This window comes from Neolamprologus multifasciatus, chromosome 8 (genome assembly GCF_963576455.1).
Source record: "Neolamprologus multifasciatus chromosome 8, fNeoMul1.2, whole genome shotgun sequence".
Classification (NCBI taxonomy): domain Eukaryota; kingdom Metazoa; phylum Chordata; class Actinopteri; order Cichliformes; family Cichlidae; genus Neolamprologus; species Neolamprologus multifasciatus.
The window spans coordinates 15532528-15774663 of record NC_140446.1 but is presented as its reverse complement, the minus strand read 5'-3'; the positions used below and the strand labels follow the sequence as shown (position 1 = coordinate 15774663).

Genomic DNA, 242136 nt, shown 5'->3' with positions numbered 1-242136 from the left:
TTCTTTCTCTGTAGATTAATAAACTTTTTTAATGGCCTTCTCCTCCCAAACTGAAGTGCAGTTCATTTCATTGTTGTAACATGCAAATGAAAACTATTTGTATAGACTTGCTGATAATGAATTAATAAAGTGCATTTTATTAGCTGGCTGATATTACCATCTTACTCACATGGAAGCAGTAAGGATGCTTTATTTTTACAGCACAACTGCTCATGATGATATATTGTTTTGGTTAAATAAATAATGAGATGGTGTGATATGTCATATATTGTTGTTCATCTAAGGTTGTATTTACTTCATTTTTAAGACCTGTTAAGGACCAGGTCTTTTTAAAATTATTGTTACTTTGAGATCATGCATAAAACTTCACAATTGAAAGACGTTGTATTTTCTTTTTACCATGGTTGTATGGTAAACTACAACACATCACCTGCCTGTGTGTTTTATTACGAAGACTGGGTTTTGAGAGAAGATCAAAATAATAGTTTTAAAATGGACATTTTGAATGACTTTATGTTGACCTTTTGATTTCCTGTAACATCACTGAAATTAATGTTTTTTTCCCACTCGCAAAAGTGTTGACTGGAAACCAGCAAGAACTCCCCACACAGGTTTGACTTCTCTCTTTGCAGTAATTGAATGAAAATGCCAACATGCTGACACCATGGGTTGCATTTTGTTTTGAACTTCTCTCGTATGTCATCTTACTTTCATTATTGGTTGTCTTTACTGAGATTATCCTTTTAAGCAATGTATTCTGTGCAGATTTACATAATTAATATTTGTCATCTGTATGTTCAGTAAATACTGTGTCCTTGCATTTATAAAACAAAATCTATCCTTTCAATCTTCAGTGTTTAATTTTAGCAACTCAATTACAAAGCCAAATTTACAAAGTCATACATGGAAGGTGGAGCAATACTTTTCAGTTAAACATTTCATTTTATTAATGAATTATCATTCAGAAATACATTAGCATTGCTTACTTCACATGTTACTTATAATTTTTCAGTTACAAATAATATGACATAAGGACCGCTTACATATACAGCGACTGTTTTTGGACTACACAAAACATCTTTATTTATTGAATCATTGACACTGACATTTCAATTCAACTCAGTTTTATTCATATAGTGCCAATTCACAAAAACCATCACCTCAATGAGCTTTCATTATAAGATAAAGACCCTACAATAATTCAACGAAAACAGTGAAAACAATCAGATAGCCCCCTACAAGCAAGCACTTTAGCAACAGTGTGAAGGAAAAACTCCCTTAAATATCCCATGAACCACAAAATAAATGAAAACATAATCTAGACAAATGTAATATTCAAACTGAAAACTACAACAATGTCAAACAGAATTCTGGGAACAAAACCCAGGATTTTGTGTATATATATACATATAAAAACACCCAGCACGCCCCTGCGGGCGGTTTATCCTTCAAGCTCGGGTCCTCTACCAGAGGCCTGGGAGCTTGAGGGTCCTGTGCAGTATCTTAGCTGTTCCCAGGACTGCACTCTTCTGGACAGAGATCTCCGATGTTATTCCCGGGATCTGCTGGAGCCACTCGCCTAGCTTGGGAGTCACCGCACCTAGTGCTCCGATTACCACGGGGACCACCGTTACCTTCGCCCTCCACATCCTCTCGAGCTCTTCTCTGAGCCCTTGGTGTTTCTCCAGCTTCTCGTGTTCCTTCTTCCTGATATTGCTGTCATTCGGAACCGCTACATCGATCACTACGGCCGCCTTCTTCTGTTTGTCTACCACCACTATGTCCGGTTGGTTAGCCACCACCATTTTGTCCGTCTGTATCTGGAAGTCCCACAGGATCTTAGCTCGGTCATTCTCCACCACCCTTGGGGACATTTCCCATTTTGACCTTGGGACTTCCAGGTTATACTCCTGTATAGATGTTCCTGTACACTATGCCGGCCACTTGGTTATGGCGTTCCATGTATGCCTTGCCTGCTAGCATCTTGCACCCTGCTGTTATGTGCTGGATTGTCTCTGGGGCATCTTTACACAGCCTGCACCTGGGGTCTTGCCTGGTGTGATAGACCCCAGCCTCTATGGATCTTGTACTCAGAGCTTGTTCTTGTGCTGCCATGATTAGTGCCTCTGTGCTATCTTTCAGTCCAGCTTTGTCCAGCCACTGGTAGGATTTCTGGATATCAGCCACCTCCTCTATCTGCCGGTGGTACATACCGTGCAGGGGCCTGTCCTTCCATGATGGTTCCTCGTCTCCCTCCTCTTTCTTGGGTTTCTGCTGCCTGAGGTATTCACTGAGCACGCTGTCAGTTGGGGCCATCTTCGTGATGTATTCTTGGATGTTCGTTGTCTCATCCTGGACTGTGGTGCTGACACTCACCAGTCCCCGGCCCCCTTCCTTCCGCTTAGCGTACAGCCTCAGGGTGCTGGACTTGGGGTGAAGCCCTCCATGCATGGTAAGGAGCTTTCTTGTCTTTATGTCAGTGGCTTCGATCTCCTCCTTTGGCCAGCCTATTACCCCAGCAGGGTACCTGATCAAGGGCAGGGCGTACGTGTTGATGGCCCGGATCTTGTTCTTACCGTTCAACTGACTCCTCAGGACTTGCCTGACCCTCTGCAGGTACTTGGTGGTTGCAGCTTTTCTAGCGGCCTCTTCATGGTTCCCATTCGCCTGCGGGATTCCCAGGTACTTGTAACTGTCCTCTATGTCTGCAATGTTGCCTTCTAGTAGTTCAATCCCCTCAGTTCTGACTACCTTCCCTCTCTTTGTTACCATCCGACTACACTTCTCCAGCCTGAACGACATTCTAATGTCATTGCCGTATAGCCTGGTAGTGTGGATCAGTGAATCGATGTCTCGTTCACTCTTGGCATACAGCTTGATGTCATCCATGTACAGGAGGCGGCTGACAACTGCTCCGTTCCGTAGTCGGTATCCGTAGCCAGTCTTGTTAATAATCTCACTGAGGGGGTTCAGGCCTATGCAGAACAGCAGTGGGGACAGAGCATCTCCTTGGTAGATCCCGCACTTGATGGTGACTTGTGCTGTGGGCTTGGAGTTGGCCTCTAGTGTTTTACGCCACATCCCCATTGAGTTCCTGATGAAGGCTCTTAGGGTCCCATTGATCTTGTACAATTCTAGGCATTCCAGTATCCAGCTGTGGGGCATTGAGTCATAGGCCTTCTTGTAATCAATCCAGGCAGTGCACAGGTTGGTCAGTCTGGTCTTGCAGTCTCGGCTGACTGTTCTGTCTACCAGTAGCTGGTGTTTTGCGCCTCTGGTATTCTTGCCATTTCCTTTCTGTGTCCCGCTCATGTATTGACCCATGTGCCTGTTCATCTTAGCCGATATGATGCCTGACAGGAGCTTCCATGTAGTACTGAGGCAGGTTATTGGTCGGTAGTTGGAGGGGACTGGTCCCTTCTTGGGGTCCTTGGGGATCAGGACCGTCCGACCTTTGGTTAGCCATTCCGGGTGTCCCTCGTTAACTAGCAGCTGGTTCATTTGTGCTGCCAGACGCTCGTGGAGTGCAGTCAGCTTCTTTAGCCAGTAGGCGTGAACCATGTCGGGCCCTGGTGCTGTCCAACTCTTCATACTGGAGACCCTTTCTTGGATATCTGCCACTGTGATGGTTACTGGACCCTGTTCAGGGAGGTCGCTATGGTCTGCCCTCAGATCCACTAGCCACTGAGCATTGCCGTTATGGGTTGCGTCCTTCTCCCATATCCTCTTCCAGTATTGCTCCGTCTCCAGCCTTGGTGGTGCTTATTATTATTGCTCTTAATATTTTTCCCTATCCACTGAGAGTAAACCTTTGCTGGTTCTGTGGAGAACAGCTGGTTTATTCTCCTGCCTTCTATCTCTCTGGTGTACCTCCTCAAGCGGCTGGCCAAGGCTGTGAGTCTTTGCTTAGCAGTTTCCAAGGCCTCAGGTATGGACAGCTTGCTATATTTCTTATGCACCTTCTTTGTCGCACCTTTCTGCAACTCCGTTAGTTGGCTAACCTCCCTCTGTGCTACTTTGATCTTGCCCTCTAGCCTCCTTCTCCATGGAGGGTACTGCCCCTTGTGGCTGTTCAACTTGTAGCCAAGCATCTCACTGATCACTGCTGCCGTATTGTAGATCAGCTTGTTAGTGTTGGTAATCGTGGTTGTAGGTATTGTCCGTAGTGCTGCATTAACATCCCCTAGCAGACCTTCTGAGGGCACTTCACGTAATCTTGGTAACCGGCTTCGGGGGATCCAGGTTTCAAGCTTGGCCATGATCCTATATTTCAGGTCAGTTCCTCTCGCACTCAATGATCCTTCTCCTGTCGCACTTGGGGCTATGTACCCAATCTCGGGTGGGGGTGATGATATCTCCCCCCTGACCTGGCGTCCTGACTCCTCCTTGCCTTGCCTCCTAACCGATTCTCATTTCGAAATGTCCTTATGATGCTTGCTACAGTGTAGCGGCTCAAGTTAGGCTGAACCTGTTGGCCAGCTTCCCTCAGGGTCATTCCATGGTTGATTACATGGTCCACTATTGTAGCGCTGATGTCATCAGTAATTCTATATTCTTACCCTTCCTCTTCCCCCTCTTGCTCCTCCTTGTTCTCTTCCCCTAACTTCACCTCCTTGTCCTTGTCATCCTCTTCGTCCTACTTCTTCACCTCCACGTCCTCTTCCTCGGCCTCCTCTGATTCTCACTCTTCTCACTCTTCCTCCATTGTACTCCACACGGACAGCTTACCGGTAGCTTATTTATAGTGCTTAGGCTGATTGCAAAGTGAACTAATTATCTAAAACAGTTTTCACATGAGACAGTGTGCCAGACAGTTGGCAAAATACTGTAAATAATAGCCATAAATGTGTATAGTTTTGCTAGGAGTGTGTTGATCATTTTGAAATTGAGTGTAAAGCTGTGAGTTGTGTTTACAGTTCCGCAAAAAGAGTGCTGTGCACTGGATTGTACCTACAGTTTTGCAAAGTGTGTGTTGCAAAATGGCAAACTGAGTGCAAAGCAGTGTTTGTGCTTTTAGTTTTGCAAACTCAGTGAGTGGTTTTGCTATAAGTATTAATAGTTTTAGAAATTGTGCTATAAGAATCACAGTTAGGGTTTAAGCATTCAGAAAAAACTGTAACATGTGGGACTCTTACTAAATAACTGCCTTTGTCAATCAATGCGTGCACACACACACACACACACACACACACACACACACAAACACACACACACACACACACACACACACACACACACACGTTTTCACATCTTTGTGAGGGCATTGAATTGACATAATGCTTACCCTAAATCCTGACCCTAACCATCAGAAATGAATGCCTAATCCTAACCCTTACCCTAAACCAATCAAAAAGGCCTTCAAATTCATGAGGACTGGCATTTGGACCCCACAAGTGCCTGCTGGTCCCCACAAGTATTCAAGTATAGTTCAAAACCAAGTTTTGAACTATACTTGAACCACACACACACACACACACACACACACACACACACACACACACACACACACACACACACACACACACACACACACACACACACACACAAAGCCAGAACAGCATTTAAAACAAATGTTAAACACTTCTAATTCACTACTTGCTTGCCCTGTTCTTTAAGTGCATCTGGTAATTAAAATTTTGTGCATTAAGAGTTATGACCTACGGTGGCCCCTAGAGACAAAGCACGTACAAACTCCAAAACACTTGCAAACTCCAAAACACTTGCAAACTCCAAAACACTTGCAAACCCCAAAACACATGCAAACTCCAAAACACATGCAAACTCCAAAACACATGCAAACTCCAAAACACTTGCAAACCCCAAAGCACATGCAAATTCCAAAACACAACGGAAGTGCTCCAGGACGCTGGGGGCAGTGTTGAGCTTTTGTTACCTAGTAACGACACAAGCCAGGATGTACCAATGACCGGATTTGGGGTCTGCAGCCTTAAAGGCAGCATTTTAAGGCCGATTACGTCACAGCGACACGACGAAGGCTGTCCCAATTCAAAGGCTGCTCGAAATGCGGCCCTCAAATGCGTCCTTAATTTCCCTGAATTTTAAGGATGGGTCGGTGTAGCCTTCATGGCCCAACATATCCCAGATTTCATAGCGCGGCTGTGGTGTGGATAATTTTGCCGAAAAAAAGGCGGAAGCAGAGCCGCCGAAGAGTAAACTTTCAGAAGTAAGTACTGAATATTATGTCACTTATTTACTGTATGCGCAAATGTTTTTTTATAATGAAGAACATTAAAACATTACTGTTGGCCACATGTCGGGAAAGTTATGTGACATTAGTGATGTTTGTACTAACTTGGTTTTAAAGCCTTTACTCCAAAATATACGCCGTTCAATAGTTGACTTTAATCTTACAGAGAATGTGATGATTTTATGGATAAATAAAGTCAGTCATATATCCACAAACACAACAGGCTGAAAGTCAGTGATGCTGCTCGGTTTGCAGTCCTGAATATCACGGCACAAGCAGGATTCACTGCACTGTTAATGTTAGCTATGTTATATTGCTGCCTCTGTTCGGTGGTGTCGAGCCAAACGGACTTTAATGTGTGTTTGAACGAGCTGACGGTTCACTCGTTAAGCTGAAAGAAAGGTGCTTTAATCACAGGAGTCACACATGTGTCCACTGTACCATCTGGGAACTCTTCTTGTTTCGTAATAACACAGTCCTCCTTCTTTTGTGCTGTTTTGTAGCAGTGTATACACCTGAGACTGTCACCTGTCTGTCTGTCCTGCACTCTCTCTCTTTTTCTTTCTCTCTGATTGTGTAATAAAAGTATGAACATGTATTTATAAGTTACACTTGTGTTTGAATCCTGCAGCTTATCACACATTTGATTTCCATGTGTGACAACTGCAAGTGTCCAGAGTGAGGACAGACTGAGGGACTCACTGCTGCACATCATCTGTGAGGCTTTGCACCCCTGATGATCCACCAGGACTCAGCAGTGTGTGAGGAAGAGGAGGAGGAAGAGCCAGCAGCAGCTGACAGATGGAGAGAATACACAGACTGTTCCCTGTTTGTGAAGGACTGCTAGGAAAGTTTAACATAACTAATTGTCTGTCCTGAATCAGTCTTATTAGATAATGTTCAAATAATTTTATCATTCCAGTGTTTGCAGTGTGGGAGAAAGTACTCAGGGCCTTCAAGTTACACACTATGAAAGGAAGAAACAAGTTTAATATTCAGAAACCTAAAGTATGTATCAGCAGCTGAATGGACCTAAAAATAAGTGTTTGTTTCAGTTCTATGAAGCGTATAGAGTATTTTGGATTAGTAGCAGTGCTGTGTTTGTTGCATCATATTGCTGTAATTGTTTATATGCTTTATATATTCTGAGGTAAGTTGATCTATAGTGTTACATCATATTCTATAATGATGCTATGTGTTTGTATACTTTCTGCCCAGTTTGACCCATTTAGCAGAAGTCAGCCTGTTTAAGGCTCTGATATCTATTCTGTATGACTTAAAGCAGTTATGACATGGTCTGATTTTCTCACCCAATAAAGGAATATTCAATATATCTGTTTACTCTTCATTTTATCAGAAACAGTTATCCCAGCTCATATAATTTCTTTTTACACACGTATGTAAGCAATGAGCCAAATTTAGTAATGCCAACATACTGAAGGAACAACATTTCTCTCTTATATATGATACACCTATATATGCACTGTCAAAGATACTTGTCTTTGAGTGAAGATTTAAGGTGATAAGACCTATAAATAACTGCAACTTGAATCTGTACTGAGGCTCAGTATTTGACACAGAGTTTATGTTCACTGCTGTAATAGCTAATAATGATTAATATAATAACTATAATATTGGCCATATTATATTTACATTACCAAAGTGATATGACTTTAGTCTCATGAACAACATTAGCTAATTGTTATTTACTAACTAATCTTAAATGACTGTTCAGTACAGAAATTAAGCCCAAAAATGATGTTTTACTGTCCTGTGGTCTCAACCTCAGATACTTATCAAATCACACAAAGCTCTTGTAGAAACAAACAAACAAATGAACAAAATATGTTTTCATTCATTTCTGTCAAACAAAGTTGTATGACACGTTTCCAGCGGTTAGTATCATGGTTGCTAGGCAACCTGGGAAGCACGACAGAGACTAGACTGTCCCATACAGATAAACTTGCCGTTTATTTTGCAAATCGAGCTCAACACTGCCCCTAGCGTCCTGGAGCACTTCTGTTGTGTTTTGGAATTTGCATGTGTTTTGGAGTTTGCATGTGTTTTGGAGTTTGCAAGTGTTTTGGAGTTTGCAATTGTTTTGGAGTTTGCATGTGTTTTGGAGTTTGCATGTGTTTTGGAGTTTGCAATTGTTTTGGAGTTTGCATGTGTTTTGGAGTTTGCAAGTGTTTTGGAGTTTGCAAGTGTTTTGGAGTTTGCATGTGTTTTGGAGTTTGCAAGTGTTTTGGAGTTTGCAAGTGTTTTGGAGTTTGCAAGTGTTTTGGAGTATGCATGTGTTTTGGAGTTTGCATGAGTTTTGGAGTTTGCAAGTGTTTTGGAGTTTGCATGTGTTTTGGAGTTTGCAAGTGTTTTGGAGTTTGTACGTGCTTTGTCTCTAGGGGCCACCGTAATGACCCACTCTAGGATTCTAAATAAACTCAGTAACCTAAACAAAATAAAAAAAAGACAAACAAAAAACCCTAAAGGGATTAGTTATAAAAGTGGTCGGTTATACACTTTCATAAAGAGGAAAAGGGAAATACTGAACTACATGTACATAGATCAGAGGTATTCTAATTTTGTATATTCTAATTAATTTTTATTTTAATTCTGTTTTGAAATTTTTTTAAGTCAGGTTACGTACTCGTTTATTGTATGAAAATGTTTAATTTTAGTTGTTATTACTGTCGGCATCAGTTTTAGTCTTTTTAATGATTACTGTATGTATGGTATATGTCATAGGCAACATTTAGGAAAATGTTACAATGCAAATACAGAACCTTTTGATAGTAGTGACATTCAGAGTCTCGATAAACACGTCAATGAAAGCCTTTTGATAGAATTTTTACAAAAGTAACAACTAATAAAACTTCCTCTATATATATATATTTTTTATTTTAGTTAGTTTTCAACTCCATATATCATTTCAGTTATTTTGCAAACATTTTGGAGTCTAGTGTTTGTTTTTATTTTAGTTAACTAAATGTTTGCTCATATCTAGTTTTAGTTTAGTTTTAGTTAACAACCTTGACATAGACATATGTGCTATGGTTAGGCACACCTTTCTGTTTTGTTTTCTGTTCTGCAAGACTGATGTTGTTTTGTTTTGTTTTTTTTGTTCTCGGACATTGTGTTGAAAGCAGATTTCCCATAGAAGATGTGGTATCTTAAAACCAAGAAAACAAAACCAAAACTATGTAGACCAGTCTCTGCAATAGTTTTAAGACCTACAGATGGGATTTGAAGCACAACTTGTTACTGACACCAATAAAAAAAGTAATAAAAAGAAAAAACAGAACTTTTTTTTGTTTTGTTTGCATTTTTTTTTTTACTTGACAGATTAAACTATATAGATTTGAATTGTCTAAGAATAGCCTATCTGAAACTAATACTATCCCACAATTCCTTACTCAGGCCTTTGTTACATTATTACATCTCCTTTTCTCCTTTTTTTAATGTGCACAATAACTCGATATTATTATAATGAATGTTCAAAAGTATGATTCATTGCTATGAGGAAACAATGTTCTTTGTGAGTGTCTCGTGCACATTAGAGGTAAGACAAAGAACATTTATTGGAACTCTGCCAGTGCTGGCAGTACAAAAGCATTGCTGCAGGGAGTCCTGTTGCTTCACATGAGATGTATATGAGCCAAAGAAGACGTGACAAGGTAATTAAGTTATTTCGATTAACCTCCTAGGACCTGGCGTCCACATATGTGGACATCACATTTTGGGTTATTTAGACCAAAATACTCAATTTTGCTCTACATGGGCCTGATATCCACATACGAGGACATTATACTGCTACTGTTCTATCAAAATTTTAAACAAATATCCTCATATGTGGCTCTTATTTTTCTTGAAAACAAAAATGTAAAAAAAAAAAAAAAAATCTGGTAATTCTTTGTTTTTACATTCATCCGGCCCCAATATTCCCAAATATCAAAGAGAAATTAAAAATGCACACCATGGAAGAGTTCGGGTCTTAGGAGGTTAAACTAAAAATTATTTTCAGACTTCTCTGGGATTGTTTTATATTATTATTATGTGCTATTATATTATGTCTATGCTTAAATTTATAAAGCCATGTTTAGATTTCACTGATATCGCACAGTAATGCCTATATTATTAGCGGAGAGTATTTCAGTGCACATCAACATTTAAACTTCAAAACATCTTCTGCTCTATAAGCTACTTAACAAATTGTGTACATATACATGTTGTATAACCACTTTTTTATTTATGTATATTCATTCTGCAGGTTTGAGTTTGAGTTATGGCGGGTCAAACCCTATTGTTTTTGCTGTTTTTGGTGAATATAGGTGAGTATTAAATAAAATCAGCCTAATGATTTATTGTTGTTGTATTGATTAGCTTATTGCGATGTGAGGATTCTCAGATTTGTATTCAAACACGTGCTTATTGTGATAGGCCATGTGAGTCCTCAGACAACAAGTAAGTGAAAGCTTTGATCACCTCTCTATAGTTTATTAACGTTCTCTTGGAGATCTATCTACTATCAAATAATATAAATAGTTAATCGATAATACTCTGAGATTATACCAGTCGATAACAACAAAGACTACTTTGACAACTACTATAATCACTGTTTCCTAATTAAGTAGCTTTAAACTCATGATTTATGTATGTGAACTTGTATGTTTGTATTCATTTATATTTTTTTATCACAGGTGTGACACCAGGTGAGTCAACATACTTCTTTAATTAAAACTTAAGTTACTGAGTGCATACTTACAATATTGAGTAGCCTTAAATGTAATTCTTTCGAATGTATTTATGTATCTATGTATTTATTTATCTGTCTGTTGTAGCAGGTCCTGTGACATCAGGTGAGTTAATATACTTCTTTAAATTAAAACTTCAGCTACTGAGTGCATAATTACAATATTGAGTAGCCTTAAATGTAATTCTTTCAAATGTATATATGTATTTATGTATCTATGTATTTATTTATCTGACTGTTGTAGCAGGTCCTGTGACATCAGGTGAGTTAATATACTTCTTTAAATTATAACTTAAGTTACTGAGTGCATAATTACAATATCGAGTAGCCTTAAACTTAATTCTTTCGAATGTATATATGTATCTATGTACTTTACAATATTGAGTAGCCTTAAATGCAATTCTTTCAAATGTATTTATGTATCTATGTATTTATTTATCTGTCTGTTGTAGCAGGTCCTGTGACATCAGGTGAGTTAATATACTTCTTTAAATTATAACTTAAGTTACTGACTCCATACTTACAATATTGAGTAGCCTTAAATGTAATTCTTTCGAATGTATATATGTATTTATGTATCTATGTATTCATTTATCTGTCTGTTGTAGCAGGTCCTGTGACATCAGGTGAGTCAGTATACTTCTTTAAATTAAAACTTCAGCTACTGAGTGCATAATTACAATATTGAGTAGCCTTAAACTTAATTCTTTCGAATGTATATATGTATCTATGTACTTTACAATATTGAGTAGCCTTAAATGTAATTCTTTCAAATGTATTTATGTATCTATGTACTTTACAATATTGAGTAGCCTTAAATGTAATTCTTTCAAATGTATTTATGTATCTATGTATTTATTTATCTGTCTGTAGTAGCAGGTCCTGTGACATCAGGTAAGTCAGTATACTTCTTTAAATTAAAACTTAAGTTACTGAGTGCATAATTACAATATTGAGTAGCCTTAAATGTAATTCTTTCAAATGTATTTATGTATCTATGTATTTATTTATCTGTCTGTTGTAGCAGGTCCTGTGACATCAGGTGAGTTAATATACTTCTTTAAATTATAACTTAAGTTACTGATTCCATACTTACAATATTGAGTAGCCTTAAATGTAATTCTTTCGAATGTATATATGTATTTATGTATCTATGTATTTATTTATCTGTCTGTTGTAGCAGGTCCTGTGACATCAGGTGAGTCAGTATACTTCTTTAAATTAAAACTTCAGCTACTGAGTGCATAATTACAATATTGAGTAGCCTTAAACTTAATTCTGTCACGGCGAGTGAAATGAGCCGTGTGAAAAATAAAGGAGGATCCAAACGCAGGCACTTGTACAGGTGTGAGGGTGGTTTATTAAACACAAAAAGGAAATGGACAAACGGTGAACGGAGCAAAGGCTAAACTAAACTGAGAACAAACTGACTACAGAACACGAACCTGGACATGAATGAGAGCGGGCGGAAACAGATGACGGTAGACTGCAGGGAAACACACAGATGAAGCAGGGTGGAAACACAGACGGACCAGCAACTACAAACACAGAAGACACGACTTAAATACACTCAGAAAATCACAGGGAGATTACACACAGGTGGGAGACACAGCTGGGAATCATTAACGGGACGAGAGGTAAAACTGAACACACTCACATGAGACACAGACCTTCACAATAAAACAGGAACAAGAAACCATCACACTAAGACGCAGACTCGACATTGAGAGACAGACAGAAAATGACACATGGAACTAGACATACTAAGCAGACACAACCGAAGAGCAAATCCTAAACACAAATAAACAGAAACATGAAACCCTAATAATAAACATAATCGACATCATCAACACAACAAGAGAACAAGAAAACAATCCCTGATGGAAAATTAAACCAAAACATTATGAACTCAAAATACTGGGTAGAAACTGACCCAGAACCGTGACAGTACCCCCCCTCCAAGGGCTGGCTCCCGACAGCCCTAAACAGAAAACAGAACAACAAAACCGAGCATCAGACCAGGGCGGGCGGAGGGGGTCCAGGAAGGAGGGTCCAAACAAAAAACAAGGAGCACAACAGTTCAGACCAAACCAAAAAAAACAGGTCAACACAAAACAAGACTATTCATGAGTCCACAGGAAAGTCTGGGGGTCGACAACACAAGAGCCAAAACAGTTCAGGGGGCCGACCGTGCACACGGCAACGGCGGCGACGAGCAAACAGTTCCGGGGGCCGACCGTGCACACGGCAACGGCGGCGACGGGCAAACAGTTCCGGGGGCCGACCGTGCACACGGCAACAACGGGCAATCGGTTCCGGGGGCCGACCGTGCACACGGCAACGGCGGCCACAGAGCAGGTCCGGAGGCCGACCGTGCACACGGCAACGGCGGCCACAGAGCAGGTCCGGAGGTCGGCCGCGAGGCCAGCGGCGGCAACGAACCCTTTCCGGAGGCCGTCCACAATGGCCATGATGCCAACCCAGAGGCCTGGAAAATGGCCGCCAGAGGCGAGGCAGAACAGGCCGAGCGGGCTCTGACGAAGGCGAAGCCGCAGAGGCTGGACCAGACGAAGGCGAAGCCGCAGAGGCTGGACCAGACGTGGATGAAGGCACAGAGGCTGGACCAGGCGTGGATGAAGACAGAGAGGCTGGACCAGGCGTGGATGAAGACACAGAGGCTGGACCAGGCGTGGATGAAGACACAGAGGCTGGACCAGGCGTGGATGAAGACGGCAGCGGGACGGCTGCGGAACCTGACGGCAGCGGGACGGCTGCGGAACCTGACGGCAGCGGGACGGCTGCGGAACCTGACGGCGGTGATGCTGCAGGAGGTGATGTGGATGCAGGCAACGGTGTAGGAGACACAGGGGATGATTCAGCAGGTGGTGGCTGAACAAACTTCCCCGGACCGTCAGCAGACGTGAGGATGTGCTTGCTGGGTCCTCCAGGACCCCCAGCAGATGAGGCGTGGTGCTGGGTGGGCTCCTCAGACCCACCAGCAGATGACACTCGAGGCTGGACGGGCGACTCGGGCCCTCCAGCAGACGACACCTGAGGCTGGACGGGCGACTCGGGCCCTCCAGCAGACGACACCTGAGGCTGGACGGGCGACTCGGGCCCTCCAGCAGACGACACCTGAGGCTGGACGGGCGACTCGGGCCCTCCAGCAGACGACACCTGAGGCTGGACGGGCGACTCGGGCCCTCCAGCAGACGACACTCGAGGCTGGACGGGCGACTCGGGCCCTCCAGCTGACGACACTCGAGGCTGGACGGGCGACTCGGGCCCTCCAGCAGACGACACCTGAGGCTGGACGGGCGACTCGGGCCCTCCAGCAGACGACACTTGTGGCTGGCTGGGTTCTCCCGAACCCCCAGCTGACGACACTTGTGGCTGGCTGGGTTCTCCCGAACCCCCAGCTGACGACACTTGTGGCTGGCTGGGTTCTCCCGAACCCCCAGCTGACGACACTTGTGGCTGGCTGGGTTCTCCCGAACCCCCAGCAGACTAAACCTGAGGCTGGATGGGCGACTCGGGCCCTCCAGCTGACGTGGCGTGAGGCTGGACGGGCTCCTCCGGCCCTCCAGCTGAGATAGGCGGCTGAATGGACCCCTCAGGTCCTCCAGCAGAGGACAGGGGCAGAGGGGTGAACTCACTGGAGCTCTCAGCAGGGGATGACGGCTGAGACTGCTCAGTAAAGTCCTCTAGTGAAGCTGCTGGTGCTGGCATCTTGACCTCTAGGGGTCCAGAGTTGGCTGGTGGCTGACACCCAGCCTCTGGGGAGGCCCTAGAGGGAGCAACTGTCTCTGAGATGGCCAGCTTAAGTGAACCAGCTAACGTTTGTATGAAGTGTGTTCCCTGCTTGTAATGAGGCTGCTGAGCTAGTGGCGACTGAGCTACAAGTAGCAGAGATGTAATAGATGGTGAAGTGGCTGACTGAACTGAGGGCAGCGCGGCGGCTGACTGAACTGAGGGCAGCGCGGCGGCTGACTGAACTGAGGGCAGCGCGGCGGCTGACTGAACTGAGGGCAGCGCGGCGGCTGACTGAACTGAGGGCAGCGCGGCGGCTGACTGAACTGAGGGCAGCGCGGCTGCTGACTGAACTGAGGGCAGCGCGGCTGCTGACTGAACTGAGGGCAGCGCGGCTGCTGACTGAACTGAGGGCAGCGCGGCTGCTGACTGAACTGAGGGCAGCGCGGCTGCTGACTGAACTGAGGGCAGCGCGGCTGCTGGCTGAACTGAGGGCAGCGCGGCTGCTGGCTGAACTGAGGGCAGCGCGGCTGCTGGCTGAACTGAGGGCAGCGCGGCTGCTGGCTGAACTGAGGGCAGCGCGGCTGCTGGCTGAACTGAGGGCAGCGCGGCTGCTGGCTGAACTGAGGGCAGCGCGGCGGCTGACTGAACTGAGGGCAGCGCGGCTGCTGACTGAACTGAGGGCAGCGCGGCGGCTGACTGAACTGAGGGCAGTCGCTTCCTCCGTGGAGACGGCTCCGACGGGCCAGGTAACTCCTCATCCGGCGGTACGGACGGCACGTCCTCCGTTGAAGCGAGTGGGCGAGCAGTAGTGGCGGGGGGGTGGAGGTGTAGTTCGTGGAGAATGAAATTCTGTACGAGCGGGTGCAGTGAGTCCAATAACCAGGGGTAACCGGAAACAAGGTGTTGTAGGTCGGCTTCCACAGTGCAAAGAGATGCTTCTCCCTCATGCTCCAACCACTGGCCGATCAATTTAGAAACAGAGGCAACAACTGCCTCCTGAAGCTCCTTGGGTGGACTGAATGCCGCTGGATCCATGGCTGGCTGGTCCGTACTGTCACGGCGAGTGAAATGAGCCGTGTGAAAAATAAAGGAGGATCCAAACGCAGGCACTTGTACAGGTGTGAGGGTGGTTTATTAAACACAAAAAGGAAATGGACAAACGGCGAACGGAGCAAAGGCTAAACTAAACTGAGAACAAACTGACTACAGAACACGAACCTGGACATGAATGAGAGCGGGCGGAAACAGATGACGGTAGACTGCAGGGAAACACACAGATGAAGCAGGGTGGAAACACAGACGGACCAGCAACTACAAACACAGAAGACACGACTTAAATACACTCAGAAAATCACAGGGAGATTACACACAGGTGGGAGACACAGCTGGGAATCATTAACGGGACGAGAGGTAAAACTGAACACACTCACATGAGACACAGACCTTCACAATAAAACAGGAACAAGAAACCATCACACTAAGACGCAGACTCGACATTGAGAGACAGACAGAAAATGACACATGGAACTAGACATACTAAGCAGATACAACTGAAGAGCAAATCCTAAACACAAATAAACAGAAACATGAAACCCTAATAATAAACATAATCGACATCATCAACACAACAAGAGAACAAGAAAACAATCCCTGATGGAAAATTAAACCAAAACATTATGAACTCAAAATACTGGGTAGAAACTGACCCAGAACCGTGACAAATTCTTTCGAATGTATATATGTATCTATGTACTTTACAATATTGAGTAGCCTTAAATGTAATTCTTTCAAATGTATTTATGTATCTATGTACTTATTTATCTGTCTGTTGTAGCAGGTCCTGTGACATCAGGTGAGTTAATATACTTCTTTAAATTATAACTTAAGTTACTGAGTGCATAATTACAATATTGAGTAGCCTTAAATTTAATTCTTTTGGATATATTTATGTATCTATCTACTTATTTATCTGTCTGTTGTAGCAGGTCCTGTGACATCAAGTGAGTCAGAATCCTTCTTTAAATTAAAACTTAAGCTCATGAGCTTATTGCATTGTTGATTCCAACAATAAGTGCCTTTAGAGGAAATCTTGTGTATTAGACACATATAGTGTCTTTATTTATTATTAATATAAACTATATTACAATATATTTATATTATATAGCTGCCACTAGACAAGCATGTAAAAAGAAGTGAACAGAAAACACTAACAGTAATCCAAACGTTTTCCTCTGGCATCAAAATTTTAGCTGCACATTATTTTAATATAAGAGTTATCTCATCAGGTGGCTTTTTAGAATAATCTGATCTGAGTTCAGTCTGAGGCCACCACCTCCTTGTTGGTTGTTGTTTTTTAGTTCTATAGTGTTCTGTTTTTGTGTTCTGATTTATTCTTCCTGCTATGACAGGCCAAAATGCTTTCAAAAGGATTTATTCTGGTTCTTCATGCTGTACAACCCCAATTCCAAAATAAAGTAATGGAATTGGAATCTAAACAACGATTTTCAAAGTGTTCCTTCATTTTTTTCTTTTTAGAATCACAGCTTTTATAAGATTTGTTGCTGCCATCAAATTTGAAATGAACCAATATATTTTTTAATGGTACAGTTCTAAGTTCAAACTGTTTGTGTGTTTAATTTCAAATACATTGAAGTTTCTGAGATTTGCAAATAACTTCAATGTATTTTTAGTTACCTTTTTGACAGTAACTTTTTTGGAATTGGGGTTGTATTTATTAAGAAAGCAATCTGTAGGATACAGTGTTTGAAATGCAGCATAATGGGGCAAATCCCCTTTTTACTCTTTTAAGGTACCCTCTATCCAATATCTGGAACAACAAGCGCTCGTTCAGACGATGGAAGTTCCCCTCTTATTGTCCTACAGCGTGCTTTCCTGTATTTTGGACAGTCGTATAATCAGATTTATGTAAGTAAAATATGTTTTGGAAAACTAAAACATCTTTGTTTTATGCATAATAAAACAAAGATGAAAAAAATATGTTTTGGAAAACTAAAACATCTTTGTTTTATACATCTGCATTTTAAATGCTGATGTATAAAATGTTCATTCTCCGGTTTGCAAATCAGTTACAACCACAGAGCTGAATTGTACATGCTTAAAAAAGAAAATGAAAAGAAAAAGAAAAGAAAATTCGCTGTTAGGAAAGTAATAATGTATGTTCAATTTCTACATTACTTGCTGACTTGTCATTTTCATCCAGTACCAAAATATATAAAAATAGTTGAATGCTTCTGTGTGGCGGAATGTAGGACCAATAATTACTTACAAGGAAAATGTAGCTGTAAAGCAGTGATGATTTATCGTAGACTGCAAAAAAAGATGGCTGGATGTAGCTTTTGGGTCTGAAAGTGAAGTCAATGCTCGCAATATGTTCCTTAAATGTATGTTTTTTCTAATGACCACCAGGGGACAACTCACATAGTTTGACAAAGGCAGCTATTTAGTAAGAGTCCCACATGTTAATGTGTGTATACAGTGGGGCAAAAAAGTATTTAGTCAGCCACCGATTGTGCAAGTTCCCCCACTTAAAATGATGACAGAGGTCAGTAATTTGCACCAGAGGTACACTTCAACTGTGAGAGACAGAATGTGAAAAAAAAATCCATGAATTCACATGGTAGGATTTGTAAAGAATTTATTCATAAATCAGGGTGGAAAATAAGTATTTGGTCAATAACAAAAATACAACTCAATACTTTGTAACATAACCTTTGTTGGCAATAACAGAGGTCAAACGTTTACCCTAGGTCTTTACCAGGTTTGCACACACAGTAGCTGGTATTTTGGCCCATTCCTCCATGCAGATCTTCTCAAGAGCACTGATGTTTTGGGGCTGTCGCCGAGCAACACGGACTTTCAACTCCCGCCACAGATTTTCTATGGGGTTGAGGTCTGGAGACTGGCTAGGCCACTCCAGGACTTTCAAATGCTTCTTACGGAGCCACTCCTTTGTTGCCCGGGCGGTGTGTTTTGGATCATTGTCATGTTGGAAGACCCAGCCTCGTTTCATCTTCAAAGTTCTCACTGATGGAAGGAGGTTTTGGCTCAAAATCTCACGATACTTGGCCCCATTCATTCTGTCCTTAACACAGATCAGTCGTCCTGTCCCCTTGGCAGAAAAACAGCCCCATAGCATGATGTTTCCACCCCCATGCTTCACAGTAGGTATGGTGTTCTTGGGATGCAACTCAGTATTCTTCTTCCTCCAAACACGACGAGTTGAGTTTATACCAAAAAGTTCTACTTTGGTTTCATCTGACCACATGACATTCTCCCAATCCTCTGCTGTATCATCCATGTGCTCTCTGGCAAACTTCAGACGGGCCTGGACATGCACTGGCTTCAGCAGCGGAACACGTCTGGCACTGCGGGATTTGATTCCCTGCCGTTGTAGTGTGTTACTGATGGTGACCTTTGTTACTTTGGTCCCAGCTTTCTGCAGGTCATTCACCAGGTCCCCCCGTGTGGTTCTGGGATCTTTGCTCACCGTTCTCATGATCATTTTGACCCCACGGGATGAGATCTTGCGTGGAGCCCCAGATCGAGGGAGATTATCAGTGGTCTTGTATGTCTTCCATTTTCTGATGATTGCTCCCACAGTTGATTTTTTCACACCAAGCTGCTTGCCTATTGTAGATTCACTCTTCCCAGTCTGGTGCAGGTCTACAATTCTTTTCCTGGTGTCCTTCGAAAGCTCTTTGGTCTTGGCCATGGCGGAGTTTGGAGTCTGACTGGTTGAGGCTGTGGACAGGTGTCTTTTATACAGATGATGAGGTCAAACAGGTGCCATTCATACAGGTAACGAGTGGGGGACAGAAAAGCTTCTTACAGAAGACGTTACAGGTCTGTGAGAGCCAGGGATTTTCCTTGTTTGAGGTGACCAAATACTTATTTTCCACCCTGATTTACGAATAAATTCTTTACAAATCCTACCATGTGAATTCATGGATTTTTTTTTCACATTCTGTCTCTCACAGTTGAAGTGTACCTCTGGTGCAAATTACTGACCTCTGTCATCATTTTAAGTGGGGGAACTTGCACAATCGGTGGCTGACTAAATACTTTTTTGCCCCACTGTATATACCTATGTGTGCATCAGGTCACTCTTTGAACATCTTTCAGCTTTTGCCACGTGTGGAGACCAAACACTGTTTGGTATTTCTGCCACGTCTGCACATCCACATATCAGGTAGCAAGTTAATGCAGGGTGTCATTCCTTTCCACCAAAAGCTTACTTTATGAATCACAATAGGTTACCAAATTGTTAGCGATTCTTAGTCACTATTAAAGACACTATTAAAGTGCTGTCAGAGTTTGTTGTTGCATACAGTTAATTATACATGACTGCAGTGCAAGATGGTGCGGCTTCCCCCTGTGGGGCGAGGGCACCTGGACCTGGGATATAGAGTATGGTTGGGGGTTGTGATTGTGTGTACAGTGTCCATTAGTGTTTGTCTTCACGTTAGGTGAGTGCTGAGTATTGGTATGTGTGCATGAGGAAGGGAATGCACGTTTGTGTCTGTGTGTGCCTGTACGTCTGTGTCTATATGTCAGGTCGGGACTTAGACTCCACCTCTCTGGGAAGGAGGCCTATCTCCCCTCGCCACACTCCCTGCCGGTAGCTGATGCCTCCAGGTGTCGGTGCGTTGGTGGTTCTAGGTATCTGGGACTGGGTGCCCGGGGCTCAGTCGGGTCCTTCTTAGGGGTTGGGGGCCCTCAGGCCTCTGGGCCTGCGGCTTGATTCACTCTGGCACAGCTGGCTGCCGGCAGAGCCCGCGGGCACGTCACTGCAGCCCCCTATGGCTTCTGCTCTGTGGCTGCTGGGTGACCCCTTGTCTGGGGGTCTCCTCAACTCTTCCCAGGAGGGTGACATGGATGCCCCTCCAATGGTCCTCCTTGGGCTCTCGCACTCTGGGGCCTGGATCTCCTCCATGCCTGCTTCATGTCTTGGGGGACAGGGCTATAGCTTTTTTCTTTTCCTTCCTCCCTTTCCTATCCCCCAGCCATGTCTGTCCCATCTTTAACAACTAAAAATATAATAAAATAAATAAATAATAACAACAAAGAGGGATCAAATAGACCACTATGGCAAGGCCGTGATGATCCACTTGGTAAAGTAAATCTGTAGGGTATCTTTGTTGGCCTTCAGACAGAAATTTTGATGGTTAAAGAACCAAACGGGACAGGCAAAATAAATAAAACTCCCGCCCCAAAAAATTGTAATAAAGGTTAAACAAAAGAAAGAAAGAAAACTCCTAGTATTCTTCTTTAGATAAAAATTAGACATTATTTCTGGTACACGTCTTTGAATTCTGTCTGTAGAAGACATTCAAAGTTGGTTAAGTGCAGTTCATGTGGTCACAAAAAAATTGATAGGGTATTGGTCTTCTGCATAGAACTTTGCGATCACCAGCTAATGATGAAATTTACTTCACCTGGGCACAAGCAGATCCTAATGCAGATCTGTAATGTTTATCTTAGGGTGGATCTACTTTCTCAGATAGACCCCTTTATAATCAGCTGGTTTATAACACATAGATAGTAGTGGTCAGAACTATCAACTAAGGCTTTGCAGTGTGGCCATTTATCTTTTACATGCAATCTATGGGCAAAATCAGCTCAAACAATTTGCACTGTGTCACTAATAAGTAAAATTCCAGTTTTTGCCAAATTAGCTCATGTTTGTTCTGGGCATTGAACTAAAGCATTTTGACAGTAAGCAATCTCTTATACTGGAATGTGGATGAGTCAGAAAACGAGCAATGGTATTTTATCTCCAGCTAACTAAACTAGTATAAATATGCAGAATGGCTAGCACAAAGCTAACATTATCCTTATAGTTGCAAACTAGGTATAGAGTACTTAAATATCAACTTATATTTTGAGATTTAATGTTTTTAATAAGTCAAAAGTATTTTGTTCATCTTTGTGAATCTGACTCATTACCCCGTCAGTGAGTGATTATTGTTTCCTCTATTTATTTATACTACACTACAGGTATAGTATAGGTTTGAATGGTACAATTTGATATCCCTGTGTTGGTGCTGTTCCTATATCATCATAATAATGCTCGTCCAGGGCCAACATCGCAACTGATCATGAGCATGTCTGAAAATTGAGTTCGCATTAGTCAAGAATCTGGCTAATGCTATTAAAAACTATCACTAGCAAATCAACAAGTAACATAAATTTGGCCAACAGCAAACTTAACCCTGACAATGTATTTATTAAAATGTTTTTTCCTTACATTACATACACATCCTTACATTTCCTTATAAAGACATAATATTACAACAACGTGACTGGTCAGTTGTAATATTGATCCTGGACCAATATTACAATGATGATGCAGGAACAAGACCAACACAGTGATATCAGATCCACCATTTTAATAACAAGTGATCAACACCTGTGTCTGAAGTGCCTACAGTTGATACCTAATTTATACTGGTTTTGACTTACAAGAATGTTTTTATTTTCTAGGTAAACCACAATGGGCATCTGACCTTTGATGCATCATGGCATAGCTACACCCCGCAACTGTTTCCAATGTATGGATCCAGAGACATCATCGCTCCATTCTGGACAGATTTAGACAACAGAGGAAATGGTCAGATCTACTACAACCAATACACCAGCGGCAGTGTTCTCCAGCAAGCTACACAGGACATTAATCAATACTTTCCAGGACTCAATTTTAATGCAAACTGGGTCTTTGTTGCAACTTGGTATCAGGTGGCATATTATCCAATGACTGGAACAGTAAGTCACCTCTTACTAAATTATGCAATCAATATGAAGTATAGGGTTATAATACCTATGAATATATATACTTTAAAAACAAGAAGTTGCTTTTTTTCAGCAAACAACAGTCCAAGCTGTCCTGATATCGGGTGGCCAGTACTCATTTGTGCTGATGAACTATGGGCAAATAGCCTACACAGCATATTCTATACAGGTTGGTACCATTTAAAATATAATATAGTAAAAACATATATTTTTAGTTTTTGTGGCCATCTCTTACTTTAAGTGAAATGCAGGGATATGTAAATACAAAATAACCATGCAATTATTTTTAACAGTGTGACATGTCATTTTCAGGCTGGATATGACACAGTCAATTCTGCTCACCATTTTTCCATCCCTGGATCATTCTCAGGAAATGCAACAGGACAGTTCTCAAATTTCCGTCTCAGCAGCAATGTCCATGTGCCCGGTCGCTGGGCCTTCAGGACGGACTATGGATCAAGAGGCTGTACTTTCAACAGTAAGACCTGAACTAGAGAACGATCATCATAGCCAGCTGATCAAAATTCTACGAGAATTCTATGAGAAGAATGTTATTATATTAAATAACAATCCCCCTCTCTAGCCCTTCATTTTTTGATCTTCACTCTGTGAAAACAATAAACAAAAATGAATCCTAAAATTTAAAAATTAACACTGTTTGCGTAGTAAGAATCTCTTCGAGTTGAAGTAAAAAAATGTAAAGTATTCATTTTTCTATTGTTTCAAAGGTTTACCAGTGCAGCTTGGTGATTCCTTCTGGAGTGACAGGACCTGTGCACAGAGGTGCACATGCACCTCAACAGGCCTGCAGTGCCGCAACCAGCCGTGCTCCTTTTCACAGATCTGCCAGCAAACTTCCTTCCAGTTTTCTTGCCAGACAGTGCAGAGACGCGCTTGCACCATAAGTGGTGATCCCCATTACTACACCTTTGATAACCGACTGTTCCACTTTCAGGGCACTTGCACATATGTTCTCTCTGAGCAATGTAACAGTGGACTGCCTTACTACAGAGTAGAAGGCAAAAATGAGCACAGAGGCAGTACTCGAGTCTCTTGGACACGACTGGTGAAAGTGCATGTCTACAATGACACAATTGAGCTTGTCAAAGGACGTCGTGGTCAGGCTAAGGTTGGTCATTTTGATTCTGGATAAATTCTACACTTTATGACCAGATATATTTTCTCACTTGATATATTTGCTGGTTTTTTTTACAGGTTAACGGGAACTTTGCATCCACTCCATTCTCCCTTAGCAATGGCACCGTGCAAGTTTATCAGTCAGGTTTTTCTGTGGTCGTCAGCACTGACTTTGGTTTATTGGTGTCTTATGACACAAATTTTCATGTCCAGATCAGCTTGCCCTACACTTATCAGAATGAAACATGCGGTCTTTGTGGAAACTTCAACAATCAACCTCAAGATGACTTTCGCACACGCCAGGGCGAGCTAGTGAGCTCTGATGTGGTTTTTGCTAACAGCTGGAGAGCATCTGGGGATGATGAGCCTGGTTGTGAGGCACAGTGTGGAGGTCTGGCCTGTGCTGGCTGCACTGCACAACAGACAGCATTGTACAGCAACACTGACCACTGTGGTATCCTCCGCAGTAGTTCTGGACCTTTTGCTGCTTGCCATCAACAACTTCCTCCACAGTCCTTTGCGGACAGTTGTCTGTATGATCTGTGTGTAGGAGGAGGGTACCAACCTATTCTCTGTCAAGCCTTAAGTGTGTATGCAAGTCAGTGTCAACAAAATAATATTCGGCTGCAAAGCTGGAGGAGAACCGGCTTTTGTGGTATATTAACCAATTTTTAAAAATTATTTCATAATATAATTTTATTAAAATGCCACAGATGCTAAAATCTAATTTTTTCTCTGCTTTCTAGAAATCCCATGCCCAGCCAACAGCCACTTTGAGTCTGAAGGCACAGGATGTCCAGCTACTTGTCTCAATCGCAACTCCACCCACAACTGTCCTCTCCCTGTGCAGGAAAGCTGCATCTGTGATTCAGGCTACATCCTCAGTGGTGGGGTCTGCGTCCCTCATGCTGAGTGTGGCTGCAGCTTTGAGGGCCGTTACTACCGCTCTGGACAAACTGTAATACTAGACGAAGACTGTGGGAGACGTTGTAGCTGCAGTTATGGCTCCATGACTTGCCACTCTCATGGTTGTGGGCCATTTGAATCATGCAGGGTGGAGGATGGAGAAAGAGGATGCAGACCAAATAGCTATGAAACATGCTGGATCAGAAGCCCAGGGTCATATCAGACATTTGATGGACTGACATACCAATATCCTGGGGCGTGTCGACTGACACTTGCCAAAGTTATGGGACTGTCCAGTCACCCAAACTTCACGGTGACAGCAGAAAAAGTGCCAAGAAACCAGCTAGACTTTTCTAATGTGCTAAAGTTTGAGGCAGAGGGGACACAGGTCTCAATTGAGATGGAAATAAACGGCAAAGTTCAGGTAAATGACAAAAATACAATTAAAAGTCATTTTAATGTGTCATAATGAAAGACACAAAAAAAAAGTTGACACAAGCAGATAAGCTACTAATAATAGGGAATCATTAAGTAGAGATCACTCTGTACTTATGCGGACATTATTCTACATTGTTGTTTTCATTGTAACCAGAATATTACACCAGAAAATCTGAAATAGGAAAGGTTACCTTTAAATACTGTCACTTAGCTTTGAGTTTCTTTTTTCCCTTATAAGAATGAATTCCTTTATAGTGTACCAAAATTATTCATTTTATATTCAATATTCATTTTACTTTTACTTTTTAATTTAGTATGATGTTATTTAACTAACTATCAATTTGTCCTACTGATATACTCCTTCATTTAAACAGACCATCACATCACAGGCTTCCATATGATCATTATAGTATGACATTTTTATAGTACCACAGTATAGTAAATACAACAGATGTTGATTGTAGTGGTGTATATTGAAGCAGTTGAAACAATTAGCACTTTAAAGCATAATAAATTAAAACAGTCAAGATGTAAGATAGACAGAAAAGTTTGTTGCAGAGTTTATGAGCTGCATTAAGGAAGACCAGTTAGCTCTAAGAGTCAATCTGGAAATTGTTACAAATAAAAATGATCTATTATAATAGCTCCAAACTGGTTGTTTGGTAAAAAAATTATTATCTACTATATTCTACAATAAGTACCAAGCTTAGGACTTATTGGGAAATGACAGATGGAAACATCATTAACAAAATGGTCTTTACTTGAAAGTGTTATTATAATTATTATGACTGACTATTTTAACGCCTTTTAGGTGGCTGGTCAGGTGATCAGGCTGCCTTTCAGCGCAGGGTCCAATGGAATCCAAATTTTCTACAGCAACCTGCGCAGTGTCATCATTCGCACCTCCTTTGGTGTAACTGTGCAGACAGTCTGGCCTCACTTTGTCCGTGTCACTGCTCCTGGTGTCTACAGCGGTTCACTGGGTGGACTCTGTGGTAACTACAATGGTCGTCAGCATGATGACTTCCGCACACCCAACGGTGTCCTGGTCAATAGTTCTCAAGAATTTGGAGACAGCTGGCGAGATGGCTCTCTGGCTGCTCACTGTGTGGAAAGCAGAGGTCATGATCCTAGGACCGATTTTAATTCTAGTGAGTACTGTGGCATTCTCAGATCACCAGATGGGCCATTTGTACCCTGTTGGTCTGTGGTTGACCCAAGGCAGCAGGTGGATGTATGTGTGAAGATCATGAGGGGCTCTAACAATCCAGCATCAACTCTGTGTGACGTCCTACGAGATTATGCACTAATGTGTCAACAGAAGGGTGTTGCCTTAGGACAATGGAGAAATGCAACTGGCTGTGGTAAGAATTCACTTGTTTTTGAAGTAATTCTAGCCATGATCTCCAAATGTTTAAAAATGCTTTTTTATGATAACCTGTTTGTTTTTCTCCAGCACTAACCTGCCCGTCAAACAGCCATTATGAACTCTGTGGAACCTCTTGTCCTTCTGCTTGCCCCAGCCTCTCTTTCCCCTTCACCTGTGATACTGTGTGCCAGGAGGGCTGTCAGTGTAACAGTGGTTTTATCCTCAATGGTGACCAGTGTGTTCCACCAACATCTTGTGGATGCTATCATCAAGGACGCTATCGCGAAAGTGGTGAGCAGTTCTGGGATGGTGAACAATGTCAGAGCTTGTGTACCTGTAACGGCACTACAGGGAACGTCCGCTGTACTCCCAACTCCTGTGGGCCCCAGGAGTCCTGCCGTGTGGTGGAGGGCGGGTTTGGCTGCCATCCCAACCCTTCTGGCACCTGCTCTGCCTCTGGAGACCCTCACTATTTCACCTTTGATCGTAAGGCCTATGACTTCCAAGGAACATGTCGCTATGTTCTGGTGACCCTATGTAATGCCACTAATGAGCTGAATCAGTTTTCTGTGGAAGCTAAGAATGAGGCATTGAATGGGTTGCCAGTTTCAGTCACAGCAGAAGTTTTCGTGAATTTGTGGGGCTATCATGTGCACATGTCAAGATACAACAGGGGTATGGTAGAGGTGAGCGGAACTGTTTCTGAACAATTACTCATATTTTACATCTTAAAAAGCAAAATTTAAAGCCACAGACAGTTGCAGATGAACCTACCATGAGAGAGACCTCCACTTAACTGTAAAGTATTGTTAGAAAATGGACAACACAAAATTGCTGTAAAGGAACGTTAAAGAGAAAGTAGTCTGGAAACTTCAATTTCTTCACTAAAGAGCCTCACTGAGTTTATTTTTAACAATGAGCTATCACTTACACTTGTAGGGACAGTAATAAAAAATAACCAAATGTGAGAGATCCTTGGTAAATAATTGCCATGTGCTGTTGGTCATTGTGCTGCTATTACATTTGTTTAGTACTGACATATGACTACGGATAAAGGGCATATGAATAAAATTAAACATTTTTGGCTTTCCTAAATTGTTCTTCCAATGTCCCAGGTAAATGGAATAACACAGAATGTACCAATTCTCTTGAATGGAAGTCGAGTATCTATCTTTGCCAGTGGATCTCGAACAATTGTCCGCACTGATTTTGGCTTAAGCATCATATACGATGGATGGAGTACAGTTTCTATCACTGTGCCTCCAAATTACAGGTATCTGCCATTCATCTTCGCTCAAAATCAGCTGGTGTTGCAATTATTCACACACTCACACCTTTAAAAGTGTTCATAGTTGTGCACTACCACACTTTTATAACATAATTCGAATGTACAAGATTTTATTTGGCTCAGAATGGTTTTTTGGGGTGTGCCATAAGATTGATAATCCTCCCTACAGTAAAACCAATGAATCTGTTTTATCTTACTGTTCTCATCAAAAGGGGAAAAACATGTGGACTTTGTGGAAACTTCAATGGAAATTCAAATGATGACTTCTACACCCCATCAGGAATAACAGTCGCATCTCCAGATGAGTTTGGGAGAGCCTGGAAGGTCCCAGGAAACTACACCTGCAGTGATGGATGCGGCTCATCATGTCCGAGATGTCCCAATGAACAGCCCGCTAGAGATCAATGTGAGGTGATCCAGGCAGCTGATGGCCCCTTCAGTTTCTGCCACGATAAGGTGGACCATGCACCATATTTCAACGACTGTGTGTTTGACGTGTGTGTGGCAGGAAATCGAGGTCATGACCTCCTTTGCAGGGCTCTTGAAACATATGTAAGAGCCTGTCAGTCTGCTAATGTTCAAATCTACCCTTGGAGACAAAATACCACCTGCGGTGAGTAAACCTGTCATTGTGTTGCTGATATAGTATCAAGCACAAGAAAATAAAATGCTTCTTTTTTGTTGTTGTTTTTGTAAGTGTGTTGAAATATGGTGTCTAAGTTTCATGACTGTTTTTTTTTAACCACTTGACATCCATCTTTTGCTTTCTTGATTTTTCAGCATTGAACTGTCCAGCCAACAGCCATTATGAGCTGTGTGGTACTGACTGTGGCCACACCTGTGCCAGCAGTAATGATACCACCTGTGAACAGGCTTGCTCTGAGGGATGTTTCTGTGACGAAGGCTACCGCAGGAGTGGAACCAGTTGTGTCCCAGTGGAACGCTGTGGCTGCCAGTATAATGGATTCTACTATAATGTAAGTTCTACAAAGAACCATAGAGCTATATGAAAGAGGGATATAGTTTAAAGGTTTTAATTTCATAAATGATTTGAGCAGATAATTAACAATGACAGCTTGGCAACAGTAAATACATGGTAGGCTTTACTATGAACTGTGGTTATTCTTCCTCTTTTTGTTATATTCTCTCACACAGGCTGGCGAGTCCTTCTGGACAAACAGTTGCTCACAGAGATGTGAATGTCACGCTCCAAATGACCTGCGATGTTCTGCTGAGTATTGCACTCCTGCACAACAGTGCTCCATCAGAGACGGCCAGCTGGGCTGTTACGATGCCATGTCCACCTGCACAGTGTGGGGGGATCCACACTACATCACCTTTGATGGAGCAGTGGCTCATTTCCAGGGAACTTGCTCCTACATCATCACTGAGAGCATGAACCATGGCACTAACGAAACCCAGTTTCAAGTGATAGCCACCAACAATCACCGTGGAAACAACCGTGTGTCATTTGTGTCTGCAGTGGACATATACCTCTCAAATAATCCAGAAAGTGTGCACATCAGGATCGGACCCAATAAAAGAGTAACGGTAAATACTAAGCTTTCTACGTTTCGCTCATATGAACACCTTCACAGCAGGTACTTTGCATGTCTCTCATAACTCTTGTTCTTCTAGGTAAATGGTGGAGAAGTGTCTCTTCCCACCTCTGCAAGAACTTTAGCTCAGGTGGTAAGGGAAGGCAGCTACACAGTTGTCGATGCACTTGACCTGGCGGTCCAGTTTGATGGCCAGAGTACTTTGTTGGTAAGAATTGCCCAAAACCGTCAAAACAGAGTCACAGGTATGTGTGGAAACTTCAATGGCGACTCTGGGGATGACAAAGTCTTACCCAATGGCACACTGGCACAAAATGACAATGACTTTGGACAGAGCTGGAAGTCAACAAGAAGCCAACCAGGGTGAGCTGTTTGGAACTTCTTTAGGATATTCCAAAAATAGAGTCTTGTTGACCTTCATCAACTAATATAACATAATGTCTTGCTTTGAATGAGAAGATTTTATGGACATTTAAGGACAACAGCATATATATTACATCCCAGTAAAAATAATAAATGTACTGTTGTGTTGAGTGTGAATTGGGAGTGTAGATGTACAGGACATTTTACCAAAGTACACAAAATTTCCCAAAGTGTTAAACATATAATGTCTTTTCCAGATGTGGGTCTACTGATCAAAGAAGTGGCGATGGACTGAATGACTGCACCTTTAGAGAAGAATACTCCCAACTCTGCAGTGTCATCACCAACACCACCGGTCCATTCAGAGCCTGTCACCTGCACTCTCACCCTGAGCCATTTTTCTCTTCCTGTGTCTACGACCTCTGCCTCTACACTCCAGCCAATGGCATGCTGTGTTCTGCTGTCTCAGCCTATGAGAAAACCTGCTCTGTTCTAGGGCTAGACATCCCTGACTGGCGCTCTGGTTTACTGTGTGGTAAGTTTGTGCTGGATAATTAAGTGATGTCTTTTTGATGTCTTTTGATAGAGCTTAACAGGTTTTTCTTGAAAGATTGGCTTTCTTTTATTGTACCCCTGTCACTCTTCTTCTGCAGAGGAGTCAGACCCATGTGAACAGCTGGACTGCACCGAGTACGAGTGGTGTGGTAAGAAGGACGGTGTCTATGGCTGCTTCTGTGATGAACACCATGACCGAGGCAACAATGAAAGCTATGGTGAAGGAAGCTCCTATTTAAACCTTGTTTTATTTTTGGGTCATTGGCAATGGTACTGCAGTGCAGTTTGTACAAGAAAAATGGGATTTGTTAGTTATTTGTTTTCTTATTCTTCTTTTTAAACTTGTATTAACAGACTCAACCATCACTTGTGCCAGTAGTTCAGGCACCATGTCCGTGTCCCGTTGTCAGCTATTTGAGGCTGGCTTTCACTCTGATGCCCTCCATCTCCGAGATGAATCCTGCAATGGGACTCTTGAGTATGGTCGACTGGTGTTCCACTTTGACAATGACAATCATCTGTGTGGGACAGCACTCAGGGTATATTATGGATAGTCACTGGTATTATACATGTCATGTATTGGGAAATGCAAATGACATCATATTCAATCATATTCAATTTGTAATGTTTCGTTTTTTTTAATTTTAGAGCAACGGAACACATTTCATGTATGAGAACATCGTCCAGGGTTTTGTGGATCCTCATGGAAGACTTATCAGCCGCCAGAGGAGCATCAATCTGCGTTTCTGCTGCGAATACCCCCTGAATCAGGCCTTGTCTATGGCTGTGGGCATCAATCCTGTAGAAAGGTAACAATACATCTCCTATGCATTATATACAATACTTAGATTCGATTTTTACATATTCCAGTGTTTTATGTAATTAAATGTGCACTTCAGGCATCTTTTGGGAACTTATTTTGAAAGATAGTGCTTTAAGATCACAATCCTGACAATGAGACAAAAAATAACATGAAAATGAGAACGTCATTTTTGCCGCACATTAACATTACACTTTTTGATGTTCATGCATGTTAATAATGTTCATCATTTAATAATGAACTCATTTGTAGTATTATTATGTTTTTTGTAGCATCATTAGGAAGAAGATTGCAACCGGTCAAGGACAGTACAGCATGAGAATGATCCCCTTCCAGGACCCTGGCTTCCGCTTCCCCTTCAGCGGTGACACAAACATACAAATGGAAATAGATCAGAGGTTATATGTGGCGGTGAGAACAGAAGGAGTGGATCAAAGCCAGATCTCCACCATTCTGGACTCCTGCTGGGCCACACCAGTCAACATGCCAAATTACCCCGTCCGCTGGGATCTTATTACTGCAGAGTAAGAGCACGTTTACAGTGTCACCTTGTATTAAAAACTTGAAAGAATTAGCCCGAGACAGACCTCTCCTCAATTTTCCACCAATTCTTCCTCATAATGAATTCTGCTGCTTTGCTTTATAATCTGGGATATTTAAACGTCTACCTGTCTTGCAGGTGTCCCAATGAAGCCGATGGAACAGTAGAGCTGATTCAGAACGGCATCTCTATTGAGGCCCAATTCTCCTTCAGGATGTTCACTTTTACCAACTATTCATCCATTTACATTCACTGCAATGTCCACCTGTGTCTTTTGAGACACAACAATTGCACAGCTGTACGTACCACTGTTTTAAATTCTTATTGGTTTTCATTCTTACCTTATAAATTTAAAAACTGTTAAATCTGCAGAAGCCTATAAACATTTTTTTTTCTCTCAGCGCTGTTACCCGGGTTACCACAGGCGCGTTAGGAGGGATGCATCCTTCCATGACACTTCATCCATCTCACTTGGACCGCTTGTTTCAAGGCCAGGTAGCAGAGGTACATTGAAGCTCTCATGTCTCTTCACCTTGCACTCTTATAGATCACATAAAGTTTACGAATAAAGTAAATGTAAACTTTGGTTCTTCTCTTGCAGACCCAGTGATGCAATTAAACAGTGGCCAAAGCCAAGTGACACCTCTGCTGGCCCTGCTGGCCAGTTTGATCCTAGCCAGCATGCTGGTAACTTTGCTGGTCAAACGGTTTGCTCCCAAAACTCCAGTCTAGAAACCGCCAAAACTCTGGAGATCAAAATTGATCCATATTTTGAAAATCATTCATTATTCAGTTACTTCTAAATGGTATTTTTCATCTGAGTGTTCTCTTTTCTTTTCTTGAGGAGTGTTTCTTTAGTTGTGGTAAGGTGTGCAGTAAGTTTGCTTTAAATCTAAATGGGATAAAATATGTGTGATATTAAAGTTTTAACCTTCTTGTTGCATTCACTGTTTGTTGATAAGATTAACTTGTTCTTGGTTTCTGTGTGAGAGTTTTTATAATTAAATCTACATCATAATTAAAATAATGATGTATAATCAAGGGCAAATCAAGGATTAAATAAAGTATTTAGTGCACATATACTTGTCTCTCAAAAACTCAACCAACACTACTTTGGATTTACAAAATAAAGTGATAGTACAAAGTGAAGTACAATAAACTGGGTACCTACGGTTTGAGCTACAATTTAATATCATTACATGATTACTATTTTTGCTTCGTTTTATCAGTTGAAATAAAAGTTAATGAATGATCGCCTAAATGTATCACAAATCATTCATAACATTGAATAAAAATCTGATTATGAACAATGTCTATTTCTTATCTCCAGTAAGATCATACAGTAAAATGTGTTGTTGAATAAAGTCTCACTTAGTCATTCTGTTATTGAAGTAGAAGGCCAAGTTGATCTTTAGCACCCAGCTGCAACCCGCAATACTGTTATGGATTTTTATCCATGTTTATTTTTGGAGTAAAGCTATTTGTACACAATATGCAATCTTTACTGTCACAGTTCCACAAATCAGTGACTCATCTGTTAAAACATTTGTGCTTATGATTCTAAACTGAGAGTAGAAATGATCTCCCAAATAACATAGTTTTAATTGTTGCTCATTGATTGTTAAGCGCATCTGTGCTTGTTTGTTGCAAGCGTTACCTTTAAGACATAATGACCTATTTAAGAATAAGATGAGGCTTGGCTTGATAGCATTTATTATAAGACATTTTTCCCCCTTCCCTGTTCAATAAAAATTGGGCTGTCACCACAAATTCAGGACACAAATTCATACTATGGTTAATTATTAGAATCAAGAACTCATGAAGGAAAGAAAAATATCGAGAAAATCAGCTTGGATTACAGTTACAGGAGTAAAAACATTAGACCCACCTGCATAAATGAAGCTTTGCTCATGAAGAAGTTTTGATTGTGGCATTCATAACACTTTACAAACACTGACAAATTTCCTTTTACTTACTTTGTTCATTTACAACATGGTGATTACGTTTAACAGTTATCTGTCGCGCCCTCTCATGATATTTCCATTGATAAAATCACGTGGCTGGCTAGCACATGCACTGGTGTTTGAAAAGTTGAAATTTTCTCAGGATTTCAACACAAGCACTGCAAGTGAAGCAACCAATGTCATGTTCAGTTTATTATATGAGTGCTGGAACTGTAGATGTATAAATCCTGGACTGGGTGTGCTTTGACTGGAAGCCAGGAATGATTGGGTTGGGAGAAAGCCAACTTAATGGTGGAGTAATGAATAGGTTGAGCCTGCACACAGCTTTAAACCTGTTATTACTCTAAGTAGGCTAATGCTGTGCAATAATTGCTGACCTAAATACATAAGAGAAACAATTATTATCCATATCCCATTGTCATCATTGCTGCCAGGACATTTCATGTTATTTCTATCAAAGCTATTGTTTATTCTGATAAATTACAAAGATTATGTGATGATTATGATTACTATGTGATTAATATTAGTTTCATTTCTCAGTAAATGAAAATGAAAGAATGAAAGGAGGAATGTACCCAAAAGGAGCTGCGCAACCTGCACAAGGCCCACATTTTTGTTTTTTACTTATGGTATCTTGAATACTTGGACGAGTGACAAAACGTTTCTCCCACTGAAGACGCTACATCCAGATGAACAGAATCAGCTTTTGGGCATTTACTTACCTGGATGATTAAGCATGGATCAGGACGTTTCATGGGTTATGTTTTGAAACAGGATCAGGATTTTGTGCTATTAAATTGTTATCCATCTGCTTGAGTGCAGTAACTGAAGCAGATATCTTGTGACTTGTTTCCCATCCTAGAGACCCTGAAGTTCTTTACAACAAAATAAAAGAAAAAACAAAACAAATCAAAAGACAAGTAAAAGTTAATATGCAGCCGCTTACAAAGCTTACAAAGACACTAAAAATGTCATCTTGTTCAACTGAAGGGAAAATCCACCATTCTTTGTATTATAAAATACTTTAAATGTTAAAAGCCTTTAAAATAGCAATTTCAGTTTTCCAGGAGTTAGAGTTTGTAATTTAATGTAATTCAATTCAAATTTATTTATGTAGCAAATCAAAACAACAAGAGTGTTTTGATTTGAGTGTGTTTCCCATCCAACCACGGCTGACAGGCCAAACCGCACACCTCAACAACAAAAACACTTCCTGTATCCGGCCCTCATGAGACTTCACTGGCCACTCAGAAGCGAGGAAATCCTATATTCTGACAAATGCAGGGAAAACAACGAGGTACATTCAACACATACTTATTACTGGTTTGAAAGTGCAGGTGTGAACATTCAAATGTGCAAACATGTAAATATCAAAACATGTAACCACCAAATGGGTACATAACTAACTCTATAACCCTCCTAAACACCTCTTTGTGTATCAAATGACATATAAATTTACTACACTTTACACATGCATTAATTCATAAGGAAAGGATTTTCACTTTTGGAATTTTACACACAGTGTGTCATCTCTGCTGTCACATTTCACAATCAGTGAACATGTCAGTGGTAAAATGTTGATTCATACTGATCATAAACGACGCCTGTGCTCTTTTGTTTGAGGATCCAGTGGCATGTTTAAGACATAACAAGTTTACTAGGAACAAAAAAAGGCTTGGCTTGATAACACTTGGATTTTGATCTAATGTTCAACTTCCACCAATCCTGGGTATTTTCATTCTCCTTCCTGGACAATAAAAAAATGTTTTCTGCTCAAGTACATTGTGTTTCTGACCCCTGTCATGTAAACATTAAACCACTGAAAACCCCATTATGAAAACACATTATCCTTCTGAAAGCGTCCGTCAGAAGATTAGTAGACTGTAGTTATACAGGAATGAGCATGATCAGCACTGGTGTTTAAACAATGCTCTCTGGACCCAAACCTGTTATGTTGATGTGGATGTGGCCCTCAAATGCCGTCCAAAACATGGGCATGTCACAATCTGCGGTGTCAGAGGACCCAAAATGCAGATGAGAAGAGGCCAAACTAGATTTTTAAAAAATTATTAAACAAACAAGAAAACCAACTAAACAAAAAGTAATCACAAAAACCTAAACTGGAAAAAGTAAATTCATTAAACTTGGAACACCTGGAAATCCCCAAACACTTGAGGCATGGAGACATACAGTGGGGCAAAAAAGTATTTAGTCAGCCACCGATTGTGCAAGTTCCCCCACTTAAAATGATGACAGAGGTCAGTAATTTGCACCAGAGGTACACTTCAACTGTGAGAGACAGAATGTGAAAAAAAAATCCATGAATTCACAGGTTTTGGCTCAAAATCTCACGATACTTGGCCCCATTCATTCTGTCCTTAACACGGATCAGTCGTCCTGTCCCCTTGGCAGAAAAACAGCCCCATAGCATGATGTTTCCACCCCCATGCTTCACAGTAGGTATGGTGTTCTTGGGATGCAACTCAGTATTCTTCTTCCTCCAAACACGACGAGTTGAGTTTATACCAAAAAGTTCTACTTTGGTTTCATCTGACCACATGACATTCTCCCAATCCTCTGCTGTATCATCCATGTGCTCTCTGGCAAACTTCAGACGGGCCTGGACATGCACTGGCTTCAGCAGCGGAACACGTCTGGCACTGCGGGATTTGATTCCCTGCCGTTGTAGTGTGTTACTGATGGTGACCTTTGTTACTTTGGTCCCAGCTCTCTGCAGGTCATTCACCAGGTCCCCCCGTGTGGTTCTGGGATCTTTGCTCACCGTTCTCATGATCATTTTGACCCCACGGGATGAGATCTTGCGTGGAGCCCCAGATCGAGGGAGATTATCAGTGGTCTTGTATGTCTTCCATTTTCTGATGATTGCTCCCACAGTTGACTTTTTCACACCAAGCTGCTTGCCTATTGTAGATTCACTCTTCCCAGTCTGGTGCAGGTCTACAATTCTTTTCCTGGTGTCCTTCGAAAGCTCTTTGGTCTTGGCCATGGCGGCGTTTGGAGTCTGACTGGTTGAGGCTGTGGACAGGTGTCTTTTATACAGATGATGAGGTCAAACAGGTGCCATTCATACAGGTAACGAGTGGGGGACAGAAAAGCTTCTTACAGAAGACGTTACAGGTCTGTGAGAGCCAGGGATTTTCCTTGTTTGAGGTGACCAAATACTTATTTTCCACCCTGATTTACGAATAAATTCTTTACAAATCCTACCATGTGAATTCATGGATTTTTTTTTCACATTCTGTCTCTCACAGTTGAAGTGTAGCTCTGGTGCAAATTACTGACCTCTGTCATCATTTTAAGTGGGGGAACTTGCACAATCGGTGGCTGACTAAATACTTTTTTGCCCCACTGTATAAACAAGGGAAAAGGGGAAACTGACACAATATATACACATATGAGGAACACAGCAGGAATGAATTAGACATGATGAGACAGGAGAAGCAAAACTGAACACACTGAACGCAGGACGAGACTGTAAAAAAAACAAAAACAGGAAGTAACACTGAGACCATGACTAAGATGTAGGAACTTGACACGAGGAAAGGAGAACGAGAGTCCATGCCAGACTGCAGAGACAAAAAACATAAGGAGGGGAACATGGGAACAGATAGAGTCAAAACACAAAGACATGATTAAGACATGAAGAGCGACAGAGCGGGAAATGAAACACAGACAGACCACTACGACACAAAGGGCGAGAGACACAAACCGGAAAACATACACAGAGGACATGATGGACTCTCATAGGACACATAAATAGGAGACAAAGACAAGAAAACATGAACCAGAAATACAAATGACCTTAGAAACATGAAAAAGAACTAAACTCAAGACTAAACTGTATAAAGTTATTAAACATAACAATAAACCAAAGAAAGAACCAAATACAGAATAACTTAAAATGCTGGGTTGATGAACCAGATCCTTGACAGGGCAGGTCATGGCAGTGGGAGTCTTGCCTGCAAAAGGGTCATCTCTATAAAAGGAGGTGCAGAAGAAGAAATGTGAGGTGATATCAGACATCAGTCCACCCACAATTGATTCTAAGAATTTAATAAGTGTTAACATTCATCTTTTTGTAACCCGCAAGTGTTGACTGCCTGGGTGCAGCAGCAAACACTACAGCTGGAGTTTCTGTTTTGTATAGTCAACATGGACAAGAAGATGCCAGAGCTTCTCGATTTTCTTCATGCACCAAATTTAATGAGGAAAAACCATTTTATCTTCCTTCACTCCCTCTTCCTGACTGTGAGTACAGTGTTTACCATCACTAATATTTTGAGAATGATTTACTGTGTCAGCAGTAAACCCTTTGTCTGAGATCTGTATATATGGTTGTTAAAGTTACTGCTTGACTATTAACCATGGTGACTGTTAGGAGATTTTTATTATTAAGACATTTTATTATTCATTATTGCTGATATACTAAAGCTATAAGTGTTCATATTTCTGTTTATACTGCTCAACTAACTGTCTGCATTTTGCATTTATAGGAAATTGCTTACTGTTAGACTATCTGACAGAAACAGGAAATCGCCGTTTAAGAATAGATGTCGCCTGCGCACCGTTATTCTGAGAACAGACTATTCTAAGAAGTCAGCGCAGCTTGCTTGACTAGATAAGAATGTTACTTCCTCATTTGTATGTTTTCATGCTATGTATAAATAAATGCAGAAGACTGCTGCAGGGTGTGAGTCTCCTTTGAGCTCTCACACGTGCACGTTGAACTGTTACTGGTGTCTGAGTGATCTCTATTGCATCTACATATTATTAAAGAAAACTTTTTACAGTGACGGTAACTGACATCATTCTTCTCTGAATATCCTTTGATGGAGCATTTGATTACATTTCCTAGGTAAATATCCCCAACTATAGAACGCCTTGTGTGTCCCCTACAGTCTCAAATGAGCGTGAGAGACTCACAACTAATATTACATCAAGATTGAACAGATTCATCTGAATTTAGCTCTGCACTTAGGTTATAAATTAAACAAAAAATTAATTTTCCCTTTTTAATGAAGAGATCTGATTTGACAGAATGGTGGGTCAAATCAGGTTTTTTGTGCTGCTTTTGGGAATGACAGGTTAGTAATTGTATTTATGTTCCTTTAATCCATTTTATGGTGTGTTTATTTTTGCCTAAGTGATGACTCAAATTTTTTGGATCAGAAATAAAATCTTACAATCTTAAAAAACTTGTCATAATTTTATTTATCCGTGTTTTGTTTCATGTACAGGTGTAGTGACTGCTCAGGCTGTCAGTAAGTATCTTTTCAAAACTCTAAAGATTTGACTTTTATTGCTTTATCCTCAATTTATATCAGCCTCACATTTCACAGAGGAGTAAAGACTGAAAGCCTGTGAGAAACATGTTTTATATTTATGTTTGCAGAATATTAACCATACAGGCCTTTTCTATCTTTTTTCATGATCTACCTAATTGCTTATTAGGACCTCTTTACCCAACATCTGGAACTGTAAGCTCTGCGGTAGATGATGGAAGTTCTCCACAGATTACCCTGCTAAGACCTTTTTTCTATTTTGGGAGGACATATAACAGCATTTATGTATGTAAAATTAACATTAACAATTAATTTACTACATTTGTACCATAAAAACATTTTGCTGTCTAATTAAACTTACTGCCACTAATTACAATATAAAACCTGGTTTTCAAAACAAAATCTAAATCTGTTTATTTAGATGTTGTGACAGGAAATATTTTTCTTTTCTATTTTTTTCAGGTCAATCATAATGGACACCTAACATTTACTGGTCCACTAAGGGACTTTACAAGTCAGAGGTTCCCACAACGTATCAGAGACATCATCGCTCCATTCTGGACAGATTTAGACAACAGAGGAAATGGTCAGATCTACTACAACCAATACATCAGTGGCAGTGTTCTCCAGCAAGCTACACGGGACATCAATCAATACTTTCCAGGACTCAACTTTAATGCCAACTGGGTCTTTGTTGCAACATGGTTTGAGGTGGCCTATTATCCCACAAGTGGAACAGTGAGTCAGCTTCCAAAATTTGGAATCAAATTATGTGCTTATGTGTGATGTATACGTGAAAGTCTGTTGCCTACTTTACTTATTCAGGAACAGTAGGTTAGTGTAATCTACTGTCACCTTCCAGACATAAAGACATAAATTCATGTGATATATTTCATACAAAGATTATTTTTGAATATTGAGCTTTTTTTTTTTTAAGTGATACCAGAAGATTACATAAGATAAGATAAGATAACCTTTATTAGTCCCACACGTGGGAAATTTGTTTTGTCACAGCAGGAAGTGGACAGTGCAAAAGTTATGAAGCAAAAATTAGAATACAATAAGAATAAATACAGTACACAACTGTACAGAATAGAATAAAATAAAATACTATATACAGTAGAATAAAATAGAATAAAATATACAATAAGATAAAAATACATAAAGCATTTCATACTAACAAACTAAGGTAGTTAACAGTATTTATCTGAAATCTAGATCATTCGAACTGAAGCACAACTTAATGTCTTATGAACTAATACATTTGATACAGTGATACATGAAAAGTGTATCATAACAAAATTAGGTGTAAATCCAGCAGAACACTGATCAAACAGAACATATAGTAAACTGAATTCATATTTTCCAGCGCACTACTGTCCAAGCTGTGCTGATCTCTGGAGGCCAATATTCATTTGTGCTGATGAACTACGGTATAATAGCCTCAACAACACTGAGCATTCAGGTCAGACCTACTATAGTCAATGCTCTGCATAGTTACTAATGAAAAAACATTCATTATTTGTAAATGCATTAATCATATTTTTGTGACTCACATTTGCAGGCTGGTTATGATACAATCGACTCCACTCACTATTATGTCCTCCCTGGATCATTCACCAGTGCTGCATCAGGGAGTAACTCAAATTTTCGACTTGGCAGCAACGTCAATGAACCAGGTCGCTGGGCCTTCCGGACAGACCATGGATCAACAGGCTGCACTTTTAATGGTAAGACTGCAGGATACAGAAGGCATCTGCTTCTGCAGCCTTTGTGTTATATATCATTACAGTCATGTGCATCTGTGAAAGGCAAGGCAAGAATTCTAACCACAGTGCATTAAGAGTACAGTAAAGCAATGAGGTTGAGGTTATTAACGTTAAATACTGTTGTTGGAATCAAGAACTAATGAAGGAATTTCAAATTGTTAGTTGGAGGCTTAAAAACGTTCTTCCTACCTGCTTAAAGGATGTTTAGCCCATGAATTCAGAGGTTTTGAAAGATTTTGAATGGCAAAATATGGCATGCAAAGAATAAAAATTGCTAGAGAGAGAAGCTGTTCCCAACAAAGTGACTTATCCTAAGGCAGGATTCACATGGATGCACAGATTACTTATCACACTTATTAACTTCTTCATTTTGGTACTTAACTGTATAAGGAACTATCTCCCTTGCTCAGGATATGTCCACTGATAACAGATTTGATTTAGTGGCGTCTGCACTGGTGTTTGAGAAGTTCCATATTTCAACACAAGCATTGCATGCAAAGCAGAGAATAAAAAATGAAGTGGATGAGGTTTCTCAGTACATTACAGCTGGAGCCTTAAATATGTAAATATGAATCCTGCACCATTTGTACTTCGGTGGCCAGGAATCATTGGGTTAGGTGAAAGTCAACTTGTTGTTGAAGCAATAAAGAGTGACTTGGCACTACACCAGCGAGCTACATATCTGTTCTTTATCTAAGTAGGTTGATGTTGTGCAATGAGAGCTTACCTATATACAGAAGAAACACAATTGTCATGCACATCACACACCACTGATCCTGAAACTGTTTTTGAATAATTATTTCACAGAATAATAATTTACACTTTTATTGCCCATCCCCATTTTACGCATATTATTGTTATTGCATGTGTTTAGTCTGCTTAATCACAGTGCATTGTCATATATTTCATTGAGGATTTACAGCTCATCACAGTACGGAAACAGCTTTAGTGAAAGTTGCAGAAGGCCTCTGACAGACTCCAATTGGCTCATGTAAACCGGGAGTTGTCTTCACACTAAGGTTATTCTGTGCTAGGACCAGTTCTGTGTACATTATACTACTAGGCAGTATCTTTCAAAGGCATTGCGTATATTTTAACTGCTATGCAGAGGATCTCCAGCTCTGTTAATGAGGCCAAACAACGAAACTGTGGGAACGTCTTAAAGACATAAAGACATGGGTAACCTTCAACTTCCTGCTTCTAAATTCAGATCAAACTAAGTTGATTGCACTCAGCCATGAAAATCTTACAAACATGATGTCTAACCAGATGCATACTCTGGATGGGGTTACCTTGGCCTTAACACTAACAGAAATTTTGAAGTTGTTTTTGACCAGGTTATGTCCTTCACTGCTTATATTTAACACACATTCAGGATAGCTTTTTTTGCATTTATGCAGTATCTCTAAAATTAGAAACATCCTATTTCAGAGTGATGCTAAAAAATTAGTTCATGCGTTTATTACTTGAAGGCTGCACTACTGTGATTTGTTATTATCAGGTTGTCCCCAAAACTCACTGAAAAGCTTTAAGTTGATCCAAAATGCTGCAGTAGGGACAGGGACTAAAAAGACAGAACATAATTCTCCATGTTAAATCCAGAATCAAACTTAAAATCCTTCTCCTCATGTATAATCAAGACCCATCTTATCTTAATGCTGGTAGGGGCTGTATAACAGTTGGGATTTTCTCTCTGTTATTTTGGGAACTTTACACATATAAAGTGCCTTGAGGCAATTACTGTTGTTATTTGACACAATATGAAAAATTTTAAGGTGTGAAAGTTTTTTCCTAAAGCTTTATGAATGTAAATGTCTGGAAATTTTACACTGGGAATAAGGGATATTCCCTTTTACTCTTTTTAAGGTGAATTAGTGCAGCTGGGTGCTTCCTTCTGGAGTGACAGGACCTGTGCACAGAAGTGCACATGTACCTCAACAGGCCTGCAGTGCCGCAATGAGCCGTGCTCCTTTTCACAGATCTGCAAACCAGCTTCCTTCCAGTTCTCCTGTCAGACAGTGCCAAGAGGAACCTGCACTATAAGCGGTGATCCCCATTACTACACCTTTGATGACACAGTGTTTCACTTTCAAGGCACTTGCACGTATGTTCTCTCTGAGCAATGTAATAGTGGGCTGCCCTACTACAGAGTAGAGGGCAAAAATGAGCACAGAGGCAGTACTCAAGTCTCTTGGACACGACTGGTGAAAGTGCATGTCTACAATGACACAATTGAGCTTGTCAAAGGACGCCGTGGTCAGGCTAAGGTTGGTCATTTTGATTCTGGATAAATTCTACACTTTATGACCAGATATATTTTCTCACTTGATATATTTGCTGGTTTTTTACAGGTTAATGGGAACTTTGCATCCACTCCATTCTCCCTTAGCAATGGCACCGTGCAGGTTTATGAGTCAGGTTTTTCTGTGTTTGTCAGCACTGACTTTGGTTTAGTGGTGTCTTATGACACAAATCATTATGTCCAGATCAGCTTGCCTTACACTTACCAGAATGGGACATGCGGTCTTTGTGGAAACTTCAATGGCATTGGTAGAGATGACTTTCAAACTCGTGACGGTGAGGTTGTGAGCTCTGATGTGGTTTTTGCTAACAGCTGGCAAGCATCTGGGGATAATGAGCCTGGCTGTGGGCCACAATGCGGAGGTCTGGACTGTGCTGTTTGCACTGTAGAAGAGACAGCATTGTACAGCAACACTGACCACTGTGGTATCCTCAGCAGTAGTTCTGGACCTTTTGCTGCTTGCCATCAACAACTTCCTCCACAGTCCTTTGTGGACAGTTGTGTGTATGATCTGTGTGTGGGAGGAGGGTACCAACCTATTCTCTGTCAAGCCTTAACCGTGTACGCAAGTCAGTGTCAACAAAGTGGTATTCAGCTACCAAGTTGGAGGAGACCCGGCTTTTGTGGTATGTTAATCACTTTATTTTTTACATTATTTCAAAATATCATTGTATTAAAATTCCACCGATGTAAAGATCGATGTTCTTCTCTTATGCCTAGAAATCCCATGTCCAGCCAACAGCCACTTTGAGTCTGAAGGCACAGGATGTCCACCTACCTGTGTTAATCCCAACTCTACCCATAACTGCCCTCTACCTCCCCAGGAAAGCTGCATCTGTGATTCAGGCTACATCCTCAGTGGTGGGGTCTGCGTCCCTCATGCTGAGTGTGGCTGCAGCTTTGAGGGCCGTTACTACCGCTCTGGACAAACTGTAATACTAGACGAAGAGTGTGGGAGACGTTGTAGCTGCAGTTATGGCTCCATGACTTGCCACTCTCATGGTTGTGGCCCACTTGAATCATGCAGGGTGGAGGATGGAGAAAGAGGATGCAGACCAAATAGCTATGAAACATGCTGGATCAGAGGCCCGGGGTCATATCAGACATTTGATGGACTGACATACCATTATCCTGGGGCGTGTCGATTGACACTTGCCAAAGTTATGGGACTGTCCAGTCACCCACACTTCATGGTGACAGCAGAAAAAGTGCCAAGAGGCCAGCAAGGTTTTGCACGAGTTCTGCATTTTGAAGCAGAGGGGATTCACGTATCTATTGAGATGGCAAATAACAGTAAAGTGAAGGTAAGTGAATGGAACACTTACTTAAAATTATGTTCTTCCTTTAATATTTATTTATGTGTACACGGACACAATACTGTTTAAGTCTTGTTAACTGCAAAAAACTGGATAATCCTGCAGGTTAACGGTCAGCTGATCAGGCTACCTTTCAGCACTACATCCAACCGAATCCAGATCTTCCACAGCAGCATTTACAGTGTCATCATTCGCACCTCCTTTGGTGTAACTGTGCAGACAGTCTGGCCTCACTTTGTCCGTGTCACTGCTCCTGGTGTCTACAATGGTTCCCTAGGTGGACTCTGTGGTGATTACAATGGTAATCCACACAATGACTTCCGCACACCCAACGGTGTCCTGGTCAATAGTTCTCAGGATTTTGGAGACAGCTGGCGAGATGGCTCTCTGGCTGCTCACTGCGTGGAAAGCATGAACCAAAATTCTACAACTAATTACAATTCTAGTGAGTACTGTGGCATTCTCAGCTCACCAGATGGGCCATTTGTACCCTGTTGGTCTGTGGTCGACCCAAGGCAGCAGGTGGATGTATGTGTGGAGATCATGGGGGGCTCTAACAATCCAGCATCAACTCTGTGTGGCGTCCTACGAGATTATGCACTAATGTGTCAACAGAAGAGTGTTGCCTTAGGACAATGGAGAAATGCAACTGGCTGTGGTAAGTATTCAACTGTTTTTGAATTAATTCTAGCCATGATCTCCAAATGTTAACCTGTTTGTTTTTCTCCAGCACTAACCTGCCCATCAAACAGCCATTATGAACTCTGTGGAACCTCTTGTCCTTCTGCTTGCCCCAGCCTCTCTTTCCCCTTCACTTGTGATACTGTGTGCCAGGAGGGTTGTCAGTGTAACAGTGGTTTTATCCTCAATGGTGACCAGTGCGTTCCACCAACATCTTGTGGATGCTATCATCAAGGACGCTATCACCAAGGTGGTGAGCAGTTCTGGGATGGTGAAGAATGTCAGAGCTTGTGTACCTGTAACGGAAATACAGGGAATGTCCACTGTACTCCCGACTCCTGTGGGCCTCAGGAGTCCTGCCGTGTGGTGGAGGGCGAGTTTGGCTGCCATCCCAACCCTCATGGCACCTGCTCTGCCTCTGGAGACCCTCACTACATCACCTTTGATCGTAAGGCCTATGACTTCCAAGGAACCTGCCGCTATGTTCTGGTGACCCTATGTAATGCCACTGATGAGCTCAATCAGTTTTCCGTGGAAGCTAAGAATGAGGCATTGAATGGGCTTCCACTTTCAATAGTAGCTGAAGTTTTTGTGAATGTCTGGGGCTACGACGTGCATATGTCAAGGGATAGAACAGGTTTCGTACAAGTAAGTAGTTAGTGATAGTTCTCATTCGATGATTGTTATGAACAATTTCAGGTGTATCAAGTAAATGGCAGCTACATATATTTTAGGGATATTTTTACCGCTGTGAAAGAAAAAAATAACAATTAAAAAGTAGAAAAACTACCCACTGATTTTCTTTGCTTATCTATTCTAGGTGAATGGAGTAACTAGAAATTTACCTATTGTCTTGAATGAAGGTAAGGTTTCTATCTACGCAACAGGATCTCGTATACTTGTCAGCACTAATTTTGGCTTGAGTGTTACCTATAATGGATATAGTGCAGTGTTTATCTCCGTACCACCAAATTACAGGTACAATTCCCACCCATCAAAGCTGCAGTAATTATTGTTTGACATGCTTTAAAATCCAGGATACTCAAATATTCATAAGTCAGTTATTTACTAATAATTTATCCTTATGAAACTAACACAAGGACTATTGTTAACTGTTGTCATCAACAGAGAAAAAATATGTGGACTTTGTGGAAATTTTAATGGAAATCCAAATGATGACTTTCACACACCATCTGGAACGATAGTCACATCTCCAGATGAGTTTGGGAGAGCCTGGAAGGTGCCAGGCAACTACACGTGCAATGACGGCTGTGGCTCCTCCTGTCCACAGTGTGCCAATGAACAGCCTGCTAGAGATCAGAGTGAGGTGATACAGGCATCTGATGGGCCCTTCAGTTTCTGCCACGAGGAGGTGGACCCGGCACCATATTTCAACGACTGCGTGTTTGATGTATGTTTGTCAGGAAATCAAGGCCACAATCTTTTGTGCAGTGCCATTGAATCATATGTCAGTGCCTGTCAGTCTGCTAATGTTCGAATCTATCCCTGGAGGGAGAACACCACCTGCAGTGAGTCAACATGTCGTTTTATTATATTTATATCTAAATTTACAAGAAATTTGCTCACCACTTAACTAATTTGACAACACTCACTATATCCAGATTGTATTACATTAAAAGTGGTATGTCTGACTATTGTCATTTTTCGCTTTTCTCATTATTAAGCACTGGACTGTCCCGCCAACAGCCATTATGAGTTGTGCGGTACTGACTGTGGCCACACCTGTGCCAGTAGCATTGATGAAACCTGTGAGCAGTTCTGCTCTGAGGGATGTTTCTGTGATGAAGGCTTCATCAAGAGTGGGACCAGGTGTGTCCCAGTGGAAAGCTGTGGCTGCCAATATGATGGATTCTACTATGATGTAAGACATATTAAAGTCAATAGTAAATACTCTTTGAAGTAATTCCCTTCAAATCAGCAGATTCAGCAGACTTGCCCTTCTTACATTTAGAAAGCTTTGTGAAGTGTTTTGGACTGTGACAAAGCTTAAAATTCAGAAATATATTTTAAACAAACAACAGAGTCTATTATAGCTCAGTAATAATGTGGTAATACTGAGGTAACAAGGTGGCGATAAGAAGATAAAAATAGAGACATAGCAAATAATTGTGATCTACTGAGTACTATTACGTTTAAATCCAATTAATAACAGATAATAAATTATAAGTGATAATATGGATATAAATGTATGTACATGAGCTAAAAGTGCAGTATAGTCACAATCACTAGCAATAAAACACATTTCATATATACTATACTAAATACTAATATGATTTTAGGTTTTAATGTATTAGGATACCATTCCCATATTTCCATAATGCTGGAATGAATCCTGCCTCATCCACCAACATTCTTCTTTGTTTGACAACAGTATCACCGTAAATATTATGTTTAGATCTGATATCTTACCTGGAATCAATGTTGGTTTCTGTTCAATAACCAAGAATCAAGCTGAAAAAATGCAAAACTGTCTATTTCTTTTTAATTCCATATGAATAATCTTCAAGAAAATTAATGATTACTTGGAAACATGTGGTAGTTTAGGTCTAATAACCAGAAATCAGGGTTGCAAAATGTAAAACATGTTAGTTCCATGTTAATGACCAAAAAAATCCAAACCATATGAAAATTTTCAGGAAGCATGATGAATACCTGGAAATGTGGTAGTTTCTGTGAAATAGCAAATAATAGGGGTTACAAAATGCAAAACTACAGTTTATAGTTTCATATAACTGAACTCTTAGGACCACAATGTCTTTATATGGTATCATATATTCAGCATAGCTATTATGACTATTTTATATTACACCACTAAAAAGAAAATAATTAATATTTAGCTATACAGGCAGAATGATGGTCTAACTCTTTAAACTTAAGATTAAAAATAAAAAATAAAATAAAAATCTATCCCTGAATAAATGAATGCATTAAACAATCAGTTGAAGATTATACAGCTACATCAGAACAATTAAATACCTTTTTTTCATGCATCTCTGTTCCACACAGTTATTGAAGTTGCAGCATTTAGCATCTGTCCTTTCTGTGGGAGAAAGATAAACAGATATGACTAGTTGCTCTTTCGCAATATTTAGTATATTAATAGTTGCAGTTTGCAGTGATCTAGCAATTACTGCACTAAATCACCTACAATTAATGAAAAAAAAAAACTTCAAAATGGTATTTTTAGAACTATATTTGTTGTATCAATTTGGCTATGATTTGGTGTGGTGTGGTTCACAGGCTGGCGAGTCCTTCTGGACAGAGGGTTGCTCCCAGAGATGTGAATGTCACGCTCCAAATGACCTGCGATGTTCTGCCTCGTCTTGCACTCCTGAACAGCAGTGCTCCATCAGAGACGGCCAGCTGGGCTGTTATGATGCCATGTCCACCTGCACTGTGTGGGGGGATCCACACTACATCACCTTTGATGGAGCAGTGGCTCATTTCCAGGGAACTTGCTCCTACATCATCGCTGAGAGCACGAACCATGGCACTAACGAAACACAGTTTCAGGTGATAGCCACCAACAATCACCGTGGAAACAACCGTGTGTCATTTGTGTCTGCAGTGGACATATCTCTCTCAAATCATCCAGAAAGTGTGTACATCAGGATCGGACCCAATAAAAGAGTAACGGTAAACTATCTATCACTTTTAAGATGAACAGCATTCTACTTTGTCTAATCTGCACAAAAGTAACAACACACACTTATTGCATCTCCTGTCCTCTCAGGTAAATGGAAATAATGTGTCTCTTCCCACCACAGTGGGAATCTTAGCTCAGGTGGTAAGGCAGGGAAGCTACATAGTGGTTGATGCCTCTGACTTGCTAGTCCAGTTTGATGGTCAGAGCACTTTACTGGTCAGACTGGGCCAAAACCGTCATGACAGAGTCACAGGGATGTGTGGAAACTCTAACAATGATCCTTCAGATGACAAAGTCTTACCCAATGGCACACTGGCACAAAACGATAATTATTTTGGACACAGCTGGAAGTCACCCACCAGCCAACCAGGGTGAGTTGCAATGAAAATCACTATTGGTGCTTCAACAAGGCAGTAGCTGATGGCAGTATGATTTGTCTTTTCCAGATGTGGCTCCACTGATGAAGATGATGATGGACTGAATGACTGTGCCTTTAGAGAAGAATACTCCCAACTCTGCAGTGTCATCACCAACACCACCGGCCCATTCAGCACCTGCCACCTGCACTCTGACCCCCAGCCATTTTTCTCTTCCTGTGTCTACAACCTCTGCCTCTACACTCCAGCCAATGGCATGCTGTGTTCCGCTGTCTCTGCCTATGAGAAAACCTGCTCTGTTCTGGGGCTAGACATCCCTGACTGGCGCTCTGCTTTGCATTGTGGTATGTTTGTACTGCTCAAATAATTTAATAATAATAATAATTTAATAATTTAATAAAAATTTAAATCATTGCCATTCATCACTGACGATCCTTTCTCTGTGTCTGCAGATGAGTCAGACCCATGTGAAAAGCTGGACTGCACAGAGCACGAGTGGTGTGGTGAGAAGGACGGTGTCTATGGCTGCTTCTGTGATGAGCACCACAATCGGCCAAACAATGAGAGCTACGGTGCAGGCTAACTAAAACCTTCAGCAGTATCTGTAGTGTATTTATTGCATTAGTCAGCCTTTATATTAAGCAGTCAAGTCAACAAATGTCTTTCAGATCAGTATTGATGACTCAGCTTTAAAAAATATCATGCTATAACGAGTCAGATTGTGTTTCTCTCTCCTTCTTAGACTCGTCCATCACTTGTGTCAGTAGTTCTGGCACCATATCTCTGTCCCGCTGTCAGCTGTTTGAGGCCGGCTTCCACTCTGATGCCCTCCATCTTCGAGATGAAACCTGCAACGGGACTCTTGAGGATGGTCGACTGGTTTTCCACTTCAACAATGATGATCAGCTTTGTGGGACAATGCTGAGGGTACAATTAGTACAGTGAAATAACCTTTTTGATTCTTTCACTGTAGTAGCATTTCATTCATTGCAGAGCATTTTTGATGGCGACCTAAACTATTCTTAAACTCTTTTGTCTTCTTACTGTTAAGAGCAACGGGACCCATTTCAGTTATGAGAACACCATCAGCGGGGATGTGGACCCTCATGATGGCCTCATAAGTCATGAGAAGAGCATCCACCTGCACTTCTCCTGTGACTATGCTCTGACCCAGGCACTGTCTATGGATGTTGGCATCAACCCTGTAGAGAGGTGATAACCACAACACCATCTGGCTTACATTTTTTGTTTGTCTTCTTTTTTGTTATATAACATTGTGGTTGCTACCTTTTCAAAGGTACATAGCTCGCTGAGCTATATAGAAATCTCAGTGTTTGATTGTGACTAAATGACCATGTGAATCACCATCATTTTACCCTGTTTTTGTTTAATTAAAACTTTGTTCTAATGTGCTCATTTTTTTGTACACCCACTCTGTCAACTTAATTTGTTTTGATCATTTCCAATTACTATCTGCAATATGTTCTAATTGGTGGTTGAACGCTTTTATATGTAATTTCTTCTAGGCTGTATCACCCTATCTTTGTAATGCTGTTTATAATAAATTTACTTAAGAGTTACAGTGCTTTTCTATTAATGCATTAATTGTGTATTTCCCTCATTTGTGTTGCATATTTTTGTATATATTTTGCTACAGACTGCACACACACGATCACTTTATGAATTCCAAATCCTGAAAACATCTTGTTTTATCATGTTTTCCTGTAGCACTGTGAACAAGAGACTTCCATCTGGTCTGGGCCATTATCATTTGAGGATGATACCCTACCGGGACCCTGGCTTCCACTTCCCTTTGACCAGAAACAGAAATTTAGAAATGGAAATAGATGAGAGGTTATACATTGAGGTTCAGACGCAGGGAATCGATGAGCGGCAGATCTCCACCATTCTGGACTCTTGCTGGGCAACGCCTGTTAATGATGCCAGCTACCCCGTGCGCTGGGATCTGATCACCACACAGTAAAGACATTGCCTTAACTTTTCTTTTCTGATGGGTGAACTTTAATCATCTTCTTATCATAAATAAGTTGTTTGCACATTAACACTGCAACTTTCACATTATTCTGTTACCTAGGTGTCCTAATCCAGCAGATGGCACAGTAGAGCTGCTTCAGAATGGCGTCTCCACTGTAGCCCGTTTCTCATTCAGGATGTTCACCTTTACCAACTTTTCATCTATCTACCTGCACTGCCAGGTCCACCTGTGTCTTTTGAGACACAATAACTGCACAGCTGTACGTACTACTTATAATGATTTGTATTAACACTGGGAAAAAATCTTTCATACTACTTATTGGATTCCTTCATCTGCTGAAATCACTCTGCTTTCCACAGCATTGCTACCCAGGTTACCATGCAAAAGTGGCGAGGGATATTTCATACCATGACAGTGAAAGCATCTCATTGGGACCGCTAGTATTGAACACAGGTAACATTTTTACAACATTGGCAGTCTTGTAGATAATACAGCTGCATGATCAGTGGATTGTGATAATTGGATTCATGAGCCAAGTTTGAATTCACTGTGGATTTTGGTTGTTTTCTAACAGAAAGAAGAATGAAAGCAAGCAGCTCTCCAGGTCTCTTGACATCTCTGGTGACCCTGATAGTCTGTTTGCTGACTGCAAATATTCTGATCTAGAGAAATCAAGTTGATGCACAAATTACAGCAAACTCAGCAGTCATATAATCACTGAGTATAAATTTAATAAGTAAAAGAACTGAAAATAGAATCAGAAGACTTTTTTATATGGACAGAGGAATAGTGATGGTTAGAAAAGTGGATGTTACTGAATATTTGACATCTATTAAAATACTCATTTGCTCTGAGCATTCCTACTTGTAATTGCTGCAGTTTTTCTTTGCAACACTCGAGGGCAGCATCTGATCAAAAACATATTTTGTATGCTTCTGTTTCCAGTTCATAAGTTTTACCTTCAGGTCATTCAGGATTGTTTTAACATCGTTACATCATGATTTATTTTGTGGTATTCATTTATTCATTAGCAAATATAATGTTGAAATATGTTTGAAATATGAATGCCTTGTAAACTGTGTCAAAATACAGTCTGCATTGATTGATGGTCTTGCTTTCTTTTTCTGTTTCTTTTTTTAAATAAAAATGTTACTACATTGCTTTTGAGTCACTTTTTCAATTTACAAAGAGGATGTAACTGTACATGTTACATTCATGTAACTGTAACAAGTTCGGTTCAGTTCAGTTTCAGTTTTATTTGTCATATGCAAGTTAGCAGAGGGTCAACATCGCAATGAAATATATTTGACGAGCAGAAGACAGTCACTCAGCAGAATGGTACAGATGAATCTTGAACAGCACATATAGTTGTTTTTTCTTTATTTATTTTTAGCAGGTTTGCTACAAATTGACCGGCTTTATTACCATGTTCATAATTTTGTAAGCGTAGTTATTGCGGCTCCTCCAACCAATGGCCGCGGCAGGCTAAACATGAGGACACAGATGACGCGCAACAATGAACACATAAAATACACTTCTGTACCATTTGCTCCTTTTATTCCACATGCAACTGTCCAATATACAAATCAGTGCCTGGAATTAACTATTAGACAAATGCACAGACCACAAACAAATAACTGCAACTCACCAATAACTGCACTAACTACTATGCCAAATTACAACTTGGTCTATGGCATCAATTAGTGCACAAATATACAAAAACCATCAAGTTCCAGTTAAAATACATCAAAATACATCAAGCTGCGCTCAAGCTGCGCTCAAGCTGCGGTCAACAGAAAGTTCTGCCTCATGCTCACCCTACCTTTCTGCTCATCAACATCAGGTGCTGTGAACAGGTGAGTGCAACCACATTTATCATCTACCACACCCATGAGACACGCCCCACACCCGTGCACCAATACAGTGAGCCAATTTAAACCAACCCACTTAATCAAAAAGGAACAACTCATATGGCTCCTACATACCGGCCCCTAATTATTTTAGAGCAATAATTACATCATACTTACCATGTAGGAGACATATTGAGAAACATGATCTATCCTTTATCAAACATTCAAAGACACAATTTTAATTCAAAATAATGAAATACACATTAATACAAATAGACATTTGAAAAAGTCAATCTTTATGACTCTTCTGCTTCCTGTAGAAGACACACTTTAGTGATCGGCCTGTCCAAACAACCAGTCTTTGTTTTAACACGAACCTGACGTACAAGTCCTTTACCGTCAGAAATTGCTTCCACAATCCTTCCAGTCACCCAAGAGTTACGAGGCGCAGAATCATCGACAACGATAACCACATCCCCAGGAATGAAGTTCCGTCCGATCCTCTGCCACTTCTGACGCTCTTGAAGCTGGGGCAGGTACTCCTTAACCCAGCGCTTGCAGAACAGGTCAGACATGTACTGTACTTGCCTCCATCGACGTCGTCCATACACGTCCCCCTTCTGAAACACTCCTGTTGGTATCAATGGCTTGGTCTTAAGCAGCAACAGATGGTTAAGAGTCAAGGCCTCCAAATCATTAGGATCAGTAGAGGCTTTGGTTATTGCTCTACTGTTTACAATAGCCTCTGCCTTACAAAGAACTGTACAAAGGCCTTCTTCGTCCAAATTCTGCACTTTCAAAATGGAATTTAACACCTTCCTGACAGACCTTATGAGACGTTCCCAAACACCGCCATGATGGGAACCAGCAGGAAGATTAAAAATCCACTTTATGCCCTTTTGCAGCAGCATCTCATGAATCTGTGCCTGATTCCATCCTTCCATTGCCTCTTTCAACTCACGTTCACCACCCACAAAGTTCACAGAGCACACTTCTTCCAGTGTAACCTCCTGGTCCAGTATTATGTCATTTCCTCTGGGAAATTTCCTGCCCTGTTGCTGTCGGTTGCCACCAAACATGAACCCAAAGTCACCAAAGAAGCTGGAGAAGATATCGCTGTGAGAGCTGTGGTGACCCTCTTTGAGCCCGTACTCTTCATACATGTCAGACTGTTTCCTTTTCTCCTTATCTGAGAGGACCTCATAGGCTGCCCCCAAGTCTGCGAACTTGTCCAGGGCTTGCGGGTCGTCTTGGTTTCTGTTGGGGTGTAACTGCAAAGCCAGCCTTCTGTAGGCCTTCTTGATGTCCTTGATTAATGCACTCTTGTGTTCATTTGCATCAACAGCATGAACTAAAACAGCCATTTTAATCTCTGGATCATTTAAAGAGATCTTCCCAAAATCAAGGTTCACTGACCAATTAATTTCTGGTTCAGCAAGAAACTTTGGCCCTGTCAACCAGGAATCATTCTTGACAAACTTCCGTTTAAGGCTCATAGCTCGCTGTTCTACAGCCTTCCTATTATTTGGCATTTTTACCTGATTGCACCTAAAAGGTAAACCAATGGTGTAATGACCATCAACCAACTTAACAGAGTCCATCACTGACTTCATAAACTGCTGATCTTCTCTAGACAAAGCAAACTGCTCATCCTGAATACATTCTGGAAAATCAGCCTTCATTTGACGTTCCCACAGCTCATCCAATCTTGCCACAGAAATCCTATTGACACTCACATCAAAAATGTCAGTCTTACGATCTTCTCTGAGAGGACCATTCACCGTCCAACCCAGCATAGTTTTTACTGCATAGGGACCTCCATCCTGACTTCTAACAACCTCCCATGGCTCTAAAGCCTTGGGCACATTGGTCCCGATCAACAGGTCTACCCCGGAATTTATCTCCAGTATCTTAATATGGTGCAAATGTGGCCATCTATCGAGATCTTCCTGTCGGGGAATATTACATTGATGAACAGGCATGCTTTTCTGAGTAAATAAGTCAGGCAAGTCACAGTAGTGATCTAAATCCAAACCAGCTACTTCTAAATCTGAAACAACATAACTACTGACCATTTTCTCCTGACCCACTGTCCGCAAAAGAATGCCAGTTTTCCTTCCTGAAAGATTCAGCCTATTCATGAGCCCTTCAGTACAAAATGAAGCTGAACTCCCAGGATCTAGAAAAGCATAGGTTATCAGTGAACGATTACCTTTCTTGGACTTCACTCTAACTGGTATTACGGATAGAGCACTATTTTGCTCACCGGCCCCAGTAACACCACTGCTTTGCACAGCACATGAAGGACCTTCATCTGGTGGTTCTCCCCCTCCTATAGTTTGCACTGAAACACTTTCCCTCTGCTTGGAGTGGATATGTAAGAGTGTGGGGTGTTTCTGTTTACAGACTTTACACAAGAGACGTTTCCTACAGTCCTTGCTTCTGTGCCCAATGCGCAGACAACCAAAACACACACCATTCTCTTTCAAAAAAGATAATCTTTCACAGTGCAACTTTCTTTCAAATGAAGGACACAAATCCAACATATGTCCTGCTCCACAAAACAAGCAAACCTTGGTCACAACTGAACCACTCTCTTGCCTCAACACTGGCTCAATCTTCCCTTCCACCTTGGCCACTGTAGTAGCAAAACTACTCCGCTTAGCCTTAGGGTAAAACTGAGACTTATCATTCCTCGCCTCTTTTCTGATGGCTGTCGGAGGATCCTGTATATCTCCAAACAATGGGTCACTTGCAATCTTAACTTGCCTTTCAACAAACTCAACAACATCACTAAAAACCACTTTACGTTGAAACCTCTCCTGCAGATCGCAGACAACATTCCTCCATTTATCCCTGAGTTTATAAAGCAACTTTTTTATAACTGCTTGCATATTAGCAGAGACATCCAACTCATGCAAGGACTCAACGTCTCCCATTGCATTACAACATTGCCTTAATAAAAACCCATATTCCTGCAAAGCCTTCACATCATCAGATTTTATAGGTGGTCATTTACTGACCCTTTCAATGTAGGCAGCAGCAATTTTCAGCGAATTGCCAAAGTTCTCTTGGAGCAAAGATTTAGCTTTAGCATATCCATACTCAGCAGGCATATACTGACAGCTTCTGACCATTTCTCTTGGAGGGCCTGTAGTGTATTGCTCGAGAAAATATAAACAATCCTTAGCACTGTGAGCTTGACTCTCCACCATGTGCTCAAAAGCTCTCATAAATGTTTGATATTGCAAAGGATCACCATCAAATAACTGAATGTCACGCCTTGGTAGCAAAAACAGAGACTGCTGCTCAGCCAATAAAGTTGTAATTTCATTTTGTTTCTTCAAAACTGTGACTAGATGATCATGACCCTCACCACCTTGCACTGTATGTGTAAGAGGTTTGGATTGTGCGTGAGACTGCGACATCATCCGAGTAGTCGAAACTGCACCTGGAAATACTTGTGGCTTCGTCTCTGACTGTTCCAACGAAACGACCTTAGGCTGAGAAATATTTTTAACCTTGGGCCTCACATCCAATACATGCGCTTGATGATCACTTGCATCAACACCCTGATATGGTCGCTCTGGTAACACAGGTTTGAACGTCGGAGCAAACGCCTAAAACGCCCCTGCTCTCGTTCTAAATACGAATTCATTCCATCAGATTCACCATTAACAGCACTTGAGACTCGGGACATTTCAGAAGCTTTTAAAACATTCACCTTTGCTGCTGAAGCTGCTATTTCAGTTTCTAAGTCAAGCAGCTCCTTTCTTTTCTTAAGCTGTATTTCTTGTTCTTCCGAAGCATGCCTTTCTTTCAACAACCTCTGTCGAACAAGAAGGGCAGCCATGTCAGCCTCTGCCTTTATGCGTGCTGACAAGGCAGATGAAACCATGGAGCTACTGAGTGATGATTTGCTTTTCTTACAACTTCTGTTTCCAACATTAGAGATGCTATCACTTGGATTAACATCATCTATCACAGCACCTTTACCAACATTCCCGGTGTGCCTAGAAGCACCAGAACCATTTCCAGCAGGTAATACTTCAGAAGACTCAACACCAGGCGGATTTAAATGTGGCAAATCAAGCTCAGACACCAGATTTTTACTCTGAGGGTTTCCCTTTGCATCATGAAGCCATTTCTTTATCTCTTCCATAAACTCAGTATTATGTGCTCGCACACTTATGAACCAAGCAGTTTGTTTTTCTTGCTCTTCTTGAGGAAGCAAAGGAAGCAAGGTTTCATGCAGATGAGTTGCCTCATTAAGCAACACAGACAAATCCTCTAACTGAGCCTGAACAGTGGAAACATTATCTTCAGATTGCTTTAATTCTTTAATAACCTTTATGACATTTTTAATTTTATTAATCTTAGTGTGACGTTCTTAGCAGTCGGTTTCGGCTGTCTTTTCTTTCCATCCACATCACCACATTGTATTAATTGGTGTGTCTCCATTTTTCTTCAAAACGTTACAAAATCCAAACGCTGAACTGCACCTATGCCACAATATAAATATACACTTTAGGACCAGAGGTAAAGGGATCAATAACGATTTAAAATTTATATTTTATATTTTGATGATTTAAAGTCTCACACACAACCTGTGGAAAGGGGAGGGAGACCTGCTGCTTCCAAATAGAGCACATTTCATTCATAATGTTGTAAATTCAAGTCCATTATCATGATTTGAATCTTGGGTTCAAAGTCATCAGGTCCTCAGTTTAGAAAAAAGAGAAAAGGAGGAGAAATGAGCAAAAGATACAGGTAAGCAGATGTGTCATTGGATAATGGCAGGTCATCCTGAAACAATCAGAATCAGAATACTTTATTAATCCCTAAGGAAATTATGTGGATTACAGTTGCTTCAAGAAGAAATGGTAAAAATAGTAACAGTAACAGACTAAACTCCAAACAATACATTATGTTACAGATTTTAATATTAATTAGTCATTGTCAATTGTTGATTTGTCCTGTTCTCATTGTACGACGAATTGGCTGTTTGGTAGCTGTTTACTCTCTCTCTCTCTTCATATCTGTGTGTGTGTATGTTTCTCTTGTGAAATTCAGTATGTTCCGACAAAAGTTCTATGTTAATGTACAATCCTGTGTGTGTGTGTGTGTGTGTGTGTGTGTGTGTGTGTGTGGTGGTGATGCGCCAGAGGGAGTGTTCGCCCAGGGCGCCAAACAGGCTCGGACCGCCACTGGATACAGGAGCATGATCGCTGACAGCTATAGGGTGAATCTCAGTGTCTGAAATGTCACTCAGCAGTGAGCTGCTGACCAAAAAAATCCAGAGGAGAGAAGGAGTGATGAACATGTGAGAAAAAAGTATATTCCTTACTGTTGGGGTGAAGGGAGCGCCATGCATCGCAAAGGCCAAAGTCGCTCATATACTGTTTGATTATATTCGTGGACTGCCAATTACGCTGAGTTCCTGCTGTATTGAGCCTATCCATTTCTTCATTTAGTCCAAGGTTGAGGTCGCCTCCAAGAACAAGTGTGCCATCTAAGTGTTCAGAGAGTGCACTGAAAAAACCATGAAAGAATGAGGGATCATCGCCATTTGGACCATATAAACTTACAATACATAGCTTTTTATCAAGTATAGATAGTTTAATGATTAAGAATCTGCCCTCTGGATCTATAACTGTATCGAGTACTGTGAAATTAATATTTTTATGTATTAGAATTGGCTGAGAACACAGGCTGAGAACACATTAGGAAACTCAGGTGTTTTAGGTTCATTCGAACCTCTAAGAGGTCTGTGGGTCTCTTGTAAAAGGACAACATCTGCTTGTAGTTTTTTGAGTTGGTTAAATATTTTTAACCTCTTTTCTCTGGAGCCAGCTCCATTTACATTCCATGTAACAAACCTTAGTGTGCCCATAGATGTCTGTGTATAACTAGGGGTGTATGCTGTGTGTGTCGCTTAGACAGGTTCGAGAGAATACATCACTTGTTTGTAAATAAAGAGAAGGAGAGAGAGGAAAAAAATGTGTGGCGAGATCCTCCCTGAGTTTGACTATGTGTGTGCATATTTACTAATATGAGTATGCTTGGCTTAACCCTTAGATGCACACGTGGATCAAAAATGACCCCTCGGGTTGATTTTTTTTTCAAAATCTTTAAAAGTTGTAATATATTCATATTCCAGGTATTCCTCATAAAACATGTTTGTAGCATGAGGCCATTTGCATTTTTTTTTTATTTTTTCATTAATTAAAAAAAAAAAATGCAGTTTTTGTATCACTACCCCACTCTTCAACAAGTGGGGTCAAAAATTACCCCAAGCAGTTCCTATGGAATCTTCTATGAAACTTCATTCTTAGCAACTCTGACTGACCCACTTACACTTCTGATGGATCAAGAATTAATTTTTACACAGTAACATACATGATTTATAGTCAGGGCTGCACATAAGTGGTCCGCAGCCCTGTTTATAGTTCCCTGTGCATTTCAAACATTGTCCTTTCTGATGTTTTTTTTTTATATTTAAAGTAACATGGCTGCTATGAGGCCAGCTAGGATCCCTGTGGATCTTGCCCTACAAATGATCCAGGATGGATGGGATGAAGAGCCCATTGGAGGCATTGACTCAGAATCTGACATCTAAGATATAGAGGACCCAGACTATTGTCCCCCCCACTGAACAAGGCCAATTAGATACAGAGGAGTTCTCTGATGAGTCCTCTGAAGAGGAAATGGATATTGAGTCTAACAGAATGAGCCCCTCTTACTGCTCTAGCCACAATATTCTGAATTAGTCGGCCAGGGCTTGCACCTGGGTTTAGTACTGTCTCCCCAATAGATGCATGGAATATGTTCATGTCTGATAATATAATAGAAGAGGTTCTGACATGCACAAACATGGAGGCATGAAGAGTAGCCATAGACAGGGGCAGACCTTCCCAAAGTGTGGGGCCCGCCCCCTAGGAGGGGCGCAGAGCCGTGGCAGGGGGGGCGCGGGATGAAATCGGGGGAAAAAAATAAAAGGCTTGGACACTGCTAGCACAGGTGCCTACAGAAACGCAAAGCAGGAGATGAAGCATCGCTGAATATGTTTCCAAACCAACTTCATTCTAAGCCAAAGACTAGAAAATATGGTGAAGCATATCTTCCCTTTGGCTTCACCTGCACAAGTGCCGAGGTAGGTCTCCCCTGCAGAATTGCTTTTCCCTTTGTCGGGAGCAGCGCTGGGCTGTTTAAATCATGGACAAACAGTATCCGACATTCGTGATTTTTAGTTCACAAACACTTTTTGTAATGACTAACTACTCCTGACATTTTGGAGATATACATACTATACTATACTTTATACCGTAAAGTTACAGTGGGATACAAATAATATCAGGCTGATCCTGCCACGATTTGTTCCCCCGGTTCAAATCACGGACAAACAGTATCCCACAGCTGTTTATGTTTTTAAACCCACTTTGCACAGAGAGGCATTTTTTGTGAAATAAACTGCAATGGAGCAAAATATGGGTGTGTGTGGTTGGAGGATGTGTGCGTGCATGTGCGTGCGCGCGTGCACGTGGGGGGGGCAAACATTTTTCTTGTAAAACAAAGGGGGGCCCAGCAAAAAAAGTTTAGGAACCACTGGACAGGCGAAAAGCTCCAAGCCTTCATTTGATTGACCATTCTTGCAGGAAGTGAGAAGAACTGGGATGTACCAGTCAGTGTGTTTTTTGGGAGTCATCTGCATAACCCATTGTACAAGGCCACTTTGTTAATTCAAAGATTTAAAGATATTTGCCATTTCTTGCACTTTGATGACAAGAGGACCAGAGCCTACCGACTGAAAACAAGCCACATGGCAGCTTTACGCTACATATGGGACCTGTTCCTGGTCAACTGCAGGCAGAAATTCATCCTCAGTTATTGTGTTACAGTGGATGAACAACTTGTGCCTTTCAGAGGGAAGACCCAGCTTCTGAAATATATGCAGAGCAAGCATACAAAAGTGATACAAGTGATACAAAAACTGCAAATTCTTAAAATTAATGAAAAAATAAATAAAAATGCAAAGGGCATCATGTCACAAACATGTTTTATGACGAATACCTCAAATATGAAAATATTACAACTCTTTGTTTTAAAGATTTTGAAGAATAACAACCGAGTTTATAGCAAAATGCATTGTTTCTATTTGGGGTCATTTTCTGGATGAAGCCGCGTCGGATTGGGAAGAGGACCCTGCGTCGTTACAGGATCTCTTTGGGGAACTGGTCGTTTACGCTGAAGTCCGTTCCTTTTAATTCCCTGCCGCGACTTTTCACCTGTTTCTTTTGTTTGAAGTGGCCGAATTTGACCACAATAGGACGTGGTCTCCCGGTCGCAGCCCGCATGGGGCCGATGCAATGCACTCTATCAAAGGCGATGTTCTTCACCGTGTCCTCCGGCAGCTTCAGGTGGGTTTTGATGAGGCTTTTCACCGTTGTCTCCGCGTCTTCTCCAGCGGCTTCTGGAATACCAGAAAATACAAGATTATCTCGCATGCCACGAGCTTGTAGATCAATAACTGTCTCTTTTATTTTTTTATTTTCTCTACTTAGCTGGGTAACATTGTCTGTGAGACATTTCACCGACTCCCTTAGCGTGGCATTTACAGCAGCCAGTGTTTCCACCTGCTGCTGGCTGAACTCCAGGGATTCTCGCAAGGATTTAAATTCCCGGTGAAGAATCTCCACCAAGGATAGCCTTGCATCGAAACTGGACAATCGTTTGTCAATTGACTCCAGTATGTCGGCAATATCTTTGCTGGCTGGCGATGTTGTGCCGGGGGAATCTGCCGGGCGACATCTTTTCGACGACGAAGATTTGGCCGGGGAAGATGCCCTCTGAACCTTCTTCATTACGAGAACCTGGAAGCACTGATCAAACCTCTAAACTCTCCCCGTTGTTCTCCAGGGTGTTGGAGATGATTTAGACAAATATTGTTAGTTATAAGACAATTGGTAAGTGTATTTGGTAATACTGAAGCTTAACTCAGATAAAACTGAGGTCATTGTACTCGGCGCTGAAAAGCTTAGAAATATGGTATCTAACCAGATTCTTACTCTGGATGGCATTACCTTGGCCTCCAGTAACACTGTGAGGAACCTTGGAGTCATTTTTGACCAGGATATGTCCTTCAACGCACATATTAAACAAATATGTAAGACTGCGTTCTTCCATTTGCGCAACATCTCTAAAATTAGAAATATCCTGTCTCAGAGTGACGCTGAAAAACTAGTTCATGCATTTATTACTTCCAGGCTAGACTACTGCAATTCATTATTATCAGGATGTCCAAAAAACTCACTGAAAAGCCTTCAGTTAATCCAAAATGCTGCAGCAAGAGTACTGACAGGGACTAGAAGGAGAGAGCATATTTCTCCTGTTTTGGCTTCCCTTCATTGGCTTCCTGTTAAATCCAGAATTGAATTCAAAATCCTGCTCCTCACATACAAGGTCTTAAATAATCAGGCCCCATCTTATCTTAATGACCTTGTAGTACCATATTACCCTATTAGAGCACTTCGCTCTCGCTCTGCAGGCCTACTTGTTGTTCCTAGAGTATTTAAAAGTAGAATGGGAGGGAGAGCCTTCAGTTTTCAGGCCCCTCTTCTGTGGAACCAGCTTCCAGTTTGGATTCAGGAGACAGACACTATCTCTACTTTTAAGATTAGGCTTAAAACCTTCCTTTTTGCTAAAGCATATAGTTAGGGCTGGACCAGGTGACCCTGAATCCTCCCTTAGTTATGCTGCAATAGATGTAGGCTGCCGGGGGATTCCCATGATGCATTGAGTTTTTCCTTTCCAGTCACCTTTCTCACTCACTATGTATTAACAGACCTCTCTGTATTGAATCGTATCTGTTATTAATCTCTGTCTCTCTTCCACAGCATGTCTTTATACTGTCTTCCTTCTCTCACCCCAACCGGTCGCAGCAGATGGCCGCCCCTCCCTGAGCCTGGTTCTGCCGGAGGTTTCTTCCTGTTAAAAGGGAGTTTTTCCTTCCCACTGTCGCCAAAGTGCTTGCTCATAGGGGGTCATATGATTGTTGGGCTTTTCTCTGTATCTATGAAGCGCCTTGAGGCGACATTTGTTGTGATTTGGCGCTATATAAATAAAATTGAATTGAATTGAATTAAAGGAATTTGTTCAATTCTAAACTACCATTCGCTTTAATTTTCCGCCATCTCCGGCGTCTGATGTCAGTTACAACATGAGTCATTTACCTTGTCCATCACTTCCGTCACTTACCTCCCTTCTGTCACTTCTCAAATCTTATTCTAGATATGACCACCTCCTCTCACCTACTCCTTCCAGTGCTTCTTGTTTCTCATACTCTCCTTTGAATTTTATACAACCACCATTTCCTCCTTTCCTTCCTCCCACTGTTTTTGCTATCTTTCCTTCATTTCTTGCCTTATGATACTCTTTATTTCTGTCTGACAGAAGTTAATACCCAGGTCAACTACCCCATGTTTTGTGGCTTTCTTCGCAGCTCTATCTGCCATTTCATTTGCTCTGACTCCATACTGCGCCGGAAAACATAAAAAAAACCAAAAGTCCCATCATGTGTATTATGTAAAGCGTTTGCTGAACCTCTGTTAGGACATCTGCTCTACTTTCTGAGTGGCTACACTGTAAACTGGCCAATGACGGGGTTGTCTGAACAGATGACTGCTTTTAACGGTCTCATGTCTTCTATCCACTGAACAGCTAACAGTATTGCTAGCATTTCTCCAGTGTATACTGACAGTCCATCATTGATCCTTTTCCCTATTTTGACTTTAAACTTAGGGATAACAAATGCTCCACCGGCTCGACTGGCTGTATTCTTTGATGAATCTGTATATATTTGTACATAATTATAATACTGATCGATGTAAGCCTCTACTGTATGTGAGTTTAAATTAAATGCCCTATCCCTGTTCCTCTTTTCCAATAATGTGAAATCTACTGTGGCATCAGGAAGTATTCATGGAGGTGTTGCTGGTAATGGCACTCTTTGACTGATGGTGAACTGATCCATTTTACCCCTTTAAAGCCGGTCGGAGTGGGCACGCTCCGTTTAGCATAACTATTTTTAAATCCCGGTAGCACTGCAACCACGTAAGCTATCGCAATAATTTTTTTTGCATATGAAACCGGAGGAGTTGTACTTACATCTTATGCCATCAGCTTGTCCTAGGTCACAGTTTCCTTCCACATATAGCTTTGCAAAAACTGCATAAAAAGCACTTGCAGCAACAAAAACATAATATACCAGAAACACGCTTTGCCGATCCGATCAGCTGTTTGGAACACTTCCTACGTCCATCAGCGCGAACTATCGCATGTCCGCCATGACCTGCCCGAAACCGGAAGTGACATCATTTTCATTTGTAGTTTTTTACCATCAGGACCTTATGAGCCTATACTTGTGTTTTTAAAAGTTATGTTTGACTTTAGGACTCATATTGCACTGCTGGAAATAGTTTATTTTGATGCATATGCTGTTTTTTTTGCAAATTCACATTATAATATTTATTTTCGATTTTCCTGCAGTATATAAAAATTGGTGTATTTCAAAAATAAAACTATGAAGACACTTAAAATAAATTTCCTGTGGTGGGAAACTATTTTGTGCAACTTTTTTGTATTTACAGTTTTGAGGGATAAGCCTTTTAAATTTCTCTAAGTAGAAATATATGTTAAAAAAACAAAAACAATTTTCAATTTTTTTGTAGTTTATTGCACTTTTTTTGCAATTTATGTAATTACTATGCACTTAATGCATACATATCATTAAAATTTGGGCTATAAGGGTTGTATTGATGTATATCAACTTGAAATGCTTCCAAAAATGGCACTACAACATGTAAAAATATAATATAAGCTCTGGCGGACTTGGTTCTATGGTAGGACTTAAAGAGTTAAGTTATATTGCTCTTTTAGTCACAGTCCATCCAAAGCTCTTTGTTTCCCATCTTTCTTTTTCCCAGCAGGGTTTGAGTACCTCTTTCCTATCGTCAGCAGAGATGGGCAGTAACGCGTTACTTGTAATGCGTTACTGTGATCTGATTACTTTTTTCAGGTAACGAGTAAAGTAAGGGATTACTATTGCAAAAACGGTAATTAGATTACCATTACTTTCCCGTAGGAACGCTGCGTTACTGCGTTACTAAAACCGTGATTTTTTTGCGAGAATGTCTCATGACAGTGACGTAAGCGAGTGCAACATTCGTGACAACAGCTGTGTGCAGATCAACAATGGATAATATAACGAGTGCGGGAGAGAGTATGAGCGTGCAGCGTTTAAAGCGTGGAAGTACTGACCTTACTTTGAGTTTGATTCCATAAAAAGTGACAAAAACATTAGTGTCCGTTGTGCGTGGGAAGAAAACTTCTTTTTAAAGTGAAAAAAACCCTAAACTTCCAAGCTAGCACCGAGTGCGCAACAACGTAATGGGAAATTCACAGAGAAGCTGCCGTATCCTTCCACTGACCGCTGCGGCACACCTGCACCAGGGTAAACCTCCGCCTGCCTGACTCCTGCTTTACATGTGAAAATAGGACCGCTAGTCTTTGACTTTATTTATTTTCTGCTGTGTTTTACTTGCATCTATTTGAAAGAGTGAGTGTAAACAAAAAAATATTTTATTTTATGTGCTGGAATGTGCAGAAAATAAGTTTAAATATTAAACAAATTTCTTCCAGTCAGAGAATGTTGCATATAATTAAATTTTTGCTTGATGCATAAAGTTAAAAGATTAAAACTAACAAAACAAGTTTTAAAAAGAGACTTTTCCATCTGATTACATTTTGTATGATGGATTATGCAGAAAAAGTAGAATTGGGCTGAAGGATCTATCGCTTTATCACCTATTCAGGGTGTAAAGCGTGTTTTAAAAAAGTAACTAAGTAACTAAGTAACTAATTAATTACTTTTGAAAATAAGTAATCAGTAAAGTAACTGGATTACTTTTGGGGGGAAGTAATCGGTAGTTAGTTACTGATTACTTTTTTCAAGTAACTTGACCAACACTGATCGTCAGTACCTCATACCTTTCCTGTCTCGTCCTTTGCCTTCTGTACCCTCTTGACAGCCTCTGCATAACTTGTTTAACCTCCATGGCCTTCTTCCTGACTTCACAGCCCCCATAACTTACCCACGCTACAGATCAATCCGCGCTGCAGTGAACACCAGGACCGCTACCTACAATGCCAGTCTCGCCACTGGCGATGTGAGCGCCTACAAAGTGACCCCATAAGGGTGCGGCGTGGTGAGGGATGCCAAATGCCGGTATCAGGAGCGCGTGGAGTCTTGCTTCCGCCAAGGCAGCACACGGAGCATGTGGCATGGACTACACACAATCACGGATTATAAAGCCAGGGACACTGCGACGATCAACGCCAACTCTGCTTTCACCAACGAGCTGTACAAGTTCTATGCCCGCTTTGAGGTTAGCCAGGTGGCTAATGCTAACAACCGCCTGACAACTGAGGACAGCGATGTCATCAGAGAGGGACCGGTGATCAGCATTGCAGAGCACAATGTCCGAGCAGCACTGAGAAAAGTGAGCACAAGGAAAGCGGCAGGACCAGACGGCATCACCGGCCGTCTGCTGCATTGCTGTGCTGACCAGCTAGCAGGTGTGTTCACTTTCATTTTCAACGAGTCCCTGGCTAAGTCTGTGATCCCCACATGCTTCAAGAGATCCACCATCATCCCTGTGCCTTCATGAACCGGGCCACACGGCCATGAGAAAAAACCCAGACATGAATAGGAATGTCTTCCAAACTACTTTATTTTTAAATAAATAAAACAGAAAAAGAAAACCTACTGTCAAAAAACAAACTGTGGTGTGTGTAGTCAGTACCATCAGTAATGTGAGGGAGTTAAAAAGCAAAAGCCAAACCAAAGGCAACCAGAGTCTAACATGGTGTCTCACGGAAATGAGCCAAAAAACAACTATGCCCTAAAGTCTTTTTGATGGAGCCCTGGCACACTGGCCCAGGTGTTACCAGTGTCACTGATTGTAAATGGGAACTCCGCCTCTCCGACGTCTGCAAACAATACACACATAAGCCAAAAGGAAGGCAGAACAACAAGTCCTCATGCCTGAATGACTACCAGTTGCACTGACTTCGGTGGTAATGAAGGTGTTCCAGAGGCTGTTGAAAAACATCATCACCTCCTCCATCCCAAACACCACAGATCCGCTCCGACCCAACAGATCCACTGATGACCCCATGGCCCATGTCCTGCACACCACCCTTAGCCATGTGGACATGGGTGGGTAGGTGCGTCTCCGACAGCATCACCATCAACACGGGAGCGCCACAGGCGTGTGTACTCTCATCGCTGTTCTACAGCTTCTATACTTCAGACTGCGTGGCCACGCATGGCTCCAACACTATTGTGAAGTTTGCTGATGACATAGTGTTGTTGGACGCCATCTCTAACAATGATGAGGCAGCCTACATGGATGAAGCGAATAATCTGGCATCATGGTGACAGGATAACCACCTCCAGCTAAATGTCGGCAAGACCAAGGAGCTGGTGGTGGACTTCAGAAGGAGTAAGCACAGAGACTACAAGCCCATTGTCATTAATGGAGCTCCAGTGGAGAGGGTGCAGTCCTTCAAGTATCTCGGTGTCCACACCTCCTCAAACCTGACATGGTCTGCCCACATTCAGGTACAGTCCAAAAAAGCTATGCAGCGCCTGTATCATCTCTGACAACTGAGGAAGTTCGGGGTCTCTCCAGTGATCCTCAGGACTTTCTATACAGGTGCTGTGGAGCGCATCCTCACAGAACATCGCATACCGGCATGGGAACAGCTATGTTAAGGACCAAAAAGCTCTTCAGAGAGTGATCCATACAGCAGAACGCTGCTGCAGGACTGATCTCCCCTCCCTACAGGACATTTACACCAGAAGATTCTGGTCCAGAGCAGCTCAGATTGAAGGACCCATCCCATCCCAGTAATAAACTGTTCCAACTTCTGCAATCAGGCAGAAAGTTCCGCACCATGCGGGCAAAAACAGAGAGGCTCAATGGGAGCTTCTATCCTCAGGCCGTCCATGTGTTAAATCAGGACTTTCAGCATTTAACACTTTATTTTTCTGTTCTGAAAGGGCCCGTTGCCTGTGAATGTGTGGTTAATTCTTCGTCCACATATGTGGACATCACATTTTGGGTTGTCTAGACCACAGTACTAAATTTTAGTCTACATGGGCCTGCTATCCACTTACAAGGACATTATACTGCCACTGTTCTATCCAAATTTAAAACGAATGTCCTCATATGTGGAGCAAAATCAGGTAAAAAGATATATATATTTTTTTACATTTATCAGGTCCCAATCAGCCCAAATAAATTGTGTACTGTTGATAAAGTGTCACAGAGCCATACGTGGACAGTGTTGGGGAGTAACGGAATACATGTACCGCCGTTACGTATTTAAAATACAAAATATGAGTAACTGTATTCAGCTACAGTTACGGTTTAAAAAGGTGGTATTTAGAATACAGTTACTTTGTTGAAATGAATGGATTACACAGCAGTATTTTCCCGTTTCACATGTTAGGCTATGCCCTCTCTATTTTTAGTTTCCATGCCGGTGGAAACCCAAACAAAACATGCATTAAGAGGCTCTAATGTCTGTGTCTCAATTTTGCGGCCCATGTCACCTCTACTTGCGGCATAATGACGTGAAGAAATATTTTATAAAATTATTCACAAAAATTATTTAATATGAAGGCAATAGGCAGAGTGTTACAGGCATTGCCTTAAATAATGTAGCCTCATGGGCAGTGTAGTCCGTGCTGCAGGGAGAATGGACTGCCATACTTGTTATGCGTCTGTGAGCACCAGGAAGGGAGAAAAAGAGTAGAAAAGTACGAGCTGTCACCGAGCAGAAACGGGAGATGGAAGCATGTAAATATAATAATAACCACTGCAGCCAAAAAAAATGCCTGACGAGCCAAGTTGTAAGTAAGCTATTAAGACTCGACTGTACACTGTGTTCGTGTTTTCCTCCGAAACAATAAGTTCCGTTGAAGCAGCCTTTCAATGCCTCTATCTGTCTCTTGCTAGCAAAGTTGACCAAGACAGCAAAGTAAAGCTAGTTTTCAGCTACGAGCCCGACACGAACCCCGAAGTATTAGCCAGAGGTCCCTTTACGGTTTTACGCCTTTACGGTTCGGAGCCGCGAACCTGTTTTACAGGTGCGGAATAGTTTTCTATAGGAGATCGCTGCAAAAAGTGCAGCCTTACCTAATGCCAACCTACTGTTACTCATTTTATATTAAGATTTAAAATCTAGTTGGTATTGGTATGGTAAATAACCTTCAGTAAAAGTAATAAGTCACATAGCAATAGTACATTCATGTAGTTGTAAAAAACATGATAATATATTAAGTAATCCAAAGTATTCAGAATACGTTACTCTCATTGAGTAACATAACGGAATACGTTACAAAATACATTTTGGGGCATGTATTCTGTAATCTGTAGTGGAATACATTTTAAAAGTAACCTTCCCAACACTGTACGTGGATAACGTCATAACTGAAGGAGATTTTGAGTGTGTGTTTCCCATCTAACCACTGGCTGCCTGACTGGCCAAATATGAATTGATCTGCCACTATGTCAGCTGTGAAAAAAAAACAAAAACAAATTGGCAAGTTTGCTTTGTTATAGTTGTAACACTGCTTACTTGCATTGATTCATAGGAAAAGCAAGTTATTTGCACACAATGTACCATCTCTGCTGTCACATTTCACAATCAGTGAACATGTGAGTGACTCGTCTGGTAAAATTTTGGTTCATACTGATCATAAACCACGCCTGTGCTCATTTTTCTGGTAGTTAAAGAAATGCAACATTAGTGACATGATAAAGTGTAGCTTCTCTGTAAGAAGAAATTACATGTCTGTAATACATAGTGTGCAATAATATATCATTTTAAAATGCCAGCCACCACTGCACTCATTTACTGGAAAAGTGGAACCTTTAACAAAGTCAGCTGCAGTCAACACTATCATACACATGAGAGAGAGTACACACAGCGAGGTGCTGTCATGCAACGTCTGAAACAGAAGTGGAGCTCTCCTCTATGCATTACCAAGAAAAGGGAGGAAGTCACAAACTGATACCACACATCACTTGGCCCGACATGAAACCTAACTGAACAATGGTAATGCTGTTTTGTGCCCTTGGTGTTATCAACACCTGCAAAAGGAGTTGTTGTTTTGTTCTACTTTTGATGCTGAAGTAAGTTCATCTAGTTTTAGACTGTTCAGTGGAAGTTTCCATTCCAGTGTCACAACTAAGCAAATGCACAAGCACTTAAACACTTTCATTGAGAAGAACGGAAAATTTCCATCACACTATGATAACTGTGACAATTCATTATGATACACAGAGAGCAATAATATTTAATGCAATTATCACAACGGCTACTACTGTTCACATAAATTACATTATTACTGTAATCCTGAGTGGATTCACAGAGGACTTGAAATCAACAATAAACTCAGATGATTCAGTTATTATTATTATTCTAATGCAGGTGAATATTGATATGAATATTCATATAATATAATGAATATGCCATTCAATCAGTCTTATAAATTCATTATCAGTGACTAAATTTGGCCAAACACCTAACGGTTAAAATGCAATGTAATGCAATCTATTCATTTTATTTTTTAAATGAATAAAGATGCTTCTTTCAGAGCTACACTGATGATGAGTTGAAAACCAGTGCTTATTAGTGATGTGCAGATCGATCCTGAAATATCGATTCCTCTGATACCAGTCATTTATGTTCTAGAATCGATTCTCATATTAAAATATCGATATTTTAGTAATTTAGAGTAAATTTGTAGTTTATCATTAACAGGAACATAGTAGAAAGAAACTATACCATTCGGATTGTCTACATTCAAAGGAACTACTTCCTCTTCCACCTTTCATAGTCATGTGCAAAATACGGCTGTATAAATGTCTTGCAGCCCCTTGGTGTGCACACTCACAACAATGGCTGAGCGTAATTGTGCAGAAGTACTTTACCTCCACAAACAGCTGAGACGTGGTTTGCATACATGTGGCAAAAAAGAGTTGTTGTTGTACTAGGGAGACATTCAAAAGGGCTGTTGGGGGGGTGATAAATACATTTTACAGGGTTTATTTATCGGATAAAATACGTTAAATGTCACCGTTATTATGGGCCGGCCCGGAAAGAGCGGGGGTGTCCAAATTCAGAGGCTGCTTCCACCTGAGGACCCGGCCTTCGCGGTCTAAAGAAAGCCGGGTAGTACATCACAGGCTCCCTCAGTGTAGTGAAACTCTGCTGTCTGCTCCTTGCTATCTAAAATATAACCGGGCGCTGACGTAAACTCTTCTGTTTAATCATTTTCTGTTTGACGATTATTCAGCTGTGTGAAAACCCCGGCGGAACCCTCCCGAGGGATTAATAAAGTTAAATTTAATTTAATCTAATCTAATAACTCTTAGCCAAACCGATTTACTCACGAACAAATAAAAAAACACTGAAAAAGCCAAACAATAACATTTTTAAGTTATCAAAGTGACTTGTATATCATGTTTAACCCGAGTAGCGAAAGACCGTGGGGGTTTGAAAACGATGTGTCGGTCGGCTCAGATATTTGAAGTTTACACAGCTACATTCTCACCTGAAAATATGTTAAAAGTTTTTTGCGACCCAGAAAGAGAAATAAGAGTAATATTAAAACTAAGTAGCTGCAGTAGTAGTAGCCATAGTTGGAAACTGAAATTGGCTGGGCCGCGCTTTGAATTCTGCTATATGGTTTTTCAATTTTGTTGTCCGGGTGGAAAATCGGGAATAATTCGGGAGAATGGTGGCTCCGGGAGATTTTCGGGAGGGGCACTGAAATTCGGTATTCTCCCGAAAAAATCGGGAGGGTTGGCATGTATGGTTGTGGCAACATCACTAACCTTGTCAAACACCTCACAGTAAATCATATCACAGAATATGACGAGCGTATGTTGAGGCGAACTAAAGAGAAGGAGAGGGACAGGTGCTGCTAGGGCGAGACAGTCTCTCACGGAGTCCTTTAGTGCTGCAGGCAGGCAAGGTGTTCAAATGTTCAAACTTCAGGTTTTTTATTTCTATGTGATGAACTCTGCATTATTAAGTGATAAGAACAAGTAATCTGATGTCCTGTAATCATTATGATGCTATAATTTGAGATACAATAAATAAAATAAGTTTTTGTACAAAGTATCGGTATCGGATCAGTATCGTCGATACCACCCTTAATATTACTTGGTATCAGATCGGAAAGGAAATCAGTGGTATCGCACATCACTAGTGCTTATTGTCTTCCTGTACTGTGCCATAATGTGATATATAATACAGCAAATGCCTGAAATCTAATGAAAAGCAGGTACATAGATAAGAGCACAAGGAAGTACCACAGGATTTTAACCACTGGAAACCCCCATTATGAAAACACATTATCCTTCTGAAAGCATCCGTCAGAAGATTAGTAGATACAGGCATTATACAGGCATGAACATGATCAGTATTGGTGTTTAAACAATGCTCTCTGGACCCAAACCTGTCATGTTGATGTGGATGTGGCCCTCAAATGAAGTCCAAAACATGGGTGTGTCACGATCTGACGAGACAAAAAAAAAGAAAAAAAGCATGGATTTATTATATCCGATAACAAAACTAAAAAGTAAATACATTAGACTTGGAATGCCTGTAAATCCCTGAACACTTGAGACATGGAGATACATCGACAAGGGAAAAGCGGGAAACTGACACAATGGCTGTGTCCAAATTCAGGGGTAGCATGCTTCGAAGGACCCGACCCACATAGGGCGGGAAGGCCCGGAAGTGAGCAGCTGTGAATTTGGACAATCTTCTAGCCTTTGTTCAAGTCCGCCCTTACTTCTGCATTTTTTACAGTCACTAGCGCCACAGCGCAAAAACTTTAGAATGGACCTAAAAATGTCGCTCCGTTATGTTGTACATTTTTAATTCTCGAGGAGCTAGAAAAACTTGGAACTTTTGTCATGGTCCTTTTATATAGTCTGTGGTTTCTTCTTGGTTCATGTTTACTAGTGTTTTTGTTTTTGTTTTGTATTTCTTGTTCTTAGGTTTTGGTCCCTGTGCTCCTCATGTTACTCTGTGCTCCTTCCATTTAGTGTCCAGTGATGTCGTGTGCCTTCTGTACTCTGTCAGTATCGTGTCTCTGAGTTCAGTCAGTGTATTTCCTGTTTTACTTTGAAGGTCCGTGTCTGATATCAGCGTGTTCTATTTGCGTGCTCCGTCTCGTCACGTTAATTAGGTTTGTCTCCCTCCTCTGTGTGCAGTTTCCCCATTTCCCTCTGTGTATATTTAATGTGTGTTCTCCTGTGTTCGTTGTCAGTCCATCTGCATATACATGTGTTTCATTCTCCGTGTGCATAGTTGGGCTGTAAAAATATCACAAAGCCCTGAAAACAGGGTTATTTTTGAGTTAACAAAAAAGCTTAGTTACACAGATGAAGTGTATAAAAATTAAGTCCTTTCACAGTGTATTAGTATAGTTTACTTAAGCTTAATGATCAGAATAATGCTTTGATGTCTTAAAATAAATGAAATCATACCTTTCTACTAAAACTGTTTGTTGTTCTCCACCTTTTCCTTAACCAAACCAGACCATTGTACTGCAGGATTGACCTGAGTGTCCAAATCCTGGACCGTTTTTTTTTTAACCAGGAGGATCCCAGGCCTGATTTTTGTTGATGTATTATAAATATTCTTGTTTTATTGTTATTGTTTCTTTATTCTCATTAAATAAACATCCATTTAAAATTGTTCAAAGTTAGCGTTATGTTCATACATGTTAAAAATACTTGTAAATATTTTTGTTCAGTGACAATTACTGTTTGTTTTAATCAATTTATTCATACCATACAACTTTTAAACTAATGCAATACATATTACAACATAAATATATTCAAATACATAAATTTATTAATGCATTTCTCATTTTGGAACAAATGAGGTGAATATAAACAACACAACAACTCTTAGTAATTGCACATTTATTGTGTTCTTAAGAATTATCTTCTTGATAACACACGTACATACTTTTTTTTTTAAGTAATCCCATTTCTTTCTTACCTGCAAAGGGGTGACTTTCCCCTGCAGGCCCATCTTCTCCAGTATTGTCCTTATCACACACGAAAAATAAGAGAAGAGAGAAAAACATGACAACTATGCTTCTCCTCTCGTTTTAATAAATCGAGCCATTTGGTCTTTGTTCCCTAAAGCATTTCACAAAAAGGTTAATTCGAAAACATTTAAATTAGCTGTATGTAAGCAGCAATACATGACAAAACGGGACCCACCATACAAGCTCATTAACGGGCAATTTTTACGAAGATTATTTTAGTAAACAAAAAACATGTCTATACAAATGCCCAAAGCCTAACAACACAACCGCTATAAAAATGTAACTTTTGTACCACCAGATTTTCATATACTTTCATTTAAAAGTGTTTTTGTCTCCAGCATCAACCACGATTGTTATTAGAATAAAACTCTCCTGTATGGCCCGCACTAAATCCCAGGAATTCTAACCTTCATATTGCAAAAGATAACAGTAATAATACAAAAACAAAATTCACAAAAAAATGAGATTACACACAAAAATATGAAACAGCATTAGTTGTTCATCTGCTAAAAGAAAGCTTCAAGTTACATCAAGTTGTTCACTCATGAGAATCTGTTGTTAGGATAAGGAAGCAATTCAGTGTGAGACATGTTTCTCCTCTTTATCATTAGATCCATCAACCCATGGATGTTTGCCATCTGGACAGGGCATGTTCCAAGTTTGTGTATAGATGCACCTATCTATTGATGCACAAACATAACATTTTCAGATATTTTGGTTTACAAGTTTACAAAACTCTGTTCACAGCTACGCATTCTGATTTATAAGTACAAAATATTTATGACCACAATTTGAGCTCATACATGTCATCAGTCCTTCACAGTCTCCTCACGTGTATCATTGCTGATAGTGGAGCCTCTCACGCGGCATATTTAAGTATCCCCTGAGACCAATATGACGTCATATCAAAAAAACAAAAAAAACAAATCTTTATGACTTTGGAATGGATTGACCCGCTGCAATCCTTTTAGACAAAGGGACTCACCGTTCAATGATATCTGTGGCCCAGATAGGTGAATTTCCCCGAAGCCCATTGTAATCTGGAGAAGCTCACATTACATTTGCTCTCAGTAAGATATTTTATAGCGCTCTTAGTTTCAGCCTTGCAGGGTTGCTTAAAAGAGAGCTGATAATAACATTCTCAACACAAAATATCATCCCCTGGAGGGATGACACCTGACAGGTTTTCCTTTCAGCGCACTGTAAAAAAATTGCCAGAATTGCCTCTGCAGCTATTTAGACAAAACTTTCCTCAAGGAAAATGAGAAACATCTGACATTAAAGAATAGCTGCAGTTATAAACACTACCCCAATCAGACCAGGAGTGACATGTTTAGCTGCCCGTTCTCCTTAAATTTTTGGCTGTCTGAGTGGTGTCCAAAACCCATGTGGGCTTTATAAATAATTGGGAAACTTTTTGGAGGAAACCTGGTCTTGTTAGGAGAGACGGCATCCATCTCACTTTGGATGGAGCAGCTCTCATTTCTAGAAATCTGGCCAAATTTATTAAACCCCCCAAATGACTATCCAGAGTTGGGACCAGGAAGCGGAGTTGCAGTCTTACACGTCTCTCTGTATCTTCTCTCCTCCTGTTATCCCCCCAAATCCCCATCCCCTTAGAGACTGTGTCAGCTCCCAAACAGACAAAAAAAACCCCAACTAAAAACCAGCAAAAAAAAAGACTTAAAGATAAAAAAAAAATCACAAAGAAAGAACAATACAGTATCCACATCTAGACCTCTCTCCTCCAAGTCTCTTTCAAGTACATGACTTAATAATTGACCAACAAATCGATTTACTCTGCCTTACAGAAACTGGTTGCTGCAGGATGATTATGTTAGTTTAAATGAATCAACACCCCCTAGTCATTCTAACTATCAGAAACCTCGAAGCACAAGCCACGGGGGCGGTGTGGCAGCATTTGTCTACACCAGCCTATTAATCAACCAAAGACCAAGACAGACTTTTAATTCATTTGAAAGCCTGATGCTTAGCCTTGTCCACCCCAGCTGCAAAACTCAGAAACCAGTCTTATTTGTTATCATCTATCGTCCACCTGGGCCTTACACAGAGTTTCTGTCTGATTTCTCAGACTTTTTATCTGATTTATTGCTCAGCTCAGATAAAATAATTATTGTGGGTGATTTTAATATTTATATAGATGTTAAAAATGACAACCTCATCATGCCATCTAATCTGTTAGTAGACTCAATTGGCTTCTCTCAAAATGTAAAATAACCTACCTACCGTTTTAATAACACTCTAGATCTTGTGTTAACATATGGCATAGAAACTGAGCATTTAACAGTGTTTCCTGAAAACCCTCTCTTGTCTGATCATTTGCTGATAACATTTAAATTTACAGTAATTGATTATACAGCAGTGGGGAGTAGACTTCAGCACAGTAGATGTATTTTTGAAAGTACTGTAACTAAGTTTAAGAATATAATCCACCCACTGTTATTATCTTCAATGACCTGTACCAAAACAGAGCAGAGCAGCTACCTGAACACTACTCCAACAGAGGTTGATTATCTTGTTAATAATTTTGCCTCCTCACTACATACAACACTGGATACTGTAGCTCCTGTGGAAAATAGAGCCTCAAATCGGAAGTACTTGACTCCCTGGTATAATTCTCAAATATGTAGTCCAAAGCAGATAACTCCTAAGACGGAGAGGAAATGCTGTGTCACAAATTTAGAAGATCTTCATTTAGTCTGAGAAATAGTTTGTTGCTTTATAAGAAAGCCCTCTGCAAAGCTAGAACATCTTACTATTCATCACTGATTGAAGAAAATAAGAACAACCCAAGGTTTCTCTTCAGCAATGTAGCCAGGCTGACAAAAAGTCAGAGCACTATTGAGCTAACCATCCCTTTACACAAATAGTTCACAAATAAAATTTTAACAATTAGAGAAAAAATTACCCATAATCATCTCACAGATGTAACATGGAGGAATGGCTTATTTGAAGAGTTTCAGTCAGGTTTCAGAGCTCATCACAACACAGAAACAGCTTTAGTGAAGGTTACAAATGAGCTTCTTATGGCCTCTGACAGTGGACTCATCTCTGTGCTTGTCCTGCTAGACCTTAGTGCAGCGATACTGTCGACCATAATATCCTATTAGAGCGATTAGAGCATGCTGTAGGTAGGTATTGTGCTGCAGTGGTTTGTATCATATCTATCTAATAGACTCCAATTTGTTTATGTAAATGGAGAGTGCTCTTCACACACTAAGGTTAATTATGGAGTTTCACAGGGTTCAATGCTAGGACCAATTCTACTTATGTTAAACATGCTTCCCTTAGGCAGTATCATCAGAAGCCATAGCATACATTTTCACTGCTATGCAGATGACACCCAGCTATATCTATCCATTAAGCCAAATAACACACACCAATTAGTTAAACTGCAGGAATGTCTTAAAGACATAAAGACCAGTATGGCCTCTAATTGTCTCCTTCTAAATTCAGATAAAACTGAGGTTATTGTACTTGGCCCTGAAAATCTTAGAAATATGGTAGCTAACCTGATTCTTACTCTGGATGGCATTACCTTGGCCTCTAGTAACACTGTGAGGAACTGTAGCGACCTTCACAGTCACTAGAGGCTGGGGATGGAGCCTGCCTCTTTGCCTGATGCGCCGTCAACTTGCAATAATGCAAGAGGTGGAATTGCTTGCTTGTTTATTAAAGTGCTTTGAGAGGTTACAGAGTAATGTGATCGGCTCCTGATTCAGACTCTTAAAACATCACAAGCAACAAGGGAAAACTCGTTGTGCAGCGGTCAACAAAAACTACGGCTACCCAGCCCTCCTCTCTCTCAAAATCAAATCAGTGAATGACATGCTGACAACACCCTCTTAATGTCACCGCTAGCACCCACGTGACTCCAGTTACACATCACCATAGCAACCAAACAAATGAAAACCCAGTGATCATCAAAATTCAATGCATTTAGTTATGGCTCCTATAGGAATCTTGGAGTCATTTTTGACCAGGATATGTCCTTCATATTGAACAAATATGTAGGACTGCTTTCTTCCATTTGCGCAATATCTCCAAAATTAGAAATATCCTGTCTCAGAGTGACGCTGAAAAACTAGTTCATACATTTGTTACGGGCCCCAGGAATGGTGCAGATTGCATCTTCCCGCCCTATGATTGCATCTCTTATTCAAGTTTCAATAAACATGAACAACATTAACAATATCCATGTGTGCATGTCTCTTTCAGTCCCAGTGTCCATATCTGTCCATTTTCCAAAGTCACAAGTATAAAAATAAATGGATTCACACTCTACACTTTCCACTATTTTACATGCGCTTCATGTGATCGCTCAGTGAAAGCAGAACAAAAGTACACACATGCTCTTGCTTAAGCAATTGAAAGCCACTGTAATCTACAGTGAATTTACAGCAATATTCAACTGTATTTAAAGTAAACCACACTGGTTGAAATTAAAGTGGACAACTGTACCGGTTCTGAATACTGAAATTGAACAAAAATAAACACACATCATTCAATTCAATTCAATTCAATTCAATTCAATTCAATTCAATTCAATTCAATTCAATTCAATTCAATTTTATTTATATAGCGCCAAATCACAACAAATGTCGCCTCAAGGCGCTTCATAGATACAGAGAAAAGCCCAACAATCATATGACCCCCTATGAGCAAGCACTTTGGCGACAGTGGGAAGGAAAAACTCCCTTTTAACAGGAAGAAACCTCCGGCAGAACCAGGCTCAGGGAGGGGCGGCCATCTGCTGCGACCGGTTGGGGTGAGAGAAGGAAGACAGGATAAAGACATGCTGTGGAAGAGAGACAGAGATTAATAACAGATACGATTCAATACAGAGAGGTCTGTTAATACATAGTGAGTGAGAAAGGTGACTGGAAAGGAAAAACTCAATGCATCATGGGAATCCCCCGGCAGCCTACATCTATTGCAGCATAACTAAGGGAGGATTCAGAGTCACCTGGTCCAGCCCTAACTATATGCTTTAGCAAAAAGGAAGGTTTTAAGCCTAATCTTAAAAGTAGAGATAGTGTCTGTCTCCTGAATCCAAACTGGAAGCTGGTTCCACAGAAGAGGGGCCTGAAAACTGAAGGCTCTCCCTCCCATTCTACTTTTAAATACTCTAGGAACAACAAGTAGGCCTGCAGAGCGAGAGCGAAGTGCTCTAATAGGGTGATATGGTACTACAAGGTCATTAAGATAAGATGGGGCCTGATTATTTAAGACCTTGTATGTGAGGAGCAGGATTTTGAATTCAATTCTGGATTTAACAGGAAGCCAATGAAGGGAAGCCAAAACAGGAGAAATATGCTCTCTCTTTCTAGTCCCTGTCAGTACTCTTGCTGCAGCATTTTGGATTAACTGAAGGCTTTTCAGTGAGTTTTTTGGACATCCTGATAATAATGAATTGCAGTAGTCTAGCCTGGAAGTAATAAATGCATGAACTAGTTTTTCAGCGTCACTCTGAGACAGGATATTTCTAATTTTAGAGATGTTGCGCAAATGGAAGAACGCAGTCTTACATATTTGTTTAATATGTGCGTTGAAGGACATATCCTGGTCAAAAATGACTCCAAGGTTCCTCACAGTGTTACTGGAGGCCAAGGTAATGCCATCCAGAGTAAGAATCTGGTTAGATACCATATTTCTAAGCTTTTCAGCGCCGAGTACAATGACCTCAGTTTTATCTGAGTTAAGAAGCAGAAAGTTAGTGGCCATCCAAGTCTTTATGTCTTTAAGACATTCCTGCAGTTTAACTAATTGGTGTGTGTTATCTGGCTTCATGGACAGATAGAGCTGGGTGTCATCTGCATAGCAGTGAAAATGTATGCTATGTCTTCTAATGATGCTGCCTAGGGGAAGCATGTATAATGTAAACAGAATTGGTCCTAGCACCGAACCCTGTGGAACTCCATAATTAACCTCAGTGTGTGAAGAGGACTCTCCATTTACATGCACAAATTGGAGTCTGTTAGATAGATATCAGTATAGATATTACTTGTTATCATCTATCGTCCACCTGGGCCTTACACAGAGTTTCTGTCTGATTTCTCAGACTTTATATCTAATTTAGTTCTGAGCTCAGATAAAATAATTATTGTGGGTGATTTTAACATCCATGTAGATGCTAAAAATGACAGCCTCAACATGGCATTTAATCTGTTGTTAGACTCAATTGGTTTCTCTCAAAATGTAAAAGAACCCACCCACCACTTTAATCACACTCTAGATCTTGTTTTAACATATGGCATAGAAACTGAACATTTAACAGTGTTTCCTGAAAACCCTCTCCTGTCTGATCATTTCTTGATAACATTTACATTTACAATAATTGATTACGCAGCAGTGGAGAGTGGACTTTATCAAAGTAGATGTCTTTCTGAAAGCGCTGTAACTAAGTTTAAGAATATAATCCAGCCACTGTTATCATCGTCAATGCCCTGTACCAACACAGAGCAGAGCAGCTATCTGAACGCTACCCCAACAGAGGTCGATTATCTTGTTAATAATTTCACCTCCTCACTACGTACGACTCTGGATACTGTAGCTCCAGTGAAAACTAAGGTCTCTAATCAGAAGTACCTGACCCCGTGGTATAATTCTCAAACACGTACCCTAAAGCAGATGACTCGTAATCTGGAGAGGAAATGGCGTGTCACAAATTTAGAGGATCATCATTTAGCCTGGAGAAATAGTTTGTTGCTTTATAAGAAAGCCCTCCGCGAAGCCAGAACAGCTTACTACTCATCACTGATTGAAGAAAATAAGAACAACCCCAGGTTTCTCTTCAGCACTGTAGCCAGGCTGACAAAAAGTCAGAGCTCTGTTGAGCCAACCATCCCTTTAACGTTAACTAGTGATGACTTCATGAACTTCTTCACAAATAAAATTTTTATCATTAGAGAAAAAATTACCAATAATCATCCCACAGATGTAATATTATCTACAGCTACTCTTAGTTCCATTGATGTTAAGTTAGACTCTTTTTTTCCAATCGATCTTTCTGAGTTAACTTCAATAATTACTTCCTCCAAACCATCAACGTGTCTTTTAGACCCCATTCCTACAAAACTGCTCAAAGAAGTCCTGCCATTGATTAATTCTTCGATCTTATATATGATCAACCTATCTCTAATAATCGGCTATGTACCACAGGCCTTCAAGGTGGCTGCAGTTAAACCTTTACTCAAAAAGCCATCTCTAGACCCAGCAGTCTTAGCTAATTATAGGCCAATCTCCAACCTTCCTTTCATATCAAAAATCCTTGAAAGAGTAGTTGTCAAACAGCTAACAGATCATCTGCAGAGGAATGGTTTATTTGAAGAGTTTCAGTCAGGTTTCAGAGTTCATCACAGCACAGAAACAGCTTTATTGAAGGTTACAAATGATCTTCTTATGGCCTCTGACAGTGGACTCATCTCTGTGCTTGTCCTTCTTGACCTTAGTGCAGCATTCGATACTGTTGACCATAATATTCTATTAGAGCGATTAGAACATGCTGTAGGTATTACAGGTATTGCACTGCAGTGGTTTGTATCATATCTATCTAATAGACTCCAATTTGTGCATGTAAATGGAGAGTCCTCTTCACACACTGAGGTTAATTATGGAGTTCCACAGGGTTCGGTGCTAGGACCAATTCTGTTTACATTATACATGCTTCCCCTAGGCAGCATCATTAGAAGACATAGCATACATTTTCACTGCTATGCAGATGACACCCAGCTCTATCTGTCCATGAAGCCAGATAACACACACCAATTAGTTAAACTGCAGGAATGTCTTAAAGACATAAAGACTTGGATGGCCACTAACTTTCTGCTTCTTAACTCAGATAAAACTGAGGTCATTGTACTCGGCGCTGAAAAGCTTAGAAATATGGTATCTAACCAGATTCTTACTCTGGATGGCATTACCTTGGCCTCCAGTAACACTGTGAGGAACCTTGGAGTCATTTTGACCAGGATATGTCCTTCAACGCACATATTAAACAAATATGTAAGACTGCGTTCTTCCATTTGCGCAACATCTCTAAAATTAGAAATATCCTGTCTCAGAGTGACGCTGAAAAACTAGTTCATGCATTTATTACTTCCAGGCTGGACTACTGCAATTCATTATTATCAGGATGTCCAAAAAACTCACTGAAAAGCCTTCAGTTAATCCAAAATGCTGCAGCAAGAGTACTGACAGGGACTAGAAGGAGAGAGCATATTTCTCCTGTTTTGGCTTCCCTTCATTGGCTTCCTGTTAAATCCAGAATTGAATTCAAAATCCTGCTCCTCACATACAAGGTCTTAAATAATCAGGCCCCATCTTATCTTAATGACCTTGTAGTACCATATCACCCTATTAGAGCACTTCGCTCCCGCTCTGCAGGCCTACTTGTTGTTCCTAGAGTATTTAAAAGTAGAATGGGAGGGAGAGCCTTCAGTTTTCAGGCCCCTCTTCTGTGGAACCAGCTTCCAGTTTGGATTCAGGAGACAGACACTATCTCTACTTTTAAGATTAGGCTTAAAACCTTCCTTTTTGCTAAAGCATATAGTTAGGGCTGGACCAGGTGACCCTGAATCCTCCCTTAGTTATGCTGCAATAGATGTAGGCTGCCGGGGGATTCCCATGATGCATTGAGTTTTTCCTTTCCAGTCACCTTTCTCACTCACTATGTATTAACAGACCTCTCTGTATTGAATCGTATCTGTTATTAATCTCTGTCTCTCTTCCACAGCATGTCTTTATCCTGTCTTCCTTCTCTCACCCCAACCGGTCGCAGCAGATGGCCGCCCCTCCCTGAGCCTGGTTCTGCCGGAGGTTTCTTCCTGTTAAAAGGGAGTTTTTCCTTCCCACTGTCGCCAAAGTGCTTGCTCATAGGGGGTCATATGATTGTTGGGCTTTTCTCTGTATCTATGAAGCGCCTTGAGGCGACATTTGTTGTGATTTGGCGCTATATAAATAAAATTGAATTGAATTGAATAGATATGATACAAACCACTGCAGTGCAATACCTGTAATACCTACAGCATGTTCTAATCGCTCTAATAGAATATTATGGTCAACAGTATCGAATGCTACACTAAGGTCAAGAAGGACAAGCACAGAGATGAGTCCACTGTCAGAGGCCATAAGAAGATCATTTGTAACCTTCAATAAAGCTGTTTCTGTGCTGTGATGAACTCTGAAACCTGACTGAAACTCTTCAAATAAACCATTCCTCTGCAGATGATCTGTTAGCTGTTTGACAACTACTCTTTCAAGGATTTTTGATATGAAAGGAAGGTTGGAGATTGGCCTATAATTAGCTAAGACTGCTGGGTCTAGAGATTTACAGCACACTGAAGATGAAACTCACTTTTGCATAACATGGGCAACTTCCTTCTATTTCACATGTCATTAACACTCACATATTAAACAGCTTTATACTTTTCAAACCTCAATGACACTTTAACAATAAAACATCTTTGTATCATAAACTTTATATAAAATAGTAAAGTGTGCGGGAGTATCAACCTTCATAATGAAAAGAAAATAAATCTATATGAATGACCTTCCTACAAGACAATGCTCTGGGCGCTACGACCCACAATAACAAAACATTACCGCAACGTTTCTGCTAGCGGCCTGCGCAGCCTGACCCCGCTGTCTCAGACTGATGCGGGTCAAACGTGCGGCTGTGCCCATAAGTGTTACAGGTATTGTCTTACTTCTTTACAACTTAGCATGGAGATGAAACATTGCTATATAACAAACAGTGGTAGTATTTTTACCAGGTGCTAACCTGCAAATACAGGTAAAGTTCAGGAGCAATGAAGATAGTGCACTTGGTTTGCCTCTCAGATTAGCTGTGTCCCAATTCAGGGTCTGCACGCTCGAAGTACGCATTTTAAGTGCGATTACGTCACCGCCACATGACAACGGCTGTCCCAATCCCAAGTGTACTTCAAATGCATACTCCAAATGCGCCGTCGATTTCCCCAAATATCAAGCGTGGTCCGGTGCACGCTTCGTGGTCCCATATATCCCACAATTCATAGCGCGCTGGTGTGTGTGGATAATTTTGCCGCAAAATACGGCAGAAGGGAGTGGCCGAAGAGTGAACTGTCAAAAGTAAGTACTGAATATGATGTCACTTATTTATGTGCGAATGTTTAATAATGAAGAACATTAAAACATTGCTGTTGGCCACATGTCTGCAAAGTTGTGTGACATTAGTGATGTTTGTACTTTCAGCGTTAACTTGGTTTAAAAGCCTCTCCCTCTCTCTCTCTCTCTCTATATATATATATATATAAATTCCCCACTCGCCCCTGCGGGCAGTTTATCCTTCAAGCTCGGGTCCTCTACCAGAGGCCTGGGAGCTTGAGGGTCCTGCGCAGTATCTTAGCTGTTCCCAGGACTGCGCTCTTCTGGACAGAGATCTCCGATGTTGTTCCTGGGATCTGCTGGAGCCACTCGCCTAGCTTGGGAGTCACCGCACCTAGTGCTCCGATTACCATGGGGACCACCGTTACCTTCACCCTCCACATCCTCTCGAGCTCTTCTCTGAGCCCTTGGTATTTCTCCAGCGTCTCGTGTTCCTTCTTCCTGATATTGCCGGCCACTTGGTTATGGCGTTTCATGTATGCCTTGCCTGCTAGTATCTTGCACCCTGCTGTTATGTGCTGGATTGTCTCTGGGGCATCTTTACACAGCCTGCACCTGGGGTCTTGCCTGGTGTGATAGACCCCAGCCTCTATGGATCTTGTACTAAGAGCTTGTTCTTGTGCTGCCATGATTAGTGCCTCTGTGCGGTCTTTCAGTCCAGCTTTGTCCAGCCACTGGTAGGATTTCTGGATATCAGCCACCTCCTCTATCTGCCAGTGGTACATACCGTGCAGGGGCCTGTCCTTCCATGATGGTTCTTCATCTCCCTCCTCTTTCTTGGGTTTCTGCTGCCTGAGGAATTCACTGAGCACTCGGTCAGTTGGGGCCATCTTCCCAATGTATTCTTGGATGTTCGTTGTCTCATCCTGGACTGTGGTGCTGACACTCACCAGTCCCCAGCCCCCTTCCTTCCGCTTAGCATACAGCCTCAGGGTGCTGGACTCCATGCATGGTAAGGAGCTTTCTTGTCTTTATGTCAGTGGCTTCTATCTCCTCCTTTGGCCAGCCTATTACCCCAGCAGGGTACCTGATCACGGGCAGGGCGTACGTGTTGATGGCCCGGATCTTGTTCTTACCGTTCAGCTGACTCCTCAGGACTTGCCTGACCCTCTGCAGGTACTTGGTGGTTGCAGCTTTTGTAGCGGCCTCTTCATGGTTCCCATTCGCCTGCGGGATCCCCAGGTACTTGTAACTGTCCTCTATGTCTGCAATGTTGCCTTCTGGTAGTTCAATCCCCTCAGTTCTGACTACCTTCCCTCTCTTTGTTACCATCCGACTACACTTCTCCAGTCCGAACGACATTCCAATGTCATTGCTGTATAGCCTGGTAGTGTGGATCAGTGAATCGATGTCTCGTTCACTCTTGGCATACACCTCGATGTCATCCATGTACAGGAGGTGGCTGACAACTGCTCCGTTCCGTAGTCGGTATCCGTAGCCAGTCTTGTTAATGACCTCTGACTGACTCAGATCTCTGACTGAGGGGGTTCAGGCCTATGCAGAACAGCAGTGGGGACAGAGCATCTCCTTTGTAGATCCCGCACTTGATGGTGACTGAGTTGCCTCTAGTGTTGTACGCCATATCCCCATTGAGTTCCTGATGAAGGAACTCAATCTTGTACAATTCTAGGCATTCCAGTGTTCACACCACACCAGTATCCAGCTGTGGGGCATTGAGTCATAGGCCTTCTTGTAATCAATCCAGGCAGTGCACAGGTTGGTCAGTCTGGTCTTGCAGTCTCGGCTGGACCGGTCCCTTGGGGTCCTTGGGGATCAGGACCGTCCGACCTTCGGTTAGCCATTCCGGGTGTCCCTCGTTAACTAGCTGGTTCATTTGTGCTGCCAGACGCTCGTGGAGTGCAGTCAGCTTCTTTAGCCAGTAGGCGGTGCTGTCCAACTCTTCATACTGGAGACCCTTTCTTGGATATCTGCCACTGTGATGGTTACTGGACCTGTTCAGGGAGGTCGCTCTGGTCTGCCCTCAGATCCACTAGCCACTGAGCATTGCCGTTATGGGTTGCGTCCTTCTCCCATATGCTCTTCCAGTATTGCTCCGTCTCCAGCCTTGGTGGTGCTGTTCTCTTATTATTGTTCCCTTGCCACTGAGAGTACACCTTTGCTGGTTCTGTGGAGAACAGCTGGTTTATTCTCCTGCCTTCTATCTCTCTGGTGTACCTCCTCAAGTGGCTGGCCAAGGCTGTGAGACCAAGGCCTCAGGTATGGACAGCTTGCTGCATTTCTTATGCACCTTCTTTGTCGCACCTTTCTGCAACTCCGTTAGTTGGCTAACCGAACCGCGCTACCTTGATCTTGCCCTCTAGCCTCCTTCTCCATGGAGGGTACTGCCCCTTGTGGCTTGCGATCCTCTGTTCCAAAGGTGTGTAGTCCAACCACTACGCTATCCAGCTGCTATCCAGCTATATATATATATATATATATATATATATATCACCCACGACTGCAGACCTGCTGATGGTTCCAACACCATCATTAAGTTTGCAGATGACACCACGGTGATTGGCCTCATCAGTGACAACGATGAGGCCGCCTACAGGGAGGAGGTGGATCGTCTGGCTGAGTGGTGTGACAGAAACAACCTGCTGCTTAACACAGAGAAGACCAAGGAGCTCACCGTGGACTACAGGAGGAATGCTGACCCACATCCACCCATCCACATTAAGGGGACGGCTGTGGAGCGTGTGAGCAGCTTCAAGTTCCTGGGAGTCCACATCTCCGAGGATCTCATCTGGACGACCAACTGCTCCTAGCTGGTCAAGAAGGCTCACCAGCGCCTCTTCTTGAGGACTCTGAGGAAGAACCACCTGTCCTCAGACATCCTGGTGAACTTCTATCGCTGCACCATCGAGAGCATCCTGACCAACTGTATAACAGTCTGGTATGGAAACTGCTCTGCCTCGGACCGGAAGGCGTTGCAGAGGGTTGTGAAAACTGCCCAGCGCATCGCCAGAGCACCACTTCCTGCCATAAAAGACATATACAGGAAGCGGTGTCTGAAAAGGGCTGGGAAAATCATCAAAGACCCCAGTCACCCATCACATAGACTCTTCACCCTCCTGCCCTCTGGGAGGCGCTACAGGAGCCTCCGGACTAAGACCACCATGTACCGGAACAGCTTCTTCCCCACAGCTGTCAGACTCCTGAACTCTGCCTCCTGACATCTGACCCACGTTAAACTCATGGACTGGACATACACACACCCACAACCACCTACACACACACACAATGGACAACCGTACCCTCAAACACACAATAATAACATGGACTGAACCACCACTCACAACCACTAGCACTTTATATACCTCTGTAGAAATTATCCACATATCTCACTTATCTTAACTGCACTACTGTATAGCTCTGTGTAAATAATCATTCTGTACATACGATAATTTTTAATCCTACAACTGTTTATAACTTGCATAGTTCACATTTCTGTATAACTGTATATCTCAGATTTCTGTATAGTTTTTTATTTCATATTTATATCCTGTTCATAGCCTGTACATAGCTTGTACTCACTACAGCCTGTACATACTTATAGTTATAGAATATTCATAACATACTTCATACCGTGTACATTATAACATACCATAATAGACCCATTTCTGTAATATACTTACATATCTATATTATTGCTAATATATATTGTAATATATCTATATCACTAAAGCACTTCTGGATGGATGCAAACTGCATTTCGTTGCCCTGTACCTGTGCATGTGCAATGACAATAAAGTTGAATTCTATTCTATACTATTCCATTCTATTCTATATAATCTGACAATACTATAATATTGGCCCACATTACCACAGTGGGATGATTTTAGTCTCATGAACAACTAATTGTTATTTACTGACTAATCTTGAAATGACTGCCAACAATTATGTTTTACAGTCTCGTGGTCTCAGCCTCAGATACTCAACTAATCAAAGTGATGTCATGACGAAAATGCATGACTAACAAAACTTTTTTTTCTCCTTCATTTCTGTCAAACAATGCTGTATGTAACGTTACTCGCGGTTAGTATCATGGTTGCTAGGCAACCTGAACAGCGAGACGAAGGCTAGACCGTCCCATTTCACAAGCCTTTAACTTCCGCACTTCTTGTACTTATAGTACGCGTAGTGTGCGTACTTCAAGCGTGCAGACCCTGAATTGGGACACAGCCATTGCATCTGAATAGTGGGCGGAAGTCCATCCCCCTAAAGCAACTGGGGTGCACCTGCCTTGAAATAATAGTTCCACCTGAGGTGTTGCTCCATTTATCTGTCTTTCTGTACAGTCCAAAATAATATACTGCATAAATTGGTCATGTTACCAAAGTCATTTTGAATATTAATAGCCACAGAAAATAACAAATAAACAAATAAAATAAATTAAATTGAATGATTAACACAAAAGTGGTTATGCATTTTGGGTGTGCCACACATTTATTACCTCCAGGCTGGACTACTGTAATTCATTATTATCAGGATGTCCTAAAAACTCCCTGAAAAGCCTTCAGTTAATCCAAAATGCTGCAGCAAGAGTACTGACAGGGACTAGAAAGAGAGAGCATATTTCTCCTATATTGGCTTCCCTTCATTGGCTCCCTGTTAAATCCAGAATTGAATTCAAAATCCTGCTCCTAAGAAGGTCTGAAATAATCAGGCCCCATCTTATCTTACTGACCTTGTAGTCAGTGTAGGGACTAACGCGTTATTAAGTAACGCATTACAGTAACTACGTTATTATTGTGGTAACGAGCACGGTAACTAGTTATTATGCCAAAATCAGGAACGCGTTAATTGTTACTGGGATTTAGATAGGGTTGTTATTCGTTACTTTGTGTGGTGGCTATCGCGGAGCTTCCACAGTAGTGATGGTAAATTTGATTCTTTTTACTGAATCAAGTTTGAATTAGTCACTCACCAAAGTGAATCGGGGTTTTTTGTACATTTTCACTCAAACTTAATTTGTTTCTCTTTTCATGTATATCCTACTGCTAAGATGAGTGATTCTAAAAGAAAACAACTATTTTATAGAGCCAAAAAGAGCAAAAAAAATTCTAAAGGGAAAATTTATTTTGTTTATTTTTATTTTATTAGTATATTCCTTAAATGTGTCAAATATATATTTTCTCATCTAAATGTCTACTGAGCTGTGAGCCAGGGGGCGGTAATGCGCTTTAACATTGGTTGCCAATCAAGAAGAAGAAGAAGCTGTGAGCCAGGAGGGAGGGGGTGAGGGTCTGCAGCCTTAAAGTACGTAGCCTTAACGGTTCACAAGGGCCACGTACCGCTAAGGCCGGAAGTGCGAGGCTTGTGAAATAGGATGGTCTAGCTTCCATCGTGCTGCCCAGGTTGCCTAGCAACCATGATACTAACCCCGAGAGCGAATTAGTGCACTTCGCTCTCGCACTGCAGGCTTACCTGTTGTTCCTAGAGTATTTAAAAGTAGAATCGGAGGCAGAGCCTTCAGTTTTCAGGCCCCTCTTCTATGGAACCAGCTTCCAATTTGGATTCAGGAGACAGACATTATCTCTACTTTTCAGATTAGGCTTAAAACTTTCCTTTTGCTAAAGCATATAGTTAGGGCTGGATCAGGTGACCCTGAATCCTCCCTTAGTTATTCTGCATAGATGTATGCTGGTGGGGGATTCTTCTTCAGTCACCTTTCTTACTCACTATGTATTAATAGACCTCTCTGTGTTGAATCATACTTGCTATTAAACTCTGGCTCTCTTCCACAGCATGTCCTTTGTCCTGTCTTCCTTCTCTCTCCCTAATTCGTTGCAGCAGATGGCCGTCCCTCTCTGAGCCTGGTTCTGCTGGATGTTTCTTCTTGAAGGGAGTTTTTCCTTCGCGCTGTCGCCAAAGTGCTTGCTCATAGTGAAGTCATTTGATTGTTGGTTTTTTTTTCTGTATGTATTATTGTAGGGTCTACTTTACAATATAAAGCACCTTGAGGCAGCTGGTGTTGTGATTTGGCGCTGTATAAATAGAATTTAATTTAACTGAATTGATTTGAACTACAGCTGGAGTCCACTACTTGACTTGATGAATTTCAGTGTTTCAGTGTGCAGAAGACAACCATACATTTTTTTCTGTCATGTAGAGTCAGCATGGACAAGAAAAAGCCAGAGCTTCTCAATTTACTTAATGCAGCAAAACTGATGGGGAAAAAACATTTTGTCTTCCTCCACTCCTTCCTCCTGACTGTAAGTACATTATTTACCATCACTTATATTTTGAGAATGGTTTACTGTTTCAGCAGTAAACCCTTTGTCTGAGATCTGTATCTATGGCTGCTAAAGTTACTGCTTGACTATTAACCATGGTAACGGTATCTGACATTCTTCTTGAGTATCCTTTGATAGAGTATTAGATTACATTTCTTAGGTAAATATCCCCAACTATATAACGCCTTGGGTGTCCCCTGCACTCTCAAATGAGCGTGAGAGACTCACAACTAATATTACATCAAGATTGAACAGATTCATCTGAATTTAGCTCTGCACTTAGGTTATAAATTAAACAAAAAAATTAATTTTCCCTTTTTAATGAAGAAATCTGATTTGACAGAATGGTGGGTCAAATCAGGTTTTTTGTGCTGCTTTTGGGAATGACAGGTTAGTAATTGTATTTATGTTCCTTTAATTCATTTTATGGTGTGTTTATTTTTGCCTAAGTGATCACTCAAAGTTTTTGGATCAGAAATAAAATCTTGCAATCTTGGAAAACATAATTTTCTGCTTTGCATTTTATTTATTTGTGTTTTTTTTTTTTCATGTACAGGTGTGACTGCTCGGGTTGTCAGTAAGTTTGTGTCTTCTCAAAACCTTCTCTAAAGATTTGACTTTCATCAGTTTATCCTCAATTTATATCACATTTACACATACATAGGAGTAAAGACTGAAAGCCTGTGAGAAATATGTTTTATATTTATGTTTGCAGAATATTAACCATATAGGCTTTTTCTGTCTTTTTCATGATCTGCCTAATTGCTTCTTAGGACCTCTTTACCCAACATCTGGAACTGTAAGCTCTGCGGTAGATGATGGAAGTTCTCCAAAGATTACCCTGCTAAGACCTTTTTTCTATTTTGGGAGGACATATAACAGCATTTATGTATGTAAAATTAACAGTAACAATTAATTTACTACATTTGTACCATAAAAATATTTAGCTGTCTAATTAAACTTCCTGCCACTAATTACAATATAAAACCTGGTTTGCAAAACAAAATCTGAATCTGTTTATCTAGATGTTGTGACAGGAAATATTCTTTTCTTTTCAATTTTTTTCAGGTCAATCATAATGGACACCTAACATTTACTCGTCCACTAAGTGAATTTATAAGTCAGAGGTTCCCACAACGTATCAGAGACATCATCGCTCCATTCTGGACAGATTTAGACAACAGAGGAAATGGTCAGATCTACTACAACCAATACACCAGTGGCAGTGTTCTCCAGCAAGCTACACGGGACATCAATCAATACTTTCCAGGACTCAACTTTAATGCCAACTGGGTCTTTGTTGCAACATGGTTTGAGGTGGCCTATTATCCCACAAGCGGAACAGTAAGTCAGCTTCCAAAATTTGGAATTAAATTATGTGCTTATGTGTGATGTATACGTGAAAGTCTGTTGCCTACTAACTCAGGAACAGTAGGTTAGTGTAATCTAGTGTCATCTTCCAGACATAAAGACACGAATTCCTGTGACAGATTTCATACAAAGATTCTTTTTGAATATTGTGCTTTTTTTTTTTTTTTTTTTTTTTTTTAAAAGTGATACCTGATGATGACCTAAAGCATTTCATACTAAGAAACTAAGATGGTTAATAGTAATTATCTGAAATCTAGACCATTGAAATTGAAGCACAAATTATGAATTAATACATTTGATACAGTGATACATGAAAAGTGTATCATAACAAAATTAGGTGTAAATCCAGCAGAACACTGATCAAACAGAACATATAGTAAACTGAATTCATATTTTCCAGCGCACTACTGTCCAAGCTGTGCTGATCTCTGGAGGCCAATATTCATTTGTGCTGATGAACTACGGTATAATAGCCTCAACAACACTGAGAATTCAGGTCAGACCTACTATAGTCAATGCTCTGCATAGTTACTAATGAAAAAACATTCATTATTTCTAAATGCATTAATCATATTCTTGTGACTCACATTTGTAGGCTGGTTATGATACAATTGGCTCCACTCACTATTATGTCCTCCCTGGATCATTCACCAGTGCTGCATCAGGGAGTAACTCAAATTTTCGCCTTAGCAGCAACGTCAATGAACCAGGTCGCTGGGCCTTCCGGACAGACCATGGATCAACAGGCTGCACTTTTAATGGTAAGACTGCAGGATACAGAAGGCAACTGCTTCTGCAACCTTTATGTTAGATATCATTACAGTCATTTGCAACTGTAATAGGCAAGGCAAGAATTCTAACCACAATGCATTAAGGTGCAATGAGGTTGAGGTTATTAACATCAAAGTCTCTGACTGTTTTTCCCTAATGTTGTTGGAATCAATAATTTATGAAGGAATTTCAAAGAGAAATCAGCTTTGAAATTATTAGTTGGAGGCTAAAAAACATTCTTTTTACCTGCTTAAAGGATGTTTAGCCCATGAATTCCAAGGTTTTGAAAGATTTTGAATGGCAACATATGGCAAGCAAAAAATCCGCCGTTCCCAACAAAGTGACTTATCCTAAGGCAGACCTACCCAAAGTGTGGGGCCCGCCCCCTAGGGGGGGGGGTGCAGAGCCATTGCAGGGGGGGCACGGTATGAAAAGGGGGGAAAAAAACCAAAACACTTGGACACTGCTAGCACGGGGCGCCCACACAAACGCAAAGCAGGAGATGAAGCATCTCCTGCTTTGCGTTTCCAAACCAACTTCATTCTAAGCCAAAGACTAGAAAATATGGCGAAGCATATCTTCCCTTTGGCTTCACCTGCACAAGTGCCAAGGTAGGTCTCCCCTGCAGAATTGGTTTTCCCTTCGTCGGGAGCACGCGCTGGGCTCTCCAAATCAGGGACAAACAGTATCCCACATTCTTGATTTTTAGTTCACACACACTTGTTGTAATGACTAACTACTCCTGACATTTTGGAGATGTTAGCTCTTTATACAGTAAAGTTACAGTGGGATACAAATAATATCAGGCTGATGCTGCCACAATTTGTCCCCTGGTTCAAATCACGGACAAACAGTATTCCACAGTTGTTTATGTTTTTGAACCCATTTTTCACAGAGAGGCATTTTTTGAAAAATGTATTGATAGCAATGTTGAATATTATTACACAGGAAAAAAACAGCTAAACTTAAAATAATTACACAATGACGCCTCTGCCTTTCTAAATGGAGGGACAGTAACTGCGTGTGTATATGTAAGCGTGTAAAACCTGAAGATAGTCAGATTAACAGTAACAGTATTAGTACAGTAGTAGTACAGCGTGATGTGAAAAAAGGCACATACCTTTGACGTTGCGTGACGAACTATGTATCCCTTGTCCACACGTAAATGCAAAAAAGGAGTTTTAAAAAATCTCAGTTTTCGGTGATTTGAAACGCAGTTTACGTGTGAACGAAAGGCCCAAATGTATGGAACGCCAGGACTGCCATAATGAATTAATTAAATACACCATTAAATAATTAATTAAATGTGGCAATAATTAATTAAAATCAGAAATAATTAATTACATAAATATTTATGACACATGTAATTAATTAATTATTGACACATTTAATTAATTATTGACATATTTAATTAATTAATGACACATTTAATTAATTATTGACACATTTAATTAATTATTTCTTTATTTCACATTTTAATTAATTATTGACACATTTAATTAATTATTTCTTTATTTCACATTTTAATTAATTATTGGACAGTTGACTCCTTCAGGTCTCACCATGAAATAATTTTATCTGTCAACCTCACCCATCAAACTCATCAAACGCCATGCAGCTTCTCTAACATTTGATTGGTTGCCGTGCAAAGTAAGGCAAGACAGGTCAATCCTAGATAATCGATTGCTTGTGTCGACTTGGTATCCCAGAATGCATTTCAAATCACAGGCAGCAATGGTGTAGTTTTAATAATAGTGTTTTAGCTGCGAATGTCTGGTCAGGTTGTCAACATAGAACATGTTTGCAAAAGTGCTCAGATGTTTTCAGACATTTCACTAGCTCTGCTAACAGTCAGCTGACAGAGTGCACCGAGCTCACAGCCCCGGTGTTCCAGCTTAACTGTTTATTTTGTGTGTATTTGTTTGGTTTGGAGGGGTGGGGGCTACGTTAACCGGTTTGTTTAGATATTCCACTCTCTGTGTTCCACATGTTGCATTCGCAGATTCTCATTTTCACCGAACGATCGTCTCTTTCCACCTGGTCTTGTGTCTCTGTGCTTTTGTAACATAAAGAACGAGCTGACTTGTTTCTCACGACAGCAGCGATCAGCTCAACAGGCCCTCAGTTTTCCTGCATGCATCCTCCTCATCCTCACCTGTCAGCGGTTGTTTAACACCTGCTGCTAATTCAAGAAACACGTCCACGTTACCTGGTGATAGTCACAGTTTAACTGGGCAGCCGGTGCTCGATATTACGCAACGTCAGCACATTTTTCTGCACAAGATAAGTAAATATAGTTTTTCCCGAGCGCAGAGCTGCTGGACCTTGTTTCCCAACAGAGCACTTTATAGGCGAACCCACTTTATCAGCGGCTGATGTCCAATCACTGGCACAGCTTTGAAACCTCACCTGAGTTTTAGCTCTCAGTGTTAAACGCTGGACTTAATTCACTCAGGTTTTGTCTGTCGGGTCACGTTTACTTCGCTGTTTTATTTACAACTGAGCAAATCGGTTTGGCTGAGGTTAAAGTTACGTTTCAGAACTGCACAGTTTTACAGACGTTTAATGGTTCACTGGCACATGTGTTCGACTAAACCATTCGCTTTTCTTTATCTGGTGTGTTTTGGATTTAACAGTGAATCTTGAGAGTAAACTGACTTATAAAATGTTTTAAAGAAAGAGAAGAGTAGGCGCATTTCCACCGAGAGGACCAGAGTTTGCAACAGCTTGTTCATCATGAAGACTGCAACCTGGACAGAAATATTATATCATCTGTTTTTTAATAGTTACTTATAGCAACTGTATTCTAAGCACCAGCTGTCTGTTAGAATATTTAGAGTTTACTTAAATAAAAATAAATGAGGTTAACATATAATTTGATTTTTTTTTCTCTTTTTTTTCTTTTTCGGTCATGTTATGTTTGTCAAAGGCTTGTTACAAACTATGAAACACATCGTGCAGACTTCTGGATGTTTTGTTCTTTATGCTGTAGATTTTCACGTCTCTGGAATAGTTGGCAGTAATAAGGATGATTTTCTGTATAATCATATCGATATGACCCGTGACATATTCGTAGATGACCGTTAGATTAGTCAGCTGGGAAACTCTGGGTTAACTCATAGAGCTGAAGATATCGTGGATATGCTGACCTCGCTCTGTGGTGTACAGGTCCGTTTACCCTCATGATTAATATTCACAATAAAAATATTAGCCGAACATCATGAAGTCTGTATGTGTTTCATAGTGTCGAACAACCTTTGTACAGTTAAAGCCATCAGTTACTACATGACGGAAACACCAACGTTATTTATTTTATGCGTTTATACGCAGGTCACGCTGATTACTGAACAAAAACCCAAAGATCAGCTGTTAATCGAATTTATTTGCTCTCTCTCCTCCTTAAACATGTTTTTAATGTTAGTTATAATTCAGAATTGGCGACTGAAACACGTAGGACACATAAGAACATCAGGAAATAAAACCCCGATAAATATAACCTCAGTAAAATAAGTCCGTGTCAGCGGGGGTTATTACAGCTGTGTACCGGGGCCTGCGCTTTGTCGGTGGTAATAACAGCTTGTTTGCTTGCGAGGCGAGCGGGTCTATCCACGTTTTGCCGTGAGACTGGGCAGACATCTCCGAAATCATCGAAGCACTTATGCAAAGAGGCTGTATCTTGAGAAACCGACCAGACACATGAAGATTAAACCACTACATTCTCGGCTAAAAAAAATATTAAAACTGTATTTGGTGACACACACAAACAGGGTTTTTCAAAGTTTAGTTCTGTTAGTTTCCACTGCTGGTTGTTGTGTGCTAAAAACAATGTCCACCAGGCCAAAGCAATGGTTTTGACTCGATCAGCGTTAACCCCGCCCCCTGAGTTTGATGGGTGAGGTTGACAGATAAAATTATTTCATGATGAGAGCCAGGCGCCAGGACTGCCAAAATCAAATAAATAAATATATCTCTGTGAAGGTTCTCAGTCATCCAGGTCATCGTAGTCAAAGGAGCTTGCAAAGAAAAGCGTCTGGACTTCTTTAAGTTACTTGAAATAAATATATCATTAAATAATTAATTAAATGTGTCAATAATTAATTAAAATGTGAAATACATAAATAATTAATTAAATGTGTCAATAATTAATTAATTAAATGTGTCAATAATTAATTAAAATGTGAAATACATAAATAATTAATTAAATGTGTCAATAATTAATTAATTAAATGTGTCAATAATTAATTAAAATGTGAAATACATAAATAATTAATTAAATGTGTCAATAATTAATTAATTAAATGTGTCAATAATTAATTAAAATGTGAAATACATAAATAATTAATTAAATGTGTCAATAATTAATTAATTACATGTGTCATAACTATTTATTCAATTATTTAATTCCAATTTTAATTAATTATTGCCACATTTAATTAATTATTTAATGGTGTATTTAATTAATTCATTATGGCAGTCCTGGTGTTCCATACAAACGCACAGAAACAGCTGTGTTTTCAAAAATACCCGTGTAGGTGTGGATGTAGCGTAAAAGAGTTAGTATTTTTTTTTTTTTTATTACTACCTGTAATTTATTGCAGCTTACTTGTATTTGCTTAATTGTTTACTAAATGTTTGAGGTGTGAAATAAACAACAATGGAGCAAAATAGGGGGGGGGGGGGGGGGGGGGGGGGGGACATTTTTCTTGTAAAACAAAGGGGAGCCTAGCAAAAAAGGTTTGGGAACCACTGTCCTAAGGCAAGATTCACATGGACACATTGCTTACCACAGATTACCTATCACTGTTGTTAACTTTGGTCATTTTGGTTATTTCAACACAAGCACTGCATGCAAAGCAGATGACAAAAACTGAAGTAGATGCGGTTTCTCAGTACATTAGAGTTGGAACCTTTCATGCATGAATTATGACAACCTCAATCAGGATTTTTTTCTTAAGTATTTTATTCATATTTAGGCATACTGTGGTCACGCCTGCATCGAATTCATCCAGGTTACATGGTTAATTAAAATAATCAAATTACAGAATTTACATTTATGTTAGACTACTTTTAATTGACTGCTTTAGCCCACTTACAATGAAAATTAAAATAAAATCTTGTTCATGACCTGTGTAGTATGTTAACACTATTGGAAGTAAACATAACTTGGACTCCAATTTTGAAAACACAACTTTCATTTTTTTAATATAAAGCTCTGACTTATATTATGAGTATGAGTCTGTGGTCTGGGAGAGAGTCCTGTAACTCTGTCTGCAAAATACAGTATATAATGACCAATGTTGGGCAATTAATTATATAGTTACTTCTTCAAAAAAGTAACTGAGTTATGCAAACAATGTTCTTTGCAGCTGTTTACCTAAAAATGCAGCCAAGACATTTTTTAAATAAACATTTCAAACTATTTACAGAACTATCAGGTGTTCTGCATCAAATTTGATGCAACACAAATTATTTGTGCCACTCCAAAAAATTATTTCTGTCCACTATGAGATAAGGGAGAACATCACAAGCCTGATACCTGCAGGCCTGACAACAGGCGATGTATCACTCCTATAACACCTGTAACATTTAGCAGTCACCTCATTGTTCTGACACACACAAGAAAACTATTGACTACACTACACACTAACTACACAAGATTTGCGCTAAACGTCGCAAATCTCTCACATCTCAAAACACTACCGTCACTCCTAAAACTTCCCCCCTTCCTAAACAACTAAATATCATGTTGCCATATCATCTTTTGATTGGTTGACATGGTACATTTTTTGACCAATAGGAAAGGGTGGGGGGTTTTTGGTTTTGGTTTTGCTCACAGGCAGAGAGTGCTTTCAAGTGTTTTCCTTATAAAACACGATTTTTACTACTGTCTGGACATTTAACACAAGGCATAAGGGACATTTTCTTTTATTCTTTTTAAGGTGAATTAGTGCAGCTGGGTGCTTCATTCTGGAGTGACAGGACCTGTGCACAGAAGTGCACATGTATCTCAACAGGGCTGCAGTGCCGCAAGGAGCCATGCTCCTTTTCACAGATCTGCAAGCCAGCTTCCTTCCAGTTCTCCTGTCAGACAGTGCCAAGAGGAACCTGCACCATAAGCGGTGATCCCCATTACTACACCTTTGATAACACAGTGTTTCACTTTCAAGGCACTTGCACGTATGTTCTCTCTGAGCAATGTAATAGTGGACGGCCCTACTACAGAGTAGAAGGCAAAAATGAGCACAGAGGCAGTACTCGAGTCTCTTGGACACGACTGGTGAAAGTGCATGTCTACAATGACACAATTGAGCTTGTCAAAGGACGCCGTGGTCAGGCTAAGGTTGGTCATTTTTATTCTGGATAAATTCTACACTTTATGACCAGATGTACTTTTCTCACTTGATATATTTGCTGGTTTTGTTTACAGGTTAACGGGAACTTTGCATCCACTCCATTCTCCCTTAGCAATGGCACCGTGCAGGTTTATGAGTCAGGTTTTTCTGTGTTTGTCAGCACTGACTTTGGTTTAGTGGTGTCTTATGACACAAATCATTATGTCCAGATCAGCTTGCCCTACACTTACCAGAATGGGACATGCGGTCTTTGTGGAAACTTTAATGGCATTGGTAGAGATGACTTTCAAACTCGTGACGGTGAGGTTGTGAGCTCTGATGTGGTTTTTGCTAACAGCTGGCAAGCATCTGGGGATGATAAGCCTGGTTGTGGGCCACAGTGCGGAGGTCTGGACTGTGCTGTTTGCACTGTAGAAGAGACAGCATTGTACAGCAACACTGACCACTGTGGTATCCTCAGCAGTAGGTCTGGACCTTTCATGGCTTGCCATCAGCAACTTCCTCCACAGTCCTTTGTGGACAGTTGTGTGTATGATCTGTGTGTAGGAGGAGGGTATCGACCTATTCTCTGTCAAGCCCTAAGTGTGTATACAAGTCAGTGTCAACAAAGTGGTATTCAGCTACCAAGTTGGAGGACACCTGGCTTTTGTGGTATGTTAATCACTTTTTTTTTTTTTTTTGCATTATTTCAAAATATTATTGTATTAAAATTCCACCGATGTAAATATCGATGTTGTTCTGTTATTCCTAGAAATCCCATGTCCAGCCAACAGTCACTTTGAGTATGAAGGCACAGGATGTCCACCTACCTGTGTTAATCCCAACTCTACCCATAACTGCCCTCTACCTCCCCAGGAAAGCTGCATCTGTGATTCAGGCTACATCCTCAGTGGTGGGGTCTGCGTCCCTCATGCTGAGTGTGGCTGCAGCTTTGAGGGCCGTTATTACCGCTCTGGACAAACTGTAATACTAGACGAAGACTGTGGGAGACGTTGTAGCTGCAGTAATGGCTCCATGACTTGCCACTCTCATGGTTGTGGCCCATTTGAATCATGCAGGGTGGAGGATGGAGAAAGAGGATGCAGACCAAATACGTATGAAACATGCTGGATCAGAGGCCCGGGGTCATATCAGACATTTGATGGGCTGACATACCATTATCCTGGGGCGTGTCGATTGACACTTGCCAAAGTTATGGGACTGTCCAGTCACCCACACTTCATGGTGACAGTAGAAAAAGTGCCAAGAGGCCAGCAAGGTTTTGCACGAATTCTGCATTTTGAAGCAGAGGGGATACACGTATCTATGGAGATGGCAAATAACAGTAAAGTGAAGGTAAGTGAATGGAACACTTACTTAAAATTATGTTCTTCCTTTAATATTATTATCCTATTAATATTTATTTATATTTTTTATGTGTACACGGACACAATACTGTTTAAGTCTTGTTAACTGCAAAAAACTGGATGATCCTGCAGGTTAACGGTCAGCTGATCAGGCTACCTTTCAGCACTACATCCAACCGAATCCAGATCTTCCACAGCAGCATTTACAGTGTCATCATTCGCACCTCCTTTGGTGTAACTGTGCAGACAGTCTGGCCTCACTTTGTCCGTGTCACTGCTCCTGGTGTCTACAATGGTTCACTGGGTGGACTCTGTGGTAACTACAATGGTCATCCACATGATGACTTCAATACACCCAACGGTGTCCTGGTCAACAGTTCTCAGGACTTTGGAGACAGTTGGCGAGATGGCTCTCTGGCTGCTCACTGCGTGGAAAGCATGAACCAAAATTCTACAACTAATTACAATTCTAGTGAGTACTGTGGCATTCTCAGCTCACCAGATGGGCCATTTGTACCCTGTTGGTCTGTGGTCGACCCAAGGCAGCAGGTGGATGTATGTGTGGAGATCATGGGGGGCTCTAACAATCCAGCATCAACTCTGTGTGACGTCCTACGAGATTATGCACTAATGTGCCAACAGAAGGGTGTTGCTTTAGGACAATGGAGAAATGCAACTGGCTGTGGTAAGCATTCAACTGTTTTTGAATTAATTCTAGCCATGATCTCCAAATGTTTAAAAATGTTTTTTTATGTTAACCTGTTTGTTTTTCTCCAGCACTAACCTGCCCATCAAACAGCCATTATGAACTTTGTGGAACCTCTTGTCCTTCTGCTTGCCCCAGCCTCTCTTTCCCCTTCACTTGTGATACTGTGTGCCAGGAGGGCTGTCAGTGTAACAATGGTTTTATCCTCAATGGTGACCAGTGCGTTCCACCAACATCTTGTGGATGCTATCATCAAGGACGCTATCACCAAGGTGGTGAGCAGTTCTGGGATGGTGAAGAATGTCAGAGCTTGTGTACCTGTAACGGCGCTACAGGGAATGTCCACTGTACTCCCAACTCCTGTGGGCCCCGGGAGTCCTGCCGTGTGGTGGAGGGCGAGTTTGGCTGCCATCCCAACCCTCATGGCACCTGCTCTGCTACTGGAGACCCTCACTACATCACCTTTGATCGTAAGGCCTATGACTTCCAAGGAACCTGTCGCTATGTTCTGGTGACCCTATGTAATGCCACTGATGAGCTCAATCAGTTTTCCGTGGAAGCTAAGAATGAGGGGCTTCCACTTTCAATAGTAGCTGAAGTTTTTGTGAATGTCTGGGGCTACGACGTGCATATCTCAAGGGACAGAAGAGGTTTGGTACAAGTAAGTAGTTAGTGATAGTTCTCATTCGATGATTGTTATGAACAATTTCAGGTGTATGAAGTAAATGGCAGCTACATATATTTTAGGGATATTTTTACTGCTGTGAATGAAAAAAATAACAATTAAAAAGTAGAAAAACTACCCACTGATTTTCTTTGCTTATCTCTTCTAGGTGAATGGAGTAACTAGAAATTTACCTATTGTCTTGAATGAAGGTAACGTTTCTATCTACGCAACAGGATCTCGTATACTTGTCAGCACTAATTTTGGCTTGAGTGTAACCTATAATGGATATAGTGCAGTGTTTATCTCCGTACCACCAAATTACAGGTACAATTCCCACCCATCAAAGCTGCAGTAATTATTGTTTGACATGCTTTAAAAACAGGATAATCCCAGCTATATAAATCATTTATTTACTAATAATTTATCCTTATGAAACTAACACAAGAACTATTGCTAACTGTTGTCATCAACAGAGAAAAAATATGCGGACTTTGTGGAAATTTCAATGGAAATCCAAATGATGACTTTCACACACCATCTGGAATGATAGTCACATCTCCAGATGAGTTTGGGAGAGCCTGGAAGGTGCCAGGCAACTACACGTGCAATGATGGCTGTGGCTCCTCCTGTCCACAGTGTGCCAATGAACAGCCTGCTAGAGATCAGTGTGAGGTGATACAGGCAGCTGATGGGCCCTTCAGTTTCTGCCACGAGGAGGTGGACCCGGCACCATATTTCAACGACTGCGTGTTTGATGTATGTTTGTCAGGAAATCAAGGCCACGATCTCTTGTGCAGTGCCATTGAATCATATGTCAGTGCCTGTCAGTCTGCTAATGTTCGAATCTATCCCTGGAGAGAGAACACCACCTGCAGTGAGTCAGCATGTCATTATATTTTATTTATATCTAAATGTACAAGAAATTTGCTAACCACTTCAGAAATAAAATGTCCAATAATTTTACAATACTCACTATATCCACACTGTATTACATTTAAAGTGGTATGTCTGACTAGTGCCATTTGTCACGTTTCTCACTTATTAAGCACTGGACTGTCCAGCCAACAGCCATTATGAGCTGTGCGGTACTGACTGTGGCCACACCTGTGCCAGTAGCATTGATGAAACCTGTGAGCAGTTCTGCTCTGAGGGATGTTTCTGTGATGAAGGCTTCATCAAGAGTGGGACCAGGTGTGTCCCAGTGGAAAGCTGTGGCTGCCAATATGATGGATTCTACTATGATGTAAGACATATTAAAGTCAATAGTAAATACTCTTTGAAGTAATTCCCTTCAAATCAGCAGAATCAGCAGACTTGCCCTTCCTACATTTAGAAAGCTTCGTGAAGTGTTTTGGACTGTGACAAAGCTTAAAATTCAGAAATATATTTTAAACAAACAACAGAGTCTATTATAGCTCAGTAATAATGTGGTAATACTGAGGTAACAAGGTGGAAACAGGAAGATAAAAACTAGAGATATAGCAAATAATTGCCACTTCATTTCCAGAGTAATAACCAAGTGATCTAGTGAGTACTATTACATTTAAATCTATGTAATAACAGACCATAAATTATAAGTGATAATATGGATACAAATGTATGTACATAAGCTTAAAAAAAACAATTAGTAATAGTATAGTCACAATCACTAGCAATAAAACACATTTTTATATATACTAACCTCATAATAATACGGTGATAAGATACTAATATGATTTTAAGTTTTAATGTATTGGGATACCATTACCATATTACCATAATGCTGGAATGAATCCTGCCTCATCCACCAACATTCTTTTTTGTTTGACAACAGTATCACCGTAAATATTATGTTTAAATCTGATATCTTACCTGGAATCAATGTTGGTTTCTGTTCAATAACCAAGAAACAAGCCTACAAAATGCAAATTGACGTTACCTGGAAACATGTGGTAGTTTAGTTCTAATAACCAGGAATCAGGGCTGCAAAATGGAAAAAAATGTTAGTTCCATGTTAATAACCAAATAAAATCCACACCAAATGAAAAGCATGATGAATACCTGGAAACGTGGTAGTTTCTATGAAATAGCAAATAATAGGGGTTGCAAAATGCAAAACTACAGTTTATAGTTTCATATAACTGAAATCTTAGGATCACAAAAAAGGTCTTCATTTGCTATCATATATTCAGCATAGCTATTATGACTGTTTTATATTACACCACTAAAAAGAAAATAATTAATATGTAGCTATACAAGCAGAATGATGGTCTAACTCTTTAAACTGCAGAATTTTTTTTGGGGTGGGGGGGATCTGTCCCTAAATAAATGAAAGCATTAAACAATCAGTTGAAGATTATACAGCTACATCAGAACAATTAAATACTTTTTTTCATGCAGTTCTGTTCCACATATTTATTGAAATCGTGGCATTTAGCATCTGTCCTTTCTGTGGGAGAAAGATCAACAGCTACGACTAGTTGCTCTGTCGCAATATTTAGTACATTAATAGTTGCAGTTTGCAGTGATCTAGCAATTACTGCACTAAATCACCTACAATTAATGAAAACAAAATCCTTCAAAATGGTATTTTAAGAACTATATTTGTTGTATCAATTTGGCTATGATTTGGTGTGGTGTGGTTCACAGGCTGGCGAGTCCTTCTGGACAGACGGTTGCTCCCAGAGATGTGAATGTCACGCTCCAAATGACCTGCGATGTTCTGCCTCATCTTGCACTCCTGAACAGCAGTGCTCCATCAGAGACGGCCAGCTGGGCTGTTACAATGCTACCACCTGCGCAGTATCTTTCAAAGGTATCGTGTACATTTTCCCTGCTATGCAGATGATCTCCAGCTCTGTCAAGGAAACCATAAGACTAAACTGTAGCAATGTCTTAAAGACATAAAGACATGGATGATCTTCAATTTTCTGCTTCAAATTCAGATAAAGATAAGATTATTGTACTCAGCTATAAAACTCTTACAAACATGATGTCTAACCAGATGCACACTCGGACTGGGATTACCGTGGCCTCCAGTGGAGAGAAATGTTTCAGCTGTTTTTGACCAGGTTATGTTCTTCAGTGCTCATATTAAACAAATAAGTAGAATGGCTTTCTTGCATTTATGCAGTATCTCTAAAATTAGAAAAATCCTATTTCAGAGTGACGCCAAAAAATTAGTTCATGCATTTATTACTTAAAGTCTGGCCTACTGTGATTCGTTATTATCCAACATGTTCTCACCCTCAAAGCGTAACATTTTATGCTACGTGACAAATCGTCAACATATTATGTTTTTGGACACACAACACGTTCCTAAATGACGAGATTGGAAAAATGAGGGAATATGAGAACCATTTGGTCTCAATCTACACATGTTTGCTCTTTTTGTCAACATCGCTTGGGAAAACACTATTTCATGTGTGTCAGGGTTCCTGGGTCATCGACCCAGTGCTTTCAGTTTTGTCATGTTCAGTTTATTTTGCCACTGTTTCACTTCCTGTTTGTTCCTGTGTTAGCTTGTCTTGTGCCATTAGCCAGATTATGTTCAGCTGTGTACTCACCGGTCTCTCATTATCATCTTCATCAGTCTGTGTATTTAAGTCTTCCGTTTCTACTCGTTCTTTGTCGTGTCATTGAGGTTATGTTGTTGTTTCCGCCTGTGTTCGGTCAGCCAGCCAGTCAGTCCGTCCTTCATTCATTCATTCATTCAGTCAGTCGTCCAGCCAGCCAGCCATGTCCTTCCTCTGTTCTGTGTGTTCACTCCATCGACAATAAATCACCCAGCTTCACCTACCTGCGAGTCCTGCGTTTGGGTTCCTTCTTCCTCGCCTCCACTCTGCGACCCCTGACAGAATGACACGACCCGTGCCATGAAGACACGATTGGAACCCAGCGGACTCGGACCTCTACGAGCGGCAGGAGGCAGCGCTTTCCCGTTGGGCAGAGGTGGTCAGGGGAAAACAGCGGCTCTTCTCGGAGAGAGAGCATGTCTTCGAGGGGACTCGCCTGGCTCTGGGCGGGCCTCGGAGACGCCGCGTTCCCCCACCTGCTGCCTCACCTGCCCCGGAGCATTTGCCGCGGAGAGCGGACGTTTCATGCCGTGTTTCGGCTGCTCCCTCTCTCGCCGCTCCGCTCCTCGTTCACACACCCGCCGCCTCATTCGCCGGACCTCCACCTTCGCCAAGGCACCGCGGCTACGCCTCCCACCTCGGCTCCATGGAGGCTACCGCGCCAGAGGCTCAGCTGTTTACCCCGGCCGCTTCCTCTTCCCGGAGAAAGCGGCGCACACGCCGCCATAACACGGACTATTTTCAACAACTCCCGGTGGTGAGTTCCGGTAACTGTTTTCCACCCTCCTCATTTGACACTTCACCCAGATTAACTAAGGGACTCATCTCCGATTCATGGGGAGTTTCCCTCCTGGATGATGTAGACTGGGAAGATTTTTTCTGCTGTGCTCCCGCAAAGACTGTAAATCGTGGTGGCAGAAGAAACAGACTAATCCCGGATAAACCTGCCTGTATCACACACCCGGTCACTATTTCCACACTCGTCACTCAGCCATTTCCCACCAGCACGGCAGCCCAGATTCGGCCTTCCTCCTCAGCCATTTCATCACCTCAGATGACTAGGGCCCGGCCTACACCCACACCAGTACCAGCTCCCAGGAGGAGGGCAGCTGCGACGCAGCCTACCTCCACATCCGCTCTTGTTTCCCGGGTGGGGGTGACTGGTGTCCAGCCACCTCCCGTGCCTGTCCCAGCACCCAGGCTGAGGGCAGCCTCAATCCAGCCTGGCCACCCTAGAGGCTTGGAAGAGCTAACTGGTTCACCTACTACTTCACCTCTTCATCCACCTCCTGATCCAGTCCTTCACGCCCTCGCACTGTCCCTGGTTAGGCTAGCTGAGGTGTCCCCTGCTCAGGCACCAGCTTTACTAGCCCAGGCTGTAGCTCTATCTCCTTCGCTAGCTCAGTCTGTAGCTCATCCATTAGCCTCCTCAGTCCAGTCAGTTCCCTCACCTGCTGTTCAGCTCCCACTCCAGTCAGTTCACTCGCCTGCTCTCCAGTCTGCTCCTGTTCAGTCTCCTGTAGTTCAGTCTCCTGTAGTCCAGTCTCCTCCTGCCCTCCAGTCCCCTGTAGTCCAGTCTCCTCCTGCCTCCCGGTCGCCCGTCCTCCAGTCTGTCCAGTCTGTAGTCCAGTCAGTCCAGTCGTCCCCTGTAGCTCAGTGTCCTGTTCTCCAGTCGCCTCCCGTCCAGTCAGTCCAGTCGCCTCCCGTCCAGTCAGTCCAGTCGCCTCCCGTCCAGTCAGTCCAGTCGCCTCCCGTCCAGTCGCCTCCCGTCCAGTCAGTCCAGTCGCCTCCCGTCCAGTCAGTCCAGTCTCTCATCCACCACCCTGTTCAGTTCCCAGACTTGCAGCCACAGCACCCAGAGCCAGCTGTGAGCCCTCCTGCTCTTCAGCCAGGGGCCTCCGCGCCCGCTGTGAGCCCTCCTGCTCTTCAGCCAGGGGCCTCCGCGCCCGCTGGCCCGGCCGCTCTCCAGCCAGGGGCCTCCGCGCCCGCTGGCCCTGCCTGTCTCCAGCCAGGGGCTTCCGCGCCCGCTGGCCCTAAAGCTGTGGCTCCGTCACCCCCGGCTCCCGTGCCGTCGCCTGGTCCAGCCTCAGCTTCTGCTTCACCTGGGTCAGGCTCAGCTTCGGCTTCGCCTGGTCCAGCTTCGGCTTCGGCTTCGCCTGGTCCAGCTTCGGCTTCGGCTTCGCCTGGTCCAGCTTCGGCTTCGCCTGGTCCGGCTTCGGCTTCAGCTTCAGCTTCGCCTGGTCCGGCTTCAGCTTCAGCTTCAGCTTCGCCTGGTCCGGCCTCAGCTTCTGCTTCGCCTGGTCCTGCGGCTGCCGCACCGTCGCCCCAGCCACGTTCTGGACGTCATCGCCGGCGCGGCCGCCCACCGGACCTGCTCAGCGGCCGCCGCCGCCTTCCTCGCGGCAGCCGCCGCCGCCTTCCTCGCGGTCGCCCACCTGAACTGTCTTGTCTCGGCCGCCGGCCACGCGGCCGCCCACCTGAACTGTCTCGTCTCGGCCGCCGGCCACGCGGCCGCCCACCTGAACTGTCTCGTCTCGGCCGCCGGCCACGCGGCCGCCCACCTGAACTGTCTCGTCTCGGCCGCCCACCTGAACTGTTTCTGTTTTGGACTCCGTCCCTCCGTCCTGGGCCCCCTCCGCCCACCCTGTTCTGGTTTTTCTTTCTTTTGGCCGTCAGGTGCTGGCCTTTGGAGGGGGGGGTACTGTCAGGGTTCCTGGGTCATCGACCCAGTGCTTTCAGTTTTGTCATGTTCAGTTTATTTTGCCACTGTTTCACTTCCTGTTTGTTCCTGTGTTAGCTCGTCTCGTGCCATTAGCCAGATTATGTTCAGCTGTGTACTCACCGGTTTCTCATTATCATCTTCATCAGTCTGTGTATTTAAGTCTTCCGTTTCTACTCGTTCTTTGTCGTGTCATTGAGGTTATGTTGTTGTTTCCGCCTGTGTTCGGTCAGCCAGCCAGCCAGCCAGCCAGTCCGTCCTTCATTCATTCATTCATTCAGTCAATCGTCCAGCCAGCCAGCCAGCCATGTCCTTCCTCTGTTCTGTGTGTTCACTCCATCGACAATAAATCACCCAGCTTCACCTACCTGCGAGTCCTGCGTTTGGGTTCCTTCTTCCTCGCCTCCACTCCGCGACCCCTGACAATGTGTTACAAAAGCAGTTTTACCCCGGTTCTTTTATTCGTCGAGGCATCCAGAGACGGAACCGGAACTCAGTAGTTATTTCACAACACCTTTATTCATCTTTATTTAAGCATGCACTTCTAGAAGGGAAGACGAGGCCGATGTCCCTCTGCAAAATCTTCACCCCTTTGTTAGTTACAGCCAGCTTTATAGAGGCGACCCCCCCCCCCCCCCCACGGTGTGCTGCAAACTCTGTGTCTGTGTCTATGTGCACGAGCACGTGAGTGCCTACATGTGCGTGTTCCCGCGTGTCTATGTGAGTGCTCGTGAGTGACTGTGTACGCATACCTGTGTGTATGAGTGTGCACGTGAGTGAGTGTCCGTGACAGTTAAAAACTGTGGGTGTAGGTGACTCCCTAGAGGTCATAAAAACCCATCTCCCTTTCAGACCACAGTTATCCAGTTACAAATGTTGAGACCCCACCCAGGTATCCTCTGGGGAATTTCCACTCAGCATTAACTCCTCTTTGTCTTACTTTCACAGTTCAAGTGGGGGAGGGGTCTCCTACAATCTACTCCTAAGTTCATGACACAGTCAGGCCTTTATTACATTGAGGGCAGTGTCAGCGTCTCTACAATAATTCTACATGCTATGTTAACACATTTCTAAACTCTAAAATAAGCTAAACATTCCTACACATGCCATTAAAGTACTGGTTAAGATTAGGAATAACGTTATGGTTAGGGATAAGGTTAGGTTTAGGGCTGGAATACAGGGCTGGAACGTCTATTACCGCAGAACCATCATTCCACTTGATTTCATCCATAACCCGGCGCGTACCATAAGAACACGGAAGGTCACCTTTCGCGTTCCTCAGGAACGCCATGGGACGTGACAAAACGTTGGGATGTTACGCCTCGGGAGTGAGAACGGTCTGTATTATCAGATTTTCCCAAAAACTCACTGAAAAGCATTGAGTTGATCCAAAATGCTGCAGTACGGACAGGGACTAAAAAGAAAGAACATATTTCTCCTATACTAGCTTCCCTTCTTTTGCTCCCTGTTAAATCCAGATTCAAATTATTTTCCTCATATAGGTCTTGAACAATCAGGCCTCATCTTATCTTAATGAAATCATAGTGCCGTATCCTCCCAACAGAGCACATCTCAGACTGCTGTTAGGCATTGTTGGATTGTTGCAGTGTTCTCTCTGTTATTTGAGGGTCTTTAGTTTACAATATAAAGTGCCTTGAGGCAATTCCTGCTGTTATTTGACAGTACATGAAAAAAATGTAAGGTTTGAAAGTTTTTTCCTAAAGCTTTATGAATGTAAATGTCTGGACATTTAACACAAGGCATAAGGGACATTTCCTTTTATTCTTTTTAAGGTGAATTAGTGCAGCTGGGTGCTTCATTCTGGAGTGACAGGACCTGTGCACAGAAGTGCACATGTACCTCAACAGGCCTGCAGTGCCGCAGTGAGCCGTGCTCCTTTTCACAGATCTGCAAGCCAGCTTCCTTCCAGTTCTCCTGTCAGACAGTGCCAAGAGGAACCTGCACCATAAGCGGTGATCCCCATTACTACACCTTTGATGACACAGTGTTTCACTTTCAAGGCACTTGCACGTATGTTCTCTCTGAGCAATGTAATAGTGGACGGCCCTACTACAGAGTAGAAGGCAAAAATGAGCACAGAGACAATACTCTAGTCTCTTGGACACGACTGGTGAAAGTGCATGTCTACAATGACACAATTGAGCTTGTCAAAGGACGCCGTGGTCAGGCCAAGGTTGGTCATTTTGATTCTGGATAAATTCTACACTTTATGACCAGATATACTTTTCTCACTTGATATATTTGCTGGTTTTGTTTACAGGTTAACGGGAACTTTGCATCCACTCCATTCTCCCTTAGCAATGGCACCGTGCAGGTTTATGAGTCAGGTTTTTCTGTGTTTGTCAGCACTGACTTTGGTTTAGTGGTGTCTTATGACACAAATCATTATGTCCAGATCAGCTTGCCCTACACTTACCAGAATGGTACATGCGGTCTTTGTGGAAACTTCAATGGCATTGGTAGAGATGACTTTCAAACTCGTGACGGTGAGGTTGTGAGCTCTGATGTGGTTTTTGCTAACAGCTGGCAAGCATCTGGGGATGATGAGCCTAGCTGTGGGCCACAGTGCGGAGGTCTGGACTGTGCTGTTTGCACTGTAGAAAAGACAGCATTGTACAGCAACACTGACCACTGTGGTATCCTCAGCAGTAGTTCTGGACCTTTCACGGCTTGCCATCAACAACTCCCTCCACAGTCCTTTGTGGACAGTTGTGTGTATGATCTGTGTGTAGGAGGAGGGTACCGACCTATTCTCTGTCAAGCCCTAAGTGTGTATGCAAGTCAGTGTCAACAAAGTGGTATTCAGCTACCAATTTGGAGGACACCTGGCTTTTGTGGTATGTTAATCACTTTTTTTTTTTTTGCATTATTTCAAAATATTATTGTATTAAAATTCCACCGATGTAAATATCGATGTTATTCTGTTATTCCTAGAAATCCCATGTCCAGCCAACAGCCACTTTGAGTCTGAAGGCACAGGATGTCCACCTACCTGTGTTAATCCCAACTCTACCCATAACTGCCCTCTACCTCCCCAGGAAAGCTGCATCTGTGATTCAGGCTACATCCTCAGTGGTGGGGTCTGCGTCCCTCATGCTGAGTGTGGCTGCAGCTTTGAGGGCCGTTACTACCGCTCTGGACAAACTGTAATACTAGACGAAGAGTGTGGGAGACGTTGTAGCTGCAGTTATGGCTCCATGACTTGCCACTCTCATGGTTGTGGCCCACTTGAATCATGCAGGGTGGAGGATGGAGAAAGAGGATGCAGACCAAATAGCTATGAAACATGCTGGATCAGAGGCCCGGGGTCATATCAGACATTTGATGGACTGACATACCATTATCCTGGGGCGTGTCGATTGACACTTGCCAAAGTTATGGGACTGTCCAGTCACCCACACTTCATGGTGACAGCAGAAAAAGTGCCAAGAGGCCAGAAAGGTTTTGCACGAATTCTGCATTTTGAAGCAGAGGGGATACACGTATCTATGGAGATGGCAAATAACAGTAAAGTGAAGGTAAGTGAATGGAACACTTACTTAAAATTATGTTCTTCCTTTAATATTTTTTTATGTGTACACGGACACAATACTGTTTAAGTCTTGTTAACTGCAAAAAACTGGATGATCCTGCAGGTTAACGGTCAGCTGATCAGGCTACCTTTCAGCACTACATCCAACCGAATCCAGATCTTCCACAGCAGCATTTACAGTGTCATCATTCGCACCTCCTTTGGTGTAACTGTGCAGACAGTCTGGCCTCACTTTGTCCGTGTCACTGCTCCTGGTGTCTACAATGGTTCACTGGGTGGACTCTGTGGTAATTACAATGGTCATCCACATGATGACTTCAATACACCCAACGGTGTCCTGGTCAACAGTTCTCAGGACTTTGGAGACAGTTGGCGAGATGGCTCTCTGGCTGCTCACTGCGTGGAAAGCATGAACCAAAATTCTACAACTAATTACAATTCTAGTGAGTACTGTGGCATTCTCAGCTCACCAGATGGGCCATTTGTACCCTGTTGGTCTGTGGTCGACCCAAGGCAGCAGGTGGATGTATGTGTGGAGATCATGGGGGGTTCTAACAATCCAGCATCAACTCTGTGTGGCGTCCTACGAGATTATGCACTAATGTGTCAACAGAAGGGTGTTGCCTTAGGACAATGGAGAAATGCAACTGGCTGTGGTAAGCATTCAACTGTTTTTGAATTAATTCTAGCCATGATCTCCAAATGTTTAAAAATGCTTTTTTATGTTAACCTGTTTGTTTTTCTCCAGCACTAACCTGCCCATCAAACAGCCATTATGAACTTTGTGGAACCTCTTGTCCTTCTGCTTGCCCCAGCCTCTCTTTCCCCTTCACTTGTGATACTGTGTGCCAGGAGGGCTGTCAGTGTAACAATGGTTTTATCCTCAATGGTGACCAGTGCGTTCCACCAACATCTTGTGGATGCTATCATCAAGGACGCTATCACCAAGGTGGTGAGCAGTTCTGGGATGGTGAAGAATGTCAGAGCTTGTGTACCTGTAACGGCGCTACAGGGAATGTCCACTGTACTCCCAACTCCTGTGGGCCCCTGGAGTCCTGCCGTGTGGTGGAGGGCGAGTTTGGCTGCCATCCCAACCCTCATGGCACCTGCTCTGCTACTGGAGACCCTCACTACATCACCTTTGATCGTAAGGCCTATGACTTCCAAGGAACCTGTCGCTATGTTCTGGTGACCCTATGTAATGCCACTGATGAGCTCAATCAGTTTTCCGTGGAAGCTAAGAATGAGGGGCTTCCACTTTCAATAGTAGCTGAAGTTTTTGTGAATGTCTGGGGCTACGACGTGCATATCTCAAGGGACAGAAGAGGTTTGGTACAAGTAAGTAGTTAGTGATAGTTCTCATTCGATGATTGTTATGAACAATTTCAGGTGTATGAAGTAAATGGCAGCTACATATATTTTAGGGATATTTGTACTGCTGTGAATGAAAAAAATAACAATTAAAAAGTAGAAAAACTACCCACTGATTTTCTTTGCTTATCTCTTCTAGGTGAATGGAGTAACTAGAAATTTACCTATTGTCTTGAATGAAGGTAACGTTTCTATCTACGCAACAGGATCTCGTATACTTGTCAGCACTAATTTTGGCTTGAGTGTAACCTATAATGGATATAGTGCAGTGTTTATCTCCGTACCACCAAATTACAGGTACAATTCCCACCCATCAAAGCTGCAGTAATTATTGTTTGACATGCTTTAAAACAGGATAATCCCAGCTATATAAATAATTTATTTACTAATAATTTATCCTTATGAAACTAACACAAGAACTATTGCTAACTGTTGTCATCAACAGAGAAAAAATATGCGGACTTTGTGGAAATTTCAATGGAAATCCAAATGATGACTTTCACACACCATCTGGAATGATAGTCACATCTCCAGATGAGTTTGGGAGAGCCTGGAAGGTGCCAGGCAACTACACGTGCAATGATGGCTGTGGCTCCTCCTGTCCACAGTGTGCCAATGAACAGCCTGCTAGAGATCAGTGTGAGGTGATACAGGCAGCTGATGGGCCCTTCAGTTTCTGCCACGAGGAGGTGGACCCGGCACCATATTTCAACGACTGCGTGTTTGATGTATGTTTGTCAGGAAATCAAGGCCACGATCTCTTGTGCAGTGCCATTGAATCATATGTCAGTGCCTGTCAGTCTGCTAATGTTCGAATCTATCCCTGGAGAGAGAACATCACCTGCAGTGAGTCAGCATGTCATTATATTTTATTTATATCTAAATGTACAAGAAATTTGCTAACCACTTCAGAAATAAAATGTCCAATAATTTTACAATACTCACTATATCCACACTGTATTACATTTAAAGTGGTATGTCTGACTAGTGCCATTTGTCACGTTTCTCACTTATTAAGCACTGGACTGTCCAGCCAACAGCCATTATGAGCTGTGCGGTACTGACTGTGGCCACACCTGTGCCAGTAGCATTGATGAAACCTGTGAGCAGTTCTGCTCTGAGGGATGTTTCTGTGATGAAGGCTTCATCAAGAGTGGGACCAGGTGTGTCCCAGTGGAAAGCTGTGGCTGCCAATATGATGGATTCTACTATGATGTAAGACATATTAAAGTCAATAGTAAATACTCTTGAAGTAATTCCCTTCAAATCAGCAGAATCAGCAGACTTGCCCTTCTTACATTTAGAAAGCTTCGTGAAGTGTTTTGGACTGTGACAAAGCTTAAAATTCAGAAATATATTTAAAACAAACAACAGAGTCTATTATAGCTCAGTAATAATGTGGTAATATTGAGGTAACAAGGTGGAAACAGGAAGATAAAACTAGAGATATAGCAAATAATTGCCACTTCATTTCCAGAGTAATAACCAAGTGATCTAGTGAGTACTATTACATTTAAATATCTATGTAATAACAGACCATAAATTATAAGTGATAATATGGATACAAATGTATGTACATGAGCTTAAAAAAACACTTAGTAATAGTATAGTCACAATCACTAGCAATAAAACACATTTTTATATATACTAACCTCATAATAATACGGTGATAAGATACTAATATGATTTTAAGTTTTAATGTATTGGGATACCATTACCATATTACCATAATGCTGGAATGAATCCTGCCTCAGCCACCAACATTTTTTTGTTTGACAACAGTATCACCGTAAATATTATGTTTAATCTGATATCTTACCTGGAATCAATGTTGGTTTCTGTTCAATAACACAGAACAAGCCTACAAAATGCAAATTGGACGTTACCTGGAAACATGTGGTAGTTTAGGTCTAATAACCCAGAATTCAGGGCTGCAAAATGGAAAAAAATGTAGTTCCATGTTAATAACCAAATAAATCCACACCAAATGAAAAGCATGATGAATACCTGGAAACGTGGTAGTTTCTATGAAATAGCAAATAATAGGGGTTGCAAAAATGCAAAATACAGTTTATAGTTTCATATAACTGAAATCTTAGGATCACAAAAAAGGTCTTCAGTTGCTATCATTTATTCAGCATAGCTATTATGACTGTTTTATATTACACCACTAAAAAGAAAATAATTAATATGTAGCTATACAAGCAGAATGATGGTCTAACTCTTTAAACTGCAGAATTTTTTTTTTTTATTTTTTTTTGGGGGGGGGAATATGTCCCTAAATAAATGAACGCATTAAACAATCAGTTGAAGATTATACAGCTACATCAGGACAGTTAAATACTTTTTTTTCATGCAGTTCTGTTCCACATATTTATTGAAATTGTGGCATTTAGCATCTGTCCTTTCTGTGGGAGAAAGATCAACAGCTACGACTAGTTGCTCTGTCACATATTTAGTACATTAATAGTTGCAGTTTGCAGTGATCTAGCAATTACTGCACTAAATCACCTACAATTAATGAAAACAAATCCTTCAAAATGGTATTTTAAGAACTATATTTGTTGTATCAATTTGGCTAGATTATGGTGTGTGTGGTTCCAGGCTAGGCGAGTCCTTCTGGACAGAACGGTTGCTCCAGAGATGTGAATGTCACGCTCCAAATGACCTGCGCTATGTTTCTGCCTCATCTTGCACTCCTGAACAGCAGTGCTCCATCAGAGACGGCCAGCTGGGCTGTTACAATGCTACCACCTGCGCAGTATCTTTCAAAGGTATCGTGTACATTTTCCCTGCTATGCAGATGATCTCCAGCTCTGTCAAGGAAACCATAAGACTAAACTGTAGCAATGTCTTAAAGACATAAAGACATGGATGATCTTCAATTTTCTGCTTCAAATTCAGATAAAGATAAGATTATTGTACTCAGCTATAAAACTCTTACAAACATGATGTCTAACCAGATGCACACTCGGACTGGATTACCGTGGCCTCCAGTGGAGAGAAATGTTTGAGCTGTTTTTGACCAGGTTATGTCCTTCAGTGCTCATATTAAACATAAGTAGAATGGCTTTCTTGCATTTATGCAGTATCTCTAAAATTAGAAAAATCCTATTTCAGAGTGACGCTCTTTTTCTCAACATCGCTTGGGAAAACACTATTTCATGTGTTACAAAAGCATTTTTACCCCGTTCTTTTATTCGTCGAGGCATCCAGAGACGGAACCGGAACTCATAGTTATTTCACAAAACCTTTATTCATCTTTATTTAAGCATGCACTTCTAGAAGGGAAGACGAGGCTGACGTCCCTCTGCAAAATCTTCACCCCTTTGTTAGTTACAGCCAGCTTATAGAGGCGACCCCATCATAAACACCCCTCCCCCCCCCCCCCCCCCCCCCACCGGTGTGCTGCAAACTCTGTGTCTGTGTCTATGTGCATGAGCACGTGAGTGCCTACATGTGCGTGTTCCCGCGTGTCTATGTGAGTGCTCGTGAGTGACTGTGTACGCATACCTGTCTGTATGTGTGTGCACGTGAGTGAGTGTCCGTGACAGTTTAAAACTGTGGGTGTAGGTGACTCCCTAGAGGTCATAAAACCCATCTCCCTTTCAGACCGCAGTTATCCAGTTACAAATGTGAGACCCACCCAGGTATCCTCTGGGGAATTTCCACTCAGCATTAACTCCTCTTTGTCTTACTTTCACAGTTCAAGTGGGGGAGGGGTCCCTACAATCTAATCCTAAATTCATGACACAGTCAGGCCTTTATTACATTGAGGGCAGTGTCAGCATGTCTACAATAATCTACATTCTATGTTAACACATTTCTAAACTCTAAAATAAGCTAAACATTCCTACACATGCCATTAAGTACTGGTTAAGATTAGGAATAACGCTATGGTTAGGGTAAGGTTAGGTTTAGGGCTGGAATACAGGGCTGGAACGATCTATTACCGCAGGACCATCATTCCACTTGATTTCATCCATAACCCGGCGCGTACCATAAGAACACCGGAAGGTCACCTTTCGCGTTTCCTCAGGAACGCCATGGGACGTGACAAAACGTCGGGATGTTACGCCTCGGGAGTGGAACGGTCTGTATTATCAGATTTTCCCAAAAACTCACGAACAGCATTCTACTTTGTCTAATCTGCACAAAAGTAACAACACACACTTATTGCATCTCTTGTCCTCTCAGGTAAATGGAAATAATGTGTCTCTTCCCACCACAGTGGGAATCTTAGCTCAGGTGGTAAGGCAGGGAAGCTACATAGTGGTTGATGCCTCTGACTTGCTAGTCCAGTTGATGGTCAGAGCACTTTACTGGTCAGACTGGGCCAAAACCGTCATGACAGAGTCACAGGGATGTGTGGAAACTCTAACAATGATCCTTCAGATGACAAAGTCTTACCCAATGGCACACTGGCACAAAACGATAATTATTTTGGACACAGCTGGAAGTCACCCACCAGCCAACCAGGGTGAGTTGCAATGGAAATCACTATTGATGCTTCAACAAGGCAGTAGCTGATGGCAGTATGATTTGTCTTTTCCAGATGTGGCTCCACTGATGAAGATGATGATGGACTGAATGACTGTGCCTTTAGAGAAGAATACTCCCAACTCTGCAGTGTCATCACCAACACCACCGGCCCATTCAGCATCTGCCACCTGCACTCTGACCCCGTGCCATTTTTCTCTTCCTGTGTCTACGACCTCTGCCTCTACACTCCAGCCAATGGCATGCTGTGTTCCGCTGTCTCCGCCTATGAGAAAACCTGCTCTGTTCTGGGGCTAGACATCCCTGACTGGCGCTCTGCTTTGCATTGTGGTATGTTTGTACTGCTCAAATAAGACATTTAATACAAATTTAAATCATTGCAATTCATCACTGATGATCCTTTCTCTGTGTCTACAGATGAGTCAGACCCCTGTGAAAAGCTGGACTGCACAGAGCACGAGTGGTGTGGTGAGAAGGACGGTGTCTATGGCTGCTTCTGCAATGAGCACCACCATCGGCCAAACAACGAGAGCTTCGGTGCGGGCTAACTAAAACCTTCAGCAGTATCTGTAGTGTATTTATTTATTTTCATTAGTCAGCCTTTATATTAAGCAGTCAAGTCAACAAATGTCTTTCAAATCAGTATTGATGACTCAGCTTTAAAAAATATCATGCTATAACGAGTCAGATTGTGTTTCTCTTTCCTTCTTAGACTCGTCCATCACTTGTGTCAGTAGTTCTGGCACCATATCTCTGTCCCGCTGTCAGCTGTTTGAGGCCGGCTTCCACTCTGATGCCCTCCATCTTCAAGATGAAACCTGCAACGGGACTCTTGAGAATGGTCGACTGGTTTTCCACTTCAACAATGATGACCAGCTTTGTGGGACAATGCTGAGGGTACAATTAGTACAGTGAAATAACCTTTTTGATTCTTTCACTGTAGTAGCATTTCATTCATTGCAGAGCATTTTTGATGGCGACCTAAACTATTCTTAAACTCTTTTGTCTTCTTACTCTTAAGAGCAACGGGACCCATTTCAGTTATGAGAACACCATCAGCGGGGATGTGGACCCTCATGATGACCTCATAAGTCGTGAAAAGAGCATCTACCTGCACTTCTCCTGTGACTATGCTCTGACCCAGAACCTGTCTATGGAAGTTGGCATCAACCCTGTAGAAAGGTGATAACCAAAACACCATCTGACTTACATTGTTTAGTTTTTTTCTTTTTGGTCATATGCCATTGTGGTTGCTGCTCTTCCAAATAAACATAGCTGTCTGAGCTTTATAGAACTTTATATCACTGTTCGATTGTCTTCATGACAATCTGACCATGTAAATGACCATCATTTTATTCTGTTTTGTTTAATACCAACATTGTTCTAATGTTCTCATTTTTTTGTACACCCACTCTGTCACCTCATGTTGTTTTGATTTCCAAGGGTCTGTGTTCCTCACGCTGAGTGTGGCTGCAGCTTAGAGGGCCGCTACTACCGCTCTGGACAAACTGTAATATTAGACAAAAACTCTGGGAGACGTTGTAGCTGCAGTTATGGCTCCATGACTTTCCACTCTCAAGGTTGTGGCCCATTTGAATCATGCAGGCTGGAGAATGGAGAAAGAAGATGCAGACCAAATAGCTATGAAACATGCTGGATCAGAGGCCCGGGGTCATATCAGACATTTGATGGACTGACATACCATTATCCTGGGGCGTGTCGATTGACACTTGCCAAAGTTATGGGACTGTCCAGTCACCCACACTTCATGGTGACAGCAGAAAAAGTGCCAAGAGGCCAGCAAGGTTTGCACGAATTCTGCATTTTGAAGCAGAGGGGATACACGTATCTATGGAGATGGCAAATAACAGTAAAGTGAAGGTAAGTGAATGGAACACTTACTTAAAATTATGTTCTTCCTTTAATATTTTTTTATGTGTACACGGACACAATACTGTTTAAGTCTTGTAACTGCAAAAAACTGGATGATCCTGCAGGTTAACGGTCAGCTGATCAGGCTACCTTTCAGCACTACATCCAACCGAATCCAGATCTTCCACAGCAGCATTTACAGTGTCATCATTCGCACCTCCTTTGGTGTAACTGTGCAGACAGTCTGGCCTCACTTTGTCCGTGTCACTGCTCCTGGTGTCTACAATGGTTCACTGGGTGGACTCTGTGGTAATTACAATGGTCATCCACATGATGACTTCAATACACCCAACGGTGTCCTGGTCAACAGTTCTCAGGACTTTGGAGACAGTTGGCGAGATGGCTCTCTGGCTGCTCACTGCGTGGAAAGCATGAACCAAAATTCTACAACTAATTACAATTCTAGTGAGTACTGTGGCATTCTCAGCTCACCAGATGGGCCATTTGTACCCTGTTGGTCCTGTGGTCGACCCAAGGCAGCAGGTGGATGTATGTGTGGAGATCATGGGGGTTCTAACAATCCAGCATCAACTCTGTGTGGCGTCCTACGAGATTATGCACTAATGTGTCAACAGAAGGGTGTTGCCTTAGGACAATGGAGAAATGCAACTGGCTGTGGTAAGCATTCAACTGTTTTTGAATTAATTCTAGCCATGATCTCCAAATGTTTAAAAATGTTTTTTATGTTAACCTGTTTGTTTTTCTCCAGCACTAACCTGCCCATCAAACAGCCATTATGAACTCTGTGGAACCTCTTGTCCTTCTGCTTGCCCCAGCCTCTCTTTCCCCTTCACTTGTGATACTGTGTGCCAGGAGGGCTGTTCAGTGTAACAATGGTTTTATCCTCAATGGTGACCAGTGCGTTCCACCAACATCTTGTGGATGCTATCATCAAGGACGCTATCACCAAGGTGGTGAGCAGTTCTGGGATGGTGAAGAATGTCAGAGCTTGTGTACCTGTAACGGTGCTACAGGGAATGTCCACTGTACTCCCAACTCCTGTGGGCCCCGGGAGTCCTGCCGTGTGGTGGAGGGCGAGTTTGGCTGCCATCCCAACCCTCATGGCACCTGCTCTGCTACTGGAGACCCTCACTACATCACCTTTGATCGTAAGGCCTATGACTTCCAAGGAACCTGTCGCTATGTTCTGGTGACCCTATGTAATGCCACTGATGAGCTCAATCAGTTTTCCGTGGAAGCTAAGAATGAGGGGCTTCCACTTTCAATAGTAGCTGAAGTTTTTGTGAATGTCTGGGGCTACGACGTGCATATCTCAAGGGACAGAAGAGGTTTGGTACAAGTAAGTAGTTAGTGATAGTTCTCATTCGATGATTGTTATGAACAATTTCAGGTGTATGAAGTAAATGGCAGCTACATATATTTTAGGGATATTTTTACTGCTGTGAATGAAAAAAATAACAATTAAAAAGTAGAAAAACTACCCACTGATTTTCTTTGCTTATCTCTTCTAGGTGAATGGAGTAACTAGAAATTTACCTATTGTCTTGAATGAAGGTAACGTTTCTATCTACGCAACAGGATCTCGTATACTTGTCAGCACTAATTTTGGCTTGAGTGTAACCTATAATGGATATAGTGCAGTGTTTATCTCCGTACCACCAATTTACAGGTACAATTCCCACCCATCAAAGCTGCAGTAATTATTGTTTGACATGCTTTAAAAAACAGGATAATCCCAGCTATATAAATAATTTATTTACTAATAATTTATCCTTATGAAACTAACACAAGAACTATTGCTAACTGTTGTCATCAACAGAGAAAAAATATGCGGACTTTGTGGAAATTTCAATGGAAATCCAAATGATGACTTTCACACACCATCTGGAACGATAGTCACATCTCCAGATGAGTTTGGGAGAGCCTGGAAGGTGCCAGGCAACTACACGTGCAATGATGGCTGTGGCTCCTCCTGTCCACAGTGTGCCAATGAACAGCCTGCTAGAGATCAGTGTGAGGTGATACAGGCAGCTGATGGGCCCTTCAGTTTCTGCCACGAGGAGGTGGACCCGGCACCATATTTCAACGACTGCGTGTTTGATGTATGTTTGTCAGGAAATCAAGGCCACGATCTCTTGTGCAGTGCCATTGAATCATATGTCAGTGCCTGTCAGTCTGCTAATGTTCGAATCTATCCCTGGAGAGAGAACACCACCTGCAGTGAGTCAGCATGTCATTATATTTTATTTATATCTAAATGTACAAGAAATTTGCTAACCATTTCAGAAATAAAATGTCCAATAATTTTACAATACTCACTATATCCACACTGTATTACATTTAAAGTGGTATGTCTGACTAGTGCCATTTGTCACGTTTCTCACTTATTAAGCACTGGACTGTCCAGCCAACAGCCATTATGAGCTGTGCGGTACTGACTGTGGCCACACCTGTGCCAGTAGCATTGATGAAACCTGTGAGCAGTTCTGCTCTGAGGGATGTTTCTGTGATGAAGGCTTCATCAAGAGTGGGACCAGGTGTGTCCCAGTGGAAAGCTGTGGCTGCCAATATGATGGATTCTACTATGATGTAAGACATATTAAAGTCAATAGTAAATACTCTTTGAAGTAATTCCCTTCAAATCAGCAGAATCAGCAGACTTGCCCTTCTTACATTTAGAAAGCTTCGTGAAGTGTTTTGGACTGTGACAAAGCTTAAAATTCAGAAATATATTTAAAACAAACAACAGAGTCTATTATAGCTCAGTAATAATGTGGTAATATTGAGGTAACAAGGTGGAAACAGGAAGATAAAAACTAGAGATATAGCAAATAATTGCCACTTCATTTCCAGAGTAATAACCAAGTGATCTAGTGAGTACTATTACATTTAAATCTATGTAATAACAGACCATAAATTATAAGTGATAATATGGATACAAATGTATGTACATGAGCTTAAAAAAACAATTAGTAATAGTATAGTCACAATCACTAGCAATAAAACACATTTTTATATATACTAACCTCATAATAATACGGTGATAAGATACTAATATGATTTTAAGTTTTAATGTATTGGGATACCATTACCATATTACCATAATGCTGGAATGAATCCTGCCTCAGCCACCAACATTTTTTTTGTTTGACAACAGTATCACCGTAAATATTATGTTTAAATCTGATATCTTACCTGGAATCAATGTTGGTTTCTGTTCAATAACCAAGAAACAAGCCTACAAAATGCAAATTGACGTTACCTGGAAACATGTGGTAGTTTAGGTCTAATAACCAGGAATCAGGGCTGCAAAATGGAAAAAAATGTTAGTTCCATGTTAATAACCAAATAAAATCCACACCAAATGAAAAGCATGATGAATACCTGGAAACGTGGTAGTTTCTATGAAATAGCAAATAATAGGGGTTGCAAAATGCAAAACTACAGTTTATAGTTTCATATAACTGAAATCTTAGGATCACAAAAAAGGTCTTCATTTGCTATCATTTATTCAGCATAGCTATTATGACTGTTTTATATTACACCACTAAAAAGAAAATAATTAATATGTAGCTATACAAGCAGAATGATGGTCTAACTCTTTAAACTGCAGAATTTTTTTTTTTTTTTTTTTGGGGGGGGGAATATGTCCCTAAATAAATGAACGCATTAAACAATCAGTTGAAGATTATACAGCTACATCAGGACAATTAAATACTTTTTTTCATGCAGTTCTGTTCCACATATTTATTGAAATTGTGGCATTTAGCATCTGTCCTTTCTGTGGGAGAAAGATCAACAGCTACGACTAGTTGCTCTGTCACAATATTTAGTACATTAATAGTTGCAGTTTGCAGTGATCTAGCAATTACTGCACTAAATCACCTACAATTAATGAAAACAAAATCCTTCAAAATGGTATTTAAGAACTATATTTGTTGTATCAATTTGGCTATGATTTGGTGTGGTGTGGTTCACAGGCTGGCGAGTCCTTCTGGACAGACGGTTGCTCCCAGAGATGTGAATGTCACGCTCCAAATGACCTGCGATGTTCTGCCTCATCTTGCACTCCTGAACAGCAGTGCTCCATCAGAGACGGCCAGCTGGGCTGTTACAATGCTACCACCTGCGCAGTATCTTTCAAAGGTATCGTGTACATTTTCCCTGCTATGCAGATGATCTCCAGCTCTGTCAAGGAAACCATAAGACTAAACTGTAGCAATGTCTTAAAGACATAAAGACATGGATGATCTTCAATTTTCTGCTTCAAATTCAGATAAAGATAAGATTATTGTACTCAGCTATAAAACTCTTACAAACATGATGTCTAACCAGATGCACACTCGGACTGGGATTACCGTGGCCTCCAGTGGAGAGAAATGTTTGAGCTGTTTTTGACCAGGTTATGTCCTTCAGTGCTCATATTAAACAAATAAGTAGAATGGCTTTCTTGCATTTATGCAGTATCTCTAAAATTAGAAAAATCCTATTTCAGAGTGACGCTCTTTTTCTCAACATCGCTTGGGAAAACACTATTTCATGTGTTACAAAAGCAGTTTTACCCCGGTTCTTTTATTCGTCGAGGCATCCAGAGACGGAACCGGAACTCAGTAGTTATTTCACAAAACCTTTATTCATCTTTATTTAAGCATGCACTTCTAGAAGGGAAGACGAGGCTGACGTCCCTCTGCAAAATCTTCACCCCTTTGTTAGTTACAGCCAGCTTTATAGAGGCGACCCCATCATAAACACCCCCCCCCCCCCCACGGTGTGCTGCAAACTCTGTGTCTGTGTCTATGTGCATGAGCACGTGAGTGCCTACATGTGCGTGTTCCCGCGTGTCTATGTGAGTGCTCGTGAGTGACTGTGTACGCATACCTGTCTGTATGTGTGTGCACGTGAGTGAGTGTCCGTGACAGTTAAAAACTGTGGGTGTAGGTGACTCCCTAGAGGTCATAAAAACCCATCTCCCTTTCAGACCGCAGTTATCCAGTTACAAATGTTGAGACCCCACCCAGGTATCCTCTGGGGAATTTCCACTCAGCATTAACTCCTCTTTGTCTTACTTTCACAGTTCAAGTGGGGGAGGGGTCTCCTACAATCTAATCCTAAATTCATGACACAGTCAGGCCTTTATTACATTGAGGGCAGTGTCAGCATGTCTACAATAATTCTACATTCTATGTTAACACATTTCTAAACTCTAAAATAAGCTAAACATTCCTACACATGCCATTAAAGTACTGGTTAAGATTAGGAATAACGCTATGGTTAGGGATAAGGTTAGGTTTAGGGCTGGAATACAGGGCTGGAACGATCTATTACCGCAGGACCATCATTCCACTTGATTTCATCCATAACCCGGCGCGTACCATAAGAACACGGAAGGTCACCTTTCGCGTTCCTCAGGAACGCCATGGGACGTGACAAAACGTCGGGATGTTACGCCTCGGGAGTGAGAACGGTCTGTATTATCAGATTTTCCCAAAAACTCACTGAAAAGCATTGAGTTGATCCAAAAATGCTGCAGTACGGACAGGGACTAAAAAGAAAGAACATATTTCTCCTATACTAGCTTCCCTTCTTTTGCTCCCTGTTAAATCCAGATTCAAATTATTTTCCTCATATAGGTCTTGAACAATCAGGCCTCATCTTATCTTAATGAAATCATAGTGCCGTATCCTCCCAACAGAGCACATCTCAGACTGCTGTTAGGCATTGTTGGATTGTTGCAGTGTTCTTTCTGTTATTTGAGGGTCTTTAGTTTACAATATAAAGTGCCTTGAGGCAATTCCTGCTGTTATTTGACAGCACATGAAAAAAATGTAAGGTTTGAAAGTTTTTTCCTAAAGCTTTATGAATGTAAATGTCTGGACATTTAACACAAGGCATAAGGGACATTTCCTTTTATTCTTTTTAAGGTGAATTAGTGCAGCTGGGTGCTTCATTCTGGAGTGACAGGACCTGTGCACAGAAGTGCACATGTACCTCAACAGGCCTGCAGTGCCGCAGTGAGCCGTGCTCCTTTTCACAGATCTGCAAGCCAGCTTCCTTCCAGTTCTCCTGTCAGACAGTGCCAAGAGGAACCTGCACCATAAGCGGTGATCCCCATTACTACACCTTTGATGACACAGTGTTTCACTTTCAAGGCACTTGCACGTATGTTCTCTCTGAGCAATGTAATAGTGGACGGCCCCTACTACAGAGTAGAAGGCAAAAATGAGCACAGAGACAATACTCTAGTCTCTTGGACACGACTGGTGAAAGTGCATGTCTACAATGACACAATTGAGCTTGTCAAAGGACGCCGTGGTCAGGCCAAGGTTGGTCATTTTGATTCTGGATAAATTCTACACTTTATGACCAGATATACTTTTCTCACTTGATATATTTGCTGGTTTTGTTTACAGGTTAACGGGAACTTTGCATCCACTCCATTCTCCCTTAGCAATGGCACCGTGCAGGTTTATGAGTCAGGTTTTTCTGTGTTTGTCAGCACTGACTTTGGTTTAGTGGTGTCTTATGACACAAATCATTATGTCCAGATCAGCTTGCCCTACACTTACCAGAATGGTACATGCGGTCTTTGTGGAAACTTCAATGGCATTGGTAGAGATGACTTTCAAACTCGTGACGGTGAGGTTGTGAGCTCTGATGTGGTTTTTGCTAACAGCTGGCAAGCATCTGGGGATGATGAGCCTAGCTGTGGGCCACAGTGCGGAGGTCTGGACTGTGCTGTTTGCACTGTAGAAAAGACAGCATTGTACAGCAACACTGACCACTGTGGTATCCTCAGCAGTAGTTCTGGACCTTTCACGGCTTGCCATCAACAACTCCCTCCACAGTCCTTTGTGGACAGTTGTGTCTATGATCTGTGTGTAGGAGGAGGGTACCGACCTATTCTCTGTCAAGCCCTAAGTGTGTATGCAAGTCAGTGTCAACAAAGTGGTATTCAGCTACCAAGTTGGAGGACACCTGGCTTTTGTGGTATGTTAATCACTTTTTTTTTTTGCATTATTTCAAAATATTATTGTATTAAAATTCCACCGATGTAAATATCGATGTTGTTCTGTTATTCCTAGAAATCCCATGTCCAGCCAACAGCCACTTTGAGTCTGAAGGCACAGGATGTCCACCTACCTGTGTTAATCCCAACTCTACCCATAACTGCCCTCTACCTCCCCAGGAAAGCTGCATCTGTGATTCAGGCTACATCCTCAGTGGTGGGGTCTGCGTCCCTCATGCTGAGTGTGGCTGCAGCTTTGAGGGCCGTTACTACCGCTCTGGACAAACTGTAATACTAGACGAAGAGTGTGGGAGACGTTGTAGCTGCAGTTATGGCTCCATGACTTGCCACTCTCATGGTTGTGGCCCACTTGAATCATGCAGGGTGGAGGATGGAGAAAGAGGATGCAGACCAAATAGCTATGAAACATGCTGGATCAGAGGGCCGGGGTCATATCAGACATTTGATGGACTGACATACCATTATCCTGGGGCGTGTCGATTGACACTTGCCAAAGTTATGGGACTGTCCAGTCACCCACACTTCATGGTGACAGCAGAAAAAGTACCAAGAGGCCAGCAAGGTTTTGCACGAATTCTGCATTTTGAAGCAGAGGGGATACACGTATCTATGGAGATGGCAAATAACAGTAAAGTGAAGGTAAGTGAATGGAACACTTACTTAAAATTATGTTCTTCCTTTAATATTTTTTTATGTGTACACGGACACAATACTGTTTAAGTCTTGTTAACTGCAAAAAACTGGATGATCCTGCAGGTTAACGGTCAGCTGATCAGGCTACCTTTCAGCACTACATCCAACCGAATCCAGATCTTCCACAGCAGCATTTACAGTGTCATCATTCGCACCTCCTTTGGTGTAACTGTGCAGACAGTCTGGCCTCACTTTGTCCGTGTCACTGCTCCTGGTGTCTACAATGGTTCACTGGGTGGACTCTGTGGTAATTACAATGGTCATCCACATGATGACTTCAATACACCCAACGGTGTCCTGGTCAACAGTTCTCAGGACTTTGGAGACAGTTGGCGAGATGGCTCTCTGGCTGCTCACTGCGTGGAAAGCATGAACCAAAATTTCTACAACTAATTACAATTCTAGTGAGTACTGTGGCATTCTCAGCTCACCAGATGGGCCATTTGTACCCTGTTGGTCTGTGGTCGACCCAAGGCAGCAGGTGGATGTATGTGTGGAGATCATGGGGGGCTTCTAACAATCCAGCATCAACTCTGTGTGGCGTCCTACGAGATTATGCACTAATGTGTCAACAGAAGGGTGTTGCCTTAGGACAATGGAGAAATGCAACTGGCTGTGGTAAGCATTCAACTGTTTTTGAATTAATTCTAGCCATGATCTCCAAATGTTTAAGAATGTTTTTTTATGTTAACCTGTTTGTTTTTCTCCAGCACTAACCTGCCCATCAAACAGCCATTATGAACTCTGTGGAACCTCTTGTCCTTCTGCTTGCCCCAGCCTCTCTTTCCCCTTCACTTGTGATACTGTGTGCCAGGAGGGCTGTCAGTGTAACAATGGTTTTATCCTCAATGGTGACCAGTGCGTTCCACCAACATCTTGTGGATGCTATCATCAAGGACGCTATCACCAAGGTGGTGAGCAGTTCTGGGATGGTGAAGAATGTCAGAGCTTGTGTACCTGTAACGGCGCTACAGGGAATGTCCACTGTACTCCCAACTCCTGTGGGCCCCGGGAGTCCTGCCGTGTGGTGGAGGGCGAGTTTGGCTGCCATCCCAACCCTCATGGCACCTGCTCTGCTACTGGAGACCCTCACTACATCACCTTTGATCGTAAGGCCTATGACTTCCAAGGAACCTGTCGCTATGTTCTGGTGACCCTATGTAATGCCACTGATGAGCTCAATCAGTTTTCCGTGGAAGCTAAGAATGAGGGGCTTCCACTTTCAATAGTAGCTGAAGTTTTTGTGAATGTCTGGGGCTACGACGTGCATATCTCAAGGGACAGAAGAGGTTTGGTACAAGTAAGTAGTTAGTGATAGTTCTCATTCGATGATTGTTATGAACAATTTCAGGTGTATGAAGTAAATGGCAGCTACATATATTTTAGGGATATTTGTACTGCTGTGAATGAAAAAAATAACAATTAAAAAGTAGAAAAACTACCCACTGATTTTCTTTGCTTATCTCTTCTAGGTGAATGGAGTAACTAGAAATTTACCTATTGTCTTCAATGAAGGTAACGTTTCTATCTACGCAACAGGATCTCGTATACTTGTCAGCACTAATTTTGGCTTGAGTGTAACCTATAATGGATATAGTGCAGTGTTTATCTCCGTACCACCAAATTACAGGTACAATTCCCACCCATCAAAGCTGCAGTAATTATTGTTTGACATACTTTAAAAACAGGATAATCCCAGCTATATAAATAATTTATTTACTAATAATTTATCCTTATGAAACTAACACAAGAACTATTGCTAACTGTTGTCATCAACAGAGAAAAAATATGCGGACTTTGTGGAAATTTCAATGGAAATCCAAATGATGACTTTCACACACCATCTGGAATGATAGTCACATCTCCAGATGAGTTTGGGAGAGCCTGGAAGGTGCCAGGCAACTACACGTGCAATGATGGCTGTGGCTCCTCCTGTCCACAGTGTGCCAATGAACAGCCTGCTAGAGATCAGTGTGAGGTGATACAGGCAGCTGATGGGCCCTTCAGTTTCTGCCACGAGGAGGTGGACCCGGCACCATATTTCAACGACTGCGTGTTTGATGTATGTTTGTCAGGAAATCAAGGCCACGATCTCTTGTGCAGTGCCATTGAATCATATGTCAGTGCCTGTCAGTCTGCTAATGTTCGAATCTATCCCTGGAGAGAGAACATCACCTGCAGTGAGTCAGCATGTCATTATATTTTATTTATATCTAAATGTACAAGAAATTTGCTAACCACTTCAGAAATAAAATGTCCAATAATTTTACAATACTCACTATATCCACACTGTATTACATTTAAAGTGGTATGTCTGACTAGTGCCATTTGTCACGTTTCTCACTTATTAAGCACTGGACTGTCCAGCCAACAGCCATTATGAGCTGTGCGGTACTGACTGTGGCCACACCTGTGCCAGTAGCATTGATGAAACCTGTGAGCAGTTCTGCTCTGAGGGATGTTTCTGTGATGAAGGCTTCATCAAGAGTGGGACCAGGTGTGTCCCAGTGGAAAGCTGTGGCTGCCAATATGATGGATTCTACTATGATGTAAGACATATTAAAGTCAATAGTAAATACTCTTTGAAGTAATTCCCTTCAAATCAGCAGAATCAGCAGACTTGCCCTTCTTACATTTAGAAAGCTTCGTGAAGTGTTTTGGACTGTGACAAAGCTTAAAATTCAGAAATATATTTAAAACAAACAACAGAGTCTATTATAGCTCAGTAATAATGTGGTAATATTGAGGTAACAAGGTGGAAACAGGAAGATAAAAACTAGAGATATAGCAAATAATTGCCACTTCATTTCCAGAGTAATAACCAAGTGATCTAGTGAGTACTATTACATTTAAATCTATGTAATAACAGACCATAAATTATAAGTGATAATATGGATACAAATGTATGTACATGAGCTTAAAAAAACAATTAGTAATAGTATAGTCACAATCACTAGCAATAAAACACATTTTTATATATACTAACCTCATAATAATACGGTGATAAGATACTAATATGATTTTAAGTTTTAATGTATTGGGATACCATTACCATATTACCATAATGCTGGAATGAATCCTGCCTCAGCCACCAACATTTTTTTTGTTTGACAACAGTATCACCGTAAATATTATGTTTAAATCTGATATCTTACCTGGAATCAATGTTGGTTTCTGTTCAATAACCAAGAAACAAGCCTACAAAATGCAAATTGACGTTACCTGGAAACATGTGGTAGTTTAGGTCTAATAACCAGGAATCAGGGCTGCAAAATGGAAAAAAATGTTAGTTCCATGTTAATAACCAAATAAAATCCACACCAAATGAAAAGCATGATGAATACCTGGAAACGTGGTAGTTTCTATGAAATAGCAAATAATAGGGGTTGCAAAATGCAAAACTACAGTTTATAGTTTCATATAACTGAAATCTTAGGATCACAAAAAAGGTCTTCATTTGCTATCATTTATTCAGCATAGCTATTATGACTGTTTTATATTACACCACTAAAAAGAAAATAATTAATATGTAGCTATACAAGCAGAATGATGGTCTAACTCTTTAAACTGCAGAATTTTTTTTTTTTTTTTTTTTGGGGGGGGGAATATGTCCCTAAATAAATGAACACATTAAACAATCAGTTGAAGATTATACAGCTACATCAGGACAGTTAAATACTTTTTTTCATGCAGTTCTGTTCCACATATTTATTGAAATTGTGGCATTTAGCATCTGTCCTTTCTGTGGGAGAAAGATCAACAGCTACGACTAGTTGCTCTGTCACAATATTTAGTACATTAATAGTTGCAGTTTGCAGTGATCTAGCAATTACTGCACTAAATCACCTACAATTAATGAAAACAAAATCCTTCAAAATGGTATTTTAAGAACTATATTTGTTGTATCAATTTGGCTATGATTTGGTGTGGTGTGGTTCACAGGCTGGCGAGTCCTTCTGGACAGACGGTTGCTCCCAGAGATGTGAATGTCACGCTCCAAATGACCTGCGATGTTCTGCCTCATCTTGCACTCCTGAACAGCAGTGCTCCATCAGAGACGGCCAGCTGGGCTGTTACAATGCTACCACCTGCGCAGTATCTTTCAAAGGTATCGTGTACATTTTCCCTGCTATGCAGATGATCTCCAGCTCTGTCAAGGAAACCATAAGACTAAACTGTAGCAATGTCTTAAAGACATAAAGACATGGATGATCTTCAATTTTCTGCTTCAAATTCAGATAAAGATAAGATTATTGTACTCAGCTATAAAACTCTTACAAACATGATGTCTAACCAGATGCACACTCGGACTGGGATTACCGTGGCCTCCAGTGGAGAGAAATGTTTGAGCTGTTTTTGACCAGGTTATGTCCTTCAGTGCTCATATTAAACAAATAAGTAGAATGGCTTTCTTGCATTTATGCAGTATCTCTAAAATTAGAAAAATCCTATTTCAGAGTGACGCTCTTTTTCTCAACATCGCTTGGGAAAACACTATTTCATGTGTTACAAAAGCAGTTTTACCCCGGTTCTTTTATTCGTCGAGGCATCCAGAGACGGAACCGGAACTCAGTAGTTATTTCACAAAACCTTTATTCATCTTTATTTAAGCATGCACTTCTAGAAGGGAAGACGAGGCTGACGTCCCTCTGCAAAATCTTCACCCCTTTGTTAGTTACAGCCAGCTTTATAGAGGCGACCCCATCATAAACACCCCTCCCCCCCCCCCCCCCCCCCCACGGTGTGCTGCAAACTCTGTGTCTGTGTCTATGTGCATGAGCACGTGAGTGCCTACATGTGCGTGTTCCCGCGTGTCTATGTGAGTGCTCGTGAGTGACTGTGTACGCATACCTGTCTGTATGTGTGTGCACGTGAGTGAGTGTCCGTGACAGTTAAAAACTGTGGGTGTAGGTGACTCCCTAGAGGTCATAAAAACCCATCTCCCTTTCAGACCGCAGTTATCCAGTTACAAATGTTGAGACCCCACCCAGGTATCCTCTGGGGAATTTCCACTCAGCATTAACTCCTCTTTGTCTTACTTTCACAGTTCAAGTGGGGGAGGGGTCTCCTACAATCTAATCCTAAATTCATGACACAGTCAGGCCTTTATTACATTGAGGGCAGTGTCAGCATGTCTACAATAATTCTACATTCTATGTTAACACATTTCTAAACTCTAAAATAAGCTAAACATTCCTACACATGCCATTAAAGTACTGGTTAAGATTAGGAATAACGCTATGGTTAGGGATAAGGTTAGGTTTAGGGCTGGAATACAGGGCTGGAACGATCTATTACCGCAGGACCATCATTCCACTTGATTTCATCCATAACCCGGCGCGTACCATAAGAACACGGAAGGTCACCTTTCGCGTTCCTCAGGAACGCCATGGGACGTGACAAAACGTCGGGATGTTACGCCTCGGGAGTGAGAACGGTCTGTATTATCAGATTTTCCCAAAAACTCACTGAAAAGCATTGAGTTGATCCAAAATGCTGCAGTACGGACAGGGACTAAAAAGAAAGAACATATTTCTCCTATACTAGCTTCCCTTCTTTTGCTCCCTGTTAAATCCAGATTCAAATTATTTTCCTCATATAGGTCTTGAACAATCAGGCCTCATCTTATCTTAATGAAATCATAGTGCCGTATCCTCCCAACAGAGCACATCTCAGACTGCTGTTAGGCATTGTTGGATTGTTGCAGTGTTCTTTCTGTTATTTGAGGGTCTTTAGTTTACAATATAAAGTGCCTTGAGGCAATTCCTGCTGTTATTTGACAGCACATGAAAAAAATGTAAGGTTTGAAAGTTTTTTCCTAAAGCTTTATGAATGTAAATGTCTGGACATTTAACACAAGGCATAAGGGACATTTCCTTTTATTCTTTTTAAGGTGAATTAGTGCAGCTGGGTGCTTCATTCTGGAGTGACAGGACCTGTGCACAGAAGTGCACATGTACCTCAACAGGCCTGCAGTGCCGCAGTGAGCCATGCTCCTTTTCACAGATCTGCAAGCCAGCTTCCTTCCAGTTCTCCTGTCAGACAGTGCCAAGAGGAACCTGCACCATAAGCGGTGATCCCCATTACTACACCTTTGATGACACAGTGTTTCACTTTCAAGGCACTTGCACGTATGTTCTCTCTGAGCAATGTAATAGTGGACGGCCCTACTACAGAGTAGAAGGCAAAAATGAGCACAGAGACAATACTCTAGTCTCTTGGACACGACTGGTGAAAGTGCATGTCTACAATGACACAATTGAGCTTGTCAAAGGACGCCGTGGTCAGGCCAAGGTTGGTCATTTTGATTCTGGATAAATTCTACACTTTATGACCAGATATACTTTTCTCACTTGATATATTTGCTGGTTTTGTTTACAGGTTAACGGGAACTTTGCATCCACTCCATTCTCCCTTAGCAATGGCACCGTGCAGGTTTATGAGTCAGGTTTTTCTGTGTTTGTCAGCACTGACTTTGGTTTAGTGGTGTCTTATGACACAAATCATTATGTCCAGATCAGGTTGCCCTACACTTACCAGAATGGTACATGCGGTCTTTGTGGAAACTTCAATGGCATTGGTAGAGATGACTTTCAAACTCGTGACGGTGAGGTTGTGAGCTCTGATGTGGTTTTTGCTAACAGCTGGCAAGCATCTGGGGATGATGAGCCTAGCTGTGGGCCACAGTGCGGAGGTCTGGACTGTGCTGTTTGCACTGTAGAAAAGACAGCATTGTACAGCAACACTGACCACTGTGGTATCCTCAGCAGTAGTTCTGGACCTTTCACGGCTTGCCATCAACAACTCCCTCCACAGTCCTTTGTGGACAGTTGTGTCTATGATCTGTGTGTAGGAGGAGGGTACCGACCTATTCTCTGTCAAGCCCTAAGTGTGTATGCAAGTCAGTGTCAACAAAGTGGTATTCAGCTACCAAGTTGGAGGACACCTGGCTTTTGTGGTATGTTAATCACTTTTTTTTTTTGCATTATTTCAAAATATTATTGTATTAAAATTCCACCGATGTAAATATCGATGTTGTTCTGTTATTCCTAGAAATCCCATGTCCAGCCAACAGCCACTTTGAGTCTGAAGGCACAGGATGTCCACCTACCTGTGTTAATCCCAACTCTACCCATAACTGCCCTCTACCTCCCCAGGAAAGCTGCATCTGTGATTCAGGCTACATCCTCAGTGGTGGGGTCTGCGTCCCTCATGCTGAGTGTGGCTGCAGCTTTGAGGGCCGTTACTACCGCTCTGGACAAACTGTAATACTAGACGAAGAGTGTGGGAGATGTTGTAGCTGCAGTTATGGCTCCATGACTTGCCACTCTCATGGTTGTGGCCCACTTGAATCATGCAGGGTGGAGGATGGAGAAAGAGGATGCAGACCAAATAGCTATGAAACATGCTGGATCAGAGGGCCGGGGTCATATCAGACATTTGATGGACTGACATACCATTATCCTGGGGCGTGTCGATTGACACTTGCCAAAGTTATGGGACTGTCCAGTCACCCACACTTCATGGTGACAGCAGAAAAAGTACCAAGAGGCCAGCAAGGTTTTGCACGAATTCTGCATTTTGAAGCAGAGGGGATACACGTATCTATGGAGATGGCAAATAACAGTAAAGTGAAGGTAAGTGAATGGAACACTTACTTAAAATTATGTTCTTCCTTTAATATTTTTTTATGTGTACACGGACACAATACTGTTTAAGTCTTGTTAACTGCAAAAAACTGGATGATCCTGCAGGTTAACGGTCAGCTGATCAGGCTACCTTTCAGCACTACATCCAACCGAATCCAGATCTTCCACAGCAGCATTTACAGTGTCATCATTCGCACCTCCTTTGGTGTAACTGTGCAGACAGTCTGGCCTCACTTTGTCCGTGTCACTGCTCCTGGTGTCTACAATGGTTCACTGGGTGGACTCTGTGGTAATTACAATGGTCATCCACATGATGACTTCAATACACCCAATGGTGTCCTGGTCAACAGTTCTCAGGACTTTGGAGACAGTTGGCGAGATGGCTCTCTGGCTGCTCACTGCGTGGAAAGCATGAACCAAAATTCTACAACTAATTACAATTCTAGTGAGTACTGTGGCATTCTCAGCTCACCAGATGGGCCATTTGTACCCTGTTGGTCTGTGGTCGACCCAAGGCAGCAGGTGGATGTATGTGTGGAGATCATGGGGGGCTCTAACAATCCAGCATCAACTCTGTGTGGCGTCCTACGAGATTATGCACTAATGTGTCAACAGAAGGGTGTTGCCTTAGGAAAATGGAGAAATGAAACCGGCTGTGGTAAGCATTCAACTGTTTTTGAATTAATTCTAGCCATGATCTCCAAATGTTTAAAAATGTTTTTTTATGTTAACCTGTTTGTTTTTCTCCAGCACTAACCTGCCCATCAAACAGCCATTATGAACTCTGTGGAACCTCTTGTCCTTCTGCTTGCCCCAGCCTCTCTTTCCCCTTCACTTGTGATACTGTGTGCCAGGAGGGCTGTCAGTGTAACAATGGTTTTATCCTCAATGGTGACCAGTGCGTTCCACCAACATCTTGTGGATGCTATCATCAAGGACGCTATCACCAAGGTGGTGAGCAGTTCTGGGATGGTGAAGAATGTCAGAGCTTGTGTACCTGTAACGGTGCTACAGGGAATGTCCACTGTACTCCCAACTCCTGTGGGCCCCGGGAGTCCTGCCGTGTGGTGGAGGGCGAGTTTGGCTGCCATCCCAACCCTCATGGCACCTGCTCTGCTACTGGAGACCCTCACTACATCACCTTTGATCGTAAGGCCTATGACTTCCAAGGAACCTGTCGCTATGTTCTGGTGACCCTATGTAATGCCACTGATGAGCTCAATCAGTTTTCCGTGGAAGCTAAGAATGAGGGGCTTCCACTTTCAATAGTAGCTGAAGTTTTTGTGAATGTCTGGGGCTACGACGTGCATATCTCAAGGGACAGAAGAGGTTTGGTACAAGTAAGTAGTTAGTGATAGTTCTCATTCGATGATTGTTATGAACAATTTCAGGTGTATGAAGTAAATGGCAGCTACATATATTTTAGGGATATTTTTACTGCTGTGAATGAAAAAAATAACAATTAAAAAGTAGAAAAACTACCCACTGATTTTCTTTGCTTATCTCTTCTAGGTGAATGGAGTAACTAGAAATTTACCTATTGTCTTGAATGAAGGTAACGTTTCTATCTACGCAACAGGATCTCGTATACTTGTCAGCACTAATTTTGGCTTGAGTGTAACCTATAATGGATATAGTGCAGTGTTTATCTCCGTACCACCAATTTACAGGTACAATTCCCACCCATCAAAGCTGCAGTAATTATTGTTTGACATGCTTTAAAAACAGGATAATCCCAGCTATATAAATAATTTATTTACTAATAATTTATCCTTATGAAACTAACACAAGAACTATTGCTAACTGTTGTCATCAACAGAGAAAAAATATGCGGACTTTGTGGAAATTTCAATGGAAATCCAAATGATGACTTTCACACACCATCTGGAACGATAGTCACATCTCCAGATGAGTTTGGGAGAGCCTGGAAGGTGCCAGGCAACTACACGTGCAATGATGGCTGTGGCTCCTCCTGTCCACAGTGTGCCAATGAACAGCCTGCTAGAGATCAGTGTGAGGTGATACAGGCAGCTGATGGGCCCTTCAGTTTCTGCCACGAGGAGGTGGACCCGGCACCATATTTCAACGACTGCGTGTTTGATGTATGTTTGTCAGGAAATCAAGGCCACGATCTCTTGTGCAGTGCCATTGAATCATATGTCAGTGCCTGTCAGTCTGCTAATGTTCGAATCTATCCCTGGAGAGAGAACACCACCTGCAGTGAGTCAGCATGTCATTATATTTTATTTATATCTAAATGTACAAGAAATTTGCTAACCATTTCAGAAATAAAATGTCCAATAATTTTACAATACTCACTATATCCACACTGTATTACATTTAAAGTGGTATGTCTGACTAGTGCCATTTGTCACGTTTCTCACTTATTAAGCACTGGACTGTCCAGCCAACAGCCATTATGAGCTGTGCGGTACTGACTGTGGCCACACCTGTGCCAGTAGCATTGATGAAACCTGTGAGCAGTTCTGCTCTGAGGGATGTTTCTGTGATGAAGGCTTCATCAAGAGTGGGACCAGGTGTGTCCCAGTGGAAAGCTGTGGCTGCCAATATGATGGATTCTACTATGATGTAAGACATATTAAAGTCAATAGTAAATACTCTTTGAAGTAATTCCCTTCAAATCAGCAGAATCAGCAGACTTGCCCTTCTTACATTTAGAAAGCTTCGTGAAGTGTTTTGGACTGTGACAAAGCTTAAAATTCAGAAATATATTTAAAACAAACAACAGAGTCTATTATAGCTCAGTAATAATGTGGTAATATTGAGGTAACAAGGTGGAAACAGGAAGATAAAAACTAGAGATATAGCAAATAATTGCCACTTCATTTCCAGAGTAATAACCAAGTGATCTAGTGAGTACTATTACATTTAAATCTATGTAATAACAGACCATAAATTATAAGTGATAATATGGATACAAATGTATGTACATGAGCTTAAAAAAACAATTAGTAATAGTATAGTCACAATCACTAGCAATAAAACACATTTTTATATATACTAACCTCATAATAATACGGTGATAAGATACTAATATGATTTTAAGTTTTAATGTATTGGGATACCATTACCATATTACCATAATGCTGGAATGAATCCTGCCTCAGCCACCAACATTTTTTTTGTTTGACAACAGTATCACCGTAAATATTATGTTTAAATCTGATATCTTACCTGGAATCAATGTTGGTTTCTGTTCAATAACCAAGAAACAAGCCTACAAAATGCAAATTGACGTTACCTGGAAACATGTGGTAGTTTAGGTCTAATAACCAGGAATCAGGGCTGCAAAATGGAAAAAAATGTTAGTTCCATGTTAATAACCAAATAAAATCCACACCAAATGAAAAGCATGATGAATACCTGGAAACGTGGTAGTTTCTATGAAATAGCAAATAATAGGGGTTGCAAAATGCAAAACTACAGTTTATAGTTTCATATAACTGAAATCTTAGGATCACAAAAAAGGTCTTCATTTGCTATCATATATTCAGCATAGCTATTATGACTATTTTATATTACACCACTAAAAAGAAAATAATTAATATGTAGCTATACAAGCAGAATGATGGTCTAACTCTTTAAACTGCAGAATTTTTTTTTTTTTTTTTTTGGGGGGGGGGGGGGGGGGGGAATCTGTCCCTAAATAAATGAATGCATTAAACAATCAGTTGAAGATTATACAGCTACATCAGAACAATTAAATACTTTTTTTCATGCAGTTCTGTTCCACATATTTATTGAAATTGTGGCATTTAGCATCTGTCCTTTCTGTGGGAGAAAGATCAACAGCTACGACTAGTTGCTCTGTCACAATATTTAGTACATTAATAGTTGCAGTTTGCAGTGATCTAGCAATTACTGCACTAAATCACCTACAATTAATGAAAACAAAATCCTTCAAAATGGTATTTTAAGAACTATATTTGTTGTATCAATTTGGCTATGATTTGGTGTGGTGTGGTTCACAGGCTGGCGAGTCCTTCTGGACAGACGGTTGCTCCCAGAGATGTGAATGTCACGCTCCAAATGACCTGCGATGTTCTGCCTCATCTTGCACTCCTGAACAGCAGTGCTCCATCAGAGACGGCCAGCTGGGCTGTTACAATGCTACCACCTGCGCAGTATCTTTCAAAGGTATCGTGTACATTTTCCCTGCTATGCAGATGATCTCCAGCTCTGTCAAGGAAACCATAAGACTAAACTGTAGGAATGTCTTAAAGACATAAAGACATGGATGATCTTCAATTTTCTGCTTCAAATTCAGATAAAGATAAGATTATTGTACTCAGCTATAAAACTCTTACAAACATGATGTCTAACCAGATACACACTCGGACTGGGATTACCGTGGCCTCCAGTGGAGAGAAATGTTTGAGCTGTTTTTGACCAGGTTATGTTCTTCAGTGCTCATATTAAACAAATAAGTAGAATGGCTTTCTTGCATTTATGCAGTATCTCTAAAATTAGAAAAATCCTATTTCAGAGTGACGCTCTTTTTCTCAACATCGCTTGGGAAAACACTATTTCATGTGTTACAAAAGCAGTTTTACCCCGGTTCTTTTATTCGTCGAGGCATCCAGAGACGGAACCGGAACTCAGTAGTTATTTCACAAAACCTTTATTCATCTTTATTTAAGCATGCACTTCTAGAAGGGAAGACGAGGCCGATGTCCCTCTGCAAAATCTTCACCCCTTTGTTAGTTACAGCCAGCTTTATAGAGGCGACCCCATCATAAACACCCCCCCCCCCCCCCCCCCGGTGTGCTGCAAACTCTGTGTCTGTGTCTATGTGCACGAGCACGTGAGTGCCTACATGTGCGTGTTCCCGCGTGTCTATGTGAGTGCTCGTGAGTGACTGTGTACGCATACCTGTGTGTATGTGTGTGCACGTGAGTGAGTGTCCGTGACAGTTAAAAACTGTGGGTGTAGGTGACTCCCTAGAGGTCATAAAAACCCATCTCCCTTTCAGACCACAGTTATCCAGTTACAAATGTTGAGACCCCACCCAGGTATCCTCTGGGGAATTTCCACTCAGCATTAACTCCTCTTTGTCTTACTTTCACAGTTCAAGTGGGGGAGGGGTCTCCTACAATCTAATCCTAAATTCATGACACAGTCAGGCCTTTATTACATTGAGGGCAGTGTCAGCGTCTCTACAATAATTCTACATGCTATGTTAACACATTTCTAAACTCTAAAATAAGCTAAACATTCCTACACATGCCATTAAAGTACTGGTTAAGATTAGGAATAACGTTATGGTTAGGGATAAGGTTAGGTTTAGGGCTGGAATACAGGGCTGGAACGTCTATTACCGCAGGACCATCATTCCACTTGATTTCATCCATAACCCGGCGCGTACCATAAGAACACGGAAGGTCACCTTTCGCGTTCCTCAGGAACGCCATGGGACGTGACAAAACGTCGGGATGTTACGCCTCGGGAGTGAGAACGGTCTGTATTATCAGATTTTCCCAAAAACTCACTGAAAAGCATTGAGTTGATCCAAAATGCTGCAGTACGGACAGGGACTAAAAAGAAAGAACATATTTCTCCTATACTAGCTTCCCTTCTTTTGCTCCCTGTTAAATCCAGATTCAAATTATTTTCCTCATATAGGTCTTGAACAATCAGGCCTCATCTTATCTTAATGAAATCATAGTGCCGTATCCTCCCAACAGAGCACATCTCAGACTGCTGTTAGGCATTGTTGGATTGTTGCAGTGTTCTCTCTGTTATTTGAGGGTCTTTAGTTTACAATATAAAGTGCCTTGAGGCAATTCCTGCTGTTATTTGACAGTACATGAAAAAAATGTAAGGTTTGAAAGTTTTTTCCTAAAGCTTTATGAATGTAAATGTCTGGACATTTAACACAAGGCATAAGGGACATTTCCTTTTATTCTTTTTAAGGTGAATTAGTGCAGCTGGGTGCTTCATTCTGGAGTGACAGGACCTGTGCACAGAAGTGCACATGTACCTCAACAGGCCTGCAGTGCCGCAGTGAGCCGTGCTCCTTTTCACAGATCTGCAAGCCAGCTTCCTTCCAGTTCTCCTGTCAGACAGTGCCAAGAGGAACCTGCACCATAAGCGGTGATCCCCATTACTACACCTTTGATGACACAGTGTTTCACTTTCAAGGCACTTGCACGTATGTTCTCTCTGAGCAATGTAATAGTGGACGGCCCTACTACAGAGTAGAAGGCAAAAATGAGCACAGAGACAATACTCTAGTCTCTTGGACACGACTGGTGAAAGTGCATGTCTACAATGACACAATTGAGCTTGTCAAAGGACGCCGTGGTCAGGCCAAGGTTGGTCATTTTGATTCTGGATAAATTCTACACTTTATGACCAGATATACTTTTCTCACTTGATATATTTGCTGGTTTTGTTTACAGGTTAACGGGAACTTTGCATCCACTCCATTCTCCCTTAGCAATGGCACCGTGCAGGTTTATGAGTCAGGTTTTTCTGTGTTTGTCAGCACTGACTTTGGTTTAGTGGTGTCTTATGACACAAATCATTATGTCCAGATCAGCTTGCCCTACACTTACCAGAATGGTACATGCGGTCTTTGTGGAAACTTCAATGGCATTGGTAGAGATGACTTTCAAACTCGTGACGGTGAGGTTGTGAGCTCTGATGTGGTTTTTGCTAACAGCTGGCAAGCATCTGGGGATGATGAGCCTAGCTGTGGGCCACAGTGCGGAGGTCTGGACTGTGCTGTTTGCACTGTAGAAAAGACAGCATTGTACAGCAACACTGACCACTGTGGTATCCTCAGCAGTAGTTCTGGACCTTTCACGGCTTGCCATCAACAACTCCCTCCACAGTCCTTTGTGGACAGTTGTGTGTATGATCTGTGTGTAGGAGGAGGGTACCGACCTATTCTCTGTCAAGCCCTAAGTGTGTATGCAAGTCAGTGTCAACAAAGTGGTATTCAGCTACCAAGTTGGAGGACACCTGGCTTTTGTGGTATGTTAATCACTTTTTTTTTTTGCATTATTTCAAAATATTATTGTATTAAAATTCCACCGATGTAAATATCGATGTTGTTCTGTTATTCCTAGAAATCCCATGTCCAGCCAACAGCCACTTTGAGTATGAAGGCACAGGATGTCCACCTACCTGTGTTATTCCCAACTCTACCCATAACTGCCCTCTACCTCCCCAGGAAAGCTGCATCTGTGATTCAGGCTACATCCTCAGTGGTGGGGTCTGCGTCCCTCATGCTGAGTGTGGCTGCAGCTTTGAGGGCCGTTACTACCGCTCTGGACAAACTGTAATACTAGACGAAGACTGTGGGAGACGTTGTAGCTGCAGTTATGGCTCCATGACTTGCCGCTCTCATGGTTGTGGCCCACTTGAATCATGCAGGGTGGAGGATGGAGAAAGAGGATGCAGACCAAATAGCTATGAAACATGCTGGATCAGAGGCCCGGGGTCATATCAGACATTTGATGGACTGACATACCATTATCCTGGGGCGTGTCGATTGACACTTGCCAAAGTTATGGGACTGTCCAGTCACCCACACTTCATGGTGACAGCAGAAAAAGTGCCAAGAGGCCAGCAAGGTTTTGCACGAATTCTGCATTTTGAAGCAGAGGGGATACACGTATCTATGGAGATGGCAAATAACAGTAAAGTGAAGGTAAGTGAATGGAACACTTACTTAAAATTATGTTCTTCCTTTAATATTTTTTTATGTGTACACGGACACAATACTGTTTAAGTCTTGTTAACTGCAAAAAACTGGATGATCCTGCAGGTTAACGGTCAGCTGATCAGGCTACCTTTCAGCACTACATCCAACCGAATCCAGATCTTCCACAGCAGCATTTACAGTGTCATCATTCGCACCTCCTTTGGTGTAACTGTGCAGACAGTCTGGCCTCACTTTGTCCGTGTCACTGCTCCTGGTGTCTACAATGGTTCACTGGGTGGACTCTGTGGTAATTACAATGGTCATCCACATGATGACTTCAATACACCCAACGGTGTCCTGGTCAACAGTTCTCAGGACTTTGGAGACAGTTGGCGAGATGGCTCTCTGGCTGCTCACTGCGTGGAAAGCATGAACCAAAATTCTACAACTAATTACAATTCTAGTGAGTACTGTGGCATTCTCAGCTCACCAGATGGGCCATTTGTACCCTGTTGGTCTGTGGTCGACCCAAGGCAGCAGGTGGATGTATGTGTGGAGATCATGGGGGGTTCTAACAATCCAGCATCAACTCTGTGTGGCGTCCTACGAGATTATGCACTAATGTGTCAACAGAAGGGTGTTGCCTTAGGACAATGGAGAAATGCAACTGGCTGTGGTAAGCATTCAACTGTTTTTGAATTAATTCTAGCCATGATCTCCAAATGTTTAAAAATGCTTTTTTATGTTAACCTGTTTGTTTTTCTCCAGCACTAACCTGCCCATCAAACAGCCATTATGAACTTTGTGGAACCTCTTGTCCTTCTGCTTGCCCCAGCCTCTCTTTCCCCTTCACTTGTGATACTGTGTGCCAGGAGGGCTGTCAGTGTAACAATGGTTTTATCCTCAATGGTGACCAGTGCGTTCCACCAACATCTTGTGGATGCTATCATCAAGGACGCTATCACCAAGGTGGTGAGCAGTTCTGGGATGGTGAAGAATGTCAGAGTTTGTGTACCTGTAACGGCGCTACAGGGAATGTCCACTGTACTCCCAACTCCTGTGGGCCCTTGGAGTCCTGCCGTGTGGTGGAGGGCGAGTTTGGCTGCCATCCCAACCCTCATGGCACCTGCTCTGCTACTGGAGACCCTCACTACATCACCTTTGATCGTAAGGCCTATGACTTCCAAGGAACCTGTCGCTATGTTCTGGTGACCCTATGTAATGCCACTGATGAGCTCAATCAGTTTTCCGTGGAAGCTAAGAATGAGGGGCTTCCACTTTCAATAGTAGCTGAAGTTTTTGTGAATGTCTGGGGCTACGACGTGCATATCTCAAGGGACAGAAGAGGTTTGGTACAAGTAAGTAGTTAGTGATAGTTCTCATTCGATGATTGTTATGAACAATTTCAGGTGTATGAAGTAAATGGCAGCTACATATATTTTAGGGATATTTTTACTGCTGTGAATGAAAAAAATAACAATTAAAAAGTAGAAAAACTACCCACTGATTTTCTTTGCTTATCTCTTCTAGGTGAATGGAGTAACTAGAAATTTACCTATTGTCTTGAATGAAGGTAACGTTTCTATCTACGCAACAGGATCTCGTATACTTGTCAGCACTAATTTTGGCTTGAGTGTAACCTATAATGGATATAGTGCAGTGTTTATCTCCATACCACCAAATTACAGGTACAATTCCCACCCATCAAAGCTGCAGTAATTATTGTTTGACATGCTTTAAAAACAGGATAATCCCAGCTATATAAATCATTTATTTACTAATAATTTATCCTTATGAAACTAACACAAGAACTATTGCTAACTGTTGTCATCAACAGAGAAAAAATATGCGGACTTTGTGGAAATTTCAATGGAAATCCAAATGATGACTTTCACACACCATCTGGAACGATAGTCACATCTCCAGATGAGTTTGGGAGAGCCTGGAAGGTGCCAGGCAACTACACGTGCAATGATGGCTGTGGCTCCTCCTGTCCACAGTGTGCCAATGAACAGCCTGCTAGAGATCAGTGTGAGGTGATACAGGCAGCTGATGGGCCCTTCAGTTTCTGCCACGAGGAGGTGGACCCGGCACCATATTTCAACGACTGCGTGTTTGATGTATGTTTGTCAGGAAATCAAGGCCACGATCTCTTGTGCAGTGCCATTGAATCATATGTCAGTGCCTGTCAGTCTGCTAATGTTCGAATCTATCCCTGGAGAGAGAACACCACCTGCAGTGAGTCAGCATGTCATTATATTTTATTTATATCTAAATGTACAAGAAATTTGCTAACCACTTCAGAAATAAAATGTCCAATAATTTTACAATACTCACTATATCCACACTGTATTACATTTAAAGTGGTATGTCTGACTAGTGCCATTTGTCACGTTTCTCACTTATTAAGCACTGGACTGTCCAGCCAACAGCCATTATGAGCTGTGCGGTACTGACTGTGGCCACACCTGTGCCAGTAGCATTGATGAAACCTGTGAGCAGTTCTGCTCTGAGGGATGTTTCTGTGATGAAGGCTTCATCAAGAGTGGGACCAGGTGTGTCCCAGTGGAAAGCTGTGGCTGCCAATATGATGGATTCTACTATGATGTAAGACATATTAAAGTCAATAGTAAATACTCTTTGAAGTAATTCCCTTCAAATCAGCAGAATCAGCAGACTTGCCCTTCTTACATTTAGAAAGCTTCGTGAAGTGTTTTGGACTGTGACAAAGCTTAAAATTCAGAAATATATTTAAAACAAACAACAGAGTCTATTATAGCTCAGTAATAATGTGGTAATATTGAGGTAACAAGGTGGAAACAGGAAGATAAAAACTAGAGATATAGCAAATAATTGCCACTTCATTTCCAGAGTAATAACCAAGTGATCTAGTGAGTACTATTACATTTAAATCTATGTAATAACAGACCATAAATTATAAGTGATAATATGGATACAAATGTATGTACATGAGCTTAAAAAAACAATTAGTAATAGTATAGTCACAATCACTAGCAATAAAACACATTTTTATATATACTAACCTCATAATAATACGGTGATAAGATACTAATATGATTTTAAGTTTTAATGTATTGGGATACCATTACCATATTACCATAATGCTGGAATGAATCCTGCCTCAGCCACCAACATTTTTTTTTGTTTGACAACAGTATCACCGTAAATATTATGTTTAAATCTGATATCTTACCTGGAATCAATGTTGGTTTCTGTTCAATAACCAAGAAACAAGCCTACAAAATGCAAATTGACGTTACCTGGAAACATGTGGTAGTTTAGGTCTAATAACCAGGAATCAGGGCTGCAAAATGGAAAAAAATGTTAGTTCCATGTTAATAACCAAATAAAATCCACACCAAATGAAAAGCATGATGAATACCTGGAAACGTGGTAGTTTCTATGAAATAGCAAATAATAGGGGTTGCAAAATGCAAAACTACAGTTTATAGTTTTATATAACTGAAATCTTAGGATCACAAAAAAGGTCTTCATTTGCTATCATTTATTCAGCATAGCTATTATGACTATTTTATATTACACCACTAAAAAGAAAATAATTAATATGTAGCTATACAAGCAGAATGATGGTCTAACTCTTTAAGCTGCAGAATTTTTTTTTGGGGGGGGGGGGGGGGAATCTGTCCCTAAATAAATGAATGCATTAAACAATCAGTTGAAGATTATACAGCTACATCAGAACAATTAAATACTTTTTTTCATGCAGTTCTGTTCCACATATTTATTGAAATTGTGGCATTTAGCATCTGTCCTTTCTGTGGGAGAAAGATCAACAGCTACGACTAGTTGCTCTGTCACAATATTTAGTACATTAATAGTTGCAGTTTGCAGTGATCTAGCAATTACTGCACTAAATCACCTACAATTAATGAAAACAAAATCCTTCAAAATGGTATTTTAAGAACTATATTTGTTGTATCAATTTGGCTATGATTTGGTGTGGTGTGGTTCACAGGCTGGCGAGTCCTTCTGGACAGACGGTTGCTCCCAGAGATGTGAATGTCACGCTCCAAATGACCTGCGATGTTCTGCCTCATCTTGCACTCCTGAACAGCAGTGCTCCATCAGAGACGGCCAGCTGGGCTGTTACAATGCTACCACCTGCGCAGTATCTTTCAAAGGTATCGTGTACATTTTCCCTGCTATGCAGATGATCTCCAGCTCTGTCAAGGAAACCATAAGACTAAACTGTAGGAATGTCTTAAAGACATAAAGACATGGATGATCTTCAATTTTCTGCTTCAAATTCAGATAAAGATAAGATTATTGTACTCAGCTATAAAACTCTTACAAACATGATGTCTAACCAGATACACACTCGGACTGGGATTACCGTGGCCTCCAGTGGAGAGAAATGTTTGAGCTGTTTTTGACCAGGTTATGTTCTTCAGTGCTCATATTAAACAAATAAGTAGAATGGCTTTCTTGCATTTATGCAGTATCTCTAAAATTAGAAAAATCCTATTTCAGAGTGACGCTCTTTTTCTCAACATCGCTTGGGAAAACACTATTTCATGTGTTACAAAAGCAGTTTTACCCCGGTTCTTTTATTCGTCGAGGCATCCAGAGACGGAACCGGAACTCAGTAGTTATTTCACAAAACCTTTATTCATCTTTATTTAAGCATGCACTTCTAGAAGGGAAGACGAGGCCGATGTCCCTCTGCAAAATCTTCACCCCTTTGTTAGTTACAGCCAGCTTTATAGAGGCGACCCCATCATAAACACCCCCCCCCCCCCCCCCCCCCCCGGTGTGCTGCAAACTCTGTGTCTGTGTCTATGTGCACGAGCACGTGAGTGCCTACATGTGCGTGTTCCCGCGTGTCTATGTGAGTGCTCGTGAGTGACTGTGTACGCATACCTGTGTGTATGTGTGTGCACGTGAGTGAGTGTCCGTGACAGTTAAAAACTGTGGGTGTAGGTGACTCCCTAGAGGTCATAAAAACCCATCTCCCTTTCAGACCACAGTTATCCAGTTACAAATGTTGAGACCCCACCCAGGTATCCTCTGGGGAATTTCCACTCAGCATTAACTCCTCTTTGTCTTACTTTCACAGTTCAAGTGGGGGAGGGGTCTCCTACAATCTACTCCTAAGTTCATGACCAGAGATGGGCAGTAACGCACCCATCTCTGGTTACTGTAATCCGATTACTTTTTTCAAGTAACGAGTAAAGTAAGGGATTACTATTGCAAAAACGGCAATTAGATTACCGTTACTTTCCCGTAGGAACGCTGCGTTACTGCGTTACTAAAACCGTGATTTTCTTGCGAGAATGTCTCATGACAGTGACGTTAGCGAGTGCGATGTTCGTGACAACAGCTGTGTGCAGATCAACAATGGATCATATATCGAGTGCGGGAGAGAGTATGAGCGTGCAGCGTTTAAAACGTGGAAGTACTGACCTTATTTTGAGTTTGATTCCGTAAAAAGTGACAAAAACATTAGTGTCCGCTGTGCGTGGGAAGAAAACTTCTTTTTACAGCGAAAAAAACCCCCCCTAAACTTCCAAGCAAGCACCGAGTAGCTACGTCGTAATGAGAAACTCAGAGAAACTGCGGTATCCTTCCACTGACCGCTGCGGCACACCTGCACCAGGATAAACCTCCGCCTACTCTACTCCTGCTTTACAGGTGAAAATAGAGCAAAAGGACTGCTAGTCTTTGACTTTATTTATTTTCTGCTGTGTTTTACTTGCATCTGAAAGAGTGAGTGTAAACACAATATATATATATATATATATATATATATATATATATATATATATATATATATATATATATATATATATTATGTGCTGGAATGTGCAGAAAATAGGTTTAAATGTTAAACTAATTTCTTCCAGTCAGAGAATGGTGCATATAATTAAAATTTTGCTTCATGCATAAAGTTAAAAGATTAAAACTAACAAAACAAGTTTTAAAAAAAGACTTTTCCATTTGATTACATTTTGTATGATGGATTATGTAGAAAAAGTAGAATTGGGCTGAAAGATCTATCGCTTTATCACCTGTTCAGGTTGTAAATCATGTTTTTAAAAAGTAACTAAGTAACTAAGTAACTAAGTAATTAATTACTTTTGAAAATAAGTAATCAGTAAAGTAACGGGATTACTTTTTTGGGGAAGTAATCAGTGATTAATTACTGATTACTTTTTTCAAGTAACTTGACCAACACTGTTCATGACACAGTCAGGCCTTTATTACATTGAGGGCAGTGTCAGCGTCTCTACAATAATTCTACATTCTATGTTAACACATTTCTAAACTCTAAAATAAGCTAAACATTCCTACACATGCCATTAAAGTACTGGTTAAGATTAGGAATAACGTTATGGTTAGGGATAAGGTTAGGTTTAGGGCTGGAACGTCTATTACCGCAGAACCATCATTCTACTTGATTTCATCCATAACCCGGCGCGTACCATAAGAACACGGAAGGTCACCTTTCGCGTTCCTCAGGAACGCCATGGGACGTGACAAAACGTCGGGATGTTACGCCTCGGGAGTGAGAACGGTCTGTATTATCAGATTTTCCCAAAAACTCACTGAAAAGCATTGAGTTGATCCAAAATGCTGCAGTACGGACAGGGACTAAAAAGAAAGAACATATTTCTCCTATACTAGCTTCCCTTCTTTTGCTCCCTGTTAAATCCAGATTCAAATTATTTTCCTCATATAGGTCTTGAACAATCAGGCCTCATCTTATCTTAATGAAATCATAGTGCCGTATCCTCCCAACAGAGCACATCTCAGACTGCTGTTAGGCATTGTTGGATTGTTGCAGTGTTCTCTCTGTTATTTGAGGGTCTTTAGTTTACAATATAAAGTGCCTTGAGGCAATTCCTGCTGTTATTTGACAGTACATGAAAAAAATGTAAGGTTTGAAAGTTTTTTCCTAAAGCTTTATGAATGTAAATGTCTGGACATTTAACACAAGGCATAAGGGACATTTCCTTTTATTCTTTTTAAGGTGAATTAGTGCAGCTGGGTGCTTCATTCTGGAGTGACAGGACCTGTGCACAGAAGTGCACATGTACCTCAACAGGCCTGCAGTGCCGCAGTGAGCCATGCTCCTTTTCACAGATCTGCAAGCCAGCTTCCTTCCAGTTCTCCTGTCAGACAGTGCCAAGAGGAACCTGCACCATAAGCGGTGATCCCCATTACTACACCTTTGATGACACAGTGTTTCACTTTCAAGGCACTTGCACGTATGTTCTCTCTGAGCAATGTAATAGTGGACGGCCCTACTACAGAGTAGAAGGCAAAAATGAGCACAGAGACAATACTCTAGTCTCTTGGACACGACTGGTGAAAGTGCATGTCTACAATGACACAATTGAGCTTGTCAAAGGACGCCGTGGTCAGGCCAAGGTTGGTCATTTTGATTCTGGATAAATTCTACACTTTATGACCAGATATACTTTTCTCACTTGATATATTTGCTGGTTTTGTTTACAGGTTAACGGGAACTTTGCATCCACTCCATTCTCCCTTAGCAATGGCACCGTGCAGGTTTATGAGTCAGGTTTTTCTGTGTTTGTCAGCACTGACTTTGGTTTAGTGGTGTCTTATGACACAAATCATTATGTCCAGATCAGCTTGCCCTACACTTACCAGAATGGTACATGCGGTCTTTGTGGAAACTTCAATGGCATTGGTAGAGATGACTTTCAAACTCGTGACGGTGAGGTTGTGAGCTCTGATGTGGTTTTTGCTAACAGCTGGCAAGCATCTGGGGATGATGAGCCTAGCTGTGGGCCACAGTGCGGAGGTCTGGACTGTGCTGTTTGCACTGTAGAAAAGACAGCATTGTACAGCAACACTGACCACTGTGGTATCCTCAGCAGTAGTTCTGGACCTTTCACGGCTTGCCATCAACAACTCCCTCCACAGTCCTTTGTGGACAGTTGTGTGTATGATCTGTGTGTAGGAGGAGGGTACCGACCTATTCTCTGTCAAGCCCTAAGTGTGTATGCAAGTCAGTGTCAACAAAGTGGTATTCAGCTACCAAGTTGGAGGACACCTGGCTTTTGTGGTATGTTAATCACTTTTTTTTTTTGCATTATTTCAAAATATTATTGTATTAAAATTCCACCGATGTAAATATCGATGTTGTTCTGTTATTCCTAGAAATCCCATGTCCAGCCAACAGCCACTTTGAGTATGAAGGCACAGGATGTCCACCTACCTGTGTTATTCCCAACTCTACCCATAACTGCCCTCTACCTCCCCAGGAAAGCTGCATCTGTGATTCAGGCTACATCCTCAGTGGTGGGGTCTGCGTCCCTCATGCTGAGTGTGGCTGCAGCTTTGAGGGCCGTTACTACCGCTCTGGACAAACTGTAATACTAGACGAAGACTGTGGGAGACGTTGTAGCTGCAGTTATGGCTCCATGACTTGCCGCTCTCATGGTTGTGGCCCACTTGAATCATGCAGGGTGGAGGATGGAGAAAGAGGATGCAGACCAAATAGCTATGAAACATGCTGGATCAGAGGCCCGGGGTCATATCAGACATTTGATGGACTGACATACCATTATCCTGGGGCGTGTCGATTGACACTTGCCAAAGTTATGGGACTGTCCAGTCACCCACACTTCATGGTGACAGCAGAAAAAGTGCCAAGAGGCCAGCAAGGTTTTGCACGAATTCTGCATTTTGAAGCAGAGGGGATACACGTATCTATGGAGATGGCAAATAACAGTAAAGTGAAGGTAAGTGAATGGAACACTTACTTAAAATTATGTTCTTCCTTTAATATTTTTTTATGTGTACACGGACACAATACTGTTTAAGTCTTGTTAACTGCAAAAAAACTGGATGATCCTGCAGGTTAACGGTCAGCTGATCAGGCTACCTTTCAGCACTACATCCAACCGAATCCAGATCTTCCACAGCAGCATTTACAGTGTCATCATTCGCACCTCCTTTGGTGTAACTGTGCAGACAGTCTGGCCTCACTTTGTCCGTGTCACTGCTCCTGGTGTCTACAATGGTTCACTGGGTGGACTCTGTGGTAATTACAATGGTCATCCACATGATGACTTCAATACACCCAACGGTGTCCTGGTCAACAGTTCTCAGGACTTTGGAGACAGTTGGCGAGATGGCTCTCTGGCTGCTCACTGCGTGGAAAGCATGAACCAAAATTCTACAACTAATTACAATTCTAGTGAGTACTGTGGCATTCTCAGCTCACCAGATGGGCCATTTGTACCCTGTTGGTCTGTGGTCGACCCAAGGCAGCAGGTGGATGTATGTGTGGAGATCATGGGGGGCTCTAACAATCCAGCATCAACTCTGTGTGGCGTCCTACGAGATTATGCACTAATGTGTCAACAGAAGGGTGTTGCCTTAGGACAATGGAGAAATGCAACTGGCTGTGGTAAGCATTCAACTGTTTTTGAATTAATTCTAGCCATGATCTCCAAATGTTTAAAAATGTTTTTTTATGTTAACCTGTTTGTTTTTCTCCAGCACTAACCTGCCCATCAAACAGCCATTATGAACTCTGTGGAACCTCTTGTCCTTCTGCTTGCCCCAGCCTCTCTTTCCCCTTCACTTGTGATACTGTGTGCCAGGAGGGCTGTCAGTGTAACAATGGTTTTATCCTCAATGGTGATCAGTGCGTTCCACCAACATCTTGTGGATGCTATCATCAAGGACGCTATCACCAAGGTGGTGAGCAGTTCTGGGATGGTGAAGAATGTCAGAGCTTGTGTACTTGTAACGGCGCTACAGGGAATGTCCACTGTACTCCCAACTCCTGTGGGCCCCGGGAGTCCTGCCGTGTGGTGGAGGGCGAGTTTGGCTGCCATCCCAACCCTCATGGCACCTGCTCTGCTACTGGAGACCCTCACTACATCACCTTTGATCGTAAGGCCTATGACTTCCAAGGAACCTGTCGCTATGTTCTGGTGACCCTATGTAATGCCACTGATGAGCTCAATCAGTTTTCCGTGGAAGCTAAGAATGAGGGGCTTCCACTTTCAATAGTAGCTGAAGTTTTTGTGAATGTCTGGGGCTACGACGTGCATATCTCAGGGGACAGAAGAGGTTTGGTACAAGTAAGTAGTTAGTGATAGTTCTCATTCGATGATTGTTATGAACAATTTCAGGTGTATGAAGTAAATGGCAGCTACATATATTTTAGGGATATTTTTACTGCTGTGAATGAAAAAAATAACAATTAAAAAGTAGAAAAACTACCCACTGATTTTCTTTGCTTATCTCTTCTAGGTGAATGGAGTAACTAGAAATTTACCTATTGTCTTGAATGAAGGTAACGTTTCTATCTACGCAACAGGATCTCGTATACTTGTCAGCACTAATTTTGGCTTGAGTGTTACCTATAATGGATATAGTGCAGTGTTTATCTCCGTACCACCAAATTACAGGTACAATTCCCACCCATCAAAGCTGCAGTAATTATTGTTTGACATGCTTTAAAAACAGGATAATCCCAGCTATATAAATAATTTATTTACTAATAATTTATCCTTATGAAACTAACACAAGAACTATTGCTAACTGTTGTCATCAACAGAGAAAAAATATGCGGACTTTGTGGAAATTTCAATGGAAATCCAAATGATGAATTTCACACACCATCTGGAACGATAGTCACATCTCCAGATGAGTTTGGGAGAGCCTGGAAGGTGCCAGGCAACTACACGTGCAATGATGGCTGTGGCTCCTCCTGTCCACAGTGTGCCAATGAACAGCCTGCTAGAGATCAGTGTGAGGTGATACAGGCAGCTGATGGGCCCTTCAGTTTCTGCCACGAGGAGGTGGACCCGGCACCATATTTCAACGACTGCGTGTTTGATGTATGTTTGTCAGGAAATCAAGGCCACGATCTCTTGTGCAGTGCCATTGAATCATATGTCAGTGCCTGTCAGTCTGCTAATGTTCGAATCTATCCCTGGAGAGAGAACATCACCTGCAGTGAGTCAGCATGTCATTATATTTTATTTATATCTAAATGTACAAGAAATTTGCTAACCACTTCAGAAATAAAATGTCCAATAATTTTACAATACTCACTATATCCACACTGTATTACATTTAAAGTGGTATGTCTGACTAGTGCCATTTGTCACGTTTCTCACTTATTAAGCACTGGACTGTCCAGCCAACAGCCATTATGAGCTGTGCGGTACTGACTGTGGCCACACCTGTGCCAGTAGCATTGATGAAATCTGTGAGCAGTTCTGCTCTGAGGGATGTTTCTGTGATGAAGGCTTCATCAAGAGTGGGACCAGGTGTGTCCCAGTGGAAAGCTGTGGCTGCCAATATGATGGATTCTACTATGATGTAAGACATATTAAAGTCAATAGTAAATACTCTTTGAAGTAATTCCCTTCAAATCAGCAGAATCAGCAGACTTGCCCTTCCTACATTTAGAAAGCTTCGTGAAGTGTTTTGGACTGTGACAAAGCTTAAAATTCAGAAATATATTTTAAACAAACAACAGAGTCTATTATAGTCTATAGTCTATTATAAATGTGTTTTATATATTAAAACACATTTTTATATATACTAACCTCATAATAATAGGGTAACAAGATACTAATATGATTTTAAGTTTTAATGTATTGGGATACCATTACCATATTACCATAATGCTGGAATGAATCCTGCCTCATCCACCAACAATTTTTTTTGTTTGACAACAGTATCACCGTCAATATTATGTATAAATCTGATATCTTACCTGGAATCAATGTTGGTTTCTGTTCAATAACCAAGAATCAAGCTGGAAAAATCCAAAACTGTCTGTTTCTTTTTAATTCCATATGAATAATCTTTAAGAAAATTAATGATTACTTGGAAACATGTGGTAGTTTAGGTCTCATTACCAGAAATCAGGGTTTCAAAATGTAAAACATGCTAGTTCCATGTTAATAACCCAAAAAATCCAAACCATATGAAAATTTTCAGGAAGCATGATGAATACCTGGAAACGTGGTAGTTTCTATGAAATAGCAAGTAATAGGGGTTACAAAATGCAAAACTACAGTTTATAGTTTCATATAACTGAAATCTTAAGACCACAATAATGTCTTTATATGGTATCATATATTCAGCATAGCTATTATGACTATTTTATATTACACCACTAAAAAGAAAATAATTAATATTTAGCTATACAAGCAGAATGATGCTCTAACTCTTTAAACTGCAGATTAAATAAATAAATAAAAATCTGTCCCTAAATAAATGAATGCATTAAACAATCAGTTGAAGATTATACAGCTACATCAGAACAATTAAAAACCTTTTTCATGCATCTCTGTTCCACATATTTCTTGAAATTGTGGCATTTAGCATCTGTCCTCTCTGTGGGAGAAAGATCAGAAGTTACAACTAGTTGCTCTGTCAAAATATTTCATTATTAGTTACACTTTGTAGTGATCTAGCAATTATTGCACTAAATCACCTACAATTAATGAAAAAAAAACTTCAAAATGGTATTTTAAGAACTATATTTGTTGTATCAATTTGGCTATGATTTGGTGTGGTTTGGTTCACAGGCTGGCGAGTCCTTCTGGACAGACGGTTGCTCCCAGAGATGTGAATGTCATGCTCCAAATGACCTGCGATGTTCTGCCTCGTCTTGCACTCCTGAACAGCAGTGCTCCATCAGAGACGGCCAGCTGGGCTGTTATGATGCCATGTCCACCTGCACTGTGTGGGGGGATCCACACTACATCACCTTTGATGGAGCAGTGGCTCATTTCCAGGGAACTTGCTCCTACATCATCGCTGAGAGCACGAACCATGGCACTAACGAAACCCAGTTTCAGGTGATAGCCACCAACAATCACCGTGGAAACAACCGTGTGTCATTTGTGTCTGCAGTGGACATATATCTCTCAAATCATCCAGAAAGTGTGTACATCAGGATCGGACCCAATAAAAGAGTAACGGTAAACTATCTATCACTTTTAAGATGAACAGCATTCTACTTTGTCTAATCTGCACAAAAGTAACAACACACACTTATTGCGTCTCCTGTCCTCTCAGGTAAATGGAAATAATGTGTCTCTTCCCACCACAGTGAGAATCTTAGCTCAGGTGGTAAGGCAGGGAAGCGACATAGTGGTTGATGCCTCTGACTTGCTAGTCCAGTTTGATGGTCAGAGCACTTTACTGGTCAGACTGGGCCAAAACCGTCATGACAGAGTAACAGGGATGTGTGGAAACTCTAACAATGATCCTTCAGATGACAAAGTCTTACCCAATGGCACACTGGCACAAAACGATAATTATTTTGGACACAGCTGGAAGTCACCCACCAGCCAACCAGGGTGAGTTGCAATGGAAATCACTATTGATGCTTCAACAAGGCAGTAGCTGATTGCAGTATGATTTATCTTTTCCAGATGTGGCTCCACTGATGAAGATGATGATGGACTGAATGACTGTGCCTTTAGAGAAGAATACTCCCAACTCTGCAGTGTCATCACCAACACCACCGGCCCATTCAGCATCTGCCACCTGCACTCTGACCCCGTGCCATTTTTCTCTTCCTGTGTCTACGACCTCTGCCTCTACACTCCAGCCAATGGCATGCTGTGTTCCGCTGTCTCTGCCTATGAGAAAACCTGCTCTGTTCTGGGGCTAGACATTCCTGACTGGCGCTCTGCTTTGCATTGTGGTATGTTTGTACTGCTCAAATAAGACATTTAATACAAATTTAAATCATTGCCATTCATCACTGATGATCCTTTCTCTGTGTCTGCAGATGAGTCAGACCCCTGTGAAAAGCTGGACTGCACAGAGCACGAGTGGTGTGGTGAGAAGGACGGTGTCTATGGCTGCTTCTGTAATGAGCACCACCATCGGCCAAACAATGAGAGCTACGGTGCGGGCTAACTAAAACCTTCAGCAGTATCTGTAGTGTATTTATTGCATTAGTCAGCCTTTATATTAAGCAGTCAAGTCAACAAATGTCTTTCAAATCAGTATTGATGACTCAGCTTTAAAAAATATCATGCTATAACGAGTCAGATTGTGTTTCTCTTTCCTTCTTAGACTCGTCCATCACTTGTGTCAGTAGTTCTGGCACCATATCTCTGTCCCGCTGTCAGCTGTTTGAGGCCGGCTTCCACTTTGATGCCCTCCATCTTCGAGATGAAACCTGCAACGGGACTCTTGAGAATGGTCGACTGGTTTTCCACTTCAACAATGATGACCAGCTTTGTGGGACAATGCTGAGGGTACAATTAGTACATTGAAGGAATCTTCTGGGCAGCATTTTTTATTTTTGAAAATATGCTTGTGGTGGGGCGTGGTCTGCGGTGGTGTGCAGGGAGGGCGGACGCAGCTGCACGGCATCCGCAATCACGCCCGCCAGGTTAAAACACGGGGACTCAGGTGTGTGTGGTGTGTGGTGTGAGGTGTTGTGAATAAAATGTCTGAAAACGCTGATCCCTGGACCCGCCGTGCCTTATTTATGCCACAATGCTTAAACTCTTTTGTCTTCTTACTCTTAAGAGCAACGGGACCCATTTCAGTTATGAGAACACCATCAGCGGGGATGTGGACCCTGATGATGGCCTCGTAAGTCATGAGAAGAGCATCCACCTGCACTTCTCCTGTGTCTATGCTCTGACCCAGGCACTGTCTATGGATGTTGGCATCAAACCTGTAGAGAGGTGATAACCACAACACCATCTGGCTTACATTTTTTGTTTTTTACTTTATGGTTATATGACATTGTGGTTGCTGCTCTTCCAGCAACCACCTGAGCTTTATAGAAATTTCAGTGTTTGATTGTCTTCATGACTAAATGACCATGTGAATCACCATCATTTTACCCTGTTTTTGTTTAATACAAACATTGTTCTAATGAATGGAACGCCAGGTCTGCCATAATGAATTAATTAAATGCACCATTAAATAATTTATTAATGTGACAATAATTAATTAGAATTGATATTATTTAATTAAATAAATATTTTTTAACACATTTAATCAATTAATTATTGCCAGATTTAAATAATTATTTAATGATGTATTTAATTAATTCACTCCTTTAGGTCTCACCATGAATTTATTTTATCTGTCAACCGCATCCACCAATCTCAGGGGGCGGGGTTAACGCTGATCGAGTCAAAACCATTGCTTTTGCCTGGTGGCCATTATTTTTAGCACACCAACAACCGGCATGTGGAAACTATCAGAACTGAACTTTGAAAAATCCTGTTTGTGTGTCGCCAAATACCGTTTTAATATTTTTTTAGCCGAGAATGTAGTGGTTTAATCTTCAATATCTGGTCAGTTTGTCAAGATACAGCCTCTTTGCAAAAGTGTTTTGTTGATTTCTGAGGTGTCTGCCCAGCCCAGTCTCACGGCAAAGCGTGGGCTAGACCCACTCGCCTCGCAAGCAATCGAGCTGTTATTACCGCCGAAAAAGCGCAGGTCTCGGTACACAGCTGCCATAACCCCCGTAGTACACTGACTAAGGGTTTTTTATTTCCTGTTAATGTTGGTGTTTCTGTCACTGCTAGGTTTAACTGTACAAAGGTTGTTCGACACTATGAAACCCATACAGACTTCATGATGTTCGGCTAATATTTTTATTGTGAATATTAATGATGAGGGTAAACGGCCCTGTACACCACGGGGCGAGGTCAGCATATCCACGATATCTTCAGCTCTCTGAATTAACCCAGAGTTTCCCAGCTGACTAATCTCACGGTCATCTATGAATAATTCACAGGTCATATCAATATGATTTAACAGAAAATCATCCTTATTACTGCCAACTATTCCAGAGACGTGAAAAATCTACAGCATAAAGAACACAAAAATATAGCAGTCTAACGCAACACTGTTGTAATAGAGATGAACCGTCAGTTTGTCTTTGTTATCTGCATTTTCATCAACGTAAGAGACTCAGCAGCAGATTAGAATAACATGAATACATTTAATAAATCACCAAATTAATACACGCAGGAAACGATCAAACCTGTTTCGACAATTCACTGTTAAAAATCCCAAACACACCAGATAAAGAAAAGCGAATGGTTCAGTCTAACAGATGTGCCATTGAACCATTAAACTTCAGTAAAACTATGCAGTTATGAAACGTAACTTTAACGTCAGCCAAACCGATTTGCTCAGTTGTAAATAAAACAGCGAAATAAACGTGACCGACAGACAGAACCTGAGTGAATCAAGTCCAGTGTTTAACCACTGAGAGCTAAAACTCAGGTGAGGTTTCAAAGCTGTGTGCCGGTGATTGGACATCAGCTGCTGATAAAGTGGGTTCGCCTATAAAGTGCTCTGTAGTGAAACAAGCTCCAGCAGCTGTGCGCTCAATACTAGATTTACTTATTTTGTGCAGAAAAATGCGCCGACATTGCGTTATATAGAGCACCGACTGCCCAGTTAAACTGTAACTATCACCAGGTAACGTGGGTGTGTTTCTTAAATTAGCAGCAGGTGTTAAACATCTGACAGGTGAGGAGGAGGATGCATGCAGGTAAACTGATGGCCTGTTGATCGCTGGTGTCATGAGAAAAATGTCAGCTCGTTCTTCATGTTACAGAAGCAAAGAGATAGAAGACCAAGGAAATGAGAATCTGCAAATGCAACATGTGGAACACGGAGAGTGGAATATGTAAACAAACCAGTTAACCCCCCTTGCCCCCAAAAAACAAACAAACAAACATAAAAAAACAGTTAAGATGGAACACCGAGGCTGTGAGCTCGCTGCACTCTGTCAGCTGACTGTTAGTAGAGCTAGTGACATCTCTGAAAACATGTTCTATGTTGACAACCTGACCAGACGTGAAGATTACGCCACAACATTCGCAGCTAAAACACTATTAAAAGTGTAGTTGGTGACAGATAACCGGGGTATTTTAAAGCTTTACACCACCACCATTGCTGCCTGCGATTTGAAATGCATTCTGGGATACCTGGATGCCCCAAGTCCACACAAGCAATCGATTATCTAGGATCGACCTGCCTTGACTTACTTTGCACAGCAACCAATCAAATGTTAGCGAAGCTGCAGTGGCAGCGTTAACCCCGCCCCCTGAGTTTGATGGGTGAGGCCGACAGATAAAATGATTTCAAGGCGAGACATGAAGGGGACAATAGTGCCAAAGTGAATTAAATATATACATCATTAAATAATGAATTGAATTAATTAATTAAATGTGTTGTGAATATTTATTAAATTAATTATTTCCAATTGTAATTAATTATTGCCACATTTAATTATTATTAATTATTAATTGTATATATTTTGCTACAGACTGCACACATGACCACTTTATGAATTCCAAATCCTGAAAACATCTTGTTTTATCATGTTTTCCTGTAGCATTGTGAACAAGAGACATCCATCTGGTCTGGGTCATTATCATTTGAGGATGATACCCTACCTGGACCCTGGCTTCCACTTCCCTTTGACCAGAAACAGAAATTTAGAAATGGAAATAGATGAGAGGTTATACATTGAGGTTCAGACGCAGGGAATCGATGAGCGGCAGATCTCCACCATTCTGGACTCTTGCTGGGCAACGCCTGTTAATGATCCCAGCTACCCCGTGCGCAGGGATCTGATCACCACACAGTAAAGACATTGCCTTAACTTTTCTTTTCTTTTCTTGTCTTTTCTGATGGGTGAACTTTAATCATCTTCTTATCATAACTAAGTTGTTTGCACATTAACACTGCAACTTTCACATTATGCTGTTACCTAGGTGTCCTAATCCAGCAGATGGCACAGTAGAGCTGCTTCAGAACGGCGTCTCCACCGTAGCCCGTTTCTCATTCAGGATGTTCACCTTTACCAACTTTTCATCTATCTACCTGCACTGCCAGGTCCACCTGTGTCTTTTGAGACACAATTACTGCACAGCTGTACGTACTACTTATAGCGATTTGTATTAACACTGGGAAAAAAATCTTTCATACCACTTATTGGATTCCTTCATCTGCTGAAATCACTCTGCTTTCCACAGCATTGCTACCCAGGTTACCAAGCAAGAGTTGTGAGGGATATTTCATACCATGACAGTGAAAGCATCTCATTGGGACCGCTTGTATTGAACACAGGTAACATTTGTACAACATTGACAGTCTTGTAGATGATACAGCTGCATAATCAGTGGATTGTGATAATTGGATTCATGAGCCAAGTTTGAATTCACTGTGGATTTTGGTTGTTTTCTAACAGAAAGAAGAATGAAAGCAAGCAGCTCTCCAGGTCTCTTGACATCTCTGGTGACCCTGATAATCTGTTTGCTGACTGCAAATATTCTGATCTAGAGAAATCAAGTTGATGCACACACAACAAACTCAGCAATCATATAATCACTTAGTATAGATTTGATAAGTAAAAGAACTAAAAATAGAATCAGAAGACTTTTTTTTTAAATACACAGAGAAATAGTGATGGTTTGAAAAGTGGATGTTACTGAATATCTGACATCTGTGAAAATGCTTCTTATTTGCTCTGAGCACTTGTTTGTAATAGCTGCCATTTGTCTTTGCAACACTGGAGGGCAGCACCTGATCAAAAACATATGTTTCTGTTTTCAGTTCATGAGTTTTACCTTCAGGTCATTCAGGGTCAGGTAATACCATTACATAATGATTTATCTTGTGTTATTCATCATTAGCAAGGATTGAAATAATGAAGAAGAAATGTGTGTGTGAAATATGTCTTGTACACTGTATCAAAATACAGTCTGGGTTGACTGACAGTTTTGCTTTGGAAAAACCAGGCCCTTCTTTCTTTTTTCTTTTTAAAATAAAAACTGCTTTTGAATCACTTTTTGAATTTACAAAGAAGCATCTTTATGTAACTGTAACAAAGGAGGGAATCTCCATTATACAATCACAATAAGTTTTGCACGGAACAAGTAAACAATAACCACAATCCAATCCAAATGGTCACTACAAGAAGGTTTCCGTTTCACATGAAAGAAACTATCCGTGATACAAGATCAGGTTTCTCTTTTGTGCTGAACCTCTTTTGTTGTTCTGAGTGTGAAGATTCAGTAAGCTTCCTCTGGCTTTGATGGGGGGGGGGATGTATCATTGTTAGACGATATGTCGTCAGCGTTGTGGGATGAGACCTAACACCGGTTAACACATATGCACAACATTTAATTTATTATTGGTGTTGTGGTACAAGTGCTCAAAGAAGGGCATTATGTCAAATACCTGGTAAGATGTGTAGAGCTGTTATAGCTCATATTTCATGTCTGTTAATTCTAATGTTGTTAATTACTTCTCATAGACTTATAATCTACTTAGAAACCAAAAGTATGCCCATGTGATTGGTACTTAAGAACTGTATTTCTCATATAACTACTTTCCTTCTTTGACAGTGAGTACTGGGAGGTTAATTGTGTGGCTTATGTGGTATTAAAGTCAATGAGCAAACATGAATGAGAGAGTAAAACAATCACAACAAACAATGTAAAGGTCGCACTGGAACTGATATCCTGCAAGTCATTATTTGGCAGACATCTCTTCTTTTCTCTCAGCATTATAAAATGTAATGTAATGCGTTGGCTATTCAGACCATGTAACTTTCTATGGGATAACAAGACAGGTTTGGTGAGAAAGTGCATTACATTTCAGGTATGTACAAATATCTGAAGGCAATGAGAACACACAGTTTGAAATATAACTTAAAGTCATGCTGGCAGCTGTGATTAAAGCAAAATTAGAAAGAAAGGGTTATGAGTGGGGCTGAGGTGATGTGTATGATCCTTCAAAAAGAATATTGCATAGAGCTGACGACAGTGGCTAAAAGTCCAGTCTCAATCTAAATATCTAAATCTCAGGCCCTCAAAATGCATCCTGCTTGTATGCTTGAATCTCTTTAATACTTTCCTGGTTGTTCTCATATCTTCTTTTGCAGCCCATTTATCCCTCTTCTTCTTTATGCAATCTGCCCTGTACCTAACCGAATTAACCAAATGCAGTTTTTGGAACAGATTAAGCCCCACCTACATATGTCAAACTTAACAACATCCATGTGTGGTGAGTCATATCTTATCTTTGATTTGCAAACTGTCATACAATCACTTTAAAGGGCTCTCCTTGATCTAGGGCAGGGGTGTCATACATAAGGCCTGCGAGCCAGAAGCGACCAGACAGAAAGACTCCAATCAGAGTTTTAGAACATTTGAAAAAGGGCATAGATTTTGGGGTTTTAACTATATTTTTAATAGGCTTTACAGTTTTTCGTGCTGATAATGACCTCCCTCATGGTTATTAGTACTACACCAACTTTTTCTGTAATTTTACACATTAATTTCTTACAACTCAAGAGTTATACTAACAGATACATTTACTACAGCAACATTTCTTTATCATGTGAAAAACTGAGGCGTACTGTTGAAATTAAAATTTATTTATTAATATGTCTAAGACATTACATGTGCAATTTACTTCTTCACACTGACACACAGAGAAGCTTCACTGGTCTGGCCTACGTAAATTCATAGAGGGCTGTATGTTACTGACAATGCAAGATGAGTCTGACAATCCTGATTTTGAGAGTTCCTACACACACACACAAAGGAAGCTGTTGGACTTTGCTAAAACAGAGGAGTGTGCATTTATTTCTGTATTTAAACCAGTTAAGACTTCCTGCAGGAAATGCAAGTGAAGTGCAAGTGAGATGGTGAGAGGAAAAGAGCCCGTGGATGAGAGATGAAGGAAAATATGAGTGACAGCTTGTTGACTTTTACAAGTTGCAGTGGGCTCAGTAGGGGTAAATTGGATTCCCTTGTTAAATCCCCTGTGTGGTGTGTTGGAGGGGTCGGCTAGGGTCTCATCTGATGTTTGACCTCCTTTCATGGCACTAGCAGTGACCACTCATGCACCGCAGCTCACAGAATAATTACATCTGTTCTGGAGTCTGTTTGGGCACTTTGACCCATTTTTGGTTTTCATATTTGTAGTTTCCAAAATTCTTGCAACAAGTATGCTCATATGGCTCTAAGCTTTTTATCAATTTGTTTGATTCTGAATAAATATTCCAATTTGTTGTTAACGTGTTCCGGATAAATAAACAAAAATATTTCATTTGGAAGCTCTGTGCATGCTTCTGCCCAATCAGAAATTAGAGGAAGTTGTAGTTTTCTTCTTGTTTAGAAACTTTTTGTTTTGGAAAAACCTTTCTTGTAAAAGACATATCCGCCTGTTTCTACCCAGAGTAATTAGGTTTCCCTGGTGAACTCTATACTCCTGAGAAGGCTGGACAGTCCTGGGATTGAAGTCATGAAACTCGATGGAGCAAACCATGTGTGAAAAATCAACGCTTTGTAAAGTAAAATATATATACCGTGACTTTATCCATGCTGTGTTATCTGTGGATTTACTATGACATCTTTACTGTCCTGAAAATTAGTCACAAGTGTGTAATGATATTTTTATAGTATTTCCCAGCACTCTTCTTTATTAACAACATCATGTCCAAATATAACTCAAACATAAAAAAAAACAAATATCACCAAAACTCAAACTAGTCATTGTTTACTTGCCTTTCTTTCCTACTGTTGTTCCACTATTACATCATGTCACGTTCATCTACTGATGAATGTTACAAAAATCCATTAGATAGAAAATGTAATGACTGTAAATTATTTTGTCTATGACAAGCCGTTTCCACCAGGCTTTCATTTGAAATATTAGATCAGGGGTTTACCAGAGGGCTTCCACTTACCATCTGGTTTTGCTGTCAACTCATGACTGCGTCCTTTACTGTTTAAACCTGTACCAATTTGTGTCTTGCTAAAGATTTAAACATTTTTATAGGGCATTACCTTTTGGTGTCACCAATAGTAATAAATCAAATCTTTTAGTGTAAAATTTATATTTTTTTATTCTTTGAGAAACTCCTACCTACTCCCACATCTTCTCACATCTTGCTTTTTGATGCACCTCAGTGTTCTATATCCCAGTAATGTTCAGTACTTGGACAGCAGTTCTACATCATTGCATCTGGCTGCTGGAATTGTATCCTTAGTGGGTAAAAGCAGTATGAATAGCTTATTTGTATGACAGCTTCCCAAAAGTGAAGGCAAAATATTTTGATTAAGTCATGTGACTAGCTGCAGTGCAGGTCAGAAACCCCACCTGCTCTCCAGCAAAGTGAACTAACTGACTTCATTTGTCTGAGAGTTTGTTGTACTTTTTATGGTTAGTTAAGATCATTAGTATTAATTCTATTAGACAACAAGCATTCTAACATTAGCTGCTTGGGGGGGAAAGCAGCTACAGTAATGTGAAAAACTAAGTACACTCCTACTGCTTCCACAGAAACTGAGAGGGTGAGTAGCAGTTAGGTTTAGCTTATAAAATGTACATGCTAAACCAGCACAAGCTTGATGCTGCTATGTTAGCTAATTATAGGCATATTTCACATCTTCTTTTTATCTAGGGTTAGGGTTAGTAAAAATCCTTGAAAGAGTAGTTGTAAAACAGCTAACAGATCATCTGCAGAGGAATGGCTAATTTAAAGAGCTTCAGTCAGATTTCAGAGCTCATCAAGGTGCAAAAACAGCTTTAGTGAAGGTTAGAAATAATCTTATGGCCTCTGACAGTGGACCCATCTCTGTGATTGTCCTGTTAGACCTCAGTGCAGTGTTCGATTCTGCTGACCATTGTATTTTATTACAGCGATTATTAAAGGTAATATTTAGGTAGGTAGGTATTACAGGTACCGCACTACAGTGGTTTGAATCATATCTACCTATTGGTCTCCAATTTGTTCATGTAAATGGAGAGTTCTCTTCACACATTAAGATTAATTATGGAGTCCCACATGGTTATGTACTAGGGCCAGTTCTGTTTACATTATACATGCTTCCCTAGGCAGCATCATTAGAAGGCATAGCATACATTTTCACTGCTATGCAGATGATACCTAACTTTATCTATCCATGAAGCCAGATAACACACACCAATTAGCTAAACTGCAGGAATATCCTAAAGGCATAAAGACCCACATCAACTCTAATTTTCTACTTCTAAATTCAGATAAAACTGATGTTATTGTAATCGGCCACAAAGATCTTACAAATATGTTATCTAGCCCGATGGATGGTATGACACAGGTAACACTGTGAGGAATCCTGGAGTTGTTTTTGACCAGAATATGTCCTTCAATACTCAAATTTAAGAAATAGAAAAGACTACTTTCTTTTATCTCTAAAATTTCTCTAAAACATCCTGTCTCAGAATCACGGCGAAAAAGTAGTTCATGCATTTATTACTTCTAGGCTGGACTATGATAATTCGTTATTATCAGGCTGTCCTGAAAGCTCCCTGAAAAGCCTTGAGCTGATCTGAAATGCTGCAGCAAGAATACTGACAGGAATTAAAAAGAGAGAACATATTTATATGTATTTCTACGTCTTCCGAATGTATATAAATTAGGTTTCCATATGTGTAAATATTTAAAGTTTACCTTTATCATTCTCTCACCATAAATCAAATTGTTCCTAGGCAATGAAATATTTCTGATTTGTCATAAAAAAAGTTTCATTAAAAACCTTAATTAGGTTTAATAGGTGAATAGGTTTTAATAGGTGTAAAATATTGAAATATATCTAAATGTAAAAACAGTTCATCACAGTCAATGTAACTTTAAGAATATGTGTGTGGTGTTAAAAATTAAAATACTCTTTCAAATTTTCAAGTCATTTAAACACATTATATACAGTTTTCTGGGCATTTTCCATTTATTTAAAATGCTTTTAGCTAATTTGCCTACATACTCTGATAATTAAGTTTACAGCAAGAATTAGGCCAGAAGCTCATGGAGTGAGTGATGGACTTAATGAGGGATAATGACAATGCTCCTGCTTTCTTTTTCCACTGTGTCACCATGTTTGCTTTCCTCCGTCTTGCCCCACTCCAACACACTTCACTCCCTCCAACAGTGACCATGGGCTGTTTATCGACTTGCTTCTTCTTCCTGTTTGTGGTACTAAGAGGATGAAATTAGATCTGTATCAGCGAGGATTTGAGATAAATTGGGCAGCGGATCGGTCCAAATTCGATTTGCTCTAGGTTTCGGGGGGGTGGGGGGGGGTGGGGGCAGTTCTCCATTGTAGACTCGATAAGAACACCAGTCTGACACTGACAAAGACCGAGTGAATGCAGTTCTTTTAAGGTGTGGTGCAATTAATCAGTCCATGTATTTGGATAAGACAGAACATATGCATGCAAAGATTCTGAGTTTTGAGGTCACTTAAAGTCATGCATGTGACCCTGCTACCAGGATTAGTGATTGGTTGCATTTGCCCTCACTGCAGGCTGTCCTCTCCTGTAGTGCCATTGGATGGGCCCAAATGGCTGCGGCACACGGGGGTAAACTCCCGCTCCCATTACAACTCCCAGGAGAGAGAGGTTTGCTCCTTAGCTGCATTGTATGTTTGGGAGATAAGGTGTGGATCTCACTCTTTTCACCGTCCCACTTTGATCTGACTCCAATTCAAGACAGCTGATACCGCAGCTGAACTTGACACTCAACTGCTGCCTCTGTAGAAATCTGTAATGGAAAGCGGAGAATGGGATTGAGAGGAATGGGCCTGAAAGCCAGTGTATCTGCTGTTTTGTGTGCCAGACAGACGCAATGACCCTCTTGGTTAAACTCAGCTGAAAAGGTCACAGCTCGTACTGAACAAGAGAAAAGCCCAGAGGGTAAACAAATATCTCTGCATTTTTATTATGTCATTTTTTTTGTCACAATCCTCTGTAAATCTATATAAATTTGTATCAGCATCCTGATTATCAAACTATGATATGGAGGAGAGGATGTTTTAACATTCATTTAAGGCTTTAACAACATTATTTAGATATAATTTTTAATGGACACTGAGAAAGCAAGTGGGCTCTACATTGTTGGTGACGCTAGACAGAGCAGCTCTGTCTTTACCAGTGCATTATACTGCTTACTACTCAAAAAGTTACATATTATTAAAAGTTAACTACAAGTGAATTCAGATCTATTATTTTGAAAAAAAAAAAGAGTTTATATCTAACGTTAAAATCAAACCAATAAAAGATGAGATAGGGCTGCTTCTTCCCTCACAGTCTTCTCAATGCCTTGTGGCTAACAGATGTGTTTACTATACTATTCTATTTCATCCCATTACCATTTAGATGATGGCTTAAATGTACAAATATACAGCTCTAGAACTTGTAACACAGCATTTGATAAATAGGAGTTCAAGACTAGTAACTTTAAACTGGAACTGCTAAAAGGTGTCCAGTGAAAAATGGCCTAAAATTTCCCTGTAGCTCACGTCTGTTGTGCAGTCAAGGGAAAAATAAAATTTTACACAGAACTCTGTGCAGTCTCTTTCCACAGCAGTTAAATGGTAAGGGGCAGCCAGGTGCTGCTAATGAAATGCACTTGATTAAATGATCATCTGCAAGAGTGAGCACCACTGTAAAAGCAGAGGTTGTGGCTGTTTGCTGGTCTGGAGGATTCAGGTGTGTGTTAACACAATGCAACAATCTATTCAGAAGTGGACGTGCCAGCAAATTCATCCCAAGGTCAGACTGTGTGTGCTCAGGTACACTGCAAAAATCCCAAACACCAGACACTATAGGCCTTAGTTAGTATGTTAAATGATCAACTTAATAAATTATGTTAGATTAGAAACTTCATAAAGTTAAAGTAGAATTAGAGAAACATGGAACACGTATGACTTTTCTCGTTGCCAAGAAAAATGAAAAAAGGCCATGTATGGACAAAATCAACAGCGCCACATTTAACAAAATTAGTGCTGTCAGCATTAATCTTGTTAAAATGCCGCATTAATGCAGCAAATCTACGCGTTGACGCCGTGCAGCCCCACGCACGGGGTGATCTGAGTTAACTCGCTAACAGAGATTTGCCGCGTTATTGCAGTTGTGGCGTTAACGTCATTTTAACGGGATTAACGCTGACAGCACTAACCAAAATACAAGCACAGTAGTGGTGGGGTGATGATTTGGGCTTGTTTTGCAGCCACAAGACTTGGACACTTTGTACTCTCTGAGTTGACCATGAACTCCATTGTAGACCATCTGTCAGACAGCTGAGGCATGGCTGACAGCGGTTGTGCAACAGGACAATGATCTTAGACTTTGCATGAATAAATCTCAATGAACTGAGGCAAAATAGTAAAGAAGAGTGGTCCAAAATTCTGCCACAATGATGTGAGAGACTGGCAAGGAGAATAACTTTTCTTTTTAGTTATGGCTGCTCGAGGTGGTTCCACAAACTAATGAATCGTGGCATGGACTTAGTTTTCCACAGGACTCTCTGCAGTCCTGTGAAACTTTCATTTTCATATGACTGTATTTGTTAACTTTGATCCAGTGAACAAAGATTCAAAAAGATGTTCAAAGACTTTGTTTTGTCATGGACTGAGTTTGTCTATAGTTCTGACAGCTGTGTTTTTCCCAGAGGAATGTTTCAGAATGAATGAGATTTCGGAAACATTCAATGCTAGGTGTCATTGGGGCGTTCAAAGACCCTTGTTTCCTGTATTTTGGTATTTCAGTCATTCTCATTTTTGTCTCTCTGTGTACATGCTCAACTAAGCTTATAAAATGTCACTCAGGTGTTTACACTTTGACTTCAGGCTTCACCCACAATTCAAAGTTTCTCAGTGTAGGCTGCAAACATCACACACAGACAAGCTGCAACATATTCTGCCCCAGGTCAGCACTAAACTGTTGTTGGCCGAATGGGCTCCTGCCTGTCATCTCAGATCATGAACATACCTAAAGAATCTAGTGGGGGAAAAAAAACTATATTTGTGAGATTCCTCAATATTTAAGGTTATACTAAGTATTATCTTTGTTTTTTAGACACTGTGTTGTTTCAAAGGATGCATTCAAAACTCATTAGTTACAAGTCATTTAGTACAAATGACTGATTTGACATAATTTGAATATTGTGGAATCAATGTCTCTTTTGCTTTTGTTCATATTTTAACTTTTGTTGGTTTTTGTACAGTAGTTTTCTTGATTCACTAGCTTCTATTAAGGTTAGTAATATCAATATCTTCATGGGATATAAGCACAGGGATGAAGTACCAAAACCCACAGGCTGTTTCTCTTTCTGGGATGTCTAGATAAATGTGAGAAAGGTCTATGTTATACTAGAGATCTGTATGATCTTTTGGAGTACAATAATCTGTTCCTGTGCCTTTTTTTCCCCACATCCACAGTGCAATGTTACATCACTCCTTTATTTAGAAACCATATCAATGTGACATCATGACCATCACTCTATACCTGCATTCACCGCAGACACGGCTGGCTTGGAATGAAACTGAAGCTTGTGTATTGTATGAAGTGTAGGACATCGCTGCTTGTCATTGGCTATTCTGAGGACGAATCAGATTTCACAGAGCTGAATCCAGTTTCCTGTAGTTTCATACCACTTGGTTAGCAGGTTTTGGCCCAAAAGATATAATGTGTGCTAATTTTGTTGCATTCATTTTCTTTTTTACAGATGCAAGAATCACATAGTAATTACCTATCGTTACCTTATAATGACCAACGGGGGCGATACATGTCGGTACTTCCCATTCTATAGAAGTCTATGGAAAACCTTGTACCTCATGTAATTTCTCCAATTCAATAATTTGCTTTAATGGCCCTGCAGACTGTAATATTTCAGCAAGTATGTATGCATGTATGTAACCTTCACTGAAATGTGGGTTATGTTGTTCTGTTGTAATACCTATCTTTTCTCCTTGGTGCCACAATGAAATTAGCTGGAAAAGTTATCATACAAACACAGCCGACTTAAAAAAATAAAGAATAAAACTTTTTTCCTACTTTTTCTTTTTCTTCTTCCATGTATTTCTGCACATTATCCCTTTTTTTATTTTATCTGGGCCTTTTAGGGTTTTTTTCCCCATCATTTCGTGCAGCATTCTCATTGTTTACTTACATTTAGGTCTCACATTATAAGATGATCGTCCTAATATCCCAAATGTGTCCCAAGCTATCTTTGGTGGCTGCAAGGCTAACTGTGAACCTCTCTCAAACTGTGCCAACTGAAGCCATGACCAGTTCTTTTATGTTTGTCGTGTTTCCGCATTACAAAACTGTAACAGTCTGAATAAAATCCTGATCAAGTCTTCTTCTTTGTTTGACAGAACAAGAATTTAAGGACCAACAAAAAAGGAAAATCTGGAGTTTTTGCAGCTGGAATCTGGACGTTCTCTTTGTGCCATAAATACTGCTGAAATATCAACCTTTAAATGTGCTTAAACCCTCACAAGTGTATGACACACAGTTGATACAAGATGTCTTATAGAGAGCTATGCTATCTTTCCTTCTCAAGTTGAATTAAGAAAGCGGAACCGGCTGTTCAAACCCCCACAAGGCTGCCCGCTGGGATTGAAACGATGGGATGAGGCGTGAGTTTCTCAAAATGGGCTCATTGAGTGCAGCACGGATAAGATCTTGGAAAGGCTACAGCTGCTGTGAATACTCAGAATAAGATCTCTGACTGCAGACTGGATTACATCTCGGAAGGGCTAGCTCGGAATAACATCTCTGAGTGCAAATTGGATGACATCTCGGGGAGGCACACTGTCGTGAGTTCTCAGAATCGGCTCCTTGAGCACAAGAATGAAAATATCACAGAACGCAAGTATGGCGAAGCTCACGGCTCTCCAACAGGAGATTGAGAGACCAGTGTTGGACTGTAGAACTGCTTTGAAATTAATATGAGCTGTTCGCACTAAAGTAAAAACCACCATCACTTCATGCGGATACCCTCTCGGTGCCAGCTGCGGTCGCAAGACTGGAGCTGAACAAAAACACCATGATAACGACTGTGTTTAGTCTGTTCCTTCCCATTCCATGCAAGGCCACCTGGGTTGGCTGGAAGACTGTTTACTTAGCCTGGCAGGGCGAAGGACACTGTCTCAGCTGAACTTCGGACACGCACACACATACATATACACTGATATGCACACACTCATCCCCCCTCCCTTTCCAAACGCCTTTGACGCTTATTCCCTTCCGATGCTGACGTTGGATCAAGGAGACCAGCGCACAGGCTGCAGGCCTGGATGTACTGTCTAAATCGGCTGTCTCTCACCCTTTACCTATCCCTGTTGCTTGTCATGTGTTTCTTTGGTGTATTAAGAGTTTTTTCATGTGCTATGTGCAGAGGTATTTTTTTCTGTTCTCAAACTGAACCCCCTGTTGGAGCTCAGTCTGGGGGGAGTTATTTTTTTCTCCTTATCTTTCCTCATGTGGTGCATTTTTCATTGTTATGCCTCTCTGACCTGTCTTCCCCATGTGATGTTTTGTGTAATGTATGTATGGTCAGAGGGTAAGATTGCACTGCCATTGCATGCAATAGGTCGGCAGCCTTATGAAATTTCCCCTTGTGTGACTAATAAAGGTATATCAAATTAAATCAAATCAAATATCTCCTCTAGTGACAGCTAAACAGCAAAAACTTGAAAACTACTGAAATCTTTACTGGTCAGATCTGCCCCTATGCAAAAAATGTCCATTGTGTGTAACCTGTGACACATGTGCATGTAAGGAATGATGGCACAAAGCTGCAGTAAAATCCCTAAAATGGTTGATGTACTCAGAATCCTTAAGAGCAATAATGGCAGGTAACAATTTCAGCAATATTGTCCAACATAAAGAAAACACTGTGCGTTATCAATCAATATCTATCTAAACAATCTATAAAAAGGCACTTGAAAAATATTTGGAAAGCTTCCATATGTTCAGACTGGTTTCTGTTCTAGAGCACTCACGGTATCTTCATAATATGATTACTTTTAAACAGTGTTAAAAATCTGTGGAATTGTACATTTAGTAGTTGAAAGTATTAAAGTTATTCTTCATTGAAATGTGCAGATAGTGTACAGTATTGCCATCAATAAACCAGGTGGCACAAGGTGGCACCTGTAGGTCCAGAACTCAGGTGCCACCTTGCAATTGTTACTGCGCTGCAGATCATTTTTCCGTTGTGACATGAAGGCTCTGTTGGTTCAGTGACTCACTTGTCAGAAAGCATTAACAAATGAACCAAAGGGAGGAAACGTACAAAATATTCACATGAATGTCTGATTAGGCTAGTCAGCTCTCTGAACAATGCGCTCTGCCTGTGGCTGATGTTTTTTTGTTACAGCGACCAATAGACAGATTTCCTCTTTCAAACCAGTTTCTAATTGCACAGCTCAGTGTGGAACAAATAAAAACATTGAGCATATGTGGCCTTACACAAAACGGGATTAAACCCGTAATGTTTTAACTATGTTTTCCACGAATTTACGTGACAAACAAATAAACCCCTTTCAATTCGCCACAAAGCCACTTCAAGGAATACCTCCCCAGTTAAGAGTTTATGAAAGACTTGAAAGATTGTGTTAGTGCTCGTTATTTTGTCACTTTCAGCTGGGCTTTATGATTAAATGAACGTGGAATGACTGTGGACAATTAAAGTTAACGCGTGTTCCCGCTTTTAAGATTTATCACCTGTTTCAAGGCCGCAGACATTTTACAGCCTCTCAGTCAACAAAGTTCTGTTTGACCTCAGAAAAAGTTAACAGGAGCTGAGTGTACTTGATGCCTTTTTAATGGATTTCCAAACATTACAAATATTAATATTCAGAGATGGACTTTTCAGTAAGATTGATGAGCAAACTGACAGGAGTAGAGTTCAGAGAAAAGAGAAGGGGTTTCCAGGGAACTCTAAAGAAAGGAGATGCTGTATTGTTTATAGAGAGGAAAGACAGAAAGGAAAGGACTGGAGGAGGAATTGTATAATAGACTGATGTGGAAGGAGGTGAAAAATGGCTCTATTATGGGCCTAATAGAATTTCCCTTGTTCCCAGAGGAAAACAGAATGGACTCTCCCTCCTTCCCACTTTGCTTCTCCATCCCCTCATCCTTCCATTTGCTTGCAACTGAGGCCTAATTTCATCACTCCTCACTTAATTGTGTGCGTTGCTGGCAGGGCCCGACTCTCTGTTCCAGCAAACACAGGGCAGGTGGGAGAGGAGGAAGAAGAGCAGAATAATAGAACAGAGTGGGAAACCACAGCACTTCATTTTTATAGATGGACAGCTTGTAAAAGCAGTGGGTTACATGGTCCCCTCTGAACAGTCAAGTGTAAACACCGTAGAAGACTGAGTGAGATCCCTAAGAAATGCTGTCTCACACAGGACGGACTTACAGTTAGATTAGATTTAAGTAGTTAAGTAAAACATTAGGTAGAGTTAAAGGGGATGTGAAATGCTACACACTTACCACTTGCTGCTAAAGAGGCAGAGTGAAAGTGGACAGTATATCCCTGGTTTCTTAACACTAAACTAATTGTTGCAGAAAACGGACAGCACAAAAATGATCCCCTCAAACTGATATTTAGTGTTCTTATCTTCCTCTGAGTTCTTGATTCTGTCACTAGCTAGCGAACATAAACTAATGTAAGTTTATTAGCTGCAACTTTGTGATTGTGGCTCAAGAGTTGGAAGTTCGTCTTGTAATCGGAAGGTTGCCGGTTCGAGCCCCGGCTCGGACAGTCTCAGTCATTGTGTCCTTGGGCAAGACACCTTCACCTACCACCTAATGGTGATGGCCAGAGGGGCCCAATCCATTATTATTATTATTATTATAACCAACCAACCAATCACATGACATCACATTCTGACAGAGGATGGCACTAAAGATGCTTTTATAACTTAAACTTTAAGGACTTATTTCTTAAATCCAGCTTCACAGACACTTACATCTGTTTCAGTTTTTGAGAGCAGGGCTCTGTGATGTAATTTAGCCTTTATATGTGTAGCGTTTCATTTCCCCTTTAACCTGCCAGTTTAATAAGACATTTTGTTGCGGTGCACTTTGGTTTATCTTTCTTATAAAAAACTAAATGTTTTGGTAAGATCAGAGAAAATAAAACAATTAAAAATCATTTGAGTTGTTACGAGTATTGCATCTTGTCCATCCTTTCATGTAATATTTACAAAACACTACATGAGCTCAAACAGACCCTCAAGTTCACGCCTATTCGTATCTAAAAAAAGAAAGACAAAACCCCACTCCACTTCGATTTCCATGTCAAGACATTAACCTTTGGCCTCAGAGTAGATCAGTCACCTCCCTTCTGCTGTTCCACCCAGTAAAAGCGTTTTGTTACTTTCAAAGCCGCACCTTGTGTTTGATCTCCTGTTACAGTCGACTGTGACCAAAGAGAACACGTGTGCACTCATCTGGAGAAATCTGCGGAGCCGCTACAGTCAGCCGTTTATCATCACTCGTGTCTTCAGAGTTCCTCAGTGAGATGCTCTTCACTCTGTCATAAAGATGAAGATGCTTTTGACCCTTGACCTCACCTCAGTAGCTGCTTTTTTGGTTTGTTTGTTTTTTTCCAGAGAGCACTGCACGAAGATGTAAGAGGCACACGAGGCATAGAGGTTACAAGATTGGGGTCAAGTATTTTAGGCAGTCCAGTATATCTCTGTAAAACCAATGAAACTGATTGTGAATTTTCCAGGCCTTATGGTGTAGTTACTATATTAACACTCAGACATAATACAAACTGAGAGGCAGCACAGTGAACAGCCATATTCATGCTGAGCAAGTCCCAGAAGCAGCTGGTAGTTAAATATTGCTCACAGTGTTTTATAAAAAGGTTAAGCATTCACTGTGTAAATATGTCTTTTTATTTTACCAACCATATTTTTTAATGAGTGAAACTGTTTCAACAGAAAGTATTAATCGTCGACTTCTATAAACTTTTTTTAATAGCAAGTCATGGTTTTAGTTTATGGTATTAATCATTAACATTTTATTTCACGTGTATACTTCCCGGCCTATTTCTTGTGTGGATTTTTCTTTTCCTGTTTCTTCCTCTTTCGCTCAATTTGTATTTTAAACATTGCATTTCTTGTGCATAATTGATTTTATTCCTGTTTTTGTCTGTTTTGCCACCTTATTTATTTCCTGCTGAGGTTGTTTCACCCATTAGACAGGATAAAAGATGAATGTCGCCATTGGGTTGGGAAAGTGAAGCTGGGGGTCAGTATCTGTGGTTGCAAAAAGACTTCTGGTCTAATAAAGGCCTCGCATGCGCATATTGCTCAAGAGTTGTTTGCCATATGTTTGTATATGTGATGCAAGAACTGGTCTGGAGGGAAAATATGTACTCCCCGACTGGTTGGTGGGTGGTTCCTGGAGGTTGCATGTAGTTTGTTTGGAAGATGGTGACTTATCTGCCAAAAACTTTCTGCCGAACAAACCTTGGAAATAGTGCATTTCAAAGCAAAAATGGAGATCAAACATCAGTTGTTTATCGGTGCTTCAGCAAGCAAAAAGCTTTCAGTATTTTTACTGTTGCTTGGAGAGTAATTGCCAAGTGTTTGTAGACAATAAGTGTCTTTCATCCAAATTATGCACAACCACTGGTGATTTGCTTGCAACCAGACCAATCAGAAGGTTTCCATCAAGTGGTTGGAAAACACATATTTTTCCAGAGTGACCAATGGTAAGGTTTTCTTTCTACTTAAAAGAAGAAATTAATAATGGATTGCATTTATATAGCACTTTTTGGGGCCCTCAAAGCGCTTTACAATTCCACTATTCATTCACACACTGGTGGAGACAAGCTACAGTTGTAGCCACAGCTGCCCTGGGGCAGACTGACAGAAGCGAGGCTGCCATATCGCGCCATCGGCCCCTCTGGCCAACACCAGTAGGCGGCAGGTGAAGCGTCTTGCCCAAGGACACAACGACCGAGACTGTCCGAGCCGGGGCTCGAACCGGCAACCTTCCGGTTACAAGAAGAACTGCCAACTCTTTGAGCCATGTCATCTGAAACTCGGTGAAAAGAAAATAAAGTTTTTAAGTAAATTAAATGACTATAATTTATCTTTTTTTCTCTTCTCTATTTTCCATCTTACTTCCACTGAGATGTGGCATATGGTTCTTCAGCTATTACTATTTGTCATGCTTTTATTTATTTTCATTACAAAGGTTTCAGAGGCTCACATTTCCGGCCTATCCTAAGGGAGTCCTGTTTCCACATTCTCAATTTTTTCCAGAAGTGATTTGTAGAGTAAATAAGCATGTTATTCTGAGAGCAGCCATATAGCTGTCATTAACATGCTATAAATTAGCCCAGTTACCAGTACAGGAAGGAGATATATAGCGTGGAAATCATTACTTTCTTACTGTTCCCACTCTTATAATTCAATTATTAGTACTCTGTGTTTGCTAATTCTTGTAAGTCAGTTATAAGCATGTATTTTTGATTAATCTTTTTAACATATCCCCCGAAGAAGGTATAGAAAACAGCTTTGTCATTTAGATTTTTTTTACCCAGGCATAATATAGATTTTTGTTTATTAAATGCTCAGAAACATATGACACAGACATTACTAAATATCACTGATCAACCTTAGTTTGGGAAGGCATTTCTCTTCTTGATCTTTTTCCTTCTATTTTTTTCTCAGCATCTGATTGTGTACTTGATGATATTAAACATGCACATACCCATAAACACTTGCAAGTAGGGGGATCTCTGAGAACAGAGAGAGAATCTCTGAGAATTTTTGCTCTCTTGCTCACTGAGAACAGATTTTTTTTTGTCCACTAAGCATGCAGCCCAAATTCAAGCAGTCACCAAAACACAACATGGCTTATCCCCTTTCACCACCACATGTCACATTTGTACACATGGTTCTCTTCACACATGGAGCATTCCTTGCTAACGACTCACTGGAGGTTAGCAGCAGCAGTTAGACGGCAATGTGTTTTCCATTTGAACCACGGTTCACTTAGAAACTGATACTGGGTGATGTCTCAGAACCTGCCCATGCCCCTTGTGATCTGAATAAGAAGAAACAGATTAAACTGGAAGGAACAAATACAAAGATTAAAGACTATTACATTCAATGTTGATTGGATAGGAAATATCAGGGAGCAGGTTTGTCTTTTCTGATGTATGTAATATACATAGAATATAAGTAGTGCAGTTTTTTTACATTTAAATTCTTTGTTATTTATTATATGTTATATTAGATACATCACTGCTGCTTTTCTATGACTCTCTCTGCATTCATGTTTGTAATGATTTCACAATACGCTTTGGTCTAAGAAGTGCCGCCTGATCAGTTTTGTAGCGTTTCGCTAAATTAACACAAGATTCTTTCCACTGAAGAAATAATCATTTAACATCAATAATCAATCAACATTCAATCGATGGCCTGGCTCCTAATGCCCATAGCATAATATTGGTCTCAGCATGTTTGACAGATGATGTGATATTCATCAGATCACAAGGTGTTTATTTACTTTTCCATACTTTTCCCTTTCAATTATTCTGATATAAGTTAATCTTGGCTTCATCTGTGAAAATATTTTTTTCAGAACTGGGTAGGTTATTTTAGATGTTTTCTGGCAAACCAGTGGTTTGTTGTCAGTATTTGGTGACCTTCTTGACGACCTTCTGCAATCACTTGATTGCAGACTTCAGCACTGATACACCCACCTCTTTCAGTATATTCCTGACTTTGTTAGATGGTGAGAAGTTGTTCTTAACTATGGAGATAATTTTGTGAAAATGCATTTTAATTTTCATCTGTGGTCCTCCAGACCAATTAGCTGCTGAGTTGGTCAGGGCAATCATTCTTTTTAAGAATGTACCACGGTGTTGATTTGGCCATTCGTAAAGTTGACCTAACTCTGATTAAAGTTTTAATCTCTATCATAAGTTTATTTGGGGCTTTCAGCCTATTGATGGCCTCCTTCAATTTCACTGATATTTCTTCAGACCCTATAGTGAGAGTTCTAGTGGAAAGCAGTCAAGTTCAATACTTGCAATCGAGTCCAGATCTTTTATCAGATTAATTTGTCATGAAACAACAATGGCCTCATCTCATGAAACTGCTTATCAGTCTATTGTTCACTTACTTTTGTGTGTCTGAAAATGAGTTAAAGCTGAAAGTCTGTGCCGCAATTGCATATTGATTGTTTGATTTGAAATCCACTGTGATGGTGTATAGAGGCAAAACTATCAACTGTATCTTTGACCAAATACTTTCATAAGTGATTTAATTTGTCACACATACTATGTATAGGATTATTCTTAACAACTCACAATTCTACCTCAGAAAATCCTGTGGTGTTGCAACATCTGTGCATCTCTACACATAACCAGGTGTTCAAACAGCTTTTCATACAGTGCAGAAATTATGCATATGCCCATGTATCATTGTGTATATAGTAATATGTCACTGTAGATTTAGCTGCATTTTTCATTTTGTTCTATTTATTATATCAGATAGCTATCATGCCTGTTCTGTTCTGTTCTGTTATAGTCTATAGAAATCTAATAGATTTTTTCCAACACATACAGTGCATGAATTCCAACAAAACAATTCATTTTAACCATAAGCTACACTAATCCATCACAATATTTTCACACTTGTAACACTACCACTGAGTTAAGTCCATAGTGGCATAAAGTCAGTGAGAACCAGTGTGCTAGCATGTGTCGTTTCATGCACCATTATTCTGTTGTATCACTCACCAGTAAGTCCAGTTGTGCTGACAGGCTGACGGTTTCTATTATGATAGTACCACGTTACCATTTCTGCACTGACCACACACAACCCTCATAATTCATGCTGTCAGTTTGATGAAGGAACTAGTGCAGACTTTGTTTTTAGTCCCCTCTGAGCACTTATTGCTCACTGTGCTGAAACTGTTAAAGCCTCCAGCAATCGGTCTGTCTCATTTGGCTTGAGTTACATATCAGAAGGACGTGGCACTGTAGAAAAAATGCACAGGCCTTCTCCTTGGGACAAAATGCAAAACAATACATTGCTTTTCCAAGATCTAACCATTCTAAAATCATTAAGATACATAAATATGAGCACTAAAGTACTATACTGTTTGCTCATGCAAATTTAAAGACAGATAAAAATAGAACGTAGACTATTCCACTTAAAAGCATATTTATGAAATTATCAACCCATATGATTAAATAAATACAAAAAAAATTGTCCTATATATTCAGATAATTATTTATTTAATTGAGTACATCTAATTTCTAATGTGCATATTTGTGTTTTTGTGTTGTTGGATCAATACAGAAGATGAGTGCCTTTAAAAGCTTTATTATTGGTTTTACTGCTTGTCTGCAGTAGGTTTTTAGCAAATTCACATTAAGTACAGAGCAGTATATGTATTCGTATACAAGGAACAGTGATTTTCAGATGTGTACAGCTCAGTCCTGGTTCTGCTATGAGTCACTATGAGCTACATTACCAGGGATTTACCCTCAAAAGAAAGCCTTTTACGCACAACCCTCATTTCATGGTTACTTTTAGCCCTCAGAATCAACAAATATTATTCAGGGAAAAGCATCCATATTCAATTGTAGCTTCTGATAGAAGGACACACATACATTTTATTGTGTTTACCATCCTTTGGTACAATGAAGAAAGAGCTTTCAAGGAAGGTCATTCTATTGTGGTGGATATCATTGAGCAAAACTATTAAACTAAAATAATCCCCTTAAGCATCATAAAACCAAAGCAGAGAAGAGGCCCTACAGTTTTTCAAGTGCTCTGGTTCCTGCAGTTTCCAAGAAGAAAAAGACTTAATTTACCAGAGCGAAGTTTATGTTGACAGTTTCTTGTGAAACATTTTGTTATTGGTCAGGAAAGCTTGTAAGGTTTTAGGCAAAGAGCTTTAACTCTCACATTAGCAAATGAGCTGGTGCAAATTTTTAAGACATTCAAGACAAATGAGGCTTAAATCGCTCTATCAGCCTAGTTCCCCCCCTTGAAAGATGTGCCTTTATGATATATAACCTATGCAGTGCAATAGTATATCACATATACACATGTAATAGTATTTATGAATATTGGTACAACTATCGGTTAGTGATTAATATAACAGATTATTAACCGATTATATATAACTGATAATTACATATAATCGATTAATGACTTATTTAGGAAGAATGGTTTTTAATTAAATAATCCGTTAAATGTTTTAGGAAGGCAAAATACTCTCATCTTATTACAGCTAGCAGACAGCTGATTTAGCTTAGCAGGCAGTTAGCTTAGCTCACAAGTTTAGTCAATAACAAAAAAAAAGTACCCTAGATTACCATTAGCCACGTTTATTTTTCTAGACAGTATTTCAACTAAATTTTGTTCAATTTGCAGAAAGGCCTAAAGTTAAACAAACATGCAGGTTATGTAAAATTTAAAACCATCAATAGGAATGTGTAGACGCAGACGTTTTCCTGCCACTGATGTTTTTTTTCCTTTTGTAGGTATGTGTACAGCTATATTGTATATCATGTGACATTGTTTGACTTTGTATTTGTTGCATTTTAATGTGTTCACTGTATGTGGTGGATACCATGGCTGCCAGTCTAAGAACCAGTGCCTTAGCATGAACTGGAACAGCTAGCTTGTTTTGCATTTCTCTCTTTCTATTTCCATTGAATTGAAAACACGAAAAGTTTGTTTTTAAATGTGTGATAGAAACTGAAGGAGCTTGGCTTGACTGGTCTAGTTCTGTCTAAAGATAATAGCTGAAGCGGTATGGTGCACAACCTCCTGCAACAACGACTCTAGTTATTTTTAGGTTTTCCCAGAGGCAATACTTGTTCCAGTCTTTGTAGCTTCATTTATTACATTCCATATAGTAACACCCATTGTATCACTCATGGCATCTAATTCTTAGCAAGAAAGGGGATAAAAATGTTATATGATTGTTTCGTTTTAGTATTGTTTCTTTAGTGTCCCTAAAATCTAATCTTTTGAATGATATTGCAGCTTATTATTTTAATTATGCTTTAACCTAAGGGTTACTTGGCTGGGTGTCTAACTGGAGCATTAGAATCTGTTTAATCCTGAACCATATGAAATGTAGATTGAATTTAGTCTTTTTCTTTATGTTAGTAGAACTGAATAATTTGTTAACTGCCTTAATGAGGCGTGGCTGTTCCTTTTGTCAACAGCCCTAGAATTGTAATATAGTCCTGTTCACATACAAGTATTATACAGTGGCCACTTCTAGGCTTTAACTAAGATAAAATGTAGAAAAAGACAAATTATTTACAATTGAAATCAATAAAAATAATATTTACAAGTTACAAAAAAATACAGTATAACTAAAAACAAAAATCACATTAGCCGCCTGGAAAGGCATTCGTGATGCAAAATGTAAATACATAATTACACATTTAAGTGCTACAATCTATAGGACAAAAACAGAAATATAATACCATGTACAGTTGTTATTTGAGAATTAAATACAACAACCCTTACAGAGTAATGAGAATACCTTCATTTAAAGTAACACTACAGCATGAAGCTCAGTATGCTAGCGAATAGTGACAATCTGTACTCAGTAGCAACTGAGGTTGGTGAGGATGAGGATTTTATGTAGCAAGCTAATTAATCCTTCAAAAATTTTCCAATGAAAAAAAAAAATCCAAAGAGTTGAAGCTTTAAATATCAACATAAACACAAAATCGAATGTTTTGATAAATCCTAACCAAGCTGGCAGAACCAAACACAATGCAGAGTTTGGTTCATAATGCACTGAAGAGATGAATGCATGCTTACACTTAAACAGTCTAATTAATGCAACTGCCGATTCCTGGGTTTCCCCTTTACATTTAAGTAATCCAAAACTTTTCCACTTGCCCTTGTCTGAATTCATCCCACATCCTTCAACTTGTGTCTCCACTGACTTGCCTTTTATCTGGAGGTCATTGTTCCCAAACAAAGAAGAAACTAGACACCCCTCTTCTTTTTTTCTTTCTCTGTCTTATTAGTCTGTTTGAAGGATTGTCGGTCGCGATAATCATTGCTCTGGATAAACACAGTCTCCTTTGTGTTTTTGTTAGTTGTAGGGTGCTATAACAAATCAAATATTCATGTAATATCACAGTTAAATGAGACACCCTGAGAAATTAAGAGAAAAAATTGAAAATCCTGTCATTTTTCTTTTGCTTCCTAATCATTTACAGCAGTTTATTTACCGGATAACTGGCTGACAATGAGTTGCTACTTTGTGCATGCTGTTTACTGTTAATGTAGTATTTCATTATCTACAGCACAAATTACAAATCATATAATTGTTAACATAATTAGGCACACAGATATCTAATATTGGCTACTATTAATGACAACAAACAGTATATGGTCCCTTTGTCACACTGTTCCATACCATATATGGCAGGATCTGATCATATCTGTGTCCTGTACTATGAACAAGACTGTAAATGCATACATGAGCTAACTGTGTATGCGTTTGTGTGTGTATATGTACACTACATGCATGCAAACCTAGATACTGTATTTGGGTATCTATTTCAAGTATGTCTATATCTGGCATGTGCATTTGCCTGCATATCTACATATTGTATACATGGTTGTTACTTGTGTTTTGAATTCCACGTCTTTCCCTTTTCTGGGTCAGCATGGAGTCTGTCTCTGAGTTTCTGTTATGTAGACAGGTCTGAGCACACAGGCTGGAGTCACGTTGCCTCCGTCAGTGACCTGGCCCCACAGTCAGCCTGGCTGGCAAAGTCCAGGCAGTTAGCACTTGCTGGGGGAAAAAAGGAGTCCAGAAGCCGATTAAGAGGAAGCTGACACTGAGATAAACGCTACTGCTCCATCTCTTAGATCTAATACAAATATTTAAAAGGACGGTAAAAGTTTTTTTTTCTTCCTTTTTTTTGGAAAGAGAACAAGTTCATTTGAAATGTATCCAAACATCACTTCCTCAGGTTGTCACATTTGCAAAGATCCAGACATTCAGTGGTATGCAGGCCTCGTCCAGTAGGAGTAACAGGTTCAAGCGATTTGTGAACTTAAATTTAAACAGTGTACTTAAACATGGCATTAAAACAATATAACTTGTGAGTTAGTGTCTGAGGAAAATGTAATTCTCTTTGGTAGCAGAGATGGGAAAGTACAACACAGACTTATGAAAGGGTAGCAATGGCTGGATGAAGATAATATTAAAGATGCAGAGGACCAAACTGGAGAAAGAATAAGAGTCAAGATTTAAAAACACCTTAACTTTAGGCAGGTAGATATCCAGTGGAGTAATTACAGACATTTGTTTTTTAAGCTTCTTTCTTTGCAAATTTGCTGTATATTTTGTGGATAAATGCAGATTTGGTTTCACATAGCGATATCTATCTGTCAGTGTTTGTCTGATTCCCTGTATTATCCCTTAATTTGACATGATTTTTCAGGATTCACAGCACTGGATCATCACTGTGATTGGTAGCTTCATAAGTGAATATAGCATAGAGGAATAGGAGGCCACAGAGGAATATTTTAAGGTTCAGGTGTTAACATGTGAAATCACTGTTGAGCTTTAAAAATAAACAAAAATCACACTACAGAAGTGGCTGTTGTTTTAGCGGCACTTGGGCTGAGCACCAGGCTCTGAGCGACGTCCTCACGATTGATTTTGCGCAGCGCCGTGCACAGAGCTTCGATGCTGGCACAGTCCTTTCCCGCCCAGTCAGACAGGAGGGCGCAGACCGGATGCTCTTCCTGCTGGAAGGTCGCGATCCGCTCCTCCTCGTATCCGAGAAGAGCCGCCAAGCTGCTCCAGTCACTGTCGTGCATGTGGTCGCAGTCTTCTCCGTCCGCAGCCCTAAACAGCAGCTTCTCCACTTTCTCTCTGGTGTGGAGGGGAAGAAGCAAACAAGGCTCTTCATCGATGTTGACGACTGCAAAAGGAAAAAAAACAAACACAATTATGCATTTTTATTTAAGTTTAAGCACACAGATAACAACATAATATCTTATTGAACAAAGAAAATATTTTATTCACTTGATGTGATCCACAGAGCGATGGCAGCTGTGCACAAATAACTACAAGACTGTGAGTCATCATTACTAATCGGATTACTTTCTAAATATAGTTTTTATGCAGACAGTACATTCTTTGTCAATATCAGTGTCAAACAACAAGCTCTGATTCACTTTTAATGGCCATTAAATGAAGAAAATGCTTCTTGTTCCCAACTTATTCACCTTGCTCTGACGGATCATGGTTTTAGGACTCATCACTTTGTCCTGTGCAATAATAACTCTGTCAGCAAGGGACTTCACTCTTTAATATTTATAAAAGCGGTCTGTATATTTCAGATGGCTTTTGCGGTTTAAGTAAATTCATTGCCCTACAATATCTCAGGAGTGCCTCATTAATAAAATTTCCAGAGCTTGCCAAACTAAAATGACTTATTTATGGTTTCATGCCTTTACTGGCAGCCAAACTGCAGTTTGTACAGCCAGACTGACATAGTGTATGGTGTTGAATAGGACAGAAAACATTATCATGACACTCTGACATCACTTCCTTTTTTTTCTATGAGCTTTTTGTGTAAAATTTCTTATGATTTTGAAAGTTTTGTGAGGCTTTGATGATTTTGATCTTTGAACTCCATATGATAATTAGTTCATCCTCATCTGTCAAATCCCTGATTGAAAGAATTATTACTGCACAGGTCCAAGTGATGAGTCCCAAAACCGTGACATATAAGAGCAAGGTGAATAAGTTCAGAACAAGAAGCATTTTCTTCATTTAATCCACATTAAAGGAGAATCTGACAAATCTGCAGTCTGCATACAAACTATAGTAAGCAAAGGTTTGTTTTGAATTTAACCTTGTAATGCGACACGTATCATATTTGATACATTAGTTCTTGTGAGGTTCTGAGACCTCTACATAATCAATGTGATATTTCCCCCTCAAAAAATGCACAAAAATGCAAGATATAGTAATTATAATACAAACAAAAATTCTAAATGATTTTGTTTTTATTGTCGGAAGGTTCAATAAACAATCCAGTGTAAAAAAAATAAAAAATAAAATAAAATAAAAAATTTCTGTCAATTATCTCATGGTTCTTTACAGGGTCAAAGAAATGTACTCAGAGATATTCCACTTATGAGAATGGGACTAACAGAGTTGATGCCTTCAGCTGCCGATGTTCACCTCTATGTGATTTAAAAATAGATCACATGGTTTCATTGGCTGATTTTTAATTAAGCTCTATTTATTTTTTATTTTCATTTAACCTGTATTTGTTCAGGTAATCTCACTGAGACTCAATGTCTCATTTACAAGAGAGACCTGCTTCTAAACTGAATACGCCTGTGCAGGCTATGGGTGCGCCTTACAAGTGAACATTAACATTTTAAGTAACTGCTTTGCATGAACTACAAGAAAATAATCCATCATTGGTCCCAATACTACAGATTACACTTTAAGATATCAAATCTACTTCTAATTGTGTTTTTCAGGACCTGATCTGCTAAAATAACACTGAAGGTCTGAAGGCTTCATCGCTGTTGTAATCCTCTCCTGCCGATTTGCTATAGTAAGTAAGTTTTCCTGAGAGAGGGGAGGGTGGGCCTCTTTTCGTAAGGAAAATAAGGTTGACACTGTTTAGGGTGCAGCCTATGGTATATGTACTTGCCCTGAAACCCAAATTTCTGGTTTGCCGTCCATCAGACTTATCATATGTTTACACCCAGTTTAAGCACATTAGTTTAATAAATGAGGGCTATCGTTTTTCTCAGCGCTATGACAGCGGCCCCTGTGTCGTTATACTGCAGATGAGTTTTAACCTGTCTGTGCCTGATTCTGGCCCTGCTGCTCCTGCAGACTCTGGCTGTCCACAGAAATGCCGCTGTCACTGTGTAGTTTCTCCCCCTCGGGTGACGGGGTCTGGTTCGGGTTGGGGATGCAGTTGTTGGCTCCTTGCTTATTCTGCTTGCAGCTGTTCCACCTGTATGTGAACGAATCCGCACAGAGACTCATCATACCAGAACTGTTAACACACAAACCAGTTTCCCCTTTTTAAATTATGTTACGTACACAGCATATAATCAGTGAGCTGCAGCTGGATTATAGCTGTATGGGTTCAGTATGAGTATCTTTCACGTACACTGTTACAGCAGGCCTACTGTGTTGTTGTGTGTCGCCATAAGGCTGCAATATGGGTGTTTTTCTCGTTTACTGGAATTTAGCTCCTTTATTTCTATTGTTATTCGTGTCTTCGCTGGACATAGTGCTTACCAGTCTCATTACCCTTTTAATAAAATCTTATTAATATTATTTTTTTAATCCAAACATTTTCAGCCATTTCTTGGAATGATACCATTTTCATGTAGCCATTTATTCTACAGTAAATATGAAAGTAAAACATAACAGATCTCATCATAGCACAGATGACTTCTGCACTAACCTCTCACAAGATTTTGAGGAAACTTGACTTTGAGGTCAAGGTCACTGAGATTCAAATTCATCTGAGATTTTCAGTAGATTCTGTAGGCTGAGGGGCAAAAAACTACAAACCCATATCAAATTCGATTCCACTTCATCTAACTGTGCACCTTTCAACTGCTTCTAGCATTAACGCTCCCGCTACTTTTAGATCTCTTCCTGGAAGTTGTGTCAAAACACTGACCGTTCAACATCAATTTTATGGTTGATGTCCAACAAAAGCAAAACAAAAATGCTGTTTGTGTGTTTGAGGCTCACCCTGAAATAGAAGATAATCTAATCCAAGTGGTCATAGCTTCCAAGCACTAGGGATGGGTATCATTTAGGTTTTATCCGATAACAGTACCAAACCGGTACTTTTGAAACGGTGCCGGTGCTTAAAGAATAAAGAACACAAACTTTGTCCAAAAACCTCTCATGTTTAGCTGTTTTTTTGTAAAAAGACAACAATGTTAGCCTTTTCTGCAGCTATAGGGGATTTATGGTATCACTCTTGGCTTGGCTTAATCAATGGGGGGGAAAAAAAAAAACCAACTTTGTCTAAAAACCTCTCATGTTTAACTGTTTTCCACTTTTTCTTTGGTCATTTTAGCTTTTTTGGCCAGGGTGAAGGGAGTATCTGCCATCAAACAAGAAGACAGCCGCATGTAACTACGACAGTGTTTGCTAGTTCATCTTACGTGCATTAATTTAATAACGTGGTTAAACTACTCAACGTAAATTACACACGAACAACATTAAGCTACTCAAGCAGAGAAGAACGGCTGCTGCTGCCATCATCATCCGTCATCATTTCTGCTACACTGGCAGGGCTAGGGGCCAGGACTCTCCTCTTCGGGTTCTTGGGGGATGTTGCTAACTCCGGGTCCGATAACAGGCACCACACCCGCAGTAGATGTGCTCTATGTGAGGTCTCGCAGCAAGCTATCAAATACGGTGCATTTCTCAGCTTTAAAAAAAATCCGCTATGCGTCGGCAGGTGTTTCATCAGAGTCGAGGTGTTACAGTACCTCCTTTGCACAGTATCAGCTTAAAGCACTTGTTGCAGGCTGCTGTGTTTGCATCTTTTGCTGTGAAGTACAGCCAGACTTTGACCGCTTTGCCTTGGGCGTTTTTAATCTGTAGCTCTGCTCTAAAAGAACGTACGTACCTGGGTCTGCCTACTACGCTTGCAAAGGTAAAATGATTGGCTGGAATCCAAAGTGTATGACATCTCAGGAAAAAAAAGCACCGAAATAAAGCACAGAAATGTGCGCTGCTTTTCGGTCTGGTTACTACCGTTTATGTCAGATGCCATGATGGCACCGGTACCCATCCCTACCAAGCACTGTTTTAAAGTAGATGATCTTGGGCAAATTTAATCAGATATGATTTTTCCATATATTTCTGTAGCTCATACCTCACTGCACACTCAGACTAATGCTTTTATTTTTCCTATCAGCTTTAATTCCCAGGTACAGTAAGGTTAGGTTGTCACCGTAGCACACATATGTAGCGAACCAAAAAAAGGACCTGAACAGGTGCGTTCTACATTTCTGCACATATCAGATGATGACAATGCATATAAGTCCTCATTCGCCCCAAACCTAGTAGTGTAACTGAGGTGAATTGAGTGATGCTTTTCTCCTCAAGACTGAGAAGCTGTCTTTTATAACTCAGACTTGTATTCCAAAAGGTAAAATTGTGAATGCTTTAAAGCATTTGAGAAAGAAACATGACTTACAAACGCTGCTATCTTCTCTGCGCTAGTTTAAAGTAGACTGAAGGAAAGTGAAAAACTCTTTTTTTATTCTTTAATTCTTTTTGGAAAACATGGATTCCTCATCCTCCAGACTAAAGAGGAGAGGGACCATCAGTAGAAAAGTCTGATGGTAAGAGGGCGGCATTTGTGCCTGTGGAACTGGCGACTTACATTCTGGAAAGGCATCATCTGTGCTGAAAGGCATATAAATACTTTAGAGCAGCGTATGCTCCCATCCAGATGGCGTCTTTTTCAGGGAAGGTCTTCCATATTTAAGAAACACAATGCTAAACAGGACACTGCATCTATTAAAACAGCATGACTTCATAGTAGAAGAGTGTGAGTGCTGAGCTGGCCTGCCTGCAGTCCAAGCCTTTCACCAACTGAAAACTTAGAGTCTCATGAAGGGAATAAAAAAATACAACAAAGATAACCCAGACTGAGCAGATGGAATCTGTATCATACACGAATGGGACAAAATTCCTCTCTCAAAGGTCCCATGCATTTACAGACTGATTATAAAAGAAGAGGTGACACCTCTAATTTGAGATCAGAGTTGTAAATCATTGTATTCTGGGTCTGTTTGTTTTTATATTTTACCCAGTGTGCCATATTTTTTGGAATGTCTACTTTTCAGTGTGTTTCCTGCTTAGTCCTCACCTCTTGAAGATGATGAAGGCCACTAATCCAACAACAACAGCTGCCAGGATGGAGCAGTAGATGGGGATGAGTTTATCATTGAGACCCTTGTAGAACCGCTGCTGGGAATCACCACTAGTGGTGGTGGTGCTGCTGCTGTCTGTGGGGACCTCTGGTACGAGTTCATTTGTTATGAAGTCATCACTGGTAGTGGGGGGGGAAGTAAATAGAGACCCTGTGGTGGACGGACCTGTAAATGACAAATATGCACAGAGAGAAATTTTTGAGTTTTGTGAAGATAGAACAGCAACAGGAAATTAAAACATTCACAGTTTTGTTAAAAATTTATTTTTGACCACTTGGATCATTTACTGTTAAAAAGAGAAAGCTGGCAGTTTTAATACCCAGCAGGCCATCCCTGTGTTGAACGTCAGTCCAGTATTTCCCTTCCTTTAGCTTTGTGATTGTGCTGCGGCTAGAGCTAATTACTTAAGAAATATCAAAAATATATTTTATTTATGATTGAAATTCATCTAAACTTTTATTGCATGTCTTGCCATTACGGGAACAAAAATCTACTTCATAATATTATATACATATTACTATTATATAATTAATATCATAATCCACACATAATCTACACATTATCATGTGCAGCACTGACACAATATCAATGCTTCATTTCAAAAATTATAATAAAAAAATGCAGTTTTTCCCTCTTCAGTGTCATGGAATATTTTCATCACTTCCTCATGTCTTAGGTTTCTATTTCATATTTGTCACATTTGTCAGATCATCAAACAAATTTTATATTGGATTTAATATTTGATTTTTATATCTGACAAAGATAACCCAAGTAAATATAAAAAGTATTTTTTAAAATAATGTTTTTATCTGTGATGACCAGAGCTTTTGGAAAGCTGGGTTAAGCCACAAACAGCACTGATTACTACCAGACCTGTTGATTCAACAAATCTAAACTCAAGATTAGTTAAGAAACAAAGTCATTGACATCTATCAGTCTGGAAAGAGTTACGAAGACATTTCTAAGACTTTGGGACCCCAGTGAACAACAGTGAGAGCCGTTAAAAAACTGGTGAACCTTCCCAGGAGAGACCGGCCTACCAAGACTCATTCAGGAGGTCACAAATAAACCCTGAACAACAGAACTGCAGGCCTCACTTGCCTCAGTTAAGGTCAGAGTTCATGATTCAACAATAAGGGCAGGGATAGCTCAGTAGGTAGACTGGTGACCCCATGATTGGAAGGTCAGGGGTTCAAATCCACTGAACGGCTACCCTGAGGTACCCCTGAGCAAGGTATCGTCCCTACACACTGCTCCCAGTGTGCCTGTGCCTGCCGACTGCTTCACTGAATGAATGGGTCAAAAGCAGAGAGAGTAATTTCCCCACGGGGATCAATAAAGTATACATTATTATTAAGAAAGAGGCAAAAATGTCATCCATGGGAGAGCTCCAAAGTGGAAACTACTGCTGACCAAAAAGGACACAAAAGCTTGTCTCACATTTGCCTAAAAACTATTTCAATGATCCCCAAACCTTTGGAAAAATATTCTGTGAATGAAACAAAAGTTGAACATTTTAGAAGATTTGATCCCTGTTACATCTGGTATAAAACTAACATAGCATTTAATAAAAAGAACATCAGAGCAACAGTCAAACATGGTGGTGGTAGTCTGATGGTCTGAGGCTACTTTTCTGCTTCAGGACCTGCATGACTTGCTGTAACAATGAATTCTGCTCTCTACCAAAACGTCCTGGATGAGAATGTCCAGCCATCAGTTTATTCCCTGAAACAAGCTCACTCGGGTTATGCAGCAGCACAATGATCCAAGAAACATCAGTAGGTTTACCTCAGAGTAGCTCAAATGCAAAATGAAGGTTTTGGAGTGACGTGGTCAAAGTCTGGGCTTAAATCCCATTGAGATGATCTGGCATGACATTAAACAGCCCATTAATGCTGGAAAACCCTCCAATTAAAACAATTCTCCAAATTAGAGTGGGCCAAAAATCCTCCACAGTGATGTGAAAGACTCATGGTCAGTCATCACAAATGCTCAATTGAACTTCTCACTGCCAAGGTGTGCACAACCAGTTATTAGGTTTACGGGGAAATTACTTTTTAAATGTGTACTAATACGAAACTACCCCATTTATAAACTGAGAGCTGTTACACAAGGTCTTCTGAGCATTGGCCGCACTTGTAAATTATATCTCCGTAGAAGGACCGGTAAACACATCTGCGGTATGCTAACACAAGATAGGGCACTTCTTATTTCCAAAAATAGAAATCCAACTTTCTGCTTCCTCTATAAAAACTGAGAGGAAATGTAGAGTGAGATTTAAACTCTGAGTTTGTCAAGCAGCAATGCATGACACAAACTCACCTATTCATTCTTGAAATTAAATTATTGATTTAAACAGATTTAACTGTGCTGCAGCTCGGGTCAGTGCACTTTTGCTCAAATCGGAAACGCTAAAAGTGACCTCACAACATAAATGAATTTCAAGAATTAACTTCATTTCTAATGAAATCAAATCAAAGGATTTTGTTATTTGGAAAAGAAAAACAGCAGCAAACATATCCAGACTAAGGTTGTTTTTTCATAAATAGTAGCAGTTTGTTTGATACTCCATGGACTAGGACATTCCCAGCACAGCAATATGACCGGAAAATGGTTTGCAAAGTTTAAATATAGCTACAGATACAAGTGGTAACTTGGCAGATCACATATTTCCGTGTTACTTTTACTGTTTTGCCTCTTTTCACCACAGCAAGTGTAACAATAAATACTTATTATGCTGACAAACACAACAAGCACTCCCACAACACTTGGTCATACCCCATCCTCCACCTTCCCCTCTCCCCAGGGAGCCATTAACGATGGTAAGAGCAAGTTGGTCCATCCAGTCCTGCCCACATTCCTCCAACCATTAGCAGACACATTCGCTCCTCGCCGCGGATGTGGAAACCTATCCTCGCCTGTCACTTACTTACAGTTACTCACAGCATGGACAGGAAATCAGGCTGTTGGTTTCAGAGGGCTCTAAATACCTCAGGAGAGCCGCTGAGTGCAAGGCATCCATTTTTTACTAATGAGGCGAAAACATTTTTAATGAGAGCTAACTTAGATCGATGTGCTGAGCTGCTGCGGGGATTTTAGCTGAAGGAAATTTGAGGAAGCACTTTATGGTAACAACAATTAACTGAACATCAAATCTACGTCGATGATTCTTAATCATTAACCTTTAAGGCCACAGCTTTTTCTCACTAACTTGTCTTAGGATGACACTTGTGCCTCATTAACCTGAAGCCTATGAGCTGTAAATGCAATTCTCAGTGCCGGACTCATTTGACACTTGACACACAGCGAAAACATTTGTTTTGTGTGCAGTTTTATTTTTTAACTATGTTTGGTATTTACAAGCAGCCCAGATGCCTGTTTGTCTTCATGTTAGCTTGTTATTGTTGGTTCTTTGCCAGTTTTGCCTCCTGCTTAGCTCAGTAAGCCACATGCTTCTGTTTCCGGTGCTTTAACTCACTCAACACGACTTACTTGAAACCATTTTTGAGTATTATTGCCAAAGCCACAACATTCCTGGTCTTCACGCTTCCATATACTAACTCATCTTGCTTGTTGCATTTTAAGCCAAACTGTAAAGATCTTGGAAACTTTGCATATATAGTGCTTTTTTGTGGCTTTATGGGGAGTTGCACAATACCAGAGATAGCACCTCAGCTAGCATCAGAGACAGCTGAAACCTAGATTTACAGATGAGGCTCTAAAAACTTGAGGCTCATCATCCATCCAGTTCAATAACTTTTGGAAAGTCTGTATCATCATATTTTTTTATCCCATTCATGTGTACTGATAGCTAACAAGACTTTGTAAATCTGGCATCCTGCTCTCATTGATATGTAAAGGAAAACAGATGGATGACAGAAACAAAACAAGAGTCAGTTATATTATACGTGTGTGGGTTGCTGCTAAACTGGTGGATATATTATACCTTTATGAGTGGATGAAGTGCCTAAGAAATAGTATACATATAAACAGGCTTCTGGTTAATCACTACAAGATATCATGTTGCTTCCTGCCCTCTTCAATACTAGGTACCACACCATAGAGAATACACACACACACCACCACCACCACCACCGCCACCGTTACCACCATAGCGTGTTTGTTTCTACTTTCTTTACTTTCCAACACACACGTGCGCACGCTCACACAAAATCAGACACCGTCCCATAACTGAGAGCTGCTTTGTCCGGCTAAAAATATGTCCTCTCTCCATCGTTCCTCTTCATCCTTCAGTCTTTTCCCCACATTACATCTGGCTACACTTTTACTCGTTCCTACTGGGCAATTCCGTTTCTGTCAGTCACTCCTATGATCATTTAGACCAGGGGTGTCCAACTCCAGGCCTCAAGGGCCGGTGTCCTGCAGGTTTTAGATGTGTCCTTGAGCCAACACAGCTGATTTAAATAGCTAAAGTACCTCCTCAACATGTCTTGAAGTTCTCCAGAGGCCTGGTAATGAACTAATGATTTGATTCAGGTGTGTTGACCCAGGGTGATATCTAAAACCTGCAGGACACCGGCCCTCGAGGCCTGGAGCTGGACACCCCTGATTTAGCCACACCCTTTAACCTGTCCTTGAGCCAAACCAATAATGCTACACATAAATTGTTTCTTATCATCACACCTTTGTAGTGATGATAGTGCATCGATGAATCAGCTCAGCCCTAGCAGACGGGAGTGACCTTCTCCTGCAGAAGTTCAGCTTGTTTCCAGTGTAATCATAATAAGACATAATGTGGAAAATTTGGAACATTTTAGTAAACACGCGCACGCTCAACAAAATCAAAGCAGAAGATGAAGCTGTAAAAACAAAAAAAAGCTGCTGTCATTGATTGTTTGAAAATACAAACGCACTCTTTTTTTTACACCAATCTGACAAATTCAATATTTGAAATAAAGAATATACAAAGACTTATAACAAGCTTGGCTGACATAAAACACGAAGAAACATTAAATTCAATTCATCGCAATTAAATAACAGATTTAAAACCCAAACACGGTGTTTAAAATGATTCTTGTATCCAGGGAAATCCATGATAGTCACATGAAGATTTTTAATGTTGTTTTAATCATTCTTATTATTTTCAGTTTTCATGTGGATGATGAGCACTCTTGTGTAAGTAGGCAGCACTCTCAATCTGCACAAAGCTTTAAATAATAAGCTGTTTTCAATATAAGGCAACGGTGGCAAAGGGAAGCTGCTTCACTGGCATTATTTGTCTTCCCTCCCATCTTTTATCAGTGTATTTTTAATCTTTATTGTAAATGCTAGTTATATACTTCACATACAGGTTATTATTTGTCTCACAGTTTAAACCAGGGGGGTTCCTCCGGTAAGAGCGCCCCTGTCATTAAAACTATAAAAGTTGAAAGCTGCGGAGACGTCAAAATGACAGGCTCAGTCGGTTTTGAATTATCAAAACATTTATTATATTTATTGTTAAGCATTATCTGGCTGTTAGTGAAATTACCAGAGTTGTCTTGCTTGCTTTGTCTGATAGTGATTCACTTGTGACAGGAAATCCAGGCTCTTGTGCACATTAAGCGTGTAATAAGAACCTGTTGTTCTGTGCCCTTTACATATGTACTATATAAGAGCAGCAGGACTGTGCATGCAGCTTGTGTTCACAGCAGCTGTGTGCTTGTTTGTGTGTGTGCAGCCACACCTGAGCTGAACTCGTCATTCCAACCGCTTGCGGACTCGTGCAAACAGGTGTTGCTGCAGTTTCAACACCGTATACTTTAAAGCCTGTCTTATGATTTAGTCACAAAAGACAGGAGGGGCTCGGTTTGCCTTTCCGTAACTGCATTCCACCTGACTGCAGCCATAACAACCACAAATCCCTGCACATCAAAACCTGAAAAGACATTTGTATATTATTCATTATTCATTAAATGAACCACAACTATTTTTATAATAGTTGTTACAAATACAAACAAAGCAATGCCCTTCAAATACTGCAGAATGCTGTTACTCTTGTTTTGTTAATCTGTCTTTTGGCCTCTGGCTCACTTCCTACTGTATGCAACCCATCTACTCCTTCTGCATACATGCCTTAGACACACCCATGAATGTACAGAGTGCATGCATGTGGGCACGTCTTTCTGCGTGTGTGTGTGTGTGTGAGTGACTGTTCTGCTGCAGAAAGTGATCAGCACTCGTAGAGGTCAACCAGAGAAACCCGAGAGTGCAGAGGAGTAACTCCATCGCTTTTATCGACCAGGCCGCATTCTCAGCATCTGCTCCTGTGCTCCACTCTCGCCAGCTTTCTCCATCTCATTCTCTCCTGCAGCTCTTTATTTGTTTTCCAGTGTACTAATCTCATGCTGATGCATTTTCTCTTGTGCAGCTGCTTTCAACTGGTTGATCACTATCCTTAATGTAGAAACAAGTCTGTTTTTTTTCCTACAATTTCAAATGACACATGCAAAAATTGTTGGAAAGGTTGCGGTGGAAGGAGAATCCAGATATAGAGACAGGTGCAGTGGAGGTAACACACTCCCAGCTTTTGATTTGAAGATTGGAGTTTGAATCCCATTGCGACTTCCTTTAATAGCTAATAGTTATACATTTAAAAGCTATTATGTTCAAGTTTTACTTTACAGTAAGGTCAAGCACTCAAAACACTTAGGAAGAGTTAGGGAAATTCACAATCAGGTAAAATCTGTGTCAAAGTGAAACCTTTAATGTGTTAAACAAACCGTTAAAAGGTCAAACTTTAACTGAAGTGCTTTTGCAAAATCAGTTGCTCGTCACAGCCTGCATGACTTTATCACCTGTAAAGAATTTCAAAATGATAAATTGTAGAAAAGTGACAAAACTGCATTTTTTTCTCACACTGACAATGATGTAACAAATGCCCCAATGCCGCAAAATTACATTAATGTCCCTCTTTATTCAATAATTCAGCCCTAGGCAGCTTTAAAGATAATATCAGTGAGAGAGAGGCTCAGTTTGGCAGAGACACATGCAATAAATCCCGATGAGGACAAAAGCCCGAGTCTCCGAGCAGAACTTTTGGCAACGAAACGACGACACGAGCGAAAGCGCAAGTGTTGTGGTCACCCTTGCCACCAGAACTGCTCACTCATGCCAAATCAGCTCTGAAGGTTTTTCCTGGAATCTCCGGGGCAAATTCCGGAATGATGACAGGAAAGTGAGTCAATCCCACACTGACAGCGAAGAAAAAGACCCAGTCAACTTTAAGATCTCCTTCATTGTTACAATGCTCATACTGTGTGGAGAAGGGTGCAAAGGGGTTAAAGAGAGGAGGTCAGCTGCAGCCATACAGCCATACAGAGATACAGGCCTGTGGATGTGAAGGGGACCAAGCTTTGGCAACACAATGAGTGACTGTGCAAGACAAAGACAGTGAATTGTTTAGTCACTGGGGCTGGGGATTCGTCACAGCCACTGATGTGGTGATGCCTTGGATGCAGGAAATCGGGAATGTTGATGGCATTTTGTCCTCCGTGGTTTCCCCAATTCATATCCTGCTCTTTATCCTTATGGGGCCAACCAAACACTAAACTTCTCCCACACAGGAGTGCCATCCCATCCAATCATAGCTAAGCAAATCATAAAGAATCAAGGGCCTGTCGACCGTTTCAATATCGTTACACGTTGAAGTGGTGCACGTGTTCCTCCAGACTTGATATTTTAAAAGTCTGGAGGATTTTCGTTATTGAAAAGCAAAAATACACGGGATGTTAGTGTGTCAGCGCTGACGCTACAGCCACTGTGTGGAACCAAGATAAGAAAATAAACAGCTACAACAAAAGACCCCAGAAATGATCATAGTTTGATCAATTATAAGCTCAAAAGACTTTTCATTTGTATTGAGAAATACAAAAGATAAAATATTGCTGCAAAAATGTTGATATTAAATTCTAAATTAACGTTATAGACTGTGCTTTTGACCGTTATAGGCCGTGGCACCGCATGAGAATTCATTCAAATTTAAGAACCCCCTCTGCAGATTCAGAAACGTCCCTTCTTTTGCTTCTTTTCCTTCGTCCTTCGAATTGAACTGCCGTGGCCCTGAGAGCTCTGCATGGTCCTTGTTAGTAGATTATGCTTTCTGATTTCTGGAGGGCAGCCTGTCGATTGTTAAGGTCAACCAAACTCCGGAAGGAAACTGCTCCCCTCCCCTCCTGCTAACCTATCAATAACCGAATGAACTTGGACCAATCACTCTCCCCTCCTCCCGTCCTTTTTTGTGTCTCTCTACTGAAACCATTATCATATGTATACGTGTCTATAACTTGTTAGTTAATTCTTGTGTCTTTGTAAAAATATCTCCTGTTTAAAAGAGGGTTTAAAAAAAAGCAAACAAACCTCCACATTTCCACCTACTAGCTCACATGAGTAATGTTCTGACTGACAGTTCACAGACTCCTCTGCCAATGAGAGAGGTGAGGCAGGGGAATCAGGGTGACGTGTGTGGTTTGTTTTTCTGTTTGTTTGCCACAAAGATTACAGGAAAGCTAACAAGTTATTACTGAAGAACCTCGATTAACAGGTGGAGCATGGGTAACACGCCAAAAAAAAAAAAAGACGCAGCTCTAGATAGGGCATTGACCTTGAGAAGGGTGATTGATGTGCCTGTTGGATTATTGCCAGATCTGTGTGTGTGTGTGTGTGTGTGTGTGTTGTATAATTCACATTAAAGTAACCCTTCGAAGTTTCTTTTTGTGCATGTATGTGCATGAATAATACAACTACATATGTCCTGCCAGCCACAACTTTTTGCCCTCGCTGCCACAGAGCAAGAATTTGAGGCTCTGGCTGATAGATACAGCATGTCCCGTCAGCCCTGAGTACGATCTCAAGGAAGAACAGGGTCATGGAGCAAAACCTCTGTCTCCCACCACATTGAGGGCTTTTAGCCAAAACCTCAAGATGATAAGAACAGGCAGTGAGTACTTTATCCTGCTCAATCATTGCTCAATCATACAGCTTTAACCAAGGTCGAAAGAGGCCTTGCAAAGTTGTGTTAACGTGGCTGCATTATCCTACTCATAATGCATTCTGAAATCATCTTTCTCCAAGCTTGATGGGCCTCACAAGAACCAGCCCTGCATCTCCATTCCCAAACCAAACCAGTGCTCAGCAAAGCAAACCACTGCATCTCAGGTAACCGAAGCCAACCATACAAACCCTGTCTCCTTATAGAGCACAAACTTGCCGTGACGAAGATAAGCTGCTCGGATTAGTGTATTAAGTGCTACAATAAAGGGATGTTGGCTGTACAAAGTTCAGGACTCTGACGCTTCAGAAAGAGATTTTATCCTTGGTCCCATGGAGGGATTTAGGCAACAAATGTATGTATGTATGGTTACCACTGCCTAAGGACAGGACCACGGCTTCTTAAGTGAAAACCTTTAGCGAGCCCTTATGTGTCGTAAAGAGACCAATTTTCTGAAAACATATGCTACACCAAGGATCGGGTCCCCCAGCACAAACACAGTAATATACTGTATGCAGTTAAGTGGCAGGAGGATTGTTGTGAATTATACATCAAGGAAACCAAACAACCTCTGGCTAAGCGGCTGCCACGACAAAAAAGAGCTTCCTCATTAGGCCTGGACTCCACAGTCTATTTAAATCTGCAGGCCAGTGCACAGTCTTTAAGTGATGAGTACGTATCCTGGATAGGGAGGAACGCTGGTTTGAGCATGGAGTCAAGGGAAGCATTTGTGTGAAAAGGGAAAGACTACCTCTGAACTGCAGAGGAAGCCTTAAGTGTGATTTAGACTGAAATATACAGTGGTTTGCAAAAGTATCCAGCCCCCTTGAACTTTTCCACATTTTGTCACATTACAGCCACAAACATGAATCAATTTTATTGGAATTCCACGTGAAAGACAGGTCAGGGTATAAAGTTATTGAGAAATTTAAAGCAGGCTTAGGCTACAAAAAGATTTCCCAAGCCTTGAACATCCCACGGAGCACTGTTCAAGTGATCATTCAGAAATGGAAGGAGCCCTGAAGTATGGCACAACTGTAAACCTACCAAGACAAGGCCGTCCACCTAAACTCACAGGCCGAACAAGGAGAGCGCTGATCAGAAATGCAGCCAAGAGGCCCATGGTGACTCTGGACGAGCTGCAGAGATCTACAGCTCAGGTGGGGGAATCTGTCCATAGGACAACTATTATTCGTGCACTGCACAAAGTTGGCCTTTATGGAAGAGTGGCAAGAAGAAAGCCATTGTTAACAGAAAACCATAAGAAGTCCTGTTTGCAGTTTCCCACAAGCCATATGGGGGACACAGCAAACATGTGGAAGAAGGTGCTCTGGTCAGATGAGACCAAAATGGAACTTTTTGGCCAAAATGCAAAACGCTATGTGTGGCGGAAAACTAACACTGCACATCACTCTGAACACATCATCCCCACTGTCAAATATGGTGGTGGCAGCATCATGTTTTGGGGGTGCTTCTCTTTAGCAGGGACAGGGAAGCTGGTCAGAGTTGATGGGAAGATGGAGCCAAATACAGGGCAATCTTGGAAGAAAACCTCTTGGAGTCTGCAAAAGACTTGAGACGGGGGTGGAGGTTCACCTTCCAGCAGGACAATGACCCTAAACATAAAGCCAGGGCAACAATGGACTGGTTTAAAACAAAACATATCCATGTGTTAGAATGGCCCAGTCAAAGTCCAGATCTAAACCCAATCGAGAATCTGTGGCAAGATCTGAAAACTGCTGTTCACAAACACTGTCCATCTAATCTGACTGAGCTGGAGCTGTTTTGCAAAGAAGAATGGGCAAGAATTTCAGTCTCTCGATGTGCAAAGCTGGTAGAGACATACCCTAAAAGACTGGCAGCTGGAATTGCAGCAAAAGGTGGTTCTACAAAGTATTGACTCAGGGGGCTGAATAATTACGCACACCCCATTTTTCAGTTATTTATTTACATGAATAACTGAAAATCATACATGATTCCAAACATTTTTTTTTACAAATAAAAAAAAATGTTTGGAATCATGTATGATTTTCGTTCCACTTCTCACACGTACACCACTTTGTATTGGTCTTTCACGTGGAATTCCAATAAAATTGATTCATGTTTGTGGCTGTAATGTGACAAAATGTGGAAAAGGGGGTTCAAGGGGGCCAAATACTTTTGCAAGCTACTGTACATCGTAACCTACACTGTAACCTTCCACGCCATTCAATCAGCCTGCTGCCTGGACCAGACGTGCGGTTACATTTCAGGTTCACATCAGGTTACATGGAAAATGACAGCGTAGGGTTAAAAGGGGGGTTTTGGTTATGTTGTAAGTTACGATAAATCTAAATCAGGCAGAATCAGCTTTCTGTGGCTTTCTTAACTGGATGAATGATGCACGCATCGACTGCACACTTACTTTGAGTAACTAAACTGAAAAATGCTGTAGAGGCTATGAGTAAAATGAGAGAAGCAAATCTACCTTGTACTAACATCATTTTCTCATTATATTAATATGAAATTGGGGATTAGAAGGCCAGCATTTGGTATTCCTACAGCAATAATGCACATCAGTAGATGTCACCTCGTCAGGATTGTTATCAGCATCGGTTTTAATTAATTTTACTTGCCCCAATGTTGTTGTGACCCCTGAAAGGATTGTGAGGAATTATATCATGTTGTTCCCTCCACATCCCCCAGGGGGGAACTTATACTGCCTGATCACTCCACAACCCCCACCCCTCTCCACATACAAGGCTCTCATGCCCTTTAACCTTTGACATCGCTCGCTGGCCTGCAAAAGAGTGGAAGTCGTATCACACTTCTTTAGATAAGGATCTTGCCTTTAAATCTCCAACTCTGTGGGTCTACCCTGACAAAAGTCTGGTCACTATTACCATGTTTAGCCATCAGAGATAGAAGAAGAGAGTGAGTTATTCCCCCTAAGACACAAAACATAGCATTAATCCCTTTGGAGCTAGACCTGGAGGAAATTGGATTTCACCCCACATGTCAGCTGAGTATTTATCCTACTATATTAAACACATGAGAAGGAAAATATAATCCAAAGAGTAAAGCAGAAGATCCAGTTTTATCTTTAAAGGAAAATAACCCCCAGTATAAGCTGATGTTCTGGTCCTTCTACCTTGATTTAAATTACGTCTCCACCGTCTCAAGTTACGACTTGTCTTTAGTGGTCTGTGTGTTCCACTCATTCCCTCCACCTCCCTGACTTTACCCTTCAGGCCTGTGTCGCACGACTCCGCAGCATTAATGGATGTGGACGTCTGGCATTGCTACAGATTTGTATGCGCTGATAACGCTTCTGCTTTGGTAAAAAGATTACGTTCGAAATAAAAGGCGCATGATTGGGTTAGAGTGAGGAACAACATATGACAATAAAGCCCATACACAGTGAGCTGTAAGTCATTCTGCCGGAATCGCATTCATCATGATGTATGCTTTGTTCGTTATCTAAAGGATGTTTTTCGTATTGGGGCTCTGGCTTCTTATATCTTGATCTCGGATGAATCATCTCTCCAAACACCACTCTTTGCTTTCAGACCACAAGCTGATTCAAGCTGCCTTAAAGCGTCATCCTCAGTAGGAGATAATAGCAGCGCAGCACTTGGTGGAGAACAGCAATATATGTTGTGTCTGCTTTTGCTTATTAAATAAACTTCTCTCTCTGTATTTTCTCTGGTTCTTTTAAAGCCTGGCGGACACAAAATGACTGATTAGTCTCTGTTTTGCTTCTGTTTTCACACATTCTAGTTTCATGACTCCTCACAGTATCGGGTAGGTTATTTGAAATTTAGGGAAAAAAGTCCAAACTAAATGCTTCTTATTTATTGGTTTATTTCATATCCACACACCTGCATCCATATCATCATGGTTTTGAGTTTCTATTGTATGTTTGGTAATTCTTCTACTGCTTAGCCATGCTTTAGGAATTAATGGAATTTACCACTGATTTGCTGAAATATGCAAGGTCTTCCCTGAAAAAAGCGTTGTCTGTATGGGAGCATATATTGCTTTAAATCTGGTGTATATCTATCGGCATCAATTGTACCTTTCCAAAGCAAAAGCTGCCAGTTCCATAGAGACTAATGCACCTTCATACCATCAGCAATACCGTCAGAGGCTTTTTAGTTAAACTAAACTTTTTATTCATCTGGTCACAGAACAGTTTTCTACTTTACTTCAGTCTATTTCAAATGAGCTTTGGTCGAGAAAAAGAAGATGCCAGCGTTTCTGGCTGATGTTCACAAATGGCTTCTTCTTTGCATGAAAGAGCTTTAACCTGCATTTATGGTTGACATGGTGAACTGTGGTCACAGACGATCATTTCTGGCAGCGTCTTTGAGCAAATGCATTGATTTTCATGATAGAGTCCTTCCTGTTTTCAACACAGTGCTCGCCTAGGGCTTAACGTTAATCAGCATTCAATATTGTCCCTTGCGCACAGAGATTTCTCCGGATTTTCCTAATCATTTTATGATATTATGCACTGTAGATGATTAAATATTGAAATTCTTTGCTAAATACTCTAGGAAAATCAGTCTGTCCTATTGTCAACAGAAAATTGTATATAGTGTGATCAGCTTCATGAAATGTATTCTTTTATTGATCACTAAGCAAATGTCTACGTGACTTTTGACATGAACTCTTCTGTGATAAACAACTAACAGCTTCCTCTTTCTGTAAGAACATACAGATTTAGAAAAAGGGGAACCTATTTGTACACACACACACACACACAGACATACAGACAAGTATAAATAAAGAACGCAGACAGTGATGAGACGCAGGTCGTGCGTCCATGACTGCCCTCGCGAGTAAAGACAACTGCAGTGTTTGTGTTTTCTAACTCAGGTGTCTTAGCTGAAGAACTACGGGGTGATTTAAAGAAATCCCTTGTCAATTAAATTTTGTCCTTCGATCTTAGCGATGGAAACAACAGACACGTTTCTGTGACTCCAATCCAAGGTCTGACTGCTGTATCCTGACGTCGTGGGAAGCCAGCACGGAAGTCTGTCGACAGCCCTCTCCAGGTAGAGGTGAAAGACCTGGGACGTTAATTCAGGTCCAGGCCGGTGAACCTTTCTGGTCCACAACGTTGGGATCCAGCCAGACCACATGAACAACCAGCAAAAGATGAGTGAGGGTGAGAAAACACTGTTTAGGTCTAACCCGCCGCAAGGGTCTAAGTAGGTCTAACCCGCCGCAAGGGTCCAAACAGGTCTAACCCGCCGCAAGGGTTTGAAGAAATAAACACGTGAAATAGGTTGAGTTCGCCGAAAGGAACTAAGTTTAGACTGGTTTCAGAAGTAGCCGTGAAATACTTCGTGACAAATCAGCGCGCAAATGTCTGTGTGTATGTATATGTGTCTTGGAAGTAAGTTGATTTTACAGCACAACACGCTGCTGAACTACTTCCATTGTTTTTTTATTGTTTTCTTTGTGTTCCTGCAAAAGCCCAAGTGCTGGTGACAAAGGGGAAAGGTTGAGTTTCGCCTCATAAAACTGACACCGCTCCGTGAATAGCGCAGAGTAGAAGGGCGTGTCAGCCACCACCCCCGAGTCTAGTACCAGAGAAGGCTCTGCAGTTCTGTGATAATGGGGAATCAGCCCACAAAACTCACTGCTGACGAGCAGTGGCTAGAAAAGAAATGTCCAGGCGCCGGACAAATCAGTGCTTGTAGATGGAGAAATCCTAAGAAAACAAAATGTCCCACTTGGGAAGGAAAATGCAGCCCCTCAGCATTAACACATCTGAAGGAAGCTCTTTAAAAGAAGCAGTTAGGCGAGACGAAAACAAAAAGAAAAAACAAGAGAAAAAAGATAAACAACCAGAAAAAACAGAACTTAACTGCCAGTTTAGTAAGACCAGAAGACGAGACACCGTGCAGTGCTCGCAATACCTTTATTAATCCACCACCTGTTCCTGCAGCCGCACCACCCATTATACAGTCACCCAGGTGTCTTAGCTGAAGAACTACGGGGTGATTTAAAGAAATCCCCTGTCACCTATTCTGCATGTTTACTCCTGAGAGCTTCTCCCCTCTGCCCAGTCATATCACTGACCTGTTGCTAATTAACCCAATTAGTAGTAAAATGTTCCTCCAGCTTTTCAGAACCACTTACTTTTCCAGCCTTCTGTTGTCCCTTTCCCAACTTTTTTGAGACGTGCTGCTGTCATTAAATGGCTTGTATTTGTATAGTATATACACATTCAGTCATCCACCCATTCACACACTGGTGATGGCAAGCTACATTGTAGCCACAGCCACCGTGGGGCACACTGACAGAGGCGAGGCTGCTGGACACTGGCGCCACCGGGCCCTCTGTCCACCACCAGTAGGCAACAGGTGAAGTGTCTTGCCCAAGGACACAATGACCGAGACTGTCCAAGAGGGGGCTCGAACCCACAACCTTCCGATTACAAGGCAAACTCCCAACTCTTGAGCCACGATCGCCCCACACAACAGCCTTATTTCTTCTTTACCCCCTGGAGTGAACAGACACACCAACATATCACATGACCGGTTTAAGATGACCTAGCAGCTAGACACAGCACGAGTTTCAACTTTTGTCGAAAGTGCAGACTTTAAACTACATACCAGTTTTCATTATAACATTGGAGTCATTTGGATTTCTTGGCAGTTTGATGTATATAAGTCCTACACCAAAAAATAGATAAGAATTCAAAAGCAAAAATATTCTGAATCACATTTAGTGTTATATTTTAGATAGTTTCAGTGGTTATTTTGGGAACATATATAACAACTTCAACCTCAGAGTGTTGAATGGTACATTTGCTCATTTCAAACATATGTTTTCTGAGTAAATTATGAGTTTTGGCATCATTGCATTCTTGTTATATTTACATTAAAATATCATTCCAGCTTATTTGGGATTGGGGTTGAATTTAAGAATGGGTATTCTACTGATATACTCTTTGTGTCTCCTTACACACATTTTAATTTTAATTTACAGAACTAGTAATCCAAATCTAAAATTAGTTGTCTAACTCAGTGTTGGTCCAGCCTAAACAAATTAGTGCAGCAACAATTTCTGATTAATGCTAAAATCGCCCAAATACTGCAGTGGGACACAGGAACACTCAAGAGAAACTGTGCCTTCTTTGAATAAACAGGAAAAATTATGTCCTGTTATAATTATACCAAGCACATTCGACATTAGTTTCTCACTCATTATTGGCTCTTCTTTTATTTGGCCCCATGGGCTAAACCGAAAGCCCTCCTAGGCCAAAAAGTGCCATGGGAGGACGTACAAAAGGGTCCCTTTAGCCTCAGACTGGCTCTGTGTTCGCCACTGTGATAACAACATCCTTCAAACCACTTTCCCAACAGACTGCTTGGCTGATCAACAGACTCCTTTTATTGTCACCTCACAAAAGCGTTGATTTAATCTTTGAGGCATCAGATCATTGGAATGAGCAGTGACTCCAGTCATACAGAATTCCTGATTTGGAGTGTGATACCCACAGGGTGCAATGGTATAAAAGAAATTCAGAGCCCTGTTTAGAGAAATGACCTTCTTCTAAACCCTCAACATAGAGAGAGTGTGGTCTTTGTTTCTCTCTTGAGATGAGTCGCTGAAGACAATGAGACAAGCTTCAGTGTGGCATTTAGGTCGATGGGCCAACAATGTGTATAGTGTCGAACTTAGATGATCTGATTATGAGGCTGACAGAGTGGATGTCAAGTGTGTTGTACATTTCATTCAGTGCCGGACAGCGAATTTGTGCTCACGTAGTTTCATTCAGATCGTTGTGACCCTGAGCGACACACTTCATCACTCATCCTTACTCGGCACAGAAGTTGAAACTTGGTTGGTATTTAGATCAGGTCACCTCACAAAGCCATTTATTAGATAGCTGACAAATAACTATATGAATGGTCTTATCACATCACAAGAATACAAAATCAGCAAAGTGCTGTAAACACTCTTCTGAGAGTTTGGTCCATATTGACATGATAGCATCACAAAATTGCTGCACATCCATGACATGAATCTCTTTTTTCCAACAAATCCCAATGGTACTCTATTAGATTGAGATCTTGTGACCACAGTTTGATGTGATGCAACTTCTGCGACCTGATGTTTTATCCTGCTGGAAGCAGCCATCAGTGACACTTGCTCAGGTAGGCTGTGTTGTTTAAACGATGCTCAGTTGGTGCTAAGGGGCCCAAAGTGTGCCAAGGAAAAATCTCTCAGACCACCATGAGCAGCCTGAACCTTTGATATAAGGCATCGCGGTTCCATGCTTTCATGTGGTTTACCCCAAAATTCTGACCCTACCATCTAAATGTTAAAGCAGAGATCGAGACTCATCAGAACGGCCAAAGTTGTTCCAGTCTTCTCTTGTCTAGCTTTGGTGAGTCTGTGTGAATTGTAGCCTCAGTTTCCTGTTCTTCACTGACAACAGTTACATCCGGTGCAGTCTTCTGCTGCTGTACCACATCTGCTTCAAATTTTAAACGTTGTGGGTCCAGAGATGTTCTTCTGCATACCTTGGTTTTTTTCGAGTGGCTCTTTGAATTACTGTTGATTTCTATCAGCTCCAAGCAGTCTGACCATTCTCCATTCTCTGACCTTTGATATCAACAAGACATTTTACCCAGTTAACTGATGTTCGCTGGATATTTTCTCAAACCATTTTCTGTAAACTCCAGATATTTATAATTGTGTAGGAAAATCCCAATAGACCCCCAGTTTCTGAAATACTCAGACCAACAACCACAAAGTCACTTTCTTCCCCATTCTGATGCTCAGTTTGCGTGCCTAATGCATTGAGTTTACACCATTTGATTGCTGAATAGATATTTGATGAATAGAAAAGCTAAGAGGTACTGGGTTTAGACTTATATTGTCTAAACATAATGAGAGTATGGTGCTCAGGTGTCTGACTTTACACGGAACATGAATTCCACACTTACAGCTTGTTGAGAAAGTAACACTTAAATAAAGAACTAGTCCGAGTACACAATCAGGGCGTTATGCCAAGAAGCTTGTTTGGTTTAGATTGTTTGCTTTAAAATACATCATGAAACTTTTTTAACTGTACATACATGTGCCCTTTGACCCATTAGACTTCATGTTGACAATATGAGCTACTTGTCCTACCTTGGCAAACCGTATCGCGGAAAGGGGTGCATGACTCTAACTCCTCCAACTCATCACAGGTACTGCAAGGAATACAAGGCTCCCAAAAGCTTTCCTGGTCCGAGTAGGTGTCCCCAGTGCAATTCTCACACTTTGTGTCACGGTCATCTTCACAGCTGTACAGCATTCCCTGACCTTCAGGACACTTAGTGCAGGGTAGACAATTCTGAGAGGGTTCGTCCAGGTAGAAACCATAGTTGCACGTGCAAATGGCGTCGGCGGAGTCAGTGCAGGGAGTATGCATGCGCAATAGACCTGAGCACTGCGTGCAGGGCTGACATTCCTCTGTGTGGCTTATGCTTTCTGAGAAGGTTTCACCTGAAGAAAGAGAGAAGAAAACTGACATGAAAGCTGTTCATTTAACAGAAAGATAAATACAGATAACATTCTGACAAAGCCTTTGCTATAAGAAACTACACACTCTTTTTGAACATTTCCACAGCCCATTCAGTTGGTCTCTGCAAATAGCTGAATGGCAGTCAGCAAGGCTCATTAACCAGTACCTAAAGCCATTAGGTTCCTATGATTTTAGGTCATTACCTAAAGTTTATTGAGGCCACTGCTGTTGTGATTAATTTTATTGTATTTACCCATTGTTAGTGATACCACTTAGCCAAATAAGTCAAGAGTGTGTATACATCTTATTTTCCAGCATCTGCAACCGCTCCAGTGATGTTATTGCACCCTTTAAGCTGTCAACATTAGCTACACACTTTAGTTTGAATGAATTAATATTCGGCATTATTCAAATAACCGGTACTGTGATTTGTTTTTAGTGAGCAGGTTTCAAGTCTTTATTTTTATATTTAATATTTGAAATATAATATTTCATTTAGATTTCTAAATATATTTAATTTTTTAAAATTAATTTTAATGAGTGAGATCGTCATCTTGGGGAGAGTGATTACAAAGCACACAAAACACAGTGGATGCAGAAAAAAAAACAAGTTGAATAAAACAACCCAGACGTAGAAAAATGTTTTCTCCTTCACAACAAGCACATCTTAGTGAAATCCTTCGCACATTTTGGTTTTTGTCACTTCCACTGCTGTTCTGTCACGTTAACGTCTCCCCCGAATCACTTTTGTTGTCTTGTGTCAGATTCTGTTTATTTGTTGTTGTTTTTGTTGTGTGTTTTTGCGGCATTTTTTTTCCTTTTTCTTAGATTTCAGTACGTTTGACCTCTTGGGGCCACCGTAGGATTCAGTCTTCCAAAAATCAAGTTGGGACAAGGGAATTAAGCTATAAGGTTATTTTTCCTGGTGGGCATATAAATGCAAAGAGGTCGCTAGGAACAAGAAAGGACTTTAACAGTATTTCATAAAAGGATGTTTCTAGAAAATTATCACAGTTACTTGAAATGTTTTGTAAATGATATGTAGTGCAGTATATGTGCAAAACTTCCAGGACAGATATAGATGCAAAGGACACAATCAATATTGCATGTTTTATGGAATTGTATTTCGGCTAGATAGAGAACTGGGAAACCCACTAAATTATGCAACAGACCCATTTGTAAGAGCAGCTCGTGTGTGTATGTGTGTATTAGAGACTGGTGAATTTATCTTGGCAGAATCTAACTTCATAAATTCTGCCAAAAATGTGTTGTTGTTTTTTTTTATTTCCAGTCTCTGACTCTTGTAGAGTTGCAGTTTGTCCTTGGCTAACGCAAAAATATCAAACAAGTTCAACAAAATAAATACTTTTTGTGGAAACTGTGGGAAAGCATTGTACCATTTTTTTTATAAATTCCATAAAGCAAATATAAAGATCCGTTTGCTAATCTGTAGACTAACAGCAGCAATGAGTATCTATGATAATGGTAAATAAGATGGAAGTGAACTGCTTTGATAAAGACATATTTTAAGATAAAGCAAAAGAAAACAAGTGCTTTAACTCTGACTATTATGTCCTCAACTAACTGCTTTGTGAGCAAGGTGGTGAAATGTGTGCAGATTTTTTCTTGTTTTCCCATCTTTAAAGCAAACTGAAATAAACTAGTCTCTCGTAGGAGACAGAAGACTTTTGGTATGCAGTCTGCCATGACCCTCTGCTGTTCGGTGTCTGATAGCGTATCAAGTTTTTTTGGTCTGCGTCACTGGCCCACCAACCTCGGCGAATGCTCTGATGATGCAGAGATTACAGCAGAGATAGGGAGAGACAGACAGACACGGACGGACGGAGAGAAGAAAAGAAGGTCGTGTCATTTGAGAACCCGATGAATCTGTGTGTGCAGTTCTGCCTTAAATTGATGGTGGCAAATGTGGGTCCTTCACATTTTTGTTTAATTCTGTCTTCAGAGGTGGACTATTGTCCCCCCTCTTTATGTGGGCCTGTTGCAGTCGTGTACTGAAACCCTACCGCCACCATCACATTCCCCCCTTGCCCCTATTATGTCCCACTACACCCTCCCCACTCTTGGACTACCCTCACTCCCCCTTCCCCATGAGTGCTCTCAGAGCCATTATCATAATGCCATGCATCAATAATGCAAGTCAATACATTAATAACATTAAGCTGTAGCATGGAGAGAAGAGCTGGGGTAGTGGGGGTTGGTTATGGTGCTGGAGGGAGGGGGAGTACTGACGGCCTCTTCGTGGCTCGGCGTATCATAACTTTCACTACTTGTCTAAAACTGAATCCTTCGCTTTGTTTTCAACACCCATAAAAGGACTCCTGACTTTATCCTCTACGGCTGCCGAATGTGTGTTAGTCTGTGTGAGTGTGTGGGAATTTTCCTAGACATGTTTGTACGTGAGTGTGTGTGAACCATTTACTGAGAAGTTTGCCTTGTTTCTATTCCACTTCCACGTACAGCTGTACTTATTCTGTTTCATCTCCACTTATCTGCTCATTCAGCCAAACTCCTCAAGGGCTTTGGCTAGCTATCTTTTTTAGCACTTCTGCCAGGATCCTGTTAACTATCTGCACTAAATGAAGCCTAGGAAGTCTGTGTCCTATAAACAGATTGGTGTGCAATCTGATTCTATTAAAAGTAGGCAATATGCCTGAACCAGCACATGGAAGGACATATGGTGGGTGGAAGGAAATGCGATGCTTTTGTTTTGAGACTCTCAGAGAAAGCAAAACTGTAACATATTATGGTTCCTCATGTAAGAGTTGAGCGGCACACAGGACATCATACCAATTCAATTAAATTCAATTTAAATTTAAATTCAATTTTACTTATTTAGAACCAAATCACAACAACTGTTGCCTTAAGGTCTTTATTATTATTATTATTATTATTATTATTATTATTATTATTATTATTATTATTATTATTATTATTATTATTATTATTATTATTATTATTATTATTGTAGAGATCCTAAAATAATACAGAGAAAATCCCAACAAGTGGTGACAGTGGGAAGGAAAAACTCCCTTTTAACGGGAGGAAATCCCCGGCAGAATCAGGATCAGGCAGTGGGAGCCATCTGCCATGATCAGGTGGTGGGGAGGAGAAGGAGACAGATCAAAAGAGGCTCTAGGAAGAGAGCCATAGATTAATAATAACTAATGACTGGATTCAGAGTGGTGTATACCACCAGTCATGAGTAAAAAATGTGTATTTCTAACTGGATGAAAAGTGGTTCCTGGAGGTTGCTGAGGAAAGCGGTCGCACAAAAGGTGCTTCACCAAACACCGCCTTGTGATTTCTTTGGACTTCCACTCCTGGCAGGATTGTGGCGTTGCATTTACAAACACCTGAATGCTCCAAAGCAGAAACTGCCAGAATGTCTGCTTTTTTAGAGGTGATCACAATTGCTGATCATGAGTTAATCAAGGGCCTTTGATTATCAGCATTTGACTGCTACTTCCCCTCTTAATCCGTATGGAAGCAGTTAGCGTGTCATTACTTTTCCCCATGGTGCGTTTGCATTTCGGCTAAGTTTTTATCAAACAAAAGTAAACATGTGGTGTAATATGTCACCTTTTGTCATTCACCTGACGTTATACTTACCTTATTTTAAGACACATGTTTTTATTATGTCCCAATATGTAAACCCTTAGAGTTCAATGAGGGCATGCTTTCTTTTGATTATAACTGTAATTCTTTTGTATTAAGCCCGGATAAAAACCCATTAATTATTAACAGTAAACTAGAAACAGCTTCCAGCGTGTGGTTCACATGTTCTGATTAGTAAAATGCCGCACATCTCCTTCTTAGTGTCAAGGTTGTTCCTACACCGTGACTCAAAAGCACATGAACAAACCAAAACTGAAACATGGGACTATCCAAGGAGCATGTGAATGCATAAAAACTTCCCCGAGTCTAATAATACAGCACGGCCTGCGCTGTGATCTGACTTGGATGCTATCATGGGGAAACATCACAGCGATGATAAATGACATATTTTTAGAAAACGAAACTTGTCTAAAATGTGTCCGGCCTTTGGAAAATACACTAATGCTGATTCATGTTAATCTCACGAAGTAATTAATCAAACAAACTAACAACAGACAGTCTTTTTATTTTGTTTCGTAGCCTTTGCAACTAAATTTGTGGTTGTGAAGCAGGTGAAAGAAAAAGAAAGAAGCCACCAGCCAAGCTTTTATGCATATTACATGACACTGTTCAGGCTGGCTTGTTAAAGCAGAGATTTGATAAGCGCGCTGTAAATGGGCTGAATACAGAAACTTCAGCTTCATATCTATGCACGTGGTTTTACAACATCATTATAATGTTATCTCATGAACAGATATCTGCTTGGCATTTCTCTGTTTATGAGCTCGAGCAGATCTTGTCACCATCTGTTTGTTCACGCCTGAGCTGAACCAGCGCTATAAGACTGATAATTATTATCCTTTGGGACATTTCAAATAACTATAATTGTAAGCAGACAACAGAAGCTTTTTTTAAAAGAAAAAATCGAAATAGAACAGAAGACAGTTTATGACAAGAAGTCTAGAACTAAACGCTTTTATGCACAAAAGCAACATATCATTAAGTTGTCGACTAACTCTTCTAAACACTGAAAAACACATACATCTTTCCAAAGAAGACCAGCAATCCTAAATAAATAAATAATCTACATCCACGTTCTCACGACTTCTCTCATGACCTGAAGTCTGAATCATTTTGTGAGTGTGGGTTTCCTTGGCTCATGGGTTACCATCCTCTGCTGGCTCAGGGAGGTTTGCAGCTACTTCCTGGCCTGGTTGCAGGATGGTTAGGGAATTCATGCAAGAAAAACTGGCTGTAGACCAAATGTGTCCTCTGTAGCCCCGAGATGACCTCAGATTCTAAATTTCCCAAAACATTTCATGCTGTTGAATTTTCCCTGTGCTAAAAAGTGGAGTTGTACCACACTGAGAAGACTTTAAATACCTTTTTGAGCTCTGCAGTCACCATTCATGCTTACCAAATCTACTGTGACATAACAGCTTGTCTAATGCACTACACGTCTTCTAACAGAGTTTTTTTTTTCTCTGACAGCATTTGGAGCTGTTCCCGCTCTTGTATCCTCTCAGCATCCCTGTCCTCAGAAAGCCTTTCAGCCCAACAAAGCCTCTCTCCCTACATGGTAAAGGCCGTGAGGAGGGCAGAATACTGGAGAACAATTATGTCTGGCATCCAGTTTACTCCCAAACATCCAAAAAAGTTTAATGCTTTAAATTAAATGTAAAAACATTAAGAAGTCTGTTACTTTCTGGCATACAACAACGTGGTTTCATAAGAGTGATAATCTAATTTCATCCACAGTAATGTCGAGAGCTGTTTTGCTGGGTAATCTAGCTGGGAGCTGTTTTTAGGTGCACTTACATGATTCAAGGGATGCTATTGTCCAATCAAAGGCTAGCTGGACAGCCCTGAAATTCAAGAACTCAGAGCATGAATCGTAATGACTTTGAAGTCCTGTGACTTCAATAAAAAACATCATGCTTCCAAAACACTGTGTCTTAATAGCTCTGATGATGGCCTGATTATGTGGCGGGTCCATTTTTTCTCATAAAAAATGGACAAATAAACAAATCAAGAGTGTGATGTGGAAATGTTAGCCAGATTTAAACCTGGATTTTTTTGTATTGACCAACAGGGGGGCTTACTAGGCTGTAAAAACAAGACAAATCATAGCAGTACTCAACCCAACTCTTTACTCCTTACGACATCTGTAAACACTTTGCTAATGACTTTATGCTCTCAATCCTTAGTTTAAAGTCAATGGGCATGTAGCATGATGTTCATTTAGTAACTTATGGTCCCATTTAGTTTAAAATAGACAAAAAAATCAACCTTCATATGTGCCTACTGGTTTCAAAAAGCTGAGATGTCAATGACACAAATACTCAAGCCAAGGCTTTTTTAACAAAGTCCACAAACCAGTGGGCAGAGTCATAGCTCCATCCATCTTTTGTATACAGTATACAGAGACTGTCATGTATACGTCCTGTAGAATCATATTTATTATGTTTAAGGATGAACTGATTTAAACATAAATTTAATGTAAAAAACAACAATGCTGGAGAGCTTTTGCTATCATAAAACACAAAAAATATAATTACATTTACATTTTAAAACAGGAAAAAATAAATAAGCTTTAAAACAGGCTAAAACTAAAATATGACACATGCTATACTACTATGAAACAACAAAGATTAACTCACTATAGCTGCTGATATCCTAATAACAAAATCTAGCTTTGCAAAAACTACAGAAGGCTGTTGTTGAGCCCAAAATTATTCACTGTCTTACAGTTTGGCAGAAGGATTTTGGATTTTAAATCAAACTTTGAAGGAAATTTCCATTTGATTTACAATCCTCCGTAAACTGCTGTTGGAAGCATGTGTATTCTCCAGGGACACACTCACAGCAATAAGCTCGAACAAGTAGGAAGAAGACAGAGGGTGAATTTCAGGGCATCAGTTTATCATCTTCTTCTGTCAGATGAAACACTGATGATCTGAACCAGAGACTACACGGCATGCTCGTGGAGCTCTGCTCTGAGGCATGTAACCAGCACAGCTAGCTCATTCATTAATGTTTGAGTGCATGCGTCTGGGGTTTTTTCTTTGTATTTGCATCAGAAACCCCTGAATCTACGAGTGTCCGTGTTCTCGTGACATTTAAACAGCTGTTTGTGTGATACTCACTATCGAGGCACGGATCGCAGACGGTCTGTTGGACCCCACAGGGTTGGATGACACCCTCGCCGGGCTGACACTGCTTGCAGCATTCGCCACTGTGTGTATACTGGTTTGATGGACATGCTCCCTTATTGGCCAGGGTCCCAACCTGCAGAATGACAGCAACTCCATTAACAGCAGCAAATTGAAGATTGTCAGTAAAACACACACAAAAAAAATTTTACAGATAAAGTTTAATGTTTTGCCTCAAGCGAAGCAATGTTTCATATTGTGCAACAAGCGCACTTCAAATAAACTCAGTCTCACACCGCTGGCTGAAAAGGCCATCATGCTGGAAAAAAGCCCCAGTATTTCACAAGAAAGAGCATTAGAAAGAAAGGAAAAATAAACAACGCTCTAGAAAACGGAAATCTTTCTTACTGTCTGGCATCTGCTTAGGTTTATTTTGGAAGGACTAAAACTAGTTTAGTCACGGGGCCAGTGAGGACCCCAAAGGAAAGTGGGAAGAAAAATCAGAACAGTTGTGAGATGATTAATGGCAAAGCCTCACAAAACCGTCCACTTTCCACAGTCCCTTTTTCTGTTTTCTCTGCAATACTACGTTTTCTTTTCCTTGTCTGGCTTAAAATAAAAATAAATTGTAGAAACAAATAATTCTCTGGTTAAACTGCTTACATTTTTTGACACACGGGATCTGTAACTCGAGGTCACAAAGAGGTCCCGCTTTGTTTTTTTTTAAACGGTCACATGGAAGTTTAAGAACCGAAGGCATTTATAAAGTGCGAGCACACAAAATAACACATCCTCACAAAGATAAAGCTGGTCTTATCTACATTCTTCAAACAATAACCTGTTGAGTGCGTTATCAAAGCTGCTGACAGGTGAAGACATCTGTGTGTGTCTCTGCTCAGGCATAAATAAATGCATGACACTCAGGCTTGAGCCGGGACGTGTCTCTACATCTTACAACAACTGTTAAGACCTATGAGTGTGCATGGCCTTTGACATTATATCTAATAGCTAAATCTTTGCTTTCTTCTGCACACCTTAATCTCTAAAGCAAACAAGACAAAGTTACATACTAACAAAGCTTTATGTTTTCCTTTTCCGCATATACATGATGATTTTTAAGCTGATATATATGAAATCAGGACCGTCTGCTGTAAGCCAGTGTATTTCTTATGAGTTATCCCATTATTCATAGATGAAGGGTGTAAAGAAAATTGTGTCTCAGCCTTGTTAGACCAAATTAAAACAATTTTTAAGGCACTTTTTTGTTTTTATTACTAAATGTAAGTCAGATACAGCAAATATACTTAGAGAGGACGGATGTGGGTATGTTGATGGGGGCATTTTTGCGAAGGAGGTACAATCGCCTGACAGGCGTCAGGGTTCAGGTGTGTGTGGAATGTTACTGACGAGAGAAAGGAGCTCCAAGAAACATCAAATGTCCCCTCGAGCACCTCCACTAAGTCAGCTGGCAGATAATGTCCATGAGCGTGTGGATGGGTGTGAGCATGTACGCTTTCCTTTGGACCTACACAAACACATACCGTTGCTCTCAACGGTGTCACAGTTCATTGGCCTTTAAGTCTTTGGTATTTAATTTTTCATCCTCTAAATGTTCAAGAATGTTTTCAGCCTCATGCAGGAACTTTTTATTTGAAATGTTCCATTAAAAAAATGCCTGGTTAGTTTGATTCCTCAATTATTTTCATGAAAGTGCACAAACTCTGGGAAACAAAGACAGTTTATGTTTATCGAGTGAAGCTCCTAATTCTCCTGTGACTGTTGTAGCACCAAATTCTCTCTGCGTGACCTGCAACACTTTCTCCATGCGGTGAGTTAAACCTCCAAAATGTTTCATCTTGTAGCTTCCTCACAACTTCAAAGCCCTTGCTCTCTTTTCCTCACCGCAGCTCACGCTCTACCTCACGCTCACCTTTCCCATCATCACTCTACAGTAGCTGCTTCCCCTGAGCTGCCCGCTTCGTGTACTCCACACACACCCAACCAAACATTCACATTCGTGCAAACACATTTACAAACCTTACATGTGAACAAACCTGTTCCAAAGTCAAACTGACACCTTTGAAATGACTCCAAGTTCCAGCATTTTGACAACTGCGTCTTTTTTTGTTGTTGTAGTTTTATTTTACCCTATTCTAGCTCCAGGTGTGGGTGTGCAGCACCAAGACGCCTCAAAGATGAATAACTGAGGTTAAAGTGCATCGGTAATGTCTGCTGGGCTGTGCAAACAGAAAAATTAGAGGGCAGTGCGATTTTCAGCATACGGCTTGAGCAATAGAAAAAAGAAAAAGGATGCAGGGCACTGAGCAAGTTGCAGCTCGACTTGCACGTTTCCTGCTTTTTAGATGGAAATTTGTGGGCTGCATGCTTCAACTTTTGTCAGCCAATTTCCCTGAAGCAAAATCAAGAAGTAAGAAGAACACACACGCGCGCGCACACACACACACACACACACAAATGAATGCACAGAGGCATCTGGACACACCACTTTCAATGCTCCAACCAATCTTACTAATGCAACAGTCAATTTTAAGTTGGAGGCACTTAACCTCTGGACCTCAGCTGTCAGCGCTTGTTAAGCCATTAGAGTTCCACTAAACCAGCCTTCCAATAAACTGGGCTTAATTTTAATCCAGACATGGACCCTAAACTGCTGTTGGCCCACTGGGTGCCAGTTACACGACAACCCCGTGCCTTCGCAAACAAAGCTGAATCATCACTTCATGGAGCGAGAGGCAAAGGGAGAGAAACAGACAAGAGGCGAGCCAAGTGAGCATGTAAGGGGGAAAGGAGGAGAGGAAAAGTGAGGGGGCTGGGAGTGGGTAGGAGGGTGGTTCAGACTCTATCAATATTACATGTGCTGAGCCAGCAGAGGATGTATACCCATCAGTGGGAGCAGCTGTCACGTATCAGTGATGCAGCCGGCTCCAAAAACCAAGACATTGACGAGCTCACGGCACAGGCTGACCGTGTCCATGTAACGGACAGTTTTGCATAGTTTTCATCAATCCTCATAAGGTGGTGGATTTTCTTTCCCTCTCTCACATGTTCATGTTTTCCCCCTGTCTCCCTCCCTCTATGTTTACTTCCATCTCCTGCATCTGCTTGTTTTTGCCTCTGTGTAGCTTCATCTTCCAGGCCTTCGCAGTGGTGAGAATCTGTGCAGAAATCGCCCTACAGATCATGCTTAATGTTTAACTTCCTGTATGCCCATTATCACAAGTTTGCCTCACAAACTCAGTAAATCGAGGAATTCACCAAAGTTAAACCAAACCCGGGCTTTACTGGTGATCTCCTCCACAGAGCCCACTGTTACATTGTTATTGTCCTGCTGTCTGTGGAGCCACATGTAACTGAGAAGGGTGGAACTACAGATCCACAACTGAGGCTATAGAGTATCAACCTGAATGGCTCCTGCATACATCCATTCTTGCTTCACAATGTCAAGCCAGGGTCTGCGGGTGGGACAGGTGCAGAGACACGAAGGTGGGCTGTTTTACGAGCACCACAAATACCAGTATCATCTAACATGACTGGGACTTTAAATCACAGAGAGAAAAGTAAAGATTTTCAGGAAAGTTTTCTCTCAAAAGGTGAAGGGCGTGACAGGCTGGACAGGAAGAAAAAATATTAATAAAAAGAAAATAAAACACGTGAAAGAGAGAAAACTTCCCCCACACACTCGCACCAGCTTTTAACCACCTTCTAATGGGACCATGTTGATGCGCAACTGGCATGCTTTTTGCGCACGATGTGACAGGGAAAAATGTAACCAGGTGAAGTTGACGGCAAATATTTAACACCCGCGATGATTATGTCAGAGAGTACTCACCGCTCCAAGCAACACTGCTACGAACACGCAATGCATTCTGTGTCTTGTTTGCATCTTTCCAGGGAGGTCAGCCGTCGGATGCAGGGCAGAGTGATGCAGTCTTTAGTCTGCACTGAACTCGGTTGTCATTATTGTGTGTCTTTGCAAATCTTTTGGATTCTGCTGTTAGAGTAGGAGGAAATAAATAAGAAACTGTCCGAGTAAGTGAGCTGTGTCAGGTGTGAAACCCGCAGCGGGAAGTCACTAAGTCCGTGAGCTCTTGATGCAGATGCGATCCACTCGCTGAGACTGACCCATCGGATTCACGCCTGCGTGCGCTTCTTTCCTCCTACAGCGTTTCATCTGGCAGAAGCGCTCAGCGGCTTCAGGGAAGGGCCCGTCTCCCTCTCCACGCCCACAATGTGCGCACTCACACACACAGACACACGAAATGGCGCTTTCTTTATATTTTTTAAATGGTTAAATTACGTGGTAGTTGCTGTTGTGTCGAACAAACCAAGTGTTTTAAAAACCAGACTGCCTCCCGTCTAAATGAGCCTCCTTTGAAAAACTTCTGAAAGGAAGACATCCGTCAGACTGAAAACAGAAGCCCCCTCAGTCACACGGATGTGTGACTGAGGAACCAAAAACAACCAACAAACAAACATACAAATAAAAAGTTAACTTTAATGTCCCAGAGGTGTCGAACATAAAGCTGAGGGGGGGGGGGGCAAAATTAGCCCAGCAAAAACTCCAATCTGGCCAGTGCACAGCCTTGGATCAAGAGAAGGTGGGCATAAGTTTTTGGACTTTTTAACTCGTGTTTTACAGCTGCCGAGATATATATATTACAACAGAATAATACATCAGCAATTAAATAACAGAAACCTTTTTTCACAACTGGGTGGCTTTAGCTCAGGTGGCAGAGCAGGTCAGCCAAAAATCAGAATCGATCCCAGGCTGCCTCCTGGCTGCATGCCAATTATCCTTGGGCAAGATACTAACCCCATATTTGCCTACTCGTGGTGGTCTGAGGGCCCGGTGGCGCCTGTGTCCGGCAGCCTCGCCTCTGTCAGTGCGCCCCAGGGCAGCTATGGCTACAATGTAGCTTGCCATCGCCAGTGTGTGAATGCGTGTGTGAATGACTGAATGTAGTGTATAGCGCTTTGGGGTCCTTAAGGACTAGAAAAGCGCTATACAAATGCAGGCCATTTACTGTAGAAATTTCTCTTGGTTTTTTTTGTTTTGTTTATTTATTTATTTTTTACAGTCAATGCACGGTGTATTTTTTAAATGAGGCATTGTCTGTAAACTAACAAGAACTTTCTGTTTTCTAATTACAGGACAGTCTAGGCAATGAGCTACCAGACCCTTTTCTGCAATGTAACACATTTATTTCTTATAATTTATGCCAAAAGAGTCACAATGGCACATTACTGGTCCAGCCCAATTATGATCAACGTGGGCTGAATGTGGCGCGCGATGCACAGTGAGTCTGACTCTATCACATCACATGAAAATCACTTCTTTTTTTTATGTGACCTATTTAAAACTCATATTAAATTATTTATCATCTGGAGAGAAGTGGAATGAGAGGATTGCTCTTCTCAGAAACACTGCTGCCTTTATGCGTAAGAGGTGATGTACTGCTGGAGACACCTGAGGCAAAAAAAAAAAAAAATGATGGATTCAAATCGTGACAATACTTGTTTAAAGCGCCGTAGCAGCAGAACAGGCTTCAGTAATGACAGAGATGTTTATGAGTTCTGTAAGTAGATGTTAGTGCAATATCCTCACTTACTTCAAATCCCTAAAGCAAAATAAATTATATTGTAGCTTTCTTTTTTAATCGGGTTCACTTGACTCAACATTTGACAAGTTAAAGGGCATTGAAGTATACTTGTGACTTATCCAGTATGGTTCCCAGAATTGTAATAAAGCTCATTAGGGAGCATAATTGAGATTATTCATTTAAGAGTAAGTAGTTTAGTTCTCACACTCCTTTTGGCAAAACTCTTTTTTAAAATTTTGTAATGTAAAACAGCTCATTAATAAATAATAAAAGTTGAAGTACTGGTCTCACTCATCTCCCAGTGTAGGTATTGATCACGGTAAAGGCCATATTCATCAACATTGTACTTGAACTCTTTGACTTCACAGTTGGAAAATATTATGTAATGATGATGCAATGTGTGCAGATCTGTTCTTGTACTGACTTTAATATCCATGTTAAAAGTTATTATGAAAATATAAAAGTCTAATCTGCCAATCACATGGCAGCAGCCCAAAGCATCTAAGCACGAAGACATGGTCAGACACGACCTGCTAAAGTTAAAGCTGAGCACCAGAATGAGGAAGAAAGGGGATTTAAGTGACTTTGGTTGTTGGTGCCAGTCAGAGCGGCCTGAATATTTCTGTTGATTTACTGAGATTTTCCCACAAAATGATCTGTAAGGTTTACAGAGGGTGGTCTGAAAAAGAAAAAATATCCAGCAAGCAACGGTTCTCCAGGTGAAAATGCCTTTTTGATGCCAGAAGTCAGAGAATAACGGCCAGACTGCATTGAGGTCATAAAAAGGCAAAAACAACTCAAACAACTACTCGTTACAACCAAGGTATGTAGACGAGCATCTCTGAATGCACAACACATTGAAGTAGATGGACTACAACAGCAGAAGACCACACTGGGTGTCTCTCCTATCAGCTGTGTCAGCATTCGGTCGGTAGGGTCAGAATTTTTAGTAACTAACCCGAAGGCATGGATCCATCCTGTCCTGAACAGTTCAGGCTGCTCATGGTGATTTAAGTGTCTGGGGATTTTTTTCTTGGCACTCTTTGGACCCCTTTAGCACCAGCTGAGTGTTGTTTGATCACCACAGCCGACCTAAATATTGTTGCTGATCATGTCCATCACTTAATGACCACAGAGTACGGATCATCTAATGGCTCCTTCCAGCAGGTCACCAGATCTCAGTCCAATAGAGCACCTCTGGGATGTACCGGAATGAGAGTCACAGCTGACAAATCTGCAGCAACTATGTGATGCTGACATGTTAGTATGGACAAAAATCTTGGAGGAATATTTCCAGCACCTTGTTGAATCTATGCCATGATGAACATAAAAGGCAAACCAGAGAGTACGCCTGAGAAACTTAAACTCCTAGTTTTGAATATGTTTTAAAAATGGGAGTGACGGTTTCATCTTACGTACCAATTGAAAGTGACTGTGATTTATATAGAACAGGAGGGCAGTGGGGACATGAGGGGCTGGGGGGGGGGGGGGGGGCTGGTTTGCTCTGAGAGATAAATAATGCATGAATGCAAAGACAGGGAGAAAAGGGGGAGAGAGAAACAGTGAAACACACAAAGAGAAAGAAAGAAAATCCATGATGAAGGCCAAAGTAGCTAGATCAAATTTACAGCATGCTCTCTGTAGTTTATGAAGACAATCAGAACTTGTTCCACCCAAAAAAAATCAAACACAGAAATAGTTTCTTTGTGCTAACATGAAGAACACTTATATCAGAATGCCTCAACCATCCACTTTAATAAGAGATTAAACCCTTCTGTTGGCTATTTAAAGGGGGCTTAACCCACCGGTAACACATTTAATAAGGGGATTTATGAGTGATATAAATTATTAAACAGAAAAGGAACAAAAATATTGAAAGACATGTTAAAAAAAGATGTTGTAAAATGCTTGATGATTTCAAAGACAGTCAACGTGGAAAAAAGATGAAAAAAAATAGAAGTTGTGCTGAGTGATTTATGATCATTTTAATTGTGTTGCTGTTACATTTTTGATTATACTTTATATCGCCTGTTTTGTTCTGAAAGGTTCACTTGCATTGTGGGTCCGTCTTTGTTTTATATGCAGTTTTTCATTGATTTCTTTACTCCTCCGCTTAGTTTTACACGTGTTCGGTTAGTTCACAGTGTATTTAAGGTCCTGCCTGTCTCCTATCATTTTGTCTCCTGTTGAGCTCTCCCTCCTTACCTCCTCCTGTCTTTGCTTTAGTTTTTTTCTTTTTTTTCATCTCATTTTTTGGGTGTTCTGGTTCTTTTTCTGGTTTTGGACCACCAGCTGCCAGTTCTTGTACATTTGGGCCTTGTTTTGCATCCAACGAGTAATCATCTATGTTTTTTTAATACTTCTTGCCCAGTACATGTCTTTTTCATTTTTGCAGAAATGTACATCATAATGAGTTAGAGGGAACTGTAACCAGTCAAGTTAAAATTTGGTTGTCTGTGTTATTTTTGGTGTAAAAAAAGAGAAGTGTAAAAAAAATACAGGATTATGAAATGTTCTTGTGTGGGGGGAAAAAAAAGAAAAAGAAAAGAAAATGCTTTCAGTTTGTGACATGGACAGAGACAAAGATCTAGATTCAGATACACAACGATGCACCGTTTTTGTGCAGGGCCAGGAACCGAATGCTTTTTTTGGAACCTGAGACGGGACAGCAACGGGATGAGTGTCCTGGACGGGTGGTCCCCTGGACCACCCGTCCAGGACACTCGTGCGTCTTCCTCCAGCTCCCAAACACACGCTAACTAACTACACAGTCGCTGTTTTTCTCCACCAGCACCACCTGAGAAAAGGAGAGCACCTGTCATTCCTACATTAGCAGCAGCACAGAAGTACAAACATCCTGGAGATGAGCTCCACAGTCTGGTTGCAAGCTTTCCTTCTAATGTACTGTAATAGCTGGAGAGGCATCATATGACGAGCCAAGCAAGCCCTCGAATTACTCTGAGAGCACTCACACCAATATGGGAGTGATATCAAGTTGTGTTTTGTGAGGAGACCTTCAGAGCACTGCAGTACTTCCCTGTTACATCATGCTTTTCAGTCTAAATCAACAAAACACCATCATCATGTGAAGCATGAATTGAGCCTGTGCAGATACTCTTAATTTCATTGTGTGCCTTCTGTGGGGATCAAATGATTAAACTTGTGTTAAAGTGGATCTTCTTAGGGACCCCAGATGGCAACAAACCCAGCTTCTTCCCATGAGACTCCCTCATCTGCACAGTATTGATCTGATCTGGGTACTCTTCTCTGTCTTGATTGTACACCCTCAATCAAGCCCCTGTTCACTAGCTGCCACATCTCATAGAAAAAAAGTCAATAAACATCTCCACACCACACTCCTCGTGTAAAAAATAACCAAAACATGCATGATTTTGTTCTTTTTAACATTTCCAGCCTGCTTACTTCCTTCATTAGACATTCATCTGAAAACTATTATGACTAAATATGTCTTATCACGAGGTTTACCCACATTGCTACAGCATCCACAGTGAATGAAGTTCATTCATTGTGAATTTTTGAACCAAAACAAGTAGGCAAGCAGGAATTCCACCTTGTCAGTGACACATTAAAGGTATACATACCTCTATGTCAAAATGTTGTCCATGCGTGTGCTCTGATGGCCACAGTTCAGTCTGGCACAATGCCTGTGCATTTACATTTGTGTAAAACGTGTTTGCTCACCCCCATTAATAAGAGCATTATTCGCTTCCCTGCTGATGCACTGAAGAGAGCAGGCGATGTGGGGACTTTTGGGGGGTTGAATTGGCCTTTGTATTGATCGGGTTTGCACAGAGCTGAGCCTCGGGCTGATGACTGTCAGTGCAGTCCATTATGCATTCAGATATGAATTGAATGATGTGCTCATAGACGCAAAAGTAAACCTGCTCTCTACAGACATCAAAGTTTAAAAAAAAAACAAAAAAAACCCGCTTTCAGAGCCTTTTTGGATAAGGTTCACAAAGTATTTCACAACAACAGTCAGAAGTAATAAACATAAAATCAAAATCAAAACATAGTAATATCTACTGGTTAAAAACAATCCATAAGAGTAAGTCTTGAGCTGCTGTACATACTATAAGCAAAGGTATTAGACAACAGGGGCAGTTACAGTGTCACGTTATTCCTGAAAGTGATGCAACAGCACAAGTACACTTGAATTTAACCTGAAACATAAAAACAGCCTTTTTATGCAGCCGGTAAAGGGTTCTGCAACCACATGCATGTTCTGCATTCCCGTACCAGACCTCACACTATTCACAGCTCCGTATGTCGGCTGTTCCTCCTTATCTGGCTCGTCACGAGTGGCTTACACAGATGGCAAACACCAAAAATAGAGGTGGTTTTAGGTTAAATCAGACTATGGCTGGATTATAACAGCGCTAGTTAAAGTTTAGAGTTAGTATTTCTGCATGACTGAAGAACAGACGTGCTATAAATTATAATCACATACCTTCAGTTCAGATTAGAGACTAACTGCCTTTTTATTTTAACTTTTAAGGGAAGCCATCCTGAACTCGTCTATGAGCTTGTAAAGCAAAGACTAAAATCAGCAAGCAAGAGCTCTTAGACTATATGAATGTTGCTTTGTGAGTGTTCCTACTTCAAGAGGTTTTCAGGTTTCTGGTTGCGACGAAGATTATTGGTAAATTCAAATTTCAATTGCTAAGATTTAAATGCTTATGAACAGCCATCCAGTACAGTTTAACACTCATAAAAAGATTATTATTAGCTACAAAACAGTGTTTGTTAGAGCAGAGCTGGAAGGCATTACACTAGAGTACAAAATAACATAACGCTGTAAAAACGAATCACTTGTGTGTATAGAACTTTTATGTTATTAGTAACTGAGTTATGAATTATGAATGCCTTGTGTATTTATGCTCTCCTTATGTGTAGGACCACTACCTATTTTATTGCACAGAAAGTGTGCAATAATTGTTTAAACAAAATCAGGCAGCTGCATAAATTTGGGCACCACAAAAAAAGAAATTAAATCAACATTTAGTAGATCCGCCTTTTGCAGAAATTACAGCCTCTAAACGCTTCCTGTAGGTTCCAACGAGAGTCTGGATTGTGGTTGAAGGTATTTTGGACCATTCCTCTTTACAAAACATCTCTAGTTCATTCATGTTTGATGGCTTCCAAGCATGGACAGCTCTCTTTAACTCACACCACAGATTTTCAATAATATTCAGGTGTGGGGACTGAGATGGCCATTCCAGAACGTTGTACTTGTTCCTCTGCATGAATAATGCCTTAGTGGATTTTGAGCAGTGTTTCGGGTCGTTGTCTTGTTGAAAGATCCAGCCCCGGCGCAGCTTCAGCTTTGTCACTGATTCCTGGACATTGGTCTCCAGAATCTGCTGATACTGAGTGGAATCCATGTGTCCCTCAACTTTGACAAGATTCCCAGTCCCTGCACTGGCCACACAGCCCCACAGCATGATGGAACCACCACCATATTTTACTGCTACCTACAGTAAAATATGGTGGTGGAATGCTGTGAAATGCTGTGTTCTTTTTCCTCCATGCATAACGCCCCTTGTTATGCCAAAATAACTAAATTTTAGTTTCATCAGTCCACAGCACCTTATTCCAGAATGAAGCTGGCTTGTCCAAATGTGCTTTAGCAAACCTCAAGCGGCTCTGTTTGTGCGGAGAAAAGGCTTACTCTGCATCACTCTCGCATACAGCATCTCCTTGTGTAAAGTGCGCCGAATGCTTGAACGATGCACAGTGACTCCATCTACTGCAAGATGATGTTGTAGGTCTTTGGTGCTGGTCTGTGGGTTGACTCTGACTGTTCTCACCATTCGTTACTTCTGTCTATCCGAGATTTTTCTTGGTCTGCCACTTCGAGCCTTAACTTGAACTGAGCCTGTGGTCTTCAATTTTCTCAATATGTTCCTAACTGTGGAAACAGACAGCTTAAATCTCTGAGACAGCTTTCTGTATCCTTCCCCTAAACCATGATGGTGAACAATCTTTGTCTCCAGGTCATTTGAGAGTTGTTTTGAGACCCCCATTTTGCTACTCTTCAGAGAAAATTAAAAGAGGAGGGAAACTTACAACTAACCCCCTTAAATACTCTTTCTCATTATTGGATTCACCTGTGTATGTAGGTCAGGGGTCACTGAGCTTACCAAGACAATTTGAGTTCCAATAATTAGTTCTAAAGGTTTTGGAATCAATAAAATGACAACAGTGCCCAAATTTATGCACCTGTCTGATTTTGTTTAAACAATTATTGCACACTTTCTGTAAATCCAATAAACTTTATTTCACTTCTCAAATATCACTGTTTGTGTCTCCTATATGATATATTTAACTGACATTTTTTATTGTAACAACCAACAATTTAAACAGGAAAATAATGAGTATTAAAAAGGTTGCCCAAACTTTTGCATCCCACTGTAAAAGGGCAAAGAGTTGGATCCAGAATTGTTTTGCTAATCAAATCCTTGAAGTCAAATGAGTTCTTGAAGTGAAATGTTCAAGGAGAAAAACGTGGGATTCAATATAATATTCATATAATATATAACTATTGCAAATAGGGCTCAGGAAGTCTTTGGATTTGATGTTTACAGAACCCTAGCTTATTTACATAACATTCATTATTTCATTAAAAAAATGATTAATAAAAATAAAATCTGATTAATACTTTCAATCACTGTAAGTGTGTGAAGCTTGCTGAAATGCCCTGAACGTTTAAAAGGTGGAATGAAAAGTTTAGCTCCAACATCAGCAAGGAGGTCTTGGATAAGGAGTCCTTTGTCTGCCCCGTCTTGGTCTCCTGGCTCCAGCCAGGGAAGGACTCCACTGATGCTTGTCATCTCCTTATCAGAGATGCAGACAGTATACGGAGGTGACATGAATTCCAACCCACTGGGAGAAACACCCATCAGCCCTTTCAGAGTCATCCTGATCCTGCAATTGGAGAACGTTTGTGACTTTAAGGTCAGAGAAGAGGATGTCTCCTGTGTGATCGCCAGGCAGTCTAGCATGACAGTCACATTCTGGCAGCATCTCTGGAATTTGAGGGGCATAGTGGCCTTGACCTTTTCCCTGCCTATCCAGATAGGAAGGAAGGACAGCATGATGAATGAATAGATAATTGGTCCAGGTGATGGCAATTTGGCATTGCTCACAATAAACATGTCAGCAGCTCGATGGAGCTCCATGAACATCCCTCAAAGAGTTCATCAGAAACTCATCTATTAATGGCGTGGCGTGAGGGTTCTAGGCAGGCTTCCTCACCAGTTTTCTTTGTTTAGTCTAGCCCACTGTCAATAAGCAGATGGACTCCTAAAACATCCCGAAGACACTGTCAGATGGAAATTTAGTGTAGAATCCTGTTAGGTCATCAGATGACCGATATCTGCTGAAGAGGACAGGAGATGGCAGGGCTTCTTCTTCCAACCTGGCTTCCAGGTCTTGGATGTAGTCCTCAGCCTCATCCAGGGCACCTGTAGAGATAAAAAGACTAAAGAAAATAAGGTGATCGTCTTGACATATTTATTACTGCTTATCTACACATCCCATAACAATAATGATATGCAAAACATCTCTAACAACATCACTGCAGATTCCGGTTTCTCGTTTCCACAGCTAGAAAACCACAACAGCCTAACTCTATTACAATACCATGTGCTGATGAACCTGTTGATATATTTACAGTACTTGTCAAGTTGACCTCAAGCACATTGCTACATTTATAATTTCTGTGACCAGGTTATGTAACAGAGATCAGAAGTTGTTTAACGAGGAAGGCATTTAAACTTTTACAGTGCGTATTTGGCATCATAGACCCATTGTTGGACCATTGTTAATGTTAATCATGCCTGCTTGAGGGTGTGTCACGTTGTCCTGATCCAGCTTCACAGCCTTAGCTGCTGTTGTGCCAAAAGAGCAATTTCTGGTATTTGTCGAAAAATGGCCTATAATCTGTCAAATGTATCTCTCATGAAAGTTATAAAGTCATTGTAAGCCACAGACAGCATTCCTGTCACAAGGTAGAAGCCTTTTAGTAAAGATTATTATTTTATATGTTTTATTTATCAAGCTACAAAACTCTCATTGACACTAAAATGTCTTTTTAAAGAGAAATTTGGCATACAGACCAGTGAAATTCCAACACATAAAACATAACAGTTCATTAACAATATTTTAAATGGCCGAAATGGACTGGATTGATAATAATGTTGGTACAATAACAAAGAACCATAAAGATACTAGCAAAACAGGCAATTTCTTTATTTTACATATAACCCCTTTATAAATCCTGTTGACTGCAGTCTTTTTACCAATATAAGTAAAGACACCCACGAAGCCCAATCAGAAAATGACACCATTGTGGCTACCTTTACCACGCAAAGAGAAGGCAGATTGCTGTTTATTCGTCCTTGGGCTTGGGCCTTGGGCTTGGGCCTTGGGCTTGGGACAACACTTTTCGGGTGACTGATGCTCAGCCACTGACATATTCTTCAGGGGCAAAGTGTTAGACATAAATACTGCTTTTCCTCATCGCAAACCTTAGCCCCGCCGCTCATTCCCTTTTTGGGAATTGGGGGGGGGGGGGGGGGGGGGGGGGGGGGGGGGGAGAGAGTTATACTTTCAATGTATAACTTACACAAAGAACAACAATAATTCATATCAAGCGTAAACCCATCCAATGTCTTTTTAACTGGGTATATACCCATTATGTAGTATTTTAAAAGAAGCCTTCATAACATTATTGGTTAAGCAGAATTTTCCTCTATGTAGCCAAAATGTATCACTAATTAGAATGTTGGCTATTGTGCCTCAAAAAACTTACAGCACCCGTCTTGACAGAGCCTCAAACACCACTGCACATTCTTTGATTATAACAGGTATGTTAAACTTGGATAAAACTAGTTCAACTTAAAGATTTCCCTCGGCGCCAAAGAAATGTTTAAATAGCACAATACCATTTTCAACTCGATTTTAATAATAAAGTGACTTGTTCTTATAAAGTATATTTCCATTATTATATACATTAATAACTTTTTGGAGAGAAGTTAGGTTTGTATGCAAGTTTCCAAGCCAAAAGAGCTTGTTTATGAGAACTAGATAACTTTAAAGGTATTTTTTTAAATCTTGAAACCACATTCAGGTAAAAATAAATAAATCAATTAAAAATTACAAAAAGAATGTTTGAAAAGGCGTTCCAAATCGTGCCTTTGTCATTGAGTAAGTTGGTAAACCACTTCACCTCAAAGGAATTATTTAAAATTAAAAATTTCAAACGATCAATTCAAATATTGATAGTATTGATAGCAATGCTGGTATCAGTATCAGATCGATACAAACGCATCTGGATCAATTTTTTTGCTTCTGTCGTCAAAGTCCAGTATGAATCCCACTGAACTGTGTTTAATACATATTTATTATCATTTTTTAAATGAAAAAATGTACCTCAAACAAGCATTATGAAAAAACTTTGTTGTCTGTCACATCAACTCTTTATAGCCTATAGCACACTAAAACAGCAGAAGCAGACCCAAAGTCCTTTAAAAACAGGCATTTGCAACAACACAGTAACGATATATAAGGAATGCTTAAATGTATTTCTTTTACTGGTAAGGTATTTTTAATGTGGATAGTAAAAATTCAAACACTGTCATTTTATGGTCATTAAAATGTGTTCAGAATTTGGTAAATGTAGGATGACTTAGCTCATACATTTCATGACACACTGCTCTCCCCTACATAAGCTCCCTTAAAAGATACTTAAAAGTATCAGTATCCGTATTGGTATTGGCAGTGTTGGGGATTAACGGAATACATGTACCGCCGTTACGTATTTAAAATGCAAAATATGAGTAACTGTATTCCGTTACAGTTACCGTTTAAAAAGGTGGTATTTAGAATACAGTTACTTTGTTGAAATAAATGGATTACACGGCGGTATTTTCCTGTTTCTTATTGTGGCGGGTCAGGACTGTTTGGGTTTTGTTTGACAGCTATGTTCTGTTGTTCCAGGCGGCAGCGTTACGGTTGCCATGGTTACAGGGTGACTCTCTCTCTGGTGTTTCCTGGGTGAGAGAGCACCTTTTTGTTGTTGTTGTGCTAAGCTAATAGGCAGAATGCTACAGGTATAGCTCTAAAGAATGTAGCATCATAGGCAGTGTAGTCCATGCTGCAGGGAGAATGGACTGCCATACCCGTTATGTGTCTGTGAGCGAGGGAGGGAGAAAAAGGAAAAGTATGGAAAACGGGAGCTAGATGCATGTAAATATAATAATAACCACTGCAGCCAAGAAGAGTGCCTGACCAGTTGTAAGTAAGCTATTAAGACTCGACTGTACACGTGTTTGTGTTTTCCTCCAAAAACAATAAGTTCTGTTGGAGCATCCTTTCAATGCCTCTCTCTGTCTTTCGCAAACAAAGTTGACCCAGACAACAAAGTAAAGCTAGTTTTTGGCTACAAGCCCGACACCAAACCGATGTATTAGCCAGAGGTCCCTTTACTACGTTCGGAGCCGCGACCTTCAGTAACAGCAATAGTATATTCACGTAGTTGTAAACAGCATGATAATATATTAAGTAATCCAAAGTATTCAGAATACGTTACTCTCATTGGGTAACGTAACGGAATACGTTACAGAATACATTTTGGGGCATGTATTCTGTAATCTGTAATGGCATACATTTTAAAAGTAACCTTCCCAACACTGGGTATTGGCAATACAGCTCCTAATTTATTTGGTATCAGATCGACACCAAAATCCGCTGTATGACACAGAACTAGTCGCTATATGACAGGAAGTCCCGTTGCCAAATTTCAGCGACCCCTGGTGTGAGAGTGTGGAAATAACAGGATGGTGGCCGCTGTAGGACAAACAACTGGTGCCGCCGTTGATCTGAAGAGCGTGTAGGCTGCAAGTCCGCAGTTCACCTCTGCTGTCAATATGTTTCCACATCTATTTACTCTGAAGGAGGGTGTAAATCTTTGTAAAAGGAAAGGATGAGCCAGTGAAGTTCACTTCTGTCCGATGACGGCGACACTGAGGTGAGTTTTTAAGGATATCTTTAACCTTACCCACTTTTCAGAGGGTAAGACTGCTTTGTTTGCTTTGGGGGATTTTTGTTTTGCTTTTTGTGGAGGTTTTTTTTGTGTGTGTGATATTTTTGCTGCTGTTAGTGAAGTGGACTGTTGGACTCGGATGCTATGTGAGAATTTAATCAAAGTGTTTGTCAGAAAAAAATTGTGATTTTTAGAACCTAACATATCTGTCATAATGTCTGCTAATAACCACTGTCTAAAAACATAATGCTTTACACATCACGTGTTATTTTTCTTAAAAGTAATGCAGTACTTTGCATAATTCGTTACACTGCTTGTTGCATTACTTTCACATTTTGCAATGAATTGACACGCATTGTCTCACAATTACTAGTTAACAGTATTAACCTTAGGCTACAATGCCAGTGTCAACACAAATCTCTAGCTAGCTAGATGCTTGCAGAGAGCAGCGGTATATTGCAGCTGTTTCTGTCCTGAAGGCAGTTTTCAGTTTGTCCTTTCATGCAATTAAAATAACTGTAAGGTAAGCTCCACCATTTCCCTCCTTCTTCTGCACATGGACTGAAATCAGCTGACTGTAGGAAGCATGCAGGAAACAAAAAGCCACATTTATTTGTTTGTTTGTTTTCTTTCCTCCACCCCTATGCAGATAACTGAAGAACCTTTGTAACTCATACAGTTAACAGTGATGTAATTACTGAACATAGCAGAGTAACGTTAGCTTACTGTGTTATTGAAAAATGTAACGGGATTACAGTAACACCTTGCTTTGACACGCTTTACACCAGCAGTTAGACCAACTTCTAACCAACTCTTTACAACTCCACAACTTTATTAGTGCAAACCCCCCCCCCCAAAAAAAAAAAAAAATAAATAAATAAATCAATGTGTTTTCACTTAAACAAGCAGCTGTTTTTATGTGCATTAAAGTTATATAAAAATGTAACAGTGCAAATGCAAATTCCTTGCTGACAGTTTAACCAAAAGGCATTTCCAGTGGAAACTGGCCAACATATCCTCAGTAATGCTCTGACAATCCATCAAGCGGTGCGGGTTCGTAGCTTAGCAAAGTCGTACTGAAACAACGGCATGTGCGTATGAAAACAAAGGCACTGCGCATGTGCGTTTTTCCCATATTCTATCGCGATATTTCATTTTCTTACTGTTGCCCGACATTATACCGGTATTACCGTGAACGGTATGATATGGCCCAGCCCTATAAACAAGTATCTTAAATTAACTCGACTAACTTTAGAAGGGTTTATTTTGTATGTACAGCTAGTACGTATTAAGCCATTCTTCTTTTCCCAGTCAGAATGGAACAATTATTTTTTAAAATCATTTTTAAATGCAACAAAAGCTTTAGCAACGTTAAAAATTCCTGGACTGAAAACAAGAAACTTAAATAATTTTCAAATTCCTTTCTCCATCCAGTTTTTGTAAAAAATAAAAATAAAAAAAAAAAGCATTCATTTGTCAGTAGGCACAATTGCACACTCATCTATATAACCCTTCTTTATGGTTTTGTGATAAGGTCTAATTCAGTGCATAAAAAATGAAAAATTAGCCTTTGACAGAAAGAATCTAAAAGAGCCTGCACAGTTCTCGAAATGTCTTTGGACGGATGAAGCCAACATTAACTTACTAACTCGTTATCTTATGGCATGAATATGCATGGCTGCCAGTGGAACAGGCTCAACAGTGTTTAGTGATGATATGACTGAAGTAGGCAGCATGGTGGCACGGTGGTTGGCACTGTTGCCGCACAGCAAGAAGGTCCTGAGTTCAATTCCATCATCAGGCCGGGGTCTTTCTGTGTGGAGTTTGCATGTTCTCCCCATGTTTGCGTGGGTTCCCTCCGGGTACTCCGGCTTTCTCCCATGCATCTTGTGGGGATAGGTTAATTGGATAATCCAAATTGCCACTAGGAGTAAATGTGCGAGTGAATGTGAGTGCAAATGGTTGTCTGTCCTTGTGTGTTAGCCCTGCGACAGACTGGCGACCTGTCCAGGGTGTACCCTGCCTCTCGCGGGGTACACCCTGGACAGCTATGACAGCTGGGATAGGCTCCAGCGCCCCCCGCGAGCCTGAAAAGGATAAGCGGAAGCGAATGGATGGATGGATGACTGAAGTAACTGCATGAATTCTGAAGTGCACGAGGCTGTACTCTCTGCTCAGATTCAGTCAAATGCTGAAGAACTCATGAACTGTGATCATGGTGCAAACTGCATTGCAAAAGAAACCCAAGAGTTTCTCAAGGCAAAGAAATGGGATACTGATCAACAGCCACATCACTCGCCTTATCTCAGCTCAACTTTTTCTTAATTAGAAACAGACAGAGATCAACTTCCAACTGAAGGTGGGTGCGGTAAAGTTCTCTAAGAGCATCTCAAGGGGGGAAATACAGCATTAGTGATATCCATTGGTTCTAGACTTCAGGTAATCATTGATTGTGAAGGAATTTCATTCAAGTATTGGAAATCAATCATTATGTTTAAAATTCTGCAAGTCTGTCAAATTTATTTTGTCCCTCTGGAAATAGGTGGCTGTGCATAAAAATGGTCTTAACTCCTAAACAGTTAATGCAAGATATACAATGGCATGTAAACTGGCTGAATACATTAGGCTATGGTAATAAAATTACTTCCACCTCTCTAAATGTATTTTACAGGTAAACTACTTCATTGGAAATTTCAATCGTGTTTTTGACCAAGAATAAATAAGCTATTAAGAAAGTCAGTGTCTGCCTTTATTTCCTTCTAATGCCCCATAGGTTCTCCCTGGAAAATATGTGCAAACAAGTACAAGATTGTGAGATTACTCAACATAAGCAAAAGCTGCATAGCACCATTGGTTAGGGTGTCTGATAAGAACCGTGCCAAACTCAACAGTGTTACTCAACCCCTTTAAAGAAATGGCACTAATCACTATTTACACAACTGTGTATTATGAAAAAATAAGCTTTTCTCACATGGTGTAGGGATTATCTCTAGAACTGCTATTTCACCGACAGCTAAGAAGATCTGCAAGAGCTGCAAGATCAAACTTCCCCAAAATGTATGGAAACACATATGCAGACTTTCAGAAGGAATGTTTGGATCAGATAGGGTTCAGCGTGTTTGGCTTGGAGCTGAACCATCACTGTAAATGCTCTTTGTGTAACATAGTATGAGCTGATAAGCGGCTGCAAAGGAGTTGACATTTATAGATTGGTCTGTAAATGTTTGTCTATGCAAATAATGAATAAAAATACAACTCCGTGTCTAAAGACAATCATCCCAAACACACTTAAACAGTTACACAAGAGAAAAGTATAAAATATTTATTGACCTAGCACATATCTTTATGTGAATCCATTAATAGTAGTTTTATTTTAAGCTGAAGGCTGAGAAACAGAAATAGACTCACATCTGTCCTCAGATTTGTGCAAGACCAATACACTGTTGAGTATAATGGATATAATTACTTTGATCTTTGACCTTTTGACCCATTCTGTTTTAAAACTCTATATGTGAAAACTATAACCATTGTTTGCTCAATAATCAGTGTGTTTCTTTATGCTACACCTCAGATACACCAAAGAAGAACACTTGACAGTAGTTAGCACCAGAGAGTTAAAATGATCTGAAGTTTAAAGTTGGATCCCTGTACACTCAGTGCTAAGCAACTGACAAAAAAGAAAAAAAAACCTGACAACTGTTCATAAAATGAAATATATTGAGAAAAGGCTGCCATGTTAACTATTATAAGGACACCGGTTTTTGGCTGTTTTGGGGCTGAGTTTTTCCAGCCTTGCCTGGAGCCGTGGAAAAAAGATCACAATGTTTGGTTGTGTTTGGCTGACTTTTAAGCTTTGTGACAGTTAATGCCATCAGGTTTATTCTTCACGCTATCAAACATGTTTTAGGTTTTATTTCAGTGTTTTATTTTCACAGTCTAACTGTGCTAACCTTAAAAAAAACCTTAAAGGTAACAGTGTAATATTTATTACGTTATTGGAGGCAAATTCTGACCAATCACAACTCACATTGACCAATACCTTTTAAATCTGAGCAAACAAGCAGCAGTTCAGAGGTGACTCAGCGGAGGATAAAAGAACTGTCCTTAACTTTATTATCAACATTTACCGTACTGTGGATGTCAAATATTGTGACTGAAGTTTTGGTTACCCTGAACCTGCTTGCCTCTCTCCTGGTGTTAATGGAATAGTTGCACCAGACTTCAGAATTTAAAACAAGGTAAGAAAAGAAATCTCATTTATCATAAGCATTGTCAAGAAATACATCACATGTAATGATGTGCTTTCTTGCGTTTTTTGGGTTGTTGTTTTTTGGGGGTTTTTTTTATACAGTATTATGACTACTTGAGTTTCTGGCTGTTCAGGTTACACTGAAGATGAAGGCATTTCATGCAGCAATTTTTTTGCATCATTTTCTGTTGAAAGTAGTAGTAGAAGTTATGGTAGAGTAATAGAAAAAACCAGAGAACAGACAGGAGTTGAAGATTCAAATTTTTGCATATTTTAGTTTCTCATTGAAAGCAAAGGTTGTTTCAATTGGGATGATTTAATGAATTTCAAGCTCAGTGTGCTACTCTCTCTCTCTCACTGTATCTCTCTCTCTCTTCTTATGTAAGTCAGTATAGCTTTCTCTTTCTCCCATCTATATGACAGTAATCATCCGAATATGACAATATTTATTAGGGGTGCAACGATACACAAAATTCACAGTTCGGTTCGGTTGACTTTGGTGTCACGGTTCGATATTTTTTCGATACAAAAAAATGTTCATGCCTTCTTTAATTTGTCATTTATTAAAATTATAAATATATATTTTAACTCAAAAGTACAGTTTTTAAATTTAATGTTGCTGAAACAAGAAAATAAAAAAAAAATCTATCTGATCAAGAAATCACTCATCTTTGGAAAAGAGAGTTTATTACAGAGAAATGGCTCTTTCCAAAATAAAAGCTATACTATACACTTCTTCTGGGCTATATTCTCAGCAGCATATTAAACATATCAGGTCACATAAGGAGACTCATGTGCTAACGGCTGTCTAAATGACTCGGGTAAAGTTTGTAGCATGCGTGCTTCTTGTTTTTGTCTGCTTCCACTTGTCTTTGCACTAGGATGATGTCGGCGATAAAGTGCAGTCATAGGCACATCCGACATACTGTTTTACTTTTGTCTATGACATGCTTACCATCAGGGTCATGCTTCACATGAAAACCTAAATAGTTCCAAACGCCAGATGTGAATGTTGCAACGAGCTTAACTTCTGTCTCGCTAGCTTGCCCCCCCCACCCCCCCCACCCCCCCCCCCCACACACACACACACACACACACACACAAGAGCACACTGCGCTCAATGGATCTGCGCTCGATAGTGCAGCCTAGGCGGAGTAGTCGAACGCAGATCCACTGAGCTCTCAACACAGACAGCATCGTCAGAAGAAAAGTTGATAAAATAAATTAAAAATGTTGTATTGTTCGATACATATGCGTACCGAACCGAAAGCACTGTATCGAACGGTTCAATACTGATACGAGTATTGTTGCACCCCTAATATTTATGTAGTTATACTTTGGACCCTGGTGTTAAAGTGAATGGATAAGCCTTGTTGGGCAGCACAGTCTGCAGCAAAAATAATAATGACAGAAAGGACATAAATATAGTAGAATAGTATGAGTATGAATTCGGTAATTACAAGGCATAGCCCAGAAATCTCTAGTTTGTAAAGAGATGGAAATCTGGGCATCTCGCCTGCCTAAAAGCAGCAGATAATCCACCTGTTGAAACTGGGGTGATACACAAAAACCTTAATCACCCATGGTCATGTTATGTGGGTGTTTTCACCCCCACTTTGGAGCAGTGTTTTTCAAAACACCTGCGCTTTGGAAGCTCGTCACACGGTGTGTTCCAATATTCAGTTTTGCTTTGGAATAGCCCTAACTGAGGAATATGACAAGGATGTATCCGCATAGCACATAATAAGAGCCACTCCACATCTGCAAATACTAGGAAAAAGAGCGTAAATGCCTCCTTTATTGTCCCGTTTAGCACAGAAAGCATCCTTTATGAAAGGAGAGGTGCAAATACCGTCCTATAATTCTTAGCATTGGGCCATCCGACCATCTATGAAAACAATCACAAAAATGTGGAGCACATCAAGCACATATTAATTAGAAGTGCATTTTCCATTTCGTGCAATAACCTGCTAAAAAGGTTTTGAAGTTTATTCATAAGCCTGTTAGACATCAGGCTGCTGGAAGAAAATCTGCTTCTTGTCTATTTGCTGCCTTACATAAACATAAATTCATTTAAGCTCTCTAAAACAGATTCTGGTTTATATTCATTGATCAAAGTGCACTCAAGATTCTGTATAATTCAGTTTACATTCCTAATGTCTGTTGTGTTGCAGCCTTTATGATTATCATGAAATGTAATTTTTATTATTATTTTTATTATTATTATTATTGTTGTTGTTGTATAGGAGGAAATGGATCACTGAATCACTTTACAACAGGGAAATGTAAATAAATTATAAGCTATAGGACAGTTTATTAGGCCGAGCAAGTTACTGTATTGCCACAATTGCAGGGTCCTCTACTAATATGTGGTATCTTTTGTTTACAAAAATGGAGCCAGTTCACTTCATTAATAACCAGCATTCAGCCAAGAGCAGCAAACCCGATGAGGGAACGTGACTGAGAGAGGCAGGCTTACTAACTGAAATAATCAACTAGTCAGGTTTAGCATGTGTTTCTCTCTGAAAGCAATGAGGCTGTTCAGATTATGGAAGATGAAGGAGAATCAAACTTTTCTGATAGAACTCACTGCAGAGGGTTCTGAGGATTAACATTCAGGTGGTGCGCAGGATTTATCCAAAGGAGAGCTACATCATTACTAAACACGTAATATTCTAACACATGAATCAACCCAGTATCACTTCAAAGTGTGTAACAGGCAGTCGTTCATTTCACACTTTCCCTGTCTAAAGTGTGAAAAGGACACGCATGTTTTACTTGTATTCAATACAGATTCAGCAGGGAGAAATCAGTTCATGTGTGTGCAAACGTTATCGAGCCCTTGAATGTTACATAGTTTAGCATGACATGTTACTGTAGTTCTCATATAGAGCCAGGAAAATCCCAGGATAGCTGAGGAGCAATAAATAAGGCTCAGTTCTAAACACCCAGCATGATGAATCAGTTTTAGGATAGAGCCGAGGTTTGGGCCCTGGGCTCATAGTTTTGAGCCATCCACGCATCTAACTGTTCTAAAAATAAACAATCCTAGTAGCAAGTATCACAAGCACCACAGACATAAGACGTGCTTTTTTCGCATTGGATTTTGTGCAGTACACAGTAAATTGTGTCCCACAGACTTTGTAATTCAGATTTGCGTGACTCATGTAAATATTTTTATATTACAAATGCATTACACATCACATCCGCAAAAAATACATCTGTCCACACATTACATTGTGCCTCTTTCGTAAGTGATATTTTCATCAAGCTCAAGATTAAGAGGTTAGGAAAAGGAGATAGGAGGGACTTTTGGAACGCACCTCACAGTCCCATAATTCAGACCGTCTGAGCAGTCATGAAAAAAAAAATAATAAAGCAGTGCAGATTATGCAAATGTTAGTCCACATCGGTTTCATGGAAACAGTGTCCTGGTAAATGCATGGCTGAACTACGGGTTGAGTTGTTGCCTTGAAGATCATAGATTTATATTAGTTCTCTAAAGATTATTAGCTATAATAACCCATCAAAGTGTATTTTAAGTTCTTTACAATCAGGTTGTATCGGTTATGTCCTTTGCTATATTGCTGCTTTTAGGATTATTGTGAAGTAATTTTTACTTCGGGTCAGATGGGATAAGTGATGGATTGAACAAATTTTACTGCAGTCACAGAAATCCCAAACAGGGAGGAGAAAAGTTCAGAGTAGTTAAATATAAGAAATGATCAGGTATTTACTTTTGTCTGCTATGGAACGGATTTAATTAGTGAGGTGAGTTATTGTGATGTTACAGTTCCAGGGTGATCTACTAACTGTATGCTATACTTTGTATACAAAGATGTGGGTAGAAATTTACCAAAATTATCCAGCGTAAGCTCAGGTTTCACGCATGTTTTTCTCTGAAAACAGTAATCCGGTTGAGATAAATTAATTGTGTTACAGATTCAGCAGTGACAGTAACTTGCTTTGTGCACACTGCTGAAAAAACAGACAGCTCGGCTCTGATGATTTCTGCTCTTTTTCATGACAGTCCCAGTATTACTTATGACCAATAAGCGGAGCTTACCTTTAAACTCTCATCCGGACTGAGTGAAGAGTTTTAGGACAGAGACAGTTTGGGCAGCCTTAAGCCATCCACCCAAAATACTGAGTAAGCACTTCTTGTTCTAATACAACTCCCACCCCTAAAAATAAACTCTGCTACTATCACGGCCACAACAGACATAAAACATGATTTTTTTCAGGACTAGATTTGTAAAAATGCCATAAATTGTGTCCCTCAGATTTTGTAATTCACATTTTCGTGAGTCGTGTAAACATTTTTCTCCTGAAAGGAAAGCTCCTACAAATACATATGCTGAGATGCTGAGGCCAGCAGCAAAAATATTTCCGTTCACAACTTTCAGTCACAAAAACTGACACTGTGCCTCTTTAAGTAAGCTTATAAACATCAAAAGATGGCTTTACTCTGCCGCAGACACAAGTAGTAGTAAATTTGAGAAAAAATGCTTTTTCTCTAAAATTCCAACCTCGGTTTATTAAGATGCATTCTGTAATCTTTCTTCTGCACACACTAGTTTCAACATATAAGGAGACTAGTGTTAGGTCATTCTGATTCTCAACGGACTGCCGTTCTCTTTATCTTCCTTATCATTGCTCCTTCTCACATTTCTTTGACCTTGATAAAAATGTCACCAAGGTCAAAGAAGAGGTTAGGAAAAGGAGACAGGAGGTGCTTTTGGAACAGAGCCCATGATCACAGTCAAAAATGTTGGTTTGAAGCAGCTGATTAAAGTGAGTGACCCTCGTTACCAACTCCATGGCCATAAGCATTTGGATATTACATGTTGCACATCATCAGAGCACCTGTGGTGAGAAATAGTGGAGTGTTACAGGTCACAGTGACCCCTTAATGACAGTAAATGAGGGCTGAAAAATTCCAGTTTCGTCCAGAATCTGCACCCCTACAGGGCTGAGATCGTGGAGTGGAAATTTACAGAGAGGATGAGGGGCTTTTTTGTATAAAAGCGAGAGCCCCCGAGGGTTCGGGGCAGTTTGTCTTTTGTTGTTGAGGAACACTTTTTGTCTATACTTTTTTTATAAGTTCAGCTTTTCAGTATTTTAACCTGTGACTGAACCTCCATGTCCAGAGGGAATTTTTTGTTGTTGTGTTTTTGGGGAGTTGGATATAAAGATCATTTAAAAATATTGAGCAGAGAGTAAATCCTCAGTTGAGTTCCTCAGAAATCCTCAGTTATGCAGATATTTTAAAAAGTTATAAAGTGTGCCCTGACTTGTATACCATTAACATTGCAGTTTGGGGTCTTTGTTTTAAATGTAGCCAAACAAATCTGCTTGTTTGATTATGTAATCCACTTCATGGTTTTGGAAGAAAATAATATATCCAGATGTCCAATGTGTCACCAATTTAAACTTTAAATGTAGCATCCCTGGGTGATGGTTAACCAAAGTTAACTAGTAACTACTCAAGTCAAAGTTTGCCAGGTAACATAATCTATATGTATGTAATATAATTTAATCTACAATTCACACATCTGAATTTACAGTAGTGGTTCCAGTCGCTACAATTATACATGAGGAAGGTTCAAAGAATCTCCTTTTTTAAAGATTTCTGCTTAAATATGCTTAGAGATATGTACACAGAGAAATGAGTTCTGGTTGCACATGAACCTGAAGAACCTCAGCGATTTTATCACAGTCACTTTCAATAATCCTTTAAAGAATGCTGCCCCCTGCTGTGCTAAAGATGATTATTCTCCATGGGACTGCTCCCATTCAGTGGAGTCAGTTTTAACTTTAAGGAAGTGTTCCTGAAGTATTAAAGCACTACAATACATATAATCCAGTTTATTATTACCCCTCATAAAAGGCTGATGATGTATTGTTGTCCCCCCGCCGGGTGAGCAGGTGGGCAACGTAGGAGTTTGAAATTGATACCATTAGTGTATCTGCTAAACATTGCAGTGACCTCGAGTCCCCTCAAGTTGTGCTCATTGACAAAAACTCATTCGGACTGATGGCAACGAGCTAGCAGTCTGTCTGCATTTATAAATAAGACAGCATTTATCGTTATTATTGTCATTTTTATTTTATGTAGATGCACATAGATGGAGCCTGCTGTCCTATTTGTACCTGTGTGACTGAGCCATTAGCTTGCTCTGCATTAGGAAGTCCAGTGTTGGATGGTTTCACAGATGAATTAATTCAACAGCGCGGTGGCACGCTGTTTAGCAGTGTTGATTGTTTGCGTGGGTCATCCCCGGGTACTCCGGTTTCCTCCCACAGTCCAAAGACATGCAGTTAGTGGGGATAAGTTAATTGGAAACACTAAATTGCCCATAGGTGTGAATGTGAGCACGAATGGTTGTCTATGTGTTAATGTCCTAAGACAACTGGGTAGGCGCCAGCACCCCCCCAAAGTTAGTTAATTTAATAGGACACACTGAATGAAGTTTGTAAGTAACAATAAATAAGAACAAATGCCTCTTCTTTTGCATTTTTATTTTCAGACGCTGTCAGACTCCACCTGACCATCTGCTGATCATCTGTTGTCTCGTGTCATCAGTCTCCTGCCTACACATATGCTGCTCAGCTTTAGCGTGTAGAAAGCAGAAAGCTGTTTTTCTGATGCTTTTGGCCAGATTGTTGTCTGGCTAAAGTCTTTCCTTCCTGCCTCCTACTTGCTTCCTCATCTGACCGAGTGTGGCTGATGTCTTGCCTGCCCACCTGTTATCAGCTGTAAGATCATTGTTAAAGCAGTAAACTTCCTTTTAACGCTTTAAATGCTCATTCAAAAGAATTTGGGCATTTCTTGTTTTTTTCCATCCTTGCATGATGACATTTCCACCCTGTGACCACTTTCTGTGATGGTACTTTGTAGTAGAAACAGTGCTCAAGGGCT

General features: G+C 40.9%; 5 protein-coding genes across 6 annotated transcripts; 4 read left to right on the top strand and 1 right to left on the bottom strand.

The window, feature by feature from the left end:
- The first annotated feature begins 9795 nt into the window (after positions 1 to 9795).
- Positions 9796 to 32800, top strand: LOC146512729 (alpha-tectorin-like). 2 transcript variants are annotated; one of them, XM_085170094.1, is made up of 25 exons: positions 9796 to 9879; positions 10473 to 10533; positions 10643 to 10666; positions 17518 to 17633; positions 22212 to 22490; positions 22591 to 22686; positions 22830 to 22995; positions 23246 to 23646; positions 23733 to 24309; positions 24401 to 24984; positions 25810 to 26362; positions 26455 to 27053; positions 27483 to 27640; positions 27868 to 28268; positions 28436 to 28632; positions 28811 to 29206; positions 29294 to 29577; positions 29835 to 30112; positions 30231 to 30350; positions 30487 to 30671; positions 30781 to 30941; positions 31225 to 31476; positions 31632 to 31791; positions 31895 to 31997; positions 32095 to 32800. In XM_085170094.1, the coding sequence occupies exons 2-25, from the start codon at positions 10488 to 10490 to the stop codon at positions 32223 to 32225; spliced, it is 6267 nt and encodes a 2088-aa protein (XP_085026220.1). In that variant the 5' UTR covers positions 9796 to 9879; positions 10473 to 10487; the 3' UTR covers positions 32226 to 32800. The 2 variants fall into 2 exon arrangements, with proteins under 2 accessions (XP_085026220.1, XP_085026219.1); XM_085170093.1 differs by lacking the exons at positions 9796 to 9879; positions 10473 to 10533; positions 10643 to 10666 and adding exons at positions 11506 to 11581; positions 11832 to 11849.
- A 5551-nt stretch (positions 32801 to 38351) lies between these two features.
- On the top strand, positions 38352 to 51902 carry LOC146512728 (alpha-tectorin-like). The gene is made up of 24 exons (XM_085170096.1): positions 38352 to 38562; positions 38716 to 38739; positions 38930 to 39045; positions 39223 to 39498; positions 40130 to 40225; positions 40325 to 40490; positions 42396 to 42796; positions 42881 to 43457; positions 43552 to 44135; positions 44253 to 44805; positions 44878 to 45476; positions 45649 to 45806; positions 45957 to 46357; positions 46514 to 46710; positions 48090 to 48485; positions 48583 to 48866; positions 48942 to 49216; positions 49325 to 49444; positions 49615 to 49799; positions 49924 to 50084; positions 50601 to 50852; positions 50968 to 51127; positions 51228 to 51321; positions 51443 to 51902. Exons 1-24 carry the CDS (start codon positions 38517 to 38519, stop codon positions 51532 to 51534), a joined length of 6213 nt encoding a protein of 2070 aa, XP_085026222.1. The 5' UTR covers positions 38352 to 38516; the 3' UTR covers positions 51535 to 51902.
- A 14952-nt stretch (positions 51903 to 66854) lies between these two features.
- LOC146512727 (IgGFc-binding protein-like) lies at positions 66855 to 136266 on the top strand. Its single transcript, XM_085171009.1, is given in 60 exon segments — positions 66855 to 66993; positions 67088 to 67211; positions 90886 to 90906; positions 91002 to 91218; positions 91398 to 91673; positions 92101 to 92196; positions 92296 to 92461; positions 98411 to 98811; positions 98899 to 99475; positions 99576 to 100159; positions 100303 to 100855; positions 100948 to 101537; positions 101710 to 101867; positions 102017 to 102417; positions 102590 to 102786; positions 104172 to 104337; positions 109610 to 110010; positions 110098 to 110674; positions 110772 to 111355; positions 111473 to 112025; positions 112118 to 112707; positions 112880 to 113037; positions 113186 to 113586; positions 113759 to 113903; positions 115345 to 115514; positions 116780 to 117040; positions 117043 to 117220; positions 117296 to 117570; positions 117658 to 117777; positions 117953 to 118137; positions 118262 to 118422; positions 118684 to 119042; positions 119045 to 119121; positions 119238 to 119633; positions 119635 to 119677; positions 119680 to 119790; positions 119882 to 119994; positions 119996 to 120472; positions 120645 to 120802; positions 120953 to 121353; positions 121526 to 121722; positions 123114 to 123279; positions 125055 to 125326; positions 125328 to 125456; positions 125544 to 126120; positions 126216 to 126799; positions 126917 to 127234; positions 127236 to 127364; positions 127366 to 127471; positions 127564 to 128153; positions 128326 to 128483; positions 128633 to 129033; positions 129206 to 129402; positions 130796 to 130961; positions 132747 to 133147; positions 133235 to 133811; positions 133907 to 134490; positions 134608 to 135160; positions 135241 to 135842; positions 136015 to 136266. Coding segments are annotated over 60 exon segments (18456 nt in total). The 3' UTR covers positions 136204 to 136266.
- On the top strand, positions 136214 to 164263 carry LOC146512726 (IgGFc-binding protein-like). The gene is made up of 30 exons (XM_085170095.1): positions 136214 to 136722; positions 136895 to 137091; positions 138495 to 138660; positions 140437 to 140837; positions 140925 to 141501; positions 141597 to 142180; positions 142298 to 142850; positions 142943 to 143532; positions 143705 to 143862; positions 144012 to 144412; positions 144585 to 144781; positions 146172 to 146337; positions 149187 to 149587; positions 149675 to 150251; positions 150347 to 150930; positions 151049 to 151601; positions 151694 to 152283; positions 152456 to 152613; positions 152763 to 153163; positions 153336 to 153532; positions 154753 to 155148; positions 155246 to 155529; positions 155605 to 155879; positions 155967 to 156086; positions 156257 to 156441; positions 156719 to 156879; positions 159561 to 159812; positions 159943 to 160102; positions 160204 to 160297; positions 160419 to 164263. Exons 1-30 carry the CDS (start codon positions 136278 to 136280, stop codon positions 160508 to 160510), a joined length of 9915 nt encoding a protein of 3304 aa, XP_085026221.1. The 5' UTR covers positions 136214 to 136277; the 3' UTR covers positions 160511 to 164263.
- A 16957-nt stretch (positions 164264 to 181220) lies between these two features.
- On the bottom strand, positions 181221 to 218645 carry ngfrb (nerve growth factor receptor b). Its single transcript, XM_085170619.1, has 6 exons — positions 218127 to 218645; positions 214271 to 214412; positions 207134 to 207490; positions 188943 to 189171; positions 185884 to 186044; positions 181221 to 183977 (listed from the first exon to the last, which is right to left on the bottom strand). Exons 1-6 carry the CDS (start codon positions 218178 to 218180, stop codon positions 183634 to 183636), a joined length of 1287 nt encoding a protein of 428 aa, XP_085026745.1. The 5' UTR covers positions 218181 to 218645; the 3' UTR covers positions 181221 to 183633.
- Between the last annotated feature and the right edge of the window lie 23491 nt (positions 218646 to 242136).

Coding starts and splice junctions, on each gene's coding strand:
- LOC146512729 (XM_085170093.1), top strand. CDS start 11,521: ATGTATTTATGTATCTATGTATTCATTTATCTGTCTGTTGTAGCAGGT. Junction 22,491..22,590: donor ATTATCCAATGACTGGAACA/GTAAGTCACCTC, acceptor GCTTTTTTTCAG/CAAACAACAGTCCAAGCTGT. Junction 27,054..27,482: donor ACAACAGGGGTATGGTAGAG/GTGAGCGGAACT, acceptor CCAATGTCCCAG/GTAAATGGAATAACACAGAA.
- LOC146512728 (XM_085170096.1), top strand. CDS start 38,517: ATGGTGGGTCAAATCAGGTTTTTTGTGCTGCTTTTGGGAATGACAG. Junction 44,136..44,252: donor CAAATAACAGTAAAGTGAAG/GTAAGTGAATGG, acceptor ATAATCCTGCAG/GTTAACGGTCAGCTGATCAG. Junction 51,128..51,227: donor GACACAATAACTGCACAGCT/GTACGTACTACT, acceptor TGCTTTCCACAG/CATTGCTACCCAGGTTACCA.
- LOC146512726 (XM_085170095.1), top strand. CDS start 136,278: ATGAAACTAACACAAGAACTATTGCTAACTGTTGTCATCAACAGAGAA. Junction 144,413..144,584: donor GAGAGAGAACACCACCTGCA/GTGAGTCAGCAT, acceptor TCACTTATTAAG/CACTGGACTGTCCAGCCAAC. Junction 152,614..152,762: donor TCCGTACCACCAAATTACAG/GTACAATTCCCA, acceptor TGTCATCAACAG/AGAAAAAATATGCGGACTTT.
- ngfrb (XM_085170619.1), bottom strand. CDS start 218,180: ATGCAAACAAGACACAGAATGCATTGCGTGTTCGTAGCAGTGTTGCTT. Junction 214,413..218,126: donor TAGCAGTGTTGCTTGGAGCG/GTGAGTACTCTC, acceptor GTCATTCTGCAG/GTTGGGACCCTGGCCAATAA. Junction 189,172..207,133: donor CCGCGATACGGTTTGCCAAG/GTAGGACAAGTA, acceptor TGTCATTTACAG/GTCCGTCCACCACAGGGTCT.